General features: G+C 41.0%; 1 protein-coding gene across 2 annotated transcripts; it reads left to right on the top strand.

Annotated features, from left to right (window-relative positions):
• The first annotated feature begins 23436 nt into the window (after positions 1-23436).
• Positions 23437-162563, top strand: LOC125119627 (neuronal acetylcholine receptor subunit alpha-7). 2 transcript variants are annotated; one of them, XM_047766865.1, is made up of 10 exons: positions 23437-23629; positions 24287-24426; positions 75718-75762; positions 88007-88116; positions 143089-143168; positions 147821-147988; positions 148965-149159; positions 152344-152430; positions 157004-157113; positions 161945-162563. In XM_047766865.1, the coding sequence occupies exons 1-10, from the start codon at positions 23518-23520 to the stop codon at positions 162461-162463; spliced, it is 1566 nt and encodes a 521-aa protein (XP_047622821.1). In that variant the 5' UTR covers positions 23437-23517; the 3' UTR covers positions 162464-162563. The 2 variants fall into 2 exon arrangements, with proteins under 2 accessions (XP_047622821.1, XP_047622822.1); XM_047766866.1 differs by lacking the exon at positions 23437-23629 and adding an exon at positions 23893-24028.
• The last annotated feature ends 104028 nt before the right edge of the window (positions 162564-266591 follow it).

Below are 266591 nucleotides of genomic sequence, written 5' to 3'. Positions count from 1 at the left end.
CAATTTACATTCCCACCAACAGTGTGTGAGGGTTCCCTTTTCTCCACACTCCCTCCAGCATTTGTTATTTGTGGGCTTATTAATGATGGCCATTCTGACTGTGTGAGTTGGTACCTCATAGTACTTTTGATTTGCATTTCTCTAATAATCAGTGATGTGGAACATTTTTTCATGTGCTTGTTGGCTATCTGTATATCTTCTATGGAGAAATATGTGTTCAGGTCTTTTGCCCATTTTTCAATTGGGTTTTTGGGTTTTTTTTTCTGTTGAGTTGTATAAGTTGTTTGTATATTTTAGAGATTAAGCCCTTGTCAGTTACATCCTTTGAAACTATTTTCTCCCATTCTATAAGTTGTCTTTTTGTTTTTTTATGGTTTCCTTTGCTGTGCAAAACTTGTCCATTTGATTAGGTCCCACTGGTTTATTTTTGCTCTTATTTCTGTTGCTTTGGGGGACTGACCTGAGAAAACATTTGTAAGGTTGATGTCAGAGAGTGTTTTGCCTATATTCTCTTCTAGGAGTTTAATGGTGTCTTGTTTTGCATTTATGTCTTTAAGCCATTTTGAGTTTATTTTTGTGTATGTTGTGAGGGTGTGTTCCAGGTTCATTGATTTACATGCAGCTGTCCAGTTTTCCCAGCACCACTTGTTGAAAAAACTGTCTTTTTCCCATTTTATATTCTTGCCTCCTTTGTCAAAGATTAATTGACCTTAGGTGTCTGGGTGTATTTCTGGTTTATCTATTCTGTTCCATTGGTCTGTCTCTCTGTTTTCATACCAGTACCACACTGTCTTGATGATTGTGACTTTGTAATATTGCCTGAAGTCTGGGAGTTATCCTCCTGCTTGGTTTTTGTTCCTCAGAATTGCTTTGGCAATTCTGGGTCTTTTGTGGTTCCATATAAAGTTTTAGATTGTTTGTTCTAGTTCTATGAAAAATGTCATGGGTAATTGGATAGGGATTGCATTGAATCTGTCGATTGCTTTGGGTAGTATGGCCATTTTTACAATATTAATTTTTCCAACCCAGGAGCATGGACTATCTTTCCATTTCTTTATATCTTCTTTAATTTCTTTGATTAACATTTTATAGTTCTTAGCATATAAGTCTTTCACCCCCTTGGTCAGGTTTATTCCCAGGTATTTGATTTTCTGTGGTGCAATTTTAAAGGGTATTGTGTTTTCTATCTCTTTTCTAATATTTCATTTTTAGTATACAGAAATGTGACTTATTTCTGAATGTTACTCTTATATCCTGCTACTTTGCTGAATTTGTTGATCAGTTTGAGTAGATTTTGATCTGGTGTTGCCGAAAGCTGTGGTGTAGGTCACAGATGTGGCTTGGATTTGGTGTTGCAATGGCTGTGGTGTAGGCCAACAGTTTGCAGTTTGGATTTGTCCCCTAGCCCAGGGAACTTCCATATGCTGCAAGTGCAGCCATAAAGGAAAAAAAAACTAAAATAAATAAATGAATACATAAATAAACAAGACACAAAACAAAAAATATATATTGGTAGACTGTTTTATGGAAGTGAATCAGCTGATTCTACAGTTTACACATAAAGGCAAAGATAGCCAAGATGAAGGTGCAAGGTCAAGCAATTAAAATTCAAACAGAATATAGTACAGAGCATAGAGCAGAGGGTGGACCCTCACATGCATTATTGTCCAGTGTAGGACGAAGTGAAATTGTGATTCAACAAAAAAGATGATCTTTTCCATAAATGGCACCAAGCCAATTACACATTAATACAAAAAAATAATCTTGAACTCTATCTTAGAGCATCCACAAAAAATAATTACAGATGGATTAAAGCTCTAAATATTTTAAAAGATATCGTAGCAAGTCTTTTAGAATAAAACTTGGAGAATACCTTTCTGAAATTAGAGCTGCAAAAGAGTTCTTTAATAGGACATCAAAAACACTAAACAAAAATGAAAAAATTATATATTGAACCATAAAGAGATCAGTAAATTTTGTCAAAATACATCTTCAGAGAGTGAAAAGGAAGCCACGAGAGCGGGAGAAGATAGTTGTAGTACAGTTTTTGACAAAGGATTCATATCCAGAATAAATAAGAAACTCCTTCAATAAATAGGAAGAATAAATATTCAAGTATTCAGTAAAAATGGCCAAAATGCTCTGAAGAGGTGCTTCACAAAAGAGGATATTTACAGGGTTCATAATGATCAAAGGTCCTAAATCTCATTAATTAGCACTAATGCCACTAATTCCATCTAAAATGATTAAAATAAAAGGGATAAAGTGTTCACTAATGTTTCTAATGATTTTGGGGGAAAATAAGACAAAACTTAAAAAACTATTTCACAATACAGAAAATAGTGAATAATTTCTGATTCATTTTATGAGTCCAATGTAATTTAGATGCCAAAACCATATAGAATTTTACTAAACAAGAAAATCTCATGTATGTTTCTTTGATAAATATGATGTGAAATTCTATTTGTTGTTGTTGTTGTCTTTTTAGGGCTGCACAGCTGGCACATGGAGGTTCCCAGGCTAGGGGTCGAATTGGATCTGCTGGCCTACACCACAGCCACAGCAACGTGGGGTGTGAGCCATGTCTGTGACCTACACCACAGCTCATGGCAACGTCAAATCCTTAACCCACTGAGTGAAGCCATGGATTGAACCTGTGTCCTCATGGATACTAGTCAGGTTCATTAACCACTGAGCCATGTTGGGAACTCCAAACATCAATGAGGAATTCTAAAACAAAATTCACTAAACAAATTAAACAGTGTCTTTAAAAATAATAACTAAGATCAAGCAGGTTTAGGACTAGAATGTAGAAATAGGCTAACAGTGACTATGAGCCATACCTTCCCATGTTTAAAACATTTTTGTTGAAGTATAGTTGATTTACAGTGTTGTATTATTTTCTGCTGTTTTGCTGTACAGCAAAATGATTAAGATATATCTATAAAGATATTCTATATAGATATGTTCTTTTTCATGTTCCTTTCCATTATGGCTTATTACAGGATATTGAATATAGTTCCCTGTGCTATACAGTAGGTCTTTGTTGTTTATCCATTATGTACAAAATAGTTTGTATCTGCTAATCCCAAACTCCCAATCCGTCCCTCCCCCAGCCTCCTATTCTCTTGACAACCACAAATCTGTTCTCTATGTCTGTGAGTGTGTTTCTGTTCTGTAGATAGGGTAATCTGTGCCACATTTTGGATTCCACATATAAGTGAATCATATGGTATTTGTCTGATTTATTTCACTTAGTATGATTAATTGATAGTTGCATCCATGTTGCTGCAAATGGCATTATTTCGTTCTTTCTTAATTGTCAAGTAGTATTACACATCTTCTTAATCCATTCATTCATTTATGGGCACTTAGGTTGCTCCCATGTCCTGTCTATTGTAAATAGTGTTGCTGTGAGCACTAGGTGCATGTGTCTTTTTGTCCAGATATATACCCAGGAGTGGGATTGCTGGATCATATGGCAACTCTTATTTCCACTTTTTTAAAGAACCTCTATACTGTTTTCCATAGTGGCTGCACCAATTTACTTTCCCACCAACAGAATCGACATACCCTCCTACTTATTAGGCAGCTTTAATTCTGTCCAAAACTCTTAGCCAAGAACAGCTGATGAAGTGCACCAACTATAAGGTGAATAAAAATTCAGCAGAGGTTGCTACAACAGGTACTGATTACTGATCTAGGAGCACTTTTAGCGTAGTATATCTGGCTTGCCTACCATTTTTATTATAAATAAACTGCAATTTATGGACTGCATCTGCACTGAACAACAGAAATTAGCTACATAGCCAGAATAGGGCCACCTGAATTCCTGGATATAAAAGCTGGGTGATACACAGCTGTTTTCCTGTGGCAACTTGTCCCTATTCATCACGCTGAAGCCAGAGTTCATACTACATAGGAAAAGGGAGCTCAGAGGGCTGAGAATGAAGGAGTCAAGGCTTCTCAGATATTGCTACAGTATATATCATAGTTCTTGCTTTGATATATATAGTTCTAACTATAGTCTTCTATGAATCATTGGTAAATTTGATAATGGTAAGATTTCAATTTCATATGTCTGATGTGGGCCTTTGTATTAGGCACAGGGTTAATTTAACAGTAAAAAGTCAGTGTATTTCAAAATGTTAGAAATAAAGGAGAAAACAATACCATTTTAATAAATGCTAAATAAGCATATAATTTCATACTGATACGTTATTAGAAAAAATCTTATCTGGAGAGTAACTGGTGGCCTGGAAGTTAAGGAGCCAGTGTTGTCACTGTTGTGGCATGGGTTCAATCTCCGGTCTGGTCACGGCCAAAAAAAAAACTAAAAAAAAAATAATAAAAAATAAAAATCTTATCTGAGTAGGAATAAAAAGGAATTTTTTTCTTGTGTAAAGAATGATGTTTATGTAAAAAAAAAAGGAAAAATTAAACAACAAAACAAAACAAAAAATACAGCTAGCATTTTCCTTAGTGATTGTTGTGAGTTGGTTTCTGCCCCTTGAAAAGATATTTTGAAAACAGGAACAGACTCAAAGATTTTGAAACCAAACGTAGAGTTACCAAAGGGAAAACTTTGGGGCGGGGGGGCGGTAAATTAGGAGATGGGGATTAACATATGTAAACTACTATATATAAAATAGATAAGTAACGTGGACCTACTGTACAGCACAGGGAAATATACTCAATACTGTGTAATAACCTAAATGGGAAGAGAATCTGAAAAAGAATGGCGATATATACATGGATAGTTGATTCACTTTGCTGTAGACCTGAAGTTAACACAACATTGTAAGTCAACTATACCCCAAAAACTTTTTTTTTAAAAAAAGATATGGAGTTCCTGTCGTGGCTCAGTGGTTAACGAATCTGACTAGGAACCATGAGGTTGCGGGTTCGATCCCTGGCCTTGCTCAGTGGGTTAAGGATCCAGCGTTGCTGTGAGCTGTGGTGTGGGTTGCAGACGCGGCTCGGATCCTGCGTTGCTGTGGCTCTGGTGTAGGCTGGCAGCTACAGCTCCGATTCGACCCCTGGCCTGGGAATCTCCATATGCCACGGGAGCGGCCCAAGAAATGGCAAAAATACAAACAAACAAACAAACAAACAAAAAAACCCCCAAAAAACCGAAAAAAAAAAAAAAAAGATATGTTGAAATCCTAATCCCCCATAACTGTGAATGTGATCTTATTTAGAAATAGGATTTTTGTACACATAACAAATTTAAGATGAGAATATTAAGGTGGGCCCTATTCCGATATGACTGGTGTCCTTATAAACAAAGAGTAATGTGGACACAGATACACAGGATGAACACCATGGGCAGAGATTGGTGTGATCTAACTAAGCCAAGGGACACTCACCGTTGCTAGCTGCCATCAAAACCGAGAAGATACAGGGAGGATGCTAGGCAAAACTTCAATGGGATCAAAGTGATACCTCAATTGCAGGTTTCTGGCCTCCAGAACTGTGAAACAATACATTTCTCTCTCTCTTTTTTTAATTAAGGTAATTTGATTTACAATGTTGTGCCAATTTCTGCTGTATAGAAAATTATCCAATTATTTATATATATATATATATATATATATGTATATACACACACACACACACAGATACATCCCTTTTTTTGGTCTTTTTTTTTTAAATTTTAGGGCCATGCCCATGTCATGTGCAAGTTCCCAGGCTGGGGATCAAATCGGAGCTGAAGCTGCTAGCCTACACCCCAGCTACAGCAATCCCAGATCCAAGCTGCATCTGTGACCTACACAACAGCCCATGGCAATGCGAAATCCTTAACCCACTTTAATGAGGCCAGGGATTGAAACTCTGTCCTCATGGATGTTAGTCAAATTCATTTCTGCTGAGCCACGAAGGGAACTCCGCCTTTTCGTATATTTTTTTTCCAGCATGGTCTATCCCTATGCTATACAAGTAGGACATTATTGCTTATCCATTTTAAAGGGAATAGTTTGCTAACCCCATACTCCCAGTCCATCCCACTCCCTCCTCCTTTCTCCCCTGGCAACCACAAGACAGTTCTCTATGTTGGTGAGTCTATTTCCGTTTTGTAACTAGGTTCATTTATGCCATTTTTAAAACTTTTTTTTTTCTTTTTAGGGCTGCACCTGCAGCATATGGAATTTTCTTGGCTAGGGGTCCATCAGAGCTGCAGCTGCTGGCCTATGCCACAGCCCAGAAAATACATTTCTGAATTTAAAGTTACCCAGTTTTTGGTGCTTTGTTATCAAAGTCCCAGAAAACAAATGCAGTGATAAATTATTGAAAACCTTCTGCCTGAGATCATGAAAGAGACAAAACATTGTGCTACCCCCTCCATTAAGTATTGAATTTGACTGTTCTACCTCGTGAAAAAATAGGTAAAGAAAAAGACATGGAGGAATATGGATTAGAAAGAAAAGTTTAAAACTGTTTGATGTGGCCATTGTTATGACTGTGTACATTTGGAAAAATCTTCAGAAAAGCTACTGGAGTTCATAAGTAAGCTTACAATTTCACTGACCGTGAGACAAATATGCAAATATCAAATGTATTGCCATACATGCAACAGTTATAAAATGAAAATTTAAACTTATTTTAACAGCATGAAAACATCAGTGTTTATTATGAATGATTCTTACAAAGTTTCCCAACATTTCTACACCGAAAATTATACCTTTGAACAACATGGGTTTGCACTGTGCAGTCTACCGAGACATAGATTTTTTTCACTAAAAATACTGTAGGATCTGTGGAGGATTGAATCTGCAGGTGTGGAGTTGTTGACAGAGAGGGATAACCATAAAGTTATCCATGGGTTTCCAACTGTGAGGTGGCACCCCCAACCTCCATGCTGTTCAGGGGTTAACCATATTATTGAGAAAAATTAGAGAAACTCTGAATAAATGAACAAAAACACCATGTTCACTGATTAAAGAACTCAACATGGTAAGACCACAAATTGGTCTAAGGATTCCATAGATTGCCCTTCCTTCCCAAATTACAAAATATATCACAATTCTATTAAGATAAAAAGGGTCAAGAATACCTAAGACAGGTGGAGGGGGAAGGAGTGGGATGAAATGGGAGCTTGGGGTTAATAGATGCAGACTATTGCATTTGGAGTGGATAAGCAATGAGATCCCGCTGAATAGAACAGGGAACTCTATCTAGTCACTTGTGATGGAATTTGATGGAGGATAATGTGAGAAAAAGAATGTATATATATATACATAAATATATATACACATATGTGGGGTGACTGGGTCACGCTGCAGTACAGTAGAAAATTGACAGAACACTATAAACCACTATAATGGAAAAAATAAAAATAATTAAAAAATCCCTGTAGTCCATGCTAAAAAAATGCATAAGACAATTTGAAGAAATTTTTTAAAAGGTAGAAAGTTTACACTGCCAAGTATATAAACCTAGTTAAATGTTAGAATAGTCACGAAAGTATGACACCAGCGCAAGGATAAGCAAACAGATCAGACAACCACATAGATACTGTCTCCCTATGTACAAAGGTGACATGGCAATACAGGGAGAAAAAGTTTTACCTTTTAATTAAGTGGTACTGGGTCAACAGAATACCCATATAAAATAAAGACTCTCTATTCCTACCTTACCTCATAGCATACATAACGTTTAATCCCAAATAGATGAAAAATATCACTGTGAAAGGCAAAATCATAAAGTTTTTAGAAAGAAACAAAGGATGATACCTTCATAAACTTGGGATAGGAAAAGACATCTAAAGCAGGGCACAAAAACTGCAAACTGGTTAGAAATATGGATAAATTGGACCACACTAAGATGAAGAACGTCTGTTCCTCAAAAGATAACATTAAGAAAGTAAAAATGGAGTTCCCATCGTGGTGCAGTGGTTAACGAATCTGACCAGGAACCATGAGGTTGTAGGTTCGGTCCGTGGCCTCGCTCAGTAGGTTAAGGATCTGGTGTTGCCATGAGCTGTGGTGTAGGTTGCGGATGCGGCTTGGATCCCGAGTCGCTGTGGCTCTGGCGTAGGCCGGTGGCTACAGTTCCGATTAGACCCCTAGCCTGGGAACCTCCATATGCCGCAGGAGCAACCCTAGAAATGGCAGAAAAAGAAAAAAAAGAAAAAAGAAAAAAAAGAAAGTAAAAATGAAGCCACAGCATTGTAAAAATGTCTGCAATATAAACGTCTGACAAAGGGCTCGAATTCTGAGCAAAGAGTGAATTCTTACAAGTAACTAAGAAAAAGGCAGACAATCCAATAGAAAACTGGGCAAAAGTCTGAAAAGTCACTTCACCAGAAAGGATATTTAAAATACCAAGAAACACATGGAAAGCTGTCCAACTTCCTTAGTCATCAAGGAAGTGCAAATTAAAAGCCACAATGAGATGAAATTATCCATAAGCCAGAATGTCTGAAATTAAATCAAAGACAAGTGGATGAGTATGCAAAGCAAGTTGATCACGCCTACATTGTGATGGGCGTGTAATTTGAATAAGTACTTTGGGAATTTGACAGCATCTACTAAAGCTGAACATCTGCAAATTCTAGGACCCTGCAGAACTCACCAGAGAAACAATAAATAGGAGATACCTTTATCTGTATTTATATCTATATCTATAACAACATCTATAACTAAATAGTCATCTATCTCTGTATCTACATCAATATATATGTCTGTATATATGTCTATATCCATATCTCTATCATGTTAGCCTATGTATGTATCACGTATTTCTTTTTTTTTTTTTAATTTGGAGTTTCCACTGTGGCTCAGCAGAAACAAATCTGACTAGCATCCATGAGGTTGCAGTTTCAATCCCTGGCCTTGCTCAGTGGGTTAAGGATTCCCAGGTCCCATGAGCTGTGGCATAGGTCACAGATGCAGCTCAGATCTCATGTTGCTGTGGCTGTGGAGTGGGCCAGCAGCTACATTTCTGATTTGATCCTTAGCCTGGGAAACTCCATAAGCCGTGGGTGCGGCCCTAAAAAGACAAAAAAAAAATTGTGTATAGTTGATTTAATCATTGTGCCAAATTCTGCTGTACAATAAAATGACTCAGTCACACGCACACACACATATACACATTCTTATTTAAAAATATTCTTTTCCATCATGGTCTATCCCAGAAGATTGGCTATAATTCCCTGTGCTATACAGTAGGACCTTGTTGGTTATCCATTCTTAATTCTTATCCTTGTTGCTTACCCATTTGCATCTACTAATCCCAAATTCCCAGTCCATCCCAGGGTCTTCTCCCTCCCCCTTGGCAACCACAAATCTGTTCTCTAGGTCTGTGAATCTGTTTCTGTTTTGTAGATGGGTTCAATTGTGCCTTATTTTATTTTATTTTTAATTTTTTTATTTTTTTGTCTTATTGTTTTTTTTAGGGCTGCACTCATGACATATGGAGGTTCCCAGGCCTGGGGTACAATGGAGCTGTAGCTGCTGGCCTATGCCAAAGCCACAACAACACAGGATCTGAGCCACCTCTGCAACCTACTCCACAGCTCACAGCAACCCGATTCTTAACCCACCAAGTGAGGCCAGGGATCGAACCTGCATCCTCATGAATGCTAGTCAGGTTCGTTAACCACTGAGCCATGAAAAGAACTCCCATTTGTGCCTTATTTTAGATTAGACATGTAAGTGATATAATACGGTATTTTTCTTTCTCTGCCTACCTTATCTCACTTAGTATGATAATCTCTAGTTGCATCCGTGTCATGTATTTCCATATCTATCTATTAAGAAATTTTTATTTATATATAAAGAGATCTATTGTAAGGAATTGGCTCACATGATTATGGATGCCAACAGGTTCTAAGATTTGCAGGGTGATCCAACAAACTGGAGACCCATGACAGCCAATGGGACAGCTGTAGTTCATGGGCCTAAGAACCAGCAGAGCCAACAGTAAGTTCCAATTCAAAGGCAGGGAAAAGCAATGTCCCCTTTTGAAGGCAGTTGGACAGGAGGAATTCTCTCTTACCTAGTTAAGAATTCTACACAGGCCTTCAACTCATTGTCACTCAAAATGACTGATTGGATGAGTGTCGCTCAAGACACCTGCTTCACTCAGTTTACCAATTTCAATGTTAATTTCACAAAAAAAACACCCTCATAGAAATACCCAGTATAATTCTGATTTATATAAAAAATTGGCATTAGTGGTCCAGTAAAGTTGACACATGGAATTAACCATGACAATATCCAATGGACAGTGTGATAATGGTACAAAAACAGACATATGGACCAGTGGAACTGAATAGAGAGCCCAGAAATAAGCCCAGGCACCTATGGTCAATTAATTTTCAACAGAGGAGGCAAGAATATAAAATGGGAAAAAAATCTCTTTAGCAAGTGGTGCTGGGAAAACTGGATAGATGCCTATAAATCAGTGAAATTAGAACACATCCTTGCACCAAGCACAAAAAAATAAACTCAAAATGGCTCAAAGACTTAAACATAAGAAAAGACACCATTAAACTCCTAGAAGAGAACATAAGCAAAACATTCTCTGACATCAACCATAAAAATGTTTTCTTAGGTCAGTCTACCAAGGCAATATAAATAAAAACAGAAATAAAAAATGGGACCTAATCAAACTTAAAAGCTTTTGCAAAGGAAACCATAAAAAAAAGACAACCTATGGAATGGAAGCAAATAATTGCAAATGATGCAACTGACAAGGGCTTAATCTCCAAAATATACAAACAAATCATACAATTCAACAACAACAACAAAAAACAAACGACCCAATCGAAAAATGGGCAGCAGTTCTAAATAGACATTTCTCTAAAGAAAACATATGGAAGGCCAGCAGGCACATGAAAAAATGCTAAACATCACTAATTATTAGAGAAAAGAAAATCAAAACTACAATGAGTTTCCACCTCACACCAGTCAGAATGGCCATTATTAATGAGCCTACAAATGACAAATGCTAGAGAGGGTGTGGAGAAAGGGGAAGCCCCCTACACTATTGGCAGGAATGTAATACAACAGTATGGAGGTGCCTCAGAAAACTAAATATAGATCTACCATATGGTCCAGCAATCCCACTCCTAGACATATATCCAGACAAAATTACAACTGAAAAATATACATGCACCCCTATGTTCACAGCATGACTATTCACAACAGCCAAGACATAGAAACAAGCTAACTGTCCATCAACAGAAGAATGGATTAAGAGGATGTGATACATATACACAATGGACTACTACTCAGCCATAAAAAAGAATACCGTTTGCAGCAATATGGGTGCAACTAGAGATTCTCATAGTAAGTAGTAAGTCAGAAAGAGAAAGACAAATACCGCATGATATCACTTATATGTGGAATCTAAAATGTGGCACAGGAATTCCTGTCGTGGCTCAGTGGTTAACGAATCCGACTAGGAACCATGCAGTTGCGGGTTCGATCCCTGGCCTTGCTCAGTGGGTTAATGATCTGGTGTTTCCATGAGCTGTGGTATAGGTTGCAGACTTGGCTCGGATCCCGCACCAAGGAACCTCTAGCCTGGGAACCTCCATATGCCGCGGATGCGGCCCTAGAAAAAGACAAATAAATAAATGAAATAAAATAAAATGTGGCACAAATTAATCTATCTACAGAACAGAAACAGACTCACAGACGTAGAGAATAGACTTGTGGCTGTCAAGGGGGAGGGGGTGGGAGTGGGATGGACTGAGAGTTTGGGGTTAGTAGATGCAAACTATTACATTCAGAATGGATAAACAACAAGGTCCTACTGTATAGCACAGGGAACTATATCTAATCTCTTCTGGTAGAACATGATGGAAGGTAATATGAGAAAAATATGTGTATACATACATGTGGGTCACACTGCTGAAACTGATATGACATTGTAAATCCACTATACTTTAATTTTTAAAAAATCCAATGGAAATGTGTCCACATTTTCCCCAAAAGACATATACAAGAATATTCATTGCAGCATTATTTCTGATAGCCTCACAACGGAAACAACCCAGTTTTCATTAATACTGCATATTATGGTTTATTAACTACGATCAGATACTATATGACAAAGAGGATAAACAAACTAAAACTACATATAAGATGGATGGATCACAATAATGCTGAGAGAAGGCAGCCAGACCCAAAAGAATACATCCTGCAAGATTCCATTCATATGAGAACAAAAACACTCAAACTTAATCTCTAGTATTAGAAATTGGGTTAATCACTATTTTGGCCAGAAGGGGCTAGAAACTGAAGAGGATTTTTTTATACCTGCAGCTAATATTTTGTATCTTGATCTACTTTCAAAGTGTTTTTAATTTTATGTATTCATTGAGCTATACATTTACAATTTGTGCCTTTTCTTTATTATGTTTTCTTTCAAAAACAGTTTATCTTAAAAATGGAGCCAAAATAAAGTATATTTAGAAGACAAAAGCTGGAATGATTTTTAAATCATCAGGCCTTAAGCGTGGTAACACGACAGGAGGGTTTATAAAAAAGTAAAATAATCTTACAGAACAGCCTGAGATGCACAAAGAAATGGCATGTTTAAAATAAAAAGTAAACATGAAAGAAATATATACAAACATTTACTGATTAAGTCAATAGCAATGAAAATAATATCTAAACAATAATAATGATGCCTAGATTCAGGGATAAAAGGCAAGAAAGAAACAAAAACTCCCAGTGATAATTACATAAAGTACTCAAAGGGTGCAATCACATTTAAAGTGTTCTAAGCTCCTTGTTGAAGGAAGACAAATATAATGTATAACTTTAGACTACAGAATATATCCAGGGAAAAGCATAATTCAAAAAGATACACAGAAACCAATGTTTATTGCAGCACTATTTACAATAGCCAAGATCTGAAGCAACCTTCAAGTTGCTGTCAAACTGTCAATATCCATAGATGGATGAATGGATAAACATGTGGTACACATATACAATAGAATATTACTCAACTGTAAAAAGAATGAAATAATTCCAATTGCAGCAACATGGATGGACCTAGAAATTATCTTAATGAGTGAAGTAAGCCAGGTAGAGAAAGACAAATATCATATAATATCCCTTATATGTGGAATCTAAAAAAAAATGATACAAAAGAACTTATATACAAAACAGAAATAGAAACAAATTTATGATTACCAAAATGGAGAGTGGGTGGGGGTAAATTAGGAGTCTGAGATTAACATATACACACTACTATATATGAAATGGGTAATCAACAAGAACCTACTGTACAGTAAAGGGAACTATACTTAATATTTTGTAATAACCTATAAGTAAAACAATCAGAAAAAAATAGATACAATACGTATGCATACTTGAATCACTTTGCTGTACACCTGAAACTAACACAATATTGTAAATCTACTATAATTCAGTAAAAAATAAAAGAAAAATAAAGTATGGAATATTAAATATTTACTTTTAAATGTTATAGGTAGGGAAACTATCTGCTTCAATCATGAAGGAGTACTTGCCACCACAAACAACTATAAAACTGGGTAAAATACACCAGGGAACTGTTTTTAGATGTCAGATAACAGGCAGTGTAGCACAGTGATCCCACAGTGAAGAGGAAAAAGGGGGCTTTGCACTCCCCTTTGCCTTCAGCCTGAGGAAATGTTTGGGACCTTGGGTGGAGAGATGGAACCCAAACAGCACAAAGCGCTGTTGCTAAGCTAAGGAGGCAAAGATGGGGTTTTCCAGACAAAGAAAGTGGCTGGAATTTGTGTTAGCATACTCAAGAAGAGGGTGAATGCAGAGTGGTGGTCTAGAAATCTGTGAGTTAAGGAGTTACCACGGTGGCACAATGGTTTCAGTTGCATCTTGGGAGTTCAGGGACACAGGTTTGATTCCCAGCCCGGCACAGTGGGTTAAGGATCCAGTATTGCTGCAGCTGTGATTTAGGTAGAAACTGTGGCTGAGATCTGATCCCTGGCCCAGAAATTCCACATGCTGTGGATTGGCTAAAAAGAAGAAAGAAAGAAGAGAGAGAGAGAGAGAGAGAGAGAGAGAGAGAGAGAGGGAGAGGGAGAGGGAGAGGGAGAGGGAGAGGGAGAGGGAGAGGGAGAGGGAGAGAGAGAGAGAGAGAAATGTGTGAGTTACACATGAGCCTTTGGTGAAGACCTGGGACACATATTCATTAAAACAAACAAACAAACAAAAACAAGCAAACAAACATAAGGTCTAAGAGAGATTGCCTGTTATGGAGATAAAATTTAAACAAAGATGCCAGATATTGTTCTGTGCTGAGTGATGCTGGTGTTCTGCATTAACCAGAGTGGAGAGATCTTGCTGAGCACTTTGACCATACTTTTGAGATCCAAGAAAAACAAGGCCTAGGATTAAAGATAATGTCCTAGAGTAAGGGCTAGGCCATGGACTAAGTTTATAACCAGAATAATACACCTGAGCAAAATATAAAGCCACATTGGACAGGACTGGAACTGTCCCTTTTAATAACTGCCTACCAGAACTTGACTCAATAGTCTTTAAAGAACCTACCATGTGCCATCTACAATGTTGAGCATACATTAAAAAATGATTAGACACATGAAGAAGCAGAAAAAAAAATAAGGCCTGTACTTAATAAAAAAAAATGAAATGGAAAAAAGAGTCCAAGGTGACTCAGAAGGCGAAATTAATAGACAAGTATTAAAGCAACTCTTTTGAGCTTTATAAAAACATAAACGAAAACATGTTCATAAGGAATGATCAAACTGGGAACATGAGTGAAATTAAAACAACAAAAAGTAAACAAATATAAAATTGAGAAGTAAAAGGATATGAAAAATTTCACTGGATAGGATTAACAGTAAATCCGAGTCTTCAGAGGAACGGATTATGTAATTTAAGGCCAGATCTATAGAAATAATCTACCTGAAGGACAGAGAGAAAATGGGTTGGAAACAAAATAAACAGAGCCTCAGTGATATGTAGAATGATGGCAGGCAATATCACAAAATGAGCACATTTGTTTCCAGTAGACCTGTTCTATAAGAACCACCAAAAGTTCTATAGGGTGCATGGGTATGTTTTGGAAACTTGGATTTGAAAATATGCAGAGCTCAACAAAATGTTAACATTAATTATACCTGATTACCCTTTCCTAGTCTTATTTTTTATTGAAGTGTAATTGATTTACAATATTATATTATTTTCAGGTGTATAGCATAGTGATTCAGTACTTTTATAGATATTAAGATATTAATCTTATTTTTTAAATTCAACTTTCTGTTTCAATACAAAATTAATAACATTGCAATGTGGGGGTTCATTACCCATTTGTTGTAAAATGTGTGATGATTATTATATTAAGGATAGGAGAGGTAAATAGAATTTTACTGTTAATATAAATTTCATAGAAAGTAATACAGTACTAACCATCGCAGACAGTAGTAAGTTAATGAAGCATATTGCAACTCCTAGAGCAAACAGTTAATAATGCAAAGCAGTATGATTAAAAAGGAAATAAATTAAAAGACATTAATAGATGTGTAAAAAGTGTTCCATGAAATTAGAAACCTGTTCATAGTACTAGCTCATAAAAACAACAATAACAACAAAAACAAAAAACTGGAGTTCTCATCATGGTTCAGCAGAAACAAATCTGACTAGCATCCATGAGGTTGCAGGTTCAATTCCTGGCCTCGCTCAGTGGGTTAAGGATCCGGCATTGCTGTGAGCTGTGGTGTAGGTCACAGTGTGGCTTGGATCCTGCCTTGCTGTGGCTGTGGCATAGGCCAGCAGCTGTAGCCCAGATTTGACCCCTAGCCTGGGAATCTCCATATGCCATGGATGTACCCCTAAAAAAAAAAAAGAAAAAAAAACTATGAGTAGAAGAGAAAAGCTTTGCTCACATCAAGTGAATATATGAAAAACCTACAACTAGCATCATTTTAATGGTGAGAACTAAACTCTTTTTCCCTGCAAGATCAGGAAGAAGGCAAGGATGTCTTTTCTCACCACTCCTATTTATTATTATCCTGGAATACAAGAAAAAGAAATACTTGGATTATAGGACAAAATAAAATGATCTTTATTTTCTGATAATATTATTTATGTAGAAAAATGATGTTACACCTCTTTTTATGATTATTTGCCAACTATATATCTTTTTTGGTGAGGTATCTGTTCAGATCTTTTTCCCATTTTTAAATTCAGTTTTTTGTTGTTGTGGTGGGGTTTTTTTTTGTTGTTTTTTTGGCCATGACTTGCAGCATGTGGAAGTTCCTGGACTAGGGATCGAACCCACACACAGCAGTGACCTGGGCCACTGCAGTGACCAAGCCAGATACTTAACCCACTGAGCCACAAGGGAACTCCTATTTTCTTATTGCTGAGTTTTAAATAGTATTTGTATATTTTGGATAGATATCCTTTATCAGACATGTGATTTATAAATGTTTTCTCCCTATTGGTGAATTGCCTTTTCATTATGTTAACAATGTTCATTGCAGAGCAAAAGTTTAATTTTAATAAAATCCAAATTATCAATTTTTTCTTTCATGGATTTTGCTTTTGGTATTGTGTCTAAGAGACAAAACTCAAGGTCACTTTGGGTATTTTCATATATATATATGTGTATATACACACACACACACATATTTTGTTATCTTGCCTTTTCTAGGGCCACTCCCATGGCATATGTAGGTTCCCAGGCTAGGGGTCTAATTGGAGCCGCAGCTGTCAGCCTATGCCACAGCCACAGCAACGCCAGATCCAAGCTGTGTCTGCGACCTACACCATAGCTCACAGCAACGCCCGATCCTTAACCCACCGAGCAAGGCCAGGGATTGAACCCTCAACTTCATGGTTCCTAGTTGGATTCATTAACCACTGAGCCACAACAGGAACTCCTTTTTCCTATAGTTTTATTGTTTTCTCCTATAGCTTACAGGGATTTTAATTTTAACACTTAGTCTTAGTGTTAAAACACTTAGTCTTTTAAGAAATTGGCCCTGGAGTTCCTGCCGTGGCGCAGTAGGCTCAGGTCGAGACAGAGGTATGGGTTCGATCCCTGGCCTGGCACAGTGGGTTAAAAGATACAGTGTTGTTGCAGTGGTGGTATAGGTCACAGTTGTGGCTCAGATTCAATCCCTGGCCCAGGAACCTCCATATGCTGCAGGTGTGGCCATCAAAAAAAAAAAATTTGCAATTTTCTTCCAAAGTGGCTGTCCCACTTTGCATTCTCATAATAACTTACAAGAATACCTGTTGCGTTTTATCCTTGCTTGCAATTGGTATCATTGATTTTTTGTGATTTTACCGTTCTTATAGTGGTTGCTAACTGATGTTTTAATTTGTCTTTATCTATTATATTGAATCTATAGATCAAATTGGGAAGAACTGGCCTCTTAACCTCTTAAAAATATTGAGTATTCCAATTCATGAACATGGAATATTTCTTCATTTATTTATAATTTCTTTGATTTCTCTTATTGACATTCTGTACTTTTCTGCCTAACATATATCTTATATATTTTCCTGGATGTACACCAAAGCACATCATTTCTTTGGTGCTATTGTAAATGCTATTGATTTTTGAATTTGAAATTCCAATTGTGGGTATATATAAGAGCAGTTTACTTGGGCATATAGACTTTACATCATGTACTCTCACTATACTCATTTAATTAGTCAACAAGTTTTGTGGGGATGTTGTTTGTGTCTGAAGATTCTTTTGGTTTTCTACATAAACAATCATATTATCAGAAAATAAAGATCATTTTATTTTGTCCTACAATCCAAGTATTTCTGTGACACTGTGGAAGAAGCAAAACTATAAAGATGATACTGGTTGATTTCCAGTCACATAGCATTGTGGTCAGAAAAGATGCTTGATATGATTGCAATTTTCTTAAAGTTACCAAGGCTTGATTTGTGTCCCGATGCTATGAGAAAACTGTTAGAGCTCATCAATGAATTTAGCAAAGTTGCGGGATACAAAATTAATACACAGAAATTGACTGCATTTCTATATACTAACAACAAAAGAACAGAAAGAGAAATTAGGGAAATAATCCCATTTACCATCACATCAAACAGAATAAAATACTTAGGAATAAACCTACCTAAAGAGACAAAAGAAGAGTACTCTGAAATTGTAAGACGTTGATGAAAGAAATCAAAGATGACACAAACGGATGGAAAGACATACCATGCTCTTGGACTGGAAGAGTCAATATTATCAAAATGACTATACTACCCACGGCGATCTATAGATTCAATGAAATCCCTATCAAATTACCAAGGACATTCTTCACAGAACTCAAACAAAATGTTTTAAAGTTTGTTTGGAAGCACAAAAGACCCAGAATAGCCAAAGCCATCCTGAGAAAGAAAAGTGAGCTGGAGGAATCAGACTCCCTAATTTCAGACTATACTACAAAGCTACAGTCATCAAAAACATATGGTATTGGCATAAAGACAGAAATAAATAAAGACATAAATAAATAAATAATAAAGCCAGTGGAACAGGATAGAAAGCCCAGAATTAAACCCATGTACCTACAGCCAACTAATCTATGACAAAGGAGGCAATGGAGAAAAGACAGTCCCTTCAATAAGTGGTGCTGGGAAAACTGGACAGCCACATGTAAAAGAATGAAATTAGAACACTTCCTAACACCACACACAAAAATAAACTCAAAAGGGATTAAAGACCTAAATATAAGACCGGATACTATAAAGCTCTTAGAGGAAAGCATAGGCCAAACACTCTCTAACATAAACCACAGCAATATCTTCTCAGATCCACCTCCTAGAGTACTGACGATAAAAACAAAAATAAACAAATGGGACTTAATTAAACTTAAAAGTTTCTGCACAGCAAAGGAAACCCCAAACAAAAGGGAAAGACAACCCACAGAATGGGAGAAAATATTTGCAAGTGAATCAACTGACAAGGGATTAATCTCCAGAATTTATAAACACCTTCTGCAGCTCCATACCAAAAAAACAAACAACCCCATCAAAAAATGGGCAGAAGATCTAAACAGACAAGTCTCCAAAGAAGACATACGGATGGCCAAAAAACACATGAAAAAATGTTCAACATCACTCATTATTAGAGACATGCACATCAAAACCACTATGAGGTACCACCTTACACCAGCCAGAATGGCCATCATCAAAAAATCTATAAACAATAAATACTGGAGAGGGTGTGGAGAAAAGGGAACCCTCTTACACTATTGGTGGGAATGTAATTTGGTGCAACCACTGTGGAAAACAGAATGGAGATTCCTCAGAAAACTAAAAATAAAATTACCATTTAATATAGCAATACCACTCCCAGGCATCCATCCAGACAAAACCATAACTTGAAAAATATACATGTACCATAATGTTCACTGCAGCACTGTATACAGTAGCCAAGACATGAAAACAACCTAAATGTCCATGAACAGAGGAGTGGAGAAAGAAGATGTGGTACATATACACAATGAAATATTACTCAGCCATTAAAAAGAAAGTTTTGTCTACATTGAAAATCTGTGGTTTAGTGCAGCCACCTTCATGGATTATCTGAGGTAGATCTTCTGGATAACTTGCTGCAGCTGCTACATCAGCACTTGCTGTTTCATTGCTGTTTCACTCTTGTTATAGAGATGGCTTATTTCCTTAAACCTCATGAGACATCCTCCGCTAGGTGTAAATTTTCTTCTGCAGGGTCCTCACTTCTCTCAACCTTAATAGAATTGAAAATAATTAAGGCCTTGCTCTGGATTAGGTTTTGGCTTAAGTGCATGTTGTGGCTGGTTTGATCTTCTATCCAGACCACTAACACTTTGTATGTATCAGCAAGAAGCCTGCTTTGCTTTCTTATCATCCCTGTGTTCACTGGAGTAGCACTTTCAATTTCCTTCAAGAAATTTTCCTTTTTGTTCACAACGTGGTTAACTGTTTAGTTCAAGAGTTCTAGCTTTCAGTCTATCTTGGCTTTTGATATGCCTTTCTCACTAAACTTAAGTGTTTCTAGCTCTTGATTTAAAGTGGGAGACATGCACCTCTTTGTTTCACTTGAACACTTAGAGGCCACTGCAAAGTATTATTATCTTAACATCATTATTTTTCTGTCTCAGGAAATAGGGAGCCCCATGGAGATGGAGAGAAGAATGGCTGGTCAGGGGATCAGTCAGAACACACAACCTTTGTTGATTAAGGTTGCCATCTTCATGAGATGGTCTGTGATGCCCCAGAACAACTACAACAGTAACACGTTATCACTGATCACATCCCTGGATCATTGCAGTGGGTTAAGGATCCAGCATTGCCACAGCTGCAGCTGTGGCTAGGCCAGGAACTTTCATATGCTGTGGGTATGGCCAAAAAAAAAAAAAAAAAAAAAGATTACTGATCACAGATCACTGTATCACCATAAAGAATGTAATTTTAATTAAAAATTTGAAATATTGTAAGAATTACCAAAATGATGTGACACAGAGCCATGAGGTGAGCAAATGCTGTTGGATAAATGATGTCAACAAACTTACTCAATATAGGATTTCCACAAACATTCAATTTATAAAAAGCATAATATCTGTGAACTGCAATAAAACGAGGTCTGCCTGAATAGCCAAACTCACAGAACTCATTATTGGCACAGCACAGACTGGAATTCAGTTTCCACAATCACATTGACTCTAAATTGTAACCTGAGTGAGTGGATGGATCATACTTGTTAATGCTATAAGCACCTAGCAGAGCACAGGGCATAAATCAGCACAGATGGTCCCCAATTTAGGATGGTTCGAGTTATGATTTTTTGACTTTACGATGGTGTGAAAGCAATTTGCATTCAGGAAAAACCGTACTACAAATTTTGTATTTTTATCTTTCCCCAGGCTAGCAATATATGGACCATACTCTATTGCGATGTTGGGCAGGGACAGTGAGGGCAGTCATGTGATCATGAGGATAAACAACTGATACACTTACCATCATTATGTTTTTCACTTGCAGGACGGTGTTCATGAGACAGTCAACACTTTATTATAAAACATTTTATCTTAGATGATTTTACCCAAATGTAGGCTAATGTAAGTGTTTTGAGCACACTCAAGGTAGGAGGCCAGGCTCAGCTTTGATGTTTGGTAAGTTAGGATGTATTAAATGCATTTTCTTTTTTCTCTTTGTCTTTTTTTTTTTTTAGGGCCACACCTGCTGCATATGGAAGTTCCCAGGCTAGGGCTCGAATCAGAGCTGCAGCTGCTGGCTTACACCACAGCCACAGCAACTCTGGATCCAAGCTGCGTCTGCAACCTACACAACAGCTCACAGCAATGCCAGATCCTTTAATCCAGTGAGCAAGGCCAGGGATTGAACCCACATCCTCATAGATACTAGTCAGATTCTTAATCCACTCAGCTGCAGCAGGAACTCCTAAATGCATTTTTTTCTTATGGCCACAACCTCAGCATATGGAAATTTCCAGGCCAGGGGTTGAATCTGGGCTGCAGCTGCAACCTACGCCTAAAGGCATTTTTGACTTACAATACTTTCAACTTATAATGGGTTTATCAAGATGTAACCCCAATTATAAGTTGAGGAAGAACTGTACATAAGATCTGACCTCTTGTCCCACTGGAAAATGTAATTTGAGTTTTCTGATATTATGGGGTACAAAGGAGGCAAGGAGTTAATGATGCTTTCAGGAATGTGATCCCCATGACCATACTCCACATATATGAAATCCCTTGGTCTCTCTGGGCTCATATCCCTCTAGGATGGAAAGCAGGGCTTTTAGGTGCTTGTAGGAGAGTGAGTGCTGCATTCACAGGACCAGTGAAGGTGGTGTGCCAGTGAGAGTCTTCCAAATGATGCTTCTTACGCCTCCTCTATTCCATTGTTGAATATCATTTTCCTTGTCTGACTCCCTTTTTGCCAGCAGTCAACACCATGCAGCTTATTTCTTTCCACATGGCAGCTCTGTGTGTATCCAGACGGCCACAGATGGTGTGGAACTCAGGAGCTAGATAAAGCTAAGAGCATGCCTGTCTGCTTCACCAGGACTCCCTGCCCTGGTATCCCCATCCCCAGGAGAACACTTCCTTTGAGGCAAGCCCAAGTCAGCTGTCACCTCTTCTGTGAAGCCTTCTCCAGAAAGAATGAATTCTTGCTTCCTCTAGGATCCTACTGCATTTATCAAAGCCTATACCAATTATCTATTTATACATGCATCACTTAGCAGGTGTGAATTAGCTATAAGACACTTTCATTGCAAGGCTGACATATTTCCTCGTTTTTCCAAATCAAATAACGGGCTAAGTCGCCCATTCCTGCTGCCAGGGTTAATTCAAGGGCACATTTTGGAAAGTCTTGCCCTAGTTTTTGGTGCTATCCAAGAATCTGTGCCTTATGCACTTCAGAAATGTGGGCACTGCCTCTGCTGGCCCAGTGAGACCCCAGCTCCTAGTGAAGCTCAGATTCTTTCATTCCTGAGGAAGGTGAGCTGCAGATGCCCCTAAAGGTGAGACAGGATGGGACCTGGGACCCTTTGCAGCAGCTCTTCCACCTAGACAAACATCCTCTGGAGAAACAAAATACAAAGAAAATAACTGCATGCCTGCCCAACTGGGACAAGTTATGGACAATAAGATACAAAGAAACTAATAAATAAATAAACTGCCACTTCTGAAGAGGGGGAGCAAAATCAGGGTACAACACATGCCACACACCACCACCAAAGGGATGGGCAAACCACCCAAGCCACTCCTCTGGCAGCACACCCTCCCCAGCCAGAGAGCAAGGGAAACAGCAGCAGGAACCTTAGACCTTGCCTGAATTTCTTGCCTGGCCTCTTACTGATTTCTATTCATTAAGGAAAGCCAAGAACCCAGGTCTGCAACAAGGGGGCACACAGAACCCCTCTTCCCTCATCCTTCTGCAACAGATTTGCTATGAGCCAAGAGGACAAAGCTTTCCCACCACTCTTAAAAGGCTCTCCTGGGCACCATCTCTTCCATCCTCTTCCAGAACCAGGCACGCCTTCTCAGCATCTGGGACATGACTAAGACCCTGACCCCTTTGGCTTCTTCTTTGTGACTCCCCTTGGCAATTAATTCTCCAGGGCTTAAAAAAAAAAAAAAAAAAAAAAAAAAAGCCTGGTTCACACCTCCAAGTTTCCACTGTCCTCCCAGCAAGGGGTCAGGAGTTAACTTACAACCTTTTGAATCGCCTTTAAAAAAAAACTACCAAACACAAGGCGATTATACACCAGGAACTCCATCGCACACTCTCACAGTCTCTCCTGTGGGGAGGAAGCCTCCCCGGACAACTATGCCTCCCCTCCGGGCACTTCCAAAACTGAGAATCAGGCTGGCAAAGCCCAGCAAATGGTTGCTGAAAGAATATCCGCGACTGGCGGGCAGGTAGGAGGGGCCTATCTCGGGCCTGTCTCCTCTCCTCGGAGGGACTTGCGAACCTGTGGGTTCCCGGTTCTCCGACGCTGCACCCTGCCGCTTGCGTGGGGGTGAGAGGGCCGTGGAGAACCAAACCCAGAATGGTCCAGCGTTCTCCCTGCGGCCCGGCGTGGCTTCCAACTGAGGGCAAGAGGGAGCGGAGTGGGGACAAAGGACGAGGGGGCCGGCAAACCCGGCCGCGGGCAGCCTCCGGTGAGCGGGGACCTCTCGGTGGAGACGGAGGTGGGGCGGGGGCGCTCGTTCTCTCGCGCGCGGAGGCTGCAGTTCCCCCTGCGGCCGCCGAGCAGCCCGGGGTCCGCGGGCGAGTAGAGGGGTGCGGGGAGAGGAGGGCGCGGGAGTAGGGGGGCGGTGGTGGTGGTGGTGGAGACGGGGGTGGGGCTAATCACGTGGAGAGTCGCGCGGGGGCGGGCGGGGCGGGGGCGCGCGCTCCGCTCTTTAAAGGCGCGCAAGCCGAGTGGGGAGAGGCGGCTCAGCGGCCGCAGGCGCAGGCCGGAGCCAACAGCAGAGACGCGGGCGCGGCTACCGGCTGTAGCTCGGGCTCCAACATGCGCCGCTCGGTGTGCCTGGCGCTGGTCGCGTCGCTCATGCACGGTAAACCCTTTGGCTCTCCCCGTCCTCCACTCCTTTCGCGGGATCCTGGGCACATCCTGGGCGGCTTTGGGCGCCCCGCTCAGGGGCCAGGTTCGGGGGCTCGCGCCCGACAGGGGGATCGGGGGGTGATGCAGGGGGAGGGCGAGCCCCGCGCATCTGTGTTGCGCCGCTTGGGTGGCGGAGGTCCCTGGCAGGGGGCGTGGGGCGCACCCCCGCCGGCCTTCCCTGAGCAGCCCGCCCGGCTGTCCTCTCCTGAAGTGTCTCTGCAAGGCGAGTTTCAGAGGAAGCTCTACAAGGACCTGGTCAAGAACTACAATCCCTTGGAGAGGCCCGTGGCCAACGACTCGCAGCCGCTCACTGTCTACTTCTCCCTGAGTCTCCTGCAGATCATGGACGTGGTGAGTACCGGCCCGGCTCCCTCTCCCCGCCTGGGATTCCGAGGGGCGGTGGAGGCGCCGGGCGGAATGGGTTGGTCGGGACGCTCTCGCTGGCCCGGGGCGCGGCGGGCCCGCGCTGTCAATCTGGCCCTGGCCTCTCCGCTGCCGGTTGCCTCGGTTTCCCAGTCGCCCAGGAGGAACCCGGTGAGCCGGGCCACGTGTTCTCCAGTGCTTCAGACCCGCCTTTCCCGCTGCTTACAAACTCTGGGCACTAGTATCCCTGTTCTGAGCAGGGAATTAAACAAGAACAGATCTGAATGATCATATATATTATGGTATAAATGTTGGCATGCTGTCCGACGTTTGGTAGGCAAAGTAGGCATTTCTAGGTTTTTCTGCTGCCCCCGGGATGTAACTTCTCTGGGTAGAGACCTGGCCCTGGGCTTGACAGTTCGTTCATCCATCCAACTGCCAGAGGGCCAGCAATGAGCATTTATACCCCCTCCCCAATTCCAATGATGGTCACTCTTTGTCTTCCTGGCAAAGGTAGTGAAGGTTGACCTACTCAGAGTCTGAGCAGGGCTCCACAGCCAGGACGCACTGTCTGCATCTTCAGGCAGCTGCTTCCAGCCCCATGGGCTTCTTGTGGATTTATTAGTGCCCACTTCAATTGGTAGATCTGTGTAATATCTGGGTAAGTTTGTTCTTCGGCTCTTCTAGGCTGCTTTGGATATTAAGTTGTCATTGGCATGTCCTTCATACCATTCAAATAGTTTGCAGAAGCGGTTGTCATTTTAAATGGGTTTCAGTGTCTAGCCTGTACAAGGCATGGGATTTGGCTCTGGAGCAGTGTGTAAGGATAGCTGTGTTCCTGGGAGGGAGGAGCGTGGTAGGAAGGAGATGCAAGAAAAGCTACAACAGGTAGAAAGTGCCAAAAGCCACCAGAGGTATTCAGATTAGAGGTATAAAAAGACAGATGATATTTCACAATCCTGCACATAGGGAGTACTCATTCTGCCACACTGATCATGTTGCATTATTTAACCTAGTTTAAAATTGAGAAACAGTCCTGGTATTGAGCAGAGCCAGGACAGAAAAATGGAGGTGCGGGGGCTTTGGAGGGTCACAGGCTCTTTGGCATTTTGGGAGGCAGGTACTTTATGGAGCAGCTTCTCTGTTACTTCAGGGAACTCAAAGATTTATTCTTGGGAGCCTTGGCAGGTTCTGGCTCTGCTCATTTCTGGATGATTGGTCTTAGGTAAGTTTCTTAAACATCTCAAGTCTGTACTTTCCTGCTAATTAACTGGACAGTACAGCCCAACATTTGTCATTGAGATGACCCAAAAAATGTGGAGGCAACTTTGAGAGACCATGAAGTTAAACACATGACTATGGTCATTTTCATCAATACAAACCAAACAAAATACCCTACACCACACATGGTGGAGGACCACGAGCTGAGCTCACAAGCTACACAGGTGGAAAGAAAGTGAACCCATTCCACCCCATTTGCCTAGAGTTGGCCCAGACAGCCTCACTGTGTGTGTGTGAACATGCATGAGCATGCACCACAGCTGCCTCTTGGAATGGTCCTTGTGTTGGCTGGCTAGGATGTGGAGAGGCAGTGCTACCCAGCCAGGGAGCAGACCCCTTAGGGCTGTGGCAGGCTCTTTTGGTGAGAAGCCCACTCACCAGGAAGCTGCAGGCTTCTTCCTGGGTACCTCTGCATCTTTAAGAGCCCCTTAAGGAATCAGGTTACTTGAGGTATTTTGGTTTGCATGAGAAGTTTAGACATAAGCTAGGGTTACAAGATGTGACAATTAAAAAGTAATAAAATGCAAAATTTGTCAAGTTAGAAAAATTAAAAAAAGTATAGTTGATTTACAGTGTTGTGCCAATTTATGCTGTACAGCAAAGTGACCCAGTCATATGTGTGTGTGTGTGTGTATACACACACACACATATTTTTAGAAAAAAAATTAAAATAACAAAAATAACACTGTGTGTCATCAATAGTCTGGTATTAGAGAAGCATTTGTGAAGACAGGTTTTAGCAGCCAGAGGTCATTGTTGGGCAGGAGGGGAGGGGAGAAAGCCTTGGTCTCACCTTGGCTGTGGATCTAACCATGAATGTGTTGAACTTCTCATCCAGGCAGTGCTGTGAATTCATGTAGTGGCCTTGAGCAAATATACTTTACCTTTTTAAGCCCTGTTTCTTCATGTGTAAAATGAGAATAATCCCCACTTCACAGGTTTTGAGAGGATTAAATAAGAGAAAATGCTTGCTACACCCTGATGATTCACTGAAAGTTTGCTTGATCTTCATTATGTAGTGACTCATAGGTCAGAATGTCAGTGCCTAGAAAGGTGTGGTCAGTTGCCTAAGGTTGCTCATTGGTAAGAGGCAGGGCCCTGAGGAAAACCCACATCTCTGCTTGGAAAGTACTTTGCATCTCCTGCCTCCTTTCCTTAACTTGTTTTGCAGAACAAAGTCAGCTTAATTTATTTAAACTGGCTGAGTGTAACTGATCAAATGTGACTGTCCTGAGATCCTGGGTGAAAAAAGAAAGAAGGTCTCTATATCAGAAATAATGAAATATGCAAACATTTGTATTCCAGCTGTACTTGGCTCTGTCTCCTTTTGAAGCAGAGCCAGGGCTTTCCAGCTGGGCTCTCAGGACCCTGGACAGAGATACAGTGACACAGAAGCAATTGCTGTGGCAAAGCCTTAACAGGTATCAGGTTCTCTTTACAAATTCAGTTCCAGGTGTCCTTTGTCCATTCTCACTGGGCTGTTGTGGAAACCATCCCCCCTCCCCCCCAAAAAAATCTTGTTATTATTCCCATTTCTGCCAGCAGAGATTTCCTGGCTAGAGTAATAGGGAGATGACATATGACTCTATGTATCTTTTCGTGGAAGATTATTTACTTGTTCATGAACTTATTCCACATATGCTTATTGAACCCTTCTTGTGGACTTTGCTAGATTCTGGAAATTGATATATGGTTAAAGGGATTATTTCTACTTCTAGAATTCACAGTCTCTCTAGGGAGACTGATATGTAAATCCAAGATTACCTCATGTGTTATTGAACACAGATGTCTGTACAAAGTGGTGAAGATACACATAGCCAAAGGAAGTATTTACCTCTAGGGAAGGTGGCTAGGATTAAGATTTCTGAAGGTGAGTAGGTGTTTGTCATTTGGAAAATAGGCAAGGTTTTCCAGGTAAGGTGAACAAGGGGAGGAAAGACTGAGCATGTATTGAGGACAGCACAGGCTCGACAGGGTGTGTTCTGTGGAATTCTGGCTCCCAGTTGACCTTGGCTTCAGTTTTGTTGCCAATGCAATTTTTCAGAAAATTGAATATGCTTATGTTTATTGAGAATTTATGAAAGAGGATGTGGTATTGACCAAACCACCAACCTGCCTTCCTTTCTCCCTCCCTCTTCCTTCCTTCTTCCCTTCCCCCCTCCCTCCCTCCCTCTTTCCTTCCTTCCTTCCTTCCTTCCTTCCTTCCTTCCTTCCTTCCTTCCTTCCTTCCTTCTTCTTTCTTTCTTTCTTTCTTTCTTTCTTTCCCTCTTTCTTTGTTTTTCTAGGGCTGCACCCATGGCATATGGAAGTTCCCAGGCCAGGAGCTGAATCAGAACTGTAGCTACTGGCCTACACCACAGCAATGGCAATGGAGGATCCAAGCCTTGTCTGTGACCTACACCACAGATCACAGCTACGCTGGATCCTTAACCCATTGAGTGAGAACAGGGATCAAACCCGTGTCCTCATGGATACTAGTTGGGTTTGTTACCACTGAGCTACATTGGGAACTCCATAAAGTTTCCTTTTTTTCCCATTTTTAAAGGTTTTTTTTGAAGTATAGTTGATTTACAATGTGATAATTTCTGCTGTACAGCAAAGTGATTCACTTATACATACACACACATCCATTCTTTTTCAGATTCTTTCCCCCTGTAGATTATCACAGAATATTGGGTAGAGTTCCCACCTCTTTTGTAAGAATGATGTTCTAGAGAGACACCTTGCAATATGAAGGATAGGGTTATCTCTTGGTGAGAGGGTTGAGGTGAGTTCATACCATGGACAGGAGAGGTGCTGAGCTTGAGGTGTGTCAAATGTGAGGTGTGTTGAGTGCTTCTGTAGAGTTTAGATCATGCCTTGGGCCCTGGCCTGGGTGTCTGTCCATCAGGACATGAGGAGTCAGTGGCCATGTGCCAGAGGTTTTCTGAAGGTGTAAGATCAGCTTGCCATGGCGTATTTTCCTAAAAATGGAAACAGTCCAAACCATGATCTTTGTATTAAATCCAACAAGTATAAATTATAGATTAGAATGGAAAAAAGTGCATATGTCTTAAAACATATGTTTTTAGAGAGATCATTTTACCTGCCGTGGTCTGCAGCAGGCCCCCTAGGTGAGGCACGAGGTGGAGAGTGGGAGGGGGTGCTGGGTTTTTAATCAGAGGAGGGATGTTACTAGATCTGTGCTTATCTAGAGGATGCCGGAGAGCAGTGTATGTGATGGGACAGGTTAGGGGGAAGAGAAAGTGTAGGCAAGGGATGAAGAGGTCAAAACTAGAATGTCCACTGTGGGAATGTGGAGGTGTGTACAGACTCCAGGGACATTTTGGACATTCTGTCTATGACATATAACTGTGGATATGAACTTTGTATATGTAAATAGGTGAATTTGTTAAATGAAAGTAACTGAATTATTCCTAAATGCATTCTCTGATGGTGATTATTAATTAACCTCGTGGTCTTGTAACTGAACTGGGAATGAGATGAGACATAAGAAATCATTTTGAAGTGATGCAAATGTAAGGTTCTAAACTACCAACAGTTTCTTTAATATTTCTTCTTTATGAATACCATTTAGTCATTCACCTGTACACATACATTGAAAGGCCATTCTGAGTGTTGATTTGCATACATTAAATGTGTACAGTTATGCCTGTCCAGAAGACATTTAAAATGAGTGATATGAATCAACACGTAATTATACAGAAATGTGTAATGCATAATTACGCATCCATAATTTTTTCTATTTTATAGATTTTGGATTGCAGGTTCAACATTTTAGAAGCTTTAGTCCCAAGAATAAGTGGTTGTGCACTTGAGGTTTACTACTGCAGATGGCTGGCATGGGTGTGGAGTCCATCATTTAAGGGCTTATGTGTTCTCTGGAATCTCTTGGGGGCCTCTGCTCAGTTTTGTCAGACTTAATGCTTACTAGTCACTATGTAAAATGCTACAATTCTACCTTAATATTACCAAATATTTCTGTCAAAATTACACACCTTGAAAACAGTCTGAGGAGAAAACCCAAGGTACAATCATGTAATTATCCTAATAATGTTTTTATTACATTGAAATAAGTGGTATTTCTTATAATTACTCATTACAGTTACACATGTAATAATGTATTTTGTGCAAGAAATCAAATTAAACATAAAAAGTAATGTGAGGGGAAAAATCACCCAAATCACCATTACTTAAGCCCTGTGCCGTTCAGACTGTTTTTTCTCTATGTTTATAGGATGTATGGAGAAATATTTAAAAATTAAAATGGCATGGCACCATGATGGTGCCTTAAACAACATTAGCATGCATCACTCTACTATATAATCCAGCAATCCCACTCCTGGGCATCTATCCAGAGAAAACCATAATTCAAAAAGATACATACACCCCTGTGTTCATTGCAGCACTGTTTACAATAGCCAAGACATGGAACCAAAACCAATATTATGGTCACCATAGTGGAAACCATGAAAGTAGGGAGGAATTGGAAGGATGGGAATAATATATACACACCATTGTATGAAATAGATGATTAACAAGAACCTACTGTAGAGCTCAGGGAAATCTACTCAGTAGGTTGTAATAATTTATATGGGAAAAAAGAATGGATATATTTTTATACATAACTGATTCACTATTCTGTACACCTGAAACTACTACAACATTATAAGTCAACTATATTCCAATGAAAAATTTTTAAAAAAGTGACACAAATATGCTGGGTAGTAAGCTAATATAGTTTTCAAATAAAATTGTGTTCTTCCCCCACTATTACAAAATTCTCTCCAACACTTCATATTCACTATTCTTATTTTTGTTGTAGAAATCCTTTAGAAGGTATTCATTGAAATGGTTCATGATGTTATGTTAAAGTTTAGTTGCTTTTTTATCTTGTCCCATACATTGCATGTGAAAAGTTGCAGAGATAGTGTGAAGATCTTTAAGACACTGTTTCCCTCCAATTTTATATTTGATTCTGATCATCACCTAGGCTACAGTTTCAGCATGAATAATCTCCTCAATCCAGTTAGAGGTTGAGAAAATGAGCTGGACTTTCTTTCCTGTGAGGGCTGGCTTGTTTCTGAATTTTGCATCTATTTCTAGAGTGTGAATGTAGAGAACTTTCCAGGGTCTTTCTTCTATACTGCGGACCCTGAATTCCCCTTTGTTCTGCTGGCCCTTCAGTCTTCAAGATCTTCTTGAACTTTTGGCCACTTAGGCTTGGCTTTAGAAATCATCTCATGGTTCTGGAAAAGTGGCCCCCTGTTATTCTCCTAAGCTTCCCATCCTTTCCTAGACCTTGACCTGCCATTCCTCATTGCCCTTTCTGTCCTCTGGTGCCTTCCTGAGCGTCATCATTGCATTTCCCAACTGTTCTCACTGGGGGGTTCGTGAGAATCACCTAGTTCATCATTGCTCATAGCAGAACTGAAATTCTAAATTAAAACTTATTTTTTTTTACAATGCACCTTTATAATTGTTTCAGATTTATTATGGTAGAAAATTGTATCTTTATGGCTATGGGATATAAAGGTACAAAGGTATAAAGGTACAACATTTTTTTTTTAGCTTTCTGGACTGGGTATTGGGGACACCTGTACTCAAGGAAGCTTTCTAGTCAATGTTGACTTTCAAGTCTAACCACTGAAGATGTTCCCTAAGGTTCATTTTTCTCCGAGCTCCGCATTAACCCCCAACATGCTGTTAGAGGAAGAGAAATAATCTTGTCATGGAGAGATGCCTTTGAAGACCTCTGCTCCCTTATTGATTTATCAGGATGAGGTAGTGTTTTACTCCCCAGACAAGAAGGAAGTAGTTTGGAACTTCCTAATTCCCATGCTCTTTATTTCAGTGATTTCCTTATTCGCACTCAACATTAGCTATAAACCCTTTTAGCAGAAAGAACCACCCAATAAAAACCAAAACCATCATAAAACAATTTGCATGCACTTATTTTATATGTGTATAAACACACACACCCATTACTCTTCTCTCTTCTTGTTGAGGTTTTTTTTTTTTTTTTAATATCACCAGTAAGACATCACATAATACGCTTAAGTTTCCAAGAGAAAAAGCTAGAAGTTATAGCAAAAGCTCTGGAGTCCCAGCTCCCAGAAAGGCAAATAATTGACTGAAACTAACACGAAGTTAAATAAGGAATTGTTTAAAATCCTGTGTTATGGGTTAAAGGTCACTGCAGGATAGCGGGCTATGGGAGAGATCTGGACACTGGGCTGACTTTAGGCTCTGAGTCAGGTCTTAGAAGAAGGAGCTGATATACAGACGGTGATGGGTAGAAGTGGGAGGACATTTCGGCTGTGAGCGCCACCTGTGAGGTAATTCTGGGGTCACTAAGGGCAGGTTTTGAGTAAAGACTCCTGTCTTGGATGCAAAGAGGTGGTGTCTGAGCAAGAAAAAATGTGTTTGTTATATTTTATGGAGAGAAGGCAAGTGTTCAGTTAGAGCTCCAGGTATTTCAAAGCTTCAGGATTGTGAAATGGTTTTCTTAGCTACTGTTATCTGTTTTAAGAAGCTCACACATAAGGTGTGTTATATCCGGGGTGGGTCGGGGTTGGGTGTGGGGAGCTTGGATTAAGCTAGTTCAGCCAAGGCTGCTTACTGATTGATTAAATTCAAATTGATAGCATTCACTGGTGAAATCACTGGTCCGGAGACGTTCATTTATTCACTGCTTTCTATTAAGACGTCTTATTGATGTTTGAAGTAACTTTTAATACACTGGCTAGCTCTTAGAGAGATGTTTCCTTTTGGAAGTCATCCTCTGATCCCATTTTAAACTTTTAATTATAGTGTAAAACAGATCCACAATGTGACTCAATCTGAAAACCAACTCAGTGAATCATCACAGGGGAACTGTGCAGGTTACCCCCTCCCAGTACAGCTCTCCCCCCACTTCTTTCCCACTGGAAAAACATCAGTAGGGTGTCAAGCACCAGGGATTAGTTTTGCCATTTTCCAGGATTTTATACAAGTGGAATCGCACAACCACACAGGAATGTATTTTTTTGGTGCCTTTTGGTCACTTTTGGTGTCACCTAAGTTGTTGCCTGTTGCTGCAGTTTATTCATTTTTATTGTGTGAATAGAATATGATGCGTTATCCTGTTGATGGAGATTTAAATTGTTTCTAGACTCATCTCTTATGAAAAGCATTGTCAAGAGTCTTCTTAGTGTGCACGTCTTTTGATGCCCATGTGTTTGTAATTCTGTCCATCGCGTGTGTAGATACATAGGAGAGCCTTGACAGACCATAGGTTGGCATATATTTAACTTTTCCAGATGAAGCCAGACCCTTTCCAAATGATTATACGAATTAATGTTCTCACTAGAAGGGTTTGAAAAATTCACTCACCTACACTTTGTATTTTAGTCTTTTTTTTTTTTTTTTTTTGTCTTTTTAGGGCCGCACCCTTGGCATATAGAAATTACCAGGCTAGGGGTCGAATCAGAGCTGCAGTTGCTGGCCTACACCAAAACCACAGCAACTCAGGATCTGAGCCTCATCTTTGACATACATCACAGCTCATGGCAACGCTGGATCCTTTACCCACTGAGTGGGGCCAGGGATTGAACCCGCACCCTCATGGATACTAGTCAGATTCATTACCACTGTGCTATGAGGGGAACTCCCTATTTTAATCTTTTAAATTTATCATTCTGGTGGGTGGGAAGCGGTACATCCTTGTGATTTTAATTAGCAGTTTCCTGATTACCAATAAAGCTGAGGACATATTCATTTCTTAATTTTCCACTTGGATATCATCTGTTTTTGCAAAGTATTTCTTGCCAGTTTTTATCATTTTTTTTTTTGGTTTTGTTTGGTGTTTTGTTTTTTTTTCCTTAATTGGGATTTGTATGAGTTTTTCTCTATTATGGACATGAGCCCTTAATGAAATGTCTTTGCAAATATTTTCTCATTCTTTGACTGGTCTTTTTACTCCTTTCAGGTTCTTCTCTTCTCTTTTTTAAACATTTATTTATTTTTATTTTTGGCCACATCCCTCCTCTTTTTTTGAAGTATAGTTCATTTACAATGTTATGTTACTGACAGGTGTACAGCAAAGTGATTCAGTTTTGTACACACACATGCACACACACATATATTCACACACACTTTTTCAGACATATTTTTTTCTGGCTGCACTTGTGGCATGTGGAAGTTCCTGGACCAGGGATCCAATCTGTACCACAGCAGCTACCTGAGCCACAGCAGGGATAATGCCAGATCCTTAACCCACTGGGCCCAAGGGAACTCCCTGTAAACTTTTAGTTGAAGTAGAATATGCTTACAGATACATGGTATCTTTTTTTTTTTTTTTGTCTTTTTGCCATTTCTTGGGCCACTCCTGTGGCATATGGAGGCTCCCAGGCTAGGGGTCCAATCAGAGCTGTAGCTGCCAGCCTACACGAGAGCCACAGCAACGCGGGATCCGAGCTGCGTCTGCAGCCTTCACCACAGCTCACGGCAATGCTGGATCATTAACCCACTGAGCAAGGGCAGGGATTGAACCCGCAACCTCATGGTTCCTAGTTGGATTCGTTAACCACTGTGCCACGATGGGAACTCCGAGATACATGGTATCTTATAATGAGCAGAAATTCTTAATGGCCTAATTTTGTAATTTCTTTCTTCTATGTCTAGTGCTTATTATGCTATATATGAAAAGTCTTTCCACTCAAGTTCAGCAAGATATTTTCCTAGATATTTGCTTTTAGAAGCTTTTGTTGTTGTTGTTTTTGTCATCTTACCTTTCACATGCAGATCTTAACTGCTGATTATTTTATTTTTCAAAGGTAATTAAAGGGTTGTTAGTATAATGACCACATGATTGGTGAGCTTTACCATGTTTAGACATTGTATTACCTGCCATCTGCCCCCACATGGACATTTCAGTTATTTAGTGTGTGCCTAATATGGAGGCAGGGTAGGGGCTATTTCCAGTCCTCTATTGGCCAACTTTACCCATTTTCTTTGACTTACTGTTGTGATGGATATGAACCTGGCTTAATTACAAGTCTCCCCTCTTACCTCTGTGTTCACTTCCTCCACTGCTCACTTTTGCTCTTTCTAAAGATAGAAACTGATAAAGGGGGTCAATGGTCTGGTGATAGATGGAACTAAACATCTGTTGGTGAGTATGCTGGAGTGTGTAAAGAAGTAGAAATAAAATGTTGTACACATCAAACTTGTATGTTGTAAACCAATGTTATTATAGCACTTACATTTGGAATCTGCAGTGTGACAGAGGAATGTATTTATGAAGCAGAATAGACTCATATAAAGAACTGATATAGTGGCTGCCAAGGGGGAAGGAGATGGGGGATAGATGGACCCTGAGTTTGGGATTAGCAGATGCAAACTATTATATGTAGGATGAATAAATAGTAAGGTCCTACTCTGTAGTGTAGGGGATGCTATTCAGTATCCTGTGATAAACCATAATGGAAAAGAATATGAAAAAATTATGTAACTATATAGATGTATCTATATATCTGTGTATATAACTGAATTACTTTACTGCAGAAATTAATATAACATTATAAATCAACTTTTCTTCAATAAAAAATTAATAAAACTCAATTTTACCTCAATAAAAATTAGAGTCATCTTAACTATATTTACTCACTAATTTGCTGGGGAGAAAAAAAGACTGTCTTAAAACTTATTGTCATTTATAAAAAAAGAAAGTGGCGTTCCCTTTGTGGGTGTGGCCCTTCTTTTCTCACAAAAAAAGAGACCCCCCCAAAATCCTGAACACCCCCCAAAACTTCTTATCATTTGTTACCCATAATTCATTTCCTGTCTTTGAAACCACTTCCGTTCTGCCCTTACTTCTCTTGATGTCTTTCCATCTCCAAGTCCTTCCATCTCCATGTGAATAACATTGGTGTTGTACTCTGTAGCCATATTTAGTTTCTTTGTAATTTAACATTGGCTTGATTCAATTTAAAAAGAAAAAACAAAATGTGAGTTCCCTGGTGGCTCAGTAGGTTAAGAATCTGGTGCTGGAGTTCCCCTTGTGGCTCAATGGTAATGAGCCCAACCAGTATCCATGAGGATGCCGGTTTGATCTCTAGCCTTGTTCAGTGGGTTAAGGATCTGGCATTGCTGTGAGCTGTGGTGTAGGTTGGCAGCTATAGTTCCGATTTGACCCTTAGCCTGGGAACTGCTACAGGTGCTGCCCTTAAAAAAAAAAAAAAAAAAAAAAAAGAATCAGCGTTGTTGCTGCTGTGGTGTGGTTTCCATTCCCGGCTCTGGAACTTCTGCAAGCATAGCAAAACAAAAAACAAACAAACAAAAACAACAAAAAACCACAGCCCTCAGGGTTTTGTGGCAGTAAGCACTGTTCTCTGCAAAGCCTTTTTTTTGAGTCTCACATTCTCTGTGAGTCCAGTGCTATGGCTTCCATGCTGTCCAGTGGGGTCGAGTGCACCTGCTGTCAGCTGATGCTGGAGTCAAGCTCAAATGCTTTCCTTTTTTATTCTTTTCATCAAACCTTCTCATACCTTCCTTTCTGCATGTCTTCAGTCATGCTCTCTGTCCTCTGGGTCCTCTTTTTGCTTTTCTCTGTCCATTGTACACTTGTCCCTCCTTCTCTGAGGATGGCAGTTGGAGGATTGTCTTTTCCTTCTTTATTTTTATAGTTCATTTGTTTTAAACTGAACATTATTTCTTCTTGGGTTATTTTTTTCCCCCTTTTAATTTTCCTTATTGACTCATTTGTCTTTCTGTTTATTTTTATTATTCCTTTGTTTGGCAAGACTTCCTAAAATGCCTTCTGGTTCTTAGTATTATCTTCATATTTTTAAATTAGGGAACAGAAACATTGGTGGAAGTGCTGTATCAGAGGGTAGGATTTATGTCTGTCAGCTGTGGGGTTGCTATATTAGGGCTGGGGGCTGCTATATTTTCGAAGACCTGAAATGCTCAAGGGCTGAATGCCTTGCTCTGAAGCACTTCTTTTCACAATAGCTTCTTTGTTCTTGAATTCAGTACTGTTAGAGACATAATGTCAGCCCCAGATATGATTTTAGCTTGTCCGATGGTCGCATTTCAAAGGTAAAATGGTGCAGGGAACATTATTTTAATATCTTACTTAACCCAGCACTTCTAAATTATTAAAATTGCAATATGTAGGGGACATGAAAAAATGTTAAGGAGATAGTTTACAGTTTTAGGGGAGGGCAGAGCTAAGTCTTGGACATCCTGTGTGTTAGGCCTACAGCACATCTCAGCACTGGCCACGTTTTGTGGAGGTGTCCATGTTGTATGGAACAGAGCTAACAGATCAGATCAGTTTGAGTTTTGACTCCATGGAGGTGAAACAGAAAACACCTCTGACTTGAACCTAGCCAGGACTCAGATGGGACTTGAACCCATGTGTCAGAACTCCAACCCAGCCTAAACCCAGATTGGGACTTGAGCCCATGGTTTTAAATTAGATTCACTCACCTGGTGTCTGGACTTACTGGAGTTTAGGTTCTCTGTGTCTTGGCAAAGAAGGACTTGAGTGAGGGACAAAGTGAAAGCAAGAAATAGATGTTTTAAGGTAGGACACTTGTGAGAGATGCAAGCAGGCAGGTGAGGAGGCTCTGCCCCGAGGAGTAGGTGGGCTACATTTTTTTTTTTTGTCTTTTTGCCTTTTCTTTGGGCCGCTCCCATGTCATATGGAGATTCCCAGGCTAGGGGTCGAATCAGAGCTGTAGCGGCCAGCCTATGCCACAGCTACAGCAACGCGGGATCTGAGCCGAGTCTGCAACCTACACCACAGCTCACGGCAACGCCAGATCCTTAACCCACTGAGGGAGGCCAGGGATCGAACCCGCAACTGCATGGTTCCTAGTCGGATTCGTTAACCACTGCGCCACGACGGGAACTCCATTATTATTATTTTTTTTAGGGCCACAGCCGTGGCATATGGAGGTTCCCAGGTTAGGGGTCCAATCGGCGCTATAGCCACCAGTCTACGCCAGAGCCACAGCAACGCAGGATCCGACCTGCGTCTGCAACCTACACCACAGCTCACGGCAACGCCGGATCATTAACCCACTGAGGGAGGCCAGGGATCGAACCTGCAACCTCATGGTTCCTAGTCAGATTCGTTAACCACTTAGCCATGATGGGAACTCCTGGGCTACATTTTTATAATTCAAGGAAAGCAGGGAGTGGGAAGAGACTGTCTTCTTCCTCATTCTTTGACTAGACTTCAGGCTTACATCCCTAGCTCCTCCTTGTCAGGTGAGAGTATTTGACTCTATGAGGTCAAACTAAGACTGCTATGGCGCTTATTCAAATCAGCAGAAGGTAACACATGCTAAAATATGTTGAATCATCTCTGGTTTCCTTATAATGAGGGTCTCCTACTTTGGAATGTCATCTTTCCCTTTAATTCTTGTCCTTGGTGGTAAGTAACATTATTTTGCTGAACTTGAATGCAGGCCTCATTTTATCTCTAACTTAATGACCTAAGGCATACCTCATGCTTGTATTTATGGTTTTATAGTTAAGCAAGCCTCTTCATTCTAATGGCTTTCTTGAGCAATTATTAACTTACAGTGGTCTCCCAAAGTTCCCTAGGTTTCTCTCTCTATTTACGGTCCCCTACTGGGACTTCTACAACTACCCCTGTAACTGTTCTACTCTGTCGCTATCAGAAAGAGGATAAACCCTGGCTGCTGGTTATTCTCGATGAGAGCTGACAGGTAGAGCTTTCTCTGAATTCACCTGTGACACCTCTTCTGAGTACTCCTTGCCTTCCTACAGATGCAGGTCAGGTGGTTTTTTGAACTCTGTGGGCTTCTACATGGCAGCCTGGCTTCCTCCACCCTGCAGCTCCCTGTGAGTGAAAAAATGCTGCTTGCCTTATAGTTAAACCAGATAGATTGCAGCCATTAATTTGCTATAGCCAGGATGGAGAAGAAGGGGCTGCCAAGCCCTCAGCCACTGCAGCTGCCCCCAGCTGTGCACCCTGAGGGGACTCAGGATGGAGAACAGCAGGGTGCTGGCCCCAGACAGCTGAGGTGCTTATCAAAGGAGTGATTTTAGGGAACCCAGACTCTTGCATCTTCCCATACAAGGAAGAGAGCTAAATTCCTTGAGGTGTATGGTTTTCTTTTGTTAACAAGAATCTTTTGAAGTTCATACCTGCCTGTTTTTTGTTGCAAAAACTCATGTATATTCCCATTCTCCCCTTACCTCTTCAGAGCAGTCCCTCAGAATCACATGAGAGGCTGTGTCCCAGGGTTACCTCAGCAGTTTTGTCTACCAAATAAAACAATTCTCAACTTTCAGATTGCGCAGTTTTTTTTCCAGTGGACACCCCTCAGCATTATTCAGCATATGGCTTCCTTCACCAGCTCTGGTAGTCAGCAGGCCTCTATGTGTGCACTCTCTTCTTGTAATGTATTGAAATATCTTGTCTTTTTATGGCCCCATTCCTATTCTGTTTGTTTTGAGTTTATGCCATTTCCCTCCTTTATTTTAATTTCAGTGGCAAAAGGGGAAATCAATTGATATAAGCTTGAACTTGAATAAATAAGCATCTTGAACCAGAAGTTTACAAGATACACTTTATCAGCAACTAAGCCAATGGGCAAAACTATGTTATTTTGTATTTTTAATGCATTTTTGATTCACTAATCCATGTTGATACTTCAGTATCATTTTGATATCAAATGTGTTCCTTTGAACATTGAGCAGTGAACACTTGGCGTGAGATTTCTTGAAATGATGATCATGTCCATCAGGTGATCTTTCTTTAAAATTTTTAGTGTTTTTTCTTCTTTTTTTTAACTTCAGATGGTCTTTAGTGACCTATTGAATATATGCCTATGAGGTATTATCTAAAAAAATTACAATTAGAAGTTGTAATGTCCGATTCCATGACTATACCTTTGACTTATTCAAGAATGAGAAATAAGCATTTTTACATACTTCCTACATTTATGATTTATTTAAATGCAAATGAATTTTTTCTTTTAACGTAGTCCCTGTAGAAGGAGATGCAGTTACTCTAAGAAAGCTATTAAAATATCAAATATTTTGGATTCCTGTTAGGATTAAAGACCTATTATTCGAAAACTTTTGGTAGAGATATTCTTATTTTCAGAGTGAGTTCATTTATTAGGACTGGCAGGTGTACTTCAAAGCACGGTCCCCTGATGAATGTTGATGGCTCACAGATGAGACAGAGATGGATTTTCTGTTTTTATTTTTGTTTTGGATGCATATATTCTGACACTGGAGAAAAATTAAAATCCCACAGTGTCCCAAGCAACTGAAAACAGTTCTATACTGATTATTTTCAAAGATGGTTTTAATGAGATGATGGACTTTTTGGTATGTTCACTTGAAAAATCTTGACTTTATATTTACAGCTTCTATCATAAATGAAACATTTTATGGGTTTTAAAAATCAAAAGCTTTAAAACACTTAAGAGAACATATTTTAAAAATTCTGTACAAGGTCTTTTTTTTTTTAAACCAAAAATGTTGCTTTTAGGTCTTTCATTAAGTGTTGTCATTAGCACATTGTGACTGAATCATTTAGGACAGTATTTTATATTTGCCTAAAATATCTGTAGGCTGAGGATCAACAAAATGCCTTGATAGCATGTTGATAAAAACAAAGCCCATAGAATTCTGCTATTTGCAAACATTCAAGTGCCTCTGGCTAGTCCTCAAGGGCACATCCTGTAGATGGTAGGAAGTCAGGTGGTACTTTTTACTTTTAGGTTAAATGCATGAAGCATAGGTATTTTAAAGCAGCAGAATCTCTCTGAATCTGGCTTGAGTCTTCCCTTTCCTTTATTTAGCAGTCTCCTGTCTTCGTAGCTTGAGTGAGTGGAAACTGCACCAGAGGCTTTTCTCAAAGTCCTTACATCAGGAGTGATCTTTGCTGACCTGTGGTCTTAGGAATGGGAGGCACTGAAGGCAGCGCTCTGTACCTGCAGCTGGACTGGCATCCAGCTGCTGGGAGGTCTTCCTTGCCTCCTTTCCCTCAGGGGCATCAGGCCCATTGGACCCCTCCTGCTCTTCCATGTATGGAGCAATTTAATGTGATGGCCATGGCCCAGGATGATCCTTTGTCAGTGATCATTGGGCATGCATTAGGGCAACTGCGTGCAGATGGCACCTTCATTGTTGATAACGGGGAAAATTATAGGCAGTGGATTCAATTAGAAACTGAAAGGGAATACTCGTGACAGGAGATGTTGTTTCCTTTCCAGTAGTGATTTACGTCTGCTGGGAGCAGCTGGTCATTGGTGTGTCATCACAAACCAGCTTTCCACTGGCTCCCTTCATTTTTTTCAAATATCACTTTAAAAACACTCAGAATTAGACATACTTTTAAAGTGCTTGAAATGTAATCTCAGAGGAAAAGAACAGCAAGAGGGGCTACATGGCATAGTTTTGTCTGTATTAGAAAGATTGCACCTATTTCAGAAATGCTGCTCTTTGGGAGGAAAATGAGACTCTTCTGAGTTTATCATCATATCTGCAGGAAATCTGGAAAGGCAATGGTCGTGGACCAGCCCTGGGAGGATTCAGAACTTGTTTCCCTTGCTAACTGGTAGCTTTATAGGTGTATATCAATGTCTGTGTTTGAAAAGGGCCCTAAAATAGCATCATCTACATGTATGTAACTTCAGTTTTCAAACACTTTCACACACCTAAGATTTGCCTATCTTTTGATGTGGTGAACTAGGTATTATATTATTATGACCATTCTTGTCTAGCAGAGAAGATTTTGAAATTTGAATCCAGACATTCTTCCTATTTTTTTGTTTGGGGATATTTTTGTTTTTTAATTTTTAAATATGTTTTGCAGTAATCAGGATACTTAAATAGATGACCAGTGAGATTTTATTATTATTTTGAATTATTTTGGAGGGTGTTTGATAGGTCTGATTTCATTCCAATTATTATTTCTGAGGCTCAGCTTATCAGGGTGACTCCTGTGTCCTTTTGATCACCCTGATCCTTGATTGCTGCTCGGTTTTTTTTTTTTCTTTTTTTTTTTTGTCTTTTGTCCTTTTAGGGCCGCACCTGTGGCATATGGAGGTTCCCAGGTTAGGGGTCTAATCAGAGCTGTTCCTGCCGGCCTCCTCCAGAGCCACAGCAATGACAGATACTAGCTGCATCTGTGACCTACACCACAGCTCACAGCAATGCCGGATCCTTAACCCACTGAGCAAGGTCAGGGATTGAACCTGTAACTTCATGGTTCCTAGTCGGATTTGTTTCCACTGCACCACGATGGGAACTCTTGCTGCTTTGTTTTCTAGAACAAGACAAAATGAGGGGGCTTGTTTTGTACCTCTCACACCAGACTGAATCTGCTTTTATCAGGAAGCCCTTCGGTGGGGCACTAGTTGGAAACCATAGACTGACCGTAGGCATTGGAATAAATTCTGACTTGAGTCTGGTAAGCATCTCAGAAGGAGATACCTGAGCACTTGGGAAGTAAAAATATAAAGACATGATCTTTTTTAAAAATTTTCTAGAGATCAAGGAAGACGTGAAGACATAGATGTAAAAGACCCACTGAGCACTTCAATTTTAGCACACTAAGGATAAAGAAAAAAATCCTAAATTCATCCGGAACAGAGGGAGATAATTTGCCAAAAAATAACTGCCAACATGACACCTTTGGTCTTATCAGAAAACTCTGGGTTTTGAGAAGACAGGGGACTTATAACTCAGCTCAGGAATTGACGATTATTCTCCAAATCTCTACAAAGCCAAATGGAAAAAAAAATGTTTTCAAATATGCAAAGACCCAGTATCTACCATCCACAGATGATCTGAGAGAATGAGCAGATAATGCATTACAGTTATGCAAAAACAAAAACAAACCCTAACCAAAATGTAAGTGGGGTGTAAGGAAAACTAGCCAGAGATCAGAAAAAATTTCCATCAATCCTAATTGTCAAACAACAACCATCTCTGAAATGTTAATATCAATTTGTAACCTATATATATATATATATATATATCAATTTGTAACCTATATATATATATATATCAATTTGTAACCTATATATATATATATATATATATATATATATATTTCTCTTTCTCTACATGTATGTATGTGTGTGTATGTATATATAGGTGACAATATGTGTTTTCAAAAAATTTTAAATAACCACTATAGGAGTAGAAAGAGGTTATAACATTTTCAAATGTTGAAGGGGAAGTGGAAAGAAACATGAACATTCCAGTACTCTTTGGAAATGTTTTTTTTTTTCTTTTCTGCTTTTTAGGGCTGCACCTGTGGCATATGGGGGTTCCCAGGCTAGGGGTTCTATCAGGACTATTATGCCACAGCCACAGAAACACCAGATTGGAGCTGTGTCTGCGACCTACACCACAGCTCACAGCAATGCTGGATCCTTAACCCACTGAGCAAGGCCAGGGATGGAACCCGCATCCTCATGGATACTAGTTGGGTGCGTAACCCACTGAGCCACATGGGAACTCCCTGGAAATAGTTTTAAGAAGCACAAGAAAATACTGTGGGGAAATAGCAACACCCAGTGACAGAAATAAGCCCAGTCTCACCCATAATTATTCTGTTGTAAAGTGGGTAGATGCACCTATGTAGAAATAGCAACCAAGGTTCAGTTTTATAAGTTCCAGCTATGTGCCATTTTCAAGAGAAAGACTTCCATTAAAGTACTCAGAAAGGCAAAAATAGCTGGGTAGATAGTCATAGAAATAAATAGTAGATGGACTGCAGTTTCAGTAGGCAGATGTCAAGAATGGACCCAGCCCTGGATCTTACCCTAACAGAGATGTTGCTCTAACCGGGATGGTGAATTTGGTGTGTCCACTTGGTTGGGCTGAGGGATGCCCAGAGAGCTGGTGAAACATTAATTCCAAAAGTGTCTGTGAGAGGGTTTCTGGAAGAAACTAACATGTGAATTGATAGACTGAGCAAAGAGGATCACCTTGGGGTGTAAGGGGACTTAAACCATTGGCCTTTGGACTTGGATCAAATTACACCACCAGCTTTCCAGCTTGTAGATGGCAGGTCACAGGACTGTGCAGCCTGTGTGAGCCAATACTTACAAAAATGTATGAGCCAGTTCTTATTAAAAATTTTCTTCGTTTATGCTATTGGCTCTGTTTCTCCGAAGAACCCTGACTAATACACTCCTTGTGGAAAGCCATTTGCAACTGGCCTGGAAGGGAGGGTGGCTTCAGGGAGGTGTGAAAGCATTGAATCAGCTATTTGAGTCCAGTAGGAGGACAAAGCACACCCATCAAGAGGGGGTGGGCAGAGCTTTGCATTCCAAGAGACACTTTGGGCCTTGGATTCCAGGTGCTCTGCAAGGATTGCAAGATCAGAGATCCAGTAATCCCATTCCTGGGGATTCGAAGAAAAACCATAATTCAAAAAGATACATGGACTTCAATGTTCACTGCAGCACTGTTTACTATATAGACAAGACATGGAAGCAACCTAAATGTCCATTGACAGAGGAGTGGGTAAAGAAGATGTGGTACATGCATATAGTAGAATACTACTCAGCCATAACAAGAATGAAATAGTACCACTTGCAGCAACATGGATGGACCTAGAAATTATACTAAGTGAAGTATGTCAGATGGAGAAAGACAGATATACAAGATCACTGATATGTATAATCTAATAAAAATGACACAAAAGAACTTATAAAACAGAAATAGACTCAGGAGATTTTGAAATTTATGGTTACCAAAGGGGAAACATGGAGGGGGGGTGATAAATTAGGAAGTTGGGATTGACATGTACACACAACTATATATAAAATAGATAGGTAACAAGGACCTACTGTATAGCATAAAGTAACCTACTCAGTCCTGTGTAATACCTATATGGGAAAAGAATATGAAAATGAATGAATATATGTATATGTTCAACTGATTTCCTTTGTTGTACACCTGAAACTAACACAACTTTCTAAGTCAATTATACTCCAATAAAATTTATTAAAAATAAATAAATACATGCTAAAAAAAAAAAAAAAAGATCAGAGGGATGACAGCACTGGCAGACACGATGCCTGGCTCTGTAGAGAGCATGTTACCGGGTTCAGTCCCAGAGGGAACCCTGTCAAATGTACTTCTATTCACTTTATTGTGTTGATTGTACACCCATGTTGGTGCAGGTCCTGGGAGCTATAACTACTGGGCACTAAGGGACTGTAGATGGCTTACAGACTGTCAAGAGCTCAGCAGACCCTGAATTGGGACCCTGTGGTGGGTGGGTGGACTGCATTAACTCCAGCCTCCCTTGCCCAAGCCCAGACCAGAAGCCGGGTAACCACAAGGGAAGACAGAGGGATGGAAGGGTGTCCTTAAGGCACTGGAAGGGCTCAAAGCTTTGCTCAGATGACACTTTCTATGAAGAGATTTCTCAGTCCCTTCCAGTCACAGTCCATCCTTTCCACTCCTGCGTTGCCACCAGGAAGATTGAGAGAGAAACACAAGATTTGGGATCATAAGAACAGAGGTTCAAACTGGCTCCAGCCCTCTGTAATTGTGTGGACTGGAGAATGCTGCCATACGGTGTGGGTCCTGCTCCTTAAAACATAATAGTGCTCCCTATGATAATGTCACAGTACTATTGTGGGTGGTGATACTTTTCTAAAAATTTGTATTTTTGTTAATGTTATATTTGCACATAAGTTACACCACTGAAATAGTTCTTCATGACTTCTTTATACCTCTGCCTTGGTTTACATTCCCAGAACCATCTGATTCCAACTCTGGGTGTTTCTTTGAGATTTGCATCCGTATCTCTAAAAAAAATATTTATAGGAATTCCCATCGTGGTCCAGCGGTAACAAACCCAACTAGTATCCATGAGGATGTGGGTTTGATCCCCGGCCTTGCTCAGTGGGTTAAGGATCCGGCGTTGCCATGAGCTGTGGTGTAGGTCACAGATGTGGCTCGGGTCCCACAGCATTGCTGTGGCTGTGGTGTAGCCTGGCAGCTGCCACTCCAATTGAACCCTTAGCCAGGGAACTTGCACATGGTGTGAGTGCAGCCCTAAAAAGCAAAAAAAAAAAAATAATAATAAAAAAAACAAGTTTATAACTACTGGTTTTTAGTGTAGAGCTGTGGTCAGTATCTAAGGACTTCCCAATACTGCCAGTGAGGATTTTCTTATCCATTCACATCCCCCAACCCCCAGCATCAGATAAGTAACACTCTTCCTCTTTTCTTTCCATATCCACCCAAATGAAATTGTCATCATTTTTGGTTAAATTTATAGACAATGTATATATTTAAATAGTAATGAAATCACTATTCACATGCGCCAAACAGTAGTTTATGGTTACATTTATTTTCTAGTCTAACTCTTTATTTTTCCTCAAAGTTAGTACTATTATCTTTTACCAGTTGTTGAATTTTTCACATAACGTTGTTTCATCCCCAAACTTTCCAGCAGAAATAATAAATTGCTCCCCTTATTTTGACACATGTGGTTTTGTATCATTTACATTTTTATTTTTATTTATTTTTATTTTTTATTTTATGACCACATCCACAGCATATGAAAGTTCCTGGGCCAGGGATTGAATACAAGCCGCCGCAGCAGCAATGCCAGGTCCTCTAACCCACTGCACCAGGCCACGGATCGAACCTGTGCCTTAACAGCGACTCCAGCTGCTGCAGTCAGATTCTTAACCCGGTGTGCCACAGTGGGAACGCCTGTGGTTTATTTTTAGAGACGTATCTTTTGAAGCTTTTGTCCTCCTGCCTGTAACTGAATTGGCAGCTGTGGAACTGGTATTTTCCTTCACTATTATGTTCTGTCAACAAATCTTTAACATCAGCTGGGTGTTCTACAAGTCAATTCAATTCTCACTCTAAATTCTCTGAGTTGGCATCATACCCTAAAAGGTTAAGGTTGCGATTCCCAGCAAGATGCTCCTGCTTTAGATGCCAGCCTCAAGTGCTTTTTGAGGCCGTCTGCACTTCTGTCTGTCTGACTGCAAATTTGGGGTTTCCCCGAATCCCAAGTTTGATCATTCACTAGAACAACTCACACAACTTAGGAAAATCCTATACTTACCAGGATCATTTTATTATAAAGGGTACACCTGAACAGCCAGATAGAGAGGTGCGTGGGACAGGGTCAAGGGGGGGGGTCCAGAGCACATGAAACCACCTTGCCCCCTTCCTGCACTGTGCCACCCTTCCAACCAGGGACCTCTCCCAGGCTTTGCTCTCTGGAGATTTTTATGGATATTCCCTTTTGTAGACATGATTGACTGGATTTTTGGCCACATGCTTTTGTTCCATTTTTAGCATCCTCTCCTTCCCTGGAGGTTGAGCTGAAAGTTCCAGCTTTCTAATCTCCCCAAGGGTTTTTCTGATGACCAGCACCCATCCTGCTGCTGTTCAGGGTGACCTCTGCCATCACTATCCTCATGAACATGAAAAAGATGTTCCTATCTGGAAATTCTGAGCGTTTTGAAGCTTCCTGTCATATCAGGAACCTGGAATGAAGAAAAAAATATGTTTTGTAGTTGATTATACCACAACTGAAGTAGAAAATTTCTGTTGTTTTTATCCAGTTATATCCTTCTCAGGGATTCTAGGTCTGTGTTCTCATTCTTGTGGATGGTGACCCTCAGTAGCCGTCTGAGAAAAAAAGCAGAGAAGACAATGTTTGAGGTATTATGTGGCTTTATTTTTTCTCTTCTACTTGGTTAGATCGTTTGGGGATAAGCTAAAAATAATTTTTCCTCAGAATTTTGTTCTTTGTCTCCTCTCTCCCAATCTCCAAGAACTCTTCTTTGCTCTCTGATTGTTCCTAGTTGGGAGTGATCACAGCCTGATAAACCTTGTTCTTTTTGTATTGATGCAGTAGCTTATCATATTTCTTTATTCTCCTCCTCCTTCTCCTTCTAGCTTCTCGTATTTCTTTTCTTTTCTTTTCTTTTCTTTTCTTTTCTTTTCTTTTCTTTTCTTTTCTTTTCTTTTCTTTTCTTTCCTTTCCTTGCCGCCTCAAGGCATATGGAGTTCCCAGGCCAGAGATCAGATCTGAGCCGCAGTTGTGACCTACTCCACAGCTGTGGCATAAGTGGATCCTTAATCCACTGTGCCAGGCCAGAGATCAAACCTGCATTCCAGCACTCCAGAGGCACTGCCCATCCCATTGTGCCACAGTGGTTCTCATATTTCTGAAGTTTTTTTTTTTTTTTAAGTTTTGGAAGTTTTCATTTGTTCCCTGTATTGTGTTTCTTTTAAGCCCCTTTATTCTCTGCTTCTATTTTTTGACTCTGTTTTGTATAGTGGAGGCTTTCCAAAAATGCTAGGTGATCCTTGATAGCACTGTGTGTGTGTCCGTGAATGTTTCAGAAAGAATGGACACAGGGGCTTCACTTTAGCATAATCTGGTGGAAGGTATTATTTTGGGGACCTTAATATGGTCAGATCTTTTCTCTCAGGCTGATCAGTTTACCCAGAGATAAATTTTCTAATATGCCACCTGGGCAATCAGAGCCTGGCAGTCAGAATTCCAGGAGCCAGGAGGGGACAGGGTCTGCAAGAGCCAGGTGTTCTTAACCCTGCCTCTGTTTGTATGTGTTACTTCCATCGCAGTTCTGCCTGTGTCTGATGCACAGGATTCTTCTGCTCTGTCTTCAGAGGGTAAAATTCTAATATCCTGCCAGAGAGCAGGGAGGAGCAGTTGCTAGCCCTGTATATGAATATATGGGGGGCGTTTAAATGATTCTTATAAAGACTTGCTTCTAGTCCTCCTGTGTTAACCTCATCCACACTTCTGCCTTCATGGTTACCTGCTCCTTCCAGTTTGTGAGTTCTTCTGGGCTCCATCTCAGATTCTTCTCTGTGGACTTAGATTTGTACTTGGAAGATGGTTAGTCATCATTTCCTGTCCACTTAACTTCTCAGACTCCAAGTTGTTTCTTTTTTTTTTTTTTTCAAGTTTCTTATGTTGTCTTCTCCTTTCATGTTCATTTTGCTAAGTTTGAATTTATTCTGTGACACATTTCTTTACTTTTTTTTTTTTTTGCTTTTTGGGAAGAAGAGAATGTATACTCATGTGCAAATCATGTTTTTAATAGGAATCCTCTGTATGGTGTTTTTTCGTTTGTTTTTTTTTGCTTTTAGGTCTGCCCTGTGGCATGTGGAAATTCCCAGGTTAGGGGTTGAATTGGAGCTGCAGCTGGCAACCTACATCACAGCTCATAGCAACACCAGATTCCTAACCCACTGAGCAAGGCCAGGGATTGAACCTGAGTCCCCATGAATATAGTTGGATTTGTTGCCGCTGCACCACCACAGGAACTCTGAATGGTGGTTCTTAACCAGGACTCTGTACCAGAACCCCATAAATAGTTTTGTCAGGTATGACTGCCTGAGGGATACAAGTGAAGATGGTGGAAGAAGGACCCCTGGAAATTCTCTCCTCCACAAAATCAAGGAGAAATCCAGCAAAAATTTCCAAAACCAACTTTTTCGAAACTTTGAGAATGAACCAAAGGCCTGCAGAAATCCAGGCAGACATTTACTGAAGAAAATTAGCTGACTTTTGATGAGAACATTCCATCCCACATCTCTAGCTCCTTCAAGAAGCCTTGCAAAGCAACAGTCTGTTATCACAGTGAAGGCTACCAGTTATCAGCCAGCAAAGGGAGAATAACTGGGTTGGGTTCCTCCAAGGTCTCCTTGCCAGAGAAGCATTATTTGATCTATCTGGGGAGTCACCCTGCTTGCCAGGCTGTCTTTAACATACCTAATCCAGAGCTTTTCCCATCCATAAAGCCTTTTCCTACATGAATTTGTTGATTTTTCCCTGCTTTATCTCCCGTTTCCGTATTTCTTCTGTGTCACATAATTTTTTTATATTTGTCTTTTTTTTTTTTTCAACTTTTAGCCCCTTCACCCATTTCTCCCATCTCCCACCCTCACCATGAGGCTTTTTGTTTTGTTATATTCCACATATAAGAGAAATGATATACAGTATTTTTCTTTCTCTGTCCGACTTATCTCACTTAGCCTCATGGATACCCTTGAGGTTCATCCATGTTGTCTCAACTGCTGAGACATCATTCTGTTTTATATATATATATGTTCATAAATATATATATGAATATATTATGATTATATGTATAATCATAACAATTTATGATTATATATATTCATTTATCAGTAGACAGTTCAGTTTCTTCCATATCTTGGCTATTATACACAATGCTATAGTGAACATAGGGGTGCATATATCTTAGAGTTAGTGTTTTTGTTTTCTTTGGCTAAATATTCAGAAGTGGTAGGTGTGGTATATGCTCTTTTTAATTTTTTGAGGAACCTCCATACTGTTTTCCATAGTGGCCTCACCAATTTACATTCCCATTAACAGTGTACAAGAGCTCCATTTTCTTCATCCCTGCCAATACTTGCTATTTCTTGTTTTTCTGATAGCAGCCGTCCCAACAGCTGTGAAACGATGTCTCATTTTGGTGTTGATTGGCATTTCCCTGATGATTAGTGATGTTAGGCATCTTTTCATGTACCTGTTGGCCATCTGTGTCTTCTTTGGAAAATGTCTCCTTAGACCTCTGCCTATTTTTTAATTAAATTTTTAATTAAAAACATATATTTACTCTTTTTTTTTTGCTATTGAGTTGAATGTTTTCCATGTTGAAAATTTACTTTTCCAAGTTGAAAAGTAGCTTGGAGCCGCTTGAGGCGATACATGACATTTGGAGGAAAAGATTAAAAGGAAAAGTTGGGGAATTAGATGCCCACAGGGGTCTCTCTATTTCTTTCTTTTTTTTTTTTTTTTTTTTTTTTAGGGGCACACCCGCAACATATGGAGGTTTCCAGGCTAGGGGTCCAGTCAGAAATACAGCTTCCAGCCTATGCCACATCCATAGCAACATCAGATCCGAGCCATGTCTGCACCTACACCACAGCTCATGGAAATGCCAGATCCTTAACCCGCTGAGCAAGGCCAGGGATTGAACTGGAAACCTGCTGCGCCACGACAGGAACTCAGCCCAGAGGGTCTTTGAAGGATGTCCAGAAAGTATGTGTAAGGCTGCGGTGGTGCTCAGGAAAGACCTGAGAAAGCCCTGCTTCTCACCTCTAATTGACCTTGAGGCTGAGTACAAGCAGGAAGTCAAGGCCAAAGTTCTTACGGAACTAAACGTACTCTTACCATTCTATCTAGCAGTCCTACTCCCTGGGCATTTACTCAAAGGAATTGAAAACTTAGGTTCATACAAAAACTTGCACACAGATGTTTATAGCCTACTCATTTATAATTGCCCAAATTTGGAAACAACCAAATGTCCTTCAGTCAATGAAGAGATAAAATGTGGTAACATCCAGTCAATGGAATGTTATTCATCAGGAAAAAGTAATGTACCATCAAGCTGTGAAAAGGCATGGAAGTTTACATACGTATTATTAAGTGAAAGAGGCCAATCTGAAAAGGCTTCATATTGAATGATTCCAACTGTATGATATTCTGGAAAAGGCAGAACTATGGAGATAATGACACGGTCAGTGGTTTCCAACGCTTAGGGGGAGGGAGTAAATAGGAAGGGCACAGAGAATTTTTAGGGCAGGCAGTGGAACTGCATGAATTATACTTAAATGATAGACTGTACATTTGTCCAAACTCATAGAATATACTAGAGTGAACCATAGTGTAAATTGTGGACTTTGGTTGTTAGTGATGTGTCTTCGTAGGTTCATCAATCTGTTACAGATAATTGTAACAATTCTGTCACTTTGGTGGGGGTTGTTGATAATGAGGAAGGGTATCAATGTGTGGGGCAGGGAAATATCTGTACCTTCCCTTGAATTTTGCCATGAATCTAAGACTGGTCTGGAAAATAAAGTTAAAAAAAAAGCTGAGATAATCTTTGCTAGTAATTATCCTGCAAGAAATACCAAAGGAAATCCTTTAAGTGAAATGAAAGGTCTGTAGATAGTAATTTGCATCCATGTGAATAATAAATAAAGAGCACCAGTAAGGTTAACTACCTAGGTCATATAAAATACAGTTTAAGTATATGTCTTGTTTATCACTTTTTTTCTTCCTACTTAATTTGAAAGACAACAGTGTAAAGCAATAATTGTAAATATGTTTTGATGTGCATACTGTATGTAATGTTTCTATGGCATAAAGAAAGGGGAGAGGAAGCAGAATGATAGGCCAAGTTTTTGTATAATATTAAAGATAATATCAATCCAAAAAGGAAGTGTAATATGTTTTTAATTGGTATCCCCAGGAAAAATAGCTTAAAACTATATGGTAAATGAAATGACAAGGAAATTAAAATTATACTCTAGAAAGTTTTGAGTTAACAAATCAAAGTCAGTAAGAGAGAGGGGACTGTGTAGCAAATTGGCACAACATTGTAAATTATGTATAATTTTTTAAAAAAGAAAGAAAAGTAGCAAAATGGCAGACATAAATGTTGCTTTTATCGGAGATTACATTAAATTTAAATAGTTAAACATTCTAGTTGAAAGACAGAGATTGAGAGAAGGGTTAAAAAAATTATCTGAATATATGAGTATCTGTAGAGATACTCTTTGGATTCCAAAATGGAAATACACTGTTGTTTGAATTGCTTTTGCCTTATAGGTAAGGAATTGTTTTTCTCTTGATGTTTTGAAGTTTTTTTCATTGTTTTTAGTTCTTGGAAGTTTGATGATGATGTATCTTGGTAGGGGTTTCTTTAGATTTATCTCATTTGAGGTTTGGCCATTTCTTGAATCTATAGATTTTTTCTTGTCAAATTTGTGGTGTGTCAGCCATTATTTTTTCATGTACTTTTTTAGTTTCACCTTCTTTTTCTTCTAAGACTCCAGTAATACAATTAGAGATTTTACTTTAACCCCGTAGTTTCCTGAGGCTTTGTTCACTTTTTCCTTATTCAGTTTTTTTTTTAATCTGATTTTCAAGTTGGGTTATTTCTACTGTTCTGTCCCCCAGTTCACTCCTTCTTTCACTGTTCTGTTGATGAACTTCTCCCTTTAGTTTTTATTTAGTTTTATTTTGTTTTTCAGTTCTAAAATTTCAATTGGTCCTCCTTTATATTTTCTCTTTCTCTTCTGAGACTCTAGTTTTTCATTTATTTCTGTCATGTTTGTAATTGCTCTTTGAGACATTTTTTTGATGTCCGTTTTAAAATCTTTTTCAGATAATTCTGACTTGTTTTTCTTATCTTGTTGACATCTATTGATTGTCTTGTTTTCATTTTTTACAGCTTTATTGAAGTATAGTTGATTTACAATGTTGTGATAATTTCTGCTGTGCAACAAAATGATTTAGTTATGCATGTGTACACATCCATTCTTTTTATAAATTTATATAGGAAATTTATATTTATATTATATTATATAATATATATATTTATATTTGTATTTCCTATATAAATTATTACAGAGTTTTTTTTTTTTTAGGGCTGTACTTGTAGCATATGGAAGTTCCCAGGCTGAGGGTCAAATCAGAGCTGCAGCTGCCTGCTCGCCTACACTACAGCCACAGCAACTTGGGATCTGAGGCACATCTGTAACCTGTACCAGAGTTCACAGCAATGCCAGATCCCCAACCCACTGAGTGAATCCAAGGATCAAACCCATATCCTCATGGGTACTAGTTGGGTTCATTACCACTGAGCCACAGTGGGAACTCTGAGACTATTTTAAATTCAAAAGAAGACTGTCTTTTAAAATTCAGATTGAAAAAAAAAAAAAAAGAAAGCATGGTAGAATTACTAAGCAGGGCTGGGGCGGATGTTTGAGATTTGAGTTGAAATTATTAAATTGAACTGTAGTTGATTTGCAGTGTTATGTTTTTGAGTGTACAGCAAAGTGATACATATGCATATATATATATATATATATATATATATATATCTGGATATATTTTTATGTGTGTATGTCTATCTATATATATTTATATCTATATTCTTTTTCAGGTTCTTTTCCGTTATAAGTTATTACAAGATGTTGCATGTGGTTCCCTGTGCTATGCAGTAGGTCCTTGTTGGTTGTCTGTTTTATATGCAGTGGGTGTGTTTCTTTAATCCCATATTCTTGTTTTATCCTGCCTCCTTTCTTTCCCCTTTGGTAACTGTGGATTTGTTTTCTGTGTCTGCAAGTCTGTTTCTGTTTCCTAGATAGGTTCATTTGTGTCATGTTTTGGATTCCACATGTGGGTGATATCATACTGTTTGTCTTTCTCTGTCTGACTTAACTTCACTTGGTGTGGTGGTCTCTGGGTTCATCTGTGTTGGCATTGTTTCATTCTTCTTTAAGGTTGAGTGATATTCTGTTGTGTATGTGGGCCACATCTTATTTGTCCATTCTTCTGTCAGTGGACATTTAGCTTGCATCTGTGTCTGGGCTGTTGTAGATATTGAGACTGTGGACATTGGAGTGCATGTATCTTTTCAAATTAGATTTCCCTGCTTTTCCAGGTATATGCCCAGGGGTAGAGCTGCTGGATCATGTGGTGGCTCTATTTTTGTTTTTTTTGGGGGGGAAGCCTCCATACTGTTCTCCATGGTGACTGTACCAGTTTGTATTCCTACCAGTGGAGTAGGAGAACTCCTTTTTCTCCACACCTGAGGTTAAATTTAAAGTGAGTCCAATCTGCACAGGCATGGGGTTTTCTCCAGCACTGTTCCTCTGTATGGGTCACTGTGGTTCTGAGAGCGTCACAGGAGTGGAATTGCTAAATCAGGCATAATATAAACTTTACATTTGGTGGCCATGGTCCAAGAGCTGTGCACATGTACTCTCCCATCACCTGCTAATGGATGGGAGCATGTACTCTCCCCATCCCTGCTAATATAGCATTGTGTCAAACTTGTGGATCTTTGCCATCTTCTAGGTGAAAAAAATTTCTACTTTGTTCTTTTAAAAATGCAAAATAGTTCATTATATGTGAGAGTGAATGTCTTTTTGTTGCTTCTTTCATGAACTGCCTATTATTGATGGAGACTGCTTGTCAATCTGGGGATAGTAAGATTGAAAGAAAATATATTTCTTAGTCCAGGTTACCAAGCAAAAGTATAAAATACTAAGGAGGGGGTTCTGATACTCTGGGGCTAAAGTTTAGACATTGGCATCAGAGGTGTGACTTTGTCTAGTGAGTAAGGCTTCTCTGCCCTTGCTGGAAGCATTTCGGCTAGGGCCACTACCTTCCCCAGAAACATCCTTATCCCATCCAAGTGTAGGTACCAGCCAACCAGAGACTGGTACCCAGATTCCCAGCTACCATCACTATAACCAAATATCTAATCACAGGTGAACTTCTTTCCATGACACAGGGAAACACTGAAAGGGAAGGAAGAGCAATGAATAAAATAACTCCTCTTGCTTATAGGTTCAGTGGGAACTGTGAGTCAGAATTATGCATTTAGCAGCATAGAAATGATACTAATAAATGCAAAACTTCTGAATCATACACTTCTTACCCCCCTGCATAACCCCTTAAGAGAAAATAAGACTCCTATATCTGGTAAGTTTGTCTAAACTGAAACCCACGGTACATACACCTACTGTGCTGTTCCACATTTTTAACATGAAGTGTGAAAAATAAATCTTTTGGATTTCTCTTAAAAAAAAATTCCGTTTGAGATCTTCCTGGCTCTTGTATAGTGAGTGATTTTCAGTAGAAATGTAAACACTTTACTTACTTTGTTATGAGACTCTGGGTCTTATTTAAACTTTCTGTTGAGCTGACTTTCTCTGACTCCACTACAGCCTCATTGCTTTCATTTGAGGGTGGCTAAAAAGATTCCCTTTTTATCTTCTGTTCACATGGTAGGAAGGGGAGGCATGGGCTCCTCTTCACTGCTGGGTTGAGATGTGATTTTTCTCCCTACATCTCCTGCTTCCATCCAGGACCTTGTTACTGTGACACTGTGTGTGTGTGTGTGTGTGTGTGTGTGTGTGTGTGTGTGTCTCCTCATTGTTGCTGGGCAGTGGTTAAAATCCTCACTCTCAATTTTGTGTCCTATGACATCATTGTAGGGAAGAGGAGAAAAAGGGATGATGAGGGAGGGGGAAGGTTATTGTCTCTTTGTTGCCAGGTAGGGGTAGAAGTCCAGGCTCCCCACATGGTCTTTGCTGCATGGCTAGACATAGGTTGATAAATGAAAGTCAAGGCTCCCACACTGGTCTTTTCAGACACAGCCCTGGAGGGAGTGTTGGGGTTTGTGGACCTACTTGATCATGGGATCACCTTTTTTTCTATGGTGTTTGGGTAGAGTATTTGTTGTATAAAAGTAAATCTTGGTAGGATGCTGAAATTTCCTAGTTCTTTGATTAAAGATAGCAGGATTTTGTTGGCACTTTTTTTTTTTTGTCTGTGTCTGATGTCTTTTTGGGTGGCCAGCTTCTTTGTCTCTAAGTCTAGAACATAGGAATCAAAAGAAAACCTGGTAAGTTCACTGTAGGACCCTTGGGTCCTGAGCTTTCCTATACACCTTTTGGAGTCTTCTTATGTTTGATTTCTATTTACTATCTAGGGGGTTTAATTATTTTTGTTTTTGTATTTAGTGATAGGAATAAGAAAAAGTCTATCTATTCTGTCTTTCTGGAACTCATACCTTTTTATTGCTCTTGAAATGAGTAAAAATTCTGTAATAAGTCAAAATATATAGTATCAAAACATAATGAAATAAGAATGTATTTAAAATCATAACTCCTATAGTTACATGTATGTTAAGATCAGTGTCACATCCTGTGTGTATTTTACTTAGTGAAGTCAAGGAATTCTTAGTAAAGCAGGTTGTATGTAAGAGAAAATTTCAAAGAGCTGTTCAGTAGTGAAATAATTAGTTAGATCATATTCATGACTGGGGATGAAAAAGATGAGAATAGAATACAGAATAGAATTTACACAATTTTTTAAACAATTGGGGAATGGTATAAGTGCACTTTTATAGGGATGCTTTTCTTCCATTTTTATTATATTTTTCCCATGATTATATTCTTTTGAAAACATTTTGATTATTACATAGTATTCCCTTTTAAGGCTATGCCGCAGTTTATTATTGGGCAGTTAGCTTGTGTATAATAGAGTTGGCGTTATGAATAACACAGTATCTTTTTTTAATAATTTGAGATGATATATATATTCAATTATAGATTTATTTTATTTACTTTTATTTTTTGTCATTTTGTCCTTTTTAGGGCCGCACCCACAGCATGTGGAGATTCCCAGGCCAGGGGTCCAATCAGAGCTGTTGCTGCCAGCCTACACTAGAGCCACAGCAATACCAGATCTGAGCCGCATCTGCGATCTACACCACAGTTCATGGCAACGGCAGATCCTCAACCCACTGAGTGAGGCCAGGGATTGAACCCACATTCTCGCAAGAGACAACATGGGGGTCCATAACCCACTGAGCCACGATGGGAATTCCCCCTTTGGGTATTTTGAGGAGCCTCATTTTACGCGCCCCCAAGCAGCAATATATGTTCATAACCTTTGTGGTATTATCCCTTTCCTCTTTACCCATTAGTTTATTGGGCAAGATTTTCACTCTTTTTTTTTTTTTTTTTTTTTTTTTTTTTTTTTTTTTTTAGGGCCACACCGCAGCATATGGAAGTTCCCAGGCTAGGGGTCTAACTGGAGCTACAACTGCCAGGCACAGCTACAGCCACAGCGATGCCAGATCCGAGCCACATCTGCAACCTACACCACAGCTCACGGCAATGCCGATCCTTAACCCACTGAGCAAGGCCAGGGATCAAACCCACAACCTTCTGGTTCCTAGTCAGATTTGTTTCCACTGCCCCTCTACGGGCACTCCCAAGATTTTCACTCTTGTTGGTGTGCTGTCGTCAGGTGCAAAAGTCAGAAGAAAGGTACATTCTACACTGTCTAAACATCCTTCCTTGGTGCCTTTTCCCCATCAAAGGGCCAATCAAATGTGGCCCTGCTTAGCTTTTGAAATCAGACGAGATAGGGTGCAGTCAGGTGGCATGGCCATAGAGTCTGGTCCCTTTCTGATGGAGCTAGCGACTGTCAGAGATTTGGGAGCACATGAGAACAGAGGATGACCTGGAACTACTAGGGGAGCAGTTTGGGTGGGATCTTGAGAAACTCCTCCTGAGGGCATGTGATTGGTCAGAGCGGTTAGGGAAGTGCCTTTGGAAGGTAAGAAGAGGACTCATTCTGGCAGTTCAGGCAAGGTCTTTCCCTAGAATATAAGATGTCAAAGGAGTACTTTCTTCCCTGGAAATCTCTCTTTATTTTGTAACTTAAGCCTCTGTAATAACCTGTCTGTGGAATCCAAGTTAGGACAAAGGCATTACTTCGTGCAACTGAACAGAAACTGGTTACTGTTCAGGATGATAGCGAATAGAGAAGTAGATGCAAATTAATTTTGATCTAGAAGTGAGGATATAAGTAACATTGGGGCGAGGAGGTGGGGGTTGGGGGGTGGAAGTTGAGCTGTAGCTGTTGTGTAGATGTAAACTTAGGCATCCCCCACAGTGGACACTTTCTTTGAGCTCCACTCCCAGAGTTTATAATGAAAAAAATTACCTTGGTATTAAGTGGCTCACTCTTAACAAAAGGTCATTTATGAAGGAAGGAATTACTTTGCAACTTTATGCAAACTATTTAAGCGCCTGAATTATGAAAAAGTTCTAAAGTAATTCGCTTCCTGACTTGGTGATACGAACATTTTTCTCGGTAATTGGTGTCAGGTGCTTTATGCCATGAATCACTTCATTGTACCCCTCAGAAGAAGAAAAGAGGTCTGTGAATAGTCTGAATTTGGTTTATTTAACTCCTCATTGTTCCATGTAAAATAGGACATTTGAATATGTTCTGGACTCGATGGAAAATGGGTTTTGGGGCTGGGGAAGGGAGAGGTGTCGAATTTACTTTCTGTGTGTTAGAACTCTGTGGTGATCAGTTAGAATGAATTGCCAAATTATTTCTGGGCACCGGTAATTTATTAGCTTCCTAGAAGACTGTAAGAGAAGGATTAGGCCTAAAGATCCATAGGGGACTCATTATTTATAGTTTTTTTTTTTTTCAGAAAAAGTAAAAAAGGTTCTATAAATCTGTGTAGGAAACACAAGCTTTTTTAAAGAAAATTTTCATTGAAATATAGTTGGTTTACAGTGTTGTGCTAGTTTCAGGTGTATAGCAAAGTGATTCAGTTATATGTGTGTCACTGCCTGGGCAGTGTGAGAGCACCATGTTGGGCTGTGGACAGAGCTCCTTCTGTGAGACATTCCTCGGGCCTGAGTTCAGTGCCACTGACCCCTGCACGTGTGTCATGCATGGGCTGCACGGGTTGTACCCTCACCCAGACATTGTCTGATCCCTGGCCCTTCAGAGAGATCCAGGGGTATTGACTTGTCTTTCTACAAAAGTTCCACCGTCCAGCCTCTTCCTTATTACATTTTTGACTGCTTTAAATGCCCATCCTTCCCTCCTCTGTTGTGTTTCTGTCGAAATATTTGAAGAGGGAAATGTCCCATTGTGTTCCCCACGTGTTTCTTGTTAAAGTGTGTGGGTTATGTGAAGCCAGGATATTTGGAAACAATTGACAGTGACTGTACCTTTTCTCTTGAGTTGAACTTGTGAGTGCTCTGACATGACATTCTTTTCTCTAATTCTTGTGGTTTAGCAACATGTTCCTATAAGTGAATCTCTTTTTTTTTTTTTTTTAAGAGCTGTTTGCATGGCATCTGGAAGTTCTCAGGCTAGGGGTTGAAAGTGAGCTGCTTGCCTATGCCATAGCCACAGCAACACCAGATCTGAGCCATGTCTGCAACCCATTCCTCATGGCAATGCCAGAACCTTGACCCACTGAATGAAGCCAGGGATTGAAACTGAGTCCTCATGGATATTAGTTGGATTCATTTCTAATGCCCCCAAGAGGAAGTCTCTTATAGGTGATTCCTATATTAACCTTCTCTATCTAAGTTTAGAAGTGTCTGTAAACGTAGAGATTTTTTTTACCTTTTGGGTAACTTACAAAAATCTCAGTGTTGATTCTGGAAGAAACTCCCTTTTAGGCTCTCTACCCCTGCTTGTTTTTCAAACATTAGCCTGAATGACATTGAGATAGATCATTAGAAGTCGACTGGGAGTTCCTGCTGTGGCATAGTGGGTTAAGAATTCCACTTCAGCGGCTTGGGTCACTTCGGAGGTGCAGGTTTCGATGTCAGTCCTGGCACAGTGGGTTAAGGGTCTGGTGTTGCCACAACTGCAGCTCAGATTCAGTCTCTGGCCTGGGAACTTCCGTATGCCCAGGGTGCAGCCAGAAGGAAAAAAAAAAAAGTCTCTACTGATGAATCTTCTTTAATCATTTGTAAAGTTTGCACCATGGTCCATCAATTCTAAGATGTTCATTTTTTCACATTCCAAGCTGTACATTTTTTCACATTTTAAGGTTTTTTTTGAAAGCAGATATCTTATAGTTGAATGGAATTTTAGATTGGATGCAGTAAGAAACTAGAGTAAATATTTAGTTGGAGGATAAATGATGAGATTGGTTTTATCCATAAACTCAGAAGCCAAAAATAACCTAAAAAGAGTTCGTAATGATCTTTAAAAGTATTTTCAGAGTTTCAACTATAATGAATCAGATGTTTGCATCCTTTTCTTCTGATTTCAGTTTTTCTTCTGCCGAGAGTATATCTGATAGTAATACCTTCAATGAGGTGGTGTCAGTAACATGCTATTTGTTTATCTGAAAAAGATATTTATTTTAATCTGATTCTTGGATTACAGTTTGGCTTGGCCTAGAATTTCAAGTTGAATTTCAGAATTTGAAAATGGGACCTCATTGACTTCTGGCTGCTGTCTACTGTGCTTAACTCTCTGCTCTCAGGACCGTTTTCATTCCCTGCACATAAACTGTCTTTGACTCTGTGTGCTTTTAGGATATTTTTTTCATATACTGCTGTTTCACTACAGCATGATTTCCTTTTTTTGTGTGTGGCTGAAATACTACTCATATTTATTCTTTTCCATTATGCTTTATTACAGGATATTGAATGTAATTCTCCTGTATTCAGGAGGTCCTTGTTGTTCATGTGTTTTATAAATAGTAGTGTGTATTTGCTTATTCCAAACTCTTAATTTATTCTTTCTTTACCTTTCCCCTTTGGTAACCACAAGTCTGTTCATTATGTCTGTGAGTCTGTTTCTATTTTATAGGTAAGTTCATTTGTGCCACATTTTAGATTCCAGTATAAGTAATATCGTATGGTATTTGTCGTTTTCTTTCCGAGTTCCTGCACTTAGCATGACTTAGTTTTTTTCACACGTTTTATTTATTTATTTATTTTTTGGCCATCCCCGCAGTGTGCAGAAGTTCCTGGGCCAAGGGTCACACCCATGCCACAGCAGCATCCTGAGCTGCAGCAGTGACAAAACCAAATTCTTTACTTGCTGAGCCACCAGGGAACTTACATATTTTGTTTTAGAACAGTTTTGTATTTAGAGAAGACTTTCAAAGATTTATCCATTTATCCCACACCCAGTTCCCACTGTTGTTATAATAGTGCATTTATATAGTGCATTTATTATAATTAATGAACAAATATTGATAGTTTATTTTAAACTAAGGCCGTCCATGCTTTATTAGAATCTTCTTAGTTTTTTACTTACTGTCTTTTTTCTGTTCCAGGGTTCCATCCAGGGACTACATGCCAGTTAGTTATCTTATCTTCTTAGGCTTCTCTTGGTTGTGATGGTTTCTCAGACTTTCCTTGTTTTTGGTGATTTTAGTGGTTTCGAAGAGTACTGGTCAGACATTTTGTAGACTGTTCCTCAGTTGGGATTTGTTGGGTATTTCTCTCCTGGTTAGGCTGGGGTCGTGAGTTTTGGGGAGAAAGAGTACAGAGTTAAAGTACCACCCTCCTCATGTCATATCAAGGGCACACACCATCCATGTGACTTATTGTTGATACTGACCTTGATCATTTGGCTTGAGGCAGATCAGGCCTCTCCACTGTACAGTTACTCTCTTCTCCCTCAGTCTCTTTGCAAGAAGTCACTCTGTGCAGCCCACATTTAAGTAGTGGGGAGTTAAAGTTAAGCTCCACCTCCATAAAATGTGTCATAGTTACATACATTATCTGGAGTTCCTTTGTAGGAGAGATTTGTCTATTTTATTCCATTTGTTTACTTATTCAGTGATTTATTTATGGCAGTGTGGACTCATGAATATTTATCTTATGTTCTGGTTATAATTCAACACTATGTTATTAATTTTGTTTCTCAGGTCGTTCCAGTTTTGGCTGCCTGAGTCCTTGTTCAGTTTGTTCCTGTGACTCTTTGATGCACCCTCATCATTGGGATTTTGTGTCTTTTTTATTTTTATTTTTTAGTGATTTTTTAAAAAACTGAAATAGTTAATTACAATGTTTGCCAGGTTCTGCTGTACAGCACAGTGACTCAGCCATACACACACACACACACACACACACACACACACACACTCACCATATATATATATATATATATATATATATATATATATATATATATATACATACACATTCCCTTTCTTATTTTATCTTCCATCATGGTCTATCCCAAGAGATTGGATATAGTTCTCTGTGGTGTATACTAGGACCTCATTGCCTATCCACTTAGAATAGTCTTCCTTCCTTCCTTCCTTCCTTCCTTCCTTCCTTCCTTCCTCCCTCTCTCTCTCTTTCTCTCTCTCTCTCTCTTTATTTTTAGGGCTGCACCTGTGGCATATGGAGGTTCCCAGGCTAGGGGTCGAATCAGAGCTACAGCTGCCGGCCTACACCACAGCCACAGCAATGTGGGATCAGAGCTGTGTCTATGACCTACACCGCAGCTCATGGCAATGCCAGATCCATAACCCACTGAGCGAGGCCAGGGATCAAACCCGCAACCTCATGGTTCCTAATTGGATTCGTTTCCACTGCGCCAGAATGGGAACATCCCTGGTGTCTTTATTTTTTTGATCACTTTCTTATTTCATGGTGCTCAAAGATGTTCCAGGTCATCCTGTATATTTCCATATTTCCTGCCTAACACCTGGAGTCAGCTGTTTCCCAAGAACCTGTGGATCTTTTTATTGAAGAATGGTTAGGAAACAAAATCTGAGTGCTGGGTGTGTGTGTGTGTGTGTTTGTTGATTGCTAGCAAGCTATTTTCATTCCTGGACCCTCTAAATTGACAGAGTAGGGAGATATGTGTAAGCAGACTAACCTAGTATGTACACATATCTGTGGATATTTCTGTATATAACAGTAGACTCTGTATTAAGCTAAACATGAGTTTGTCCTTATATCTTCAACTCTGTTCCATTACCATACAGGTAATTCTTACCTCCTCCACCCCAGCACTGAGAGATCTGATTCCTACCAGCTTCCATCCATTTACTTAATTGTTCAGCTCCCGTATACATGCAGAATTGTTTAACCCATAGATCTATGGAGAACAACTTCATCAGCTAGAGTGCAGTGCTTATGTACTGTTGGTACCGACTCCACTCATTTTGGAATTTACTTAGGTGAGCACCCTTCTCCCCCAACTCGTCAGGTAGGTTCATACTTTGGTAATGAATTTAGATCCATTTGTCACATTTTCCCATTCCATTCTGGATCCTCTGGCTTCCTAAGTGATTTCCTTTTGAATTTGCATATATTAAGGCATACTCATGGTGCTGTAGAGTTCTGTGGGTTTTGACAAATGCTTTATGTCTTTTGATCACTTTTTTGGGTATATTTTATGCTATATTTTACAAAATTGTTTCTCTGCTCTGAAAATCCCCTGTGCTCCACACCATATCACACAAACACAATGGATGATCTGTTTAGCAGCTTTAGTTTTGCCTTTCTTAGACTGTCTTATAATTGGGATCATACAGAGTATGGGCTTTGCAGCCTGGGCTCTTTCATTGAGCAATATATATTTAAGGTTTATCTGTATCTTTCATGTTTTTTGATAGCTCATTTCATTTTATCCCTGAATACTAATTCATTTACAGATGTACCACAGTCTGTTTATCCATTCATCTCCTATAGGACATCTTGGTTGCTTCCCAGTTTGGGGCAATTATGAATAAAGTGGCCATAAACATTCACATTCAGGGTTTTGTGTATATGAAACGATTCAAATCATTGGTAAATATCTAGAAGTGTGGTTGTTGAATACTCTGGTGACACTAGGTTTAGTTTTGTGTTAGACAGACTGCCAAACTGTCTTCCACATTGGCTGTGCCATTTTGTATTTGCACCAGCAGTAAATGAGAGTTCCTATTGCTCCATCTCCTCCCAGCAATTGGTATTGTCAGATTTTTTAAAAAAAATTTTTAATTAAAATTTTTTTTTATGGTCACACCTGCAGTTCTGGGCTAGGGATCAAATTGGAGCTGCATCTAACACCTACACCACAGGCATAGCAATGCCGGATCTGAGTCACATTTGTGACTCACACCACAGCTCATGGCAACATTGGATCCTTAACCCACTGAGTGAGACCGGGGATTGAACCAGCATCCTTGCTCACAGAGGCAATGTTGGGTCCCTTACCTGCTTAAGCCACAGTGGGTTATTGTCAGATTTTTACATTTTTAGTCATTGTAATAGATGTGTGGCAGTATCTCATCATTTTAATTTGTTAATCCCTTAAGGACTTGTTGAGCATGTTTTCCTACACTTGTTAGTCTCTGTGTATCTTCTTTGTTGAGGTATCTGTTGGCATCTTTTGCCTATTTTTTAATGAGGTTGTTTGTTTTCTTATTGTTGGCTTTTTTTCCCCCTAATTATGGATACAAGTTTTTTACCAGACATGTATTTTGTGAAATTGTCACCTAGTCTGTAGTTTCTCTTTTCATTCTGGTTACAGTGTCTTTCACAGGGAAGTTTGTAACTTTATTAAGGGCCAACTTAGCAATTTTATTTATTTTATTTTTTGCATAGACAATCACTCCTTTGGTGTTGTATCCAAAAACTCATCACCAAACCTAAGAGCATATATATTTAATCTCATGTTTTCTTCTAGTTTTATTGTTTTCCATTTAGTATTATCCATATTGATTTTATTTCTGCGATAGGTATTAAGGCCATGTCTAGTTTTCGAGATGTTTATCCTGCTTGGTGTTAACCTCACTTTCCTGGTTATGTGATTTGTTTTTGTCATTCATTTTGGAAAGTTCTCAGCCATTATTATGTAGCGTATTCTGCTCTTTCTTCTGGTAACCCAACTACCAAAGTTAATTTGTCCCACAATTATCAAATGGTCTATTTTTTCATTCTTTTTCCTCTTTGCATTTTGGTTTCAGAAGTTTCTATGGCATGTTTTGTAGACTACTGATTCTTTCCTTGGTTGTGTCCATTCTACTGAGGAGACCATCAAAGCCTGCCTGCCTTCCTTCCTCCTTTACCTTCCCCTCCCCTTCCTCGCCTCTTCCTCCCTCCTCCCTCCCCTCTTCCCCTTCCTCCCCTCCTCTTCCACTCCTCCTTCCTCCCTTCCTTCCTCCCACCCTTTGTACATTCTTTTTCTGGCTGTACCTGCAGCATGCAGAAGTTGCCAGGCCAGGGATCAAACCCAAGCCACTGCTGTGAAAACATCAGATGCTTAACCTACTTTGTCACATGAGAACTCTGAATTTTGTACATTTTTGACAAAATGTATTTGAACTGCATAAGGCATTCTTTATTTCTGTTACACTGCTTTTGATTTCGGTATTTCCTTTAGATTCCTTCTAGAGTTTCCATAATCCTTGCATGTTGTTTATTTCTCCTTTCGAGCCCTAATTTAGTATGGTGATCATATTTTAAATTCCGTGTCTGATAATCTCAATGTTGGGGTTGTATCAGAATCTTATCCTGATACTTGCTTTGTCCTTTCAGACTTATTTCTGGTCTTTTAGTGGCCTTGTGGCGATTCTGCCATAAACCAGAAATGTCCTGTAAGGTAATAGAAATGGAAATATGCCTTTCTTGTGAGAATTTATGGTAGTCTCTGTCTCAGTCTTCCTTTGTTTCCTTTGGCAGTGGATTCTTTGAATTCCCTGTGTCCCACAGTTGAATTGGAGGGGGGGTGTTAGTTCAACTCCCCTCACCTGCAGGGTGGAAGCCTTGCCTTCAGTCATGGGGAGGCATTGCTCAAGTTCTCTGAATATCACTGGCCACTGCTCCCCTCATCACCACACCACTCTCCCCACACCAACTTGTGCACTGACTATTCTTTTTAGTTTCCTCTTGGATTTTTTGTTTGTTTGTTTTTTTAGGATTCCTCTTCCTTTTGTGCTAGCTTCCTTTGCATCTCAGAAGACATTTCTGTGATTTCCTCTAGTGTCTCTCAGTGTTTGGTAGCAGGACAGTATTCCGGCTATGGAGTCAGCTGCTTTGCTGGAAGTAGATATGTGTCTTCTGTGCATTATCCCAGGATGCTTTCTGGTTCCCACTTGTGTTCTCCATTTTAGCTCAAGTTGTGTCTTCCTCTTGGCACCTCTGTCTCCTCTTCCCTAACTGACTTAATCTCTGTGTTTTTCCTCTGTGCACAACTGTGATTATCTCATGCCTTGCCTTCATGCCAGTAACTCAATTTTCAGCTGGGTCTGTTCCCTTCCTTTCTGTGTCCAATTTATTAGCCATGTAACTATGTTACTTTGGTTCTCAGTCTATTTGTTTAGCTCTGCAGTCTCCCTTTTATTTCATTCAGGTATTTTATAATCTTATCTTCGAAATCATGTTTAATTTGATCCAAGGGTTTATTGGGTTATATAGTAGAAAGAACACATGGGAAGCATGCTCTTCTTATTTGGGCTTTTTTCCAGAGTATCCTTTGTATTTTAGTTGTGCTCATCTGCTTGCCTTCCTTTCTCCCTTGCATTTGCTCTTTTAAATTATTTATGTGTTTGTTCATTCATTCATTGCCAAACTATGTTTATGGATCTGTCATACTCTTTTTTTTTTTTTTTACATCTTGCCCGTGCCTCATGAGAACTCATAATTTTTAATTTTCTGGGCTATAATGGTGAACTTTTTTTTAAACATTATTCTCTCCTTATCTGTGGTCTTTATATTCTTTGCTTAATTTGTTAAAACAGTTAATCTACACTACTTGTAGAATTATTAGAAATGTCAGTGAGGGAATTCCCTGGTGGCACAGTGGGTTAAGGACCCAGTGTTGTCGCTGCTGTGGCCCTGATTATAGCTGTGGTGAGGGTTCAGTCTCTGGCCAGGAACTTCCACCTGCCACAGGTGCAGCCAAAATAATAATAGTAGTAATAAAAGAGAAATGTTAAATGACAACAAGAATTACTGCCTTCACTTCCTGCCCTGCCTTCCTTCATGCATCTCATCCCCTTCCTTTCCCTCTGGTCTTTGGAACCCACCTTTGCACCACTTCTGCACTGAGGGTTCTGCTGAGATCCCCTTATCTCTAGCTCCTGTCTCGAGAGGGCCTCATTTGGATTGGAGATGGTACCACTGGCCTTCTGATGGAGTTCACTGGAAAAGCCTGGTGCTGAAGCTCTAGCACATTTCCATATCTGTGGGCATCTGGCAGGTCAAGCTGTGCCTGAAGTTGCTTAATTTAGTCCTGCCAGAGATAACTTATGAGTACTGTATTTGCGAAGGGGATGCTTGCACACTGATTCGGTTAGGATGATGGCTTCAGCATAAAGGGAGATGTGTTGTTTCTGTCCAAGAAGAGTTCGGATAAAGCTGGAGGGATGGTTTATCAGTGTGACTGGACCCACCCTCTTCTCTTCTGCATCCATAGCTCCCCTGCCCCCTCCACCCCTTCCTCCCCTTTCTGGCTCTGCTTATTCAAGGTGGAATCTCTTCCCTGTTTGGTTCCACTCTCATGATCCATGTCACAGGCTTCATTCCTCCATATTTGAGTCCTTTGGGGGTAGATAGGAAAGCTTTTCCTCTAACAGAAGTGGAAAGAAGGCCTTTTGGTCCCAGTTAAAGTGCACCCTTGAACCTTGTGCCTCTCCCTTGGGGAGGCTGGGGCAGACTCTTTTTTAAATTTTTTTTCTTTTTTCAGCCACACCTGTGGCATATGGAAGTTTCCCAGCCAGGGCTAGAATCTGAACCACAGCTGTGGCAATGCTGTATCCTTTAACCCACTCTGCTGGGCCAGTGATCAAACCTGCACCTCCATAGTGACCTGAACTGCTGCAGCCGGATTCTTAACCCACTGTGCACCAGCGGGAACTCCCCGGGGCCAACTTTTCACACTGCACCCCCAAGCCACAGACCCTGAGCAGCTGCCAAGTGAGAACAGGGATGGAATCAGGCTCCTAGTACAAGACCCAGGGTGTCTTAGGAGTGCTAAGCTCTCAAACCTCTAAGCTCCAGGACCCCTTTACTCTCATAAAACTTATTGTAGATTCCCTCTCAATTAAAAAAAATTTTTTTTGGCCACACCTGTGGCATATGGAAGTTCTGGCGCAACGTATTGAACCTGTACCATAGCAGAATCCAGATCTGCTGTGGTGACAACACTGGATCCTTAACCTGCTGAGCCACATGGAACTCCCCAATTTTTTAATATGGGTTATATCTGTCAATATTTATTACCATCTTAGGAATGAAAACTAAGAAAACATTTTAAAGTCCATTAATTCATTTAAAATTATAATAAACTGGTGTTAACACATAGCGAATGCTTTAAGGAAAATAATACTATTTTCCCAGGCTGCACACATTTGGTGAGGAGGGTGGCATTGTTTTATATTTTTGCAGCTCTCCTTAATGCCCAGTTTCTTAGAAGACAGCTGGATTTTCTTATCTGCTTCTGCACTCAGGCTGGTGCTACATCATCTGCCCTATGGTGTCTGCAAAGCTCTGCCACCTGCTCCTGAGGAAATGAAGGTGAAGCAGGCTAATAACTTGTACTGATTGTGAAAAAGTTATGCCTTTACTGAGCCTTGAAAGCATCTTCAAAACTCAGAGGTTCCCAGTCTGTACTTGGAGAACTTCTATGTTATACAGATACCAAAGGGAACCTTTTCTGTTCCCATCACCAAAGTGTTTCCTGTTAGGTCATTGGAGGCAGAGTCACCTGGTGGCTTGAGCACAGTTTTGAGTTCAATAGATAAGAGTTTGGATTTCAGCCTCTACAGGAGCTGTGTGACCTAGGGCCACAGGCTTGTTTTGTTTCCCAGTTGATATCTTTATGCACTCCCTCTTGATTATAAAGGTGATATGTGCTCATTGCAAAACATGAACGTAACAGAGATCTATCCAGTTAAATTTGGGACTTCTCCCCTCATCCCCATTATTAGATGAGAATAATAATAGTATTGACTTTGCTGGGTTGTTGTTATGAGACTGAAATGAGTTTTTAAAAAGTGTGCGTGTGTGTATGACATTCAGAAGACTGCAAACTCTCTTTAAGGTTTAGCTACATTTGAAGTTCCTGCTGTGGTGCAGCAGGTTAAGGATCCAGCATTGTCACTGTGGCAGCTCTGATCCTTGGCCCAGCACAGTGGATTAAGGATAAGGCTTTGCTATAGCTGTGGTGTAGGTCACAGCTGTGGCTCAGATTCAATCCCTGGCTTGGGAACTTCCATATGCCATGGGTGCAGCTGGAAAAAAAAAGTTCAGCTATGTTATTTTCAGATACCATATATTGGTCACCTCTGTGGTGAAAATCATGGGCTTGTTCATCTTTTGCCCATTTTTCTGTTGGATTGTCTGCCTTTTACTTACTGATTTGTAGGAGTTTATTTCTTATTCTGGGTATGAGTCTTCTCTCAGCTCTAATATCTTGCTGACTCTGGGAAAACCACAGACTCTCAATTTATTTTTCTGTAAAACTGAAACAAAGATATGGCTAGTGTAAAGATTAAGTTAGATAAAAGAAGTCATCCTTGTTTTAAACTACAGAATACTATATAAATAAGCATTTATGTTATCCAGCAACCTTCTCTGCAAATAAGAATTGAGACACAGATCTATTGTTACCGATTTTTCCTCTCAGCAGTTACACAAAAGCAAAGAGAATGTGTTGGGAGCTCTGCAAAATAATGTTGTATAAGGTGACCCTGAAACTTTCAGAAGAATAATTGCTATGGGGTGCAAGGTAGCACCATCGTTAGGGTGGTTGTGCGCTAAAACAGGCACATGGTCATTCCAGGAGATTGATTTTAAAAAGCACGACTACTTAAATAAAGTGTACTTAAGAAATTCCTTTACTGAGATATGATTGGCAGACAAAAAGCTGTATGTATTTAATGTATATAGTTTGATGAGTTTGGAGATAAGCGTACACCCATGAACTGTCACCACAATCTATGCCCTCAACAGCCATCACCTCCAAAAGCTTCCTCTTGCCATGTTTATGATGACGATGTCTGTAGTAAGAACACCTCACATAATATCTACCCTCTTAGGAAAATTTTGTCTGCCCTACAGTATTAATAGTTATCCCACAAAGCAGATCATTTATCTTACAGAACTGAAACACTGCACCCTTCAACTAATATTCCCCACCCTGGCCCCTGACACCCACCTTTTTGCCCTGTGCTCATGTGGGTTCGATTGTTTTACACAAGTGGGATCCTGTGGTATGTGTTTTCCTGTTTCTGGCATCTGTTATTGAGCTTAATGTCCCTCAGGTTCATCCATGCTGTTACAAATAGGATTTCCCTCTTTTTTGAGGCTGAGTAATATTCTGAAGTGCTCAGGTTGCAAAACCCAAGATAGGTTGGCTCTGGGTGTGCCTGGTGCACTGGTCTGGCATGGATTCTCTGGCAGCTAATGGCCCTGTATCCCCCTGTGAGATCCCAGGGTCAGGAGGGAGCGTTGGTCTTGCTGGCGACCTGTGTGTGTATGTGTGTGTGTGTGTGAGAGAGAGAGAGAGAGAGAGAAAGAAAGAAAGAGAGAGAGAGAGAGAGAAGTAGAGCAACCACCCAGGGACAGCCGAGTCACATCTCACAGCTGTTTGAGACCACCCTGTCCTCCCACACTGGGAGTGGCAGGGGCAGTTGTTATACCCATAAACTGGAATAGGTTCGGAAGAGAACACTGAAAACCACAGACACTCAGTGCCTGATGGTGGGGAGCAGAGGGTTTTCAAGGGGCAGGTGTGGGCTCTGCTCTCCTCTGCTGTCCTGCCTGGTTGGGTCAGTGTCCTGATGGGCAGGCAGCTGCTGAGGGACTGGAATCACTGGAACCCATGCCCGGATCCTTTGCTGTTTGTTCCCAGGGGGTTGTACCTTGTTGTTATTCAGAGCCCTTGGGCCAGGGTCTGGGGTCAGGGTTTGAAGGCTTCCCCATCCCCCACTGAAAGTTCCTATGCGAGAAGGCCTGGGGCACCCTCCAGCATTACAGATCCATCTGCCGACTGGGTTCCAGTCCCCAGTTTTCTACCTGACTTCAGTGTGCAGGATGAGCAGACACTGAGGCTGGGCAATTGAAGGCAGAGGTGAAGACTTAGGGAGCAGGCTCTGTGGGTGGCAGCATGGCAAGGAGGCTGGTTTGGTGTGGGGGACCTGTCCATGCAGACAGACCGGACAGGACCTGGTCACCTGGCCGTGCCCTTGGAGGGCCAGCCTGGGGTGGACAGGGAACATGGCCATCATCTGTGCTTACGATGCTGGGATATGGTTGCTATGTCGCTTTTGTGAATGGAAAATACTTACTGTGCATTCAGTGATGTCCAGATTACGTGCTATCCTTGTGAAAAAAAAAAAACCAGGATGCCATGTCCCTTCTGAAGCAGCTGGACACTGGGCAGGAAGGCTCTTGCTCAGGTTGAACTGCAACCTGCCTCCTCGATGCCTTACCTTGACTCCTGGTTCTGCTGTTCCAGGCCACAGGTCTGCCCGGGTCACTGGTTCCCTCCTGGAGCCCATGGGCTTGTGCAGGTGGAAGGGGCAGGTGTGTCATAATGACTTGAGACTGGATTTCTTTTCTTTCTTTTTTTTTTGGATCCTTAACCCACTGTGCCACAGCAAGAACTCCTGAAAGGCCAGTGGAAAGAAAATCCCTCTCTTGGAAGAGGCGACTCCCCAAATCACTCACGAGAAGCGGTCTTGATGCAAACAGCAAGAGGATTTTTATTCCAAGCGCGCTGGGGCCCACAGTCGTACACCACACAGGGGTAGAGGACTGCGGCCCCGAGTGCGGAGTCAAGATAGTTTTTATGGGATTTACAACAAAGCCAGGGGTTCACAGCATAGCCCGCGCTTCACAAACCAATCATTTCAAAATATCACAAACCAATCATTTGCGAACCCGTGCTTCGTGGACCAATTAGTTTTAATTTGTTCTGGAGTTACGTGTTTGGGCTTGTTCCTGGGAGGGGGAGACGTATTGTCGCCAAGGTATGTTTACCAGGATATTTAACATTTTATGGCACAGCCGATCTTACTGGGGTCGGTTTAGCGATTAACTCCCCCTCCTTTCATCTTATGCAAGCGGCTTTACAGAGGCCAAACAATCACTTAGAGACCCTTTTCCCGTTATCTCAAGCAGTTTCAAGGAGTTTCCTGCCTAGAGGCACGTACTCAGGTGCCTATTTTTTTTTTGTTGTTTTTTTGTTTTTTTCTTTCTTTTTCTTTTCTCCTCCACATAGTTTTGTACAGAACAGAGAACAAGCCCTAAAATAGCAAGAAGTGTGGTCTTTTACCTGGGGAACAGGGTCCAGAATTCGAGGGCATGTAGAGCTTTTTATTAACTTCCTGGGTTCTGGGAGGGTTAAGCTGCATTTTCATCCTTTCACTCCGAGATAGGATTCTTGGAGCAGTGCAGTTGGAGGAGGGCAAGGAGCCCATCTAGAGCTGAGCAGAGGTCAGACTATGAGAGAGCCCTGCCTTCCATCAGCTCAGCTGCTGTAACAAAAGTACCACAGCCTGAGTGGCTTAAGGATCTGCATTTATTTCTCATGATTCTGGAACCTGGGGAATTCAAGATCAAGGCACCTGCAGATCTCATGTCTAGTGAGAGCCTGCTTCCTGGGTCATAGTTGGCTGTCTTCTTGCTGGGTCTTTGGGTGGCAGAAGGGTGAGGGGACTCTACAGGGCCCCTTTTATAAGGGTGTTGCCAAAACTTGATCTCTGTCTACTGGTGCTGAATGGAAATGCACAGAGTTTGGGGTGAAGGAGAAAAAGATAGTTTTTATTGCTTTGCCAGGCAAAGGAGGCCACAGCAGGCTAATGCCTTTAAGACTATGCCCTCCCTTGGGAGAGAATAGGAGGTGGTCTTATAGTTTGGTAGTAGGAAAATGGGGTTTCAGATAAGGATCAGGGTAGATGCAAGCTTGCATTCTTCAAAACTGGTGTTCAGTGGCCCTGGGGCTGTGGTCCTCTTTCTTTTTGGAATGAAGAATGCTTCATCAAGTAGTGAACATCTTTCATTTGTGGGGGGTTTTAGTTCTTCAGAAGAGCTCAGAATATGTATCCCTTGAGGAGGACCCAGGGCCCTCCCCTAAGGCTGCATCATTGTTTCTTGACTGTTCCTCTCTTGTCTGCATCCCCTCCTTTCCCTGATTAGCAACTGTTTGGACCTGCCCTTTGGAGCTCAGGGAAGGCCATGGAGGCTGGAGCTTATTCCCTAAAAACAAAAAATGGGTGACACAGAGGCTTTTGTGCCCAGGAGCCCCACAGGGCCCTGCTGGGTTACAAGGGCACTAATCCTGATCATGAGGGTGAGCCCACCCTTATGACCTAAACACTTTCCAAAGGCCCCTCCTCCTAATACCAACATCGTGAAGGTTGGGTTTCAACATAGGACATTTGGGCTACACAAATATTCAGTGTTGGGTGGGGAGAGGTCATATTTGCAGGGGGCTTGGGAAGGAGGCTGGGTGCCTGGTCACTGTGCAGACTGATAGCTGAGAGTCAGCCAGTGGGTGGCTTGGGATGGGGGCTGGGGGACCCACCTTGAGAACACAGATAGCACCTTCTCTTCCGGTTCTGCAGGCTTTGTCCAAGTCTCGAGTGGAGGCTGGCTGCTGCTCTGCGTTGATTACAGTTTGAAATGCACTGCTCAGCCCCATGCTGCCGCACACCACAGAAATCCCGTTTCCCTCTAATGAGGTTTCAGCTAGCATGTTGAAAAGAAGAAAGCCTTTTAATTAGATTGGTAGTAATTGAGCTCCCAAACCACAGAAGCCTTTCTCTCGGAAGATAAAGACACAGATGCAATTAAAAAAGGAAAGCCACCTGAACGGAACACTGGCTAATTTTAAGTCCATTAAAACCAACAACTCCTTAATAAGTCGAGGCAAGGGACATATGTCCTAAAAGACTTTATCAGTGCTTTCAGATAAGACTGGAGATGGGGCTGGAACTAGAATGTTCCTGCAGTTCAGATGCATGACTCTGTCAGAGACTGTTCTTGGCACAGGGGGCAGAGAAAGGTTAATTAGCTCCACAACTTTTTCTGCCAAAACCCCCTGGCATGTGGTGTTTTGCAAACATGGGATCCATTTTTCCTGTAAGTGAACTGGCGGCAGTTTCTGGAGACAGTTCCTGGCCTGGGACCCTGGGGACTTGGTCCCCTGTCTTCCTGGGCAGCCAGATCCTCTCTGTGGGATTAACAGCCACCTTTCCACCTGAGCTGGCAGGGCAAGGACATAGATGCATCAAAGAATCTCCTTACACATTCTGCACTTTTGTATTTTAATGGGCAGTAGCATCCATTTCTCATTTGCATGCCTGCCCTGTGACCACACCCCGGCAGATGGTGCTCTTTCTGCTACTGGGTCTGTTTTTGTGAATGCCTTCAGGGAACATGGCCAGGCAGTTCTTGTGGGAGGGGCTCATAGCCGTTGCCTCTGGGCTGCTTGGTAACACCAAGGTACTACATACTTTCTGCTGAAGAGGGTGGAAATTGGTAATTTATGGGGTCTTTTATGTGGAATTGGAGCACTGAACGCTGAATAATGGCATCTTTAGTGTAACTATTGCAGGGAACTTGCTCATTTGTCTCTGTGCCCACCCTGGCTTTTGCTAGGCCATTTTGGGCTTTGCCAGCCATGATAAAGAGCTGGTTGCATCCCAGTTGGAAAAGCCAGAGGTTGACTAGCATCTGCTTTGTGTGCCCTGTGCGGGAGCAAAGCCACCATCAATATGCTGTCCTGAGCTCCCTGGACAGAATGCACGCTTGGTGCCCCGCTGGCAGTTTGGAAATGTAGAAAGAGGGGCTCTTGACTCAGATCCAAGTGTGAATGGCCCCTTCATAAAGTCACTTCAGCTTTCTGATCTGTAGTTTGCTCAGCTGAACAGGATTTACTTTGCAGGTGTGTATCAAGGTATGCTGCCCAGTAATTGGATAATGGGAGGAAAGGCAGGCAGACCCTCGGGGCCAAGGGAGAAATGGGGTCCATGTAGCACTGTTAGCACATGGGCAGCAGCTGTCAGAGGCCAGGCTCCCTTTCTGGGGGAAGGAAGGGTAAATTTGTGTGTGTGAGGGAGCCCGTGCCCACAGCAAGTGAAAGTTCCTGGGGCCAGGGATCGAACCCTTACCACAACACTGACCTGAGTCACAGCAGTGACAACATCAGATCTTTAGCCCACTACACTGCCAGGGAACTCCAACATAAAATATTTCGGTTTGCTTAAAACTCTATCCACTGTGGTAATAAACTGGACTTTAAAAGATTGGAATTTGCTCCCCATTTTCTTTTGTTAAGTATACAAAGGATAAAAAATAATTTATGAAGGAAAAGGAAAATGAGCCAAACCATGACCAGGCATCATCTCTGGATGGTAGGGTTGCAGGGTTCTAATTTTCTTCTCTATGCTTTCACATCTTTTGTCAGTGCTCTATAATGCATGTGTATCACTTCAGAGTAAGTGGAAAAGCTTCACTCTGGAGAAATGCTACTTGAATGTATTTCAAAGTGCTCCGTGCATTCTAATTTCCGCACATCCCAGTGGTCCCAACTGTCAGGTTCATGCGTGAATGATAGTATCATTTCCTCTTGTGTAAACCCTATAAATGCTATTTCTCACTCTCTCTCTTTCTCTCTTTTTTTTTTTTTCTTTAAAGGATGAGAAAAACCAAGTGTTAACCACCAACATTTGGCTGCAAATGGTAAGTTGAGACAGTGGCAGTCATTGCCAACTGGGCTTCCTGCTCTTGATTCCAAGATGTCTTAGCAGGAATTTCAGGGAAGTGGGGTCCCTGAGAATCCCCAGGACTGTGCTCCTGGACTTCACCCATGTCACCAAGGAGGCAGAACATCCCGCCTTTACCTGCTCTGGACTGCCCCCTGCAAGGTTCAGGGCGTGCTCCTGTTTCACTACAGGGTGACTTGTGGAAATTTCAGAAGCAGAAGAACGCAGGACAATGGTAAGATGCAGGTCTGCATGTGCCCATGCACAGCCTGCACTGTAAGGGGTCCCCAGGGCTCAGAGTGCCTGCATTGCACCTCTTGCCTGAAGACATGCCTGTCTGAGTGCAACAGAACATTGCCTAAGCTGGAAGTCCTCAGGCTTCCTGCTCTGGTGACCCCTGCAAGAATTTTGAAATCCTGTATTTTTTTCCTTCATGGATCTTACCTTGACTTCTAAAGTTCTAACCACAATTTAATTAACTGAAAATTGTGTCACTTCCATCCAGTTGTCAATATTGACATTAAAAATCAAACTGTAAGTCTTTTTTTAAAAATTGAATCTATTTAAATGCCATATAATTTGATGGCCAAATCATTCACTTAAAAAAATATATAGGAGTTCCCCTTGTGGCACATCAGAAATGAGTATCACTAGTATTCATGAGGATACAGGTTTGATCCCTGGCCTCACTCAGTGGGTTAAGTATCTGGCATGCCGTGATCTGTGGTGTAGGTCACAGACATGGCTGGCATCTATCTGGCCTTGCTGTGGCTGTGGTGTAGGCTGGCAGCCACAGCTCCTATTTGACCCCTAGCCTGGGAACTTGCATATACTGCATGTGCAGCACACACACACACACACACACACAAGCCCTTCTTTAACTGTTGGATGCATATACTGCATGTGCAGCACACACACACACACACACACACACACACACACACACACACAAGCCCTTCTTTAATTGTTGGATGTTTTACCCAGTCTCTTTTCTTCTCTGCACTAGTCTTCCACACAGAATTCTATCCTAATGTGATACAACTTCATGTTTGAAATTCTCTTGTTAATTATTCTTAGTTCCCTCAAAAGTTAATATTTATACAAATTGTTCCTTCAGAAAATAAGTGCTAAGATTTTTTTCTTCTGGATTGATTTAGGATTACACTGATTATTGGTACATAATTCATCAAGATGAAACGAATTGTTAATTTTAATAATTATTAAACATAAAAATTGGAAATGTACCTCTCTACCAAAGACAGGGTTGTGTTTTAAAATTGTTTATGTGTTCATAGATGACTAGTTTTTATTGCTAAAAATGAGACATTAAGACATATTTCACCATAAATTCTATAACTTTTAAAAATAAATGTAGTAACATGTATAGTTCGGAATGAAAGGCACTTTGTGATAGCAGTGTTATTCAATTCCTTGAACTACTTCTGGATTACATGCCGAAAATAATAGAGATTTCATAAAGGTATATCAGCTAACAAGTTGATTAGTTTCTCCTTCAATTTTGCTGAAAGCAAATAATTAAAATCTATTTGATCTTTGAAAGTACTTGTCACCCAATTTCTAACAAAATTTACACTTACACTTGTTTTTGTTTTTTTAGTTTCTTAGTTTTTTTTTTTTTCTTTTTAGGGCCGTACCTGCAGCATATGCAAGTTCCCAGGCTAGAGGATGAATTGAAGCTGTAGCCACATGGGATCTGAGCCTTGGCTGCAGCTTATACCACAGCTCATGGCAATGCTGGATCCTTAACCTGCTAAGCGAGGCCAAGTATTGAACCTGCATCCTCATGGATAATAGTCTGATTCGTTTCCACTGAGCCACAACAGGAACTCCCTATTGTTTTGTTTTTTAATTTTATTGGCATATAGTTGATGTACAGTGTATGTTAGTTTTAGGTGTACAGCAAAGTGATTCAGTTATACATGTACATATATCCATCTATCCATTCCTTTTTAGATTCTTTTCCCATATAGGCTATTACAGAATATTGAGTAGATTTCCCTGAGCTGTGTAGTAGGTCCTTGCTAGTTATCTATTTTATATGTGGTGTGTGTGTGTGAATCCCAGCCTATTTTGAATTGACTTTTTTTGGTTTTGGGGTCAGTAACCCCAGCTGAGTTGAAAGAGGGGGAATTGGTCTTTCTTTGTGAGTGGGAGGGATGCTTAACCATGGAGACAGAGGGTGCTCCCAGGCAGTTCTCTGGCAGGTGAGTTTTAGCTGGATACAAGTGAAAGTGGAGAAAGAGAAAGAAAATGGATTTACTTCATACTGTGTGCTGTGTCTCAGGGGTATACTTAGCTGTGTCTTATACCCCTTGCAGAACCTCCATGTTATGAATAAAGTAGAAACCTTTGAGAGTTTCCCGTGCAGGAGTTAAAGCAACACTTTTCAGTGAGTGGATCGCACCTATACACCTATGCCCTCTGAGAGCAGCTTCGCTCCTTTGCCAGGGGTGCAGGGTCTGGAAGCCAGCCCTTCCTCAGTGAAGGAGGTCCCACCTCCTGGTGCCTGCTGAGAGCCAGGTTTTCAGAAGGGCTTCTGTCTGTGGGCCATTCTCACTAGCATATGTACATGCACCTTGGTGATGCCCTGGTTTTCTCTCCCCTTTACAACAAGGTCCCCCTGAGCCCAGGCCTCCACTGTCCTCAATCTCTCCCCTTGCATTCGCAACTCAACTCCCCTTCATCTGGCTCTCTGTGGGCAAATCACTGACCTCCAGCTTACTAAATATTATGAGCAATAGTTTTCCACAGTTTTTTGGATGAGAATTTTCTTTTTTTATGGCTGCACCTGTGCATATTGAAGTTTCTGGGCTAGGGGTCTGCAACTGCAGGCCTACACCACAGCCACGCAACACCAGATCTGAGCTGCATCTGTGACAGTGCACTGAAGCTTGTGGCAGTGCTGGAAACTTAACCCATTGAGCAAGGTCAGGGATCAAACCTGCATCCTCATAGAGACAATATCAGGTCCTTAACCCACTGAGAATGGGAACTCTGAGAATTTTCTAATCTACCGAGAAGATGAATTTATAGTGAGCACCAATATACCAGCCTCCTGGATTCTGTAATTAGCATTTTACTTTACTTGCTTTATCCCATCTCTGGCCATCTATTCATCTAATTTATTTTGTAATGCAGCTCAAAGTAGAATAGTGGACATTGGAACTCTTTCACCCACATATTTCATGGAAATCTGAGAGTTCAGAGAGCTTTTTACTTTTCTTCCAAGGTAAAATTGTTTGCATGCAATGCAGTGCATAAATCCTAAGTGTATTAATGCATTGCCTTCAGGTCTTCAGCCCCTGCCCTTCCCCCCTGCAGGCAGGAGCAGAATAGCACCATCACTAGAGGGATACCTCACGATCCTTATCTGGCAATGCCTGCCTTACCCTAACCCCTCCTTGAGTAGAACACCACTGTTCTGGGTTTTCCAGTATTAAGGTTTCCCCTTTATCTTACCCCTCAGGAGCGTTTGGTAGAGCTCATTGTTCCTTGGAATCTTTCTTCACTTAGTGCCTAGATTTCTCTTGGTGAGGTTTAACTTCTGGGTTCCTTCTGCTGTCTCTTCATGCCTCTTTCCTGCCAGTCATCATTCCAGGAATTGGAGGATCCAGTCCCCTGTCTTGAACCAACACCTCTGAGCCGACAGCACCAACCTGACTACCCTTCTGTGGTCTCCACTTGGGCCACTAATAGGCTCTTAGCACCCTTGTGCTCCAGACCACCCCACTCCCCCTTTCACAGCCTCCTCCATTGGAATAAACAGAGATTCAGTGGTTCTGTTTGCTCAGGCCAAAAGCCTCAGAGTCACCCTTAACTTTGGTCTTTCATATCCGCATCTGATCTGGCAGCAAATTCTGGAAGCTCTACCTTCACAGTAGATCCCCTCTGCATCAACCCTTTGCCTCCTCTGTGGCCTATTCCAGGATCATCTCTCAGCTGTGTAAGGACAGAGCCTCCTGGCTAGAGTTCCTGGTGGTGTCTGTGCTCAGTGTAGCAGACAGTGTGGTCCTAGTAAGGGAAGAGGAAGGTTAAGCCTGGACCCTCCTTGGATTATGTCGCTCCAAGGGCTCCTGTCTCCCTCGGCACACCTGCCTCAGGGCCTTTGCACTTGCCTTCTATGTTTACAGGCTCTTCATCCAGGAACCACTTGATTTTCTCCCCCATTTCTTATCTGCCTCTTCCTCTACATAATCTTTTTTTCCTCTGAGGTTTTCCTGAGTTCCTAGGTACTGTCCCAAACCATCCCATTTTTCCCCAGCCCATTGTTTCTTCTTACCTTGTATCTTAGCATGGGCTACTGTAACAAAATACCATCACCTGGGTGACTTACCAACAGTAGACACTCATGTCTCACAGTTGTGGGTGCTGGGAGTTCACTCATGGTTGCTGACGTGCTTGCCTTCTTCTGGGTTACAAACTTTTTGTTGTGTCCTCACATTATGGAAAGAGTGAGTTAGCTCTCTGGCCTGCTATTGAAAGGGCACTAATCCCCTTCATGGGGGCTCCACCCTCCTGACCTAATCACCTCTCCAAAGTTCCTCCTCCAATAACCATTACATTAGGATTCCGATTTCAGCATAGGGATTTCAGGGACACAGACATTCAGTCTGTCACAGCCTACTTCATTTTGTTTCCAAAGCACGCATCATCCTTCACGTAGTTTATTTGTTAATGGGCTCCAAGTCTCCCACCCCCACTGGAACAAGTGCAACCAGGTGGGTAGAAGTCCTGATGTAGCTACCACTCTGACCCCTGCTCCTGCCCACTGCTGGCATTGAAAACCATTGTGGAATGAATTGAAACAGAACCTCAAGGTGAGCATCAGAGGTGCTGAGATACTGATACAAAATGAAGCCAGCTCTCAAGTAACATTTGAACACTTTCATTTAAGATAAAGCTGGGAATTTGGTGGCATGATGCAAATGCTTCCTTTTAAACATAAAACTGGCCATTTCCCATGCCTTCCAAATTGCAGAGCTAACATGGACATTTATCTTAGAGAGACACACCAAATTTGCTACTGGTGCGTCAGGTCATTTATCCCTGAGCCTATGTTCTTAGCCCTCATAAGTGATTGATCTTCAGCAAGTATATGATTTGGTGGTTTTAAAAAGGGTGTTGTTTTCCAGGAAAAATGTAATTGGATTATTACTTAACTGCATTGAGTTCAGGTGTTCCATAAATAAACCTTCTTGCTTTGGAGGATGTCACCAGAGGCCTCTGAATTTCTTTCAAGCACAGCTTATTTCTAATTAAGACTTGCATTTGAAGAAGCATCTGCAGCTTCATTTGTTTTAAAACTCAACTTTTTTATGTCAGGTATCTATTCAACTAATCTTTCTGAGCACCTGCTTTGTGAAAACCATTGAACTATGTGAGGGGACCCCAGAGAAGGATGAGACCCAGTTTCTCCTCGTAAGCCATTTACCATCAGGCTATGTAATTTACACTCTAAAGAAGGTTGATGTATCAAGATCAAGTACCTCCCTGGGGAGTATTGCAGGAGGCCAGCTGGCAGGGTGGACTGTGGGCAGGTGGGAGAAATCTCTGCTTTACTGAAGTGGAAGGGAGAGGAAGAAGGGTACAGACTCTTCTGAATGGAAATATCGGGGAGTCCTAGTGTTTCTAGGTGTGACCTTGGTAATGAAATGCCTGTTTCCAGGTACCCACCATGTGGAAAACAAGCCAGGTGCCTTTGTAGCATGTTTCCTTATAAAGCTGGGTGGCATGTTTATCTGGCACCTGTTGCTCACAGAAAAGCTATAACAGTAGCTCCCCACTGAATTTTAAAGAATCATGTCTCTTGTATTTAGAATGGACCATAACAGTTATCTAATCAAAACTTTTCTCCCACCCAGTGTTTCCGTCTGGAAAGCCTTGGCATTCTGACTGGCCACAAGAACATGGGGAACTCAGACGGCACCCCGACATGTCCTGGAAGCTGCCCCAGGGCCATTTAAAAGATGACCCCCACCTTGATTCCTGTGGTTGTCTTCTCCAGGCTGGTGACCAGCCTGGCCTGCCCCAGTCCAAGTAATGGGACAGGCAGTCAGGGCCAGAGTCCCAGGGAGGGAGAGCAGAAACAGATAGGAGGGGACAAAGAGCCCAGGAAATTGCTCTCAGCGACTGGCTTTTCTCTCCCCTGGTTTCACATTGCTGAATTCCTGTTCTGAAAACCTGAACCCATGTAATCTTTTCTGTAGGGTATTTAAGCACTAAGGTTAATAATAATGGATTTTCTATACATTCCAAATAGAGGAGGCAGAAAAAAATTTCTCTTTGACCTACAGTTTGTCGATTTTGTTTACCTTTCTCTCATCTGCCCTTGATTTATAGGAATTTCTGGTTTTTTAGATACTTGAAAGAAGAGAAAGGTCTTATTTCTCTGTTGACCTCTTTATATTCTTCAGAGGAAGCACTTGATATATTTTTTCTGCAGATAGCTTTTATCATTTGGGGAGGCCTGTCAGACATAATCTGATTTAATCCATGAGAAAAAATGACAGAAGCCATGTTGGTCTCTAAAGAGGCATGTGCGCCATCCTGAAACTTGCATTTTCTTAAAAAAAAAAAAAGTCTGTCTTTAATTTTGGAATTCTAACCATTCTTCTAGTTTCAGGTTTCTAATCCATCTTATGTTTATTTTTTTATCTCATAATTATGGAAGTAATATCATAGAATATTAGATTCTAAACAATATTTATGTCTAAAATATTTAATTTCCCCGCCTTTTGAAGTATAGTTTATTTACAATATTGTATTAGTGTCAGGTGTACAGCAAAGTGGTTCATATATATATATTTGTATGTTTTTGGCCATGCAGGGATCAAACCCAAGTCACAGCAGCGACCCAAACTGCTATGGCAGCAATGCCAGCTCCCTAACCCATTGCACCACAAGGGAACTCTTTGTATTATTTTTCATTATAGGTTATTACAAGATATTGATAGATTCCTGTGCTTTACATAGGACCTTGTTTATCTAAACTGTTTACCTTCTTAATTTCTGCATTCTTTATCACTTCTCTCTGGCATATAGGAGCAAGCATTATGCTATGCTCATAGGTAAGACATCAGTGGCTTGCTTAGGGTGAAGAGTCACTATGTCACACTGAAAGAAGAACATTTTAGGGCAGAAGGAAGAAGGAGACCCACTGTCTTCCTCTGATGGGAAGAATGTGTGAGGTGTTTCCCATGCCGGGTGCTTGCTTGGTGTCTGCTCACCTACATCCATTTCTGTGATTTCCCTGCCTTAACCTCAGTGCCCAGCAACTCGATTCTCTTCTGAGAGTCAGCAGCAGATCCCAAAAGGTAAGGTCTCAGCCCCACAGACTGCCCCTGGTGTCTCCATGGCAGGCAGACACCAGCTGCAGACAGGACCCAGGAGACCCACACTTCTGTCCGGCTGATCAAATTTGGACGTTCCCACTCCTCCCTCTCAGGTTCAGTACTTTTCTGGAACAGCTTCTGAAACTCACAAACCCTTTCCGTGTTTCCAATTTCCTATCAAGGATCCAGCTCAGGAGGGGCTGAAGGAGGGGATGCCAGGGCAGTTGGGGGTGAGGCTTCCTTGCTCTTAGTGTCCCTCCCTGCACCTAGATGTGGTCACAGCCTGGAGGCTGTCCGATCCTTGTTGTTTATGAGTTTTATAACCCAGTCTCCAGCCTCCCACCTCTTCCCAGAGATGGGGTGGGTGCAGTTGGAAGTTCCTCCCTCTCATGCAGGGTTGGTCTTTCTGGTAACCAGTGACATCCTGCCATCCTGTGGCACATAAGAGCCCCACCCTGTGCCAGCTCCTTAGAATAGAAGATGTACTTAAAAGACTCTCTGATCACTAAAGGAATTCCCAGGGTTTTAGGAGCTCTCTGCCAGGAACCAGGGACAGAAACCAAATATATTTCTTATTATGCCATAATGTATTTCTTTTAAAGGAAGAGAACTTTCCCCTTTCTGTCATTCACTTGCTTTTATGCCCTACTCTCTCTCTCCGTAACTTTAATATTTCCATGCCTGTGTGTGTGCACACACATTTAAAAGGATTTTCCTGTGGGCCCCAGGCAGGTACTTCTTCTTTTTAAAATTAACGTTCAGTTGATTTACAATGTTGTGCCAGTTTCTGCTGTACAGCACAGTGACTCAGTTATACATGTTTATATGCTTTTTATATTCTTTTCCATTATGGTTTATTACAGGATATTGCATATAGTTCCCTGTGCTATACAATAGGTCCTTGTTGTTTATCCATTCTCTATATAACAGTTTGAATCTGCTCATCCCAAACTCCCAGTCCATCCCTCTGCCTCCTGCCTGCACCGCTCCTCTCCCCGAGCCCCTGCCCCACACACAGGTCCTAATAGGGCTGGTTCTCAGACCTGTGAGTGAATGGGATTCCTACTCTGCATTTTACATCAAGGGCCCCTTCTTCCCTTGTGGGTCCCCTTAACCACCCCATGTAATCTTATTTTGAAGACTTCATGAGAAGAAATCCATAGAAATAGGGAGATAAGGCATAGGGCTGCCTGTTCCGACAGGACGCTCCGGAAGGATTGGCGTTTCTAGGTTCCTGCTTGTCTCCTGATGCCCACCTGTGGAAGCTGGGCCAGATGTCGTCTGTAAGAAGATTTGCTCAGTGTCCCTGCCATCTGAGTGCACAGTGAGTGCTTAGAGGATAGAAAACCCCTGTCTGAAATGTGATGGCATACAGGCCCTTTTCCACATCTGTTCTTCAGGAATCTTTCAGGAAACCCAGGACACATGGCCCTGGCCCCAAGGTTCCTGCCCCAACTCCTGACACCAAGTCGGCCCTTGCCCTCCCCGCCTTTGACTGCAGCTCAGTTATTACAGTTCTCCTGTCCTCTGGGATTTTGTAAAATGGAGGGATCCCTCTTCCTTTTAAAACCATCATTGATCACATGCCTCACAGGGCCCTGAGACCTACTGGTTACTGCACACGTTATTTCATTGTACGGTGCCCAAGGAAGATGAGATGGGACATGGATGAGGACGTTGTAGCTCATAGAGGGTGATTTATCTGCTCGAGCTCACACAGCTCTTCCCTGCAGGAGCATTGGTACAAACTCAAGTGGACAAATTCCCAAGCTCCCTGTAGCTCCCCTTTCTGCCATGATGGTGGGAGAGACCCAGCTTGGCTTTGGATCATGGGACCCATGTGAGTAGAAGAGCAGCCTTCAGGGACGAAGTGCAGCCCACCTTGTCGAGGTGCAGCCTTTGCCCATGCAGACAGATTGGGAGGAACCAATCATGGAGGAGTCCAGGAGTCACCCTGCTTGAGGTCAAATAATGCAATTCTGAGTCCTGACCCAGTGACCAACAAAGATGTCACATCTGTGGGCCCCAGCTTTCTCTGGTAAATGGGAATGGTCCTGGCGATATTCCACATCTTAAGGAGCCTGGTGCACGTGTTCACTACACTGAACCAGTAAGGTGCCAGGATACGTGCCCCAGGGTATATGCAGCTGAGTAGGAGCCTGCATAGGGAAGATAGGAGGGTGTGAGGGATTGCCAGGGAGGCTTCCTGCAGTGCAGATGTGGTGCCATCAGGAGAGGTTTAAGTTTGATGATGGAGTGCTCCTTTTTCCCTGCCTCCCCTCTCACTGCAGCAGTCATTTCAGCAGCAGAGGATTTGGGTGTCTTCCTGGGTAGTTCTGGGGGCCCAGGGACCGCTGATCAGCACGGTGGGAATGGTGACAGAGTCTGGCTTTGTGATAATTAGGATGGGAGGGGCATCCCAGCACTGGGTATGAGAACGTGGCCAGGAAAGCACAGGTGTTGGGTTTGGAAGGGCTGATGTCTGGAACAAGGGAGAGAAAAGTAGGGAGTGCAGGGCAGAGGGGCCGGGATGGAACCGCTGGAACAAACAGGGTATGGCCAGCGCCCTGGCACTCCTGCAAAACTACCCAGACAGGATTGGCCCTTTCTGGGTGCTGCACGGTCCTGTCCTCCCCTAGCCCCACATGTCAAATTGGAGACATCAGCCAGGTGGGTCCACATGCTATATGCCCCTTATGGCACTTCAGCACCTTCTGCATTGACACATTCTCAACCCCTGTGGTCCATGGCTGTGGGATGCTGTGACTCATCCAGCCTGACTTCAGATGGTTCTAGAACTGGAATCTCGCCTTTCCAGAGGATGGTGGGATCCCTGGTGCATGGCATTAAACTCTTGTTGCCAGTTAAAATAATTCTAGGCCCACAACACCTTGGCTGCAGTTCTCAGATCTCAGCAGCTTTGAAAAGATGTGTTTTTCTTTTTGATTTTTTGGTTTTCCATTGATGTTTTTATAACTTTATATCAAACTCATTGGGTCTAACATCAAACTGAAATTGCTATACGATTGAAGCATTTATTTTCTGACTAAATATGTATGTTTCACTGTAGAAATAATGATGTATTTGATTATGGGAGTTGTCCCAGTCCCAGCTCTGGAGGGGGTGCTGCATCCCAAACCTTTTTATATATTTATTTATTTTTACATTGAAATATGATTGACTTACAATATTGTATTAATTTATGCTGTACAGTAAGGTTATTCAGTTGTGTACACACACACACACACACACACACACACACACACACACATTCTTTTTCATTCTTTTCCATTATGGTTTATCATGGGATATAGAATGTAGTTCTCTATGCTATACAGTAGGACTTTGTTGTTTATTTATTCTATATTTACTAGTTTGCATCTGCTAATCTCAAACTCCCAAACCATTCCTTCCCCAGCCTCCTCCCTTTTGGCAACCACAAATCTATTCTCTATGTTTGTGAGTCTGTTTCTGTTTCATAGATAAGTTCATTTGTGCCATATTTTAGATTCCATGTATAAGTGATATCATACGATATTTGCCTTCCTCTGTCTAGCTTACTTCACTTAGTATGATAATCTCTAGGTCCCTCCGTGTCTCAGTGAATAGCATTATTTTATTCTTTTTTTATGCTCCATTCTGTATATGCAGCACATTTTCTTTACTGATTCCTCTGTCGGTGGACATTTAGCTTGCTTTCATGTTTTGATTACTGTGAATAGGGCTGCTCTGAACGTAGGGATGCACGTATCATTTTGAATTGTAGTTTTGTCTGGATATATGCCCAGGAATGGGGTTGCCGGATCATATCATAGTTCTATGTTTAATTTTCTGAGAAAGCTCCATATTATTTTCCATAGTGGTTATACCAATTTACATGCCCACCAACAGTGGGCTTCCCTTTTCTCCACACCCTCTCCAGCATTTGTTATTTGTAGACTTTTTAAAGATGGTCATTCTGACTGGTGTGAGGTGGTACCTCATTATAGTTTAGATGTGAATTTCTCTAATAATTAGTGATGTCAAGCATATTGTCATTTGCCTGTTGGCCATCAGTCACATACCTTTTAAAAATCTGAGAAGTGGGGTCCTACCTAGGCAGTCTTTACAGAGCTAGAGGACCCCAGGTAGCATTAGTGTGCACCGTCCTGGGACAGAGGACCCCAGGCTTGGGCTTTCCTCTCACAAAGATCCTTTATTCAGACCTGGCCCCAAAGAGATGCTCCTGTGTTCACATGCTTATAAATATTTAAGAGTCTTCCCTTGGACCCTGTATCCTGATTCGGTGTTTTGCCACCAAGGCTGATATTTGCATTTTTGTGTTGTGGTGTCAGAGGTGCTATTCTTACAGGAAAATAATAATTCACGTTCAAAAACCCATCCTTAGAGCTTTCTGACAAGTATCCCTGCAATTGAATGAAGTTGTTTCATGGAAATAAATATCCTCCATTTTTCCGGCCTTGTTATTATTCCGATTAAAATAATAAATTTATTATTTCCTAAGCATTCTTAACAATGGAAAACTTTTAAAGCAAAACAGTTACTCATTTGGCTAGGAAAAAAATCCATCTGCTGCTGGAGGGGAAGGCTTGGGGGCATGCAGTAGATTGGAATTAACTTTAATGCTACCCTCTGCCTGTGCTCATGGTGACAGCAGGATCGTAAATGTGATTTTTATGCTGCTCATGGTCATTTTGTAAGGGATTATTTAATTCCCAGATTCCATATATTTTATAGATAGCAACTCAATTATGTAAATAAGTGTCTGGAACTCTTTTTGGTTTCAAACTTATCTAATAATCTCTTACAAGATATATTAACGGGCACGGAAGAAAAATACTGCTAATGCTGTCAGTCTGTTTTTGTTAGTCTTGGACAGATCACTATTTACAGTGGAATATGTCAGAATATCCGGGTGTGAAGACAGTTCGTTTCCCAGATGGCCAGATTTGGAAGCCAGACATTCTCCTCTACAACAGGTAAGCAGGCACAGTGGACAAAAGGGAAGAATGTGTTTGTTTATTTATTTATTTATTTATTTATTTTGCCACACCTGTGGCATGGGGAAATACCTGGGCCTGGGATCGAACCCACTGTCACTGTAAAGCGACAGTGCTGGGTCCTTTACCCACCCGGCCACCAGGGAACTCCAAAACGAGTTTATTCTTGCAAGTGTTTAACAGTTAACCATATTCAAGTATTGTGTAGAAATGCTGATACATTATCTATAATTTGGGTAAGAAGCATCTTTGACCCATGTCCAGCATTCCCTGCCCTGGCATGCAGGCCTGCAGCGCCCAGCATGCTGCCCCTAGTGGCTGTGTCTGCAGGGCTGTCCTTTACAGTAGTGTAGACATGTGTGTGCATGTTGGCGCCAAGGCCTTTTTTCTACATGGAAGTACCTTTGCACCTCAGTGGCAGCACTTGCAGCCACAGCAGGAGAAGTGACTGGTCAGTGGCTACAAGGCTGGAATCCACTATCTGGACCCAGGTCCTCTTTGGATTTGTTGCCTGTGGTGCACTGGGAGAGTCCTGCTATGGAAAAGCCAAGTGCATGGACTGTCATCTCCAGCTACACTCGGAAGCTTGTACCTGACAGAAGAAAGGTAGGTAGCTGTCATGATACAGCTATCCTTCTCCTGAGGTCAGGAAAGGGTGGGTTCAGCAGTCATCCAAGGCTGTGATGTGTAAAGCAGAAGCCCAGAAGGCAGGTGTCCAGGCAGGGTGGATTCCTGTAAGCACTCAAAGTATTTGCTAAACTATATAGTCAAATTAGGGATTCCAGAACCTCTCTTTCCCATAAGGTATAGAATGTGATAAGCAGCTTCATAGACAAGATGGTATTTCCTAGTGATGGCTGCTACCTTTGGTCCCATCTGGATGGGAAGAAAGCCCAGTGCCTTTGTGACTCAGGAAACAGTGCTTCCATTGGCTGCTGCCCCTGGTCGTGTTCTTAGTGATTCCCCCTGGAATCACTGTTGGGCTTGTCCTGAACGGGCTATTTCCAGAGGATGGGGTGATTCCATAACTTGTATCCACTGTTAATTCTTTTTTCATCTTTCTTACTGGTGATCACTTTTCATTTGACTCATTGGTCTGTCCCCAGAAAAATATCCCCTTCTGACTTGCTGGCACTCTTCGGCTTCTTGAATTACTCAAGACAGGAGTTCCGGTTGTGGAGCAGCGAAAGTGAATCCCATGAGGAACCATGAGGTTGCAGGTTCAATCCCTGACCTCGCTCAGTGGGTTAAGGATCTGGTGTTTCCGTGAGCTGTGGTGGTTGCAGATGCAGCTCAAATCCTTCATTGCTGTGGCTGTGGTGTAGGCTAGCAGCTGTAGCTCCGATTAGACTCCTAGCCTGGGAACCTCCATGTGCCATGGGTGCGGCCCTAAAAAAGCAAGAAAAAAAATAGTAGTAAATTAGTCAAGACATACAACTGAGTTTTGTGAGATGTCTGAAGTCAGAGTAAGTGGTCCTCTGTTGAGTTCCTGTGCCTCCTGCTTGGCTCATCTGTTTCCTGGGGGCTATATTATTTTGTCAGGGCTGCTGGAACAAAATACCACAGACTGGGTGACTTAAATAACAGAAGTTGATTTTCTCTCAGAGACTGAAAGTCCAAGATCAAGGCATCCACAGGTTGTCTTTCTTATAAGCCTCTCTCTTTGGCTTGTGGATGGCTGCCTTCTTCCTATGTCATCACGTGGTCTTCCCTCTTTGTGTGCCTGTGTCATAATCTCTTCTTATGAAGACATTAGTTATATTGGGTTAAGGCCCATTGTAATGACCTCATTTTAACTTAGTTACTTCTATAAAGACTCTCCAAATGCAGTTACACTCAAATGTACTTCAGCATGTGAATTAGGACTTCAACCTATGCCTTTTGGGGCGACACAGTTTAGCCTATAATAGGGGCATTGCAGCTGACTCCTTAAGGACAAAGGTTTAGAATTGAATGAATTTGGGTGTAAATCTCAGCCATAGTATTTACTATCTTTGTGAGTCTCAGATTCCTCCTTTGCACAAAGGGGGAAATGCCAGCTTCACAAGGTTTGGAAAGATAACTGCAGATGTATATATCCTGTCCAGTGTGGTACTTGGCAAAAAGTCAGCCTTCAATAATGGCACTCGTGTGCATGATGATGAGGGTGTCTGCTCCAAGTAAGGCGGTATGATGAGTTAAAAAATATTATTGAAGTATAGTTGATTTACATGTTGGGTTAATTTTTCTGTACAGGAAAGTGGATTAGTTATACATATACACACATCCATTGCCATATAGATTATCACAGAACATTGACTAGATTTCCCTGTGCTGTAGTACAGGTCCCCATTGACCATCCATTCCGTATACAGTAGTGTGCATGTGCCAGTCTCACACCCTCAATCCATCCCTCCTGCCAACTTTTCCCCTTTGGTAACCATAAGTTAGATTTCAAGATCTATGAGTCTGTTTCTGTTTAGTAAATTAGTTTTCATTTGTGTCATTACTTTACATTAAACATATATGTTAATATCACATATTTGACTTTGTCTGACTGACTTCACTCAGTATGATCATCTCTAAGTTCTTCCATGTTGCTGCAAATGGCATTTTTTCATTCTTCTTTATGGCTGAATAATATTCCATCGTATATATGTACCATGTATTCTTTATCCAATGCTCTGTTGATAGACACTTAGGTTTTTTGTTTTTGTTTTTTTTTCTTTTCTCACAATGTCTTTTTTATAATTTAATTTCATTTTTTTTACAGAATAAAATATATATATTTAAACACAATTACATTCGCACAGATTATTATATCATGGATGTTAAGAAACAGATTAAGTGACTGCCTCTGGAGAAGTAGAATGGAAAATATGCTGAGACAAATAGGAAATTTATTCTGTACTTTATCCCATTTTGTATGGCTTTCATTTTTACTATTTAGTATTATCTATTACATTTCAATTTTTCTTTAAAAATTAGCATTGTATTAAAATTGTGTATATTATGCAACTAAAATTTATAAAGAAGAAAGCTGTATATACCATTAAATATTTTATATAGCATAATAAAAAGAATAACTTAACTGGTAAGAATAACAAAAATAATACACCCTCTGAAAATAAATAAAGTATAAAATGCACAAATTGGTTAAAAAACAGTGTAATTATATAAATATGTCCTCACAATTTGTTGCATCTTATTGATTCTTCAATATACGCATTACACCATTCTAGGTGATATGATAAACAAGACATTATACCTTACATTGTACCATGGAGACAAATGGTTATTAATAATACAATTGTAGAACTGTATTATTTAATTATACAGTTGCATTATTTAGTTATAATTATCATAAATTCTTTGATGGAGAGGAAATCAGAATCAGATCTAAGAAGACTTCAGCATTCCAAGAATGATGTCAAATGATCCCTTTCATGGTGGATTATGCCCTTATTTACTATGAGATGTATTTCTTCTCCAGAGATTCCTTGTTTGTGTATCAATTGTAGATTTTTGGTTTGCAGTTATTCTGAAGTTTTTATATAAGAGTCTATAGGTATATGAGATTGCTTTAAGTTGTTGCTCTCTTAATTGCAAGTTCATCTCCAGTGTCCTGCCTTTGTACCCACCTCTTCTCATGATTTCTGATTTTGGTGGTATAATTGTACATGGATGATTTCTTATCTTTACTGTATATATACCTTTACTGGTGAGCCTTGTCATTTGCTGAATTTTTGTTTCCTGTTGCTGTCTTTTCTTTTCTGCCTAGAGAAGTTCCTTTAGTATTTGTTGTAAAGCTGGTTTAGTGGTACTGAATTCTCTTAGTTTTTGTTTATCTGTGAAGCTTTTGATTTCTCCTTCAAATCTGAATGAGAGGCTGGCTGGGTAGAGTAATCTTGGTTGGAGGTTTTTTCCTTTCATCACATTAAGTATATCATGCCACTCTCTTCTGGCCTGCAGAGTTTCTGCTGAAAAATTGCTGATTACCTTATTGGGGTTCCCTTGTATGTTATTTGTTTCTTTTCCCTAGCTGCTTTCAATATTTTCTCTTTGTTTTTAATTTTGGTCAGTTTGATTAATATGTGTCGGTGTATTCCTCCTTGGGTTTATTTTATATGGTACTCGTTGTGCTTTCTGGATTTGAGTGAGTGGTTCCTTTCCCATGTTAGGGAAGTTTTCAGCTATTGTCTCTTGGAATATTTTTTCTGTCCCCTTCCCTCTCTCTTCTCCTTCTGGCACCCCTATAATACGGATGTTGGTGCGTTTAACGTTGTCCCAGAGTTCTCTGAGACTCTCTTCATTTGTTTTCAATCTTTTTTCTCTTTTCTGTTCCACGTCTGTAATTTCCACTAATCTGTCCTCCACCTCACTTATTTGTTCTTCTGCCTCCTGTATTCTGCTGTTAGCTGCTTCTAGTGAATTTTTTTTTATTTCAGTTATTGTAGTTTGCCTCTCTTCTTGTTTACGTTTTATATCTTGTATCTCTTTGGTCATTGTTTCCTGTAAGTTATCCATCTTTGCCTCCAGTTTATTTCCAATGTCTTGCATCATCTTTAGCATCAACAATCTAAAGTCTTTTTCCTGGGTGCTGAGAATCTCCTCATGGCTTAGCTGATGTTCTGGAGTTTTTCCTTTCTCCCTCATCTGAGTTATAGTTCTCTGTCTTTTCATTTTTATTGGTTTTTGGTGCTGTGACCTTTTTACAGATAATAGAGTTGTAGCCTCTCACTTCTGGTGTCTTCCCCCCTTGTGACTGAAGTCAGTATGGGGGCTTGCTGTAGGCTTCCAGATGGGAGGGACTGATGCCTGCCCACTGGTAGGTGGAGCTGATTCTTATCCCTCTGGTGGGTGGGGCTTAGTCCCTGGATGGGATTAGAGGCAGCTGTGTGCCTGAGGGGTCTTTAGGTAGCCTGTTTACTGAGCGTCCCGGGGCTATGATCCCACCTGGATTATTGTTTGCCCTGGGGCTACTCAGCACTGACTGCTGACTGATGGGTGGGGCCAGATTTTCCCAAAATGGCCACCTCCAGAGAAAGGCATGCTGCTGAATATTCCCCAGAGCTTTGCTTTCAGTGTCCTTCCCTTACAACAAGCCACATTCACCCCTGTTTTCCCAGGATGTCTTCCAAGAACTGCAGTCAGGTTTGACCCAGATTCCTATGGAGACCTTGCTCTGCCCTGGGATCCAGTGCACGTGAAAGTCCATGTGCGCCTTTTAAGAATGGGGTCTCTGTTTCCCCCAGTCCTGTGGAGCTCCTGAGCACAAGCCCCACTGGCCTTCAATGCCAGATGCTCCAAGGGCTCTTTCTCCCAGTGCCAGATCCCCACAGGTGAACTCTCACTCCTATAGGTGAGTCTCTGTGAAGCAGTTAGTTTTCAGTCTGTGGAGCATCCCACCCCAGAGGTATGGGGTTGTTTATAAAATCGCCCCTCCTACCTCTTAGTGTGGCCTCCTCTTTTTCTTCTGGAGTAGGGTATCTTTTTTAAGGTTTCTGTTCCATTTGGGTGGAGATTGCTCAGCATTTAGTTGTGAATTTTGTTGTTTTTAGGAGAGAAGTTGAGCTCCAGTCCTTCTATTCCATCATGTTAATCCTCTCCCCTCTCACAATGTCCGATAGACACTTAGGTTGCTTCCATGTCTAGGCTGTTGTCAGTAGTGCTGCAATGAACATTGGGGTGCAGATATCTTTTTAAATTATGATTTTCTCTAGATATATGCCCAGAAGTGAGATTGCTACATCATGTATGGCAGTTATACATTTACTTTTTTTTTGTCTTTTGTCTTTTTAGGGCTACACCTGCAGCATATGGATTCCTACGATATGGGTCCAATTGGAGTTGAAGCCACTGGCCTACACTGCAACCACAGCAACGTGGGATCCAAGCCACATCTGCGACCTACACCACAGCTCACAACAATGCCATATCCTTAACCCACTGAGCAAGGCCAGGGATCGAACCTGCATCCTGATGGGTGCCAGTTGGGTCGTTAACTGCTGAGCCACAATGCAAACTCCTAGATTTACTTTTGTAGGGAACCCCATAATATTCTCCAGAGTAATTGCACCAATTTACATTCCTACCAACAGTGTAGGAGGGTTCCTTTTCCTCCACACCATCTCCAGCATTTGTTGTTTGTAGACTTTTTGATGATGATGATTCCAACCAGTGTGAGGTGATACCTCGTTGTTTTGATTTACTTTCTCCAATAGTTAGTGATGTTGAACATTTTTTTATGTACTTTTTGGCCATCTGTATATCTTCTTCGGAGAAATCTCTATTTAGATCTCTGACCATTCTTTGATGGCTGTTTTTTTTTTTTTGGATACTGAGCTGCATGAGCTATTTGTATATTTTCGAGATTGATCCCTTGTCAGTTGCTTCATTTGTGAATATTTTCTCCCATTCTGTGGCTTGTCTTTTCATTTTGATTATGGTTTCCTTTGCTGTGCAGATGCTTTTAAGTTTAATTAGGTCCTATTTGTTTATTTTTGTTTTTATTGTCATTACTCTAGGAGGTGGATGCAAAAGATATTGCTGCAATTTATGTCAGAGTGTTTTGCCTGCTTTCCTCTAAGAGTTTTATAGTATCCAGTTTTATGTTTAATCCATTTTCAGTTTGGTATGACAATTTAAAAAGAAATGCCTGTAATGTTCTTCATTGTCCCACCTCAATTTTTTTCTTCTGAAATTCTTAAGAATGAGGCTGGAAGAGATGGTTTTTACGGCTTATCTGTAAGACCTTAACCCCAAATAAATAAAATGCTTAAAGTCTGTTGAAGAGTTCTAGTGAAGAATTACCAAGCATTCTGTATGTTCCTGAACTTCAAGGAGCAGTGATACAGCCATCTCCATCAGACAGATTCCACCAGGGACCAGCCCCCCAGAATACTGCACCACCTTCCTCTCTGTTCCTCTGGAGCTCACAGTGCACATTGTCCTTCTGCCTTTCCCTCCCATATCCCTTTGACCTCATCCACCAGCCTCCACCATGGGATCTCTAGAGGTGGCCTCCTGTTATGACTTATCTCTCTTCTGAGAAATGAGATGTGGGACTTTTTATCTGAAGTAACTGTGAACTATGGCTCGCACATCCACACAGAGTGAGGTATAAGCATGTTAGAGAAGATATTTAAGTCAGTTGTAGATACAGCATCAGTTATCTTTGGCTGCATAACAGACAGCTCTGAACTTTGTGACTTATAAAAACCAAACATTGTGTATTATTTCTCACTGTGCTATGGGCTGACTGGACCCTCCTGGCTGCCTGTCTGTTCTGGGAGGTGTTGGTGGGAGGCAGCAAGCTGTGGCTCTGATGAGCAGGAATGGGGAGAAGCACTCTTGGGGCTGGCAGTGATGGTGGCTGTGGGTGGGGGCTCAGCTAGGGCTGCTTGCTCCCTCTGTGAGCCTTCTGCACGTGGCACTGGTGACTCCACAGAGGAAGGAGGTGGGGCTGTCAGCTCCTTAGGGACTGATCAGGGGAACCAGACCAACCCCTTTACCTCACTCTGCTGGGAGGAGTAGGGAGGGGCCAAGCCTGGAAGACAGAGGAGAGATTGGCCTCCCTCTCCAGGGTACCAGGGAGGGAGGTAGCGGGGCAGCCCTGGGGAGACCCGCTGTCCCAGGCTGAGAGAGGATGTGGTGACCCAGAATGGTCAGAGTGTGGAACTGAGGGGAGGGGAAGGACCAAAACAGATGCACATAATTGCAGTGGGGCTGAAAGGAGCACTCAGGGTGCCTGTGGGGTCAGGCAGAAGGAGAGACACAAAGTGGCTGCATTAGACCTGCTGCCTTATCACTCCTCCATGCCAAGGTGTGTTTAGAACCCCAATCATGGCTTCCACCTGCTCATGGGTGGCCCTGACTCTTTCCCACTGTCAGTGTGCACCCACCTTGGCATGGAAATGCTCATCCTCCCCTCATCCCCAGACCTCCGCTCACCTCCTGACTCCCCACACCTCTCTCTGTGATCTAGAAAGCAGTCCCTGTGCCCCGGGCACACAGGTTCTGCCTCCATTCCTGGGCACCTGGAGGATACCTGGTAAATCTCTGTGCACAGAAACTCCATAGACAGAGAGAGTGAGGTGCAGGCATTGGGAGGAGGAGCAAGGGAATGATCTGTGTGAAGCCAGTGATGCAAAGAAGAGCAAGAGAAAGAAGGAAAGGCAAATCCTACTGACAGCCTGCAAAACATGAAACTGGGTGACTAACTCGGAAAATGGACCACAGGTGTTCCCTGAGTGCTCCCATCACTGTAGCAGCTCATGTTGCCATACTGGCATGGGTTTGATCCCTAGCTCAGGAACTTCCACATGCCACAAGCATGGCTAAAAAAATGGGTACAGGAAGTACCAAAAACAGGCTTGAATTTAATAAGATCGTGACCTTCTGATATTCTGTGTTTGGGGATCTTGAGAGACGTTGAGTTTAAAACTTTGCACCAGTCCAATGCTCTGGAAGTGATGTGTTCTCTCAGTGGACCTAGGTGATGGTTATTATGTGTGTGTGGAGGGGTGCTTCCTTAGGAAGGGGGCATGCTCATCCTTCTATGTGAGCCGTGGTTTGGAAAGGAGCATTGATTCAAGTAAGGTGATGCATGATGGCATGTATGTCATCTTTCTCCATCTACCCCAGCTGATTTTGTAGTCCACTTGGGAGCCATGCATAGTTTATGAGATAGAATACATTTTCTTGTCCTCAAAAAGCCTGGGTCACTGAAAAACAGCCATCTCTGCACTGTTTCTGGGCTGGGCTGCTTGATTTCCCTGATGGATGATGAGCAAGTTACGACTGCCAGCCAGCTGGCTGGGTGACTCTGCAGAGAGGCTGATAAAAGCATCCTTGCTGGATGCTGATTCCAATGGTTTTTTGGTTCCTTTATGCTGATTACTTTTTTTTGTTTTTGTTTTTTTAGGGCTGCACCTGTGGCATATGGAGGTTCCCGGGCTAGGGGTCTAACTGAGCTATAGCCACCGGCCTATGCCAGAGCCACAGCAACTCGGGATCCAAGCCACATCTGCAACCTACACCACAGCTCACGGCAACGCCAGATCCTTAACCCACTGAGTGAAGCCCAGGGACCGAACCCACAACCTCATGGTTCCTAGTTGGATTCGTTTCCACTGTGCCACGACAGGAACTCCTATGATGCTGCTTTAAACCTGCAGTTCAAGGATTTGTCTGAACACAATCTTCTTGAAGATAAGTAGTGATTATGGATGGCTTGTCACAGTGTCCACTCCCCCCACTACCTTTTTTTTTTTGTTTCTATCTTTTGTATGATTACATTTCCTGATGTCTAGAATAGGGGATACAAACCAATAAAAACAGTTGCGTCTGGGAGGGGCCTAATGGGAGTGTCTTGGTTATGGTTACATGAGTATAATCTGCATCAAAATTCAGTGAACCATACATCAAAAATTGGTGCTCTCTACTTGTAAATTATACATCAATTTGAAAAGTAGAATAGGTTCAATAGCAGGTGAGTCACACAAAAAGAAAAATCAGTGAACCAAAGATACATTTAAGTCATTTACTTGGAATTCAGCAGAGAGTCACAAAAGATGAAAAATAAGAGAAATGCAAACTTGGAGAATAGAGTAAGAAGTTCTGAAAATGTTTTTTTGTTTGTTTGTTTTTTGTTTTCTTTTTGCCTTTTCTAGGGCCGCTCCCGCGGCATATGGAGGTTCCCAGGCTAGGGGTCAAATCAGAGTTGTAGCCGCCGGCCTAAGCGAGAGCCACAGCAACACAGGTTCTGAGCCACGTCTGCGACCTACAGCACAGTTCACAGCAACGCCGGATCCTTAACCCACTGAGCAAGGCCAGGGATTGAGCGTACAACCTCATGGTCCCTAGTTGGATTCATTAACCACTGAGCCAAGACGGGAACTCCTGAAAAAGTTTAATTGGAGTCCAATATAGAAATAATAGAGAAAACAAGGGGGAAGCAATATTTAAAGAAATAATAGTTGGGGATTTTCCATACATTATAAAAACCACTAATCCTCAGGTACAGTAACCCAAACCAGTCCAAACTGGGACAGATGGTATTTATTGTCACCCTTCTCTTTGCAGGAAAAATCACTGCAAAATTTAGAGCAAGAGGAATTGTTTGTGACCTCTCCCAGGTTCTGTGGGTCAGGAATTTCGGTGTGGAGGTTCTGCCAGGTGGTCTGACTCCATGCCTCTTGAAGTTTCAGGCCAGCATTGGTCGGGGCTGCAGTCAACTGGGAGTGTGACTGGGAACATCGAGTCAAAGTGACTCATTCACATGGCTGGGAGGCTGATGCTGCCCCTTGGTTAAGGGCCTTACTTCTTAAAGCATGTGAGCCTTTTCATGGGTTGAGTGTCCTCATAGCGGGGAGGCTAGCTTCTTTCAGAATGAGTCATCCAAGAGACCAAGGAAGAGAGACATTCCCTTTTGGGCAGAATGAAAGGCCTGGCTAGTCTCAGTGTCACTTTGAAGAGAAAGTCTGAACCCCAGTGATGTCTTGGCCGCCCCTGTGCTGTGCAGCTGTGGCCAGATGCCTAAGCCTCTCTGGGCTCCTCAGGGGTTCTTGAGCTGTTTAGGCAGAAAATCCTGTGACAGTGATGGAATCTTTCTGATGAATGTGATTTACTGATGTTTTTGTTGGCTCTATATTTTTAGGACAGCCCGGGGTGTCAGCTATCGCTTTTTTAGAGCCTGTGCAGTACCACTTTTGCATGACTACAGGCTTCTATCTAGCTCCCAGGCTTCAGGCCTCTGGCTCTAGCCTTCTTTCTGTCGCTTGTTCCCAAGACCCTGTGGCTGACAGCAGAGCCCACAGGAAGGGCTATGCATGCAGGATACACTCTGGTACAATGGGATCCAGCCCCTGAAGGCTCATAATTGTGCTGGGCAGTGAGTCACCAGTGACATAGAATTTGTTCTGTCCCCAAGTGTCTTGGGTTCTCTTCGAAATCAGACAAGGATTTAAGCGCACATCCTTTATTTGAAAGAGGAAGTGATACAGGAGGGAGGGAAATCAGAATAGGAGACATTATAAAGCTACCACTGTTTGCAGTGGGGCTGTTCCCACTGGGTGTATTTGGGGTGTTTATCTGCCAACTGCCTTCTTATATTGACAGCTGCTTCTAGGGGGTGTCATTCTGCCTCCCTGTCCTGTGCTTGGACTGAGCATGCTCGGGTGCCAGAGCTGCAGGCAGGACTGCTGATTCTTGGCGTGGGCCTTGGGCACAGGCAGGATGGCTGTCACGTGGTTGCCACAGTGCAGGCGAGAAGCCTGCTCAAGTTCCAGTCATTTTCACTTTGGCCTGATTGGAGATCAGTCCTAGCTCTGGCTGTGCCGTGAGGCACTGGTGATGTGAGTGGGGCTAGAGACATCCTGGCAGGCAGGTGGCAAAGGTAACAAAGAGCTGGGACATTGGGAGGGGAGGATGCCCCCCAGAGTCTTCATGCATTGTCATGGTGTCACATTGGTCCCTGTGTGGGATGTGCTTTTAGGGACGGAATCTTTTAGACTCCACAGTGTCACAGGCACTGGCTCCAGAAGAATATTCATGAGTTGGTGTTCCCAGGCCTGTAACAGCCACGGCTGGTCTGGGCTGGAGGTTGGGGCAGGAGGCCTCACTGAAAGGGCATCAGTGGCAGCTCTTGGGTGTGGCCTGAATCTCCAGTTGAGCAGTGAGTTCTCTGCTTTGGATCTCAGAGAAGGTTTTAGGATGTGCTGGCTCAGCATTTGCATCATCAACTCTTCAGACCTAACCTGGAGGGAGGCTGTTTCTGAAGCAGACATGGTGGGAAGGGAGGGGGCAATTATTAGGAAGTGAGTGGAACCGGCCAACCCATGTCCATCCAAACCTCCCCTTTCTCACCCCTGGTGTAGATGATGTTTTTCATTTGTCTGTTCACTCAACCAACATTTTATGAAGGCTTCCATGCTGTTATTACACACTGTTTTAGGATCCAAGGGCATAGCAGCAATCAAGACAGAAAAAAAAAATCACTGCTCTCTAGAGAAAGGAAGAGAGAGGAGGGAAAAGGGGAGAGCCCACTCTGGGTTATTGGGGTTCCAAGAAGCAAGGGGAGAGCCTAGCCAGGGATGGAGCCATAGGTGGGGTGTGAGACCAACAGAGGGAGGCCATGGAAGTCATAGCATCATGGAGGCAGAGGCTCTTGGAAGGAAGGACACGGCCCAGGCCTATCAGGAAAGATTGAAAGCCTGAAATGCAAAATACAATCATGAATCAGATGGTGAAGAAGGGAGAGATGAGCGGGTATCTACGGTTACTCTGAGCGTGGTCACCTGCACCTTCTGCGTTATCAGAGGCTCTGGGACTCAGCCTGGGATTCATGGTCTATGAATTACCTTTCAGCTTTGTAAGTTCTAGAACTGATGATAATCCAAATGATTCCAGTCCATAGGGAAGCAAATGGATTCTGTGTGGATCAACTCCTCTGGTATCAGATGGAATCAGTGTTCCTGGCTACCTGTGTCCCCTGTCCTTGGATGCTCCTCAGAATTAGTTTTTGACACCTTATCATTCCCCTCATTAACTAATGACTTGGAAAACATCTTTGACATGTGTTCATCTTATGCTTTTACAAGTATCATGATTTTATCTTTTAAAGAAAGTATCTTTTTTTGATCAGCCTGAGGCAGGGACGTGTCATCTAGGTCTCTCTTGAGAATAAAAGGGACCAGAGTAGCCAGAGGGAGTCAGAGAGAGGCTTAGAAACACTAGAGGTGCCGTCTGAGGCTCCCAAGTCCTGGCTTTCACTTTGAATGAGACAGGAGAGGCTCTGAGCCTCTTTGTGGAGTTGAGCTTCCTTTATATTTTGCTTTGAACAACTGTCGAGATACTAATTTGTATTCTTCAGATTTGCTGGCAACTGCTTCCCATTCCATGGTTATTTTGTCTGGAAGTTATTATCTGTTCTTACGTGCTTGGACACTCCTCCTGGCTTACGGCAGTGACTCTGTTTTGCTTTTGTCACCTTCTCCAGCATCTTGGTAAAATCAGGGCATGGAGGACATGTGGCATCTGCTGGGGGCCCAAAGATCCATCTGCCTCAGAGTGACTTGGGGCTCACCCTGTCCACACAGCATGAGGTCTTTAGCACCTCTGTTAGGTTCTGCTCTTGCTGCAGAAGGTTAGATGTCTCCAAAGTCTTTGTTTGCATGCTCAGAGAGGTTCAGCCACTTGCCTGAAGTTACCAGCAGGGAATGTCTTATGCCAGAGTGTGATGTACTTGACTCTGTTTTGTGTTTTACTTTTCTACAAGTTAGACCCCAGGAATAACTCCCCCTCTCCTTCCCTCTGAAGGTCCCACCTTCAGACCTTCCCTGGCTCCCCTGCTTCAACCTCTTCTCTTGCACTCTGGAAGGGGTGAGCCTATCTCCTCCCAATTACAGAGCCCCTGGTGGATTTTCTTACAATGGCTTCTTGATGATCTTTCCTCAGTATCTGACAATTGACTTTTCCTTGACCAAATCCCTTGCCAGCCAGCATGGAATGACAAAATGCAAATTGCCTCTGCAAGAGCTTGAGCAGAATTTTAAACAGGGGGCAGGCGCTGCAGCCAGTGGAGTTTTCTAGGGATGGCTCTGCATCCACGATGGCCCTGGCAAGACTGAGTTCCCGCATATGGTGCCAGGCTTGCCCGCCCAGCCCCCTGCACCCTGAGGGCTGCGAGGTCAATCCAGCCCAGGAGCCTGGCTTTTGGAGATGAGTTTATTGATCTTTGTGTCATCAGCCCCAGAGCCAATGTGGCTGTAAGCGTCTGTGTAATAAATACATGAGACAGGATTTCAATGGAGAGCTTGGACATCATCAGGAGCCTCCTGAGGGAAAGGAGGAGCCAAGGTTAGCCCTCACCCTGCCTCCACCTGTTCTGGGGGTTCCTGCTGGAGTTCTCAGAGTTCCTGCAGGAGTTCCATTGCCCACCTAGGCTGTGCTCACAAGTGGCCTGTGCACAGAGGAAGGAGCACAAAGGAAGCTGTGAATGACATGGACTAGACGTGGGGGCTGGGGGAGGCTAGTCCTCCCCTGAGACCCCAAGGACCTCAGCTGTACAGGGGCTGTGTCAAGCTGAGTGTGCCCCCAGCATGCATCAGAATCTGGAGAGCCTCTGGGGCAGGGCCACCAGGCTGACTTGTTTAGCTCAGGGGAATCTTCTGAGGACTCACTCTGTGTGAGATGCCATGCTTCTGGGAGGAGGACGCACCTTTATTCCCCTCCATTTACATGTCATTTTATCCTGTGGGCTCATCTGATTTGATTTATGATTGCAGTGAGGTCTTGCGGAATTACCCTCTCTCCCTCACAAATAAGGAAACTTTCTGAGATACAAGGCCAAGGCCTCTACTCCAAAACCTTTGACTTTTCCCATGAACCTGAATGTTCATTGCACAATATTCACAATAAAGACATGGAAGCAACTACATGTCCATCAACAGATGAATAGATTAAGAAGATGTGGTACATATATACAATGGAATATTACTTAGCCATAAAAAAGAATGAAATAATGACATTTGCAGCAACATGGATACAACTAGAGAGTCTCATACTGAGTGAAGTCAGCCAGAAAGAGAAAGACAAATACCATATGATATCATTTTCATGTGGAATCTAAAATATGACACAGATAAACTTATCTAAAAAGTAAGAATAGACTCAGAAATCAGGAACAGGGAGAGATGTCAAAGTCGTGCCTAAAACATGAAAAAACAAGAAAGATTGAAATTTGGTTAATTAATACTATACCCCAGAAAGTTAGAAAATATGTATCAGAAGAAGCTATAAGGAATTAGTAAAGACATAACAAAAATTATTTTTAAGAGGCATAAAACAAACACACATGTAAAAACAAGAAAATCTAAAATCTAGTTTTGTAAACATATCAAAAAATTGAATGAATGAAAGAATATATATGTATCTCACACCTGGTTGAAATGGGCGCTTTTCTAGGGAAATAAATATTATTAAATATACCTAAAAAGTAGAAAATCAGAATAGACTTAAAAATATATAAAAAATGACCATGATTTTCTTTTCTGTGGAAAGGTTCATTTGTCAAGGGAGAGAGTGGGATGGATTGGGAGCTTGGGGTTAATAGATGCAGACTATTGCCTTTGAAAAAGATTAGCAATGAGATCCTGCTGTGTAGCCCTAGGAACTATGTCTAGTCACTTATGATGGAGCATGATAATGTGAGAAAAAAGAATGTATAAATATATGTGTAACTGGGTCCCCATGCTGTAGAGTATAAAGTTGACAGAACATTGTAAACCAGTTATGATGGAAAAAATAAAAATCATTATATACATTCAAAAAAATTAAAAAATGGAAAAGATTGGCAAAGAGTTACATTTTAAAATGTACTTCTTTTTCATTTGAATTTTATATCTTATGAGGATCCTAGTCGGGTTTGTTAACCACTGAGCCATGACAGGAACTCAAAAAATAAATATATTACATAAATTATTCTATAACATGAATAAAAGATGGAAAAATTTTAAAGCTAACATTTAGATTAAACTAACATGGCAAAGACATCTCAATAGAGGAGAATTATTAACAAATATTACATGTAAATATGAATATAGATACCTTAAAAAATACCAACAGATGAATTCCAGCGGTATTAGCACTAAGTGAAAAATACCAAATAATTTTTATCCCAGGTAGGCAGGATGGGTTAACTTGGGAGGTTTGCTAATGCTGTTCAGTGTGTATCCACGTTAAAACAGGAAACAAGTTAACAGAGGAAAAAAATTAAATTCAGCTCTAATTATTATTTTTTTTTCCTTTTTTGACCACCTTGAAGCATATGGAGTTCCCCGGCCAGGGATCAGATCTGAGCCGCAGTTGCAACCTACAATGCAGTTGCAGCCTGCACCACAGTTGTGGCAACTCTAGGTTACCTTTAACCTACTGGTTGGGCTGGGGATCAAACCTGTGTCCTGGTGCTGCAGAGACACCACTGATCCTGTTGTGCCGCAGCAGGAACTCCTTAGCTCTAATTCTTGATTAAAACCCATTATGAACCAAGATTAGAAGAGAACTTTCATAATTGGATAAGTATCATCCACAGCAAAATTGTAGCAAGCATAAATAGTTGGGAAATGAGATCCATATCAAAATGAGGCAAATACATAAGCTGTGCCTTCTGTCACTACTCTGCTGGAGGGTGTAGCCAGAGCATAATAATAAAAAAAATTAAAAATAAGGGCTATAAATATAACAGGGAAAGACAAAACACTGTTGTTACTTGTAGTTGATTATTGACTTAAAAATTAGAATCAGCTGACAAACTTTCAGCCAGTGGAGCTGAGCAAGGAAGACATAATAGCTGAGCTACAATGAAGCAAAATGGAAAGCAGGATCTCATTTACAATAGTGAGGATAACTGTGAAATACTGAGGGGTAAATTCTCTCTGTGAAGATTATGTCTTTGTTTCCTTGTCTGACATGGATGTGCAGTGAATTGCTAATCCATCTCTGCCTATCTGGGATAAAAACTTGGCAAAGCATATTACAGAGTGTGCAACCAGCTAGAAGCAGCATGCATGTTCTTTTCAGCCTTCTAACTCCTTGTGGCCTCCCAGGCATTGGAAGAAGCCTTCAGTAGCAGCTTTGACATGGGAGGTTCCAGAACCAGGCTCTAGAATTGCCCTGCCCCGCTGAAAGCCACACCTGAGATCCTGCATCAGGTCAGAGCATCCAAGAGGAGATCAGTGAGCTTTAAAAACTCCCAGGCTGCTCAGATTTTTCTTTAGTGGTCCTCTGAGTCCTTGCAGCCCAGACTGTGCTGCTCCTTTTGACTTTTATGATTTGATTTTCTAGCTTCTGCTCTGCCTAAGAAGGTCCCCAATACTTGTGAGCAATGAGGGCTTCATCCATACCTCCCCCAGGGTGTGATGCAGCAGGTGTGGAGTACAGCCCAGGAATCTACCACTGGTCCGTGGACAGAACTTTGACTCTCACCTGCTGTGTATGAATACCAATTCACATTTCTTTAATTAGGTGGAGACTAGGAGGAATTTGGGGGTTGGAAGTCATGAATTTCAGCCTATATGCTAACCTAAATTACATGGTGTCTCCCTCTTGCTGTCCAAAAAGACCAACTGAATGATGAAGGAAGGTGGCTTATGGCACCAGCACAAATAGGAACTTGATTATAATCCTTCGAGTGGGTCTCCCTGGTATTTACGTAGGAATTATTTTCTCAGGATGTGTTAATGCTAGAGAACTTTTGTGTAGCATTACAGGACCACCTAGCATTTTGTAATCAATAGGCAAGATGTGTTTTGACTGTCCCACACTTGCTTTGATGTTCTTAGTAAGTGGAACCTGGGATGGGTTCCATTTTACAGACTTAAAGTTGGTGCCTCTGAAGACTTGGAATAGAATAGGTGGTATCTGGGTTTGAAGGTTGCAGTTCTTCCTGACCTTCCCAGTGGACGTTGTCACGTTGTTTTTATCTTGACTTTGTTGATCTTCACCTCATTGTTTGTAAAAGCCAACTTCAGATTAAGAGCAAGGCAAAAAAACAAAAGTCTTCATGATTCAAAAGACTAGTATCAGTGGCCATTACAAAGTCAGATTGCTTCATTTCATCTTTTCTTCCCTAAACAGGTAAATGTCATATTACAAATGAAGTCCATCTATTTAATAGATTTGGATGTGGTTATAATGACATTTTTGGTCATTATAAACATTTTCATGTTTCCGTGGGCATTTTCTAATCATCATTTGAATGGTAACATAAGATTCCATTAAAGACTCCTTGTATTTTATAGCCCCTTTATGACTTCATCCTTGCTTCTAACCTCAGGCACACACTAATAGGTTATCCATCTCTAGATTTAGGGCATTTCAGTAATATTATATAAATGGACCCAGAGAGTATGTAACCTTTTGAGAGTGGCTGAATAACATTTCATGGTATAGATGTGCAACAGTTTGCTTAAGTGTTCATCCATTGAGGGACATTCAGAGTGTTTACAGTTTTTTAGCTATTATAAATATAGCTACTATGAACATTCATTTACAGGTTTTTATGTGAACATAAGTTTTTATTGCTCTGGTATAAATTACACAAGAGTACAATCACTGGCTTTTATAATATGCAGATGTTTAGTTTTATAAAAAACCCTGCCATACCCTTTTTTTAGAGCACCTGTACCGTTTACATTCTCCTCAGAAATATGTGACTGAGTTACACTGCATCTTCCCCAGGATTGGATGTTGTCATTTTTTATTATTCTGGTCATTCTGATAGGTATGTAGCCAAATCTCATTGTGGTTTTAATTTGCATTTCCATAGTGGTTAACGATGTTGAACATTTCTCCATGTATTTATTAGTTATGCATATCCTTTTTAATCAAATATCTGTTCCAATTCTTTTGTCTTTTTTCTAATTGGATTGTTGCTAGGTTTTGTTATTTATATGTTTCATTTTATTTATTTATTTTTTGGCTATGCCTACGGCATATGGAGGTTCCTAGGACCAAAGGTTGAACCTGCACCACAGCAGTAACCAGAGCCTCAGTGGTGACAACACGATCCTTAACCTGCTGAACCACGAGTCAACTCCTGCTCATTTTTTACTATTGAGTTTTGAGAATTCTTCATATATTCTAAATATGAATCTTGTGTTGGATATGTGTTTAAAAATATTTTTTATTCTTCTGTACCTGTATTGTTAACTGGATTTTTCACATAGCACATTTAAAAATAATTGTTTAGGAGTTCCTGTCATGGTGCAGTGGAAAGTAATCCGACTAGGAACCATGGGATTGTGGGTTTGATCCCTGGCCTTGCTTATTGGGTTAAGGATCCGGCATTGCTGTGAGCTGTGGTGCAGGTCGCAGATACGGCTCGGATCTGGTGTTGCTGTGGCTGTGGTATAGGTTGGCAGCTGTAGCTCCGATTATACCCGTAGCCTGGGAACTTCCATATGCCACAGGTGGGTCCCTAAAAAAGCAAAAAAAAAAAAAAAAAATTAAAAAATAAAAATAAAATAATAATTATTTACATGAAATCTACCTGATGGATTGTGTTTTGGTGTCAAGTCTAAGAAATCTTAACCTATGCCTATGTCCCAAAGATTTTATCCTGCTTCCTTCTGAGTTTTATAAGAAGTTTTAAGAGTTCATGTAAGCCTGTGATTCATTTTGAGTTACTTACTGTTAATTCTTAGATAGTATGTGAGGCTTAGGTTGAAGTTCTTTTTACCCGTGGTTTTCCAGTTGCTTCTTTCGGTTCTTTGAAAAGGCTATATTCTTCCTTTGAATTGCTTCACTTCCTTGTCAAAGTCAGGTGAGCTCACATGTGTGTGTCTGCTCTTGGGTTCTCTCTTCTGCTCTGTTGATCTCTGTGCCTTCCCTCTACCAATGCTATACTTACTGTCCTGCTTGCTTTTATCTTTACGTAAAGCTTAACATTAGAGTTTTCCCTCCCACTTTGTTCTTTTTTTAAAAAAACTGTTTTTACTTTTTTAGTTTCTTTGCCTGTCTCTGTAAATTCAGAATGACCTTGTTTATGTCTGCAAAAACACTTACTAGAATTTTCATTGGAACTTTGTTAAACCTACATATTATTTTGGGGAGAATTGACATACTATGTTGACTCTTTGAATGTATGATTGTGGTATAGCTCTTGTTTACATCTTCTGTGATTTCTTTCATGGGCATTGTGTAACTTTCAGCATCCAAGTCCTGTACATGTTTTGTTAGGTTTATATTTGAGTGTTTCATTTCTTTTAGCAATTATAAATGATATTGAATTTTCAGTTTCCACCATTGCTAAATGATTATTTGTTTATTATTTTATTATATAAGTTTTGGACGTACATTATACTCTGACATCTGTGTACACTACAAAGCAATTAATACTACAAGTCTAGTTACCATCCATCACTGTACAGTTGACCCACTTCAATCATTTTGCCCATCCCTCAAACCCTCTTCCCCTCTGGTAACTGCTAATCTGATCTTTGTACCTATGAGTTAGTTTTTGCTTTATTTTGTTTATTAATTTATTTTTTAGATTCAACACATGAGTGAAATCACACTGTTTGTCTTTCTTTGTCTGACTTATTTCATTAGCATAATACCGTCAAGGTCCGTCCATGCTGTTGTGAATGACAGGGTTTCATTATTTTTTTTAGAACTGAGAAGTGTTCCTGTGTGTGTGTGTGTGTGTTTATCACATCATCTTTATACGTCTATCCATTGATGGACCCTTAGGTTGTTACCATACCTTAGCTATTGTAAGTAATGCTTTAATGACTGTTAAAGTGCTGTATCTAATCAGATTAGTATTCTTGTGTTATTTGGAAAAAATAACTGGATGTGGAATAGCTAGACAATATGGTAGTTCTATTCTTAATTTTTTGAAGTGTCTCCTTCTTGTCTTCCATAGTGGTTGTACCAGTTTACAGTCCCACCAACAGTGTACAAAGATTGCCTTTCATCACATCCTCTCCAACATTAGTTATTTCTCGTCTTTTCTTTGGTGGCTTTTCTAGCAAGTGTGAGGTGATATATCATTGTGGTTTTGATTTGCATTTCCCTAATAATTAGTGATGCTGAAAATTTTTTTTTTCATGTGCCTGTTCACCATCCCTATGTCTTCTTGGAAAAATGTCTATTCAGATCCACTGCCTATTTTTAATTGAATTGTTTTTATTGTTGTTGAGTTGTGCGAGATCTTTACATATTTAGAATATTAACTGCTCATCAGATATGTGATTTGCAAATATCTTCTTCCATTCAGGAGGTTGCCTTTTTATTTTGATGGTGATTTTCTTTGCTCTTCAGAAGATTTTTTAGTTTGATGTAGTCCCAATAGTCCCTCTCGTCTTTGTGGTTAGAGCCATGAAAACATCACTTAAGACTAAGTTAATGAGATTACCACCTATTTTTTTTTTTTTTAGGAATTTTATGGTTTCACGTCTTACATTCAAGTCCTTAACCCATTTGAGTTAATTTTGTTATGGGGTTGAGTGGTCTAGTTTCATTGTGGGTTTTTCTCCATTTTTTTTCTTGTGACTAATTTCTAGTTTCATACTACTGTGGTTGGAGATGATGCTTAATATGATTTCAGTCTTCTTAAACTTATTGAGACTATTTTATGACCCAAAATGTAATCTATCCTAGAGAATGCTCCATGCACACTTGAGAAGAATGAGTGTTCTTCTGCTTTTGAATGGAATTTTCTGTATATATCTTTTAATATCACATGTGTAATGTGTTTAAATCTGATGTTTTCTTTTTGATTTTCTGTCTGGATGATCTCTCCATTGATGTAAGTGAGGTATTAAAATCCCCTACTATTATTATATTACTTTTAATTTCTCCCTGTAAGTTCATTAACATTCGTTTTACATATCTTGGTGCTCCTCTGTTAGGTGTATATTTACAAATGTTACATCTTCTTGCTAGACTGAACCCACTACCCTTATTTACTGTACTTCATCTTTTATTTCAGTGTTTGTTTTAAAATCTGTTTTGTCTGATGTAAGATTTTCCTGCTTTCTTTTCATTTCCCTTTGCATCGAATATTTTTTTCCATCTCTTCATTTTAGTCTGTGTGTGCCCTTTCTTCTGAAGTGGGTCTCTTGTAGGCAGCCTATATATGGATCTTACTTTTTTTTGTTCATTCAGCAACTTTATGTATTCTGATTGGCAAATTTAGTCCATTTACATTTAAAGTAATCATTGACAGGTATGTATTTATTACCATTTTCTTAATTGTTTTCTAGCTCTTTTTGTGGTTTATCTCAGTTTTGTAGTTTATTCCATTCCTTTTCTTTTTTTCTCTTCCCTTGAGTTTTGTGGTTTTCTTTAGTGCTATGTGTAGGTTCCCTTCTCATTTTCTGTTGTGTATTTACTATAAGTTTTTCCCTTGTGGTTACTGTGAGGCTCATGTATAGCATTTTGTATAAGTATCCTGTTATGAGTTGGTAGCAACTTAAATTTGAACACATTCCAAAGCTTTATGGTTTTTTTTAATTGTAATTGATTTACAATATTGCATCAGTTTCTACTGTATAGCCAAGTGACCCAGTCATATATATGTGTGTATATGTATGTTCTTTTTCCTCATATTATCTTCCCTCATGTTCTATCACAAGAGATTAGACATAATTCCCTGTGCTATAAAGTAGAACCTCATGTGAAGCTTTATCTTTTTAATACCTACCCCCATGTTTTATATTTTCAGTGACACATTTTACATCTTATTTTATGTATCCCTTATGTAATCATTGTAATTTTAGTTAATTTTACTACTTTTGTCTTTCATCCTTCATACTTGCTTTCTAGTAATTAATTTTCTGTATTTTTTATATATTCATCTTTCCAGTTTGTTTTTTACTTTTGTGGGTTTTTTTTTTATCATAAATTGGTACCATTTCTTTTCATCAAAAAGAAGTCCCTTTAATATTTCTTATGAAGCTGGTTTAATGGTGATGAACTCCCTTAGCTTTTACTTACCTACTTATCTAGAATATCTTTATCTCTCCTTCAATTTTGAATGAAAACCCTGCTGGGTGAAAATTATTGGCTGGAAGTTTTTTCCTTTTATCACGTTGAATATGTCAATGCCGTTCCACTGCCTTCTGAACTGTACAGTTTCTGCTGAGAAATCTACTGATAGCCTTAGGGGTTTACCTTGTATATAATGAGTTGTTTTTCTTTTACTGATTGTAAGATTCTCTCTTTATCCTTAACTTTTATTATTTTAATTATAATATGTTTTAGCTTGTGTCTCTAAAGGCTCATCTTATTTGGAACTTTCTGCACTTCCTGGGCCTGGCTATATGTATTTTTCCTTCTCCAGATTGGGGAGGTTTTCAGCCACTATTCTTTTTTTTTTTTTTTTTTGTCTTGGTTTTTTTTGGGGCTGCACCTGTGGCATATAGAAATTCCTGGGCTAGGAGTCGAATCAGAGTGGCAGGAGCTGGCCTACACCACAGCCACAGCAACGCACATCCAAGCCACATCAGTAGCACCAGATCCTTAACCCTCGGAGTGAGGCCAGAGATTGAACCTGCATCCTCTGGATGTAGTCAGGTTCTTAACCCATTGAGCCACAACAGGAACTTCCAGCCACCGTTTCTTCAAATAATTTTTCTTACCCTTTTTCTTTCTCTTCTTCTAGAACCTCTATAATACTAATATTATTCGGCTTTATGTTGTCCTGGTAGTTCCTTTAGGTATCTTTTCTTTTTAAGTTCTATTTCATTTTACTGCTCTGTCTGGATGAGTTCCATATATTGTCTTTAAGCTTGCCGATTTTTTCCTCTGCTCATCCAGTCTGCTGTTGAATAGCTCTAGTGTACCTTTGAGTTCAGTTTTAACCTCTGTTTAGTTCTTTCTCTTCTTCTTTCTTTCTTCCTCCCTCCCTTCTTTCCTTTCTCTCTTTTTCTTTCTTTGTTCATTTGTTCCCTCCTTCTCTCTCTTTCTTTCTTTTCTTTCTTTCTCTCTTTCTTTCTCCACACCTGTGGCATGTGGAATTTCCCAGGCTAGGCGGTAAGTTGGAGCTGCAGCTGCACGCCTATGCCACAGCCACAGCAACACCAGATTTAAGCCACGTCTGCAACCTGTGCCACAGCCTGCAGCAACAGCATATCCTTAAACCACTGAGAGAGGCCAGGGCTCTAACCCACATCCTCTCAGAGACAGCATTGGATCCTTAACCGACTGAGTCACAAGGGGGACTCCCTGTGTGTTTCATTTTTGTATTTTCTCTTTCTGTTGGAGTTCTCATTGTGTTTTTTTCTTTCCTCCTGAGTTTGGTGAGCAATTTTATGACTATTTCTTTTAACTCTTTATCAAGTAGATTGCTTATTTTCATTTTGTTTAGTTATTTTTCTGAGATTTTGTCCTGTTTCTCGGATTGGAGCATATTCCTCTATCTCTTCATTTTTCTTTGTTTCTATCCATTAGAATAATCAGCTTTTTCAGTCTTGAAAGAGTGGTTTTATTTAAGAAATGTCCTGTGGTCTCAAAGGTGCGGTTCTGCCCAGCAGCTAGAACCAGGCATTCAAGGGCTGTTCCCTATATGGGCTACCCACACCCTCCTCTATGGCAGGGTCATGACTGCTTATGTGGCACACTGGTGGCCCAGGGTACATGAAGGACATGGCCACAGCTGCTGTAGTGTGCTGGTGTGGGGTGCAGCCCCCTGCCCAGACTGGCTTCGAGGCCTACCTGCAATGACAACAGGCACAGGTGGGTGGGGCTATCACTTGGCCGGTGTGCAGTAGCAGATGATCCTCTCACTGGTGCTAAAAAGTTAGAGAGAGAGGATTTGAGAATGATGTCCATGAGCACCAATGTTAGCAAGGTAGTCTGAGATGGCAAAAATTGTTTCTTCCAGTGTCTTCATCCCCAAGGAGTATCCCAACTGGTTCCTGCCTTTCTGGTGATGCTTTGAGGCTAGTGAATGGGTCCCCTTCACCTGCACCCATGTGCTTTTCAATCTGGTGTTTTCATGTTCGTTTCTGGGTCTAGTGAGTCTGCATGCAGGTCCTTTAAGAGCAAGTTTTCTCTTCTCTCAGTTCTATGGTTTTCCTGGATGTATTCTCTTTCGTTGTTGTTTTATTTTTTTTTTTAATTGAAGTATAGTTGATTTACAGTGTTGTTAATTTCAGGTGTAAAATATTCTTTTTCAGATTCTTTTCCCTTGTAGGTTATTACAAGATATTGAGTATATTCCTTGTGCTATATAGTAAGTCTTTGCTGTTATTTTACATATAGTGGATGTAGTGGTGCATATATGTTAATCCCAAACTCCTAATTTATCCCTCCCCCATCCACCTTTCCCCATTGGTAATGATGAGATTGTTTTCTGTGTCTGTGGGTCTGTTTCTGTTTTGTAAGTAAGTGAAGAAAATAGGGAACATTTCACATATTGAGCATCATCCTTGCTCATCTCTGTATCATTCCAATTTTAGTGAATATGTTGATGATATGACACACACGTGGTTTTTAAAAACTTGTGTTTTGGGGATTTGTCTCTTCTGTTCTGGGCTCTAGGGACCAGGGTACATGTTGAGGAGCTAGAACCACTCACCTAGAGAAAAGATTGTGACATTTGTGAATTGTGATCACTGCTGGCAGGGTATGGTCCCCTCCCCAGTGAATCTTCTCTCTGCCTCCACTCTCATCTCAGTGCTGGCCCTTTACCCCTTGATGTGGAAGCTCTGTTCATCCAGCCTTCAGCTGCCTTTCTGAGGGTGTGGCTCTGTGTGTAGTTGTGGGTATGTTGTGTCATGGAAGGAGGTGAGTTCAGGGTCATACCATGACACTGACTCAAACCCTCTTCCACAGTCGTTTGTTTTTATGTTGATCTTATGTCCTCTGACCTCGCTGAACTCATGTATTAGTTTCAGGAATTATTGTGGGGTTTTGTTGTTAAAAGATTTTCTGAGTTTTCTATATAGTCATACAGCTGAGTTCTGTCATTACATCAAATGCTAGAAAGATAGTTTTCTTTCTGATGTCTGTGTGTTTATTTCCTCTATCCTCCTGGTGAGGACTTCCAATATTGTGTTGAATAAGAGTGTTGAAAGAAGATATCTCTGCTTTGTTCCTGATCTTAGGGGGAAGTATTTTTACCATTATGTATAATACTAGTTGGGTTTTTTTTTTTTTGGTAGGTGTTCTTTATCAGGCTGAGGAATTTCCCCTCCATTCCAGTTTTCTGACAGTTTATATTTTGGATGAGTGTTGAGTATTATCACTCTCTTTTTCTGCATCATTTTATTTTTCTTTTTTGGCTGCCCCACAGCATATGGAATTCTGGGGCCAGGGATCAGATCCAAGCCACAGTTGCTACCTACTCTGTAGCTGCAGCAATGCCGGATCCTTCAACCCCCTGTTCCAGGCTGGGGATTGAACCTGCATCATGGCATTGCAGGTATGCTGTGGATCCCGTTGCGCCACATCTGGAGCTCCTTTTTCTGCATCAGTTAATATAAGTGTGTGCTTTTTATTCTTTAGCCTCTTGATATGGTTGATTCCATTGATCAGTTTTGAAATACTCAGCCAGCCTTGCACCAATGGAGTAAATCCCACTTGGTTATGTGTATAATTCTTTATGTATACTACTGAATTGTATTTGCTAATATTCTGTTAAGGATTTTTGTGTCTATTTATGAGGAAATATAGTCTCTAAATTTCTGGGTTTTTTTCTTTTTTTTTTCAATACCATCTTTGTGATTTTGGTTTCAGAATAAAACTAGTCTTTTAAAATGAGTTGGCTGATATTCTCTCATTCTTTGCTTTCTGGGAGAGAGTTAGTTGGTGTTAATCCTTCTTTAATTGTTTGGTTGAATTTTCTAGTGAAATCATCAGGATCTAGAGAATTCTTTTCAGGAATTTTAAATTATTATTAATTTAAATATAAATTATTAATTCAGTTTCTTTAGTAATTTTGTGGCTATTCAGCTGATTTTCTCTTGTTTAAGTTTTAGTAATTTGTGCTTTCTAAGGAATTGGTGTATTTCATCTAAACTGTCAAATTTATATGTGAAGAGTTGTTTGTGACATCACCTTATCATTCTTTTGATGGGTATGGCCTGTGGCTATACAGTGAGATTCCTTCCTTATATTGGCTTGTCAATTTAATTGTTCTTTTCAAAGAAGTGTATTTTTTGTTTCATTGATTTTCTCTGTTGTTTTTCTTTTCTCACTTGCATTGATTTTTTTCTCCTATATTTATTATTTTTTTCTCTCTACTTGGTATGGCTTTATTTTTCTCTTCTTTTCTTCTAATTATTTGAGGAGTGAGCATAGAATTAATGATTTGCGACTTTTTTCTGCTTTAAGCATTTACTACTGTATATTTTCCTGTCAGCACTTTACCTACATCTTACAGATTTTGATATTTTGCATTATTTTATTTAGTTCAGTTTATGTCTTGAGTTCCCTGTAGACATTCTCATTGACTCCTAGATGATTTAGAAATTTGGTGTCTAGAAATTCTCCTGTTATCTTTCTGTTACTTGTTTTTAACTTAATTCCACTGTGGAAACATCTCATACTCTATATGGTTTAAATTCTTTTAAATATGTTGAGGTTTTTATGGCACAGGGTGTGGTCTCTCTTAGTAGGTGCTCTTTGGGGACTTGAAAAGAGTGTGTTTTGCCATTGTTGGGGAAAGGTTTTCTTCACTTTTATGATTTTTATTTTTCCATAATTATTGATTTACAGTGTTCTATCATTTCTACTATATAGCAAAGAGGCCCACTCTCTCTCTCTCTCTCTCTCACACACACACACACAAACACAAACACACACATTCTTTTTTCCTCACATTATTCTCCATCATGTTCCATCACAAGTGATTGGATATAGCTCCTTGTGCTATACAGCAGGATCTCATTGCTTATCCATCCCAAGTGCAATAGTTTGAATCTATTAACCACAGACTCCCAGTCCATCCCACTCCCTCCCCCTTGGCAACCACAAGACTCTTCTCCAAGTCCATGATTTTCTTTTCTGTGGAAAGGTTCACTTGTGCCATATATTAGATTCAGGATATAAGTGATATCATATGGTATTTGTGTTTCTCTTTCTGACTTACTTCACTTAGTATGAGAGTCTCTAGTTCCATCCATGTTGCTGCAAATGGCATTATTTTGTTTTTTCATGGATGAATAATATTCCATTGTGTATATGTACCACATCTTAATCCAATCATCTGTCAATGGACACTTAAGGTTGTTTCCTTGTCTTGGCTATTGTGACTACTGTTGCAAAGAACATACAGCTGCATGTATGTTTTTAAAGGAAAGTTTTGTCTAGATATATATCCAAGAGGGGTTGCTGGGTCATATGGTAGTTCTACAGTTTTCTGAGGTACCTCCATACTGTTTTCCCTAGTGGTTGTACCAATTTACATTCCCACCAACAGTGTAGGAGGGTTCCCTTTTCTCCATACCCTCTCTGGCATTTGTTATTTGCTGACTTGTCAATGATGGTTATTCTGACAGGTGTGAGGTGGTACCTCATGGTAGTTTTGATTTGCATTTCTCTAATAATCAGTGATGTGGAGCATATTTTCATGTGCTTGTTGGCCATCTGTATATCTTCTTTGGAGAAACGTCTGTTTAGGTCTTTTGTCCATTTTTCAATTGGGTTGTTGGTTTTTTTGCTGTTGAGTTGTATAAGTTGCTTGTATATTTTAGAGATTAAGCCCGTGTCAGTTGCTTAGAGGGGAGTTTATAGCGATACAGGCCTTCCTCAAAAAGGAAGAAAAATCTCAAATTTTTCTTAAATGAATTAGAAAATTAACCTACCACCTAAATTAATTAGAAAAAAGAAGAACAAACAAAACCAAAAGTTAGCAGAAGGAAGGAAATCATAAAGATCAGAGAAGAAATCAATAAAATAGTAAAAAAAAAATAGAAAAAAAATAAAACCAAGAGCTGGTTCTTTGAAATTGACAAACCTCTGCCCAGACTCACCAAGAAGAAGAGAGAAAAAACCCAAATAAACCAAGAAATGAAAAAGGAGAAATCTCAACAGATACTGCAGAAATACTGAAAAGCCATAAAAGACTATGAACATTATATGCCAACAAATTTGACAATCTAGAAGAAATGGACAACTTTCTAGAGACTTAACAGCCCACCAAAACTGAATCAAGAAGAAATAAATCAACTTAACAGACTGATCACTAGAAATGAAATATGTAATAAAAAACCAACACTCACTACAAACAAAAGTCCAGGAGTGGAGGCTTCACAGGCAAAATCTACCAAACATGCATAGAACTTAGACCCATCCTTCTTAAACTTTTCTGAAAGGTTTAAGAAGAAGGAACACTCCCAAAGACATTCTATGAAGCCACCATCACCTTTGTGCCAAAACCAGACAAAGATACTACCAAAAAAGAAAATTATAGGCCAATATCTTTAATGAATATAGATGCAGAAATTCTCAACAAAATTTTAGCCAACCGAATTGAACAACATTTAAAAAAGATCATACACCATGACCAAGTGGGATTCATCTGAGGTTCACAGGGTTTTCTCTTAGTTATGTCCTTTGGTTGATGGTATGTGAGTTCTGTAACTTTCCTGATTTTCTTTCTAGATGTCCTCTCATCAAGGGTTGAGGCAGGAGTGTTGTAGCCTAGATTTGCCTATTTCTTATTTTTTTGCTTCCTCATGTTTTTGGTTTACCTATTTTGCTGTTTGGGGAAGAATGTATGATTTCTGTGTCTTTTTGGTATATGGAGCCTTTATCAAAATGTAAATGTTATCTGTCTTTTATAACTTTCTTTCCTCTAAAGTGTACTTTATCTGATAATAGTATAGTCATTCTTGATTTTTGGAGAATGTTTTCTTTGTACATGAAATTTGGTTGGAAGCCTAGACTGCTCCCTGGGTCCCTGCTGATGGTGTTGGTGGTAAGTGTATGATTTTTTGCTTTGGTGTTTAGCTGAGGCAGAACTATTATATAAAAGTTTTCTGTTTTCCTGGCTTCCCTGTCCTGGTCATTTGGCTGGACAGAGAAGGCTTTTCTCAGGGTGGTTGTCGTTATTGTTTTTTTTTTTTTTTCATTGTTGTTGTTTTCTGAATCTGTCGATGCATCTCCAGTACTCAGTTTAAATAAGAGACAAATGGAAAATCCTGGGACCTCACGTCAGTCCTTCTCCCTTCTTCTCTGCATTTGCACAGTTGCCTTATGCTTATTCATATATTATGTTTTTTAGGTATAGTTAATGGCAGTAATAGTGCTGCCCTAATAAAATACCATACAAGGCATTTGTTTGTTTTGTTTTGCTTGTTTTTGTTGTTCACTAAAGTAGATATTTATTTGGGCAAGAATCACCAGGCCATCATTTTACACACGCACACACACACACACACACACACACACACGCTTACTTTTTAGAATTATATTCTGTGGACTTTCTTAGGACTTAATCCTGGAAGACAGCCTTTCAAGAGCTAAGAGACTGCTCCAAAGACACAAACTGTTATATTTTATCTCTTGTTTATTTGTATACTGTGTTGTTCCCAAGAATTTTTTTTTTTTCTTTTGCTTTTTTAGGACAGCACCTGCAGAATATGGAAATTTTCAGGCTAGGCTTCCAATCGGAGCTGCAGCTGCCAGCTCCACTGAGCCACATCTGTGACCTGCACTGCAGCTCATGGCAACACCAGATCCTTAACCCACTGAGCAAGGCCAGGGATCAAACCCACATCCTTATGGATACTAGTTGGTTTTGTAACTCACTGAGCCACAATGGGAACTCCAAGAACTCTTGACGTTCTGGAGGCAGTAGTCCAAGACTGAGGAGCCAGCTAATTTGGTTCCTGGTGAAAGCTCTCTTCCTGGCTTATAGATGTGGCCTTCTCACTGTGTCCTTATATGGAAGAGTGTTGGAGAGAGAGAGTATATGAATATGAATTCATTCCCTTTCTTTTAAGGCCACCATTCCTATTGGATTAGGACTGCATCCTTATGACTGCACTTCACCTTAATTACTTCCTTAAAAGTCCTATTTCCAAGTATAATGACACTGAGGGTTAGGACTTCAGCATATGAATTTGAGGTAGGGGAATACAGGTCAGTCCAAGAAAACATGTAAAAGTAGGTCTACTCTATCCATAACTGAAAGTCTGATCTAATTTTTATTCTGTCAAAAATGGTAATAAACATATTGGTGACTATAATTATTTTAATGTTATATGTTTTTCCAGAACAAAAATGGAATCTGTAACATTCTTAAATCTTCTTATTATATTTTGTGAAATTTCTTTCCAAATATGCTATATCAGCCTATTTACTTACAAAGAAAATGAGAATGTGATGACACATTCCACTTAATCTAAACCAAGTTTAGTTTTTATAATTCATTATTAACCTTCCTGCTTCAGTTTTTTTTGTGGAAATACTTTATATAGTTTTAGGCAGAAATTCTTTACATTAATTTCTTTTTTTTTTCTTCTTTCTTTTTTGCTTTTTAGGGCCACACCCACAACATATGGTGGTTCCCAAGCTAGAGGTCCAATCAGAGCTACAGCTACCGGCCTACTCCACAGCCAAACCCAAGCCACACCTGCAACCTACACCACAGCTCATGGCAGCGCTGGATCCTTGACCCACTGAGTGAGGCCAGGGATCAAACCTGCATCCTCATGGATCCTAGTCGGGTTCATTAACCACTGAGCCATGACAGGAACTCCAGGAAATTGTTAAAATAATTTCTTAAAGATGAAAACAATATTTTTGTTTTATCATTTTCAAATTTTATTTATACTGTCATAGCAAGTGGTATTTTTGGAAGGCATATGTTTAGGTTATTTAAATTTTATTTAAATATAAAAATTTTATTTTTATTCAGATTAATATTGATCAATTTCTTTACCGTCTTCAATCTAAAGGGAAAGCTCCCTTAAAAAATTAGTCTGGTCACTTTTCAGCCATGTACTGCCAACCTCAGGCAAGGGCTTGGTGCCCCAACTTTTGTGGGAGATTCCCAAAGTGGCTTGCATGCCAGGTCAGAGGTCACTGAAGCAGATGGGTGGGGTACAGTCAGCACCTTTCCCTTTGTATATTCTAGTCATCATCTAGTGAGTTTCCACATCTGATTCACAGTCCTTGTGGGCATGGTAACCAGTGACAGCAGTGACAGGGTGCTTTCCCTTCTGCTGGCAAGGATGACTAGCTTCCTTTCTTCCCCCTTGTTTCATAGATCTGGAGCAGAAGGAGCATCAAAGGTTACATACACAGCTCAGGAATGGAAATTTTGTTTTTACTCCATGGACTCATTCATATCCATGAAATAGGTCCCCCTACGTCTATGTTGGAGCCACTGTGGAGCCTCTGAACAGACCAGAAAGATGGAGGCCCATGCTTTCCCCACATGGCGCCCTGGGAGCTCCAGGCACTGGCCTGGGTCAAAAAAACTGCTCCCTCCCAGAGGAAGGAGTGAGACTGGGCCATGACCTATTACCCAGACCTGAAGGGCTGTGCCTCCTTGGAAAGGCTGTCCTCTCTGAGCAGAGGGCTAGGGTGCATCTCCTTCTCAGGGCAGAAAAGTGAAGAGGAAGCTTGTCTGTTTCAGGCTGTGCAGGGAGAAGCTCAGGGTCACCACCAGGGGCTTAGAGACTGAATATTCATCCCAGTCTGGGGCATATGGATCCTGTCCAGGCTCTACGGGTGGCCGATCAGTGTTTGAGCCATGAGTTGTCTGCAGCCTGACACACAGTACAACCATAGTGTAGTATTTGGCATCCAGGAGTCGGAGCTGGGAAGCTGTGAGAAGAGAGCCACACGACTGTGTTCTTTCCTTCCCTTGTCCCCCACACTCCCCAGCACTGTGGCTGTATCTGTATCCCCTAAGTTCTATCTCTGCCTTAGATGTAGCATGTTACAAAGACTAGTTGGGGTGAAGGCATGTAGACAGTGACAGGGAGCTCAATTAAAGGTGAAAGAACACACACAGAAACAACTACCCTGCCTAAGATGAGCTGAAAATTAAACTTACAAAAAAGCATGTAAAGAAATAGCAGCTCATTTGGAGCAAATATCACCAAACACAACAAACAGCAGAGCTGGATCTAAACTTTAGATAGTAGAAACTAGCACATAATGTTTAAATAATTAAACACAATTAAGGAAAATGCAAGAAAAGAGAAAAACACCCTTTGGAAAAAAAATAAGCAAAATTAATGGAAGTGAGAAATACAGCCATCAAAATTAAAAACTCAACTTATCTACAAAATTTAAATAGGCCCACAGACATAAAAAACAAATATATGGTTACCAAACGGAGAGGGGATGGGAGAGGGATAAATTAGGAGGTTGGGATTAACGGATACACACTACTTACTGAATGTAAAATACATAGCCAACAAGGACCTACTGAATTTGCAGGGAGCTAGAGTCTGTATCTTGTGATAACCTATAATAGGAAAGAATCTGAAAAACAATGTGTGTGTGTGTGTGTGTATAAAACTGAATCCCTTTGCTGCACACTTGAAACTAACACATTGTAAAACAACTACACTTCAACTTAAAAAACAAACAAACAAACAAAACTCGGGATGTGGGATAGACTAGGAGTTTGGGGTTAGTAGATGCAAACTACCACATTTAGAAAGGATAAATAATGAGGTCCTACTTTATAGCACAGGGAACTATATCCAATATCCTGGGACAGAACATGATGGAAAATAATATTAAAAAAGAATGGATATATATATATGTGTGTATACACACACACACATACATGTATATATATATAAAACTGAGTCACTTTGCTGTACAGCAGAAATTGGCACAACATTGTAAATCAACTATACTTTAATTTAAAAAGTACAAAAAACCCCCAAAAAACTCAATGGAAGCATTGGCTGTCAGATGAGCCATAGTCCAAGCAGTAGAGGCAATTTCCTGCACGAATCATAGCCAGCTAAGTGGATAGAAAATATGAGAGAATGGAGAATAGTTATAGGAATATCATATGTCTCAGGTGCTTCTATGTATCAGGCCCCAGTCCATATGTTTTAAATATATTTACCACCTTTTTGAGAAGGGTGCTGTTATTATTCCAATTTTGCAAGTAAGTCAAAAATAGAGTCATCATCCTAATAATAGCTTAGGGTGTCCAAGGTTGCACTGAAAGCAGATATGGATGTGTGAGTCCCACCCAGGAGAAGCTCCACACTAACCTTCTGAGGCCTTTGAATTCCTTTCAGGTGTGGCTGCTCCCCCATGCAGTTGCTGATATCATAGAAGGAAATAACAGAAAGAATGTGGAGGAAGTGTTGAGATGCTTTTCAGAGGGAAGGTAAAATTGTGATTCAGATACAGGTCTACAAAATGAACACATGTTAAAGTACTGACTCTACTCCTATGATGTGAGGGAACCAGGCACATATTAGAGACAGTAAAAGGAAGATTCAAACCAGGACAACTGTATACAAAGTGAGGAAATGCTGAGATTAATTACAAGTGGACATAAAACATGTTTATTTACTGGGCACAGGAAGTCAAATCACCGCTGGTGAAATCACCCCCAGACAACACATAATTTACACATCTATCACTTACAGCTTACAAAGAGCTTCTGAATAGTTCAGACATAGTCACAGGCATTGTGTGGCCAGCTCAGAGCTGTGTGCTTGGAGAGCAAGAAGTTTTCCAGTGAAATATGAGACTTTTTTCTCCGGAAGCCATGTTCCAAAAGAATGGATGAGAATTTAATTATATTGATGAAAAACATAAATCCTCAGATTCAGGAGATACAAGAAGTCTGAGGAAAGATAGATAATAAGAAATGGGCCTCTAGGTATCTGTGTTAATAGCTGCAGAACACCCAAAGCTAAAGAGATGCTGGAAATCATCAAAGAAAAAAGATAGTTTGCTACAAAGAGATGACAGACCGAATGTAAGCCTTTTAGAGGTAACAGCAGAAGCCAGAAAAAAATAAGAGTAACTTTAAAGTTTTGGAGAAAAGAATTCTCAAACAATAATTCTTTTCTGGCTAAACCCTTCTTTATGTGCAGAGCAAAAATTGAGACATTTTCAGGAAAAGAAAAACTAAAGTTACTCTGCATACTAAACTTCCATAATGAAACTGTAAGAAATAAAAATATTAGAGAAACTACCAGAATATAATGTATTCTCAAAACAAGGTATGAGAAGGAATGGTGAACAAAACAATTGTTAAGGATTCAGGTAAGTGTAAGTAATTTTGAATGTATCTGACAATAATGATGAACTTGGTGTAAAAACAAAGTGAGATTAAAATGCTGGAAAATAGTAAGATGAAAGGCAGTATTTGAATGGTACTTGTAGATAAACCACTTAGTTGTACTTAAGTTGCTCTGGCCTAGCATAGAACTGCCAGCTTTGAGTAAAATTTGCACGTTAAAAATGTAGGAGGATTTCCGTGGTGGCTCAGTGGATTAAGGATCCAGCATTGGTCACTGCTGTGGCTCAGATCACTGCTGTGGTGTGAATTTGATCCCTGGCCCGGGAACTTCCACTTGCCATGGGTGCTGCTAAAAATTAACCAATCAATCAATTAACAATAAAAATATAAGAATAACTGTCAGAAGCAGAGTTCCCCCTGTGTCCCAGTCGGATAAGAATCCAACTGTAGCAGCTTGGGTTGCTGCAGAGGCACAGGTTTGATCCCTGGCTGGGTGCAGTGTGTTAAGGACCTGGCATCACTGCAGCTGTGACGTAGGTTGCAGCTGTGACGTAGGTTGCAGCTGTAGCTTGGATTGAGTCCCTGGCCTGGGAACTTCCACATGCCAGGAATACTGCCATTTTTTTTTTAAACTTCAGACAGGTAAGGAGTGAGTAGGAAAAGAATAGAGAAAATGTCAGGAGCCTAAAGAAAGGTGGGAACTTCAGTCAAAGGAGGGAGAAATGGTAACTGAGCAGGGCTCTGTGGGGCTCCTGGGCACAAAAGCCTTTCTGTGTCCCCCATTCTGTGTTTTTAGGAAATGGGCCTCACTCAATCTCCATGGCCTCCTCTGAGTTCCAAGGGGCAAGTTCAGACAGTTGCTGATCAGGAAAGGGAGGGGGTACAGAGACAAGGGAGGAACAGTCAAGCAACAATAGTACAGCCTTGGGGCAGGATCCTGGTTCCCTAGAGGGATCCTCCCCAGGGATACAAATAATGACATAGCATCTTATATACCGAAGAGAAAAGTTGTATTCCTCATGCTTCTTTTAGAAATGAACACTTTCAAACTGAACAGCTTAGAGTCCTTCCTTGTGCTTCTCCCTGGCTTAATTGCACCCTAAACACAGTCACCTATAAGCTAAAGATTAGGCACCCTGAGCACAATTGCCTGTGGGTTAAAGATTATTAGCATATGATGTTTTTCAGGAGATTTCTTAGTTTGTTCTGATTTCTGCTAAATAGAAATTATTCTATTTTTGAAAGAATAGTTATTCTAGGCAGTAACCCCCAAGACCACCATCATGGTCATGCCCGAGATCTCCTGACACCAGCTTTGATGACTTAGAGTCCCCCTAAAAAAGAAGAATGCATATTTGCCCTCAACCTTCATTCTTATTCAGAATCCTGTTTTTTCTCCTTTTTACTGTAAATCTCCTCACAGTTCTTCCCAATGGAGGGCACAGTCTTTAAAGCATTAGCCTGCTGTGGCCTCCTTTGCCTGCCAAAGCAATAAGTTCTTTCTCTTTCTCCTTCACCCAAAACTCTGTCTCCTTGTTTCTATTCGGCACTGATGGGCAGAGACTGAGTTTTGGCAACAAAATGAGAAGCACAGAATTAAATAGTAGGAATAAAACCAAGCATTGTGAAAAACAAAACTAAGGAATTAGGCAGTTAGTTTAAAAGGCAGAGATTTCCCCAACTGTATATAAAAAATTTAAAAATCCAGCTATATACCATTTGGATGGAATTAAAGCATAAATACTTGAGAGACCAAAATGAGTTGGGTGGGGAGGAGATGTATCTAACTAACAGGATCAAGATAAAATGAGAATAGCTTTGTTTACAACAGGAAAACACCCACACAAACACAAACACTCCTGCAGTGACACTGTAAGGAAAAAGAGTTAAAGATCGAGGCATAATGATAAAAAAAGAAACAAGTTTGTGAAAATATTTAGCAAATTTTACATGTAGGCATCTAATACAATAGCTTTGAAACAAATGAAAAAAGCAGATAAATCCATAATTACTATAGAAGATTTTAATGTACTTTTTTTTTTAGTATTGATTCTTCACAAAGGAAAAAAAAGTAGTAAGGATATAGAACTCTTAACAAGCCTCATCTAATATAGAGAAGCAAATACAGATAGACACAGAGAAATGTGTCTTTGTTATACTAAAAATGCATATCTGAAGAATTAAGTATTCAAAGGTGAACTTTAAAGAATTTAGTATGTGTGTATGGAGTGCATGTGTGTATGGGGAAATACATAGCTTTAAATGGTTTCATTAGACAAGATTTAAAAAGTAAAAGTTGGGAGTTCCCATTGTGGTTCATCTGGTTAAGGACCTAACATAGTCTCTGGGAGAATGTGGGTTCGATCCTTGGCCTTGCTCAGTGGGTTAAGGATCCGGCGTTACTTCAAGCTGCAGCATAGGTAACTGATGTGGTGCAGATCTGGATCTGGTGTTGCTGTGGTGTAGGCTGGCAACTAGAGTTCCAATTGGACCCCTAGCTTGGAAACTAACGTATGCCGCAGATGTGGCTGTGAAAAGGGAAAAAAAGGTAAAATTTGTGAATTAATGACCAACCCCAAGAAGTCAGGAAAAAAAAAAAAACCTCTAAGTATGTAGAAGCAAGAATAAAGAAAGAGTAGAAATTTACTAAGTGAGAAAAATAAGATAAATCTAGAAGGAATAAGTTGGTTGAAAAAGAACTAATAAAATGAACAACACATCTCAGAGAATAATTGTCAAGAAAGTAAAGAGGATAACAAATAAATGTTTATGAGGTATAAAGGAAATTTATAACCATAGATGGCATTTTTAAAATAATGAAAATATTGTGGACAACTTTATGCCAATAAATTTGGAGATTTAGCCAGAATTTATTTTTCCTAGAAAGATGTAAGCTAGTTCTAGGCAAAAGAGAAAACAGACAAGATAACCCCACCCCCACCATCCCTTTAAAATACTTTAAGAGCAGTTTTAGATTCACAGCATAGTTGAGAAGTTTCAAAGATTACTCATATACTCCTTCCCCTGACATGCATAGCCTCCCCCACTAGGAACACCCCCACAAAATGGGTATATTTATTACAATTGATGAGCCAACACTGACAAAGAATTATCACCCAAAGTCCATAGTTCATACTAGGGTTTACTCTTGGTGTTGTGTATTCTGTGGGTGTGGACAGATGTGTAATGACACATATCCACTGTTATATCAGCATACAGAGTAGTTTCACTGCCTTGAAAATCCTCTGTGCTTCCTTTGTTCTGTGGTTTTTACCCCTAACTCCTGGACACACTGAACTTTACTGTTTCCATAGTTTTGCCTGTTTCAGGGTGTTGTATAGTTGGAATCATACAATGTGCAGCCCTCATACTGACTTCTTTCATTTAGTAATAGGCATTTAAGCATCATCCAGGTTTTTTCATGGATTAATAGTTCATTTCTTCTTAAGGCTAAATAACATTCCATTGTGTGGATATACCAAGTTTATTTATTTATTCACCTACTTAAGAACATCTTGGTTGCTTCCAGGCTTTGGCAATTATGAATAAAGCTGCTGTAAACATCTATGTGCAGGGTTTGATCTGGACATAAGTTTTCAACTCCTTTGGGTAAACACCAAAGACTGTGTTTACCCAAAGAGGATATTTACTTTTGTAAGAAGCTGCTAAACTGTCAAAGTGTATGTTCCATTTTGCATTCCTGTGAGTAACGAATGAGAGTTCCTGTTGCTCCATATCCTCACCAGTATGTGACATTGTCAGCATTTTGGATTTTGGCCATTATTAACATGTGTGGTGTTATATGGTTCTTTTTAATATGCAATTTCCTAATAACATCAGATGTGGAGCATCTTTTCTTGTGCTTATTTGCCATCTGTATATCTTTGTTGAGGTGGTGTCTGTTCAAGGCTCTTGGCCCAGTTTTTTTTTTTTTTTTTTTTTTTTTTTTTGCTTTTTAGGGCCACACCTGAGGCATATGGAGGTTCCCAGGCTAGGGGTCCAATCAGAGCTGCAGCTGCCGGCCTACACCACAGCCACAGCAATGCGGAATCTGAGCCACATCTGTGACCTACACCACAGCTCATGGCAAAGACATCCTTGACCTACTGAGCAAGACTAGGGATCGAACCTGCATCCTCATGGATCCTAGCTGGATTCATTAAACCGCTGAGCTCTGAATGGAAATCCCTGGCCCAGTTTTTGATTGGATTGTTTTCTTATTGCTAAGAGTTATTTGTGTATTTTAGGTAGCAGTCTTTGTCAGATACATCTTTTTTTTCAAATATTTTCTGCCAGTCTGAAGCTTGATTTTCATTCTCTTAATCAACGTGTTTTTAAAAAGAAATTTGATGCTTTGGGAGACTGACCTGAGAAAACATTTGTAAGTTTGATGTCAGAGAATGTTTTGCCCATGTTCTCTTCTAGGAGTTTGGTGGTGTCTTGTCTTATATTTAAGTCTTTAAGCCATTCTGAATTTATTTTTGTGCATGGTGTGAGGGTGTGTTCCAGTTTCTCTGATTTACATGCAGCTGTCCAGTTTTCCCAGCAAAACTTTCTGAAAATACTCTCTTTTTCCCATTTTATATTCTTGCCTCCTTTGTTAAAGATTAATTGACCATAGGTGTCTGGATTAAATGAAAGCAAAAATAAACCAATGGACCTAATAAACTGACAAGCTTTTGCACAGCAAAGGAAACCATTAAAAAACAACAAAAAGAAAACTTACAGAATGGGAGAAAATAGTTTCAAATGATGCAACTGACAAGGGCTTAATTTCTAAAATATACAAACAACTTACACAACTCAACAGCAAAAAAGCCAACAACCCAACTGAAAAATGGGCAAAAGACCTGAATAGACTGTTCTCCAAAGAAGATATACAGATGGCCAACAAACACATGAAAAACTGTTCCACATCACTGATTATTAGAGAAATGCAAGCCAAAACTACTATGAGGTCCCACCTCACGCCAGCCAGAATGGCCATCATTAATAAGTCCACAAATAACAAATGCTGGAGGGGGTGTGGAGAAAGGGAACCCTCCTGCACTCTTGGTGGGAATGTAAATTGGTACAACCACTAGGGAAAACAGTATGGAGGTACCTTAGAAAACTATACATAGAACTACCATATGACCCAGCAATCCCACTATTGGGCATATATCTGGACAAAACTTTGCTTGAAAAAGACGCATATACCTGCATGTCCATTGCAGCACTATTCACAATAGCCAAGGCATGGAAACAACCTAAATGTCCATTGACAGATTATTGGATTAAGAAGAAGTGGTATATATACACAGTGGAATAATACTCAGCCATAAAAAGGAACAAAATAATGCCATTTGCAGCAACATGGATGGAACTAGAGACTTTCATACTAAGTGAAGTAAGTCAGAAAGAGAAACACAAATACCATATATCACTTATATCTGGAATCTAATATATGGCATAAGTGAACCTTTCCACAGAAAAGAAAATCATGGACTTGGAGAAGAGTCTTGTGGTTGCCAAGGGGGAGGGAGTGGGATGGACTGGGAGTCTGTGGTTAATAGATTCAAACTATTGCATTTGGATGGATAAGCAATGAGATCCTGCTGTGTAGCACTGGGAACTATATCTAGCCACTTATTATGGAGCATGATAATGTGAGAAAAAAGAATTTATACATGTATGTGTAACTGGGTCACCTTCCTGTATAGTAGAAAATTGAAAGAACACTGTAAACCAGCTATAATGGAAAAAATAAAAAAAATAAAAATAATTATAAAATAAAAAAAAAATTTGAAAAGGCGTGTTTTGCAGGCAAGTTCTGTCTAGCATACAATATCATTTATGATCGTGTGTATAAATCTTAACTGAAGTATTAACTCACTAAATCTAGCAAAATTTAAATATAAATAATAAATTTAGTTTTTAAATAAAAATACAAATTTTGTTTAACTTTAGAAAATTCACTCATGTAATTCATCCTACTAACAGAATGAAGGAAAAAAATCATATGATCATCTTGGTAGTTGAAAAAAAATCAATTGATATTTTTTAACACCCATTTGTGAAACACAAGAAAACTAATCTAATCTGATGTAAGGTAAATGCTTGGTAAAAACCAAAAGAACATTTAATGCCTAAACATTACAAGTTTCTATATGTTGACCAAAATAGAGATACCTGTTGTTTTCATTTAAAATATATTTTAATAATGATATGAATTTAAATAACAAAATATTAAGGATTAGAAAGAAATAAACTAAACTACCATTATTCATAGACAGTTTAACTTTTTTATGTTAAAAACCCTTAGAGACTGTCTAGAAAAAACACGTTGGCTACAGGACAAGTATAAAATATTGAATATATTTCTTTACTCTTGCAAAAGACAGTTAGAAAATGTAATTTAACAAAATTTAGGAGTTCCCATCATTGTGCAGCAGAAATGAATCTGACTAGGGTTTGATTGATCAAACCCCCATGAGGTTGCGGGTTTGATCCCTGGCCTCGTTCAGGATCCGGCGTTGCTGTGAGCTGCGGTGTAGGTCACAGATGCAGCTCGGATCTGGCATTGCTGTGGCTGTGGCTTAGGCTGGCATCTACAGCTCCAACGATACCCCTAGCCTGGGAACCTCCATATACCACGGTTGTGGCCCTAAAAAGACATATTATGGAATAAAGACATTATTATAATGACTTTATTCCATTACATTTATAATGGAATAAAGACATTATTCCATATTATGTATAACATTGTTATAATCTATCCAGTTACATCCAGTTGTTATAATCACATATATGTTATATGCCATGTAAATTGACATGTAAATTTGTGGCTAAAGACAGGATCTTGAATAGATTATTCTGCCAGTCTCATGCTGATGCCTGCATGTGTCTGCCTCCTGGGGTCTCTGGGAGGTAGAAATGACCATGGAATTTCAGTTCTGCTCAAGACTTTGGTCATGGACTTTGCCACATTGCTGTACTTAGCAATTTAGAATAAAATGCAAAACTGAATCAGACTATCCCTTGCTCAGGTTTGATCCTTAGCCTGGGAACATCCACATGCCATGGATGTGAACCAAAAAAAAAAAAAAAAATGAGAACAACAACACAAAGACACAACTATCCAAATAAAGGATTTACTACTCTCTGTTGAAACAAAATTAATCTATTCTGTATAGACTTTTCCCTCTAAATATGGGTATCAGTGGTGTCTTAACATGTAATTGGTGGCTTTTTTTCCTCCTTAAAAGATTTAAAATAAATGGCAACTTAGATCCATTTTGAGATAGATTGGTTTTGAGATATCTTTTGAGATAGATAGGTTTCCAATTTCTCCTTCATTTACTTTTTTTCTTCCAATATTTTACATTTTGTTATTTTTATTGAGGCATAACTGTTATAGATAAAACATCATATAAATTTACTGCATAAAATGTGTTGATTTGATACACACAAACACATACATAATTTATGTTGCAGTATGACTACCACTGTAGAATTAGCTGACACCTCTGTCCTCATCACATAATCATTTCATTTTTTTTTTTTTTGGTAGAACAATTAAGGTCATTTTTGTCTTTTCTGCTCTTCCATTTTTTTTTTTTTTTGAGGGGGTAGAAACTTTTGAACAAGCCCAGACTGGTGATATGACCCATTTAGAAGGATGATGTGAGCTCAAAGGGAATGGGTCTGATGGCACATGAGACCCTGATAATTATAGTTCTCACCAGCCCAGTGTGTCTTCTTGGCAGCAACACAGGGTACCTGAGATTTTCTCCATCCTTCAACATTGCATGGATGCAGAGTCTTACTTGGTGAGCACACGTTCTGCTGGTCTTTCTGTGCTTCTTTCTGGGTGGCTGGTGGCACTGTTCTCTCTCAGAGAGCTGACAGCTTGTCTCGGGGCTCAGGTGACTCCATCTGTATAGCTGGGATGGTCACTTTCTCTTCCCTGGCTTCAGGTTGGTCAGTGCTGCAGGGCGATCTGAGCAGAGGCTGTGCTGAGCTGGGATTGGAGGACTCTGTTTCCACAGCCAGGAGCCAGGGTCAGGGTCAGGCTCAGGCACTGTGCAGATCCTGGAGATGGGGAGGAGGAGACAGTCTTAGACCCCCATGCTTCACCTCTGCCCCTTGCACTCTGCCTATGCTGCCACTGATGTCTGGAAGCAAAATTTGTAATCCCCTAAGGATGGGTCCATGGGTCCCATGGCACAGCCACCAGGGGTTTGCTTTAAGCCTTACTGCTGGGGGCAATGTCTCACTTACCTCTGCTCCAGGAAGACCCCACTTTGATGCACCCTTCCATGGTCTAGACTATCTCCAGGTGTGTGATCTGACTCACTCTCTGCCAGGGACCTTCCTTTCCATCTGTGTGCCTTTTGACCCTCCTTAGGGGCCTTCTGTGTATCCTCCACTCTGACTACCTAACTAATGACCTTGGACCTGCACCTTCAGTTTTGGGGTGAAATATCCCTCCTATCCATAGACACTTCTCAGTGGCCTAGGCTCCCCTGCGCTTTCATCCCATCTGTGGTGGTGGTGGCGGCAGTGGGGTGGGGCACCAGAGTTCTCTTACTCCAAGTGCAAGCGCATCCATCCATCACTGGCTGGACGAGGCAGCAGGAGAGAAGAGCTTTTGAGTTAAGTGAAGGGGCCTCATGGCAGTTTCTTCAAAAACTCTGTCTTACATTAGTCAAATATATATTCCTCTGTTTTCTAACAGTGTAATACAGAAGGTTTCAGATGCACATCAGAGCAGAGCAAAGAGTGAGCTGAATTCTGTGGACCCACTCCAGCCTCTGGGGTTGTCTGTATCTGCTGGCTATAAGGTTTCTGTGACAGGGGCTCAAGATCACTGTGTGTGGTTAAAAAGTCTGATACTGTCACCTGGCTGCTCCTTGCAGTGGTTTTGGTCACTCATGCATCACACTGACTTCATCCCTTGCCTGTTTCCAGACTCTTTTTTTAGCAACAGAACCCCCCTTCAAACAAACTTATCTCAAGTTCCATGGTGGCCCAGTGGGTTAAGGATCTGGTGGTGTCACTGCTATGGCACGGGTTCAGTCCCTGGCCCTGGAACTTCCACATGCCGCAGGTGTGGTCAACACCCCCCGCAAAAAAAAAAAAAAAAAAAACCAAAGCCTTATCTCAAACCCTGATGCTCCAAACAGATGAAGTGGTATTAGCACATAGTTATTACTAGAATTAACTTTTATATCATTTACATAGATAATCAATTTGCCTATGGGAAAGAACCCTAAAACTTCTACAATGAATATGAAATTTGAATTTTGATAATGAGGACAGTGTTACAGTTCCACTTACCTCAATATTCTATTTTGGTTGAACCATATTCAGAAATCACTAAATCGCATAGGTAAGCTGTTGCTAAAGGTAACAGATTTTTATATTGTTTCTACCCTTTGGGATCTCAGGAGTCTCTTCAATTAAGTTGATCCAAAGCCATGGAGAAAGAGCTGTCGGAATGTTTTTCTCTTCCAGAATTGAATCACTAACAGATGCCCACAGTCTTTATTATAAATTTGAAAATCAGACAAGCAGACATCCAAGTTTAAAATAAGCAAAACTATGCATGCATTGCACCATGCTCTCTGTTTAGGCTGACACAGAGCCTGGGACAGGTACCAAGGCAGATGCAGGTTCTATGCTGGAATTGTAGGATCAACTGTGAAGGTTTTTTTTAAAAGAATAATAATGCAAAATTGAAATCTTACCTGTGACTCTTTTCCAAGTTCCATATACATGGATATTCATGGCAGGAGGAGTTTCAGCTTCACTTCCACCAGAAAATTAGTTAAATAAGCCCCAGAAATTAACCCATTGGTAATGTCTGGAGAGTTAAAAATTCATGAACAGGCATTCGAGTATGTTTGGACTTTCACTAGCATTTTGAAAAAAAGAAAACGTTGAAGTCAAACACTTGCAAGAAACCCCCACAGAATCTCTGGGTCCAGAGAACCTAATTTAAAAAAGCAGGGTAAAATCCAGGGTTTGTGGAGGTCCATATTCTCAGCTTTTTGGTGCACAGTTACTGTTGGTGTCTGATTAGGACAACTGGGGACAGATGCAGTCAAGCTAAGAATATTTACATCTTGAGTCTCCCTCCTCCTCTCTCTCCCAGAGTGTGTTTGGAAGTGAGGGGGTGGACATGTCCTTTTTCATCTCAGCTATTCTACTTTTGTTTTATTTTTTTAATTTTTAATTTTTTTTTGTCTTTTTAGGCCACCCCGTGACACATGGAGGTTCCCAGGCTAGGGGTCAAATTGGAGCTGTAACTGCCGACCTGTACCACAGCCATAGCAACGCCAGATCCGAGCCACACCTGTGACCTATGCCACAGCTCACAGAAACGCTGGATCCTTAACCAACTGAGTGAGGCCAGGGATCAAATCTGCATCCTCATGGATACTAATCAGATTCATTTCTGCTGAGCCACTACGGGAACTCCAGATTCTCCTTTCATGATAGCCCAGTCTCCTTTCCTTCCTTCATTACATTTTTGTTTCCTATTCAAACCCTGACTTCCTTGGACAATTTTTTTTTCCAGAAAGTTCTGGTGTCTTTTTTTTAAATTAAAAGGTTTAAAAAACATTGCATCCTTAATCAAATCCATGGTGTTTTCTAGTGTGGTATTCCTTCTCATTGTTCCGAATCCACTTCACTATCTCCAGAGGCCTCCTCATATCTGGCTATAGTTTGGACTCTTCCTCTCCTTTTCTTTTTTTTTTTATAATTTTTTTTTTATTTTTCCACTGTACAGCAAGGGGGTCAGGTTATCCTTACATGTATACATTACAATTGCATTTTTTCCCCCACCCTTTCTTCTGTTGCAACATGAGTATCTAGACAAAATTCTCAATGCTATTCAGCAAGATCTCCTTGTAAATCTATTCTAAGTTGTGTCTGATAAGCCCAAACTCCCGATCCCTCCCACTCCCTCCCCCTCCCCTCAGGCAGCCACAAGTCTTCTCCAAGTCCATGATTTTCTTTTCTGAGGAGATGTTCATTTGTGCTGGATATTAGATTCCAGTTATAAGTGATATCATATGGTATTTGTCTTTGTCTTTCTGGCTTATTTCACTCAGTATGAGATTCTCTAGCTCCATCCATGTTGCTGCAGATGGCATTATGTCGTACTTTTTTATGGCTGAGTAGTATTCCATTGTGTATATATACCACTTCTTCTGAATCCAATCCTCTGTCGATGGACATTTGGGTTGTTTCCATGTCCTGGCTATTGTGAATAGTGCTGCAATGAACATGCGGGTGCACGTGTCTCTTTGAAGTAGAGTTTTGTCCGGATATATGCCCAAGAGTGGGATTGCAGGGTCATATGGAAGTTCTATGTATAGATTTCTAAGGTATCTCCAAACTGTTCTCCATAGTGGCTGTACCAGTTGACATTCCCACCAACAGTGCAGGAGGGTTCCCTTTTCTCCACAGCCCCTCCAGCACTTGTTATTTGTGGATTTATTAATGATGGCCATTCTGACTGGTGTGAGGTGATATCTCATGGTAGTTTTGATTTGCATTTCTCTTATAATCAGCGATGTTGAGCATTTTTTCATGTGTTTGTTGGCCATCTGTATATCTTCTTTGGAGAACAGTCTATTCAGGTCTTTTGCCCGTTTTTCCATTGATTGATTGGCTTTTTTGCTGCTGGGTTGTATAAGTTGTTTATATATTCTAGAGATTAAGCCCTTGTCGGTTGCATCATTTGAAACTGTTTTCTCACATTCTGTAAGTTGTCTTTGTGTTTTCTTTTTGGTTTCCTTTGCTGTGCAAAAGCTTTTCAGTTTGATGAGGTCCCATGGGTTTATTTTTGCTCTAATTTCGATTGCTTTGGGAGACTGACCTGAGAAAATATTCATGATGTTGATGTCAGAGAGTGTTTTGCCTATGTTTTCTTCTAGGAGTTTGATGGTGTCCTGTCGTATATTTAAGTCTTTCATCCATTTTGAGTTTATTTTTGTGCATGGTGTGAGGGTGTGTTCTAGTCTCATTGCTTTGCATGCAGCTGTCCAGGTTTCCCAGCAATGCTTGCTGAATAGGCTTTCTTTTTCCCATTTGATGTTCTTGCCTCCCTTGTCAAAGATTAATTGACCATAGGTGTCAGGGTTTATTTCCGGATTCTCTATTCTGTTCCATTGGTCTGTCTGTCTGTTTTGGTACCAGTACCACACTGTTTTGATGACTGTGGCTCTGTAGTATTTCTTGAAGTCTGGGAGAGTGATGCCTCCTGCTTGGTTTTTGTTTCTCAGGATTGCTTTGGCGATTCTGGGTCTTTTGTGGTTCCATATAAATGTTTGGATTGTTTGTTCTAGTTGTGTGAAAAATGTCCTGGGTAATTTGATAGGGATTGCATTGAATTTGTAGATTGCTTTGGGTAGTATGGCCCTTTTTACAATATTGATTTTCCCAATCCAGGAACATGGAATATCTTTCCATTTCTTTCCATCTTCTTTGATTTCTTTGATTAAAGTTTTATAGTTCTCTGCATATAGGTCCTTTACCTCCTTGGTCAGGTGTATTCCGAGGTATTTGATTTTGTGAGGTGCAATTTTAAAAGGTATCGTATTTTTGTATTCCTTTTCTAATAGTTCATTGCTGGTATACAGAAATGCAACTGACTTCTGAATGTTCATCTTATAGCCTGCTACTTTGCTGAATTTGTTAATCACTTCAAGTAGTTTTGGGGTTGAGTCCTTCGGGTTTTCTGTGTATAGTATCATGCCATCTGCATACAGTGACAGTTTGATCTCTTCTCTTCCTATATGGATGCCTTTGATTTCTTTGGTTTGTCTAATTGCTGTGGCTAGGACTTCCAAAACGATGTTGAAGAGCAGTGGTGAGAGTGGGCATCCCTGTCTTGTTCCCGATTTGAGTGAGAAGGCTTTCAGTATTTCCCCATTGAGTATTATATTTGCTGTGGGTTTATCATAAATGGCTTTGATTATATTCAGGAATGTTCCCTCTATACCCACTTTGGCGAGGGTCTTGATCATGAATGGATGTTGGACTTTGTCAAATGCTTTTTCTGCGTTTGTTGAGATGATCATACGATTTTTGACTTTTTTTTTGTTAATGTGGTGTATGATGCTGATTGATTTGCGTATGTTCAACCATCCTTGTGAACCTGGGATGAACCCAAAATGGTCATGGTGTATAATTTTTTGGTATGTTGTTGGATTCGGTTGGCTGAGATTTTGTTGAGGATTTTTGCATCTATATTCATCAATGATATTGGGCGATAGTTTTCTTTTTTGGTGGTATCTCTGTCTGGTTTTGGAATGAGGGTGATGGTGGCATCATAGAATGTCTTTGAGAGTATTCCTTCTTCTTCAACCTTTTGAAAGAGTTTCAGGAGGATGGGCACCAGTTCCTCTTTATATGTTTGATAAAATTCACCTGTGAAGCCATCTGGTCCTGGACTTTTATTTGTAGGGAGTGATTTTATGACCTCTTCCATTTCATTTCTAGTGACCGGTCTGTTCAGTTGGTCTGTTTCTACTTGATTCAGTTTTGGCAGGCTGTAAGATTCTAGAAAATTGTCCATTCCTTCCAGATTGTCAAACTTGTTGCCATATAGTTGTTCATAGTATTCTCTTATGGTTTTTTGTATTTCTGCTGTATCCATTGTGATTTCTCCTTTTTCATTTATAATTTTGGTGATTTAGGTTCTTTCTCTCCTCTTTTTAGTGAGTCTGGCCAGGGGTTTGTCAATTTTGTTTACCTTTTCAAAGAACCAGCTCTTGGTTTTATTAACTTTCTCTATTGTTTTTTGAATCTCTATTTTATTGATTTCTTCTTTGATCTTTATAATTTCCTTCCTTCTGCTGACTTTAGGACTTTTTTGTTCTTCTTTTTCTAATTCATTTAGGTGGAGGGTTAAGTTGTCCATTTGGGATCTTTCTTCTTTTTTGAGAAAGGCCTGTATTGCTATAAATTTCCCTCTGAGCACTGCTTTCGCAGCATCCCATAGATTTTGAGTGGTTGTGTCTTCATTATCATTTGTTTCAAGGTAGTTTTTAATTTCCTTCTTGATTTCCTCATTGACCCATTGGTTTTTTAGTAACATGTTGTTTAGTCTCCATGCAGTAGGTTTTTTCTCTTTCCTTTTCCCATGGTTGGTTTCTAATTTCATGGCATTGTGGTCAGAGAAGATACTTGAGATAATTTGTATGCTCCTAAATTTATTGAGATTAGCTTTGTGTCCCAATATGTGGTCAATTCTTGGGAATGTTCCATGAGCGTTTGAGAAGAATGTGTATTCTGCTTTTTTTGGATGTAGTGTCCTGAAGATGTCAATGAAGTCTAACTTTTCTATTGTTTCCTTTAGGATCTCTGTTGCTTTATTGGTTTTCTGTCTAGAGGATCTGTCCATTGATGTGAGGGGGGTATTAAGGTCTCCTACTATGATTGTATTCTCATCCATATCTCCCTTTATGTCTGTTAATATTTGTTGTATGTATCTGGGTGCTCTTGTATTTGGGGCATATATGTTGACGATAGTAACATCCTCTCCTTGGATGGATCCCTTAATCCTTAAGTAGTGTCCTTCTTTGTCTTTCTTTATGTCTTTTGTTTTAAAGTCTATTTTGTCTGATATGAGTGTTGCGACTCCTGCTTTTCTGTCATGTCTATTGGCATGAAATATTTTCCCCCACCCTTTCACTTTCAATCTATATGTATCTTTCGTCCTAAGGTGAGTCTCTTGTAGGCAGCATAGTGAAGTTTTTGCCTTTTTACCCACTCAGCCACTCTGTGTCTTTTGATTGGGGTGTTCAGTCCATTGACATTTAAGGTGATAATTGATAGATGATTATTTATTGCCATTTGAACCTCGTGTTCCAGTTGATTCTATGGTTCTCCATTCTTCTTTTCTTTTCTTTTTTTTTTTTTGGTTGGATGGTCTCCTGTTATTATCTTCTTCTTGAGTGTATTTTTTTTTCATTTTTTGCAAATGCAATATTTGGTTTTGGCTTGTGGTTGCCCTGTTTTTTAAGTATGCTAACCCCTTCCCATAATTGTGTGTTTTAGCCTGATGGTCCTGTAAGTTCAAACACTTCATTTCTATATGAAAATTAAGAAGAGAAACATACAAACAAAAAGGGTCATTTACTTCCTAACATCCCTTGCCCACATTTTATGGTTTTGATGACTCTTTTTTATTTTTTTCATTTTAATTTTATTTTGTTTGAAGCATGTTCATGATTAAATCTGTATGCTGGCTTATTTGAGTGACTGCTCTCTGATTGCGGTTTCCTCAGTCCTAGTTCTTCCTCTTCTTCTTCTTTTTTTTCTATTCTTTTTTCTTCCCTTTCCTTCCTTTCTTTTTGGTTTAGAGAAGCCCTTTCAATATTTCCTTTAACCTAGGTTTTGTGTTGCTGTATTCTTTAAGTTTTTGTTTGTTGGAAAAAATGTTTATTTCCCCTTCTATTTTAAATGATATTCTTGCTGGATAGAGTAGTCTAGGTTGCATATTTTTTCCTTTGAGCACTTTAAATATCTCTTGCCATTCCCTCCTGGCCTGTAGTGTTTCTGTAGAGAAATCAGCTGATATTCTTATGGGGGTTCCCTTGTAGGTAACATTCTGTTTTTCTCTTGCTGCCTTTAGGATCCTCTCTTTATCCCTAACTTTTGCCATTTTTATTATGATGTGTCTTGGTGTGGGTCTGTTTGGGTTCAGTTTGTTTGGAGCCCTCTGTGCTTCTTGTATCTTGAACCCAGCATCCTTTAGATTTGGGAAGTTTCCATCGATAATTTCTTCAACATCCCCTTATCTTTTTCTTCCATCCCCTTATCTTTTTCTACTCCTTCCGGAATTCCTATTATGCGTAGATTGGCCCACTTTATATTATCCCATAGGTCTCTTATATTGCTTTCCAGTTTTTTGATTCGGTTTTCTGTCTGTTGACTGGATTGAGTGATTTCCATTATTCTGTCTTCCATATCACTGACTCGTTCTTCTGCATTATTCATTCTGGTTTTTACTGCCCTTAGTTCCGTTTGCATCTCTGCAAATGAATGTTCTAGTTTTTCTTGGCTCCTCCTTATATGTTCTAGTTCCTTTCTGAGGGTATCTGCATTACTGTTCATATCTTCTCTTAATTCCTTCAGTATTTTCACTATTTCTCTTTTGAAGTCCAGGTCTGTCAGACTGCAGAGATCTGTTTCATTGTTGACTGTTTTAGGTGAGTTCTCCTGTTGGTTTGACTGGGGGTGGTTTCTCAGCTTCTTCATCTGGCTTGCTGTTTTCTTTCTCCTGAGGGCGTTTGTACTCTCCGTGATCGGGCAGTGTTTGCCTTGTCACTGCCGTGGAATATTTCCTGAGGGCTGGCGTTGTTGGTCAATCTTTTTTGAGGCAGTGTGGCTTTTCTGGAGTGTTGATGGGGCTAACAGTGTTTCTTTGAAGCAAAGGAGGACTTCCTGAGGGCAGACAGGACTGGGAGGTCCACACCACGATGGTAGCAGATTTCACTTGGTCATGCAGAGCTTGCTCTGGTGTTTTTAGGCTGTGGGGTTCTTGCAGGGGGTTGGCGGTGTTGGGCAGCTGTTCTTCAGGAGTGCAGCACCCCCTGGGGGCTGGATCAGCTATCTGGGTCACTGAGAACCTAAGAGGCTCTTCCCTAGGGCAGCCCAGCTCAGAAGGCTGGCCTGAGAATGTAGGCAGATCTTTTCACAGTCTGGCCAAGCTTGTTGCAGCTTTTGTGGGCTGCAGGGGGTCCTCCAGGGGGCTGGTGGTGCTGAGCAGCTATTCCGCGGGAGTGGGGCACCCCCGGGGTCTTGGGCGGATAGCAGGGCCGCTGGAACCCCATTAGGCTCCTCCCCAGGGCAGCCTGACTCAGAAAGACCATCTGAGATCTTTTCCCGGCTCGGCCAAGCTTGTTGCAGCTTTTCTGGGCTGCAGGGGTTCTGCCTGGAGCTGGCAGTCCTATGCAGCTGATCCACTAGGTCTCGGAACCCCCTGGGGGCTAGGGCGGGTAGCAGGGCCACTGGAAACCCAAGAGGCTCCTCCCCATGGCAGCCCCACTCAGAAAGACTGTCTGAGATCTTTTCCCAACTTGGCCAAGCTTGTTGCAGCTTTTCTGGGCTGCAGGGGGTCCTGCCTGGAGCTGACAGTCCTATGCAGCCGATCCTCTAGAGCTTGGCACCCCCTGGTGGCCTGGGCGGGTAGCAGGGCCGCTGGAAATCCAAGAGGCTCCTCCCTGGGGCAGCCGGACTCAGAAAAACCGTCCGAGAATTAGGCAGATCTATTCACGGCCTGGCTAGGCTTGTTCTAGCTTTTCTGGGCTGCGGGCCTTTTCTCGGGGGCTGGTGGTGTTTGGTGCTGCTCTGCGGAAGTGTAGCCCCTCCAAAGGGCAAGCAGGCCTGTGCAGGGACAGCCCCTGTGGTGGTAGGCTTCAGGCAATTGTTGAGGCCAGCCCTCCCAGATGGCAGGCAGCCCCAGGTTCAGCGAGAGCGCAGGGGGTGGTGGGGTGGGGGGAGGGGATGCACTGGGAAGCACAGCTTTCAGCTAGCTAGCGGGCCTGTAAGCTTGCTGTGGCGTAGGGGGTATTTTATGGGGACCCACCCCTTCTTCTCTCCCCTCCCCAGCATGGGCACAGACCAGGCTCTTCTCCCAGGTTCCCTCTGATGCGGCTTTCCACTTCCCTGCCCCTAGAGTATTTCTCCCTTCCTCTGCGACAGCTTTGTTTTCTAGTCTCCCAGGCAGTCTCTGCCCCATCAAATGGTTTCTAGACCTCCCAAGCAGTTTCCGCTCCGCCCCGCCCCCCAGCCGGTTGTGGGGGACTATCCTCTGGAGCCGAGCGCTCGGTGCCCAGCCCCCACCCAGGCGTCTCAATTTTTGGTGACTGTGCCTGTAGTTCAGATGGTCCGTTCAGTTCTTGATCGGCTTTTCTGTACTCCAACTTACTGCTACACTCTTCTCTGCATCTGGAGATTCCTCCGGTTCGTTTGATCTTTCCCCCGTGTAGGTGACTTTCCAGGGTGCGGGATCCCTTTCTCCTCCGCAGTTCCCTTTCGGGAGCGCCCGTCCCACTCAGATTCACCTTCTCTCACTCTCCTCTTTTCTCCCGTTCTGCCCAGTAATGTCACGAACTTCTTGCCATTATTGGAGTTTAGGTTCCTCTGCCAGCGAATGGTTGCTGTTCTGTGCGAGTCATTTATTCTGTAGATGTGCTTTTTTTGTTGTGTTTGTGGGAGATGGCGAGTGTGTCCCCCTACTCCTCCGCCATCTTGTCCTCTTCTTCTTTCTCTCCTTTTCTAGAACCCACTGCACATCTTATCATGAAATCGCTTTTCTGGATCTTCGAGTGTAGTTGCAAGGTTTATTTTTTCTTTCTTTGTGTTCACTCTCATTTTTCTGGAGCTGATCCTCAAGTCCATGACCAAGAATATATACAGAGGAAACAAGCTCTCAGAGGCTTTCATGTTCTTGGAAAATGCCTTTCTTTTTGCCATGGTGTGCAGTGGATTGATGTGGGCTCTCAGTTCCCAGACCAGGGGTTGAACCCAGGCTGCAGTGATGAAAGCACTGAATCCTAACTGCTATACTGCCAGGGAACTCCCCAAAAATGCCCTTCTTTGCCTTCATGCCCAAGTGGTTTCTTTCAGCTGTAGAATTTCTCTGAGTGACTCCCTCCTTCTCACACCCCTCAATTTCTGTTTATCTTCTGTGGAGTGAGTTCTTCCTCTCAGCAATTCTTATCAGCCAAACCTCCTGCTCATTTATAAAAATGTATTTTGTATGTCACCTTTTAACTTCTGTATTGTCCTTTATTTTTCTTGATGCCATATCCACTTGAATTTGTGTGAGGGTATTACTTTTTTTAAAGGTAATTTTTCATTCCTTTCCTTGACTGTTTCTTCTTGGATCTTTTTTGCCTCTGTCCTTGATTGTGTCTGTCACACTGAAGGCTATCCTCACAAATCTCCTGATGGTGACTTTCCCATTTAGAGGATGTTAGAACAGGAGATGCTTTGGAGGTTCTGCAGACATGGGCAATCCTTAGCAGAGGTCCTTCAGCTGCTGGAATGAGGGGAACTTAATTCGAGGTGCTGGCGTCTTGACTGGCTGCCCACGTTTTCTTGAGGCTGTTTACATTTTTATTCATATGTAGGGTGGTATTTTAAGGATGTTTTAACCAGGAGTGTTAAGGTGCAGACACAGAAATGACTCTTGATCATACAATTCTGGAAACAGGAGGCATGCTCTCCATACAGGGCCATTCAGGGAAGCACCAGGGTTGATCAGGAGGCACATGGCATGAGGGGGGAAGGTGGGCAAAAGCCTTATGGTGATTTCTATGGAATGGCACTACTGAGGCAGGGTGAGCAGACCATCACTTTTGTCTGGAATCTGGCCCTGAGGTGTCAGGGTGGGTAGATGGTGGCCGGGAGGGTAAGAGCTCCATGAGGGAGATAGTTGGGGTGTGGGCTCTGGATTGGTTGGTTTGCATTTGAGCTGCATGCATATGAGCAAGTTGTTTGCTACCTCTAGGAATTGGCTGACCTGGGGTGGGGTTAGAGGTGGGGACAGTCAACAAGACCCCAGATGTCAAAGTGTCAGAACACAGAAAATGAAAGACAGAGATAATAATAGCTCTTGGTCTTAACTGTTTTTCCTTCCTGTGTGGTGTCCTCCCCCTCTAAGCAGATTGGGAACTGCTGGCTGTAGGCAGAGGGTGGGGCTGGGGTGCGTTCATCTAGATGGGTCCCTGATTCTTCTGTCTCCACCTGTGCTCCTTCCTGTCAGGGAGAATTCTGGAGCCTGGTACCCCCTAGGCTGCACTAGCATCCCCTAGTTTTTCCAGATGGATTTGTCAAGCACCAGCCAGGCTTTGGGCCCCTTCCGGAGGCTGGAAATAGAGCCTTGAAAACAGTGGGTCCAAACCTTGCCCTCAGGGCTGATGGAGGGACCCTGTGATACCATCTATTCTTTACCTCATGCAGAAAAATTGAAATGTCTCCTCTGCTCATGCCCTCCCTCCTCAGTTGTCTCCAGGTTTCATTTTTGCTAAGAGTTTTGTGTTCAATGCATATGGAAAAAAGTCAGCGTCCTTATGAATTGGAGGTGGGACTTGGCCCCTTCCCCCTGTGTTCTGGGCTGACCCCCCAGGTCAGCTCTAGGTGGGGCAGCTGCCGACCCCCCCCTGCAAGCAGCAGCCCCTCTCAGAGCCATGGGAGAACAACTGCCCTAAGGGGTATGGGGAACCCACTTCCAGGCGGGGCTGGCTCACTGGTCCTTCTCCAATTTCCAGTGCTGATGAGCGGTTTGATGCCACATTCCACACCAACGTGTTGGTGAACTCTTCTGGGCACTGCCAGTATCTCCCTCCAGGTAAGTGCCACTCCCTTTGTCTCCTGCAGTTAGATGGCATGAGGGAGGCTAGGGCACCCAATGGTGCTCCAGGGAGCAGTGGGCTGGCTGTGTGTGCCTGCACCCAGCATCCTTTGCTCTGCTCAGACCCACCTCTCCTTCTTCCCCTGTGCCTGCCTGTGTTCCCTGAGCATGATGCTGCTGATAATGCCATCTTTCTCTTCTTTGTCTTGGGATCCTGGCTCAAGCTGCCTTTGCCAACATGTGTCATAGGTCCTTGTTGTCTGTCCTGTGTTCTTTAAAATTAACCCGCAGCTAAGCTTCCCTGGTCAGGTCATTTCCTGTCTCATTACAACCTGCAAACAAAACCCAAAGCTGTTTTCCCCATTGCCTCCCTGTTGTTTTCTTCCCACCAGGCTGGTACCTGGGCAAGTGCTGCCCTCCAAGTGTTGGGGTGAGAAGGGATCACCTTGCTGGGCTGGCTTATGGATCATGGGCATTAAAGTGCATTTGCTGGTTAGCTACGAGATCAAGTGGTTTCCATGGGGGAGTGTCAGTGTTGTCTTCCTGAAAGACCTTCTCTCCTCAAGCTCCTGATGGTCAAGCACTTCCTGGGACTGACTCTCTTCCCCACCCTCATTTCTGTCAGGTCACAGGCCCTGGACTGCCCAGTGAGTGACCCACACACTGGGGAACTTGGGCTTTGTGGTCTCCTGACTTGTGGATTTTAACAGCTTTTTGGGGAATCTTTTAGATGATTTTTCACATATTCTTTTCCAGGACTTATCTCCTCCGTGGCAACTGTCTGTTTAACTTCCTGCTCCCAGGCAGCCTGCAGCCACCTCCCACCTCACCACCAACACACACCACATTCCACAAGTAAACACACATAACCTCACACCACATCCACACACCCGCCACCTACATTACACCACAGACATACCACATGCTCTAAACCATACACACACACCACACACAAACACATATACATACTCAACACCACACACCCACACACATCCCATGCCATATCCACACACCCATATGTGTACACCATACACATCACACATACACACACCACATACACTAAACCATATACACCCACCACCTGCCATATGCACACCCCCCTACAACCACACACACCACACACACACACACACACACTCTCTCTCTCTCTCTCTCTCTCTCTCTCCCAGAACCCCCTCTCTCCAGCAGGCAGCCCCGCCTTCTGCCCTCAATTTCATCTCATAGCTCAGAGCAAAGCTGGCTGTCTCCTGGGTCCTTTATGTGCTCTTTCTAGCTAGTTAGCAGAGAGTAAGCATCCTGAGGGCAGAATCTGTGTTTACCCTCCTTAGAACCACCCCTCACCAGTGGAGATCTGGCCACACATCAACAAATGAAGGTGTGAATGATTGAACCCACCACAGGCAGACACCATCCACTCTTGTTTGCAGAGATAGTTTTCAGGTTTCTTGCCTTAAAGCAGGAGCTTCCTTACCCCTCCCCTCCCCCAGACCATACACACCTTCCTCCTAACACTTCCTTCAGGGGATGAGTCTCCCATCACAGATATGTTCTTTTTCACCAGGTCTGGAAATTGAAGCTTCCACCATAAAGGCTATTTTGGAAAATGACCTCCTGCAGGCATTGTTATAGAAGAACAAGGAATTCCCGTTTTGGCTCAGTGGGTTCAGAACATAGTGTCTGTGAGGATGTGGGTTCAATCCTTTGCCTTGCTCAGTGCGTTAAGGCCACAGCATTGGCTGTGGCTAGGCTGCAACTGAAGATCCATTTTGACCCATAGCCTGGGAACATTCATATGCTGCAAGTGCACCTCTAAAAGAAAAAAAAAGAAAAGAAAATAATAGGGTGCTGTGTGTTGTTTTGAAGGCCAGGGATGTTTTCATCCACAGCTGACCTCTGAGCCCCCTGGGTATATCGGCCCCTCTTGCCCTGTTCCTGCTTTGTCTGTGGGAGTCACCCCTGTCCTGGCCAGAGAGTGTGGGGCTGTTGGCCTCGGGGCACTTGCCTGTGCCTGGGGTCCTGCTGTGGACCCAATCTGGGAAGTTGCTTAGCAGCTAAACACAGGCAGAAAGTATTTCAGGTTCAAGCTTTGAAATAGACTTTGTTATGAAATGGTTTTTTTTCCTATGTCATTTTGGTAACATGTTAAAAATGGCTTTATTGAGGTATAAGTTATGTATTGTACAGTTGGCCTACTTTAAGTGCAAGATTCAATGATTTTTTGTAAATTCACAGAGTTGTGTGACCATGACCACCTTCTAGTTCTAGAACAGTTTCCATCCATCCCCCCCCTTCCCTTTTGCATGTTTGCAATTCATTCCCACGCTCGCTGCCAGCTCCAGGCAACCACTGATGTGCTTTCTGTCTCTAGAGTGTCGCTGTCTCTGGCCATTTCATAGAAAAGGAATAATGTAGTTAGAGAGTTAACCTTTTCTATGAGCAATGAAGGTTTTGGGGGTTCCAGTCCATTCTTGGGAGGGAAGTGTCAGTAATGACTTCCAGATTTCTGCTGACATGGATGTAATGCTGCAAGTAGTGTTTAAAGGATCTAGAGGAGACAGGAAATTTTTTATCCTTTCACAACTTGGCAGTGGATGGGCCATTTGCAAGTTGTGTCACTTCCTCCATTCATTTTCTAAATTTAGTAAAAGAAATTTATAGAGCACCTGCCCTGTCCCCTGAGTACTGGGACTCCTTGCTATTTCTGCTGTCACTGCCTTCTGGACCTTCTCTTCGTGAGGGCCTACATGGCCATCAATGGCTGGGGTGGGTTTATCTAGGTGATCTACTGTGAAATTTCACTCTCAACATGTCCGGTCCCTGTTTGAGATGAAAACTCTAGCTTTAGTGCAAACACTATCTCTTCAACTTAAGCATCAGTCCCTGTGCTGTTCTTAATCTAAAATTCAGTTAAAATTATCATCCACAAATATTTCTAGACAACCAAGTATTTTCTCAATTTTTTTTTTTTTTGGCTGCAGCTGAGGCATGCAGAAGTTCCAGGGCCAGGGATTGAACCCACACCACAGCAGTGACCCAAGCCACAGCAGTGACAACTGACAATGTCAGATCCTTAATCCTCTGAGCCACCAGGGACCACTTCTCAATTTTTTACCCAAAGAGAATGTGCACAGTGCTCCTCATCAAACACACACACACACACACACACACACACACCCCTTTTAGATTCTGTTTCTAAGCTTTTCTGGGATTGTTTTTCTTGCATTTTTCTCTCTTATTTAGAATTTGAAGATTCGCATGCATGGCAAGAGAAAGTTTACACAATTTTTAATTCTTTGCACAGAAATGCCTCAGAGCAGAGCCTGTTGGTATAATCTTTGAATTTTAAAAGGCAATCAAGTTTCAGCTGAACTTCTTTTCTAGAGATTTTTCCAAAAAGACCCAGCTTGTCCTGGATAAGACTAGCTGCAGTTTTGACAAGAAGGATGAGCTGAAGCCTCTGGTGACACGCTGCCTTCTCTTGAGGGGAGCACGAGTGGGCTAGAGGGTCATGCACAGCACCCATCATGAGACATGCAGAGCATCAGAAATGATGCACCCTTGAACCTGTCAGCCCTTTCTCAATCCAGCAAGCTTTCCAGTCCATAAAGTAGGCTTTATATATTAGAAACACTGCAGGAGATGGAGACCATTGCATTGCTGGGCATTTATTTTTACTTTGTTATTTTTAATGTTTTCCAGCATTATAGAGGTGTAATTGACAAATGAAATCATAATATAGGTATGTCTATATTGTGAATTCATTTCTTTCCAGAGTCAGGTTAATTAACACATCCATCACCTCACACAGTTAATTTCAAGTATGCAATATTATTGCTGTTATTTTTAGTGGCCGCACCCATGGGATATGGAAGTTCCCGTACAGCCAGGGATTGAATCCCAGCTGTAGCTGCAGTAATACCAGATCTTTTAACACACTGCACTGAGCTGGGGATCAAATTTGTATCTCCACAGAGACCTGAGCATATGCAGTCAGTTTCTTAACCCACTGTGCCACAGTGGGAACTCCAGATATTATTAACTGTAGTCACCATCCTGTACATTAGAGCCTCAAAATGAATCCATCTTATAACTGAAGGTCTGTACCCATTGATCAACCTTTCCCGCATCTCCCCACCCTCCAACCCTTCGCAGCCACCATTCTACTTTGTTTCAGTGAGTCTAAGTAATGTTACACAGTGTTTGTCTTTCTGTGTCTGGCTTACTTCACTAAGCATAATGCCCTCCAGATTCATCCATATTGTTGCAAATGGCAAGATTTTCGTCTTTTAAAAGGCCAGATAGTATTCCGCTAATACATATAAACAGGACTACATATGTATTTTTCAATCTATTTATTCACTGACACACACTTAGGTTGTTTATATATCTTGGCTGTTGTGAGTAATGCTGCAGTGAACATGGGGTGCAGATAGCTTTTTGAGATACTAATTTTGTTTCTTTGCATATATGCTGAGAAGTGGGATGGCTGGATCCTACGGTAGTTTTATTTTTAATTTTCGGAGGAGCCCCCATACTGTTTCCATAGTGGCTGCACCAGTTTGCATTCCTACCAACAGTGTGAGACTGCTGTGTGTTTAAAGCATATCTCAGCCAGTTTCCACCTTGATCTGTTTCCTTCACCTGTGTAGGCATATTCAAGAGCTCCTGCTACATCGATGTGCGCTGGTTCCCCTTTGATGTGCAGCAGTGCAAACTCAAGTTTGGGTCCTGGTCTTATGGCGGGTGGTCCCTGGATCTCCAGATGCAGGAGGCAGATATCAGCGGCTATATTCCGAATGGAGAATGGGACCTCGTGGGTAAGCCCAGCAAAGACGTGATTCTAGCAGCCTGGAAGGCAGCTGCCTCATTCCTGAGCTGGCTTTACAAGGCTGGGATTTTCCTCTGTGCTTTTCAGCATGAGCCTTTATTGAACCCAGCAGCATTCTCTATGATTTACTGAGCACTCTAGGATGAGAAACAAACAAACAATTAGAAAAGTCAGTGCTTTCCATGGGGAGTTTGCAATTATGGTAAGGTCACATTTAAACGGGTCAGTCCTAATATAGGCACTGCTACATTATTTGAATCTGCTCCATCCCTAAAAGCAGGTGGGACACAAATTGTACCTGGTGGGAACCTATATTTGATTATTTTAAATATAAAAACGATACTTATATTTAGTGGTATCACGTTTACACAGTATTTATAATCATGATGTCTTAGTCCGTTCGGGTTCCTGTAACAGAACATTATACACTGAATGGCTTATACACAACAGACATTTATTTCTCACAGTTGTGGAGGCTGGAAAGTCACAAATCAAGGCTCTGGTAGGCTCAGTGTCTGGTGAGAGCCCACTTCCTGGTTCACACACTGTTGGCAGGCTGTGTTCTCACATAGCAGAAGGGACTAGGGGTCCTTTTTATCAGGACACTAATCCCATTCCTGAAGGCCCCCTCTCATGACCTCATCACCTCCCAGAGGCCCCCACCTCCTAATGTATATCACTGTAGGGGTTTGGATCTCAACATATGAATTTTGCAGGGACACAGTCTGTCTATAACACGTGCAATCCCAATACATAAAAAAATGCCAGTTTGTTCAAATACTGCTTTGATACTCTTTAGTATATCTATAGTAAACAAAGTGTTTATTCAAACAACAATTTGTCAGTGTTTTTGAATGTAACATGTTTTATGGCTCTGTGTATGTTAAAAAATAACCCCTTAAAATAAACAGGATGGTTTTAGTCAATGGTGGTTCCTTGATTCCTTTCTCACCCTGGAAATGAAGGGATCCCAGGCAAGCGGAATGAGAAGTTCTACGAGTGCTGCAAAGAGCCATACCCAGATGTGACCTTCACGGTCACCATCCGCCGCAGGACCCTCTATTATGGCCTCAACTTGCTCATTCCCTGTGTGCTTATCTCCGCCCTGGCCCTCCTTGTCTTCCTGCTCCCTGCAGACTCTGGGGAGAAAATCTCACTGGGTGAGTACTGAGTCTCATCTAGAATGGGAGGGCCTTGCCTGGAGAGGCATCCCTGGAGGGCTCTCTGTGGGTGGCGATCAGGATTCCAGGTGCAGAGAGGTCAGAGGTCCCAGCCTGGGGCAGCCCCTTGACACCACAGCCTCCTGATTGAAGCCCTTTGTTGGATGGCCTTGCCCTCCCAGGATTCCATTCTGATCCTGCTCACAGGATGGGGGTGCCCAGGAAAGGATTAATTCTTCCTGAAGGTCCTGTGCTTTCTCCCTTCCTGCCACCCCACCCCCTGTCCCTTGGTGGCAACCAGCCAGCAGTTCTTGTGGACAGGATACAGTTTGGTTTAACCTTGTGTCAGTTTGCATTTATATATGGCTGTATACAGTGTAAGTCATTACAGTCTTCCACTAGGAAAATAATTACAATTATTTTTCACTTTTAAAGTATTATTGAAGTATAGTTGGTTTACAATATTGTGATTATTCCTGCTGAACAGAGTGATTCAGTTATATATGTACACACATCCATTCAGCTGGAAAGATATACCATTCTCTTGGATTGGAAGAATTGATATTGTTAAAATGACTCTACTACACAAGTCAATCTACAGATTCAATCTCTATCAAATTACCAGTGGCACTTTTCACAGAACTAGAACAAAAATTCATTAAATTTGTATGGAAGCACAAAAGACCCCAAATAGCCAAAGCAATTCTGAGAAAGAAAAATGGAGGTGAAAGAATCAGGTTTCCTGGCTTCAGGCTATACTACACAGCTAAAGTTGTCAAAACAGTACGGTACTGGCACAAAAACACTGGAAAAGGATAAAAAACCCAGAATTAAAACCACAAAGCTCTGGTCAACTAATCTGTGACAAAGGAGGCAAGAATATATGATGAAAAAAAAGAAACTCTGTTCAATAATTGATATTGGGACAACTAAACAGCTACGTGTAAAAGAATGAAAGTGTAGATCACCCTCTAACACCATATACAAGAATGGAGAAAAAAACTACAATTTAGATTGGTGAAATGAGTTCCTCAACCTCTCAAAGATTATTGAAGATCCTATTTACTACACAGGGACATCATTGTCAAACCTATAACTTCTTTTTTTCCCTCTATAATATGATTTTTTAAATTTTATTGGAGCACAGTTGATTTAGATGTTGTCTTAGTTTGAGGAGTACAGAAAAGCAGATCAATTATACATATACAAATATCCATTCTTTCTCAGATTCTTTTCCCATATAGGTTATTATAGAATTTTGAGTAGAGTTCCCTAAACTATATAGTAGGTCCTTGTTAGTTATCTATTTTACATATTGTAGTGTGTATATGTTAATTTAACCTCTTAACTTATCCCTCCTCCCAACACTTTCCCTTTGGTAACAGTAAGTTTCATTTCAAGATCTGTAATCTGTTTCAGTTTTGTAAGTTCATTTGTATCATTTTTAATTAGGTTCCATGTATAAGTGATATCATATGATATTTGTCTTTCTCTGTATGATTTACTTTGTTTAGTATGATAATCTCTGGGTCCATCCATGTTGCTGCAAATGGTCAAATGGTATCATTTCATTTTTTATGGCTGAGTTATATTCCATTGTATATATGTACCAGTGTTCTCCATAGTGATTGTACCAATTTACATTCCCACCAACAGTGTAGGAGGGTTCCCTTTTCTCCACACCGTCTCCATCATTTATTGTTTGTGGACTTTTTGATGATGCACATTCTAATTGGTGTGAGATGTCACATTGTAGTTTTGATTTTAATTTCTCTAATAATTAGTGATGTTGAGCATCATTTCCTGTGCTTTTTGGTCATCTGTCTGTCTTCTTCGGAGAAATGTCTATTTAGATCTTATACCCATTTTTCAATTGGTTTGTTAGTTTTGTTGATTTAGAGCTACATGAGATGTTGGAGTATTTTGGAGATTAATCCTTTGTTGGTTGTTTCTTTATGAATAATTTTTTTCATATTCTGTAGGTTGTCTTTTTTATATCGAAGAAATATTTCTTTTTTTTTCTTTTTTATGTATAATGATTTTTATTTTTTTTCCACTATAGCTGGTTTCCTTTGCTGTGCAAAAGCTTTCGAGTTTAGTTAGGTCCCATTTGTTTATTTTCGTTTTTAATTTCCTTACTCTAGGAGGTGTATTATTATTATTATTATCATTATTATTATTATCATTATTATTATTACTTGCTTTTTAGGGCCACACCTGTGGCATTTGGAAGTTCCCAGGCTAGGGGTCCAATCAGAGTTATAGCTGCTAGTTTATGTCACAGCCATAGCGATGCCAAATCCAAGCTGCGTCTGTGACCTATACCACAGCTCATGGCAATGCCAGATTCTTAACCCACCGAATTAGGCCAGGGATCAAACCTGCATCCTCATGGTTACTAGTTGGATTCATTACTGCTGAGCCACAAAGGGAACTCCCTAGGAAGTGGATTATAAAGGATATTGCTGCAGTTTATGTCAGACAATGTTCTGCCTATGTTTTCCTCTAAGAGTTTTATAGTATCTGACCATACATTTAGGTCCTTGATCTCTTTAGAGTTCATTTTTGTGTATGATGTTAAGGAATGGTCTGATTTCATTCTTTTACATGTAGTTGTCCAGTTTTCCCAAAACCACCTATTAAAGAGAATATCTTTTCTCCATAGTATATTCTTTTTTTTTTTTTTTTTTTTTGCTTTTTAGGGCCGTACCTGTGGCATATGGAGGTTCCCAGGCTAGGGGTCTAATTGGAACTGCAGCCACTGGCCTACATCACAGCCACAGCACCAGATCCAAGCTGTGTCTATGACCTACACCACAGCTCATGGCAATGCTGGATCCTTAACCCACCGAGCGAGGTCAGGGATTGAACCCACAACCTCATGGTTCCCAGTCTGATTCGTTAACCACTGAGCCATGATGGAAACTCCATTTTGTGTTGTTCTTCTAAAATTCTGGCTCCTGAGTTTGTCGCCCCAGGGACTTCTGTGGGACTCTGGTATGTGAAGTGGTATGTGCTCAGGGAAATCCCTATTCCCATCAACATAGAAAACTCTACATTGGGTTTCAGGACTGTCAGGACTACCACTACTCCTCCCCCCACACCTCCTTTGAACCTCAGGCTCCATGGAGTTCAGGCCTTACCATCTGCTGTGCTCAGGGGCCACTGTGTGTCTCTGTTTCAGGGATCACAGTTTTATTGTCCCTCACCGTCTTCATGCTGCTGGTGGCTGAGATCATGCCTGCGACATCCGACTCAGTGCCCTTGATAGGTAAGCAACCGTCTGCTTCTCTAAAGACATGGGCTTCAAGAGTGCCTGTGAGATTTCCTAGCACAGATAGGGAGCAGATATGTTTCCTCCAGGGCCCCGTACAACTGCACAGCCCCCCTTTTCTGCTGTGAGATTACTTGCTGTAACTACTTAGAGTGATCCATTGATCTCAAAGAGACAGCAGTTAATGATGGATTGGAGTGAGATCCTAATTCTTTGCTTAGGAACTGAACCTGAGCATCCTGGATGAAAACCAAGAATCCTAGCCACTAGACCAGCTAGAGGTTAAAAGCAGAATTGCAGTGATTCTTGCCCCCATTGGAAGCAGGGATGTTTCAAGGAGGCAGTAAAAATAGTTACAAAGCTTATTATTAGAAACACAGTACAACATGTGGAAGATTACACAGAGAAGTAGTCTGTTTATCTATGGAAGAAGCAAAGCAGTAATACACACCCAAAGGAAGAGTGCAGATGCGGGTGTCTTCCTCAGTGAGGAGTCCACCAGAGAGGTGATTTTAAACCACTTATATGGGACAGTTCTCCTAGATCTTTGTTTTCCTTTGGTCAGTTCTCTTATTTTATTTCTCACACCCGACTGGACCCAGGGCCATCCCTGATATGCATGTACATCTTTTGAATGCCAAGATGGAGTCCAGAGCAAGACCTTGTGGGCAGGTTACTAGGACTTATTGTGGCCTGGAGTCTCCTCCTTTACTGATCCAGAGGAGTCTTCCAATGCATGTGGAGTTGGGGTGTCCCTGACCTGGAGCATGTGACCTCTTAATCTTTTGCTCAAGCAGGGCTTAGCCCCCCTCTGCTCCTGTCATTACCATTGTTTAAAGTGTCCACAGAAGACAAATTCCAGTAATTTGCCTTGTTCCTATAGTTATTTCCATCTTCAAGCATAAACAGGTGGTTGGTTGCAAATGTCTTTCCTAACCCCATCTGCCTTCTGTCTTACCATGGCCTCTGCTCCCCTGGGCACATGGAGGTCGGGGGGCGGGGGGAGTCTGGCTTTGTGGTTTGGCTTTATGATGCAGAAATGTCCCTCTTTCTCCTACAATCCTCCCCTTCACACTTGTCATGGGACCAGAGATTTTTACCATTAGAGATTCATTATTTTAGCTTGAGTCATCATTTTCCCACAAATTCTTTGTTACACTTTAACTTTTATCCATTGTTTCCAAGATAACTCGATATCTTTGTATATAAGTTGAACCATGTTAGGGAAGGCGAACAGGACAAATATGTTTTGGCCAAGTGTTGGGCTGCACTCCACAGGCCTGAAAATCTGTACTTGCCCAGCCCTGAGACCAAATATGGAACAAAGAGTCAGCAACAGAGACATCAGTGGCTTAATAACTGGGAGATATACATGTCTGAAGCAAGGTTCTGGAGTAACACCCCACTGTGGGTGGTAGATGTTGGAAGGATTTGGCAACTGTAGTCTTAGCTCCAGGAATGTGGCAGGGAGTAGGGTGACTATCAGTTATAGGAGAAATTGATGTCAGATTGGCCCATCAGTTGCCAAGGAAACCAGCAGATGGGTTGCCCTCAGCCCTTTGGGCTAAGTACCATCGCAAGGCAGAGGCAGAGGTCTTATCTTTGTTAAACTCTCAAAGGGGAGCCATTCTGATCTATGGCTCTAGGTTAATCACTAGCTGGGGGAAAGGGTGGGATGAGTGGGGAAGTATGTAGGTATTTACTGATTAGGCTCTGAGATTAAGAGAGAAGGTCAATCATGGGAATAGGGTATAATTGAAGTAGGCCTAGTCAGGCAGGGGATACAGAGGGCAAGAAAACAGCCATCTTGAGTTGCCTGACCGTACACCAAGACAGGTGTAAGGATGACCTTCTGCCCAGAGAGGGACAACAGAAACAGGATGCATACCACTTGTTGTTATGTACCTCCCTGGACTGGACTGGAATGAGCAGGAATATGCACAGAGGTGCTTAGTGGCCCAAAGTTTAGAATCCAGCATTGTCATCACTGCAACCAGGGTTCTGCTCCTGATCAAAGAGACCCAAACTTCCAAATCAGTTGTGAGGATGGAAAACCAGCGTTCTGCTAGTAAACAATAGGTTTAACGAGAGTCCCCACTCCCGTTTGGTGGTGAAAGTCAGAAACAGGAAAGTGGTCTATACTGGTGCAGTCCTTTGTGGTTAACCAGGGGTACAAAGGAATTGGAGGCTTTGCAGGGATGTCCTAAGGCTTCATGAATTAAGAAACCAAGGTCCTTCTTTTTGGAGCTTCCTGAATGTGTAGTATTTGGACCAGAGAGATTGTTGGTATGAAAAGCCTGGTAGTACCATATTTCTCTCAGTACCATCCCAGGAATGAGGAACCATTTTTCAACCTGACATGCTGATTCCATCCTTTCTACCTTCCAACACAGTGCTTTCAATGGAGACCTGCATCAGAAGCCACCCTTAATGGGGCAAGGCTGGGTGAATGCATAGCTCACCTCTAGAAGAATAGGATGTGGTTGGCCTTTGACCTCGGTTGTTGTGTTGAGATTTCAGCTCTGGAATTCTGTGACCCTGGATCCCTCCCTCAGTCATTGTATTAGTTGGAGCTGCCACAATAAAATACCTCAGACCAGGTGGCTTACACAAGAGACATTTATTTGCTCACAGTTTTGGAGGCTGGAAGTACAAGATCATGGTGCTGGCAGGGTTGGTTTCTCCTGGGCTTGAAGATGGGCACTTTCTTGCTTTGTCCTCACCTTATCTTTCACTGTGTCTTCACATCCCTGGGGCCCCTTTGTGTGTCCAAATTTTCCCTTCTTTTCCCCTTTGCAATTTCAGATTGGACCAGGTGATGTGCTAAGAATCTTATTAACTTAATCATCTCTTTAAAGGTCCTCTCTCCAAATATGGTCACATCCTAAGGTACTAGGTGTTTAGAACCTCAATATATAAATTTTAGGGGGACACACAGCAGCCCATAACAGTCACAGTTTGGTTCCCCTCCTGCCCCCTCCCAAAGGTCCCTGATGCTGACTTTAATAAGTCTCAAATATCCACCCCTGGCAGCTCCTATAGATTCCTCTTGGTCTCTCTGGGAGAGCAGTGAGTTCCTTCTTGCCTGGAGGGTGGGGGATGTTTTTAACCAGGTGTGTGGCCATACACTTAACCTCTGTACCAGGGTGAGCTCAGCCCCTTGGTGGACAGCCACACTGAAAGTTGATGGGTTGATTGATGGATGGATTTGCATTCATGTTAGGATAATTTATTCTGTTGCTTAGGCATTTATGATATATATTTTTGATTTCATTATTTTTTAGTATTCTTTTATACTTGAATCCATCTTTTATTTTAATTCCTTTTTCTTTTTTTTTTTTTTTTGTATTTTTAGGGCTATACCTGTAGCATATGGAGGTTTCCAGACTAGGGGTTGAATCAGAGCCAAAGCCACAGTAATGACAGAACTTAGTTACATTCATGACCTACGTTGTAGCTTGCAGCAACACTCGATCTTCAACCCACTGAGTGAAGCCAGGGATCAAACTCATGGATACTAGTCAGGTTCTTAACCTGCTGAGCCACAACAAGAACTCAATCCCTTTTTCTTTTGTTTCTTTTTTTTTTTATTGAAGTGTAGTTGATTGACAGTGTTAAATTAGTTTCAGGTACATAGCACAGTGATTCAGTTATGTGTGTGTGTATTCTTTCTCAAATTCTTTTCCATTATAGGTTATTACAAAATATTGAGTAGAGTACTCTATACTGTACAGTAGGTCCTTCTTGGTTATCTATTTTTTATATAGTAGTGTGTATGTGTTTCTCCCAGTCTCCTAATTTATCCCTCCCCCATACTGAAGGTTTAATCGTCAGAGTTGGCAATTAAGAAATGCCCACCCTCTCCAGATTTCCCCTATACCCTCAGCCCATAGACTTTCTAATCCGTGTACTAACCCTGCAGGGAAGGCATTCCCATGCCTGTTATACTCATGAAGAACCTGAGGCCCAGAGAGGCTGAGAGCCCTGTTTAAGTTCACAGGGAGCAGCCAGTGGACCTGGGGTGGACAGCTGGCATGACCCACCCCGTGGCTCTAGGTAGATGGGGCCAGACTCTACCACAAGTAGTGTAATATTCCAGGCCTGATAGGATGAGCTGGTGCCCAGGTCTGCCCCTGCTGCCCACACCCCCCTACCCTGCAGCATGTCTGTGGCCTGTAGTCATCACAGCAGTGACCAGATCCTCTGTGTCTCAGTAGTTTTAGTTCTGATAAAGGTGCTTTCTCATCAGACAACCTTACACCTGTGAGGTGCCTCTAACTCTCGCTGAAGGAGGAGGCAAGCAGGGTTCTCAGAAGGATGGTTAGCTAGTGAGGCCACATGACAGGATGGGAGCAGACAGGTCTCTGTGCTCTGGGCTGGCCTCTGCCCACCAGAAATGTGGGGCAGGGGCAGAGACAGTGCTGCAGACTCAGAGGAAGTCTGCTCGATTCTAGGGTATCGCTGTCCTCCACCCCCGATGGTCAGAACCCGGTCTGGGCCCACACGCACTATGACACTGTGACACCCTGTGCCTGAGGCCCAGGTCTCCCTATGTCTGCTCTCTCTGCAGCTCAGTACTTTGCCAGCACCATGATCATCGTGGGCCTCTCCGTGGTCGTCACAGTGATTGTGCTACAGTATCACCACCATGACCCAGATGGCGGCAAGATGCCCAAGTGGGTGAGTTGCTCCTCCCTTTTCCCCTGGACAGGGTTCAGGGCCCCTCTGCAGAGGAGCTCAGAGGATGACATTGGTTTTAAAAATCCCACAAACAGCTAGCATTCCTAAACAAAGAGCTGCATTTCTCACTGATCTACATATTTCTGCATGGAGGGCAGGGTGGTGAGCGGGCTCTCAGGGTCCCATGGGCTGTCCTTACAATCTGATGTCCCGGGGCAGGGCTCACACTGGCTGCTCTGCACCTTCCACTGGATGGTGTTCTTAAGCCTACTTTCTGTAGGGAACTGGGCATTGGGTAGAAGCAAGGTGCAGATAAGCATATATCCACTGGTTGGATTTGCAGAACAGAATGAATAGTGAAAAGAGTAAGAAACGGGCTGAGCATTGTACAAATATGTACATTCAGATGTCAGTGAAATTAATCCATAAACAATCAATAATAAGAACAGTTTTATGTGAGCCAAACTGAGGACTAGCCCGGAAGCCAACTTCTGAGATGACCCTGAGAAACTGCTCTCAAGAAACAAGGTTTTCAACACAGTTTTATGTCTTGTCAGAACAAAGAACATTAAAGAAGTCAGGGATACATTTCTTCAAGGTAGAAAAATAAAACAGGAAAACCATCTCAGAACAATACATATAGAGCAAGTCAGCATGGCCTTGGCACCTGGGAAGAGGAGTCTTACTGTCAAAGGAGGACCAGCATTGGCATCCCAGGAAGAGGGGCATTGAATCTTTATTTTTTACCTGGACATTCTTCTGGTCACTGTGCCTTGTTCTCAATACTCTAAGCAGATGTACAATGGACTTTTTTGTTTTTGTTTTGGGGGATTTTATTTATTTATTTTAGTTGGTTAGTTAGCATATGGAAATTCCCGTGCTGGAAATTGAATCTGAGTGGCAGCTGTGACCTATGCTACAGCTGCGGCAATGCCAGGACCTTTAACCCACTGCACTGGTCTGGGGATCAAATCCATGCTTCTGCAGCAACCCGAGCCTCTGAGGTCAGATTCTTAACCCACTGCAGCTTGTTGGTGGGAACTCCACAATTGATATTTGATAGACCACAAACTGGCTGCTTTAGTTAGCATAAGATTCAGGTTAATGCATATATAAGCCAGAATGACTTCCTTACATCTCACTCTGCAAACGTTTCTTTTATCACAATATGCATAGGAAAAGTCCTTTAACCAAAAACCTATAAAATAAAGGAAAGTGGTTAACAGTGGGGGGGGGGGGGAAGAGGGATGGGATAAAAGGAAATGATGAGAAATAAATGTTTGAATCTAGCAGCCTGTTGTCTTAGCCATGTCATGGCGGGTGGTCCCAGGGCCCTCAGCACTGTTGCTTTGTTTCATGTGCTGACACTTCCCCCTCACAGGCTATCCTTCTTTGGAGTCCAGTATCCAAATCTCTACACCCACCCTTCCCCAGCATGAGAAACCTTCATTGGGGAATATGTAGGGCCTGGGCTTTCCCCGCCTCACTTGTGGCGACCAAACCCCAGGCAGGGCGGAGCCCCTGTTTCTTTCTTGGGCCCCTCAAGCCTTCCAGTCTTCCCGTCCAGAAATCACGATTGAAGGACAGCTGGGAGCTAAAGAAGCTTCTCAGGCCACATTGAGCCTCTCATGCAGACCCATGACCTTGCATCCAAGTTCGGAGGGAATTTAGGATTCACCAAGGTGCTAAATGCACCTGCAAGGGAGTTCCTGTCGTGGCTCAGTGGTTAACGAATCCGACTAGGAACCATGAGGTTGCGGGTCCAATCCATGGCCTTGCTCAGTGGGTTAAGGATCCGGCGTTTCTGTGAGCTGTGGTGTAGGTCGCAGACTCGGCTTGGATCCTGTGTTGCTGTGGTTCTGGCGTAGCTGGGCGGCTACAGCTCTGATTAGACCCCTAGCCTGGGAACCTCCATATGCTGCAGGTGTGGCCCTAGAGGAAACAAACAAACAAACTAATTAATTAATTAATTAAATGCACCTGCAGGATGTAAAATGCTTTTCCTTCACCTCCGTGATCAGGAAGCTCCTGGACCTTCTAAAAATATCCATTGTGGGAGTTCCTGTTGTGGCTTAGTGGGTTAGGACCCAACATTTTCTCTGTGAGGATGCAGGTTTGATCCCTGGCCTTGCTCAGTGGGTTAAGGATCTGGCGTTGTCACAAGCTGTGGCATAGTGTCTCAGATGCCTCTTGGATCTGGCCATGGCTGTGGTGTAGTCCAGCATCTGTAGCTCCCTTTCAACCCCTAGCCAGGAACTTCTTTATGCCTCAGGTGTAGCCATAAAATTAAAATGAAAATATCTATTGTGGGATAATTTACAGTTACCCAAAAATTAACTTAGGAAAGACCACTTTTGTAAATAAATTGGCTTTGAGAGTGACTTTGTGCCCTGGAACTTCTTTCCATAGCAAGTCTTATGCGTAATAGCTTGCTCATTGCATCAGCAATGGGTTGAAGTCCTGGAAATGGTGCCACCTCCCACACAGGTCACATCACCACAGTGTGTGGGCTTGTTTTGAAAGTCCCTGCCCCCTCAGAAAAAAGCTGAGATGTATTTTAACACATCTCACTTCCATTCTTACATGACTTTCTTATAACCCTGATACGCTTTGTGTCTATCCCCCCGTCTGTTTGAAATAGACATTTACATATTCCAAAAGTCAAAATCAAAGTAAAATAATCTATAAGGAAATCCTGCTCTCATTCTTGCTCTTCCCCCTACTTCCACCACCAGTTGGTAACCATTTCAATTAATTTCTTTTTCCTTCCTGTGTTTATGCAGGTGAAAAAATATAAACACATACTCTTATTTCTCCTATTTTGACTGATGTTATGATAAGGGAATTAAGGTTATTTTTAATGACCTGTTAGCATTTTTTTGTTCCAGAGAAATCTGAATTAAGAGCATATGCTAATTATTCACCTCTCAGCACAAGATCATGTTAAAGCCAATGGTACAAAGCAAAAATTTGTGTTTTTCTCTCACTTTATGTAACACACTATGTTTTCCATTCTTTCCATGTGTATTTGAAACATAAATGGCCTCTGAGGGACTTTCATTATGATCTGTTGCTATGAAGATGATACTGCCGGTGCGGGTGGCATTCTATGACATTTGCACAGCCAGAAACAAAACCATAACCTAACAAAAGAGGTCATAGGCACAGTCTGAGAAGTGCCAAGAGGATAATCTCATCTTTTGAGCCGCTTTAGCCTTGAAAGCTAATGATTCGGGCCATGAAATTCAAAACAGACTTAGCTTGAGATGTGCCCCCGGGGACATGCAGACCTCCCATGGGGCAGGCAAAGCCCTGGCAGGATGCTCAGCTTTCCCTGCAAGGCTGGCTGCCTCTGGGTTTGGACAAGCTTACTGCCTCACACGCTCCCCCAAACTCTGGCCCAGGCTTTCTGGAGCCTTCCAAGTGGGGGTTGGGCTAAAGACCCAGGAAGCTTGACAAGAACCTAGCAGACCCTTTGATAGATGAGGCTGTGCAAGTCTGAACACATTAGATATGACTCACAAACATCTTAGGTGACTCAACCTCACTGTGTAAACTTGAGCTAATTTATTTGCTTCTTTGAGCCTCAGCTTCTTTAAAATTTTTTTTTATTGAACTATCATTGATTTACAATATTGTGTTAGTTTCTGTTACACAGAAAAGTGATTCAGTTATACAGACATATATTGTTTTTCATGTTCTTTCCCATTATGGTTTATCACAGGATGTTGAATATAGTTCCCTTGCTATCCAGTAGGTCCTTGTTTATCCATCCCCATATTTATAAGTGATTGCATTTGCTAATCCCAAACTTGCAATCCATCCGTCCCCCACACCTCTCCATCACAGCCTCAATTTCCTTATTTATAAAATGGACTTATACTCGCTTAACTGAGCCCTGAGAGGTCCGAGTGAGATGGCTTATCTTATGAGCCTCTTGTAGAGGGTCCATGTGGGACCCATGTGTTTCTGCTCCTTACCAATCCTGGAAAACCCTCCAGGGTCTTCAGGCTTGGCCCTTCTGGGCTCTGAAGGCTTGTCTGTAAGATGTGGAAAGCATGGCCTGCAATGGACAGAGGGCAATCTTTATACCTTCAGCAAAAGTGTTCTTATTCCTTCTTGTTCCTTCTTACTGTCTTCAGACCCATATAACTGCCCTTGTCTTTTATATGATGTCATAAAAATGATTACCAAGAAAGGGCTGCAGACAGGAACTTCACATACCTGCTACCCTGCTGATGGAACATGCCTACAGTCATAAACCAAAACTCAAATCGTTAACTGGACCATTTCAGGGAAAGGGCGCCCTTTTTCATGCACTTGTTTAAATAGGCTTGCAGGATTTTTTTTTTTTAATCTGGATTGAAGTTTTATGTAGCTCCCTTCTTGCCATCAGAGGAGAAAAACAAGAAATCTCAGTGATTTCTCTCCAGCATCTTCTATGGATGTAGGCAATGTATGTTTATAAGACACTTTAGACCAGAGTTTGACAAACTCTGGCCCTGGTGGCCAAATCCAACCTGTCAAGTGTTTTTGTAAGTTACATTTTATTAGAAAAAACCTGTTTGCTCCTTTGCATGTGTGGCCGATCTTGCACTATATTTGCAGAGCTGAGTAGCTACAACAGAGACCTATGAAGTGGATGGCAAAGCTAAAATATTTACTATCTAGCCCTTTAAGTAAAGTTTGCCAACCCCAGCTTCAGACTTTTCACAGCACTTTGTCCCATATCAGCCCCTCAGTCTTAGCTCTGCCCCCACGAAGTTCTGCTGTGGGGATCAGCTGCCATGCCCTTCCCTGCCACCTTCCTAATGCTGGGTTATCTCCCTAGACCCGAGTCATCCTTCTGAACTGGTGTGCCTGGTTCCTGCGCATGAAGAGGCCTGGGGAGGACAAGGTGCGGCCAGCCTGCCAGCACAAGCAGCGCCGTTGCAGCCTGGCCAGTGTGGAGATGAGTGCCGTGGCGGGGCCACCGGCCACCAATGGCAACTTGCTGTATATCGGCTTCCGTGGCCTGGATGGTGTGCACTGCGCACCCACCCCAGACTCGGGGGTCGTGTGCGGCCGCCTGGCCTGCTCACCCACGCACGACGAGCACCTGCTGCACGGCGGGCAACCCTCTGAGGGGGACCCGGACCTGGCGAAGATTTTGGAGGAGGTGCGGTACATTGCCAACCGCTTCCGCTGCCAGGACGAGGGAGAGGCCGTGTGCAGTGAGTGGAAGTTTGCAGCCTGCGTGGTGGACCGCCTGTGCCTCATGGCCTTCTCCGTCTTCACCATCCTATGTACCATCGGCATCCTGATGTCGGCACCCAACTTCGTCGAGGCTGTGTCCAAAGACTTCGCTTGACTTGGTCCGGGCTCTCAGCCTCGAACAGGCCACGTCTTCAGCTTAGAGAGCCTTAGGAGGCTGATCCCAAAGCAGCTTTAAACTCGAGGATGTGGATGTATCCTATTGCTGTCAAACATGTCAGTTAGTTTCCTTGTTACTTTAAGTAATGAGATTGCAGCACATTTTTGTTTAACCCTCTCAGATGGCCACGTGGTATCCTTGGAGCATCCTTATGGTTGGCAGGACCACCGAGAGGTCATTTTGCCCATTTCCCCACTACCTGATGAGCCCTTCAGACAGGTCTGGGTAGCTCGGGACTGGCTGCCAGGGGTGACCCGGGCAGTTGGTTTGCATGCCTGCATGTCCCTTGCCATGAGGGCCTCCATGGAAATTCAACATCTGCTTTTGCCTGTGTACAAACCTAGATTGAAGTTAATCATCTTAATAAACCATGCTCACTAAATCCATCCAGTAATTGACTAGTGAAAGGAAACTCTAAACTGAATTGAAAAACCCAAGTGCTGTTTTTTCTTGAATCCAGATTTTTACTTTTCTCTATCAAAGACAGTAGAGAGAAACAGGTTCATGTTATTTCTACATTTAAAAACAGAGACAGACATAGTTGATCTTGTAAATCGTGCTTTTGCCAGCGCCATTTCTACCAAGCTACCATGTCAAGGGAATCATGAGGGACGCAGGTTGGTTGTAGATTCTGAACCAGTCAAGTCAGGGGGCTTTCTGAATATCCCAGACATTCCCAAGCTTTCTGTGCTATCTCCAGACACTGCAGGGTTGCGTGAATCTGTTCTGTTTGCCAAACCCAAAGGACAAGTAGAGTTCTCTTAGAATTATCAACCGGTGTAATAATAGCTGAAGCTAAGTTAAGCCACCTATGTGGGTTTTCTTTAAAGAAAATAATGCGTTTGATGCTTCATTTATGTTAGAGTGGATTAGTCTTAGAAATTTATGGATCCATGCAAATGCACAACAAAAAGTCACCAAAGTATTCTGTGCTTTTTCTCCATGTGTCAGGACAAGGAGGAGAGATTGGGTCCCCTCTGGCCCCCCATGTGGCAGGAATTGAGAGGGTATGGCATAGCTGATGGCTTACCTGGATGACAAATAGTGGTAGTGAGCAGGAGGGCCTGGTTTGGGGAGATCTGCTTCCCCACATCATTCACCCCAGCTTCAGCCCAGAAAGCTGGCTGAGTGGGTGGATTCACTGGAGATGTGTGTTTTGAAAGCAAAGGAAACTATTTTAAATCACAGTGGTGACATGGTTCTCCACTTAGACCATCTAGCTGACAACAGTCACCTGGCCTCTAATGCCATCAGAGGAAGGCACAAGACAATCTCTCCTATTCTTTTGTTTCATCCAGTAACTCTCAGAGCTCAAAGATGCAGAAGGCATCTGAGCTCCTGGGGGGTCTTTGATTTGCTTCTGACCCCTGAAGAGGCTCCATCATAAGGGAAGATTTGATTTTTCAGAATAAAGGAAATTGCATGCACTTCTCCAGCCATTATTTTTTCACTCATTTCTGGGTGATACCATGGATTTGTGTGCACTGACGAATATGGCGTGTGTGTGTGTGTGTGTGTGTGTGTGTGTGTGTGTATGTTTGTGTGTGCACGCTCATGCACCTGGGTATGCGCTTTCAGAGAAGGCACCTGGTTTACAACAGGAAGGTTGACAAATAAGGGTGTTCCAACATCATGCCATTTAGAGCAGGGTCATCCTCTGAGTACAGATTCTGTGTGTGATGGATGAACAATGAACAATCTTTCTTTTTCTATTAAAGTGTCTTTAGGAACAGCTAGAAGTGTTTCAGTATATAAAGAGAATGCTTTATGTCTTATTGCATTTAAAATTGTTCCTGACTACATTTTGCTTTTTTTTTTTTAAAGTATGTTTTGCTTTAAAAAGCCTTTTTGGTTTTGTATTTTATTCAGAAAAAACATAAAAACACAGGAAAAATGGGTTCATTTTACCCCCTCCCCACAGATAACTACTCTGCCAGTTTAAAAAGGAAAAGATGCACCCATAGAAAGAAAAGTGTGAAGGGCTAAAAATAAGGGTCCCCCAGAGCCCCTCTTTTCTCTCCTCACAGGGGAGCACTAGGAGGCTTCTGGGAAGGGGCTGGTGTTTCCAGAAAGGAAGGAAAGGGGAGAACTTCCTTTTAGTTCTGTTTCTAGCACTCGTGCTGTGAACAGTATCCTACAACCTTGCTTTCCTCGCATGGAGTTAAGAGATCTTTTCATAATGAGTGATAAGGATCTACCTCATTCTTAATAGCTTCTTAGTGTTCCATTGTCCCAAGCACTATAATTTCTTTAATTAGTCTTTTATCAGTGAACATATAGAGTATTTCCTGTCTTTATTTTTATACACTGCCCTATAATCAGCATCCTTGTACTTGGATCATGGCATACATTTGTGATCATATCTTGATGTCTACTCCAACTTGGAAATGGGAGTTGTTGGATTTAAGGTTATGTGCATTTAACACTTTTGTCCATACTGTCAGATTATTCTTCAGAAATTTATCTGTGGATACGCTTACCAAGAATCTAATGAAAGGGTCAGTTTCTCAGTTTTCTCAAATGACTTTTTTTTTTCAGTCTGGTGAAAAGTGCTATTGCGATGTTATGATTTAGTTCACTTTATTATGAGTGAAGTTAACTTCTTTTCAAATGTTTTCTGGTAATTTCTTTTTGTAAACAGTTTTGGCTCTTTCTTAATTTAGCTATTTTGAAATCTTTCTGCCTTATGTCTTGAAAATATTTTTACTTGTCTTTTGATGTTATTTATTGATTTGCTTATTCATTGTCATATATACATAAAAAGTTAAAAATTTAAAAATTTATGTTGGCAATGTATCCGTATTTTTTTTGTTAGATCCCAGAATTTGTTTTCAATTCTAAAAGGACTTCCCCATTCTGAGATTATAAATAAATTTACTCATATTTTCTTCTAAATCCTTATGGTTTCATTTTTATATCTTTACGTCTTATAACTCCCAGGAATTCATTTACTGCAGGAAATGGAAGTAAAGTTGTGTTTTTTCCCCTCCAAATGGTCGGTCAGTTGCACCAACAAAATATATAACAGTGCATTTTGTTATACAATTATAGTCTTTCCCCCAGTTTGTTCAAAATGCCAACTTATTTGTAAACTAAATTCCTATAAGTGTTTGGGTCTACTTTGGCTTTACTGATAAATTTCCCTATGTCTCCCTTTAATTTCTGAGGCTTCCTTCCTATTAATCTAACACACACACACACACACACACACACACACCTTCTTAAAAATTGGGATCATGATGAATTCATAGATTAATTGTGTCTTCTTATTCAAGAATACCGCAATCTAGGCTTGTATTGAAATCCGTTTTATGTCACTTGCAGAGTTTTATGGTTTTGTTCAGATAGGTCTTATGAATTTATTATTGTCTATTTCTAGATATTTTATCATTTGGCTACAGGTTTCATTGGAGCAGTTTTTTTTACATTTTATATTCTAACTGGATGTATAGGAAAGTAGTTGATTTTTGTAATCTCTGCATCATCATCAAATACCCTAATTGTAATTTCTTACTGTTTCCAGGATTTTCTTTTGCCTTCCCCTTTCCAGTCATTTCCCTTATTTCTTTCTTTTAGTCAATTGCCTTTGAGAACCTTGTTAAATAATAGTGATTCGGGTGGCATACCTGTCTTGTTCCTGACTTTAGTTGGGAGAGTTTAATGTCTCACCATTTAACTTGTATGAAGATGTGTATTTTCCTTGTCATAATAAAAAGTTATCTGTGTATTCTCAAACTGTTGGGGTTTTCTGGGGAAAATGTAGATGGTAGGTTTTTGTCACAACCTTTTCAGTATCCATGGAGATGATCAGAAGGATTACCCCTTTGCTCTAGTAGTGTGTTGTGTTATATTCATAGATTCCTTCAGACCAGCTGCTATTATGTTATCTGAGATGATCTTTACTTACGGTGCTTGCTATCAACATTCATATGTGAGATGAATCATTCTGCAGCTTGCTTTTGTGTGCAAAACAAAAAGGAACTCCCATATGGTCTATATTCTGCAGTCGTTTATTTGGATTTAGAATCATCTCCTACCAAAGTGTCAAAAGTCTCACCAGGATGGGGGGTGCTACCTGGGCATCCACTAGGGTGCTTCTAGATTCTTCCCACTGGGCGTGATATATCCCGGAACACTTCTGGAGTCAATTTCAGTTACATATTTTTAAGAAACTTAATTTCAGTCTATGTTTTCAGTATATTTATGTAGTCTTGCAATACCCAAATTTAGGATTTTTAATTTCCCCTATATTCATGATTATTTCTCCAAATTTCATTTGAAATTGTGTGTATTTCTCCTTTCTTTTGTTTTCAGTGATTTGGCTCACCAAGGATTTTATTTACCTGTATTTTCAGACCCTGAACCTATCGACTTATTCATTAATTCCAGGAACTGGCTACCACCCCTGTTGCCCCTGGACTGACCTGACCTTTCCCAGGACATCAGGCAAACAGTGCAGCAGAGCCCTGGGGCCAGGACTGGAGCTTCCCTTGGAAGTGGGAACCAGAGGGTCCAACCAGGCCAGGCCCCATGGGATGTGTCAAAGGTGGCTGGCCATGTCACTACCATGACTGCAGTTAGCTGCATGACAGACCCACCGAAGCTTTAAACAGAAGCTGTCTTGAGGTCACGGGATCCCAGAAGTGTCCCTTTCTCACATAATATATTCTGTTTCCCTTCATCACTTCATTCTTTCTGGCCCAAACCTTCCTTTCACCCAATGCTCCCTAGACTTGACTTTCTGCTCTAGGCTCCTTTTCTAATTCTCCTTTACTTCATTTTCACGTGGGTTTGGTTTTTTTTTTTTTTTTTTTTTTTTTTTTTTTTTAATGGTTGCACCCTCAGCATATGGAAGTTCCTGGGCCAGGGATTGAATCCAAGCTTCAGCCACTGTGGCAACACCAGATCTTTTAACCCACTGTACCAGGCTGGAGATCTAACCCATATCTCCACAGCGACCCTAGCCACTGCAGTTGGATTCTTAACCCACTGCACCACAGTGGGAACTCTGGGTTTGACTTTTTAAAATTTATTTATTTATTTATTTATTATTTATTTATTTATTTATTTTGCCTTTTCGGGGGCCGCTCCCATGGCATATGGAGGTTCCCAGGCTAGAGGTCTAATCGGAGCTGTAGCTGCCAGCCTATGCCAGAGCCACAGCAATGCGGAATCTGAGCTGCGCCTGCGGCCTACACCACAACTCATGGCAATGCTGGATCCTTAACCCACTAAGCAAGGTCAGGGATCGAACCCGCAACCTCGTGGTTCCTAGTTGGATTCGTTAACCACTGCGCCACGATGGGAACTCCTGGGTTTGACTTTTTAATATCAGAGTTTATCATATGATGGGGAGGGAGGCTGTCTGCAGTTTCAGACTTTCTGAAACCTTGTGGTCAAACCTCAGTGTCCCCTACTTTGGGGATCACAGGAATGCAAAACATTCCACCCTTCTGCCCAGTTCTTAACCATTTCCAGTCTGTCTCTCCAGTGTCTTTTTTTTTTTTTTTTAAGTATTCTCTTTTTTGGCCATGGCATGTATCAGCTTGATGTGTGATCTCAGTTCCCAGACCAGCGATTGAACCTGGGCTGCAGCGATGAAAGTGAGTAGTCTTAAGCACTAGACCACCTAGGAACTTCCCTTTCCAATATCTTATTTAACATCTTAAACTCTTTCCTAAATTTCTTTTCATGCTAAAACCTAATTGCCAGTCTTTTCTCTGCTGTGTTAGATTTCTATAAATCTACCTTCTGACAAACATTGCCCATCAACAAATTCTGCTGCTGTATTTTGTAATTATTAAATTTCTGCTTTTAATATTTCAGTTTTCCTCTTATGTCTCCATTTTTTATATTTGAGACTTTACTTTTTAGAGCAGTGACAGGTTCCCAGCAAAACTGCGGAAGATCTGGAGATTTCCCATATACTCCCCACCCCCACACGTGCCTAATCTCCCTCAGGATCACCATCCATGACCACAGGGCACGTTATCACAAGGGTTTACTCTTAATGTTGTGTATTCTGTGAGTTCGGACAAATGCATAAAAACATGCATCCACAATTATAGTGGTGTAGCGTACAGAATAGTTTCATTGCCCTAAATATCTCTGTGCTCCATCTATGTATTCCCTACTCCCAACCCCTAGCAATGCTTGGTCTTTCCACTGTCTCCATAGTTTTGCCTTTTCTAGAATGTTATATAGTTGGAATCACACTATATGACGTTCTGATTGGCTTTTTCCGATTGGCTGCTTTCACTTTGTTATATGCATTTATGATTCCCTCATAGCTTTTGCTGGCTTGGTAGCTCATTTTTTTTTTTTAAAGCACTGAATAGCATTCCATTGTCTGCATGTACCACAGTTTATCCATTCACCTACTGAAGGGCTTGGTTGCTTCTAAGTTAGGCAGATATAAAACTGCTATAGGAGTTCCCATCATGGTTCAGTGGAAAAGGAAACTGACTAGTATCCATGAGGATGCAGGTTTGATCCCTGGCCTTGCTCAGTGGGTTAAATATTCAGCATTGCCACGAGCTGTGGTGTAAGTTGTAGAGGCTCAGATCTGGCTTTACTGTGGCTGTGGTGTAGGCCAGCAGCTACAGCTCTGATTTGACCCCTAGCCTGGGACCCTCCATATGCCACAGGTGCAGCCCTAAAAAGGACAAAAAATAAAAAAATAAAGATGATATAAACATCCATATGCAGATTTTTGTCTGGACATAAGTTTTCAAGTCCTCTGAGTAAATACCAAGGGGTATGATTCCTGGATTGTACGGGAAGAGGATGTTTGCTTTTGAAAGAAACTCTCTTCCAAAGTGGCTGTACCATTTTACATTCCCACTGGTAATAAATGATAGTTACTCTTTCTTCCTTTCCTTGATAGTATTTGGTGGTATCCTCCAGATTTTGGCCATCTAATAGATGTATCATTGTTTTGTTTGTTTGTTTGTTTGTTTGTTTTATGATTGCACCCATGGTATATGGAAGTTCCTGGGCCAAAGGTTAAATCTGAGCTGCAGCTACAAACTACCCTGCAGCTGTGGCAGTGCCAGATCCTTTAACCCACTGCACCAGACTGGGGATGGAAGCAGCACCTCTGCAGATACTGGAGCTGCTGCAGTTGTATACTTTACCCACCACATCACAGGGAGAACTTTCTCGTTTTAATTTGCATTTCCCTTATAGCACAGGATGTGGAGCATCTTTTCATGTGCTTATTTTCCATCTGTATATCTTCTTTGATGAGATATTTGTTAAGATTTTTGGCCCATTTTTAAAATCAAGTTTTTTTTTTATTGTTGAGTTTTAAGAGTTTTTGGTATGTATTAGATTACAATCTTTTATCAGATACGTCTTTTTCAAATATTGTCTTGCAATCACTGACTTAACTTTTCATTCTCTTGACATTGTCTTTAAAATGGTAGAAGTTTTGTGTTCAAATGAAGTATAACTTCCTTCTTTCATGGATCCTGGCTTTGCTGTTGTATCTAAAATGTCATCTCCATACCCAAGGTCTAGATTTTCTCTTGTTATCTCCCAGGAGTTGTATGATTTTGCATTTTATAGTTATCTGTGATGCATTTTAAATCAATTTTTTTGGATAGTATATACTCTGTGTCTAGATTCTTTTATTTATTTATTTTTTGCATGTGGATGTCCAGTAGTTCCAGAACCATTTATTGAAAAGACTTTGCTCCATTTTTTTTTTTTTGGCATGTGAATATTCAGTTGCTTCAACATTATTTGTTAGAAAAAGTTATCCTTTCTCCTTTGAATTCCCTTTGCTCCTTTGTCAAAGATCAGTTGATCATATTTATGGGAGTATTTCTGGGCTCTTTATGCTGTCCCATTTGGTTCCATATGCATTCTTTATTCTGTTATATTTGTCTATTCTTTTTTTATTACCACCTTGTTTTTTTTTTTTTTTTTGCTTTTTAGGGCTGTACCCACCCACGGCATGTGGAGGTTCCCAGGCTAGGGGCCAAATCAGAGCTGCATCTGTCGGCCTATGCCACTTCCAGAGCAATGCAGGATCTGAGCCATGTCTGTGACCTATACCACAGCTCATGGAAATGCCCAATCCTTAACCCAATGAGCAAGGCCAGGGTTCGAACTTGAGTCCTCATGGATCTAGTCAGGCTCGTTTGCCCTGAGCTGCAATGGGAACTCCTACACTGTCTTGATCACTATAGATTTATAGTAAGTCTTGAAGTCAATCATCTATTTAAAAATATGTAATTATCTGTCTATCTGTCTGTCTGTCTCGCTACATCTGGCTGCTTGCTTTTGTAAAGCCAATAAATAGCAATAAACAAGCAATGTTGGTGGGAAAGAACATTTGCTTTATTTCAGATGCCAACAGTGGGAGTCTGGGGGTGGGGATACGTGCAGACTCTTATCCACAGGCTGATTCCCCCCACAGTGAAAATCAGTGGGCAAGAGATTTTATAGCCACATGCAGAAACAGCACAGTAAGCTCTGATAGTCATCCTAAAATTGGTCTTGTGGTCTGACCAGCATCATGATTGTCTTCAGTATAGCTGATCTTTAGTTCCAATGTCAGTTTGTTCCCATTTGCTTGAGGCCAGGTCTTGGAATTGGGGCAGCCTGTGTCATGGCTGCAGTCTGGTCATTTCATAATTAACTTCTACCTGATAGGGGTTTCAGTATCTATAAGACAGCTCAGAGAATATGGCTCAACATATTATCTACAGCCCATGAGGAAGAACTAAAAGTCCTTGACTTTACTGAATGGCTAAATTATTGTTATTTTTCCTTGCTTGACTATTTTCTTTTGCTTCTTCATTTTCTCATTTCTCTGATTAAACTTATTCTTTCAAGTTTTTCTACAGACAAAAGGCAGGCAGATGACATGGCATGGAAGGACCACAGGGTTCTGCTCTATTTCATTATATATATAAACTGGGGTAAAATGTGCATAGCCTAACATTTACTATTCCAACCAACTTTAATTGCACAGTTTGGTGGCATTAAGGGCATTTTTTGTTCAATCATCACCAACTTCCATCTCCAGAACTCTTTTCATCTTGCAAAACTGAACTCTGTACCCATTAATCCCCATTTTCCAACCCCAGACCCTGACAACAACCATTCTAATGCCTGTTTCATTGAATTTGATTATTATAGGCACCTCACATAAGTGGAATCATAAAGTATTTGTCATTTTGTGTCTCAAGGTTCATCCAAGCTGTAGTTCCTCTTCTACTTTTATTGCTTATTTTCTTTTTGTTTTTAAGCAGTTGATGCCCAGCTCATGTATTTCCATTTATTCTGATTTAATTATATAAGTGCTTTGGGCTCTGATTTTACTTCTCATCAAAGCTTTAACAGCAATCTGTTTGTTTTGATATGTAGATTTTTTATCTTTACTTTCTAAGTATTCTATACATTCTATACGTTCAGTTTTGACGTCTTCTTTGAACGAAGATTTTTTGAGGTTTTAAAAATTTCCAAATTGTTTTTTTTTGTCTTTTTAGGGCCACACCCACAGCATATGGAGGATCCCAAGCTAGCGGTTGAAACAGCTGTAACTGCTGGCCCATGCCACAGCCACAGCAACACAGGATCTGAGCCATGTCTGTGACCTACACCACTGTTCACAGCAAAGCTGGATCCTCATCCCAGCGAGCAAGGCTAGGGGTAGAACCTCCATTCTCATGGATACTACTCAGATTCATTTCTGCTGAGCCATGATGGGAATTCTAAAATTTCAAAATTTTTTAAAATTTAAAAATTAATTTCTAATTGTATTACATTGTGCTTTGAGCACCATGTATTCTGTCCTATTTCTATGTTTATAATTTATTGAGGTATATTTTAAGTTTCTTAATATAATCATTTTTGCAAATTTTCCAGATTATAACCTTGAAGTTCTGGCCTTTAACACCAACAAATTTAGATAGGCAGGAGGGTCTACACTCTATGCTAACAATACTTCTCTTTTAGTTTCCTTTCCTTTTACTATTAGATATTTAACAATTCATATCAATTGTTGATTTTATTCTGAATGTTTTCCTTAAATTCACACTTTGAAATCAGGGCTGCAGATTTCTTTTTCTGAGTTTTATGCCTAGTATAGCCTTATCCATACACACACACACACACACACACACACACACACACACACACACACATATATATATATATATATATATATATATAGGCTTTTTAGGACTGCACCTGCAGCATATAAAGTTTCCCAGGCTAAGGGGCTAGAGGTCTAATTGGAGCTGTAGCTGCTGGCCTATGCCACAGCTGTAGCAATGCCAGATCCGAGCAGTGTCTGCAATCTACATTACAGCTCACAACAATGCCACATCCTTAACCCACTGAACGAGGCCATGGATTGCACCTGCAACCTCATGGTTCCTAATCAGATTCATTTCCAATGCAACATGATGGGAACTCCGCCTTATCCATAATTTTATTTTTAACCTTTTTTGAATTACTTTGTTGTAGGTTTGCCTTGAATATGCATTTACATTTTAATGTTGCTGATGTGTTTGGTTCTGATATCATTTTTCCTTAAATATTTTTTATGTTTCTGTGCATGAAATTGATATTTCATTTGTATCCTATGTTTTAAATTTTCTTTTTTTTTCTCCTTTGGTGCATATGTATTCCTTTTGTTAAAATGGAAGACATTATTGGTATGTATTTCAAATGGTCACTTATATGCTTTTACACGGTGTAATCAAACTTACATTTCATGATTTATCAACCTCAACCTGTTCCCGGAGTTTTCCCAATGTTCTGAAATGGTGGGATTGGGGTTCTCAATTTGTTTCCAAAGCTCTGCAACTTACCATTTATTTTACTTGTCCATCTCATCTTTCAGCTCTTGCTTCACTGAAATCCATTTCTCATTCTTATACAGCACTTTGGAGATTTCTGTTGTTTGGTTCTCTTTTTCTGGGGTGGTAACTTTCCATCTCTGCCCCAGGCCAGGGTTACTCTCTCTCTTCTGTTCTCTCTGCCATCTTGGCATGAATGCCTTGCTATTTATTTCCCTCTTGCTTCTGCTGATTGGGCACCTCTGGGTGGACCTTCTGTTTCCTCTGAAAGAGGAGCTCTCCAGAGCTCTTCCCAAATTCTCTGCCCTCTCATTCAGGCTGGAGGTGAAGACTCAGACCTCCCACTTTCTTCTGTTTTTTTTTGCCTTGAGGAGCTGAAAGGAAGGATGGAAAATTGGTCTTGTACATTTTTACCTTTTTTTGCTGCAGATGTTGGTATGTTAAGTGCCACTAATATTCAGGTTGAGGAAACCTACCTTGATATTTATTTCTCTAATTGATCATGAAACCCTGGGGCCTTCTATCAGCTGGTTATTATCTCACCTGCAGCATTGCCCACCCCATCCCTAAACCCACCTCCATGGATGAGGGTGCAGGTGCTGGCACATTGGAGGATGGGGAGCACTATCTTTTGCTGTGACTGTGCCTTGGAGGTGGTTAAAATCACATCCCCTTTTCTTTCTGCTCATCTGGGTAAGACCCCCCAGTGGGTTTCCTGCTTCTGTAGAGAGCCTCAAGGGCTCTGTAGTGGGGTTTCTAGAAACTTCCCCCTCCAGATCACAACTTCCCTTCTCTGTTACCTCACTCCATGTTGGTGGGTCTGGGGGAACAGCATCAGGTCCTCTGGTGGGATGTATAGGTCGGGTGTCACTCTGATGCAGAGTCTGTGCTTCTGATGCAGAGTCTGTGCTTCTGGGGTCCATGCCATGCTTGACTCTCTTTCCTGGGCTGCGGCATCTTGAAGAGTGTGGCATGTGACCCTGTCAAGTCACTTCCTTCACTGCTGCTGTTTAGTAATTTTGTTGTTTGGGGAAGGAGCATCTCTGGTCCTTCTTTCCTCCACCCATAGTACCTTTTTAGAAAAATGAGTGTCAGTGGAGAGTGATGTACTCAAGCACCAAGGCTAGTGGTAAAATATACTATCGATAATTTGAGAGTACTGTAGCAGATGTTTTTAACTTTATGTTGAAGCTGTTGATCTTTTTTTTTTTTTAAATGGAAACCAAAATTGGTTTTTATTCAATGTAGGAATTCCTGAACATTTGGGGTTTAATATTTCAAGTTGAACTTGAGCCTTTTGTCACTCTAGGCTCAAAATAATGACTTAATCCTTTTCAAGAGCAGTATATTAATAGCTTCTTAAAAATCAATTTCCAAAGTGTATTTCAAAAGTAGAGTTAGAGCCTCAAGTAGCTCTTTAAGAATGTAGTTTGATGCATAAAGCATAATTGGTGTGAAATTGTAGATCTTTATGCCCAAGGAGCTTCTGTAGTTGTGGGCTTAGGATTTCTCCATCTATAATTGCCCATATTTCTCTCTATGGTAAATTAAAGTAACCAAGAATCGGTTATTTCTTTGTAGCCTTTCTTTTTATTAATACTGACTGCATAGCTGCCTTCTAAAACACATTGCTTTGAACCATCATTTTAAGATAAGGATAGTCTTGGAGTTCCTATGTGGCTCAGTAGGTTGAGGATCCAGCATTGTAATTGCAGTGGCACAGGGTTCAATCTCTGGCCCAGAAACTTCCACAAGCCCTGAGTGCAATAGAAAGAAAGAAAGAGAAGAAAAGAAAAGGATAGTGTGGCAGAAATAAATACTTTAGCATTAAAATGAGTTCTGTTTCCGCCTGTGCATTTTAGTAATTACTACACAATATAAATGGCCATTATGCTTTTCCAACATGATAAAGCTCAGAAGCTCACCACCTATTTAAAATGACAATCCAGGTTAGTCCTGTCCATATTTCAATGTCTCTGTACACACTGTCGTCCTTGGCCTCTAACTCCTGTGTGATGGTATTATATACATCATATACTGTTTATAGAGGGAGGCTCTTGCTGAAATAGCGGCTGCCTCTATAACTGATGCTAGATAGAAATGCCGAGACAGAGCTGGAGGAAACAGAAAAGGTAGCTTTAATTGCCAGGCAAACAGGGAACACAGCAGGCTAGTGCCTCTAGGACTGTTCCCCCCTTGGAGCGGATAGTGAGGGGTCTTATAGTGCTCAAGGAGCAGAGTGCGATCAGCTGGGTGGACATTTTCCTGATTGGCTGGTGGTGAGGTAATTGGGAGTCAGCATCATCAATCTTCTGTTTGCAACTGGTCTGAGAACTACATGCTCAAGGGGAACATACAGTTAAAACTTCTTCCACCTGGAGCGGCTTTGGCACCTGCAAAACGCTCCGAGGACATGGCTCAGAATATTATCTATAGTCCTTGAGGAAGAAGTAAATGTCCTTGACTTTGTTGAATGGCTAAACTATTATTTTTTTGCCTTGTTTGAATCTTTTTCTTTGTATGTTTAATCTTGTCTGATTATAGTGGTTCTTTGACTAAAGTTTTTCCACAGACAAAAGGCAGGTGGAAGACATGTGTGAGTGGTCTATTCTGGGAAAGCCCCACAGGGTCCTGCTCGGTTACAAGGCCTGGTGACTCATTTGAGGAAGCAGTGCTTCAAATCTTTTATGGAAAGTGGCAAGTTCACTATCTTCAATTACATTCAGTATTTCCAAAATAGACAAAAGCATCTTTGCCATCAGTCTACAAACTTAAAAAAAAAAGAAGGGAGTTTCTGTCATGACTCAGCAGTAATGAACCCGAAGGGTATCCATGAGGACTCAGGTTTGATCCCTGGCCTAGCTCAGTGAGTTAAGGATCTGGGGTTGACATGAGCTGTGGTTTAGGTGACAGATGTGGCTTGGATTCCACATGGCCATGGCTGTGGCTGTGGCCGGCAGCTACAGCACCAATTCAACCCCTAGCCTGAGAACTTCTATAAGTTGCAGGTGCAGCCCTAAAAAGACAAAAAAAAGAAGAAGAAGAGGGAGAGGGCTGTTTATTCAAACAGAAGAGATTAGATGATCAATTCCAGAGTGGGAGTCTGGGGGGCTGGGTTTGTCCCCATAGAGAAGCTTTGGAGGAGCCATTCTGAAAAGGGTCTGGGTAAATGTTGGGGCAACAGTCAAAGCAATCTGGGCTCAGGAGGCCATGCACCAGCAGGGCACAGGGTCTCTCCCATGTGTCGGTGTTTGAGGAGGTGGGGACCCAGCTCTCAGGAGGGAGCAGTCAGTGCTGTTCATCAAGGAAGCTTCCTGAACTCTCCAGGGAGTCTTCCAGACTTCTAGAAGTAAATGGGCAGAGGAGAGCCAAAGCCCACTGGCTGAGACTAACTCATTACTTAAATTCAGATTTCATACATGTGACCCCATGGGAACCATAGAGTAAACATGTTTCAATATATTTACTTAGATTCAATATATTACTTAAAGTGTGTTGGGCCCTGTTACAAGCTGAGTTGTGCCCCCTACTCCAGATCTGTATGTTGAAGTCCTAACCACCCCCAACCCCAGCACCTCGACTGTATTCAGAGATGGGGATTTTAAAGAAATTTTTCAGTTAAAATGAGGTCTTCTGGGTGGGCCCTAATCCCATATGGCCAGTGTCCTTATAAGAAGAGGACATTGGGGCACAGACATTCACAGAGGGACAACCATATAAGGACACAGGGAGAAGATGGCTATTTACAAATCAAGGAAAGAGATTCCTAAAGAAATTAACCCTGCTGACACATTGATCTCAGGCTCCCAGCCTGCAGAACTGTGAGCAAATAAATGCATGCTATTTAAACCAGCCAGTCTGAGGGACTTTATCATGGCAGCCCTGCTGAACTAGCGCCAAGACCTATAATATGGCATCTTCTCTGCCAGGCATGGGTGGGGGTGCAAATACAGTCCTGTGAGAGAATAACTCCTCAGCTGCAATGAGCTCTTTCTCTGTGAGGGGCTTGGATATGTGAATAGACCAGGGCCATGCAGTGAGGAATCCCAGCCTCGAGAAATCCTGGCTGACTTCCCAAGATAGTGGTGCTTTTGCTAAAATCAGACTGCAGCAAGACTGAGGCCCACACTGGCAATTTTCTCAGTCTCTCATGAGTTGTTTTTTTTTTTTTTCTTTTTCCTTCTCTCTCTCTCTCTCTCTCTCTCTTTCTTTCTTTCTTTCTTTCTTTCTTTCTTTATTTCTTTATTTATTTATTTATTTTTACTGCTCTCATGGCAGGCGGGAATTCCTGGGCCAGGGATCAAACCCACACCACAGCAGTGTCAATGCAGGATCTTTCACCTGCTGTGCCATGAGCGAACTCCGCAAGCGGTTGTTTTTGAGTTAGAAATGTTCTGACGACACTGCTCTCGTTTACTTCAAACATCTCTGTATCCCCCCGCCCAACCTGACCCTCATCCATGGCAGGGACTGGATATTGGTGTCCTGTCTTAAATGATCTGGAATGAAAGGGAAATTGAGGACACTGGGCTGCCCTGTCCACTCTAGCTTTTCTTTCATTCAATATTGTTTTTGTCACTGGTATGTGCTATCTTCATTAGGCGGGAATGCAGCTTTTGGCTGAAACAATTTTTCTTTGAAAGGTTAACTCTTCAATACCATGGTGGTGGGGGACACTCATAAACTCTACAACTGCGTTTAGCTGGGGCCTGGGCTGCAGGGGGTGCAGCTGAGGGTGAATGTCCTGAGGGCCAGGCAGTGAGAACTCCCCAAGGAGTGTTTTAGAGTTGTGTTAATGCACCACGAAAGAATAAGCTTGACTCCCAGGAGAGGCAAAATATTACATTTAGAATGGTTAAGCAATGAGGTCCTACTGTAGAGCACAGGGAACTGTACCCAATTTCTTAGGATAGGACAAGATGGATGATAATATCAGAAAGGGAATGTATATGTATGTATGACCGGGTCACTTTGCTGTATAGCAGGAATTGGCACTACACTGTAAATCAACTATACTTTAACAATAAATAAATAAATATGAAAAAATAATAAATGCGTGCAGAGGGAAAGCATAGGGAGTGATGGGGACTGTGGCAGGGCACTGCTCTGTCTAAAGGCACTAAGATAACTTGCTGCCATTCAGGAGGGTGCTTCAAGTACTATCAAATCTATTATTTTTTTTAAAAAAAGGCTGGATGTACTTAGAGGACAGTGACGAAAGTTAACAATACTATATTGTATATTTGAAAGTTGCTAAGAGAGTGGATATTAAAAATTTTCATCAGAAGGAGAAAAAATATAACTATGTATGGTGACAGATGTTAACTAACCATATTATGACGATTGTTTTGCAATATTAACATATCAAATCATGCAGTACACCTAAAAATAATACAATCATACATATCAATTATATAATGTTTTGAAACATAAGTTTAAAAAATGTTTTTAATGTTTTAAAAAAAGAATAAGCTTGAGTGGACAGCAATTAAGAAAACCTCTCCAAGACAATTAACAGCTTGAAAGTTTGTTGCCTCCAAACCCTCTGTCCTTCCTCTAGTACAGAGAAGAAAACTGGCCACCCCAGGTTAGCTGCCTCACCTGCAAACCCATCTCTGCAAACCCCCCACTGACCTCCAGCACATTACTCATTGTATCCAAACCTCAGTTTCTGCATCTTTAAAGACCAAATGGTTAACACTAGTACCTGCTGAGGCGGGAGCCTGGTTCCAGCCCAGAAAATGAAAAATACTCAGAAAATGTCAGCTCAATTTATTTCTTAGGATCAAACCTCAGCCTTCCCACACAGGGGACACTCTGTTCTTGTTTTAAAAGGATTTACCACAAATATGCTGCTCCATCCTGTCATGGGTACCCCTTTCAAGTTTAACCAACTCTTCCTGCAACTGTTGGCAGTGACATCCAGGAACAAGTTCTCTGGTGAGAAAAAAGCGAGCTCAGAGAGATGTTGTCAGCTGTCTTTCTCTTTCTAGTGCTATTTTCCAGGACCCCAAGCTGAAAAGCACAAGTCACAAATGAAGAGGGGGCTTTGGCAGCAGGTCCTGGGAGAATCTGGTGAGATTCTTAGGGAGGGGTCATTATGCTTGGAAACCAGCAGAGACCCTCTCTGTTGAATGCCTCCTATATGTCCCACGTGTTCCTGGATGAAAGGAGGGGAAGCTCATCCACGTGGAGCTAGAGCCTGGTACTGAAGGTGGTAAACTAATAAATGGATGTGGACACAGATGCGACAGAATGACTGTGATGGGATGGAGACCTGGGAGCAGGGGAACAGGGTTAGGCCTGCCCCTTTTGGAGATCATGTGTGCTGCAAACAGTGAGAGCCGATTAGAAGTTACCCAGCAGGAGGGATAATAAGGGCAAGTGCAGCAGCATGGTTTGCGCCCCACCCCCATCCCAGTGGTCCTCACCCCTCCGCCACCCTGCCCATAACTGGCACCTGAGGGACAAGCAGTCAGGCCATAGCAGGGAGCTCAGAGGACTGGGGTGATGCTTGCAGGAGGGTCACTGTGTCCAGATTTCCTATTATTTTTCTGAAGAGCACTGGGCAGAGGGCATTGAAGGTTATAAACAGGGCAGTGGTAGAATTCAGTTTATCTCTAGATTCTTGAAAGATGAATTGAAGAATATAGCATATTCATTCTCCCTGCCACACTCCCTTGAGAACTATGTTGGGAGGCTGATCAGTTTTGAAGGTGGGAGCTGAATTTCCCACACTAAAAAAAATTTTTTGGAGTTCCCATTGTGGCTCACCATGTTAAGAGCCCAACATAATGTCCATGAAGATGTGGCTTCAGTCCTTGGCCTCATTCAGTGAGTTAAGGATCCGGCATTGCCACAAGCCTTGGTCTGGCATTGTTATGGCTATGGCATAAGCAGGCAGGTGCAACTGTGATTCAGCCTCTAGCCTGGGAACTTCCATATGCTGCAGATGCAGCTGTAAAAAGAAAAAAAATTTTTTATGGTTACTTCCGAGGCATGTGAAGTTCCTGGGCTAGGGATTGAATCTGAGCCACATTTGTGGCAACACTGGATCCGTTAAATTACTGCATGGGCTGGGGATCAAACCCGAGCCTCTGTAGTCACTGCAGTCAGACTCTTAACCCACTGCCCCACAGTGGGAACTCTATCCCCATTTTAAAGGTGAATTAGAGGTGGGGGTTTGTGGGCCAGATAAGGGACAGAGGGTCACAGCCAATGAGACTTGATCAGTGAATGAATAACCTTTGATCAAACCCCAACACAGAGGGACCTAGAAAAATAAGTTGGAAGAGGATTTTGAGGCATTTTCTAGGACAGTATGATATAAACCCTCTTCTTCACCTTCCCAAATGAATATTTTCTAAACCATGTACAGCCCCCTTGGTCAGTCAGTGCAGATGGGAGGCAGAAACCACACCAGAAATATAAGCATGAACGTTTTTGGATGAAGAACAGCCAGATGGGTGAAAAGTGGCCAGTGACTGAAAAGCATAATGGATATTCTCCACTCTGAGTCCAGAAGTTCCTGGAGACTGCTTTCAATTACATAGCTGCGTGGAATCTCCTCCAAAAGTGATCAGGAGATCAAGATACCCTCCCAGATGTGTGAGAGAGCCAGAGTGAAAGAAGGGAAAGGAGAGACATAACAGAAGTTTTTCAGCCCAGTCCCCTCCCAGGTGGGACAGCAGGTGGGTGAAGCAGCCCTGAAGGCTTGTGGCTGGAGCCAAATGGGGCAGACAACCAGGCCCAGAGCCCCCAGCACCCAGCAGCAAGTTGCCCACCCCATCACCCAACTTCTCCATCTTCTAGGGTCCTGCAGGTCCTTGACCGCACAGGGGTCCTTGGGGGTCCAACTGGCTCAATAGAGGGCATCTCTCAGGCTTGAGATTATGCCTCCCCACAAGTCCCCTGCTCCCCTGCTGCTCCGCCTCCTGTTGCCCACCTTCCTCCCTGGGGAGAGAGTGGGAAGTGCCCCTGCTGGCCCTCTAGTGGGGATGGAGTTCCCAGAGACCCAGGTGAGGATGACAATCTTGCTTGCCTGGGGGCATCCCTTTTCTGCATCTGTGTTGGGTCCTTGTTGCTCCTTTAACTGTGCCAGTGTCTGGGTAGGGGGGAGGGCCAACAATCACCCTGAGTCTGGCCAAAGCCATGGCCATTGTTCCCACTTTATAGGATGCAGATGCTGAGAGGCACTGAACCAACTATAACAACAAATAAAAGACCTTGAATAGAATAAAAAAGAAAATGTGTAACAGAGGCAGTGACTGGAAAAAGCAGCTGCCAGCCTGGAGTGGAAGGAAAGGACTGAGGGCTTCCAAAGATTTTTATTTCTAGAGGATTTGTTGAAGCACTTCTGTGGCCACTTTAAAGGCCTTGTCACTCAGGTAATTCCAATATCCAACACACTCAGTGTTGGTGGCTGTGGTCTTTTCCAAGCAGTGATTATTCTTTTCCATCCTGGACATTTTGTCAGTACTGACAGGGCACCAGATCTTTCCTGAATCTTCCCCAATAGCAGGCAGGCTCCTGTTTGGGCTGGCAGTCCTGACCCTTATTATGGGCCAATGATGGGGTAGTTTTCAGATTCTGCTAGGTTACGTCCTTCTGCTTTCTTCACCCAGTATCCCTGGGCCCCCTTCTATTGGGTGGATGAGAACACAAGCTTCCCTACTGTTCTTCCTTCCTTTCTAGGGTTTCACACCAGCCCTCTGTCCTCTGATCAGCTTTCAGAGTTCTCTCATTGCTGTTTGTATTATTCCAGTGCCCAGTGATGCTTTGAGTAGAGTGTAGGGCTCCTCCTATTTTGCTAGGATGATGGAGGCAGCTGAAATCTTATCAAAGACTGTCCTTGAGGTTGGAGGATACACTACCAGGGGCTTCTGGGAAACTCTCCAGAGTAAGATGCAGCCTCTGTGGTCTCTGTGGTTGGCCACACAAACCATCGCATCTTTGTATATTGCAAGATTAGATTGTCTTTAGCCCAAGACCTTTTTATTACATTTCCTTGATGCATCCTATAATTTGAAATGGCCTGTCTATCCCATTAATGACTCTCTTCCAGTGTTTCTAAAAAAAGGAATATGATGAAACATTATAGCAAAAAAAACCCTTGGTAAACCAGACAAGACAAATGCTAAACTTGGTTGTCCTTTTCTGTGGTGATCCTTACTTCATTATGAGAAGAAGAGCTGCCCCATTACCTGCAGGACATGGCCCAGTGCTCACAGCTTTGTATCTTTGGATGAATGAAACCATGTCCCAAAACATTGTCAGGCCAGGCCACCCAGGGAATGGGATGGGTTAGGATGAGAGAAAGACTACAATGTCATCATGTCTGAATACCAACAAAACAGGAAGCCACAAAATGTGCCAAAAAGGCCCTTGGCCCAGTTACAGGGAGAGGGGTCATTTCTTTGCAATGAAGACAGCTGCCTGGCTCTCGAGGCCCTTCCTCTATATATAGATTTCTAAGATGTCCACGCACAGGCTTACCCTCTTCCCAAGAGCACACCAGCTGATCCAATCTAGAGCAAAGCCCTGATTTCTGGGACCCTCTCTGCAAAGTCCCAAACATAGCCCTGATTCCTCTAAGGAGTCCTTCCTGACTCCCCAGAGGGTGCCTTGTGTGTGATCTCTCTTGCTCTACTGAAGGATAAGCCCAACTTGCTCAACTGCAGGCCGTTCCAGGGGTCTTCTATGGGAAGACATTTTCAGTTACAATATATTCAGGGAGGATAACATTCTTGGGCTAATTTCCTCTAGATTAACAGCTGGCACCTTCAGCATATTAAAGTTTCCTGGGCCAGGGGTTGAATCAGAGCTGCAGCTGCAGGCCTGATACACAGCCACAGCAACACCAGATCTGAGCCGCTTCTGTGACCTATGCTGCAACTTGGTAGATCCTTAACTCACTGAGAAAGGCCAGTGATTGAACCTGCATTCTCACAGAGACAATGTTGGGTCCTTAACCTGTTGAGCTACAATGGGAACTCCTCCACAAGAGCTTTAGAAACACAGGAAACAACTTATATATTCCATCCCAACCTGGTCTCCAACTCCACAAGAGTATAGCTTTTGCTAAACCCTGGGATTCTGGAACACAAAATTTTAAGTCTGAGTGAGAATATCCTTGCATTTTTTGGTGTATTTGAAGGACATCAGGAGTAATTTCATGCAAGTGGAGATCATATTTTCTCTATTCATTAATCTGATGGGTCTACTAGTGACTGATGGGAAACACCCAGGCCTTTAAACTCTTCTTTGTTTTGTCCCTAAGATCCACACTCCATTGGTTTTCAATTACCTTGTATCTGGTTTCAAAGAGAGAAAAAAAAAAAAACATTAGAGTTGATGTTCACCACCAGTGTGTTCATTGAATGGCACAAAAACATGAAATTCCCCAATGGCTCAGTTGATTAAGGATCCAGCATTATCACCGTCATGGCTTGGGTTGCTGCTATGGTGTGGGTCAATCCCTGGCCTAGGAACTTCCATATGCCACGGGCACAGCCAAACCAAAACAAAACCAAAACCAAAAAAACCCACAAAAAAACCCAAAAATAACTTCACACACAATACCATAAAGACATAAAAATAGGAGTACTCATTGTGGTGCAGCAGAAATGTGACTAGTATCCATAAGGATGTGGGTTTGATCCCTGACCCCTCTCAGTGGGTTAAGGAGCTGGTGTTGCTATGGCTGTGGTGTAGGCTAGCAGCTGTAGTCTGATTTGACCCCTAGCCCAGGAAATTCCATATGCCCAAGTATGGCCCTAAAAGAAATAAAGAAAGGAAGGAAGGAAGGAAGGAAGGAAGGCAGGCAGGCAAATACAATCTACTTTAGTTTTTGGCTATAGACATTTAGCAAAATGGTACTAAAAGGCTTTGCATTACCATATGGAGTTTTTTTAAATTATTAAGGTATGGCTGATTTACAATGTTGTAAATCACATCTTTTTTATCCTTTCTTTTGTTGATGGACATAGGTTGCTTCCATGTCTTGGCCATTGTAAATAGCACTGCTATGAACTTGGGGTACATGTATCTTTTTGAATTGGAGTTTTGTCTTTTCCAGATACATCCACAGGAGTGGAATTGCTGGATTACATGGTAGCCCCATTTTTAGTTAAAAGAACTTCCATCCTGAAAGCAAAAGAGAATTAACTGTGCCCAGGACTGGCTGTTCTCCATCCCTTTCCTAAACATGAGGGTATAATTTAATGCTGCTCATATTTCTTTGACTCAACACACAATATCTATTTGTCCTGTCGTTAAGCAGAGATGATAACTTACTTAAGTAAAAGACAGAACTAAGGTGTTCTCTGGCCCATCTCAGGCAGCCAGTACAATGCATTATTTTATGCTCGTAATAGTTACATGTGAATTTTTTCGATACTTATGAGGAAGTGCAGTAAAAGTGTAAGAAGCAGCAATGAGAGGCTGCTTTTTTAAAATATTATCTTCCATCATGTTCCATACCAGGAGATTTGATATAGCTCCCTGTGTTATACATTTGGACCTCATTGTTTATCCATTGTGAATGTAATAGTTTGCCTCTACTAACCTCAAACTCCCAGACCACATGGAGCATTGATCTCTACATCTGAGCAGCCTACATGTTGTCTGTGTCTGGAGTTGATGATGGAGTTTTTAGAGCTTCAGAAAGATGTCTTGGCGAGAACTGACCAGCAATTCTTTCCATCTCTTCCAGGAATGTAAGACATGGCAGAGACGTATGGTCTGAACACACTTTTTACACCACTTGATGAGGCTGCCTTCATGAAAATCGTGGTGTGAGCATGCCCCCAAAATAGTTACCACTTTATCCCCACTTCACACATCACACAAACAGATGAAAATCTTTTAACCAGGCTTTACTGATATTATACAGTCATGATAGGATTTTGGACAACAGCTCTTTGAGTTTTGGAGAAAGGGAGTGGGGGAAGGTAGGGCCAGTATACTTATAAAATAAAAACACAGAATGGAATAAATATTGACATAAATAAATATGACATACTTGTTTACCTGGAATTAAAATTTAGCTGGATATCCTGTGTTTTATCTCTACAACCCCAGGGGGAAGGAAAGTGGGAAGATCATCACAAAAAATCATATTAAAGCCCGGGTAGGTAAAAGATGTGTTCTAAACTAAGAAATGCTTGGTCTGTGATGGGATTTAAGGTATGCTCTGCCAATAACCTAGGGGCTTTGGGAGTCTTTCTTAAGAAGCAGGAACTTAATAGGTGGCCAAAAGAGGACTTTGGGCACAGTCTGTGTGACAGAAGATTTCCACTGATGGGTTGTAGAGAGGCCCTGACTACAGAAGGTCTTAGTTAGCTGGGCTCCATGCTGGTCAACTGAGTCAAGTTCCTTGCCTGGGAAATTGGGTTTCTCTGGTCCAGATGTTCTTGGAGGAAGGTAATAAAGAAACCAGTGCCCTGTTTCTTCATCTCAGGAGGGCTCTGCTCAGCCCTCGAGTAGTCTGGAGGCTCTCCTGGAGACCTAAGACAGCTCATGGGTCTTTCATGATCCGTGTGGACAAGGGAGGATGAGGGCTTGACTGAGGGAGGACACAACTGCAATTAGTCTCCTTTCCTGGCTGTGGTCCAACTCTGGGTGGCCATGCCACTTCTAGTTGGAGCTTGCCAGCTCCAGCCAATACCCAGTCTCAGGTCATCAATGCTGCTTTGAAAGCAGAAATGTCCTGCTGTGCATGATAAATTATATGCTCATCCTGTTCTTAGCCCAGGGGCCTCTGTGTATTGAACTGGCTTCATGGGCTTTGTTTTAACCACAGACTCAATCTTTCCAATCAGTTTGCAATAGGATACTGGCAAACAGAGTGAGGATGAGGAAAAATGGAACAAAAAAAGGAACAAATGTCATTGAGACAGTTAGTAGAGAAAATGGTAGGGATTGGAAGGAAAAGGGGAGACTCTTCCACTGGGTCTCCTGGCTTGGTCAGAACCCTAGGGGACAGAAACTCACATGGTGAAGGACTCCAGGAAGCTGCTTCTGGAGACACTGTGATCCAGCTCAGGGGTAGACTGTGCCAGCCTGGCTCTATCCAAGATCTGCATTTGACATTCTTCCCAGAGATTCTGGGTGGAGGGAAGGGAATGGGGACACACCTGAGGGTATGTCAGGCTGGTCCTGAACTGCCCTGTGCCAGGCACTCAATGGGCACTCTGTCATTTCTGGTGGGGTAAATGGATATTAGTTCCCATTGTGGTTCAGCCAGTTAAGGACCCAATGTTTTCTCTGTGAGGATGGGGGTTTAGTCCCTGGCCTTACTCAGTGGGTTAAGGATCTGGCATTGCTGCAAGCTGTGGTGTGGATCACAGATGCAGCTCAGATCAGCACAGAGGCAGACCCCTGGCCTGGGAACTTCCATATGCCACAGTTGTGGCTGTAAAAAGTAAAAATAAAAAAGAATATGAGTCCAAACCATCTTATTAGTGTTTTAGATACTTCTCCTCTATAAATTATTAAAATATTTTCCCTACTTTCTCAAATACACTTTTTTTTTCTGTCTAGAGCCATACATGGGCATATGGAAGTTCCCGGGCTAGGGGTGGAATCAGAGCTATAGCTGCCGGCCTATACCACAGCCACAGCAACAAAGAATCTGAGCTGCATCTGTGGCCTATACCACAGCTCACAGCAAAGCCAGATCCTTGACCCACTGAGTGAAGCCAGGGATCAAACCCACATCCTTATGGATATTAGTTGGATTTGTCTCTGCTGTGCCACAAAGGGAACACTCAGATACACCTTTACTTTAAAACTCACTTGTATTCATTTGCTATGGCTGACATAAAAAAGACCATCAACTTGGTGGCTTAAAAAAATACAAATGTACTCCCTTATATTTGCGGTAGTCAGAAGCCTGAGATGAGTCTCATGGGGATAATACCAAGATGCTGGCAGAGTCCCAATAGACAGCAACACTATTCACAAAGCCAAGACATGGAAGCAACATAAACATCCATCAACAGAGGAATGGTTAAAGGAGATGTGGTGTATATACACAATGGAATATTACTAAGCCATAAAAAGAATGAAATAATCTCACTCATAGCAACATAGATGCAACTAGAGATTCTCATAGCAAGTGAAGTAAGTCAGAAAGAGAAAGACAAATACCATAGGATATCACTTATATGTGGAATATAAAATGTGATGCAAATTAACCTATCTACAAAACACAGATAGATCCACAGATGTTAGCAAATGCAAACTAATGTATATAGGATGGACAAACAACAAGTTCCTACTGTATACCACAGAGAACTATAGTCAATATCCTGAGATAAACCATAACAGAAAAGAATCTAAAAAAGAATATGTATACATATGTATCACTAAATCAATTTGCTATACACCAGAAATTAATACAACATTTAAATCAACTCTACCTCAATTAAAAATAAAAAAGAAGTGTAGGCAGGATGGGTTCCTTCTGGAGGCTCTTAGGGAGGAACAGTTTCCTTGCTTTTTCTAGCTTCTGGAAGCTGCCTTGTTTGGATTTTAACCCCTTCCCTGCAGCTCACAGTTCTGCCACCCCCCACCCCCCCCACCTAATCTGCATCGCATTGCCCCTGTACCTTCACAGTCAACTCTCTCTCTGCCTCTCTCTCACAAGGATGTTTATAATTACCTTTAGGGCCCATCTGGATAATCCAAGATAACCCCTCATCTCAAAGTTCTTATCTTTTTTCTCTATTTTTTTAGGGCAGGATTGGCGGCATATGGAAGCTCTCAGGCAGGGGTTCAATTGGAGCTGCAGCTGCCAGCCTTCAGCATAGCCACAGCAATGCCAGATCTGAGCCATCTCTGCGACCTATACCACTGCTCATGGCAACACTAGGTACTTAACCCACTGTGCGAGGCCAGGGATCGAACCCCCATTTTCATGGGTACTAGTCAGGTTCATTACCTCTGAGCCAAAATGGGAACTCCTCAAAGTCCTTAACTTAATTACACCTGCAAAGTCCATTTGGCTGTGTAATGTAAGATATTTACAGGTTTCAGGGATTAGGGTGTGTCATCTTAGGGGTCCATTATTCAGCCAGCCATACAACTCTTCTCTCAGATTGAATTGGTGGCCTTGTCTGTTCATCTTTCAAGGGAGGAAAAGGAATGAGGGCTCCTGCTCTTCACAATGCTATCTGTACATAGTATCTCTTATGTGCATCTAATGTGATCTTCAGAACAACCCTCAAGCCAGGGCACACTGTCATTTCTCTGCAGATGGGAAATAGGGAAGGAAAAAAAAATATTTTCTGAGTTAAACCTAGTATCAATGTAGCATCATTCTATACAAGAATATATATTTGCATCACTTCCTTTAATCCCCTTTCAATATGGGAAGCATTTTTTTTCTGTGTTTACTCTTATTATGAAGGTAGACCACCTGAAATTAGGTTAGGTGTTATAATTAAGAATTCAGAATCAGAAATGACGATTGTTGTACAACAATAAATGTCATAAAATTCATTGAGTAATAATTAAAAAAAAAGAAATGGAGACACTAAACTTGAACCCAGATCTGTGACATCCAGCCCTGCCTCTTCCCCAGCCCTGTTCTGCCCTGTGTGTTCTACTGAGCATGGTCCTATGATGGTGTAAGGATGGGGTAGGTGCTTCAAGCAACCCTGTGGGTGCCCCTTTGTTGTACACACTGACATCTTTGGCTGTTTCAGAGCCATACAACTGCAGGGCAGAGATGAATCTCTGTGAAAACCTTCCCCAATGATTCTTAAAGTAAAATGTGTACAGCACTATCTGGAAGTTTATAAAAAAGGAAAAGTTTCTGAGCCCAATTCTCAGAGATTTTAATTTAGCAGGTCTGGGGTAAAGACCTGGAATACAGTTTTTCACACACCAACAAGCTGATTCTGACGCAATTGGACAGAAAAGATAATGATAGGATGAAAGGTGATTGGATCATCACCTAGATGAGCAGCGATTACATTTTCTCTGGACTGTTCGATTAGCCTTTCTTTGGGGAGGACAGGTTTGTGCATCAAGGAGGCTAATCACAGTGGACCATACCTTTAGAAAATGTCAAAGGATTCTTAACAGCTTTCTAGTTCTTTAAGCAGATTTGGTCAGGTGAAGAGTTTTGGCTCAGTCTGGGCTCTGATTTGAGTGAGAAAAACTGTGAAAGGTAGATTACATGCTGTGTAATGGAACATTTGGAGATGCCTAGATTCTAGCTTGTACATTTGCTGGAAAGAAATCCAGAATGGTCCCTTCAATGTTTATGTTATAGTCTGTCTAACTGTACTTTCCAGAATATATGATCAATTGACTACAGATATATATTCCAAATCCAGAGGTAGATGGGCAGGATATATTCACAGAGATGTTAACGCAAGTTTGATTGAGATTTGCTAATTGCTTAAGGCTATTGAAAAATGAAGCATAGAATCTTTCCATTTGGGGAATTCCTGTTGTGGGTTAAGAACGTGACATCATGTCCATGAGGATGTGTTTTGATCCCTGGGCTCAGTGGGTTAAAGATCCAGCAGCATTGCCATGAACTGTGGGGTGGGTCACAGATGAGGCTTAGACATGGTATTGTCATGGCTGAGGCATAGGCTGCATCTGCACCTCCGGTTCGACTCCTAGCCCTGGGACTTCCATATGCTTTAGGTGTGGGCATAAAAATAAAGAAAGAAAGGGAAAAAATGTAATATGGGAGGAGGGAGACCATATTCAGACCAGATGCCTGGACATCTGGTGGTCTTGTGCAGATGAACCCCCAGGTCCCTGCTTTCTTTGGATTTATAAATTTACCAAGTCACTTGTTACTCTTCGTTACATTTCCCAAGCCAAATTCCCTGGGACAGATGCATGGCTAATCCACTTGCCTGACATATTTGTTACATTACAAACAAGATGCATGAGTAATGATTCACTTGGGTTTATGGCAAGCTGTTTCCTTGAAGAGCTCAGATTTCTGGCTCAGCCTGCCTTTGCTCAAGAGTGTGCTCCAAATGGAAGGGAAGCAATGGTTACACATTTTTCCAGGAGGACCACTTCTAAAGTGAAGTCAGTGTTTTAACCAGTGTCTCCCTTTGAAATCCCTAGCTCTTCATTTTTCAATTTGAAAGGATCCAGGCTCCAGTTTCTGCAGACAGTATTTTTTGATAGCAAGGTCAGCAAATTGTGCTGAGCATGTGTCCCATGATCTCCGTAAAAGGAATCATTGAATTTTCTGTCCACTTAACTGTGTCTTTTGTTAAGGATGGGCAGGAGACTTGCATTATTTATGGAGCCCTTTGACAACTCAGCAGTTTAGGGAGTATAGTATATGAAGAAAGGGAGCTCTTTATCATCTAATAAATGCTGCATAACAACCTCAGTATTGAACTTGTAAAGAAGGAATCCTAGATTATTGTGCGCATAAGTAAAAAGGACATACTTAGGTCTCACAGTAAGCTAACCTCCCAACCTTTTTGACTGTGTGTCTGCTGGCACAAGTGGGATATTACTTTGAAGATAAGGAGATTTATCTTACCTGTTATAAATTCTTCCCAATGCAGAGAGCCATCTTATTAAAATGCTGTGAATTCCTCCATATGGGATTTGGGTGAAGGCAATTTTGGACAAGCCACTGTGTACCAGTAATGAAAACAGAAATGCTTTCAGCCTTCTAAATGGGAAAGTGACAAGTAAATAAATTAGTCTCCAGGTTATCCAATTTTAGAAAATTATCTAAGGTAAAATATGACTAAAATTGAAATAGAAAGTTAAAGGAGTCTCCAGGTTTCTGGTGAAGAATTTGTAATTTAAAATGATTGGGGCAGGAGTATCTAGGGCAAATTTGCAAATAAGATTTGCCCTCTGCTTCTCATTGCTGCTTCTTACACTTTTACTGCACTTCCTCATAAGTATCGAAAAAATTCACATGTAACTATTACGAGCATAAAATAATGCATTGTACTGGCTGCCTGAGATGGGCCAGAGAACACCTTAGTTCTGTCTTTTACTTAAGTAAGTTATCATCTCTGCTTAACGACAGGACAAATAGATATTGTGTGTTGAGTCAAAGAAATATGAGCAGCATTAAATTATACCCTCATGTTTAGGAAAGGGATGGAGAACAGCCAGTCCTGGGCACAGTTAATTCTCTTTTGCTTTCAGGATGGAAGTTTTTTTAACTAAAAATGGGGCTACCATGTAATCCAGCAATTCCACTCCTGTGGATGTATCTGGAAAAGACAAAACTCCAATTCAAAAATATATATGTACCCCAAGTTCATAGCAGTGCTATTTATAATGGCCAAGACATGGAAGCAACCTATGTCCATCAACAAAAGAAAGGATAAAAAAGATGTGATCACACACACACACACACACACACACACACACACACACTGCACATACACACAATGGAATACTACTCAGCCATAACAAAGAATGAAATAATGCCATTTGCTGCAACATGGATGAACCTAGAGATAATCATATTAAGCAAAGTAAGTTAGACAGAGAAAGGCAACTATTATTTGATACCACTTAAATGTGAAATCTAAAAATAATGCAAATGAATCTATTTACCTGACAGAAACAGACTCACAGGCATTGAAAACAAACTTATGGTTACCAAAGGGAAAGATCCATTATAATTAAAACATGGTGGTATTGATACAAAAGTAGATAAGTAGAAAAGATAGACACAACTAGAGAATTCAGGAAATATGCTTAATAATATTCAACCTTAAAAAAAAAGGGAAATTCTACACAGGCTACAACATGAATGACCCTTGAGGATATTAAGTGAAATAAGCAGTTACAGCAAATATTGTATGACACCATTTATATGTGGTCCCTAGAGGAGTCAAATTAATAGAGACAGAAAGTAGGATGGTGATTGCCAGGGAATGGGAGAGGGGGATGGGGAGTTATTGTTTAAGGGGTACAAAGTTTCAGTTTTTCAAGATGAAAAAGTTCTGGAAATCTTTTTGCACAGCAATGTGAATATACTTAACATTACTGAATGATACACTTAAAAATGGTTAAAATAGTAAATTTTATGTTATTTTCAATCACAATTGAAAATTTATTAAATTTTAAAAATATATTATTGTATTGATAGGATAGTAGCTTATGAAAATAAAAAAAGGTGTTTCAACTCTGTGGTAAATGGATAGCACATTCAAGAAATAATTTCCTAGAGTTCCTGCAGCGGGAACGAATCCAAATAGGAACCATGAGGTTTTGAGTTCGATCCCTGGCTTTGAACAGTAGGTTAAGGATCTGGCATTGCCATAAGCTGTGGTGTAGTTCACAGATGCTGCTCAGATCTGGCATTGCTGTGGCTGCGGTGTAGGCCAGCAGCTGTAGTTCCAATTAGACCCCTAGCCTGGGAACCTACATATGCCACAGGTGCAGCCCTACAAAAAGAAAAAAAAAAAAAAGAAATAGTTTCCATATGAAAAGAGTAAGTTTCCTTACATGATAAAAACAGTAAGTTTCTGATAAAAAGCAGAACTTGTAAACTTGGAAAAAAATAAGCATATATTCATAACTTTGGGGTGTTGCAAAGAACAAATAAAAATCAAAATTATACACTTAGCAGAAGAAAAGATAGAGAATTGCCTCATTATACTGGAGAGGCAAAATTATTTCTAAGCATAGTATAAAACTCAGAATCTATAAATAAATCTAATGTAATGTTTGGCTTCATAAAATCTGAAATTGTCCTTAGGAAAAAGTCACCATACAGTTAAAAGGCAAGTATTAGATTAGTGAAAGATATTGCAGCATATTTATTATTTTTTGCCACACCCTCTGGATATAGAAGTTCCTAGGCCAGGGACTGAATCTGAGTTGCAGCTGCAATTTACACTACAGTTGCAGCAATGACAGGTCCTTAACCCACTGTACCACAGTGGGAACTCCTGCAACATATTTAATCAATAAAGGGTTAATACCTAGAATATATAAAGATATATAGCAACTAATAAGGAAGGAAATCATCTTAAATAAAGATTTAAACTGTGAACCTGACTCTCACAGAAGACTGAAACACAGCCAATAAACATTGGAAAAGGTATTGGGAGTTCCCTGGTGGCTTAGTGCATAAGGATCCAGCATTGTCACTATTGTGGTGCAGCTTTGATCCCTGGCCCAGGAACTTATGCATGCCATGAGCACAGCCAAAAAAAAGGTGTTAACTCTTACTCAATATCAAGTAATGGCAAATTAAAACCATACTGAGATATTTTTCCTCATCTATCAGGTTAGGATTAATTTAAAGGATGCAAGGTAATGGATGTTCCTCTTCACCTCTGGTGGAAATTGAAACTTCTATCTAGTCTTTCTGAAACTGGATGCATCTGTCAATATTTAAAATATGTATATATTTTTATTCATGAACTTTCCACTAGGAATCTATCTTAAGTATTCCCATATGTGAATAGGGAAGTATATATGTATACATGTATATATGTGTGTGTGTATATATATAAAGAACATCATATATATATGAATATCATGTATATATATGTGTGTGTATATTTAAGAACATCATATATATGAATATCATATATGTATATATGTGTGTATGTATATACATGGATATTCACTGCAGCGTTATTGATTTGAGGAAAGAGTGGAAGTTAAATATTTATCGACAGGGTTTGGCTAAATAAATTGGGCTCCATGCATACTGTGGAATACTATGTAGCCATTAAAAAGGGCACAACTGTCTTATAGGTATTAAACTAGGAAGATCTCTTAAGACATATAATTAAAAAATCCATACAAGACTAATTCTATAGGTCTGATAAAATCATGGAAAAGATGCATAATGTCTTGATTAGATGTTCCGCAATTTTGATCTGTCATGAACTCAGCAGACCTGAACAATCATGTTATTATGATGACTCTGGGTACAGAGCAGCCCTCCCTTCACATGTATGCTGTGCTCTGGTCTCCTCCACATGTTTCTCATCTTCCTTGGATCAGCAGGCTGGCTAGGACACAGTTCTCATGCTGGGGACAGAAGCTCAAATAGCCTGAACAGAAATATGCCTGTCTCAGAACAGGCATACAAAAACTTCTGCCATCTGCTCTTGACCAAGGAAGGGCCCACAGCCCCACCCAAAGTCAAGACATTGGGGCCTGGAGCCCATGCACAGAGGCAAGTAGAACTGAGGCCAGTGTGTCAATCCACTATATACACTAAGCGTTAATGGTAGTTATTCCTTGGAAGACGTTGCATGATCATTTTATGTATTTATTTGACAAATATTGACTAGTCTTTTCTGTTTACCAAGCTCTTTCTAGGAATTGGACCATGAGGGGTAAACAAAAGCTACCACCATAAAAGAGTCCATTCCCTCATGGAACTTACATTCTAGTAGAGGACACACCTTAAACGAGGCTAATAAGGAAGTTTCTGGGCCAGGGACCAAATCCAAGCCACAGCTGTGACCTACAACACAACTGCAGCAATACCAGATCCTTTAATCCTCTGCTCCAGGTGTAAGATCAAACCCTCACCTCTGCAGCAACCCGAGTTGCTGCAGTCAGATTCTTAACCCACTGTGCCACAATAGGAACTCCAGAAAACCTATTAGATAGTGATAAATGCTACAGAGGAAAATAAAACAGAGAAGGGAGACATACATTTGGTCTGTAGGGAGAGGGAATGTAAACATTTAGAACATGTGTCAGGGAAGGCTGCTGACTGAGAAGATGATATTTTGTTCATTTTTCTTTTTTGGCTGCCTCTTGACATATGGATTAGGGATCAGATCAGAGCTGCAGTTCCAATACACTGAATCCTTTAACCCATTGTGCCACACTGGGGATCAAACCTATGTCCTGGCCTTGGCAGAGATGCTACTGACCCCACTGTGCAACAGCAGGGACTCAAGAAGATGACTTTTAAGTGAAGCTATGAATTAAGTGAGCAATGAGCCATCTAAGTATTGGGGGAAGTGCCTTTAGGATGAATGAACAGCAAGTGCAAAGGTTCTGAGGAAGGAAAGATGACCAGCAAGTTCAGAAGAGAGGAGGGGCCATCTGGCTGGAGCAAAATAAACAAGGAAAGAAGTACAAGAGTTTTGCCAGAGAGGTCACAGGACCCCTGACAGGTGCCTCCCTAGGGACTGCAGACCAGGACAAGACCCGTACTTTTTAGTGATTTTTTTAAAAAAATTCAAGTATAATTGATTTACAATGTTGTACCAATTTTTGCTTTACAGCAAAGTGACTCAGTTAATATATGTACACACATATACACATTCCCTTTCTTATATTATCTTCCATCATCCAAGACCCATACTTGGTGAGTACGTGCCTGCTTTCCTGATTTGGATTTTCAGGTATTCTCAGAAACTCATTTTGTGTTGTTACATCCTGCTCCTAGGCAGGAGTTGCCGTGTGACTTTTTGTGCCTGCCAGGCTGGACTTCCTTCAATGATAGTAAATCCCTTGAACCATCTCCTTGGTTATGTGAGCCTCTTGTTCCAGTTCTTGGCCCCACCTAACAACCTCTTCGGTTAACTGAGATGTGACTGATCAAGAGCTCTGTGGAATATGCAATGATTACTAAGTGAATGGGTCAAGGATCAGGAAAATTTTGATCAACATGATGCCTGAAAATCCCAGTTAATTATAAAATGGATTGGGATTCATGGCTACCAAATTTCAGACCCTGGATATTCCTTTCAGAGAGGACAGAGGGGTTGAACCCAAATAAGAAAAGCCATTAAGTCTATTGGGCACTGAATGGCACCTGTTATCCCAATATTATAGAAATAGCCAGAAGACCAAAACCACTGGTGAAGCACATAGTATGGAAGAATGAAGGTTTCCTGCTATAGGATTCAAACAAATTAATTTTATATAAAATTACACACACACACACACACACACACAAATGGTCCAGGTATAACACATTTTTCTCACTCTTTTAAGTATTAAAGAAGTAGAAGTTGGCAGGACAACTTCCCTAAAAGACAAAATATTTTTCCATTGCATTTAAATGATAGTGCATTTTAGCTAATTCCCTGTAATTACTATTGATGTAATAAATGGATAAATCTATTTAATATTGAATTTTAATAAGCTTGATGCTATAAGTCACATTAAGAAATTAAGATTGCTTCTCTGAATGAACATATTAACCAGGTTTGCTCTTTCAGACCCCGTACAGACCATGGGCTACATCCAGCCAATATCAATATCATTAAGTAAGAATGCTGGAGTTTAGACACAGACAAGTTTCCAATACACAGCCACAAGCCAGTAGGTGATGTGGTTTGTGGTATATCTGGCTCTTTGGGGGTACTTCCAAGATGTATTTTCAAAGACAAGATGGAGATGAAATCAAAAGAACACTAATAAGTACTAACGATGGGTTTGCGGGGTTGTGTAGTTAATAGTTATTGTCAGGAAATCTATAATGGACAAAACATACCCCTACCTGTGTCCAGGAAGTAGTGTTTATACATCTTTTTTTTTTTTTTTGGTGGAGTAGGCAGCATGCAGAATTTCCTGGGCCAGGGATTGAATCCATACCACAGCAGTGACGACACCAAATTCTTAACCACTAGGCCACCAGGGAACTCCTAAATATCTATTTTTTTGAGTTTAAAAATAAGCCAGGACTCTGTAAGCAGTGGGATCCTCCCCCAGAGATGTTTCCCCCACTTGAATTTTTTAGGATTGAAAAATAGGGTGGATCAAGATGGTGGAGGAGTAAGACCTTGTGCTCACCTCCCCCCACAAACACATCAAAAAAACAAATCTACATGTGAAATGATTCCCACAGAACATCTACTGAATGCCAGCAGAAGAACTTAAACCTCCAAAAAGGGCAAGAAACTCTTGACATAACTGTGTAGAACAAAAGAAAAAAAGAGAGAGAGGAAAAAAGAATCAGGACTGGTCTAGGATTCCTGAGAGGGAGCTGTGAAAGAGAAAAGGAACACACACCCTGGGAAGCCACCTAACTGACAGGGAGACCAGCTGAGACAGAGGGACCTCAAAATCACTGAAAGCACAGCAGCTAGACTGAGGAGGGCAAAATAGAGTGAGAGCCACACAGATTACTGGACACCACAGTCTGACATTTAGGTGGGGGCTGGGCTCTGAGACTCAGGCTCTGGAAGTCAGTTCCGGGGAGAGGACTAGGGTTGGCTGTGTGGGGTCAGCCTAAGGGGCTAAGGAATAGTGTGCCATGGGCAGGGGAGCAATGTGTTATGGGCTAGGGAGTGGAATGATATGGCAGAGGGAATCTTGGAGGAGGTCTGGGCCCACAGAAGCAAGGCACCATTGTTGGGGAGGGTGAGAGTAGGAGGGGTGGACAGCCATAGGAATCTCCCTGCTCACTTGAGGGCTCTCAGAGGGTGGGGCACCTCTGGCTCAGGCTATGGGTGGTATGAAGCCACTAGCTTGGGCTACGGGAGACTGGGTGCTTCTTGTGTGGGCTATAGGTGGCCTCCCAGGCACTGCTTGTGTGGGTTAAGGGCAGTGGGGGGCTAGGTGGGATGTGGTGACTCTCGCATGATCTACAGGTGGCAGGGACAGATATCGGCAGTCATAAGCAAGATGAAGAAGATCAGGAACATTTTCAGTTAAAAGAACAGGAGAATTAACCTGAAGCAGCAAACATTGAAACAGACCTCTGAAGTCTGATAAACACTGAGTTCAAAAGAGAGTAATGAAAATACTGAAAGAATTAAGGCTGAATATCAAGGAATTAAGAGCAGATATGAACAATAATGCAGATTACTTTAGAAAGGAGGAGTCAAGAAAAACTAGAAAACTCATTGGCAGAGACATAAACTGAGCTAAAACCACTAAAGAGCAGAATGAGTAATGAAGAGGAACGAATTACTGATGTGGAAGATACAACAATGGAAATCACCCAAACAGGACAGCAGACAGAAAACCAAGTGAAAAAACATGGAAGCAATATAAGAGATCTATGGGATAACATAAAGCAGGCCAATCTATGCATAATAGGAATTCCAGAAGGAGAAGAAAAAGAAAAGGGGATTAAAAATATATTTGAAGAAATGATGGCTGAAAACTTGCCAAATTAAAGGAAACTGACATCAAGATACAGGAAGCACAGAGGACCCCAAACAAGTTGAACCCAAATAGGCCCACACCAAGACATATTATAATAAAAATGGAAAAATTAAAGATAAAGAGGGGATTCTAAAGGGAACAGGAGAAAAACAAAGGGTTATTAATAAGGGAACCCTCATAAGGCTATCAGCTGATTTCTCTACAGAAAAACTACAGGCCAAAAGGGAGTGGCAAGATACGTTTAAAGTTTTGAAAGGAAAAAATTGCAACTTAGAATACTCTATCCAGCAAGAATATCATTCAAATAGAAGGGGAAATAAAAAAATTTCTCAAACAAAAGCTAAAAGATGACAGCAATACTAAACCCATTCTAAAAGAAATAATGAAAGAGCTTCTCTAAATAAAAAAGAAGTAAGAAGAAATAGGATGGAGGAAACCACAGTTGGAAAGCAATCACTTAAATAAGCCAGCATACAGATCTAAAAGAGGAAAAAAGAAAAATTACTGTAAAAATGATGATAAATACAAGGAGCAGCAAAAGGACAAACATGAAGATGTTTAAAAAAAGACTGCAAAAACGTAGAATGTGGGGAAGAAAAGTAAGAAAATATAGATTTTTTTAAAATTTTGATAATGTGTTTGAGCCTATATGACTATCAGGCTAAAGCAAGCAGATATAGGAAGAGGTTATCATATTTAAAAAACAGGGAAACCACAAATCAAAACCAAACATTTCATTCACAAAAACTAAAAATAAAAGTACTCGAGAATAAAATAAATAAAAATCATCCAACCAAAAAAAGAAAGGAAGAAAGGAGAAACATAGAATCAACTGGAAAACAAGGTTTAAAATGGCAACAAATATATATTTGTCAAAAATTACCTTAAATGTCATTGTACTGAATGCTCCAATCAAAAGACACAGAGTGGCAGAATGGATAAAAAAGCAAAAACCTACAATCTGCTGTCTACAAGAGACTCACCTTAGGGCAAAGTACACATATAGATAGAAAATGAGGAGATAAGAAAAGATATTTCATGCCAATGGACAAGACAGGAAAGCAGAAGTTGCAAGACTCTTATCAGACAAAATAGACTTTAAAATGAATGCCATAAAGAAAGACAAAGAAGGACAGTATTTAGTGGTAAAAGTATCCATTCAAGAAGAGGATATTGCAATCGTCTATATATATTCCCCTAATATTCGAGCATACAGATACATAAAACAATTACTAACAGATATAAAAGGAGAAATCAATGGGAATACAATAATAGTAGGAGACTTTAACACCCCACTTACATCAATGGACAGATCGTCCAGAAAGAAAATAAATAAGGCAACAGAGATCCTAAATGATGCAAGAGGAAAGTTAATCTTAACCGTTATTTTCAAGACATTATCTCCAAAAAAATCAGACTATACATTCTTCTCAAGTGCCCATGGAACATTCTCAAGGATTGATCACATACTGGGGGCACAAAGCTAACCTCAACAAATTTAAGAGTATAGAAATTATCAAGTATCTTCTCTGACCACAATGGATGAAACTAGAAATCAACCACAGGTTGATGTCAGAGAATGTTTTGCCTGTGTTCTCTTCCAGGAGTTTGATGGTGTCTTGTCTTACATTTAAATCTTTAAGTCATTTTAAGTTTATTTTTGTGCATGTTGTGAGGGCGTGTTCCAGGTTCATTGATTTGCATGCAGCTGTCCATGTTTCCCAGCAACACTTACTGAAAAGACCGTCTTTTTCCCATTTTATGTTCTTGTCTCCTTTGTCAAAGATTAATTGACCATAGGAGTCTGGGTTTATTTCGGGGTTCTCTATCCTGTTCCATTTGTCTGTCTGTCTGTCTGACTGTTTTGGTACCAGTACCACACTGTCTTGATGACTGTGGCTTTGTAATATTGACTGATGTCTGGGAGAGTTATGCTTCCTGCTTGGTTTTTGTTCCTCAGAATTACTTTGCAATTCTGGGTCATTTGTGGATCCATATAAATTTTTGGATTGTTTGTTTTAGTCCTGTGAAAAATGTCGTGGGTAATTTGATGGGGATTGCATTGCATCTGCAGATTGCTTTGGGTAGTATGGCCATTTTTACAATATTTTTCCAACCCAGGAGCATGGAATATCTTTCCATTTCTTTGAATCCTCTTTAATTTCCTTGATTAATGTTTTATAGTTCTTAGCATATAAGTCTTTAAACTCCTTGGTCAGGTTTATTCCCTGGTATTTGATTTTTGGGGTACAATTTTAAAGGGTATTGTATTTTTTATTCCTTTTCTAATATTTCATTGTTAGTAATCAGAAATGCTACTGATTTCTGAATGTTAATCTTATATCCTACTACTTTGCTGAATTTGTCGATCAGTTGAAGTAGTTTTTGGGTTGAGTCATTAGGGTTTTCTATATATAGTATCATGTCACTGCATACAGTGACAGTTTTACCTCTTTTCTTCATATTTGGATGCCTTTTATTTATTTTGTTTGTCTGATATTTTCTCAGGTCAGTCTCTCAAAGCAAAAGAAATAGGAGCAAAAATAAACCAATTAGACCTAATCAAACTTACAGCTTTTGCACAGCAAAGGAAACCATAAAAAAAATCCACAAAAAAAGACAGCTTGCAGAATGGGAGAAAATAGTTTCAATCGATGCGACTGACAAGGACTTGATCTCTAAAATATACAAACAACTTATACAACTCAACAGCAAAAAAGCCAACAGAAAAATGGGCAAAGGACCTAAATAGACATTTCTCCAAAGAAGACATAAGATGGCCAACAAGCATATGAAAAAATGCTCAACATCGCTGATTATTAGAGAAACACAAATCAAAACTGCCATGAGATACCACCTCAAATCAGTTAGAATGGCCATTATTAATAAGTTCACAAATAACAAATGCTGGAGAGGGAGTGGAGAAAAGGGAACCCTCCTGCATTATTTGTGGGAATGTAAATTGGCACAACCACTATGGAAAACAGTATGGAGGTAATTTAGATAACTATATATATTGAACTACCGTATGACCCATCAATCCCACTCTTGGGCATATATCTGGAAAAAACTTTCCTTGAGAAAAACACTTGCACCCATATAGTCATTGCAACAATATTCACAATAGCCAAGAAGTGGAAACAACTAAATGTCCTTCAACAGAAGAATGGGTTGAGAAGAAGTGGTATATATACACAATGGAATACTTCTCAGCCATAAAAAAAAAATAGTAATGCCATTTGCAGCAACATGGATGGAACTAGAGACTCTCATACTGAGTGAAGAAAGTCAGAAAGAGAAAGACAAATGCCGTATGATAACACTTATATCTGGAATCTAATATATGGTGCAATGACCCTTTCCACAGAAAAGAAAATCATGGACAGTCATGTGGTTGCCAAGGGGGAGGGAGTGGGATGGACTGGGAATTTGGTGTTAATAGACGCAAACTATTGCCTTTGGAATGGATAAGCAAAGAGATCCTGCTGTATAGCACTGGGAACTATATCTAGTCACCTATGATGGAGCATGATAATGTGAGAAAAAGGAATACATACGTGTATGTGTAACTGGGTCACCCTGTTATATGGTAGAAAATTGACAGAACACTGTAAACCAGCTATAATGGAAAAAATCATTAAATTACAAAAAAAGAAAAATACATGTAAAATACAGACCTTATGAGTCTGTTATTAAAATCTGATTAGAGATTTAAGTTTTGATCTGGTGATGTCCTTCACCTTGAATGCAATGCTGGGTAGAAAATGGGATAATCCATGAGTGTAGTGGCAGTAGGATTCAGTTACCACCTGAGGTTGCTAGGGAAGCAATACCTATTGAAGCGAGTGCCTTGAGTGTTGTCCTTGACATTCACGGCGTTGACAACGATGACAAGGCCAGTGGAGAAGGATGGGGAAAGCCACATGTGACTGCACAGGATAGCAATCACAAGACAGCAATCACAAGCTGACATGCTATCAGGACTTTAAACCCTTGGCTCTCTTCAGGATCAGACAATCAGACAGCTTCTGCAGTGATGCAAACAAAACGGGATAAAACTTTTTTTTTCTTAAAGCAGCAAGGCAGAGATGGCTTTAAAGGAGGCTTAGAATTTAACCGAGTAGGTGGCATCATTACAGTGTCACTTGCAGATACTCTTGTGTACAAGCGATGCTAGGTTGTGGCTGAGAGTTGAAATTGGGGCACAAGTGTGGATTCCAGAAAAGTTAGGAATTTTGAACCCTCAGGGCTCTCTGATCCACGCTTGCTGGAAGAAGTGGCCCAGGCACCCTGTGTGAAGAACCTTCCTTTATCTGGAGATCCTTTAATAAGATAGTAAGAGTTTTCTTGAAAGGGGAGGCTTGTGCTTTTAAGCCCACCCCCTCAACTGTTAATACCATGAGACTCATAATTAGGGTCACAAAGATCAGGTAGGGTTAACAGGGACAAATGAAAAATCTGATCCACAGGATATTTTTTTTACACTTAATGGAGGATGAGGGGGAGAGAGGAGGAAAGAGATGGGGTGGGGGAAGGGAAAAGTACAAAGAGAAAGATCTGCTAATTCAAATTACCAGACACAGGGTAACATGGACATGGATTCTAAGAATGTTAAAACATGAAGTGCAGAATTCAACATTAGGTAAGGTTGAACTTATCCAGGAGAGGGCACTTACAGAGTGATAAAAAAATGTTCCCATAGGGAGATGTGGGGAAGTCATTCTGGCTTATACACGAGTTAACTTGAATTTTATACTAACTGTAACAGCCTGTTTGTGGCTATCACACATCCATTTTGTACAGCTGCTTTAATCATTAAAGAAAAGGGCACACTGACCAAACATAAATAATGTCCATCTTAAAAATAAAAAGATGAAATGCATGTCTCCCAGGGCATTAATGCTGGTCCTCTTTTGATGATAAAACTGTTCCCAGGTGCCAAGGCTATGCTGACTCGCTGTGTACATGCTGGAATGTTCTTTTTTTCTTTTTTTTTTTTAAACCTTGAAGAAATATAACCCTGGTTTGTTTAATGGTCTTTGTTCTAACACGATATAAAACTGTGCTGAAAATCTTGCTTCTGGGGAGCAGTTTCTCAGAGTCATCTGGGAAGTGGGCTTCCTGGCTAGTCCTTTGTTTGGTTCAGGTAAAACTATCTTCTATTCTTGATTGCTTGTCGATTATTTTCATTGACACCAGATTCAGGCTGATTGGTTAATGGAGCGCCTTGCGATAGCTCTCGGCTTGCATGGCTGGTGGAATGAAGTCCAGACTGGGCAATGTCCCACATCTAGTGAGGCTGCCTCTGTTCTCTGCCATGGACTGAATGCAGAGATCTCTGCCTTCTACAGAAGAACACACTTATCCACTGCATCTGTGATACTGCGGTGATTGAACCTGGTGAACAGGAATATTAAGAGCCTTAAATGTCTTGATGGTACACGTGTGTGGCAGAGGGTGAACGAGAAACCACATAAAATTCAGGGGCCCACACCTCCAGGAGAATGTTTCAGGGTGAGGTGGTCTGAAGCCTGTTGGGGCATTCCCTCATCCAAAGTGAGAGAAAAGTTGCAATTTTTCGACTGCTTACTGCTCAAAAATGGACAGTTTTGGGTGGGTCTCTTTGGAGGCAACATATGCCATATTTGAAAGAACCGTCCCCACCCGTTTACAGAAAATCCATGATGCTCTGGAATTTGATTGGGAACAGCATCATGGTAATTGAAATGACTGTTTCCAACAGGTATACTATGCAGGGCTTCTGGCCAACTCAAATACGAGAATTACAATGAAGGCGTTCCTTGATAGTGAGGGTGGGTTAAGGATCTGGATTAATCATTGCTGTGGCTCTCTTGGGTTGCAGCTGTGGCGGGGTTCAATCCTGGCCCAGGAACTTCTGCAAGCCTCAGACACAGCCCACTTACCTGCCTACCCCCGGCCCCCAAAAAGAGAATAACAATGTAGATATCTAGGTTTGGGGAGCAAAGCCATGTTCTAGGCTGCCTATAATGATTATTTTAAGAATCAGCTCTAGCTATGCTACTGAACTTTGTAGAGGCAGAATGATGACTCAGTGACCCTGTGATAGATGGAAACTTATCACCACAAGTTGGCTGTGCTCTGACACATGGAGCCACAGGGCAGGAGTAGTTTGTTAGAGAAAAGTTTGAGCACGTCCCAGAGGCATGAGTAGGTTTCATAGGCAGGTGACTCAGACTCCAGCTTCGTCTTCTGCTTCTCCATCTTTTTTTCCCCACAAATTACATGGATGACCTCATGGGGAGTTCCTTAGGATAGGCTGATTCACTGACTGATGACTGATATGCTGTCTAAGTGGACTCCTGGACCACCACAGCCTCATTCAAAGGAGGCACTAAAGAACAAGGATGGGATATACTCCAAGTAGATAAAACCTTGAATGGGACACTTAGTTTTTTGTCTTAAGCCACACTCACCATCATGTTACTTCATACCATATTGCTTCTGATCAAGGCACTGAGTTCACAGTCAATGGAACCCGGTAACAAGCCATTTACATATCCTACTCTATTCTCGTAAGGATAATTGGAAATGGTTTTTCTCATAGGTTGCCTAATATCTCTTCTGCAGAATGTTTGCTCCCCATCCCTAAAACTGCGTGCTTTGCTGGTTTGGTGGCCCTAGTTCCCAGGGCAGGAGGCCCAGGCTGTGTCTTGTCATGCAGGACTATTTTTCCTCCACAAAGAATAGGGTTACCATCCTGGCTGGGGTAAATGGTTCTGGTTACTAAAAATAAAATGGGTTTCTGTTATATAAAAGAGGTGGGAAGGAGGCCTTGGAGTGCCTCTCCAAGTAGGAAATGTTAGAGAGCAATTTCGTGGTTAAATTGTTCCTTCCAAAAGATATGTTCACGTCCTAAACTCTGGCACCTGAGAATGTGATCTTATTTGGAAACAATGTATTTGCTGGTGTAACCAAATTAAGATGAAATCATATTGGATTAGGATGGGTCCATAGGAGAAGTGGAGAAGAGACACAAACATGGCCAGAGGAAGAATGTTATCTTAAGAACAGAGGCAGAGATTAGTTATGTAGGAACAAAGCAAGTAATGGCAAGGATTTCTAGCCTCCACCATGAACTAGTGTTACCAAATTAAGTCTATGGACTTAACGGCAAGGATTTCTAGCCTCCATCATGAACTAGTGTTACTGAATTAAGTCTATGGTCACTGCTCAGTCCCGAGCCTGGCCTGAGGCGCTCTGCCTCAGAGAAGAGGACATATCACAAGCTTTATTCAGTAGCCAAAGAATGGAGGAGTGGGAAATAAGTTCAAAGAGCAACTTCTTGCTCACCTGGCAAGAGGGTCTTTAATCTTAAAGAATAAAGACTAAGGCTGGAAGAGTAAGGCTGATGATGGGGAGGCATGCGCATTAGTCTGCTGAGAAAGGGGCATGGCTTTTTTTGTAGGGTTCCACCCCCTTTTTATCCATTTTTGGTCTTTAATGTTGGGTCCTGGCCCCCTGGCAGGTGTGTCATGTAACATGTTAAAGTAGTAAAATCAGACTATAAGGAGACTCAGGGTCTGTGGGAGGCCATCTTAATCCCAGTTGGTTCCACTGGTTCCACTTGGTCCCAGCTGGTTATTTGCTTGTAGCTTCCTTTCTTGTCTCTGAACCCTTTAGCTTAAAGATTTAAGTTCACTCCTGCTAAAGGTGAGGGGTGGGCAGGTTGTGAGCAAGGACACTCCTGCTAAAGGTTGATGGGTTTTGAGCAAAGACCTGGAGCAGCTCTGACAACACTAGGAAAGGAATACAACAACAATAGCAATTCTATAAAGGTAGAACAGCTAAGGACACAGCCCCTGCAGGAATTAAAGTCTAGGTCACCTGTCTGGGAAAGGAACCCTGACTAGTGGAGATAAGTATCAGCTATGGCCCTGTGATCAGTGGACTGTAGCTGTTTGGCTTCTTTTTAACTTATGTGTGTGTGCATACTTAGACTTTTGGATGAGAGCATGTAAATATTTAGTATAAATTGAGGCAAGACCCTGGTGGCTCAGAAGGTTAAGGACCTAGTATTTTCATTGCTGTGGCTCAGGTTCCAGCCCCTGGGTTGGTAACTTCCACATGCTGAAGGCATGACCAAAAAACAAAACAAAGCAAAATAAAACAAAACAAAACAATGAGGCATATGCTCAATGTGAAGGTGGCAAACATTGCCATCAATTTCACCAGGAGGTGACTGCCCAACAGGAAGCAAAGGAGGGAACCCAGCCATTTCCATGAGTCACTTGCTCACTCACTGCAGATGCCCTGAGACTTGGCTGCCCCCACTTCCTCAGTACTGACCTCAGGGGAAGAGTTCTCACCTCACTCAGAGATGGGAACCCACATTCTATAGGGGCAGGGGGTGGAGCAGAATCAGCCCATCACTGACCATCCCTCCCATGATCTCCTCACACAATTCTAACTGATTAGTATCCCATGTGTGTTTGCTCATTTTCTCTCCATTCATTTTATGAGCTTTTGTATCATTACCCCGCGCTTCCACATTCCTTAAGATTTTCTCCACTTGCCTTGAAATTCTTCCTTTTCCTCCTTTACTCGCAAAAATGGATAAATCAATGTCACATTTACTCTTCTCCAAAAAGATTTTTGTCATTGTTCCTCTACCCCCACCTGCACTCTTACTGATGCAGTCAGCACTAGTCCTACAATTGCAAGAGCAATAATTGTAAAGATGCCCATATAGAGTAGGTGTTGACTATGCCCCTGACACTGTGCAGAGTAGTGTCCCTGGATCATCTCATAATCCTGATCCAAACCTAATGAAATAGGTGTTATTACTATTTTACTTATAAGAAAAATGAGGCTTATGGAGGTAAAACCATTTGCTCAAAATCACAAAGCACGGAGAACTCTAATTCATTTGTGACAGAAAGTGCTTTAAGCAAAGACCATCCACACTGAAGATGTCTTGGGAGCTCCAAAGGTCTTAACTATGGGCTTGGGATGTCCAAGCTCCAGACTCACTGAGCTGTCCTGTTTCTTCAAGCAGGTCTTTTTTTTTTTTTTTTTCCAGATTTAATCCCTCAAATTAGAAGAAATTTCCCCTTTCTCTGAATAGAGTTGGCCTCAGGCAACACCGATTTTTGCAAAAACGTCCACATTTTCAGATTTGTCTGCAAGCTCATTGGGTGGAAATAGGCTTTGACTTTGAATCATAAAACTTGGTTTCAAAGCAGAGCTGGGTGGAGTCCAGGAGTTCTGTGATGTATTGACAAGAAGGCCAGACTGGGAGGTGGGGAGGGAAAGACTGAATGTCAACTAAAAAAGCTGTGCTTTTGTATATGTGTATGTGTGTGTCTGTTTAATTGTGTGTGTGATATGGTATACTCATGTGTACAAACATATGATGTGTGTAGATGTATTTACATATGAAATGTATAGGATATGCATGTGCATGGGTACATGTACATGAGTATGCACATTTGTATGAAAATGTGTATGTATATACTGGGTTCTTTTTCACTTAGAAACAGCATTCTGATGCTTTAGAAACATAGTTTGAGATCCACCATTTTTGGACTACCTACTCTTTGTAACAGAAGACAATGAAAATATCCAAACAACCGAGGGTCAGAGAGATTAAATCTCCGCTGAGGAAACATGAATACTTGATGACAAACTTCTCTTTTTCTCAGTAAAAACTTTTATATGGTTCCTCCGTTACCTCTTTGGAACAGACTCTCAGAGCTCTCTGAGAAGCTGCCTTCTTGGGCTATTCATATCTTCAAATAAAACATGATTCTCAACTTTCAGGTTGCACCTTTTTTTCAGTCGATGACACTCAAAGCAAAGAGCAAAAACAAATTAAAAGTCTAGTGCAGACTTTTCAGCAAATCACTAACAGGGCCTAATGTACTTTGCAAATATTTATTAAAAAAACAAACAAACAAGTTGTTCCAGTCCTGATCTGGAACAGAACTTTTGTGTGATGTAATGCATATAATTTATCCTAGAAAGAAATTAGCATTCTGGATAAATGCTTTAGCATTTTCACAAAGGAATTTATTTATTTTTAATTTTTTTTAATGGCTGAACCCATGACATATGGAAGTGTCTGGGCCAAGGATTGAATCTGAGCCACAGTGGTGATGTACACCGAAGCTGTAGCAACATGGGATCCTTTAACCCGTGCCAAGGATTGAACCTGCACCTCTGCAGGGAACTGAATGGCTTCAATGAGATTCTTAACACACTACATCACAGCAGAAATTCTTGCAAAGGAATTTAATAGACTAAGAATTCTAGATATCAGATGCACACCTGCTGTGCTGACCTTCAGCCTTGAGAGGGATTGACAACAATGACTGGGTCCCCAGGACTGGACCAAGACTCCATTCTGCCTTCAGCAGCTGTGCTGCTCCTCGCATCCACACCTGCAACCATTTCACCACTGTTTACTATAAAATTTCCTACCAAAAGTCAGTCTTTAAATTGGTTTGTAGGAAGTCTTATCCCTTGCAGCATGCCTAAGTAAAGCCACAAGAAATGTATAACATAGTAGAGAGTGTGTAGAAGGCATACTTGATGTAGATTACATTTTTTCTTATGTTTTCCATTGTTTGCAAATATCCATTATCTCCTTTGACAGCATCTATGCTGTCATTGTCATTATCATACAGGTATCATTGGCCCCCTTTCAGGGGTGAAGGAAGTTTAGGTTAAGAAGATGAAGTGATCTACCATAAATCTCATGACTACCAGAAGTTCCCTGGTGGCTCAGAGGGTTAAGGATCCAGTGTTATCACCGCTGCATCTGTGTTCATAGCCAGGGCTCTGGTTTGATCCGTGGCCTGGGAACGTTTATGTGCTGCAGGTGTGGCCAAAGAAAGCTCATGACTAACAAAGAAAAATTCAGATTTTACTTAGATCCCCATTCATTTTTCAATTATAATGTTCTTGGGTCCTTCCTTGACACCACAAGAGCATTCAGAAGGATGCTTATAAATCACCATTAATGACTGGAGTGGAAAGAAGGGAGTGCACAGACCAATGTACAGATTTATGGGGAATAAAACCTGCCTGGAGGAGACAAACCTCCCCTGGAACTCTCTCCTTGCTCCCTCACCAAGGACAGATACCAAGATGGTAGGACCAGACATCTCTGTGCCTCTGGACACATAGCCTCTGAAAGACAGGTGATGCCTTGCCAAAGCATCCATTGTTTTCCACCAGCTCTTGCCATGAGGGGTGACACTGGGTTTGTCTTCTCTCCTCTCCCAGCAAACCCTCCATATGCACCCTCCTTCCTCTTCTGGAAGAGAACATGAAGAATCTTACAGATTTTTTTTTTACCCTTGTTAGTAGACGTATTAATAGCATACAATTTCTGAAGAAATGGTTCTGGACATTCCAGAACAAGAGCACTGATGTAATTAAGAGACTGAGTATTCCAAACATAGTACTCTAATAAATTGTTAACAGAGGGGAAAGACTTTGAGTCAGCCTTTTCAAGGCTTTTCAATTTGTGCTTTGAACTTTATGGTAAGGGAGGAGAGGGGCACAATTCTGCTAGGCAAGCAGAGCGAGCATATATGATTTCTTTCCACATACTTGGAAACTGAGAAGAGATGAACCAGCCTTTAGAGACGTGATGCAATTGCATTTCTGTGAGAACCAGCTTTATTTCCCCATCACTTCTGTGAAGAGAAAGGGTGACAGCAGCAAAAAGGGCCTTTAAGGGCCTTGGTATTCAGGCTGGCCAACTTCATAGGAAGAATGCTGAAAGAGGCAGAAATTCTTGGGAAAAGTGTTGAATCAGTGAATTTCAATGAAATGTCCCTCAGAGGCATAATATTTAGTGATTTTAGCCTGCATTATTTATTGACTAGTGGGGAGTTTGTGGGTTTAACATTTTATTAATACGGCACCAGGTCAGCTGAGAAAGTTGTAGCCACTGGGAAAGCTCCCCAGAAACACATTTTTATATGATCCACACTGAACTCTGAGAATAGAGCAAAAGCTCCAGTATGTCTCTGGGGACAGATAGAAAGTGTGGGATCCTATAAGCCACTTATAGAAATGGGTCTTCCCCATATCCAAGAAAGTCAAATGGGAGTGAGGAAAATCTGCATCCTTCTATCTGTCCTTCCTTCCTTCCTTCCTCCCTCTCTCCCTCCCTCTCCCTATCTTTTTAGGACTGCACCTGTGGCATATGGAAGTTCCCAGGCTAGTGGTCGAATCAGAGCCACAGCCACAGCAACATGCGATCTGAGCCACTTCTGTGAGCTACACTGAGCAGGGCCAGGGATGGAACCCACATCCTCATGAATGCTAGTCAGGGTTGTTACCACTGAGCCACAACAGGAACTCCCTAATTTCTTTCTTTCTCGATGACCTTGTGATTCTTTATTTTGTACACTCAATCCCATTCAAACCTAGAGAAGCTAAAATCACTACCAGTTAAGGTAGCTTTGGCACCTAAATAAGTCCCTTCTGTTATGCGTTTACTTATTTTATTATATAATTTATATGTAATAAATGACCTCAGGATATCTGGCATCAAGTAAATCTTTCATCAGTGAGAATATATAATCAAGAAGAAACACATCCATGTACAAGGGAGTTTGAGAAGGGAGTCAATCTATAGCATGAGATTTATATGAGGCATAATGTATTCATTTCCAAAACCAAAACACACTCAATATTCAGAATTGTTCCCTCCTATATAATATTACATACTACTTTAAGAAAGTGACAAATACACGAGTTCCTGCTGTGGTGCAGTGGGTTAAGAATCTGACTGCAGCATCTTGGGTCACTGCAGAGGCACAGGTTCTATCCCAGCCCAGCACAGTGCGTTAAGGATCTTGGCGTTACCACAGCTGAGGTGTAGTTTACAGCTGAGGTGTAGTTTACAGCTGTGGTGTAGTTTGCAGCTGTGGCATAGATTCAATTCCTGGCCCAGGAATTCCATATGCCTTGGGTTAAGCCACAGGGAAAAAAAAAAAAGTAACAAATACAGAACAAACCACTGTCAGATATTTTCTTTAAAGAAATTTCCAGAGATTTACATTTGAGATTTCATTGACTCTCAACTGCTAACATTTCTCTAAATTTATATTGATTAGGAGTTCCCATCATGGCTCAGAAGAAACAAATCTGACTAGTATCCATGAGGATGCAGGTTCTATCCCTAGCCTCCCCCAGAGGATTAAGGATCCAGGGTAGCCGTGGGCTATAGTGTGTAAAGTCACAGATGCATTTCAGTTCTGGTGTTGCTGTGTCTGTGGCATAGGCCAGTGGCCACAGCTCCGATTCGACCCCTAGCCTGGGAACCTACATATACCACAGACACACACACACAAAAATTATATTGATTAATAGTGCTACATGCTAAAATTCCATTTAAGAGATTAAGTAATTAGTTAAAATTATCAAATTACTATATATATATATATATATATATGGCAGCCAGGGCTAATACTGTGCCTCACACACAGTAAGTGTTAAACTTGTATGTGCTATTATTTTCATGTGTTCATTACTCATTCTTTTTTTGGATCTCAAGTACAAAAAAACATTAATTATTATAGCTCAGGTGAGAGCCCTCAGAGCACAGCCACTCTGTTGTTTTATACCCTTTTCCCCATCATCTACCCTGTTCCACAGGCCCCATTTTAATGGCTGGTATGTGTTATTCTCTTGTATATACTATTGTAAAACATGTAGACCTATTTTGTATGCATATATTTTAAAATCACATAAATGAGATTTTGCTATATATCCCATTCGGCTTCTTGCTTTTTCCCTCAGATATGTGGTTTTATCATATCTTTGTCAATATGTACACATCTTGTCTGTAGCGTGCATTTAACATATCTTTAACACATCTGTTACCACAGTTGTTGTTGATTGAGTCGTGTCCTCCTCAAAAGTCATCCTGAACTCATAACCTCCTGTAGTCATGAATAGACTTCATCTGAAAGTACGTTCTTTGCTGATACAATCAAGCTTAAAGGAGGACTAACTGGATTAGGGTAGACCCTAATTCCAATGAGTAGTGTGTGTATAAGGACAGAGATGAAGACATTCATATACACAAGAAAGGACATGTGAAGACAGGGGCAGAGAATGGAGTCATAGTGTCACGAACCAAAGGATGCCAAGGGTTAATTGGCAATCTCATACCAGGAGCTAAAAGAGGCCAGAAAGAATTCTTTTCTAGATTCTTTAGAGGAGGAATTGCCCTGCTGATGCCTTGATTTCAGACTTCTGGGCTCCAGAACAGTGATGGATTAAATTTATGTGGTTTAAGCCACCCAGTTTGTGGCCATCTGTGATAGCAGCCCTAGAAAACTAGTACAAAGTCTCCAACTCACAGAGACAACACCAGGTCCTTAACCCACTGAGCCAAATTAGGAACTCCACAAAGGCTGTTCTTAATGGAAAAAGACTTTGTCTTACTTAGGTGAGAAGGCAATCATCCAATTCCAGCCCCTTCTAACCTTCCTGTCTCACTTACAAATAAATCGCTTGAAGGTTACTGCCTAGAGACTGAGATCCACTAAGAAAATGAGAGTTACTCCTAAGATTATAGAACATTTCCCCACCTGTACTCCTTACCACTACATCAACAGGGTTCCAATATGTTAACAGTGGTTTATAGCTGACAGGGCTGCAAGCTCAGACTCTATTTAAGAAGTTTTTAGGGAAACTCAGAAAACAACATAGAAAAAAAAAAAAGAAAACTAGAGGAATTTGAAGCCCCTGGCACCTACACTTACAGCAAGCTTGAAACACTTCTAGCTAGATTAGCATAAAACCTCACAGTCAAGGCAGATTTATCTCAGTTCCTATTACCTATCTTGTTCAGATTTTAAGAAAAACTTATAAGGAATGTTAAAAGGCAGGATAAAACAGAATGCAAAGCCAAGCAAAACAGAATGTGAAGCAAGAACAAAACTTACATATGTTACATATTTTGAACTTAGGAAATTTAAGATAATTATGACTATTTTGTCAAGGAATCTAATGAAAATAGCAAAAATACAAGAATAGGACAATAGTTAACAGATGAAAACTCTTAAAGAATTAAAAGGAAATGATAGAAATGTACACACACATACATACTGTAATAAAAGTGAAAAACATCTTTGATGGATTGATAAGTAGGCTGGGCAACAATCAAAGAAAGAATCAGTGAGCTTTAAAGTAAGTCAATAGAAAGGTCTCAAACTGAAATGCAAAAAAAAGGGGGGGATTAAGAACAGAATATCCAAGAATTTTAGGACAATTTCCATATGTGTAACACATGCATAATGGAAGACCAGAAAGAGAAAAAAGAATAGAGTAAGAAAAAATATTTGAAGTTATCATTGCTAAGAGTTAATTATTGCTGGCCACTAAACCACAGATCTAGGAAGCTCAGAGAACATAAAACAGGATAAATAACAAAGATTCTTCACCCAAGCATATCATAATATTCAAACTATTAAAAAATCCACAAATATAAAATTCTATATCCAGAAAAAAATTTTTCAAAAGAGAAAAAGAAATAATTTTTCAGATGGACAAAAACTGAATGAATTCATCCCCCTATAAGACATGTTGAAAGAAGTTCTTCAAGAGAAAGAAAATGATAATAAAAAATCTTGGGTCTACATTTTAAAAATGAAAGAGAAACATTGGAGAAGGAAAAAAATGAAAGCGATATAAAACCATTTTAGAAATTCTTATCAATTCAATAAATACATGTTTGTTCAAAGCCATAATAGTAACAATACATTGTGTAACTATATAAAACAGACAAGTGAAATAAATGACAGTTGTGTTACAAGAGGAGACAGGGAGGAATTGGGAATATTCATGACAATGTACATGCACTATTAATGAAGTGGTATCATGTTATTTGAAAGTAGACTGAAATTTCTTGTATATGTATACTGAAAACTCTAGAGCAACCACTAAAACTTTTTAAAGTATAATTGAAATGCTAAGAAAGAAAAAAAAAAGGCCATTATATATTATGCTAAATTAAAACCAGGGAATATAGAAAAAGAGGGGAAGAAAAGAATGGAGTGTAATGAATAGAAAACAGTTACAAACATGGTAAGTATTAATTCAGCTATCTCAAGAATTACATTAAATGTAAAAGGTTTAAATATACAAATTAAAGGGCCTAGATTGTCAGAGTGGAAAGAAACAAGACCCAACTATATGCTATGACTAACTTAAAATAAGAAGACACAGACACATTAAAAGTAAATGGGTGAGAGTTCCCACTGTGGTGCAGCAGGAATGAATCTGACTGGTAAGCATGAGGTTTTGGGTTTTATCCCTGGCCTTGCCCAGTGGGCTAAGGATCTGGTGTTGCCATGAGCTGTGGTGTAGTTTGCAATTGCGGCTTGAATCTGGCGTTGCTGTGGCTGTAGTGTAGGCCTGAAGCTGTAGCTCTGATTCGACCCCTAGCCTGGGAACCTCCACATGCCACGGCTGCAGGCCTAAAAAGCTTAAAAAAAAAGTGGGGGGGGGGGAAATGGGTGGAGGAAGATAGGAAGATGACAGAGTAGGAAGCACCAGGAAACTGTTTTCCCACCTAGAGAGCAATTGCATGGACGGAATCATTTCACCACAACTATTTTGGACCCCTGTAGGCTATTAAAGCTTGCAACTGCCAGGGGAAGACTTGAACAGTAACCTGCAGGTTAATTTCAGATCGTTTCAGCTCTCGTCACAGTACCAGCTAGCCATCTCTTACCCCTTGTCCCGTGCAGGCAGCTGTATTCCTATTCCTTGAGCTGCACAATTTATGGGAACCAAAGTGGAAAAAAAGAACACTGCTCTTCAAGTATCAGGAATCTGTTCTCTGATTGTTGCTTCTTCTATTTTTTTTTTGTCTTTTTGCTTTTTTTCTAGGGCTGCTCCTGCAGCATATGGAGGTTCCCAGGCTAGGGGTCTAATCAGAGCTGTAGCCACTGGCCTATGCCAGAGCCACAGCAACTCGGGATCTGAGCTGCGTCTGTATGTACACCACAGCTCATGGCAATGCTGGATCCTTAACCCCCTGAGAAAGGCCAGGGATCGAACCCCTAATCTCATGGTTCCTAGTTGGATTCATTAACCACTGAGCCACGACGGGAACTCCTGATTGTTGCTTCTGGTCATAAAAGTGCCTGCCAAGAGGCAGGGGACCACCGTTGTTGCACCTGCCCTCTTTGTTGCAATAACCCCTCCCCTCTCTGGCTGAAATAACTTTGAGAGGATTTAAAGAGCTGACACCCTTTCTCCCCTCCCCTTAATTTTTTCTTTTCCTCCTTTTGGGAGCCAAGTGATAAAGACCAGCACATTAAAAAACAACTGCATATACAAGGAAAATTAAAAGGTAAATCACATGCTCAGGGAAAGGTGCAGGCTTTCAGATCCGAAAAGACCTTAAGTTTATACTTCGGCCTGATCTTTAATACAGAGATAGCCTTTAATAATTAAAAAGAAAAACAGATAAAAATGTATCCCACCTAATACTCAGGGCAGTGCTTCTTTGCCTGCCCACTTGTAAATCTCTCACAAGCATCCTATCTTAATAAATCTATTCCTTGCTTATCCAAAAAAAAAAAAGAAAGAAAAACAAAACCAATAACAAACCCCAGCAAACTCTGGGAAAGGGTGAGAATCTGATTTCTGATATTACTACATTATTATTCTCATTCAATTCAAGAACATTGTATGGTTTTCCACTTGTTTAAGACTTCTTTTTAAAATGTCTCTCAATAACCTTTTATTGTTTTCCTCATATGGTCTTATAGATTTCTTAAATCCATGGTAATCCTTTTTTTTTTTTTTAAATTCTTGTTGCTATTACTTCTGATTGCTGTATGCAAGTGATGGCTTTTACACGTTATTTTTTACCCAGTCCCTTTACTGAATTCTTTTACTTATCCAGGTATATAATCATATTAACTGCAATCAAAGATAAATTCACCTCTTCCCTTCCAGTTTTCACATGTCTTACTTTTTCCAAAATTTTTCTGCTAGTGTCGCCATAGCAATGCTAAATAGCAGTAATGATGCTTGATATTCTAGCCTCTTTCCTGCCTTTAATGGCAGTGCTTCTGGTATTCTCCCATCAAGCATAATAATAGATTTGGGGTAGAGATATATATATTCTATCAGTCACAATTTTAATAAGTCTATTTTTTAAACCAAGGATGAATATTGAATATTGTTAAAATAACTTCTTGTCGCTTGTAAAAGTGATTCTATTTTTTCATTTTATTTAAATAATGCATCATGTGAATATAAAATGAACTAGATAAATAGGTTTTGCAATATTAAACCACCCTGGTGTTACTGGGACAGTGCTACCCTGCTGCCTTCTGTTTCTCATATTTTATTTATAACATTTATATTAATATTCATAGTAAAGATTGTTCTGTATCTTTGTGTGCTGTCTTGGTTGGGATTATTATACATTTTGGTTGTTTCATTAAAAATTGGAAAATGTTTCTTCTTTTACTATGTGCTGAGGCTTAAATATAGCAGTCCTTAGAGATTTGGTAAACTTTTCTGCATGAAAGTGTGTGGGCCCAGTGTTTGAGTGATTCTCTTACTGACAATTTTTTTTCTGAATTTTTTTAGGAAAATGATACTGTTTCAATTTTTAATTTCCTCTGAGATAATTTTTGTATTTTTTACAAGGATTTCCTAGGAAATCATCCAGTTCACTCATGTTTTCCCACATTTTCATAAACTTGAGCAAATTAGTCTTATTTATTAATATTCTCTCTCTGTCTTTTTTTTTTGTCTTTTGTCTTTTTGTCTTTTTAGGGCCACAGCTGCGGCATATGGAGGTTTCCAGGCTAGGGGTCTAATTGGAGCTGTAGCTGCCTGCCTACACCACAGCTACAGCAATGCCAGATCCAAGCCGTGTCTGTGACCTACACCACAGCTCACGGCAATGCCAGATCCTTAACCCACTGAGCAGGGCAAGGGATCCAACCTGCAACCTCATGGTTCCTAGTCAGATTTGTTTCTGCTGCACCACGATGGGACCTCCAATATTCTCTTTTTTAATATTTAAAAACTTTCTTCCCCCTGTATTATGTTAACTAATGATTTGGTTTCAATTTTTAAAAAATGATTTTGGAATTTTTGGTCAAAATTTTTATATATCTACTTCATTAAAAAAATTAATCCTTACTAATGTCTTCTCTCTGCTCCAATTTATTTTGTTGAGTTTCCTAAATTTTATTCTGAGCATTGTTTTAGCTGTATTTGATAGGACCTGATATGTATCTTTTCATTATCATAATTTTCTTTGTATTATAGAATATTGTATATAATTAATTTACATAATCTATTTTTTAACCCAAGAGATTTTGATTTCTATTTAAAATTTGATATTTTTGCTGTAGGATTTTAGTTTTACAGGAATGGGATTAGAAAATCTTTCTTCTATTTTAGCTTTTGGGATTTATTAAGATTTTGTTTTGTGGCTTAATATGTGGTTAAATTTTGTGTAATTTTTTTGTCACATGAAATAATGATGTTATATTGTCTATAGTCTAAGTGTGGAATTATATTATTCATATATATTTATGAATTATATATGTATCAGTGAATTATACATACACATATATGCACATATATAAATCAATATCCATATCCACATACAGACATATATATAATTCACTGATACATATATACACAGATATATTTATATATACAACCCCCCAAAACTCTACATTGACCAATAGTAATAATAATTCACCTGGTCAATTATATGACTTACATGTTTCCTAGTCTGGTGGCAATACTCCCCTCAAGGATCAAATGCATTCAGGTCTCCCACTACCCTTTCCTGTATCTTCCGTGTTTTTTTTTAGGCTGTGATTTATGTAATTAGGTGCAATATTTCAGCACTGGTAGATGTCACTGAGAACTAACATCCATTTGTATTTTAAGGAGCTCTCCTTTGGATCTGATGAAATTGAACTTGTAGCAGCCAAGGCATTGATCAGTATGGATGTGAAAGCATCATAGTGAAAAACACCAGGCTCTCCTGGGAAATGCTGTTCCATGTGCTCTGTGGTCAGTGAGGGCAAACTCGAGGTCAGAGGGGATTCTGCTGATGGGATGGCCTCTGAACTATGGGATTTAAAGGGGAAGGAAATTCAGAGAGGAGCTGCTGTCACTGCAGTCATGAAGGTTTGAGAATCAGAACTCACAGGGAAGGTTTCACAGAGAAAACTATGCAAGAAAACATTTGGTTAGAGCCAAGGGTGTTCTCTGGCAGGGAGAACAAAGGCAGTCAAAGAGTTTAACCCAAGGAGAGGTACAAAGTGATAGGATGGGTCAGCATATTTGCTTGTTTGCCAGGGCCAAGAGGCTGGGAGGGTTAAAAGTAGTAGAGTGAGAGTTGTGTCACCAGTGAGCGCGCGCGCGCACACACACACACACATATAATTATTTAGTTTTTTTTTCCTAATGTCTGTACCTGCAGTACAGGAAGTTCCCGGGGCAAGGACTGAATCTGAGCTGCAGCTTTGACCTACACCATAGCTGCAGTAACACCAGATCCTTTAACCCACAGGGATGGGTTAAAGGGATGAAACCCTGTACCTCCAAAGCCAGCTGAACCACTAGAGTTGGAATCTTAACCTACTGCACCACAGCAGGAACTCCCGATTCTCTAGTTCTTAATACTTAATTAAGAAATTTCCCCCAGATCTGTCTGTCAAGATCTAATGGTATTTGCCTTTTCTTCCCTTCATATAGATTTTTCTTTTCTGTGGTGTGATTCCTCTTTTATATTTTCTACTTGACCCTGGCAGCTCTGTTCACATCTCCCCCCTTTGTCATATAGACTCTTATTTGAACATCCTAACTCTCATGTGAGTTCTTGTTTCAGGGACAGGGCATGCTACCTGGACAGTCAGTCACCCCATTCAGCTCGTGAGAGGGTAAGGTGGGAGTGGGAAAGTGGCAGGAAGTGGGTCAGGGATCTTGTCTCCCATTTCCACAGGTATTTATCCTTCAAGATCTTCCAATAAAATCTGCTTTTCCTTGCTCTATTTCCCCACCCCAGGTGTATCCTCTCAAGCCCTTCTTAGGGTCTTTGTTTGACACTAGCAATTACTGTCACCATCCTTTGTGTCCTGTACACCTCTGACTCTCTTCCAATGGTGAGAACTGTGGGGGGAGGAAAGCCTAGATGGACAATAGACCACATACCCTACATTTAGGAGTACCTCTGGGCTGCCCTGAGGTCCAAGTGGCAGCGGTTAACTTTTCATGTGATCTGTAACTCCTGTCCAGATGCCATAGATTTTCCTTTGAGATTGTGGCCAGTATCCAGTTTTATAGGATGGATCCATCTTTTTCCCTATTTAAGATGGACGTATCTTTTTCTCTAGTTTTTGTTGATATATTTTTGGTAGGCTTTGAGGGAGAGTGAGCAAGGAAAGTCATCTTTAAACAGAATCAACGTAGGCTTTTTACTGAGTACATTTTTACCCTCATGCTTGAATTTTCTTTACATGAAATGAATGGGGGGTAAAAAATCAGGAACACTCAAGTAGTCTTACTCACATTTCCCCCCTTTTAAAATTGAAGTGTAGTTGATTTACAATGTTGTGTTACCCACTTTTTTGGGGCCACACCTGCGACATGGGGAAGTTCCTGGGCTAGGGAATCAATGGAACCTGAGTCACAGCAGTGACAACACCCTATCATTAACCCATTAGGCTACCAAGGAACTCTGTGTTACCTGCTTTTAAAAGAGAACTTAAAGCTTATTTCTAAGACATCCCCTGTTTGGGGAAATACATAGGACATGTTATTTAGCTCAAAATTCACAATCTGTTAGGAATATGAGTAAACCCACTGGAAGACTTTTCACATTCATTTTACCCTGTGTTCCTCTAAGGCTACTGAATTGGGCAGAGAGGTAATAAGGAGAGAAGGAAATTGCCAGACTGAAAGATAAATAGGAATTAGAGTTCAGGAAAGGAGGCTCATGTATAGCAGAGACCAGAAGATTGGTCAATTTCAGTGTTTTCCACTGGCAAAATTAAGAATTGCGTTTATGATCTGCAAACTTTCATTACTTTTTTACTTTGTCATGATGATAACTAACAGTCTAATGATTATTACTATTTAAACTTGTAGAAAGCTGGTTTTCATCAAGCCCTGGCTCCTTAGTTCAATGACAATGTAAAAGATGGTCCACCTGTCTCAGCACCTTACTAGTGATGAATCCCACAGGCGATTTGCTATCATTCATTTTTTTTTTGTATAATGAGCACAAACTCTCTGCCATGTTTAAATAAAAGCCCAATTACATCTCCATAGCTACAAATGATATTATCTTTTTGTATGGCTATAAAAGTTAACATGTCCTATCGCTTTGTAAAGTTTAGAAATAAAATGCTTCAGCTAGATGCTATATATAACATGAAATTCATTATACTTTGCTCTTTGTTTTGGGAGAGGGTGCAGATCTAGGACTTCAATTACTTTACTCTTTACTGCTTTCTGTTTTAGAATATGGTCTGCTTTTCATTATATTTCCTACTTTCCAGACATAAGTAAAACATTAAATATAACCAAGCGGGATTGAAGGAAATTGCAACAAATCAGCTGAAGAGAGCTGAAGTATGTTGTTTGTGGGTTGCATATTTTTGGAGGAGAAACACAAGGCTGACAGCCTAATAAAAATTTTAATAGTGTATATTGGACTACTTCTGTGAGCTCTGAGGGTCTTCTGCTTGAGGATGGGCCTGGAAATTTCCAGAACAGATTCTCAACTATTAATCCCCCACTAACTCTGCATTGTTCTATCAGTCTCAGAGAGGTTGACTTGAATTTGCTTTTTATTGTTTTATTTTTTGGCTATACCTAAAGGATGCAGAAGTTCCTGGGCCAGGAATAGAACCCATGCCACAGCAGTGACAATGCCATATCCTTAACCTCTAGGCCACCAGGGAACTCCTTGAATTTGTTTTTATTTCTCCCTACAGAGCTAGATTTTTTCTTAATTATTTTTATTTTTATTTATTTATTTATTTTTTATTACTCAAATGAATTTATCACAAAACTGTAGTTATATAATGATCATAACAATCCAGTTTCACAGGATTTCCACCCCACAACCCAAGCACATCCCACCACCCCCCAAACTGTCTCCTCCAGAGACCATAAGTTTTTCAATATCTGTGAGTCAGCATTTTTTCTGCAAAGAAGTTGTCTGTCCTTTTTTCAAAAAATTCAGAGCTAGATTTTTAAGAATTTAGTTATTCTAGGGGAGGAAAGGAAAAATAATTGTCTACAAAACTTGAGATTTTTTTTAATACTTTGAGGATCATTCTAAAAGTGAATGATAGAGTTTATGTTTTTTTTCTCTCTGCATTTGGTGAAGTCAGTTCATTTCACAGAAGAGGAAGCTGAAGCCTAGAGCCAATCTTGGGTGCCCACATGCAGGTCTGATCCCTGCATCATGGTGGCACCTCCCACAGGCATCTGGAAGGCTATGCTTGAACCTCACCATGGAAGGTGAGTCCTCTTTCAGTGGAAGTGTGCACTGAAAAACCAACAGGCTTGTCGGGGTTAAATGAGAGGCAAAAACACTTGGCATGATGCCTTTCACTTGCAATGTTTACTGACTCCCATGAAGAAACAGGCATGACAGCAGCAGTGGGAAGTTTTGACCAACCCTCCAGGGGCTCTCCTTCCAAAGATGGGTGGTAGGAGTCAAAGCCAACAAACGGACCTCTAGGACCAAGGTAAGGAGTGGATCTTTCTGGAGTCCTTCCTGGAAGCTTGAGTTTGAGGTGAGATTTGAGGCTGAACTGACAGCGGTAGGTAGGTTGAGAAGGGAGGGGCCGGATGCAGGCTGGCTGAGCTCCATGCCTTGAGGCTGGAGGGCCAGCTGCTGACTGGGTGTCCTGTGTGAATCTGTGTCAGGGTGATATCTGGGAAGGCCTGAGGCTGGACAAGTGGGCAAAGCACATTCCTCCACTGCACTTTTAGGTGCCAGAGGGAAGAATCTCATAGGGAATGGAGAGACTAATGGAGAGGAATTTTAAGTGGAGAGATTACATAATTTGACTTGCATTTTATCATAATTACCCTGATTTCAATTAGTAGAAGGATTGAAATATTTTTTGTATTCCTTTTTACTGCCACATCTGCAGCATATGGAAATTTCCACACCACAAACTTGTGGCAACACTGGATCCTTAACCCACTGAGCAAGGCCGAGGATCAAACCCACATCTTCATGGAGACAATGTTGGATCCTTAACCCACTGAGGCACAGTGGGAACTCAGAGTTGAAATGCTTTAAGACAAAAAGCAGCATACCTGTGAAAAATAAGCCAAACAAAAGTTTATGAGGTTGTGGCAGAGGCTGGGAGAGAAAGAGGCCCTTGATAGGGAGCCTATTTCTAGGTGTGCCGGGATCATTCCTCTGCCCCACCCTTGGTCAGGGACAGCAAGTTTTGAGGACCAGACTTCTCCTTGACACCGCTCATTCTGCAATTGGGATTGAGTCAGTGGGTGCTCCCTTGATATTTCCATCATCTTCTCTATCACCACCTGCCTGGCTTAGCCTCACTTGTGCAGCAACCAGTGAAAAGATAAACTCAGCCTTAGTGAGAAGATCCAGTGTCCACACCTAAAGCCTCTCTTCATGCTTACATATGCAGGTGCCAACCCCACACCTACCAAGTGTCCTGGAGACCTTCCTGTAGGTGAAACAAGGATTTATCTAAGTGTTTACTGAAAATACACACATAGAACATAAACCTTGCTTCTCAAGGCTATTCTTCTCTATAAAATATGCAAACTGTTACATTTGAAATGAATAATAATTGGGGCTCTACTGTACAGCAAAGGAAACTATGTCCATTCTCTTGGGTTAGAACATGGTGGAAGACAGTATAAAAAATAATGTACACTTATGTATGACTGGGTCACTTTGCTGTACAACAGAAATTGAAGGAACATTGTAAATCAAATATTCTTTTTTTTTTTGTCTTTTCTAGGGCTGTACCTGTAGCATATGGAGGTTCCCAGGCTAGGGGTCTAATCAGAGCTGTAGCCGCTGGCCTATGCCAGAGCCACAGCAGTGTGGGATCTGAGCCATGTCTGTGACCTACCCCACAGCTCATGGCAACGCCGGATCATTAACCCACTGAGCAAGGCCAGGGATCGATCCCGCAACCTCATGGTTCCTAGTCGGATTCGTTAACCATTGAGCCATGATGGGAACTCCTGTATTATGCTTACAATAATAAACTTTGTACCTGTCTTCATGGTCTTTACCTCCTTGAAACATTCTTGCTTTTGACAGGGGCAAGAACCAGAGCAATTCTGCTTTTAGCTTCTATTCCTTGGTGGTCTGATGGCTAGGATTCCTGGTTTTCACCCAGGCTGCCCAGGTTTGATTCCTGAGAAGAGAATTAAGATCTCACTTCAAGTCATTGCTCACTGCTGTCTCCCTGAGATCAATACAGTGTTTGTCCTTTTGTGACTGGCTTGATTCATTTAGCATAATGCCCTTTAGGTTCATCAATGTTGTAGCCTGTGTCAGAATGTCCTTCCTTTCTAAGACAGAATAGTATTCAATTGTGTAGATAGATCACACTTCTACACTTGGCTTATCTGTTCATCCATTGATGGACATTTGGATTGCTTCCATTTCTCAGCTGTTTGAACACTGCTGCCCTGAGGGAGAATTGCCCTTCATTTTTACACTCGAGTATTGATCCTCACCCTCTCTGGCACTCATTCCTTTCTCTAACCCTATAAGGAGTGAAAAAGTATGACAAATAATATATTTCATTTAGTAAAATAATAAACACAAATCTGGAGCAAAACACTTAATTTATGTACAAAATAGTTATTTATATATATAGTTATTTATATCTGGAGCAAAACACTTAATTTATGTACAATATAGTTTTCTCATCTATAAAACAGAAATGCCATCACCTGCTTTCTAAGCTTACGGGAGGATAAAAGGAGACAAAGTCTGTGGAGGGGGATGTATCACAAGAGAGAAACCCCAAGCCTGGCAAACAAGGTCTATGATTCCTTAGCTCCCTTGGACTTGGTACCCTGCCTGAGATGGTTAGGGGTATTGCAGCCTCCAGAAGACAGTTGAATTGTGTCTCCCTGTCCCAAATTTACTTACTAAAGTCTCAACCCCCAAGACCTCAGATTGTGACCTTATTTGGAGATGGGGTGGAAAATGAGGTCTTTAAATGGTCTTAACTCAATATGGTTGTTGTCCTTAGGAAAAGGGGTAATCTGGATACAGAGATACATACACAGAGGGAAAGCAGTGTGAAGAGCTGCAGAAAGAAAATGGTCATCCACAGGACATTAAACATCACAGCCCTCAGAAAGAACCAAAATTGCTGACTCCTTGATCTAAGACTTCCAGCCTCCAGAACTGTGAGACAACATTTCTGTTGCTTAAGCCACTCAGTCCGTAGTACAACAGTCCTAGAAAACCAACAAACACCCTAAATCCTTTTAGGAACAACAAAGAAAAATTCTGCTGAAAGAAACCTCAAAGTCAGAATTCCTGCTGTGGTGCAACAGGATCTGCTGTGTCTTCGGTGTGCTGGGACAATTTGATCCCCAGCCTAGCATAGCGAGTTAAGAATCTGGCATTGCTACAGCTGTGGTGTAGGTCATAGCTGAGGCTCAAATCTGATCCTTGGCCCAGCAACCCCATATACCATGGGGAGGCCAAAAAAGAGAAAGACTAAAACAAACAAAAAAACGCTCAAAGTCAGCAGAACCTAAGGAGGCAGACTGACCAGCTAAGAAACTGATGGTCTTTAAGGACCACCTAACACCTATTTGACCTGCAATTAAATACTCATTTTTGGGGGGTTGGCTAAAGTATTTTATGAAACTAAGTATGCAACTTGCAGAGATTCTATGAGAAAATTTAAAAGAAGGGTTTGCAAAAAAAATTCTCAATAAAAATATACAGAGCTGACAGCAAAATTACTTTTTCTTTCTTGTACAAAATAAGAACATTCTGTTTCTCATATACCAGCTGAAAGTTTTGTCATATATTCTCCACACCAGAGCTGCAATATTACATTTTAATGAGTAGCCTCACAGATAATTCACTCATTTATTAGAAACAAGCTTAGCATTTGAACCATAAGAATCAATTGCTCAGTTTAAAGAGAAAGATAACAACATTTGTCATATATAACATGAAGTCATAAAAGGCCCTTCTGGAGGCCCATGTATTCTAGCCTTGCTTTATTAAATTCTTCACACTTATAAGTCAAGGATGTTTCCTTAACTCTAGGATAACTTTCTAGCAGCCTGGTCTAATTTCTGAGAGCCTGAAGCAGTGGTTATAGGTATTTAACAGTCGCTGGCTTCCTGCCATCAACTATTCTCTGGCTGTTTTCCTCAGCCCATAATTACAGAGTCAGGACACACAAACATTCTCTTAAATTTCTCAGTTTGTGCTGTAAATCTGTCATCCAATGTTTTCTATCTTTGTCACCACACAGCCCATGGGGGTCTAGAACATTCTGGGGCATCAAGGAGAATGATTTCTCAAAAATCTCTGCAGCTTCAATGTGACTGGCTTTACTCATCTGCTCATAGACATTTCCCTGGGGGAGGGGCATAAAACGTGGCAGCCAGCCCATTGCCCCCCCATCCTCTTCTGCCTACAGCCATCCTACTCAGGGGAATGGACCACTTTGTATATCTCCAGTCTTTCCTTTTTCCCTCTTTAGACTTCTAGGCAGTAGAAGTGATGCTTATATTTCAGTGAAAAATTCTTGTGTTACAGCGGCTTTTATGGGGTCTTTTTTAAGAACACAGTTTAAATGTGTCCTGAGAAATGGTTGTGGTCTTTGAAAATGTCCACCAGGGAATTTTTATTAATTTCTGGGAATATCTGGGAGAGGTACTGCTTCTTTAGTTTGGTGATACAATCTTTTACAAATATTAAGTGGCTCCCTTTTCACATCATGCTTCTCCTATGAGGCAATTTCTTCTGACATTATTTCTCTGAGTGATACTATTTTTTTTTTTTTTTTGGCCACAATCACAGCATGGAGAATTTCTGGGCAAGGAATTAAACTTGTGCCATGGTAGTAACCACAGCCATAGCAGTGACAACGATGGATCCTTAATATGCTGAGCTACCAGGGAACTCCTGAGAGATACTTTTTTAATTTTGAGGAAACAAAAGTTCCAATAAAAGCAGCATAAGAGGGAGTTCCTGTCTTGGCTCAGTGGTTAGTGAACCCAACTAGCATCATGAAAACACTGCTTCAATCTCTGGCTTTGCTCGGTGGGTTAAGGATCTGGTATTGCCTTGAACTGTGGTGTAGGTTGCAGACATGGCTCGGATCCTACATTTCTGTGGCCCTGGTGTAGGGCGGTGGGTACGGTTCTGATTGGACCCCTAGCCTGGGAAACTCCATATGCCACAAGTATGGCCCTAAAAGACAAAAAAGACCAAAAAAGGTAGCATATGAGGGAATACTAAAATTTTCAATAATTTTTGTGGTCTGTTCTCTGAGATGTTTGTTCAGTATTATCAGCATCAATATCCCCAACCAAGGAGGGTTTCAAATAAGATTGTTATAGGACACTTCCTGCCCTTTATGGTTTAAGCACAGAGAGCAGGAAAATGGCAAAGCAGGAGTGTGTTGGGAGATATATTTATATTACTTTGGTCTAGAAATGATTTTCACTTGTATAATTGTAGGAAAATCATTCATAGTACAATTTTTTGTCTTTTTAGGGTCATACGCATGGCTTATGGAGGTTTCTAGGCTAGGGATCGAATCAGAGCTGTAGCTGCTGCCTATGCCACAGCCACAGCAATGATAGATCCAAGCCACATCTGCAACCTACACCATAGCTCACAACAATACCTGGATCCACTGAGCGAGGCCAGGGATTGAATCTGTGTCCTCATGGATGCTAGTCAGATTCACTTCTGAGCCACGACAGGAACTCCTCATAGTACATTTAAATAAATGAATAAAACTAGATAAAATTATAAAGTACGGCTGCATCTATACAAATTTGCCCACTTACAGAGAAATTAAAACTCCACTTCCGCTCCATCTTTTACAACTAATTTTAAAACTTAATCAGCATTGCAGTCTTTAACTTGGAGAGTAGAAAATTGACTGTTTTTGTTTTTAGCCTCAAAAAATATCAACCATCAAACTACATTCTATCAATATTACATAATTTGGCCAGTCTGGAAAAAATCTAAAAAGCTGCAACAGAAACTAATATAGTGTTATAGGTCAATCAAAAACAAACAAACTCATAGGAAAAAAGATCATATTTGTGGTTCCTGGGCGGGGGAAGGGGAGGAGGAATTGGATGAAGATGGTCAAAAGGTACCAACTTCCATTGATGAGATGAATAAATTCTAGGGATGTAAATATACAACATGGTAAATATAATTAACACTGCTATATGTTATGCATTAAAGTAGTTAAGAGAGTAAATCTTAAGAGTTCTCATCACAAGAAAAAAAATTGTTCTGAATCCAGGACCAAAAAAAGTTGTTTTAATTTCTTCAATTTTGTATCTCTATGAGATGATGGATGTTCACTAAACTTACTGTCATAATCATTCCATGATGTATATAAGACAAATCATTATGTACACCTTAAAATTACACGGTGCTGTGTGCCATTTATATCTCAATAAAATTGGAAGAAAGATAATAAAAAAGCTGGAAAAGGAGGGAAAAGCCGCAACCTGTTAAATGGTAAAAGTTAATTCTCTCTCAAAATCAAGATTCAGTGGAATTATTGTACATAATGTGCTAGATTTTGTTGAAGAGGAAAGGTAACAAAATGGACACAAAGGAGTTCTGCATAAAAAGAAGCTTGCTAACTGTTACAAAGTCTTTTAATTTTTTATGAATCACTTTCTACAGACTGAGATTTATAGTGAGAGATGTTCACCTTAACTGTTAAAGACTCTGAATCAATACCAACAGGGCCAAATAGCTTTTCATTTTGCTGAAAAGCCGTTTCAGTGGCTAATGGCAGTTCCAATTCTGATGGGAGGTTTGACCATCCCTGTCCTGGGTGCCAACATCACAGTTTTATCTTTTTTACTGACCCCAGATGACCAAGTACTCCAGGCTAACAGCCTAGTCCCCATTTTTTGTTCATCTCCATTCATAAACTATTCTGTTTATCTGAAATCACATGTAATCCTCTGGAAGATTTTCATTTTTCTTCATTTCAAAAGGGTTAGACAGATTCATTTTCTCATTTAATTCCAGATGTGTAGTACTCCATAGAGAGATTTAAAAAGTCGACAAATTTGAAGGTTATATACTATCTCCAGGGTGGGCAGTTACTAGAGATTTTTTTTTTCTCCATTTCATATTCGTCTTCAGAGATTGTAACTTGCAGAAATCTAGGAAAGATTGCTTGATGCTATAAAGACTGAATGTTCTGCCTAATTTTTAGGAGTGGTTTACTCAAATTATTGTTTTTTCATTTTTTTCAAGCTTTATTGATGTATAGTTGATTTACAATGTTGTAATAATGTCTTTTATTTAATTATTTATTTATTTTTGGTCATTGTCTTTTAGGGCCACACCTACAGCATATGGAGGTTCCCAGGCTAGAGGTCCAAACTGAGGGGCAGATGCTGGCCTACAAAGCAGCGTGGGATCCGAGCAGCCTAGACCACAGCTCACTGCAATGCCAGATCCTTAACCCACTGACCAAGGCCAGAGATTAAACCCATGTCTTTGTGGATGCTAGTTGGGTTTGCTAACCGCTGAGCCAAGATGGAAACTCCCAATGTTGTAATAATTTCTACTGTACGACAAAGTGAATCAGTTATACATGTTCACACATCCATTCTCTTTCAGATTCTTTGCTCATTTGCCCATGTTCTTTAGCTACAACTGTATTCTAGATTGACAGCAGTATCAGGGAATACGCATGCTCCTAATTCAGGTTTTTCAGGAGTTATAGCTCTTATTTCTACCTACTTGGAGTTTTGTCTTTCTGTATCATATATTATACATGCACAAATTAGTATTATTATATGTGCATGTATTATTATTATATGTACATATATTAATATTATTCATTCAATACTGGATGTGAAGTTAAGGGGTTTAAACTTTCTGTAGAGGCAGAATTTTCTAAATTGCCATTGTTAGAATCCACATTTTAGAAAGAGTGGGAGTCATAAATAATCCTTACAAGCTCACTTGGTTCACTTAAACATATCATAAAGGCAAAAATGAGCTCAATTTCTTTTTTTCTTTTTGCTTTTTTATGGCCACACCCCCAGCATATGGAAGTTCCCAGGCTAAGGGCTGAATCAGAGCTGCAGCTTCCAGCTATGCCACAGCCACACCAACGTGGGATCCAAGCTGCGTCTGCAACCTAGACCACAGTTCAAGGCAACATTTGATCCTTAACCCACTGAGTGAAGCCAGGGATTGAACCATCTATCCTGTGGATACTGGTCGTATACTTAACTTGCTGAGCCACAACAGGAACTCCCAAATTCAATTTCTTAAAGGCATTCCATATTAAGGACTCTGATTCTTCAACTAGCTAAACCATGTTCAAAAATGAAACTATTTTTGAATCTTCACTCTCTTCTTAAGAAAGATATTTTCTATATACACACACGTGCGCGCACACACACACACACACACACACTGCTCCTGTAGATTTTAAATCTACTTGTGAGAGCTAACAGTAAAAAAGTTTATTGTTTAATATTTTTAAAGAAAATTTTTTTAGCCATGCCCATGGCATGTGGAAGTTCCCAGGCCAGGGATCTAACCCATGCCACAGCATTGACCCAAGCCACAACAGTGATAACACAAGATCCTTAACCCACTAGGCCACCAGGCAACTCTAACAATAAGAATTTTAGAATATATTGTAATGGAGTATATAATATAGGAAAAGATTTCTTCAACACTCTACAAAAAGCTTTAAATATAAAAAACATTGAATAATAATATTACACTAAAATTATGAACACATCTTCACAAAAATAAAGCATTAAGACAATGAAAATGTAAGTCACAGCATGGAAGAAAATATTTCAGACAAACACAACAGAGAAAGGACCCCTCTCAAGATTCTATAATATGCTCCTAAAAATCAGTAAGAAAAAGAGCTGATTGAAAAATTGGAAAAACATTTGAGCCACCCCTTCTCAAAAGAGAGGCTTTCAAATGATTGATGTTTATTAAAAAGTTGCTCAACATCATTAGTCATCAGGAAATGTATATAAAAACCACCAAGAGGCACCACTACATGCCCATTACAATGGTTAAAATTTCAAGGCTGTCAGGAACTGCATTCTATTGCTTGTGCAAGTATAAATTGGCACCACCACTTTGGCAAACTCTTGTGCAGAATTCCAAGTTTGAACAAAAGAACATCCCTGTGACCTGAAATTTTCCCTCCTATGTAGAACACCAGAAAATGGGTACCAAAAGCCATATATAAGGTTTATTTCATACACACCTAAGGATGTGGACTAAAATTCAAACCTGCCACACAAAAGTTGTAGTCAGAAAGTTCCTTGACAGGTCTAGAAGCAAAGCAGAGTGTCATTTTTCATTACTCTGTTGTCCTGGCCCAGTTGAGTTTGAAGCGTGATGCTGGTTGGTCAGTAGCTGAGGGGGAGCAGGGGTGAGAGCACAACCACACTGGTCCCAACTGTCACCACTGGAAGAAGTCCAGTCTGCTGAGCAGAGCATCTTGTATATAGAGGGAAATCAGGCCTAGACAGCCCAAAAGTGTGAAGGCATGTTGAGAAGTAGAGAGGAACTAACACCACACAATCGAGTTTCTGCAAAAGCAGCTGGAGCAGGGGGTAAGCAAGTAGGATGTTGAAAGGTTTCGTGCTCCAAGCAAGAATATGCACTGGGACATCAGCCAGAATAGAGGCTGTAGGAGGGGTGGGAGGCACTGAGCTTAGGCTCAGAGCTTCAGTCCTCCTGACAGGAATCTGGAAAGAGATCAGCAGCATCTATCAGAGAGGATTCAGGATTCCAGGACAGAAATTCTGCCACATCTCTCAAACTGGGACCACTGAGAGGGGATTTGTTCAGTGGGAATGTGGTCCCAAGCTGTGGAGGATTATGTCCTCTTTTCCAGTTCTCCTCCCCATTCCCTGATTTGGTCAGCCTCTCCATCAAGTGGGGACATGTGCCAGCCCCACCGTGGCTGGCCTGCAGATAAAATGAGAAGAGAAAGGGCAAAGTGCCAGGCCACACAGACTTTCCCTCACCCAACAGTGTGGCATTTCACACACTTCCCATGAGGGAACACCAGAACATGGATACCAAAAGCCATATATAAGGTTTATTTCATACAGCTTCCTTCAGCTGGAATTCTGGAGCCCAGGAGACTGAGCATCAAACCCACAGCCAAGGTTCAAATACCCTGTACCCCAAGTGGTTATTACTGCTCATTGGTGTAAAGTCACCTGGATTTTGAAGTTATTTGTTTCCACAGGAAAGTGGGCTAGAACAAGGCTGAATTCTTGAATGAGTGGGTAGAGCTGCCCCAGCAGAAGTGCCCTGAAAGATCAAGGAAGCCTGGATTGGGCAGTAGAGGGTGGAGGCAGGTGACTTGTAGAGGAGGAGAGGAGGCTGGGAGAGGCCTGGACACAGTGAGGCCCCAAGGGGCTATGTGCTTTTAGCACATCCCACGTGGGTCCTAACGATCTGGAAAATTATCCCAGTTCCTTGTGGGTGCAGAGAACAAGACCACTGGCGATTATTCTTCCTGCCCAACTCCTATGTAAATCGGTTGTCAAAAGCTACAGTATCACAGTTGACTTTTATTTGGGTAGCTTCTCCTGAGATGGCTCTTTCCATATACTTGAGAACACTCTAGTTTCTTTTTCTTTTATTTTAATTTAATTTTAGTGGAGTACAGTTGACGGTTTACAATGTTATATTAGTTTCAGGTCTACAGAAAAGTGATTCAGTCTGGGTAGGGACCCTCCAAGAACAAAGGGAAGGCAACATGCACAATCAGCATCTGTATGATCATGTGCACAACTTTGTGACAGTATGACATAATCATATCCATGTGCAACTTTGTAGCATAGACCATACAACCAGAATTCACAGAATGTATGTTACCTTATAAGGGGGAGGAGTTCCCGTCGTGGCGCAGTGGTTAAGGAATCTGACTAGGAACCATGAGGTTGCGGGTTCAGACCCTGCGCTTGCTCAGTGGGTTAACGATCCGGCGTTGCCGTGAGCTGTGGTGTAGGTTGCAGATGAGGCTTGGATCCTACATTGCTGTGGCTCTGGCATAGGCTGGTGGCTACACCTCCGATTAGACCCCTAGCCTGGGAACTTCCATATGCTGCGGGAGCGGCCCAAGAAATAGCAAAAAGACAAAAAAAAAAGGGGGGGGGGACAAAGGGACGAAAATGTAAAAGAAAAAAATAGCAGAATGTGCATAAGACAGTGCCCTGCTGCGATCAGGGCTCATCCTTTGGATATGAATCTGCTGACCCAGGGCTGGCATAAGTAAATGCTGCTTCTTGGCAAAAAACCTGTGTCCCATCTCTGTACAAGAATCCTGCAATATTTCTTGGGAACTCATCTGGGATTCAGAGATGGTGATTTCACCTCCCTTGTCACCAGGATGCAACCCCTGGAACACTGGGAGAGGTGACCTCATCTGGCACGAGTGGACCAATTGATCTATAGGGGACTAGTCCTCTGGGCATGCTGGGGCAAGGATCCTGGGAGCACAAAGGAACCTGGTAAGAACCTGTGTTCTACCCCTAAGAGGCAGAAAGGAAGCCTAATCACCTCCCAGAGTTGCCCCAGTAGTCTCCCAGGAGATGAAACCAAAATTCTAAGGCACTGGGCAGTGGGTTGGAGATGTTGTATGAATGTGAGTGAATGAGACAAATGACAGGAGAGTTCTGGCTAACCAAACAAGCTGAAGCGAGTGTGGAGCTGCTGCGGTTCTGTGGTGATCCTCATACAGCTTATGGTGGATCTCTTCAGAGAGATCCTGATGTTGGGATTTATACAGTCCCACCAATGCTAAGAGGCACCTGAAATATCTTCTCTGGGAGAGGGGCCAGAAAAAGACAAGTGATGGTTTATTATTTCCCTTTCCCTTCTTGTGTGTGATTGTCATCTTTTAGGAGGAGGAAATGGGTGGAAAACAGAGTAAACATACCACTTAGAGTGTAGGATAAAAAACTTCAAGAGGACACATTCATGAGATTATAGTATTAAGATGACTCCCAGAAAACTCTGGATGTTCTGTGAGACAGACTGGCCTTCATTTGGGGTGCGTTGACACTCCGAAGGGTCACTAGATAAAGAACTAGTTAGCAAAGTGTTTAGAGTCACCATGGGGGACCCAGAGCACCCTGACCAATTCCCTTAAATTGATTTCTAGCAAGACATAGTCCTCTCTTGGCCACCTTGGCTGAAAACCTGTGAAAAAGAAAACTGTAAACACGTTTGCTTGAATGACGGCCTCCTCAAAATGCCGACCTCCAACCCAAGAAGCCCATTTTATCTGGGGAACCAGAGGAAGTTCCCCCACCTTATGCACCTTTGTACCCTCCACTGCCACCTGCACTTCCAGCAGCCAGAGCCATGCCATATCAACCGCAGTACCAGGGGCCCTGCAGATGCCCCTGAGAGAGACCAGAGGGCCTGTTTATTTTGATCAAGAAGGCCAAATTAAAGGAGGCCAGAGTGTTTTTATGTACCAACCCTTCACTACCACTGATCTCCTAAACTGGAAAAATCACACCCCCTCCTACACAGAGAAGCCTCAGGCAGTGATTGATCTAATGCAGTCCATCATCCAGATCCACAAGCTTACCTGGACTGATGCTGTCAGCTTATTCTGACTCTGCTTAACACTGAAAAATGGCACTGAATTACTCAGGCAGCTCTAAAATGGCTAGAGGAAAACACCCCAGCACAAACACTAAATACCAAGGTTTATGCCCAGGACCATTTCCTTGGGGAGGACCCCAAATGGGACCCCTCATGTTGAAGGGGGACTTCCACAATTTACATGCCACCATGAGGCTATCCTAAATGACATGAAACAAGGTGAGAAAAAGGGCCATGAACAGGAGCAAAACCTCAGGTATACTCCAGGGGCCTGATGAAAGTCCAAGCCAATTCTATGAGAGGCTATGTGAGGCATTCTGCCTCTATACCCCCTTTGACCAAGAAGCAGCTGAAAACTAGCAGATGGTCAATGCAGCCTTCATAAGCCAGTCACAAGGGGACATCCAACACCAGCTCCAGAAGTTAGAGGACTTTGCAGGCATGAATGTTAGTCAATTGCTGGAGATAGCATCCAAAGAATTTGTCTTCCATGACCAGGCAGCACTAAAGACTGAAAACACAAAATACAAATAAAGGTGAGCCTACTGGCTGCTGCCTTGTGAAGCAAATGGAAAGTGCCCCACAGGGCAGAGGCTGAGGCTGAGGCCAGAAAAGGGGGCAACGAGGAGGACCATCTCACCCAAGGGCAAAACTGGGATGGAACCAATGTGCCTACCGCAGGAAGGCCACTGGAAAAATGAATGCCCCCAATTGTCAGATGATTCCCAATTGGGCCACAAGCATAGGGGAAGAGGCCAGGTGGTCCAGGGCTTATATCAGCCAGCCCAGCAGCCACATGAGGCCCCAGAAAATGATTTTATTGGGCTGGCTGCTATGGGAGCTATGAGGAGGACTAGGACCAACCAAGGTCTATTTTGCTAGGCCCCAAGAGACTATGCTCTAAATGAATGTAGAGGGCTGGCTCATTGTCTTCATGGTAGATACTGGGGCAGAACACTCAGTGGTAACTCAGCCTGTGGGCCCAATCTCAGAGAGGCAAGCCACCATCATAAGGGGCCACAGGCAACCAAACACGGTGCCCCTTATGTGCTTTGGGGGGACATGAAGTCATTCACAAATTTCCATATATTCCCAACTGTCATGTGGCTTTGATGGGTCAGGACTTATTGGGAAAACTACTCCCATGGCCAAACAGCCCTGACCCTAGGGAAGCCAGGGGCAGGGCCCATCCAACAAAGGCAATATTTCATCACTCTTAAGGCCCAGGTGGGAATTCAAAGGCACCCATAAAGGCTCCAAAGTACAGAATAATCCAGCCTTGCTACAAAGTTTCAAGGAAGAAAGCCCACATCTGTTGCAAGAAAGTCAAATACCTTGGTTTTCACCTATCCCAGGGACAATGTCAAATTGGCCCAGAAAGAAAGCAGGCTGTCTGCTCAATCCCAGTTCCATCCACCCAACATCACGTTAAAGAATTCCTCAGGCCACAGGTTTCTGTAGAATTTGGATACCCAACTACTGCATTTTGGCAAAGCCCATTTATGAGCCACAAAAAAGGGAGAATGAGAACATCTGTTGTGGGAATAAGTGCAATAAAAGGCCTTTGAAGAAATTAAGTGGGCCCTCACCAATGTGCCTGGCCCAGGGCTCCCAGACATGGCCAAGCCCTTCTTGTATATGCATGAGTGCACTGGTCTCAAAGAAGGGTCTTAACTCAAGTGTTGGGGTCATGGCATTGTCCAGTGGTATACCCTTCCAAGCAACTTAGCTCTGTTGTCCAAGGATGGCCACCCTGCCTTCAAGCACTTGCAGCCATAGCTCTGTGTCAGAAGCTGATAAATTGACTCTGGATCAAGAATTAACTGTCCAATTGCCACACTTGGTAGTAAAATTAATGGATTATAAGGGACAATACTGGAGTTCCTGTCATGGTGCAGTGGAAATGAATCTGACTAGGAACCAGGAGGTTGCAGTTTCAATCCCTGCCTTCACTCAGTGGGTTAGGGATCTGGTGTTTCCCTGAGCTGTGGTGTAGGTCACAGATGCGGCTTGGATCTGGCATTTCTGTGGCTGTGGTGTAGGCTGGCAGCAACAGCTCTGATTATACCCCTGGCCTGGTAACATCCATATGCTGCAGGTGTGCCCAAAAAAAAAAAAAAAAAAAAAAGACAACACTGGCTGATTAATGCCCAGATTGTCAAATATTAGGGGATATTACATAAAACCTGCACATTTGCCTAGAGGTAGTGAGGACCCTAAATCCTGCAACCCTACTACCTAAAGTCATGGATGAGGGATTTTCAGATTTAACAGACCAGCCCCTCGAAAACCCAGACACTGAATATTTAACTAATGGTAACAATTTTGTAAATGAGGGAGAGTTCCTTGCTGGGTATTTTGTGGTGACCCTACATTCCACCACTGAAGCAAAAGCTCTACCAAGAGGTACTTCCACTCAAAAGGCAAAGTTCATCACGCTAACCCAAGCCCTCCAACTGGCAGCAGGAATACCTATCAATATATACACTGGTTCCAAATGCGCCTTCACCACCCGCCATGTACACAGGGCTTTGTATAAAGAAAAGGGCCTAATCAACTCAGGAGAAAAGGATGTAAAATATGGCAAAGAAATTCTCAAACTCTTGTACGCTGTGTGGGCCCCTTGAAAGGAGGCAGTCATACACTGTCAGGGACATCAAGTGGGGAACACCACAGTTGCTCAGGGAAACCATAAAGCAGACCAAGAAGCAAAACTTGCAGCCTCCAAGGGGACAATAGAACCAGTGGCTCTGACAGCCCCACTGTTCCCTAGTCCATGGGCAGAATGGGACCCTAACTACTCACAACATGAAAACATCTGGTTTAAAACTGAAAATGGAAAGTACCTCCCAGGGATATGATGGAAATTTGAAGATGGAGGAATAGCAATTCCTGAGGCCCTAGCCCCAGGCTTTGTCAAACAGTTTTCCCAGGAGACTCACATTGGCCGAACAGCTCTTGAGACCACATTGGGCCAACACTTCTACATCCCTCAGTTTTCCAGCATAGCCCTGGTAGTATGCAAACAATGTAAAACATAGTGCCCAAAATAATGCACATCAGGGACCTATCAGCCCCAAAAGTGAACAGATGATTTGGACTCTGAAACTGCAATTAAGTAAATTGTGCCAGGAGACTCACTTACATTGGGACCAGCTCTTGCCAATAGCCTTGCTAAGAATTAGGTCCAGCCCCACTAAGCAAACAGGGTTTTCCCCTTATGAAGTCCTCTATGGGCATCCCCCTCCTCTCATTAAGGGTATAAGGGCAGACATAATGGAATTAGGAAATCTCACCCTGAAGCCACATATGCAGGTGCTAGGTTCCACCCTGGCCATCCTCCATCAGTGGGTTAGGGAATGGTTACCTGTAAGCCTAACCACAGACACCCTCCCCTTCAAACTAGGAGATGCTGTATGGGTAAAAGGATGGAATATCCAGCCATTAAAACTTCTTTGGAGGGGCCCATTTAATGTCATTTTATCTACCCCTACTGCTGTAAAGGTGGCAGAAGTGGATCCTTGGATTCACCACAGCAAAGTAAAACTGGCTTTCCAAGGCTGGGAATACACTTCTGAACCATTAACACCAGAGGAAGCTGGTGACCATTCAGAGGAAACAGATTGCAACCCCAGAGACCCTCGAGGACTGCAGCCCTGCTTTAGTCCTCCAGAAGCAATCTATGCACGAGAGAAGCTTGAGGAATCGGCTGCCCAATGGGATAAACAGACTGTTTTTGTTTCCTATTTTGGTCCTGTTACTGTGATGCACTGCCACCTTTTACACCTGTCTGTTATTGTGATCCTTGCCTTGATCTGTGCCATAGAGTTGGCAGAGGCTGCTCTGGCTGACTGGAAACATGACAGAAGACCTGGGATGAGGTCAATGCAGACACTGAATGGTGGGCCCCAGGTGGACTATACTGGATATGTGGGAGAACAGCCTATACTCTATTTCGCCAAAACTGGTCAGGATCGTATGTGTTGGAGTGTATCTGCCCATCTTTCTTCTTGCTCCCACTTGCCAGAGGGGAACACTTGGGAGTCCAAGTGTATGAGGACTGGAAGATCCAGAGAAAATGGTGTACCCTAAAAATTGGCAACTGAAAAGATGACAAATGGCCCCCTGAGCATATATCCATTAGTATGGTCCAGCCACCTGGGCAGAGGAAAGGACTTAGGGGTACCATACTCCCATCTGTATGTTAAACTGCATCATCAGGTTACAGGCGGTTGTTAAAAAAAATTTTGTTTGGGGATGGTTTTCAACTTTTGGGGGATTCAAAACCTTCATAGGTGTCGTGTTTTTAATTTGGGGGGTTTGCCTGATCCTACCCTGTCTAGCCCCACAGTTATGAGGTCTGTCTCCAGCCTCATTGAGGCCACGGTTGAAGAAAAACAGCACACATGCAATGAAGCTATGGAAATATAAACCCCTAAACCAAGATGATGCTCCTTGACCCCAAAGGGGGATCTGAGCACAAAGTGGGGAATGTGGTAGGAGTCTTTCCAAAACAACGGGAAGGCAACATGCACAATCAGCATCTGTGCACACATGTGCAACTTTGTGGCAGTATGACATAATCTGTATCCATGTGCAACTTTGTAGCATAGACCATCCAATCAGAATTTACAGAATGTATGTCACCTTATAAGGGGGACAAAGTGACCAAAGTGTAAAAGAAAAAAATAACACAGTGTATATAAGACACCTACCCGCTGCTTTCGGGGGTCAGCCTTTGAATATGAATCCTCTAAGCCAGTGCTGGCACAAATAAACACTGCTTCCTGGCAAAAAGCCTTGGGGTCCCATTTCTCTGTACGAGAATCCTGCAACATATACACATATATCCATTGTTTTTTCCCATATAAATTTTTACAAGTTGTGCCATAAATATTTTCTTGTACTGTACAGTAAATTCTCCTTAATCATCTCTTGAGAACACTCTAATTTCCTATATCCTTTGTTTGTCAATAATTTACCTAATGCTGGTTTATTCCATTTTTATATTCCAAGTAAATGTAAGCCAACTTGGGCATTAGCCCAGGTAATCTGGAGTTTTCCCCTGTATAGCAATCACAAATATTGAGGCTCTAAATGAGCACATAATCTCCTGAGATGCCCATGAGCTGTAGTGAAGCAGAGAGAGAGAGAGTGGAAGACAACATCCCTTGGCCTGCATTCCTTGACAGCATTTCCCTAGGCTTCTAGGTATGTGCCAACCTGAACCTTCCCCTGAGGCTGAAGCTCCAGGACAGGAAAACAGACCTCTTCTACAGAAAGTCTGAGGGTGTGTCTGCTGTGTGTGCAGTGCCCTCGGTGTGGAAGCCTGTGAGAGATGTCCCTCTGATTGTTGCAGTCTTATGGAAATCAAGAACACAAGTCCCACTGGCCACCAGAGCCAGGTGTTCAAGGGGGTATCCCCTAGGTGACAGCTGCCAAAACCAGGGCACCAGACATGGGTAAGAGAACTCTCTGAGAAATATTGGGGCCCTGGACCACTGCAGAGGGAGAGCATGAAGGTAGCACCCATTTTCTGAGGTTTTTGGTAGGGTTTTTAGTCAGTTCTTAAATGTGTGTTTAACTAGAAGCCTGGGCATTCCCACTGTGGTGCAACAGGTATGGTGGCCTCTCTGCAGCACCAGGATACAAGTTCAATCCCTGGCCCGGCAGGTGGGTTAAAGGATCCAGTGTTACCTCAGCTGTGGCAACGTTGGCTCAGATCTGATCTCTGGCCTGGGAAATCCTTATGCCTCAGGGTGGCAAAAAAAAAAAAAAAAAAAAAAAAAAAAGATTTAATTGGCTCAACTTTGTAAATCAACTATACTTCAATAAAAAAAATTAAAGAAATAAACTCACTGCAAATACTGTCAAAAAAAAAAAAAAAGAAAACTCCAAATCCAAAACCTAAACAAAACCCCCCAAACAAAAAAAACTAGAAGACTAGAAGCCTGCCTCTCAGGCTGTAGCTATAAAGATGAGCTAATAGACCTCATTTCCAGTAAGTCTGAGCTCCTGGGTCTGTTCCCTCTTGCTTTGCCCTGGGGGTGTATTTGTAAAAACCTGGGTGTAAAACAAAGGTATAAGCTCCATTCTGGCAAATACCCATCAGCTGGAGTGAGTTGGAGGGAGAGCTCAAAAATTGGGTCCACTAACCTTCATTCCCTGAGAATCTCTCAATAGGGATTTTTTCTTTCTTCATGATATTAATTTTTTCATTGTATTGATTTATTTTCCTTTTTCATGGTATTGATTTATTGGAGAAACTTCACTTATGGAACATTCCATATTCCAGATCTGTATGGTTGATTCTTCCATTTTCCATGTTTCATGCAATTTGGAAATTAGATTCAAGACTTGTTTAGATTGAGACTAAAGATTTTTGGCAATAACGCAGCTTCTGTGTATTTTATATCACATCCTATCAGGAGGCACATAATGTTGGAAATCTTTGTTAGTGATGCTAATTTGGTCACATAGCCAAGGGTAACGGCCTGCATGTTCCAACATGAAGGTATGTTTCTCCCTTTCTAATTAGCAAGCACTCCATGGGGTGATGTTATGGAACTGCAGGATTATGTCTATGTCGTTCCTCATGTTTCCTCTGGTGCTTTTCAGTTTTCCTTGATGACCCTTGTTTGAATCACTTGTCTTAACCGAAGTTTACAAAATGGTGATTTTTTTTTGTTGTTGTTCTTACTTTTTTTTCCGGCATTTTTTTTTTTTATTTCCCCAATACGTTATTTTTTTTTCTACTATACAGCTTTTCTTTCTCCCTTCCTTGCCTCTTCTATCCTTCCTTCCTTTCTTTCTTTCTCCCCTCTTTGTAATAACTGCTGAAATGCATTTATTAAAATGTCAACTATTAAAATCTTTTAAACCCACACTTTCCCACCCCCAGGTTTGTTTTCCTGCATCCTAACTGTGAGTTTATGGGATAATCCATTCCTTGAATCTGGCTCTGTTCACAGAGACCCTGGCTATGCTTCTAAGCATTGGTTCCAGGGACAACTTCTAAGTCACCACCAACTTATAGTGGTAGTTTTTGGCCCAGAATGTGATGAACTTATATAAATTTTAACTTCTTAGTTTGAGATAATTACAGATTCACATGCAGGCCTAAGAAGTAATAGCAATCCCATATATACACTTCACCTAACTCCCCTCAGTGGTAACTTCTTGTATAATTATAGTCACAATGCCATGAGCAGGAGATTGCCATTTATGCAATCCATCAAACATTCAAATTTTACCTATTTTGCTTGCACCTACTTGTCTGTGTGTGGACATTGAGTTCTACATAATTTTACCTTATTTATCTTATTCATAGATTTGTATAACTATTACCACAGTCAGAGTACAAAACAGATCCATCCTTTACTAGCCTTTGTAGCCAGAGCCCTCTTCCTCTTCCTAGTCTACACCAACCACTATTACATTCTTTGTAATTTTGCCACTTCAAAGATGCTATATTAATGGAATCATATAGTGTATGGACTTTTGAGTTTGCTTCTCTCTCTCTCTCCTTTTTTTTTTTAATTCAGCACAATCTCCTTGAGATTCATCCAGTGTTTTTAGGATAAGAATAGTTTGTTCCTCTTTTATTGCATGGCTTGGATGGACCATCATTTAACAATTCACCTGTGATGAGTCATTTCTAGTGCTAGAGATTATGAATAAGACTACTCTTTTGAATACATACATATATATACTCATGTCCAAGAAGAGTGTGATCACCGGCTTGTATAAAAAGTATATTGTTGGAGCATCTGCTGTGCTGTAGTGGGCAAAGGATCCAGCTTTGCTGCAGCCATGGCAGGTTACAGCTGCAGCTCAGATTTGATCCCATCCCTGGCCCAGGAACTTCCATATGCCATGGGTGCTGTTGAAAAATAATAAAATAAAATAAAATGTATATTGTGATTATTTTGTAAGAAGGTATCATACACTTTTCCAGAGTGACTCTACCATTGTACAGTTTTACATTTCTACCAACAATGTATGAGTTACTCAGATACTCTGCATTCTTACCAGAATTTGGTGTTATCACTGCTTTTGTTTGCTTGCATGTTGGTTTTTGTTTTCATGCCATTTTGGTAGGTGTGTAGTTATATTACATTGTGTTTTTTATTTACATTTTCCTAATGGTTAATCATAATAGCGTTTTTTTAGGTACTTATTTGTCATCTGAAAATTTTCTTTAGCAAAAAGTCTTTTGCCCCTTTTCTCACTGGATCGCTATTTTTACTCTTGAGTTTTGAGGATTCTTTATATATTATAAATACATCATTTGTTGTATATGTGGTTTGTGTATAGTTTCTCCCAGCTCTTGAGCTTAGATACTTGCCTAAGATAATCATTTTGAAATAAAAAAAGGAGCCCTCCTGCACTGTTGGTGGGAATGTAATCTGGTACAGCCACTATGGAGAATAGTTTGGAGATACCTTAGAAATCTATATGTAGAACTTCCATATGACCCTGCAATCCCACTCTTGGGCATATATCCGGACAAAACTCTACTTAAAAGGGACACATGCACCTGCATGTTCATTGCAGCACTATTCACAAGAGCCAGGACATGGAAACAACCCAAATGTCCATCGACAGATGATTGGATTAGGAAGATGTGGTATACATACACAATGGAATACTACTCAGCCATAAAAAAGAATGACATAATGCCATTTGCAGCAACATGGATGGAACTAGAGAATCTCATACTGAGTGAAATAAGCCAGAAAGACAAAGACAAATACCATATGATATCACTTATAACTGGAATCTAATATCCAGCACAAAAGAACATCTCCACAGAAAAGAAAATCATGGACTTGGAGAAAAGACTTGTGGCTGCAAGATGGGAGAGGGAGGGAGTGGGAGGGATCAGGAGCTTGGGCTTATCAGACACAACTTAGAATAGATTTACAAGAAGATCCTGCTGAGTAGCATTGAGAACTATGTCTAGATACTCATATTGCAACAGAACAAAGGGTGGGAAAAATGTGTACATGTAAGGATAACTTGATCCTCTTGCTGTACAGTGGGAAAAAATAAATAAAATTTTTAAAAAGATAATCATTTTGTAAAACAAACAATAAACTCTTTGTTTTATATCATCTTTTTTATCTTTCTTTTTATGGCTGCACCCGCAGCATATGGAAGTTCCCAAGCTGGGAGTCAAATCAGAGCTTCAGCTGCAGGCCTATGCCACAGCCACAGCAGAACTGGATCCAAGCTGCACAGCTTGTGGCAAAACTGGAACCTTACCCCACTGAGTGGAGCCAAGGATCTAACCCGCATCCTCACAGACACTAGGTTGGGTTGCATTCTTGAGCCACAATGGGAACTCTGTTTTATCTCATCTTTAGCCATGCTCCTAAATTCCTTTTCCTAGGAACAAACAAAAAAATATATGGTCAACTCAATTTATTTGCTAAAAATTGTCAAGGAACAGACACCATTAGAAAACACATCAACTCATCAGGTCCCCAAGGCATCAATTTTTTTCTCTAAAACTTATTGTTGTAGGTTGTATGCCAAGGTCAGGTGAAAGGATGCTACCAGAGGAAGGTGTGGGTGCCTGCTCCAGACTGGCACTATCCCCAGAAGCCCTGAGTTGTGCCAAGACCTTTAGGGACTGCCATCTCCTTTGTCACACCAAAACAGATTTTCTGCAAAATCAGTCTCATCATTGAAGAGAATCACAAAAACACACAGACAGGAAACAAATATATACAACAAAATAAGTATTCATTTCATAGCAAGAATTTAATTATCACAGAACTGCACATTTATTCATTTTTATTGAAGTATAGTTGATTTGTAAGGCTGTTAATTTCATACATACAGCAAAGTGATTCAGTATATATATGTGTATATATATATATATATTCATATACATTCTCTCTCAGATTATTTTCATTATAGGTTATCAAAAGATATTGAATATATTTCCCTGTGCTACATAGTAGGTCTTTATTGTGTATCTATTTTATATACAGTGATGTGTATTTGTTAATCCAAACTTCTAATTTATCCCACTCCCCACCCTTTTCCCCTTTGGTAACCATAAGTTTTCTCTCTATGTCTGTGAATCTATTTCTATTTTGTAAATAATTTCATTTGCATGGGTTTTTGTAGATTCCACATATTAGTTATTTCATATATTTGTCTTACTATGGCTTACTTTGCTTAGTATGATAGTCTTTAGGTCCATCCAGGCTGCTGCAAATGGCATTAGCTCATTATTTTTTTTATGGTTGAGTAACATTCCATTGCACATATATACTGCATCTTCTTTATCCATTCCTCTGTCGATGGACACTTAGGTTGCTTCCATGTTTTGGCTATTGCAAACAGAACTGCACACTTATATCAACTTAAGGAAAGTCAAATGATCTAAAAGTTTTATGGTGAAAATGGAAAATCCATGCAGGACTCACTCCATTGAGACATTTTTCTTTCAGTGGACTGAAACTATCAATTAGAATGCAATTGTGTCTTGTTCTTGCTTGAAACCAGTCTTTTCCTTTAGTATATATTTGCACACTCAGTCTTGTAAAAGTGCGCTTAATTAAACTTGCAAAACTCAGGGGTGCCTTGCTTTTATGGTTTTTATACTTGCTTCATGTGTGATTAGAATGTCACAAAATCATACATTTTCCCTATGTTATTTTTACTTTATAATCTGGAAGAAGAACTAATGGAACAAAATGAAAAGCAGGCAGTAGAAGAGTTTAAGAAGCACTAATGATTTGCCCATTCTCAACAGGAGTAACTTGGCCAACAGACTTCAGCACTTCATATAACATAACCCATTCTCACAATGAGTTTTCTGTTACTTCTCTATTGGTCAACAAAAAATAAACTGGGCTTCACTAGCCAACATTTTGCAAAGGCCTACTGGTGCTATCTCTGTCTTGAAAACACTAGAATTAGATTCAGTCTTCATTTTTTTTTGTCATCCTTTAAAGCTTGAGCTTAATTTGGGTCCTCTGAGTTCAAATAGTGATAATTTCTACTGTGGCATGAATCCTCTGTGAAATAATTACTCCTTAATGTTGTACTACAGTAAGACTAATATAAATCCAGGACGGAAGAAAGCACAGAGTAACCCCATCCTGGAGACAATGACAGTCTTAGACAATGGCTGGACAACAGGCTTGGAGAGAAACTGGTCTACCAAAGCGCAAAGGTGAGCGTGCTGGGGAAAAATATTTTAAGAAGAAAGCAGATTTATGAAATAAAAAGCATGATGATAATCATATAAAACCTTAGTGTTAAATTGTAGTCAGATTCCAAATACAAAAAGAAAAGTACCTTCAGGGACTCCAGAAAAATCACAAATAGGTACAAGAGGATCATAATATAGTGCAAAGCATCATCAAAAGTTGCCACCTGGAACCTTGTAAGAAATCTAGTCCCTCAGGCCCACCTCAGAAGCTATGGTGGTGACTAACCTCCAGGGGATTCTGAAACTCATTAAAATTAGAGGACAACTGCTTTAAACCAGGGCTTAGCTGTGGCTTTCATTTATTTATTTATTTGTTTGTTTGTTTATTTATTTATTTTTCCTGCTTTTTCTAGGGCCGCTCCTGCGGCATATGGATGTTCCCATGCTAGGAGTCCAATCAGAGCTGCAGCTGCCGGCCTACCCCAGAGCCATAACAACATGGGATCCAAGCCTTGTCTGCAACCTACACTATAGCTCACAGCAATGCCGGATCCTTAACCCACTGAGCAAGGCCAGAGATTGAACCCACAACTCATGGTTCCTAGTCAGATTCGTTAACCACTGAGCCATGATGGGAACTCCTATTTATTTATTTATTATGGCCACACCTGTGGTATATGGAAATTCCAGGCCAGGGATCAAACTCAAGTCTCCATAGTGACCCAAGCTGCGGCAGTTGGATTCTTAACCACTGCACCACAGCAGGAACTCTGGCAGTAGCTTGTTTTTTTTATTTTTTTTATTTTTTTTTATTTTTGGCTGTCCATGGCTTATGGAGTTCCTGGGCCAGGGATCAGATCCGAGATGCAGTTTCGACTTAAGCCACAGGTGTGACAATGCCAGGTCCTTAACCCACTGTGCCAGGCCAGGGATCGAACCTCTGCTCCCAAGACACGACCAATCACATTTCACAACAGCAGGAACTCCTATAGCTTGATTTGATGACAGATTTTGTTGTCCATTTTATTGGACACAGCCACATGCATTTTATGATGTAGTTTCCATGATGTCATCTGTGCTACAACAGTAGAGGGGAGCATCTCTGACTGAGACAAGTCGGCCTGTAAAATCTAATAGTTATTTTTTGGCCCTTTACATAAAAATATTTGCTAAACTTTGTTCTAGAGCATAGGATAGGGTACACATTTTTGTTTTGTTTTTCTTTTTATGGCTTCACGGTCAGTGTACGGAGGTCAAAGTGGAGCTGCAGCTGTCGACCTAAGCCACAGTCACAGATCCTCAACCTGCTGAGGGAGACATGTGATCAAACTGGCATCCTTGTGGACAAAGTCATGTCCTTAACCCCACTGAGCCACAATAGGAACCCCAGCTACATATTTTTTGAGACCTCATTTGATCTTGCTTTTTGATATGTACTTCTCAGATTTATCAATTCAGGATTCTAATTCTTTTTCTCTTCAGTCAACTGTACTGCTCATGTTTGCACTGACATCCATTAAGATACTCTAATATTTCAAAAGCTGATTCTGAGTTTTCAATCACATCTAGAGCAAACACAGACTTAGGACCAAGAAGCAGAAGTATATGTGTGAAAGTGTAGTAAATATGAAAGTCATGTACAGCAGCAAAAGCTAGAGATGGGAGAGAAGTGAAGGGATAAATATTTCCTTACTTCAGATGAAAGGGAGACAAGAGATTATCCAATTGATGTGATCAGAAAAATAAACTTATGAAATGTAAAGGCAACTAGTTGGAGAACTAAAAACCATACCATTCTTATGAAAACTTGAAAGGGAGTGGAGGGAGAGAGTAGGTGAGGAATAATAGAAAGTGTTTAAATCAAGAAATGCAGGATAACCAGATCCTTTAGAGGAGTAAAACAAGAGGCAATAAATAATATCTGCCTTTTTTTTTCTTTTTAGGGCTACACCCATGGCATATGGAGGTTCCCAGGCTAAGGGTCAAATTAGAGCTGCAGCTGCCAGCCTACACCACAGCCACAGCAATGTTGGATCTGAGCTGCATCTGCAACCTACACCACAGCTTGTGGAAACGCTGGATCCTTAACCCACTGAGCAAGGCCAGGAATCAAACCCACATCCTCATTAATACTAGCTGGGTTTGTAACATGCTGAACCACAATAGGAAATCCCTAATAGCTGCCTTCGAGCAGGTGTCCTGGAAGTTGGATAGATATGGGGTAAACTTTTATTTTCACTTCATTCCTTTATGTTGTAGTTGATGTTGATGTATAAATACACATTTTGTTTCAGTAATATATGTTTCAAAAGTTGGGAGATTGTAGCCCACAGAATTAGGTAAAACTTGATCCTCACTGTCCAGGCCCTCTTCTTCACTGGCCCCAATGGGTGACCTTCCTCCTGTGGGCCTTTTCCCTCCTTGTCTGCCCAGCATTGTTTTTTCCTTGACCCAGGGCTCAGCTAGCACCATGACTCAGCCCTGAGAAGAAGGGAGGAATTTTTTGTGGCCTCTGCTCCCCTACATCTCACCCACCCTAGGCCCGGCACAGACTGCACACCTTTTAAGGCTGTTCTTGCAGTTACGGCTCCATAGAGCCCATGCTTTCCCAGAAGATTCCCTCTCAATTTCCCTGTCACCTGCTGTTGTCAATTTCACTGGGATAAGAAAACCAAACCAAATGATTTTTGCCTATCCCAAAACCCTACCCATAGCCTTCATAGCCACCTGCCCACTACTCAGGGCCTCTGCTCCTGCCACCCCACTTCTGTTTACTGCAGGGTCCAGTGCCCAAGGCTATGGTCTCAGGCTGGCTCAGGTCCACTCTCTCCCTTGGCCATCAAAAAATTCCTTTCCCCGAGACACCCTTTCTGGCCACTTCACCTGCAACCCAGTCCAGGAAACCATCCTATTACATATTTTATTATAACACATGCTTCGCTTTTCTCATGCTTATCCCGTGTAGCTACTAATAACTTATTCAGTTCTTTGTTGAGTGTTCTCTAATGTAGTGAACTGGGTCTAGCTGTGAGCCTCTGTACCTGCCATACTTGTCCAATGCCTGCTGTCAGGTAAGTGTTACCAGAATGAGTGAAACCAGATAGCAGGTCTCTGCAAACTGCTGGCCCTACTCTGCCACAGGCTCAGCACCTGCATAGAGGCTCAGGAAGAGAGGCTGTCAGACTGTTTGGGGGAAGATAGTCTTTGATTGTCAAGGTGACAGCATGTCAGGATTGCTGATAACTACAGTAAAGGAAAGGGGGGGCCACAGGCGGTCCCAAAAAGGTTGGGTCTGTCTGTCTTCCTAGTGACATCTGCAGATGTCTCCTCTCACCTCCTTCACACTGGCAGAGAAAATTGCAGTTTCAAGGGACATGTCAGAGAAGCTGTTTTGTAATTGAGTGAAAATCATCTTTGAGATCTAATGCTGAGCTGAGAAATAATTTGACAAATATCAATGAGGACCAATGTGCCAGTGCTTCAGTGACAGGTTAGATGGATCCCTGGGGCCTTAACAGAATAAGCAGCTGGGAGGGGCCCACAGTGGCCCCCTGCTGTGCAGCATGGATGCTGGTGGTCATAGTAAACCCCACCATAGCCTCAGTTTAGAGATCCCCTAGAGGAAAACCATAAAGGGAATGAGATGGGAAGCTGCAGAGATTTTCACTGTGCAAAATGAGTACTGTGAACAGACCTTCCAACTCTAGGCAGCACTGATTATTGTTCTCATGCAAAACATCCTGGAAGCAGAGAGTTCAAATAAGATTGTTGAAATGGCTTAGGAAAGACCAACCTGAGGCAGAGTAATTGATTTGACGGTCATACACAGAGAGGTGAGATTTAAGCCAGGAAAGAGGAAAGCTTTCAGAGAGAAAGGAGAGACAGACCTTGAGAATTCCATCTGTGACCCTGAACAGCAGTGCAGCACACATCCCAGACAGCTGAACAAGGACCTGGAGCAAGGAAATAATTTTTTCAAATCACAGAGACTGTGAAGTTGAGGGCCCACAAGAGAAGAGTCATGCTTTACTCTCCCATTCTGAAATGTAACGATTGATGGTCCCAGGTAGGATTTGGTCTCACGCTTTGACTGAAAGAAGTTGTAAAGTTAAAACAAAAGCAATTTCCTTCAGCCTTTACAAACTTCCACATCTTTCATTCAATCCAGAAAAGACAGGAATGAAAAAGTGAGAATTTGTGAGCAAGTTTCTAAATCTGCTCAATCGACCTCACATCAAATTAACCAAATTCAAAAGGGAAAAATGAGAAAGAAGTTCACCCCCATGCGTCGTACATGCAGACTTTAAGGGTGAATTTTAAAAATATGTGTAGACATTAAAGGTTTTCTGGCTTCCTAGCCATGGGGCTCCCAACACCAATTAACCAAATGCCACTTAATTTTTAGAAGTCTGATCTCATTTTTTGGGAAAATTTCATAACTTTGATGGATTGCTGATAAGTTTATTGTCCCTCTGGTGACAAGATTTTAAAGGGATGCTATTTGGAAGATATTTTGATTACCAAATACATTGCTATAGGAGAATGCACTGATGGAAAAAAGCAAGCATGACCCCACAGTGACTGCAGGTAAGCTCCTTATTGACAAAAGGAAGGGTGTTGGAGGTGGTGGAATCTCTGTCCAAGTTGACCCTTAAGCAAAAAAAAAAAAATCCTTTAAAGCAATTGAAGCAAACAAAATTAAGTATTGAGGTTGTTTTTTTCCAATAGATACTGTTGTGTGGATAAAATAAACACAAACCAGTGGAATGAAACTGCAGCAACCTCACCCTCACACTCACCCTCCCTCAAAAAGGGATGTTTTGCCCTGGCTCTTGCAGCAGTTTTGAGAGCCTCCCCCTGACCAGACAGATACAGAGGTTTTAGGAACTAAGGCCCTGTTTGGCATTAAACTTGGCAGACAGGAGCAGCAGTGAGGAGTGCCCTCTGGTGGCAGCCATATATGGTTCCGAGGTTGAGCAAATTGGGAAATAAGGATCAAGGGAGCCCAGAAACTCCTTCCCTTATCTCATGTTTTCCAGATGAGTAAGTGTTAAAAGTAAGAGAGGAAGTGTGTTGTGTGTGTGTGTGTGTGGGTGTGTGTGTATCACATCTTCTTAATCCATTCTTCTGTCGATGGACACTTAAGTTACTTCCATGTCTTGGCTATTACAAATAGTGCAGCTACTGAGCATTGAGGTGCACATATCTTTTTTGAATCAGAATTTGCTCCAGATATATAGCCAAGAGTGGGATTGCTGGATCATATTCCAATGCTTTTTTTAGCTTTTAATGAAAATTCCATTCTGTTTCCCATAACGGCGGCACCTATTTACATTAGGGGCTGGGTATATTTCAATGCCTCTAAGTTACCTGGCACACAGCAGGTTCTCATGAAGACATCTGCAGGATGGATTGTGAGCCTCCTTCCAGGGAGCTCCCCAGGGAGACAGAGAGACCCTGCCTGCACAGCACCAGACAGTGAAAGTGTGGAAAGGACCTGGAGACACCTAGATGTGTAAGAAGGCTGCTCTCTCCTGGGCAGTGTTGGGTAAACCAGTCAGTGTTTGTGTCCACAGGCCTCCATCTCCCATGGTGGGGAGAAAGCTGTTAGGAGGGGAAAAGGGAAGGAAAAGAGAATAAGGAGAAAGAGCAACAACACAAAAGACCAACAGATTCCAGAAAAAGGGAGCTGAGCATGCCCTTCTGGAATAGTGTTGAAACCAGTGCTAATAAGGGGAAGGAAGGAGGGTATGATGTAGAAATGACAGATGGGATAGGGAGGTGGGAGAAAGAAACCTTCAACATAGAATGGTGACTTTTTTTTACTACATATTAAACTATCCATCAAATAGACAGCCCTAAACTCATCTCTTGTGCCTGAAATGTGGGAAGGGAAGTCAAAATTATGACAGAAGAAATTAAGTTAGCTGAAGCAAATCCTGGGAAAAAGCACTGCATGCAGGTTCACCTCTGCCACTGACAGAACTTTGCCTCGTTCATGTCACATGGCCATGGGCAGGATCACAGGAGACATAGAAAAAAGGTTCTTCTTCATTGTAAGTCAACTATACTCCAATAAAAATTTAAAAATAAATAAAATTTATGATCACACTGAAAAAAAAGAAAAAAACATTCTTCAAAACAAAGTACTTATTAGTATTTCCATTGTAGACAATTTTCCAAATACATATAAGAAAAAACACTGGATCTTTGGAATGTCATTTCTGTGGTTTGACTACTGTTCCCTAAATATAATTCTTTCTTCCTTGTCAGGCTGAAGACCAGCATGTGACACCTGCTAACAGAGCATGAACACCTTCAGACTGTCACTTCCACGTCCTGGTGCACTAAGATCTTCTCCTAGAATCTTCTGCCCACCATTGCTCCTACAAGTACCAGTCACTTCCCCCGGGATGCTGTCTGAAAATGTTAGACCAGCCATCATGGGAAAGGCAACTCTGTTCTGGCATCTCTATTGGGTGGGAGTAGGATCCACAGGTCTAAATTACAAGGAAGAACTCTTCAGTTCCTCCCATATGGAGCTTTGACTCCTAGAATTTTCCACACCCTGACAAGGAGGACTTGGTAGCTGAGGAGCCCCACTTCAGGAAGGGCTTCTTACTTAGAGGGCATATTATTCTATGGCTGGAGTTTAGTGCTCACAACATCAACAGCAGAAGCTGGTGGGAAGGATAAGTGTTGGATAATGGAAAAGAAACTCTGTGCACTTTCACCAGTATTGTAAACAGTATTTGCTTTTCTACAGGAGAAAGAAGGCTGACACACCTCAAGACTGGGAGATACACTCTGGTTAAGAATAAAGTCAAGACAGCAGGGGATGTGCAGGAACAGAGAACTGCTTTCAACTGTGTGCCTGTTCACTATCTGTGGGACAGTGGCAGGGATTTTGCTCCATTCACTCTGGGTGTCTCATGACATGGGGTTCAAATAGCTTAATTTACTGTGTTATTATATAGCTCAATTAAGATTATGCTCATAAAGGCCATAATAGTATGAAAGCTAAATGTTCATCATTAACTACCCAGCACTCCTGGGCTTTGTGACATGCGTGCTGTGTATTCACTTAAAAAGGTCTCCTGATAAATGATATTTAGGAGTTCCTACAGTGGCACAGCGGGTTAAGGATTCAGCATTGACACAACTGTGATGTAGGTTACAGCTGCAGCTCAGATTCAGTCCCTGACCTGGGGACTTCCATATGCTGTGGGTGCAGCTGAAAAAGAAAGAAAAAATGATTGTTACCAACTCAAGGTAATTTTCTTCTGGTCTTAAATTACCAAAAGTTTTTATCATTAATATGTATGTTATATCTGTCAAAGGCTTTTTTTTTGCATCAATTGAAACAATCGTATAACTTTTCTTTTGGTGATACGGTGGATTATATTAATAGATTTTCAAAATATTGAAAAAGTCTTGCACAGCTTGAACTAATCCTACATGGTTATGGTATATAATTCATTTTACTCATTGGATTAAGAGTGCTTATATTTTGTTAAGAATTTTTATGTCTAGTTTCAGGAGAGATAATTGCTGTTGAGTTTTCTGTTTTTGTCCTGTCCTTGCCTGGGTGTGGTTATTAGGGTAATGCAGGCCACATAGAGGGTTTTAGGATGTTGTCCAACCTTCCTATTTTCTGAAAAAAGTTATTAGAAAATTGGCGTTAATTCTTTTTTTAAATGTTTAGTAGAATTCATCAGTAAAAACATCTGGGCTTGGAGATTTCTTATGAGTTTTTAAATTACGAAATCAGTTTCTAGGTGATCTTTAATGTTACTAAGATTTTTCAGTCTCATTTCAGTTGTTTCGGTAGTTTTGGCTCTTTAGGTATTAGTCCATTATTTTGAAGTTGTTGAATTTACAACCATAAAATCATTAATAGTATTTCCTTAGTATTCAGTTATTATTCTCTTAATGGCTTCAGGATCTACAGTAATATCACTACTACATTTCTGATATTGATGCTGTGTCTTGTTTTAAGTATCATTTCCTTTTTTAAATGCACACCAATTTTTCTTCATTAATTTTGAGGTTCTGTTGTTTGGTGCATACAGATTAAGGACCATTATGTCTTCCCGGTGCATTGATTCTTTTATCATTAGATAATATTCCTTTTTTGACTTTATTAATTTTATTTGCTCTAAAATCATATATTAATACTTCCACTCACACGTTTATTGATTAAAGCTTTCCTGGTATGTGTTTTGCCAGATTTGTATGTTGTAACTTTCTTTGTCAATGTTGGCACTGATGAAAGAGCTATCACATTTTGAAGAATCTCAGAACACTCCACCAGCTCTCTTTGAGTAAAGCCCTAAGAAATGGTATGCGTCCACCTGCCCAATCTGAGCTCTGCCTGCCTTGTGCAGAAGGGGTATATTAATGAGCTTAAAGAATATTATATTTCCAAGACAAACACAACAACAATGACTGCAACCCAAGGATGATCCCTGACAGACTAACCTGCAACTTGGATAACTGTCATATTTTAAAAAACAGCCCCATTGTAAAGGCACATCAGTGCTTAGAAAGTATTTCCTGCTTTTTGCATCTAGAGGAATCAAACTCAGGGACACAACTTGTTTTATTTTTATTATTATTTGATTTTATTTTTCTCATGATTGTTTCTCTTCCTTTTTTTTCATGTTTATTATATTTTTTCTTAATTATAATCCATTGTTGTTTCCCCAATACATTTTTTTTCTACCATACAGCATGGTGACCCAGTTACTCATACATGTATATATTCTTTTTTTTTTGTCTTTTTGCCATTTCTTGGGCAACTCCCATGGCATATGGAGGTTCCCAGGCTAGGAGTCCAATCAGAGCCGTAGCCACTGGCCTATGCCAGAGCCACAGCAATGCAGGATCCAAGCTGCATCTGCAACCTATACTACAACTCACAGCAATGCCGGATCCTTAAGCCACTAAGCAAGGCCAGGGATTGAACCCACAACCTCATGGCTCCTAGTGGGATTCATTAACCACTGAGCCATGAGGGGAACTCCATACATGTATACATTCTTTTTTCTCACATTATCAGCCTTCATCATAAGTGACTAGACATGATTTCCAGTGCTACACAGCAGGATCACATTGCTAATCCATTCCAAAGACAATAGTCTGCATCTATTAACCCCAAGCTCCCAATCCATCCCACTCCCTCCCCCTCCACCTTGGCAACCACAAGTCTACTCTCCAAGTCCATGAGTTTCTTTTCTGTGGAAAGTTTCATTTGTGCTTTATATTAGATTCCAGATATAAATGATATCATATGGTATTTGTCTTTCTTTTTCTGACTTACTTCACTCACTATGAGAGTCTCTAGTTCCATCCACGTTGCTGCAAATGGCATTATTTTGTTCTTTCTTATGGCGGAGTAGTATTCCATTGTGTATATATACCAGTTCTTCCTAATCCAATCATCTGTAGATGGACATTTGTGTTGTTTCCATATGTTGGCTATTGTGAATACTGCTGCAGTGAACATGTGTGTGCATGTGTCTTTTTCAAGGGAAGTTTTGTCTGGTTATACACCCAATAGTGGTATTGCTGGGCCAAATGGTACTTCTATGTATAGATTTCTAAGGTACCTCCATACTGTTCTCCATAATGGTTGTACCAGCTTATATTCCCACCAACAGTGGAGGAGAGTTCTGTTTTCTCCACACCCCCTCCAGCATTTGTTATTTGTGGAATTAATATTGTAAAAATGGCCATACTACCCAAAGCAATCTACAGATGCAATGTAATCCCCATCAAATTACCATGACATTTTTCACAGAACTAGAACAAACAATCCAAAAGTTTATATGGAACCACAAATGACCCAGAATTGCCAAAGCAATCTGAGGAACAAAAACCAAGCAGGAGGCATAACTCTCTCAGAATTCAGGCAATATTACAAAGCCACTGTCATCAAGACGTGTGGTACTGATACCAATACAGACCTACAGACCAATGGAACAGAATAGAGAACCCAGAAATAAACCCAAACACTTATGGTCAATTAATCTTTGACAAAGGAGACAAGAACATTAAATGGGAAAAAAACAGTCTTTTCAGTAAGTATTGCTGGGAAACATGGACGGCTGCATGCAAATCAATAAAACTGGAACACACCCTCACATCATGCACCAAAATAAACTCAAAATGGCTGAAAGACTTAAATATAAGACAAGACACCATCAAACTCCTGGAAGACAACATAGGCCAAACATTCTCTGACATCAACCTTACAAATGTTTTCTCAGGTTGGTCTCCCAAAGCAACAGAAATAAGAGCAAAAATAAACCAGTGGGACCTAATCAAACTTACAAGTTTTTGCATAGCAAAGGAAACCGAAAAGAAAACAGAAAGACAACTTACAGAATGGGAGAAAATAGTTTCAAATGATGCAATGGACAAGGGCTTAATCTCTAGAATATAGAAGCAATTTACACAACTAAACAGAAAAAAGCCAACCACCCAATGGAAAAGTGGGCAAAAGACCTGAATAGACATTTCTCCAAGGAAGATGTACAGATGGCCAACAAGTACAAGAAAAAATGTTCAACATCACTGATTATTAGAGATATGCAAATCAAAAATACTATGAGTTACCACTGCACACCAGTCAGAATGGCCATCATGAATAAGTCCACAAATAACAAATGCTGGAGGGGGTGTGGAGAAAAGGGAACCCTCCTGCACTCTTGATGGGAATGTAATCTGGTACAACCCCTGTGGAGAACAGTATGGAGGTACCTTAGAAAACTATACATAGAACTTCCACATGACCCAGCAATCCCTCTCTTGGGCATCTATCTGGACAAAACTTTCCTTGAAAAAGGCACATGCACACACATGTCCACTGCAGCACTATTCACAATAGCCAAGACTTGAAAACAACCCAAAGAAGAGGACACAAGCATTAAATAAAAGGATATAATCCAACCAAAAAAAAAATAAAGGAACAAAAGAGAAACATAGAATCAAATGGAAAACAAGGTTTAAAATGGCAACACATATTTGTCATTAATTACCTTAAATGTCAATGGACTGAAGGCTCCAATCAAAAAACATAGAGTAGCAAAAACCTGCAATCTGCTGTCTACAAGAGACTCACTTTAGGGCAAAGGACACATATAAACTTAAAGTGAGTGGATGGGAAAATATATCTCATGTGAATGGACAAGACAGGAAAGCAGGATTGCAATACTCATATCAGCCAAAATAGAATTTAATTTGAAGGCCATAAATGAAGACAAAGAAGGACAGCATTTAATGGTTAAAGGATCCATTCAAGAAGAGGATAATACACTTGTCAATATATATGCCCCTAATATAGGAACCCCAGATACATACAACAAATAGTAATAGACATAAAAGGAGAAATGGATGGGAATACAGTAATAGTAGGAGACTTTAATATCCCTCTTACATCAATGGAAATATCCCCTAAACAGAAAATCAATAAGGCAACAGAGATCCTAAATGACACAGTAGAAAAGTTAGACCTAATTGACATTTTCAGGACATTACATCTAAAAAAATCAGGGTATAGTTTCTTTTCAAGTGCACATGGAACATTCTCAAGGATTGACCACATACTGCAACACAAAGCTAAACTTAACAAATTTAAGAGTACATAAATTATTTCAAGTATCTTCTCTGACCACAATGGCATGAAACCAGAAATCAACCATAGGAAAAGAGAAAAAACTGACTACATGGAGACAAAACAACATACTACAAAGTTGACAACATAGAAGAACCAGACAGCTTTCTAGAGACATACAGCCAGCCAAAACTGGATCAAGAAGAAGTAGATCAGTTAAACAGACTGATCACTAGAAATGAAATGGAATATGTAGTAAAAACGCTCATTGAAAACAATGGTCCAGGACCAGATGGCTTCACAGGAGAATTCTACCAAACATATTAAGAAGAACTTATACCCATCATTTTTAACATTTTTCCAAAAGGCTGAATAAGAAGAAACACTCTCAAAGACATCCTATGAAGCCATCATCACCCTAATACCAAAACCAGACAAAGATAACACCAAAAAAGAAAATTATAGGCCAATATCTTTGATGAATACAGACGCAAAAATTCTCAACAAAATTTTAGCCAACCAGATCCAACAACGCATAAAAAATATACACTACAACAGAGTGGGATTCATCCTAAGTTCACAAGGATGGTTCAACCTATGCACATCAATCAACAACATTTGTCTGATTTTTTTCTCCATAATTAGATTTGGGTTATGAGTTTTTGGAAAGTCACAGAGGTTAAACTTAGTAGTGATTATATTTGAACCTGGGGGTTTCCTTGCGACAAAGTAAATTACTGATTCAATTTCATGAATAATTACAAGATTGTGAAGATTTTTATTTCTTTTGGATTGACATTAATGTATTATATTTTCTAAGAATTTATTTTTCAAAATTTTGATATAAAGTTTTTAATAATATTTCCTAGTTTTATATTTTATAACTGTGGAGAAGGAACTTCAATGATATTCCCTTTTCATTTTTAATATATATATGTTATTTGTGCCTTCTCTATAAGTACATATACATATGTAAATACATATTTTGCATATAATTATATATTAATATACTAACCATATATGTATACGTAATTATAATTTAGTCTCACGATTTTTTTTTTATTTTCCCACTGTACAGCAAGGGGATCAAATTATCCTTACATGTATACATTACAATTACATTTTTTTTCGCCACCCTTTGTTCTGTTGCAACATGAGTATCTAGACAAAGTTCTCAATGCTATTCAGCAGGATCTCCTTGTAAATCTATTCTAAGTTGTGTCTGATAAGCCCAAGCTCCCGATCCTTTCCACTCCCCCCGCCCCATCAGGCAGCCACAAGTCTTTTCTCCAAGTCCATGATTTTCTTTTCTGAGGAGATGTTCATTTGTGCTGGATATTAGATTCCAGTTATAAGTGATGTCATATGGTATTTGTCTTTGTCTTTCTGGCTCATTTCACTCAGTATGAGATTCTCTAGTTCCATCCATGTTGCTGCAAATGGCATCATGTCATTCTTTTTTATGGCTGAGTAGTATTCCATTGTGTATATATACCACCTCTTCCGAATCCAGTCATCTGTGGAAGGACATTTGGGTTGTTTCCATGTCCTGGCTGTTGTGAATAGTGCTGCAATGAACATGTGGGTGCACGTGTCTCTTTTAAGTAGAGTTTTGTCCGGATAGATGCCCAAGAGTGGGATTGTGGGGTCATATGGAAGTTCTATGTATAGATTTCTAAGGTATCTCCAAACTGTTCTCCATAGTGGCTGTACCAGATTACATTCCCACCAACAGTGTAGGAGGGTTCCCTTTTCTCCACAGCCCCTCCAGCACTTGTTATTTGTGGATTTATGAATGATGGCCATTCTGACTGGTGTGAGGTGATATCTCATGGTAGTTTTGATTTGCATTTCTCTTATAATCAGGGATGTTGAGCATTTTTTCATGTGTTTGCTGGCCATCTGTATATCTTCTTTGGATAACAGTCTATTCAGGTCTTTTGCCCATTTTTCCATTGATTGATTGGCTTTTTTGCTGTTGCGTTGTATAAATTGTTTATATATTCTAGAGAAGCCCTTGTCGGTTGCATCATTTGAAACTACAACTATATATTAATATACTAACCATATATGTATATGTAATTATAATTTACTCTCATGATCTTATTATAATTTTAACAATTGTATTATATAAAATCATATATGCTTAAATTTTATGCTTAATCATATTTAGTTATGTATTTATATGCATGTTTATATATGTATACATAAAGAGAGATAGAATGAAGGAAAATAAAATAATAAAACACCATTAACTCATCACCTAGCTTCAAAAATTAGCAACTCATGTCCAAATGTTTTCTCTGAAATCCCATAGATCTCTTAACATGAATAAACATGCAAAATTATTTTAAAATAAATTTCAGAGAGCTTTTACCACTAAGTGAATTCAGCTGAGAATAACCTTTTTCTACTGAGTTATTTTTCCTCTCATCCTGATTTGTAGCCTATTTTTATATTGTTCCTCCCCAAACAGTCTATTTAAAAGAACATCTCTTATCTCCTGCAAAGCTCTGTATTCCCTTGCTTGCTCTATTTATCTCTATGGCACTTACTCAAATCTGAGATTTATAACTATATTTATTCATGTACTTATTATTGTCTGTCTCTCCTATGAGAGAAGTTTTTTGTCTGTTTTGTTTTCTACAGTTTCCCCAGTGACTAAAATAGAGCCTTGCACATAACAGACATTCAATAAGGATTTTTTGGATGATCTAATTTATTTGTGATAGATTGATTTATATTCTGGATATACTGATTCTGAATATATTAAGCCATTGTCAGTCATAGGGCATATATTTAATCTCTGTCAGTTTATGGCATCTTTTGGTATATAAGTGTGTTTAATTTTAATGTTGTCAAATTAATAAATGTTTACTTTTATGGTTGTCTAATAGAGCTGCCCCTATCTGGAGGACATAAAATTATTTCTATATTCTTTTAAGAACATATTTCATTTTGCTTTTCACATTTAGGCTTTCCTATCTGAAACATTTTCATAAATGGTGTCTTGATAGAAATTTATTATTTTTTTCCTGAATGGTTAGTCTCAATCAATTTGTTCAGTAGTTTATCTTTGATCTGCTGATCTGTGATGCCATTTCTTCCCATTTCATATTTGATTCTCTCTTAATCTATTTTCTGTCTCCATGCCATCAGCACCCTTTAGATTTCCATAGCTTCATAACTGGTCTTGGTAGATTTGAGTTGATGATTCCTGTGTTGGAGTCCCTAAGAATATGCCCCAGTGTGATGATTTGCTAGAAGGACCCAGGATGCAGATGAGCTGTCAGCCTTATAGTTACTGTTTATTACAGTGAAAGGACATATATTACAATCAGCAGAGGAAACAGGTGCGTGTGGCAAAGTCCAGCAGCCACTAGCTCTGCTCTTCCATTGGGCTGCATACAGGGCACTTAATTCTCCCAGTGAACATGGACACAGTACCGCCATCCTAGGAAGCTTGCTCAAGCTTGGTGTCCAAGTTTTTATTGAGGTCAGCTACATAGGCATGGAGCACCCACATAACTGACCTTGGCTACTCGGTCTCCAGTCGCCTCATTCCCACCTCTCACCCAGAAGTCAAAGTTGGTTCAAAGCTCTGGGCATACAAAAAATAATTCACCATGAATCATGTTGTTAGCATGAACCACCTAGACCCGAGGCCTTAGGGATGCAAATTACACTCATATCAGGCAGAATATTCCAAGGGTTCAAAGTTATCTCACAGGAACCCACAAGAGACCAGTCCTAAAGACCTTTAGAATATGCAGGTATTGTGTAGCCCAGACCTGCACAGTTATACTTCACTGCAGTTCTTTTTCAAAATTGATTTTTATTGACCCCATTCCCATTCATATCAATTTATTTTATTTTCACATTTTTAAAAGGAATGATTTATTTATTTATTTTATGTTTGTTTGTTTCTGCACCCATAGCATGTGGACGTTCCTAGGGCAGGGATCAAACCCAAACCTTCGCAATGACAGCACTGGATCCTTAACCAGTGAGCCACAAGGGAAGTCCTTCATTCATGTGAATTTTAGATTCGTCTTGTTGATGTCAATGAAATAGACTTTAGGTATTTATATTTCATTGTGCTACAGTTAATGATTATATATCTTTGTGATATTTAAACCTCTGAAGCAAAAACCTTGTCTTCCTCTGTTTTAAATTTCTTTTCTGTCTTTGAAAGAAAACACTACACCTATTTCACCACAAAAATCTTGCACAGTGATGTTAGGTTTATTTTTAGGTATATCATTTTCTGTGGGCATTGTAAATTATATGCTCCAGTTTTTATTTAAGCTATTTGCATCTCTCCTTATAAGTCAGCTTGGTTTATGATGATTTCTTCTTGTACTTTCCTTTTATTTTTTAATTTATATCCTCTCTGGGACAGATGATATAAGACTAGAAGTATCTTCTCCTTGAATACAATTTATTAACAACACAATTTTGACACTGTTATTAAAGTTCATTTTTAAGTAGTAATTCAATTAATTCTGGAAATTTCCTATCTTATGTAGTTAATTTAAATATGAATTTTTTCTAGGAAACAGGCCACTGGAAGTTTCAAATTTATTTCCCCAATTTCTATTTCCTTATAATTTAAATACTTTTTTGAGGTATGGGTATATTAAGATTTTAACCCTGATATTATTCCATTGCATCCTTTCTCTGTATTATAAGGCAGCATGGCTAAGGTTTGTCTGTTAGTCTTTTTAAATATTAAACTTTGGTTTTGTTTATTTTACTTTTAAATCCTTATTATCTTTGTGTTCAGCTATCTTATATGTTTAATTCATCCAATATTCTGTGTTTACTCTCTTGTTGTTTTCACCTATTCTAAGCACTGCATTATCTACTTTCCATCGTTGACGTGATGATTTTTTTATGTCTTTTTTTATCAAAGTATAGTTGATTTATAGTGTTCTGTCAATTTCTTCTGTACAGCAGAGTGACCCAGTCAATACCTATATCTACATTCCCTTTCATATATTATCTTCCATTATGGTCTGGTCTGAGTGATTGGATGTAGTTTCCTGTGCTATACAGTAGGACCTCATTGCTTATCCATTCTAGATGTAATAGCTTGTATATACCAATGTGACAAGTGATCCTATCTTGCTATGATGATTTTATTTCAGTTTAAAGCACTGTGGTAGTTTTAAAATACGTCCACAACATATCTGTCAGAGTTTTTATCAAAAGTTGGAATCTCACCACCAACACTATGAATGTGGGCTATTGAACTTAAGGAAGAGGTTTTAAAAAACAGAATGTGCTGGAAATTATGTCAAGTGACCCTAGTTGCTAGCTCATCATAAGGATGTCTTGCACCTGGCTCTCCCTGGAACTTGTACTTCCCTGTTTCCAGGGAAAGCTGCCATCATGAGAGGGAATCTAAGTGGACTTGTGGATAGGGCCAATTTATCACCATTTACTTCTCAGAAATGTCAGTGAACTTTCTGTAAGTGTATTCTCTAGCTCAGGGCAAGTCTTCCAATGACTCCAGTCCCAGACAGTGCCTGATTGCTGCCTCATGAAAGCTCTCAAGCCAGAAACACATGATGGAGCAGCTCTCAGATTCCAGACACCCCCCTCCTCAAAATAGAGATAATCAAACATGACCATTTTGAAATCACTAAATCTGGGAGTGACTTTTTTTTAAAATCAATAATAGATTACTAATGCAAAATATGTTCTATCACTATTACAAGTAATTTTTGACTAATAAACAAGGTAAAAGTATTTTTTAAATAGTAAAATATAATCTTAGTTCACCTTTTTGGTTTTATTTCCCATTGTAATGCATTGTTGTTGAAGAATGTTAGATGATAGTGTCTGTGTATCTTTTTGAAATTTGAGTTGCACCTATAGGACACAGTTGATTTTCATAAATATTCCATGACTGAATGAAAAAAATGCACTTTCTGAAAAATACTGTATGCTATTGCTTATATGTGGAATCTAAAAATCTCTGACATCAACCTTACAAATGGTTTCTCAGGTTGGTCTCCCAAAGCAACAAAATAAAAGCAAAAATAAACCAATGGGACCTAATCAAACTGAAAAGTTTTGCACAGCAAAGGAAACCCAAAAGAAAACAAAAAGACAACTTACAGAATGGGAGAAAATGGTTTCAAATGATGCAGTGGAGAAGGGCTTAATCTCTAAAATATATAAGCAACTTATACAACTCAACAGCAAAAAGCCAACAACCCAATTGAAAAATGGACAAAAGATCTGAATAGACATTTCTCCAAGGAAGATATACAGTTGGCCAACAAGCACACGAAAACATGCTCAACATCATTGATTATTAGAGAAATGCAAATCAAAACTACTATGAAGGCTTGAGAAGGCAGAGCAAGATGTCAGACGAGTAAGAGGTTGCACAAACCTTCTCCCACACACACATCAAAAAAACACATCTACATGTAAAACTACTTAGAACATCAACTGAATTCTGGCAGAAGAACTTAAACCTCCAAAAAGGGCAAGAAACTCTTACCATAACTGGGTAGAACAAAAGAAAAAAAAGAGAGAGAGAGAAAAGGAATCAGGATGGGACTAGCATTCCTGAGAGGGAACCCACCTCCTGGGAAGCCACCTAACTGACGAAAGATCAGCTGAGTTGACAGGACCTCAAAGTCACTGAGAAAAATGCAGCAGCTGGACTGAGAACAGCAAAGTAGAGTGAGAGCTACACAGACCATCTGAACCACTGGCCTGGACACCACAGCCTGAGATGCTCAGGTGGGGGATGGGCACTGAGACTCAGGCTCCAGAGGTCAGTCCTGGGGAGAGAACTGGGGATGGCATGAGGGCCTAGGGAGCAGTGCACCACAGGCTAAGGAGAGGACCACCACAGCAGAGGGAACCTGGGACAAGGTCCAGAGCCAAAGGAGAGGCAAGGTGCCATTGTTGGGGAGGGGTGAGGAGGAGGGCCACCTTAGGAAACTCCCTGTGTCAGAGCTTGCCCAAGTCCTCAGGCTTAGAGGGTGGGGTAGCTCTGCAGAGGCTATGGGTGGCAAGAAGCCTCTTGCTCATTTAGGAGAGATTAGGTGCTTCTTGTGCAGGCTACGAGTGGCCAGGCACCTGTTGTGTGGGCTAAGGGCATAAGGGGACTAAGAGCAACGTGGTTCCTCTTGCATGATCTAAAGATGGCAGGGACAGACTACGGCTGTCATCTCAGAGGCCAGAGGGAGGCATGGCTTCCCACCACTGGGGGCCTGTGAGTGGGCTCCACCAGTGACCCCAGTCACCTCAGGGGTTGGCAAAAAAGAAAAAAAGAGGGCATTGCAACCAAGCACCATATGCTGTTGCTCTCACTCCCCTGGGAACATACACACCCTGCAGCTGCCACTGCCAAACACTCTGGGTGACACCCAGACACATGGCCACTGTCCCTTCCCAAGACCCTACAACTAGGAGCAGCTGGTGCAGCTCCTCCTGTGTGGGCTAAGTAGGACAGGGTGCTTCTTGCATGGTCTGCAGGCAGCAGGGGCAAACTGCCACAGTTATCCCTGATTCCAGAGGTGGGCATGACCCATTGCCATTGGAGATATCTGAAAAAAAATCACTTGCAGCCCCATTCACCTAAGGGGCACCACAGTGGAGGGCATTGTTACCAACACCACCTGTTGGTGCTCTAGCACTCCGGGAACACACCTGCCCTGCTGTTGCCACTGCCAAATGTTCCGGGTAGTACCCACATGCGTGATCTCTGTCACTTCCCAGGACCCTGTAACTATGAGCACCCTCTACAACACCTCATACGTGTGCTAAGTGAGACAGGTTGCTTCATGCATGGTCTACAGGTGGTGGGGGCAAACCACCTCAGTTGTCATTGACTCTAGAAATGGTCATGGCCTGATTCCAATAGGGGTCCCTGAACATGCACCACCTGCAGTTCCAATCACCTCAGAGGAAGGCACTGCAATCAAACACAAGCTGTTGTTGCTCTCATTCCCCTGGGAACTCACATATCCTGTTGTTGCTATTGCCAAATGCTCTGGTCACCTTGAAAATATGCCTAGAGCTCATTACCACTTCCCAGGGCCCTGCAACTAGAAGTAGCCTGTGCTACCTTCCTGCAGGTCCTTACTGCTATCAAGAGCCCAATGACCAGGCACTGACTGCTGGCCCTACCCATTGCCTCCTTCTCCCTGAAAACACACTGAGCATCCTGGGAACAACAGCCTGCTCACACCAAAGAAAGAAACAGCAAATATTCAAGCTCCCACACCACAATAAATAGTAACCTCCCCAAAAATACAAAGGGGTATTATTGCATAGAAGTAGATTTACAAGACTACAGTTTGGCTTCCCGAAACTCACAGAAAAAGAAAAACACAAGCAAGATGAAGAAGCTTAGAAACCATTCCCAGTTAAAGGAACAGGAGAATTCACCTAAATCAGTCAACAATGAAACAAACCTCTGCAGTCTGACAGACATTGAGTTCAAAAAGGATTTATTGAAAATACTGAAGGAATTAAGAGAGGATATGAACAGTAATGCAGACACCCTCAGAAGGGAACCAAAAAATATTAGGAGGAGCCAAGAAAAACTAGAAAATTCATTTTCAGAGATACAAACTGAGCCAAAGGCAATAAAGAGCAGAATGAATAATGCAGAGGAACGAATTAGTGACATGGGAGATAAAATAATGGAAATCACTCAATCAGGACAGCAGACAGAAAACCAAATTAAAAAAAACATGAAATCAATATGAGACCTATGGGATAATATAAAGCAGGCCAATCTATGTATAATAGGAATTTCAGAAGGAAAAGAAAAAGAAAGGGGAATTGAAAATATATTTGAAGAAATTATGGCTGAAAACTTTCCAAATCCAAAGCATATTGATATTAAGATACAGGAAGCACAGAGGGCCCCAAACAATCTGAACCCAAAAAGGTCAACAATAGGACATATTATAATAAAAATGGCAAAATTTAAAGATAAAGAGAGGATTCTAAAGGCAGCAAGAGAAAAACAAAGTGTTAATTATAAGGGAACCCTCATAAGGTTATCAGCTGATTTCTCTACAGAAACACTACAAGCCAGAAAGGAATGGTAAAATATATTTAAAGTGCTGAAAGGAAAAAAGTTTCAACCTAGAATACTCTACCCAGAAAGAATATCATTTAAATTAGAAGGGGAAATAAAGAATTTCTCCAACAAACAAAAGCTAAAAGAGTGAAGCAATACTAAACCCTTTCCTAAAAGAAATACTGAAAGGGCTTCTCTAAATTAAAAAAAAAAAAGAGAGAGAAAAGAGGAAAGGAAGAATTAGGATGGAGGAAACACAATTGGAAAGCAATTATTTAAATAAGCCAGCATACAGATCTAAACATGAAAATGTTAAAAAAAAGACATTAACATCATACAATGTGGAAAAGGGAAATAAGAAAATATAGATTCTTTTTTTAATTTTAATGATGTGTCTGAGCCTATACAACTATTAGGCAAAAGCAAGCAG

Source organism: Phacochoerus africanus, chromosome 2 (genome assembly GCF_016906955.1).
Source record: "Phacochoerus africanus isolate WHEZ1 chromosome 2, ROS_Pafr_v1, whole genome shotgun sequence".
In the NCBI taxonomy this organism is placed as follows: domain Eukaryota; kingdom Metazoa; phylum Chordata; class Mammalia; order Artiodactyla; family Suidae; genus Phacochoerus; species Phacochoerus africanus.
The sequence above is the reverse complement of the archived record's forward strand: the minus strand, read 5'-3'. Positions and strand labels throughout refer to the sequence as shown.

Excerpts from the sequence above, each read along its gene's own strand:
- LOC125119627 (XM_047766865.1), top strand. The coding sequence starts at position 23,518 with ATGGTCCAGCGTTCTCCCTGCGGCCCGGCGTGGCTTCCAACTGAGGGC. Across the intron at positions 147,989-148,964 it reads TGGAGAATGGGACCTCGTGG|GGATCCCAGGCAAGCGGAAT; the intron begins GTAAGCCCAGCA and ends CTGGAAATGAAG. Across the intron at positions 149,160-152,343 it reads TGGGGAGAAAATCTCACTGG|GGATCACAGTTTTATTGTCC; the intron begins GTGAGTACTGAG and ends TCTCTGTTTCAG.